The sequence below is a fragment of the Syngnathoides biaculeatus genome, chromosome 3, assembly GCF_019802595.1.
Source record: "Syngnathoides biaculeatus isolate LvHL_M chromosome 3, ASM1980259v1, whole genome shotgun sequence".
Taxonomy (NCBI): Eukaryota; Metazoa; Chordata; class Actinopteri; order Syngnathiformes; family Syngnathidae; genus Syngnathoides; species Syngnathoides biaculeatus.
This window is the reverse complement of record NC_084642.1, coordinates 14,907,728-15,114,909: the sequence shown is the minus strand read 5'-3', so window position 1 is coordinate 15,114,909 and position 207,182 is coordinate 14,907,728. Positions and strand designations below refer to the sequence as shown.

General features: G+C 42.6%; 5 protein-coding genes and 2 long non-coding RNA genes across 15 annotated transcripts; 4 read left to right on the top strand and 3 right to left on the bottom strand.

Moving 5' to 3' along the window:
* Window positions 1-3,419: 3,419 nt before the first annotated feature.
* On the bottom strand, window positions 3,420-30,287 carry LOC133498088 (uncharacterized). The gene is made up of 6 exons (XR_009794184.1): window positions 29,175-30,287; window positions 7,148-7,185; window positions 5,126-5,268; window positions 4,705-4,786; window positions 4,257-4,372; window positions 3,420-4,122 (listed from the first exon to the last, which is right to left on the bottom strand). It is a non-coding gene; the product is annotated as an uncharacterized LOC133498088 (long non-coding RNA).
* Window positions 28,990-31,924, top strand: serf2b (small EDRK-rich factor 2b). Its single transcript, XM_061814512.1, has 3 exons — window positions 28,990-29,148; window positions 31,347-31,455; window positions 31,536-31,924. Exons 1-3 carry the CDS (start codon window positions 29,142-29,144, stop codon window positions 31,606-31,608), a joined length of 189 nt encoding a protein of 62 aa, XP_061670496.1. The 5' UTR covers window positions 28,990-29,141; the 3' UTR covers window positions 31,609-31,924.
* Window positions 31,925-39,836: 7,912 nt separating this feature from the next.
* On the bottom strand, window positions 39,837-103,316 carry LOC133498086 (semaphorin-4B-like). Its single transcript, XM_061814510.1, has 15 exons — window positions 103,108-103,316; window positions 86,025-86,423; window positions 65,706-65,866; window positions 64,389-64,451; window positions 62,694-62,792; window positions 59,032-59,143; window positions 56,965-57,081; window positions 55,155-55,312; window positions 49,442-49,623; window positions 47,832-47,982; window positions 47,528-47,738; window positions 45,812-45,927; window positions 44,285-44,442; window positions 43,259-43,350; window positions 39,837-42,844 (listed from the first exon to the last, which is right to left on the bottom strand). Exons 2-15 carry the CDS (start codon window positions 86,134-86,136, stop codon window positions 42,072-42,074), a joined length of 2,505 nt encoding a protein of 834 aa, XP_061670494.1. The 5' UTR covers window positions 86,137-86,423; window positions 103,108-103,316; the 3' UTR covers window positions 39,837-42,071.
* A 14-nt stretch (window positions 103,317-103,330) lies between these two features.
* Window positions 103,331-105,051, top strand: LOC133498089 (uncharacterized). Its single transcript, XR_009794185.1, has 3 exons — window positions 103,331-103,466; window positions 104,380-104,505; window positions 104,889-105,051. It is a non-coding gene; the product is annotated as an uncharacterized LOC133498089 (long non-coding RNA).
* A 48,218-nt stretch (window positions 105,052-153,269) lies between these two features.
* Window positions 153,270-185,298, top strand: znf710b (zinc finger protein 710b). Of its 6 annotated transcripts, XM_061814497.1 has the most exons (7): window positions 153,277-153,503; window positions 174,346-174,392; window positions 177,769-179,343; window positions 181,622-181,813; window positions 181,899-182,070; window positions 183,411-183,557; window positions 183,929-185,298. In XM_061814497.1, exons 2-7 carry the CDS (start codon window positions 174,348-174,350, stop codon window positions 184,345-184,347), a joined length of 2,550 nt encoding a protein of 849 aa, XP_061670481.1. In that variant the 5' UTR covers window positions 153,277-153,503; window positions 174,346-174,347; the 3' UTR covers window positions 184,348-185,298. The 6 variants fall into 6 exon arrangements, with proteins under 6 accessions (XP_061670479.1, XP_061670485.1, XP_061670484.1 ...); XM_061814495.1 differs by lacking the exon at window positions 174,346-174,392 and having other exon boundaries at window positions 153,270-153,503; XM_061814501.1 differs by lacking the exon at window positions 174,346-174,392 and having other exon boundaries at window positions 153,270-153,503; window positions 183,411-183,601; window positions 183,929-184,043.
* A 2,859-nt stretch (window positions 185,299-188,157) lies between these two features.
* Window positions 188,158-194,396, bottom strand: tmed3 (transmembrane p24 trafficking protein 3). Its single transcript, XM_061814506.1, has 3 exons — window positions 194,030-194,396; window positions 191,171-191,416; window positions 188,158-188,654 (listed from the first exon to the last, which is right to left on the bottom strand). The coding sequence occupies exons 1-3, from the start codon at window positions 194,282-194,284 to the stop codon at window positions 188,421-188,423; spliced, it is 735 nt and encodes a 244-aa protein (XP_061670490.1). The 5' UTR covers window positions 194,285-194,396; the 3' UTR covers window positions 188,158-188,420.
* On the top strand, window positions 193,787-205,853 carry si:ch211-107o10.3 (uncharacterized protein LOC407663 homolog). Of its 4 annotated transcripts, none has more exons than XM_061814505.1 (8): window positions 193,787-193,866; window positions 194,825-194,921; window positions 196,033-196,173; window positions 199,389-199,580; window positions 200,540-200,701; window positions 201,211-201,327; window positions 201,412-201,613; window positions 205,071-205,853. In XM_061814505.1, the coding sequence occupies exons 2-8, from the start codon at window positions 194,846-194,848 to the stop codon at window positions 205,165-205,167; spliced, it is 987 nt and encodes a 328-aa protein (XP_061670489.1). In that variant the 5' UTR covers window positions 193,787-193,866; window positions 194,825-194,845; the 3' UTR covers window positions 205,168-205,853. The 4 variants fall into 4 exon arrangements, with proteins under 4 accessions (XP_061670489.1, XP_061670488.1, XP_061670486.1 ...); XM_061814504.1 differs by lacking the exon at window positions 193,787-193,866 and adding an exon at window positions 194,318-194,452; XM_061814502.1 differs by lacking the exon at window positions 193,787-193,866 and adding an exon at window positions 194,339-194,452 and having other exon boundaries at window positions 194,734-194,921.
* Window positions 205,854-207,182: the final 1,329 nt, after the last annotated feature.

Here is a 207,182-nt window from a genome sequence, read left to right as displayed (position 1 = left end):
CAAGTGTCATCCTTTCCCACAGAAACGTGCACCTCTTGCTCCTGCTCGGGTCATGGGAGAATTTCAAAACAGCAAAGGAGGCCTACTAAAATACTGTATGTGTATTTTTATAGGATCTTTGGGACGGTGTTCACTAAAGGAGCTTGAAAAAGTGTTAAAAACTGTTTGCGCTACCACCACATCTGTACAGGTTGTGGTGAAACTTGCATCTGCTGGTCTTTGAAGGGGTCAAAGAGAAAGAGAAACAGAAACAATCAAAGAGCCAACTCATTTGTGTGTATGTTTTTATGGGACAGTGAGGTCAAGAAAAAAACTGAAACAGTGTGGAGAGTTCTGAATTCTGAACACATTTGCACAGTCATGTCTTTCAAAGTTTATGGGGGAAATCTAAAAATAGTAAAACGGCATTAAAGTGATCATACATACGAAACATAAGGTGCAGAAGTCATACAGAGTGCCTTGACACAGGCGCAACATCTGCTATGCAAAACCAACAGCAAAGTAACAAACAGAAATACACTTTCCACCTTTTTTTTTATAACCTGAAATTCATTCATTAGATATTATTAATGCATTCATTGTTAGCAAAGCTATTAATACATTTCGAAATTATCTGTACTTAATAGTTTGATACAGGCAATAGACAAAATTGGCATAAAACATACAAGAGTATCTATGCATGGAAGATGAACAGTATAATATAAAGGGTTAATATAACTCAAACACGATAACCAGAAAGCTGTATTTTTACAGTTATGGAATGTCAGGGACACGAAGGTCTTATCTGCTGGCTGGCCCAAACAATATCAGAAGCACTTTGTTCCATGTAATTGAGTCTACTGTCTAGACAAGTGGTTTTCAAATGGGGGAGAGGGTCATGACAGTCATTCATACTCACATTAAAATCTAATATCTAATCTCTTTTTTTTAAAATCAAACAAATATGCAACATAGCAAATCCTGAACTTTAATTGGAGTGTTTGTTTCGCTTTTGGGCTTTATAATTGAAATAATATAATAATAATAATTCACACTCACTGGCGTCCTTCACCTGCAACAATAGGGTAACCTTTTCAACGGGCAGATTTACTATAGCTAAGGATGGATGTTCCCTGACAAAAGTAATAAATGTCTGTATCATTCAAACATGATGCTGAGTTTGCTAATAAAAGAGGGGGGGGGGGGGACGGACAAGTATATAGCCTCAAAGAGGCAATGAAACCCAACAATACGACAATGTGGATCAGGGCTGTAAATAATCTGACAGAAAATATAATCCTGACAAGTGAATGGATTTTGTAATTGTTGTTTTGCACAGTTCTTCAAAGTCTCCCCTGCCTTATTGGTCTTGATACAATAATGAGCAAATACGAGCCACTAGAACCTTTTAACTGTCTGCTGAGTCGACGTCTTTTCTGCTAAACTGTCAAAATGTTGTACAGTACATTGAGCTTTACCATAGGGGGGATTTGTTTTGATGGCATTTTTTATGTTTTTCTTTTTTTATATATTATTTGTATACGCAACGTGCCTGCTATGACCGCAAAAGAATTTCCCTTATGAATGTCCATCAATGGGTTGCCCTTGCAAACATGACCGAACCAAATGGCAGCAGATTGTGTGTGTGTGTGTGTGTGTGTGTATGTGTGTGTGTATATATATATATATATATATATATATATATATATATATACTGTATAGCTGAGATAAAGCGCACGAGTGACACCGGAGGGAGCAAAAGCAGGTGAGTCTGACAAGTGTAAGCCTATTTAGCTAAATTGTTAAGCTACCGCTTGAATGAAAGTACGTAACAGGAGGAGCAGGGGGAGGACTAGCGAGAGTGGGGGTTACTGTGGGTCAAAGGAGAGTGATCTGGTGGTAGAAAAACATCAATTCACAGGTTCTGACAGATGTTTGGACACTAAAAAAGAATCCCCCTGTACTGTACCACTTGTCAGTAGCACTGCCTTGCTCATTTTCCACATCCTGTTCTGTCCTCTCTCGTCTTGTTCTCCTGGTTTGTTATAGCCCCCCTCACACACACACGATTTGAACACGATTTGTCGGTTGTGACGTTGCTTGTACTCAAATATCTTGATTGTCTATTTTAACAGTCAATGGTTGTTTTTATGTGCCCCGTGAGTGGCTACTGGCCAGTTCAGGGTGCAGGCCTTCTCTTGCCCAGTCAGTTGGGATAGGCTCCAGCAGGCTCGTGACCCTATTGAGGATAAGCGGTTTGGAAAATGGGTGGATGGTGACCAAAATTGGGGTTCGGTGGCTAACAAGTCAACTTAAAGAAACATGTTTCAGAGTTAGATACATAAATTGTATTGAAATAAAATCAAATTTAAAATTGGATTTATCAAATCAGAAGTTTCTTATTGTGTGATACATTTGTAAATTGTAATCAGATTTGTTTTATTCAATACAATACATGTTCAGCACATTGTTCTATACTACTCCCAAATCCTGTTTGCATGGTAACCTTTTGGCAGAATTTCTACGATGACCATTTGTACCCTGCAACTCCATAGAAATAGCCCCACTTCCTTATCTTCATTTATTTAACTTTCTTTGGAATTCATGCAGTTTTTTTTCCCCCTGATCACATAATTTTTACTTGGTCATCTGTTACGAGGCATAGTTTGAGGGGCACAACCCTTTGGTCGCAAGCACATTCTTTTGGGAAGGAGAGCTTAAAATTCAAAGGAAAAGAGAAGAAACAAATGATGAGGTATTGATTAAAAAAAATGCATACCAATATTTTAGAGTTGCAATAATCACCTTGAACGTCTGCCTGATGGCCTTTCCTTAGCCAATTAAGAGACCCTTTTTGTGCAGAAGTCAGGTTTAACATTTGTCTTCAATTAAATATTACAATATGGGCAAAGCCTCATTAGGAGACACTAAGCATTTCTTTTTCAATTTTAAGCCGGACACAAAACTCAACACCCCAGCCCATATAACTCAAATGCGATTACATATTCCATTACCATAGCAACCTGGGGTAGAGATGTGTGATTGAATAGGGCAAAGCAAGCAGTTTCTTCATGCAGTAACAGAAGCCAGAATATGGACAACTAAGCCAGTGCCCGTGAAGCATTTTCACTCATGAAGGCAGCACTTCTTATGCTCCACTCTGTGTATGTGGCCCATAGACACAACACCAAGTGCAAGTTACACCACCAAGTTGACAAATTCATTAATTGATTAAATTAAATGTGTGCCACTTATCATAGTATAATGCGAATCTTCGCGTCCAACATAAGTCAATACAGCTCTGTATACCTTTTGACTTGAACATGATAGCAAGGGGTATGTCCTGGTATTTGTTTCCTACCTTGTTGAATCCATCCATCCATCCATCCATCCATCCATCCATCCATCCATCCATCCATCCATCCATCCATTTTCTTAGATTTTTATCCTCACAAAGGTCACGGGAGTGCTCGAGGCTATCGCAGCTGTCAACGGGCAGGAGGCACGGTACACCCCAAATCGGTTGCCAGCCAATCGCAGGTCACATAGGGACAAACAGCCGCAATCCAAATCACACCTGGGGGCAATTTGGAGTGTCCAATTAATGTTACATCTTTTTGGGATGTGGGAGGAAACCAGAGTGCCCGGAGGAAACCCACGCAGGTACGGGGAGAACATGCAAACTGCACACATGGGGGGCCGGGATTGAACCCTGGTCCTCAGAAGTGTAAGGCCAATGCTTTCCAGCTGCACCACCGTGCCGCCACCTTGATAAATCATTATCATTTTTGGGAGAATTTATGAACTTGATCAGTGTCTTCACAAACACTACCAGTGAAAATAAAAAAAGAAAAAGGAAATGTATCCAATTCAGCCCTACCCCCACCGCCCTGCCAGTTGGTTTTCAGAGGTGAGAGGGGGAAGGCTAACCTCTCACAGCTCCTCCTCCTCCATCTCTACCTGGCTTGTCTATCTCATCCACTCATTGTCTGCGCTTCACCATCTGTTTCACGGAAAGCACCTAAAGAACATCAACCCCCCACCCCTGGGAGTTAGGTGCCCCACCTGAAGTCATCGAGCTGTAGGACACCTGCAAAAAGCTTGTTTTTTTTCACACTGTAGTCCCTCCCTTTCTGGTGTTGCCTATGTGTACAGAAAAAACGTCTATTAGGCTGCTATAAACGCTTTTCCATAAGATAGACTAGATAAGCATGTGCCGTAGATGTTTTTATTTTTTTTTTTAGGATTACAAACATACTTCAGCTGTTTCAACTCACTCGTCTAGTCAAGGCTCCACCATGCAAAGTGCCGGAATTTCAAGGCTGTTTGTTACTTGGAAGGCATGTTGACAAGAGATTATTCACCGTGAAGCCGGCGTGTCTACCGCAGTGGTCTGTTGTTGTTTTTGGGAAAAACGCATAAGAATAATCTTGTTAGGAAGTTACGTGTTTTGTACGTGGCCATTTTGTGCACGGGCAAGTTGAGCAGTTCCCTGCCAGCAAATGGTGCGGTGGTGAAAAGTATTTACAAACATTCATACAAATACATTCATCCATTCATTCATTTTCCATACCGGTTATTCTTACTAGAGTTGCGGGAATCATGGAGCCTTTTACAGCTAAATTTGAGTGACAAATAGATACAAATGAGTAATATTTATTCATTCATAACCTATATAATTTAAGAAGTTAACAGTGATGTAAGAATTAAAAATAAAATACTCACCCTTTGATGAAGTATGATGGATGAGTGCCTTTGATGATATATGATGGATGAGTGGATATCAGGAGGTTCAGCTGCAGGTTGGCTAAAGTAAAAGTCACCATTTTACAAACCACTTAGTTTATAACATTTTAAACAGACAAAATGTGTAAAAATATGTTCTTTGCTATATACAGTGCTGTGAAAATTATTTGCACCCTTATCAAATTCTCATTTAATTGCATATGTCACCCCACATTAATGTTTAAGATCAAAGCAAATGTAAATCAGACAAAAATAAGCATTCTACACAAAAACATCTGAATGATGTCCAAGACCTTTACGAGGATATTCTATGGACTGAAGAGACAAAAAGTGTCTCTTTATATCTGGAGTAAATTTAACACAAGGTTTCAGAAAAAGACTATCACAGCAACAGTCATACATGGTGGTGGTGCTCTGGGGCTGCTTAACCACTTCAGGACCTGGATGACTTGCTGGGATTGGTGGAACCATGACTCCTGCGCTTAAGTAGAAAATGCTAAAGGACAATCTTCAGTCATATATTCCTTGCACCACACTTGGGTTCTGCAGCAGGACAATAATCCAAAACATACCGACCAGTCAACATCTGAATGTCTTGATAAACATAAATAAATAAATCAGTAAATAAATAAATAAAAGCTGGGATAGGCTCCAACACTCCTACGACCCTTGTGAGGATAAGCATCTCAGAAAATGGATGGATGGATGGATAAATAAGTAAATACTGGTTTTGGAGTGGCCTAATCAAAGTCTGGACACTATAATGTGTCATAACTTTAAAACGGCTGTGTGCTTGAAAAACCTACGGTCAATGTTACTGAACTAAAAAAAAAAATCTGTAAAGAAGAGTTGGCCAAAATACCCACATACTCGTTGCCATAAAAATAGAAAATTCTTGATTTAAGTTGCTGCTGCTAAGGGTGGGCCAGACCCAAGCAGCCTTTATTTTCTTGATAAATAAAATCAGAATTCTAAAATGGCCTGATGTTTACCTGTGTTATCTTTGCTGTATATACTGTGTTTGGATGATGATCTCAAACATTAAGTAGGGAAACTGTGCAAAAAAACCCCCAAAAAAGACTGATAAAAAGATTTGAATTCAGAAGCATGACATGTTAATCACTCTCCACATTGCTGCCAAGTCTAAGGCCACATTAAACCAACCAAGCAATAAATAAACAAACAAACAAACAAACAAAAGAAATGTAAAATGGTAATATTCCAGCACTACAACTGCAGAAAAGCCAGCATATTCAGCAAAAATGAAAGGAAAACACCCTTGAAAGGAAAAAAAGTTGCAACAAACTTTTACTCTTTCTGACTGGTTCCCACACACACAAATGCGTGTGTAAACATCTGTCCATCCATCCATTTTCTTAGCCGCTTATCCTCACAAGAGTGGCGGGGAGTGCTGGAGTCTATCCCAAGTGGGAGGTGGGGTACACCCTGAACTGGTTGCCAGCTGATCACAGGGTACATGGAGACAAACAGCCGTACTCACAATCATACCTAAGGGCAATTTAGAGTGTCCAATTAATGTTGCATGTTTTGGGATGTAGGAGGAAACCGGAGTGCCCGGAGAAAACCCACGCAGGCACGGGGAGATCATGCAAACTCTACACAGGCGGGTCCGAGATTGAACCCGGGACCTCAGAACTGTGAGGCTAACGCTTTCCAGCTGTGTGTAAACAGCGCTGTCTAAACAGGTTTGATTGAGATGACTTTACCGCCGCCACTTTGACACCGACTGCAGGTGTGATGCATCCTTCCACCCATCGGCATATATGAAGGGCCCAAAAAAGACAGCTATAGGAAAAACATCAGATTCCTTTCGCTTGTTTTCTAAAATAATCGTTACAAACTAATTTCATTCTGCTTGCAGAACCTTCTGGCTGGGAACATTACGCAGTAGACAACAATGAACGGTGTGTCCTGCCGAGAAAGAATCTGGTAATTGGGAGCAGGAGTGTGTATCCTTTTGAAACCACAGGGGCACCGTGTGACAGAGTGAGGCAATAAAAGTCAGACAGCCGACTACTGGAGCATTTACTGTACACCGAGGGACCAAGAACTGCTTGTGTCATTGAGCGCATGTTTAGACTGCCTTCTCCTCAATAAATACACTCAAGGTTTCAAATAAAATAAATCCAAGATGGTACTTTCGAACTGTGTGTTGAAACTGACATCACATTTGAGTTTTATTGTTTCCAGTAACAACAGGAAAATTGCCCTCTTACATGTTCTATTCATTTTCATCCATCCATTTTCTGTACTGCTTATCCTCACTAGGGTCATGGGCGTGAGGCGGTGTACACCTGCATTGATTACCAAACAATAGCAGACACATACAAACTAACAATAATTCATACGCATATTAGGGCACTAATTAGCCTAAGGGCAATTTGGTCTTCAATCAACCTACCTTGCATGTTTTCGGGATGTGGGAGGAAACCGCAGTACCTGAAGAAAACCCACACAGGTTCAGGGAGAACATGTAAACTCCACATAGGTGTCACGAGCACGGGACATGGGGTAGGAACCAAATGCAGGACTCCGAGGCAGTGACATGGTTTTTGATGGTTTTGAATACCAGGCGGAGGTCGTACACAGGTTCACATTCCAACAAGGGCAAAGGCACAAAAGCACGTGGCAGGAGGCAAGGTCCAAAAATGTGAAAATGACGTCGGATAACTACAAGGCAAAAACATGGAAAAAAACAAGACTTGAAAATATTTGGCTATGGTGGCACAGTAACACTGCGGTGTGGCAACGAGGCAAATCACTCACTTGAAGCTCGTAAATTCACGCAAAACCCACACAATGAACTGTCCGCAAGTGACACCACACACGAGGCTTAAATACACGGCACACGGCAGTGCCATGACAACGCCTCAGACAATAGGCAGGGCCGGGATTAGAACCCGGGTCTTCAGAACTCTGAGGCAAGTGTGCTTAGCAGTCCTCCACTGTGCTGCCTTCATTTTCATTTTCATGTATTTATAAGCCGCACTAACACAGTAATGTGAACGAAGTTTTTGCCCGGGGATTAATTTCGGGACAATTCCATACCTCCAACTTTATTGGAATAGTTTTGGTGTGCAAGAACCGATATTGAACTACACGTATGTACAAAATAAATAAAGAAATAAATGGCTGTAGAAAGCCAAGCAAGATGTATAGCAGCTACAAACCCCATATTCCCCCCGACTTCCTGTAAGTGCTTTGGCCAGGTGTACCAGAACCTCCAAGTAGAATCAATTCCCGTGCTCAATGTGGGCAAAGTGAAAACCCAACAGGAAAATAATGTTGCTCACAGATCACGATATTGTCACAATAGATCAGTGCTGAGGTCGCACTGCTTCAGCAAAGACGCCCCATGATCCGCTTTCTTTTGAAGCCTGATTAGTTTTGTCTCTCTCGTCCAGGTAATCACATGTGAAAGCCACACAGAGGAAGAAAGGAACCTCACAAAAGAGCTACACTTCTTCCCATCTCCGAATTTATTACCGCTCACTAGATGCCTATTCTTCGGGCAGATGACTGCAGCTGTCACATCCACAACTTGAGGGGGCTTCCAGCGGCTACGATGACTCATTAGGCCCACAGACGTCATCCTATTCAAGGCAGGTGACTTTGGAGTCGTCATCATGGTGCCACTATTCGGTGCGTTGAAATACAATCAGTGGCCACAATATTAGGTACGCGATCCAATGAGCTCCAAGAGATGTATCAAAAATTCTGCTGAGGTTTGATCTGCACAGGCAAGGATTGAACATGTTTCTTATTGTGGAGATGTTTCCAATACTTTAGTTACCTTGTTTAACTCCTAGAACAATCACATAAATATGGTCATACATGGATCTATAGTCTTGTTATATTCTGAGTAAGTTTTACGTCGTGTAGTTGCTATTATGGCTTCAAATGATACAACCAAATGTCTGGCGATATTGACAAATACATAAAGTAAATATTTGCGTCTGGCACGGTGGATCAGGTGGAAAGCGTTGGCCTCACAGTTCTGAGGTCTTGGGTTCAATCCCGGACCCACCTGTGTGGAGTTTGCATGTTCTCCGGGCACTGCGATTTCCTCCCACTTTCCAAAAACATGCAACATTAATTGCACACTCTAAATTGCCCCTAGGTGTGATTGTGAATGCGCTTGTTTGTCTCTATGTGCCCTGCGATTGGCTGGCAACCAGTTCAGGGTGTACCTTGCCTCCTGCCTGTTGACAGCTGGGATAGGCTCCACCACTCCCCACGACCCATTGTGAGGATAAGCGGCAAATGAAAATGGATGGATGGATGGATGAATATTTACCTAATAGTTTCAGTTTTTGTCCCCCACAGTGAACAGAAGATCTGAGAGAGCTGGAGCGTACGGCAATCTGAGGGAGGTCAGCAAGGAGGTCAACGGGGTGAGGTTATGAAAGGCCTTGGAGTACAGATCAGTATTTTAAATTCGAAGTGGTACTGGACAAGGAGCCACTGAAGTAGTTACAGGGCTGGAGGGATACGATGACTGAGGAGCGTCTTTGTGAAAGTACCAGCAGCAGAGTTCTAGAGAAGCTGAAGTTTTTTTTAGTGACTTGTAGGGGAGACCAGACAGGAGAGAATTGCAATAATCCATGCGGGAAGCGAAGAGGCTGTGAACAAGGATGGCAACAGTGCGTGTGTGTGTGTTGGTGGTTCGACGGAGGAAATTGATGTTTTGGAAATAAAAGTATGTAAACCATGATGTTGATGTGTGCTTTTAAGGTGAGTATCCTGTTGGGGAGTAACAAATAAAAATATACTGTACTTTGTATGTAAAATATGTATATGGACGGTCAAACATGGTCATGTCAAACAAAGCTTAATCTAGATCCGATCTGGAATGTGCGCTTGCAGCAACACAAAACGTGAAAAATCCATCCAGACTGCTTTGGTTTTGGTTTGTTTGCCAAGTGAAGCCCATCCCAGCTGACTCTGAATGGAAGTCGGGGTGCACCTTGGACTGGTCGCCAGCCAATCGCAGGGCACAAATGTCAAACAAACCTTCACTTTCACATTCAAACCTACAGACAATTTTGACCATTTGAATTCATTCATTCTAACTTTATAGGTATGTTTTAGGTATATGGGAATAATCCAAAGTACCCAGAAAAATCCACACAAACATGACCAGAACATGACTTTTGAGTTTGAGATAGATGTGCAAAACACTATCTCATGATCTCCATTTACTGTACATCCTATTCAATATGCGCAGATGACAATCAGTTTTTGTCTGTTTGTTTTGGTCATATTATACATATTTGTTAGATCAAATAATCTTTGTGAAGGCAATTTTTTTTTAAATATTACTAACCATTAACCACGTATATCCTCACCTCACTGGCTTAAGACGTAAGCTTAAGAGCCAAGGGAGCTACAAGTAGACTAGATGCTTGTAATTTCATCCTTCATAATATTTGTCTCGACTCCGTCTTCTCTGGGAAAAAAAAAAAAGTCACTGTGGAGTGGGAATTGAATGTGCCAGTCCGCTGAGCTTATCCTCATCATCTCCAGATGGGTGAGGCCCTCCCTTATGTCCTCCCCCACTCTGCACTGAGACCAGTTGCCATGGAGGAGGCTCCCATGTCTGGGATGCTACTTATAGTGTCGCTCTGTTGAGGGTCCCTTGCTACGCCCAGGGCTACCACAAGCTTAAAAAGTCTTGTGGAGGTCTACTTGTTGGACTTAAACCACATCTGGGTCATTAGTAAATATTAATGGATTTTCTCTCCCCATGAAAAGACTTTTTATGTTTTACCTAAAGGGAATAAAATGCATCCTCCATTTTATCACAGATTGTGTGTAATCATGTGTAAACAATGTACAGTGTGTATTCGAATTGAGTCATCTCAAAGGACTTCCATTTTAACTTGGTGGAAATTCTATTACAGAATGTACATTTTACTATTCATCCACCCATGCATTTTCTTTGCCGCTTATCTTCACGAGGGTCCTGGGGAGTGCTGGCGCCTATCCCACCTGTCAACATGCAGGAGGCGGGGTACACCCTGAACTGGTTGCCAGCCAATCGCAGTCGCATTCCCAATCACACCTAGGGGCAATTTAGAGTGTCCAATTAATGTTGCATGTTTTTGGGAAAAAAAAAACACGCAGACACGGGGAGAACATGCAAATTCCACACAGGTAGGCCCGGGATTGAACCCGGGTCCTCAGAACTGTGAGGCCACTGCTTTACCAGCTGTGCCGCCACCGTCCCACCACATTTTACTCCAAAATTATTATTTTTTTTGGTGGTGCTTGATGTATACCAATACAAGTTCCTCAAGATGAAACTTGGCATCTATCTTATCTGTAAAAAAAAAAAATCCTGAGGATTACCACACTAAAAAGTCACCAATAGGCAAGATTGACCCATGTAACATTAACACCACATATACAAATTTTTCGATAATTCATCGTAAGACATAATGTTCCATCCATCCATGCATCCATCTATCCATCCATCCATTTCTACCGCTTCTCCAGGTCGGGTCGTGGGGGAAGTAGCTTCAGCAGGGATACTCAAACTTCCCTTTCCCCAGCTACTTCTTCCAGCTCTTCCGAAGGGATCCCTAGGCGTTCCCAAGTGAGCTGAGAGACATAGTCTCTGCAGCGTGTCCTCGGGGTCTCTTTCCGGTGGGACATACCCGGAACACCTCACCAGGGAGGTGTCCGGGAGGCATCCGGATCAGATGCCCCAGCCACCTCATCTGGCTCCTCTCAATGCGGAGGAGTAGCAGCTCGACACTGAGGGCCTCCCAGATGACCCAACTTTTCACCCTATCTCAAAGGGAGAGCCCAGACACCCTGCGGAGGAAACTTATTTCGGCCGCTTGTATCCGGGATCTTGTTCTTTCGGTCACGACCCACAGCTGGTGTCCATAGATGAGGGTAGGAACGTAGATCGACTGGTAAATTGAGAGCTTCGCCTTTTGACTTAGCTCGTTCTTTACCACAACGGACTGATACAAAATCTGCATCACTGCAGATGCTGCACCGATCAGTCTGTTGATCTCTCGTTCCATTCCTTCCCCCACTCGTGAACAAGATACTTGAACTCCTCTACTTGGGGCAGGATCCCATCCTCGACCCAGAGAGGGCACACCAGCCTTTTCCGACTCATAATGTTCTAGTTAATGAATATTTAAAACAGTTCCCAGGTATCTTCCATGACACGCTTTCTTCAAAATACCCCGAGGTCGAGGATTACAGTCACTTTCCACTGTTAATTGTTTTGCCAAAGTTAGCCTGTTTTGAGTGGAAGGGGGCTGTCTCATGCAAGCGGACCTTATGCTGCTGAGTCGGATTTCATCAGCAAGCAACTGTGAAATGTGAAGAACACGTAAGGACAGCATGGATTGTATTTTCATTCATGCAGGCAGCCCTTCATCACCGAGGCGTTTAATTGCATTTGTCGTTTGTGTGCAGAACTGTGATGTGACGCATTAGGAGGATACGCTGTGAAACCCAAATACCCCTCAGCCCCACCACCTTGACAATTTCACTGAGCTAGAAAGTATGCGCTCGTTATCAGAAGCTAATGTTGTTGCCTAATGCTAATCTGTGCAGCCAACAAAATTCCATGGCATCTCTTTGACTGCGCATGATCCATTTTATGTTTCATTATCCAGCCATCCATTTTCTTCTCTGGTGATCCTCATGAGGATCGCGGGGAGTGCTGGAGCCTTTCCCAGCTGTCAACGGGCAGGAGGCGAGGTACAACCTGAACTGGTAGCCAGCCAATTGCAGGGCAGATTGAGACAAACAGACGCACTCACAATCACACCTAGGGGCAATTTAGAGTGTCCAATTAATGTTGCATGTTTTTGGAATGTGGGAGGAAACTGGAGTGCCCGGAAGAAACCCACGCAAGCACGGGGAGAACACGCAAACTCCACACAGGCGGGTCAGGGATTGAACACTGGACCTCAGAACTGTGAGGTCAACACTTTTACCAGCTGATCCACTGTTCCACCTGTTTCATTATTTTAAATACCCATCCATTTCGCAAGATCTCAGTTGAGCAGAAATCACTTCAGGCCTTGCTGTATGGAGATTTCATGTTTTCGCCGTGTTGTGGGTTTTCTCTCACTTCCTCACAGTTTTCCAAAGCATGCATGTTAGGTTCGATGAAGACTTTTAATCGTTCATAGGTGTGAACGTGAGAGCAAATGCTTGTTTGTTTTTGCCCGTTGGAGTCATTTGGGATAGCTCACTTGCAAACCTAATGAAAGAAAAATCCTATAGAAAATGGAAGGATGTAAAATATGGCTTTTTGTAGATTGAGGTCACCCCCCTGGCCTGTCAAATATCGCAAATCCCGACAGCAGGCGACATCTTAACGACAGATATTCTATCCTCCCAGTGACAAACCCGTAAATCGTTACAAACTATCATTCAGATGTCAAGTTAAGGTGGAATTCGAACAGTCTCTCGTGTGACTTTTAAGTGTCCAGTTGGATGCAGTAGACAGTATGAGCTAACAAGGCCAAAAACATTTACACAGTGAACCTCTGCTGCGGTAGAGTGTAGCAGACACGATGAATCAGCCTGGAGACAGTGAGTTCATTCACACAGGCAGCCTCGAGACACGCAGATAGAAAGAGAGAGAGAATGAGAGAGAGAGAGAGAGAGAGAAGAGAGAGAGAGAGAGAGAGAGAGAGAGAGAGAGAGAGAGAGAGAGAGAGAGAGAGATTTGAAAAAGAAACCCAAGACTTCTATTTTCTTTTCTTCAATCTATTTCATGCTGCGCCAGTTATGACCCAGAAATCACCCCCTTTCTTATGCTCTGGACACTGTACATTAAATAAAGACTAGAAATGGTTGCTACCGTGACAGCCATTTGAACACACAGCATCTGGACAATGTCAAGATTTAATTTTACTCTCATAATAACTTCTCATCTGGTCCACGGTTTCAACGGCGGGCGTTGTTTGCATGTCACAACGTGGTACGCACATCCAGGACTTTTTAACAAGAGCCTGTTGCATTTCGAGAAGATGTGATACACGCCTTCATTTCAGTCTTGTCAGAAAGCAGAGGCGGACGACGTTGTCTGGTGTAATTTTAGCACAAAATGAAAAGAAAAAAAAAACAGCCATCATTTTCTCCTTGGATGACCGCTCGCCTCGAAAAGAACATTCAATTAGAGCCTGGAATGTTTTACAGTGTGCAAGAAGTGTTAAAAGATACGAAGTCATACGTCGATAGTATGTTCATGCTCAGATAATATGTTAAAAATATTTTCTACACTATGAAAACTTAACAGTTGAGTACCTTTGTACAATTTCTAAATATCTAATGTTTGCCAAACTATGCGACCGTAAAGTTAAAACGTGCGATGCAAGTTCAAGTTGTTTTTGCACTCGTATGTCACTTCCAACAGTAGTGCTTTAAAAATATTGTTTCATCAAAGAGGGGGGTCTGTAACATGTATTGTGATTAATTACAAATAAATTGATTAGGAAAAAAATATGCATTTTCTGTTCCAAACAACACGGAACTTTTGTCAGGGCACAATTTCCTGGTACTCTGGTTCCATTGATACATGTGTCTTAGCTTGGCTACTTTATTGGAGGAATTCGATGAAACAGCATTGTTAGGAGTGATGGGAAATTGAAAAGTACAGAGAAGGTCAGAAGGAGCTACATTGTGTTTTTGTGGATCTAGAGAAAGCCTTTGACAGAGTACCACGAGAGGAACTGTGGTACTGCATGCGGCAGTCCGGTGTGGCAGAGAAATATGTTAGAATAGCACAGGACATGTATAAGGGCAGCAGAAGAGCGGTGAAATGTTCTGCAGGTGTGTCTGAAAAATTTAAGGTGGAGGTGGGACTGCACCAGGGATCAGTTCTGAGGCCCTTCCTGTTTGCTGTGGTAATGGATAGGCTGACAGATGAGGTTAGACTGGAATCCCCTTGGACCATGATGTTCGCAGAGGATATTGTGATATGCAGTAAAAGCAGGGAGCAGTCAGAGGAACAATTAGAAAGATGGAGGCACACACTGGAAAGGAGAGGAATCAAAATTAGCCGAAGTAAAACAGAATATATGTGCGTGAATGAGAGGGGCAGTGGGGGAAGAGGGAAGCTCCAGGGAGAAGAGATAGCGAGGGTGGACGACTTCAAATACTTCGTATCAACAATACAGAGTAATGGAGAGTGTGCTAAGGAAGTGAAGAAACGGATCCAAGCGGGGTGGAACAGTTGGCGGAAGGTGTCTGGTGTTCTATGTAACAGAAGAGTCTCCGCGAGGATGAAGGGCAAAGTTTATAAAACATTGATGAGGCTGGCCATGATGTACGGATTAGAGACGGTGGCACTTAAGAGACAACAGGAAGCAGAACTGGAGGTAGCAGAAATGAAGATGCTGAGGTTCTCGCTTGGAGTGAACAGGTTGGATAGGATTAGAAATGATCTCATTCGAGGGACAACCAAAGGCTGGATGTTTTGGAGAGAAGGTTCAAGACAGCAGACTTCGATGGTTTGGACGTGTTCAGAGGTGAGAGAGTGACTATATTGGTAGATAGGTGCTGAGGATGGAGCTGCCAGGCAAAAGAGCGAGAGGAAGACCAAAGAAAAGGTTGATGGATGTTGTGAGGGAAGACATCAGGACAGCGGGTGTTAGAGAGGAAGATGCACGAGATATAGTAGGCTTAGATGGAAAATGATGACACACTGTGGCGACCCCTATCGGGACAAGCCGAAAGGTAAAGAAGAAGTAGTTAGGAGTGATGGAAAGTAAATTCTTTTTTTTTTTTAAGTGGGGAAAAAAGAACCCACTCAGCAGTGTTGATGAGCGTGATTTTGTCAAAACTGTGCAAAAAAGTATTTTCATACCACTGAAGAACTTCTACCCAATGACGTAATCCTACTTTTCAACTACCACACAGAAATCATATCAAGATAATGTAGTTATTAAAATGGCACTTTAACTTGAGATTTGTTTAATTTTGGCCAGGGATATTTTGCTGCTGTTCGTTAGCAGTCGGCTCCTTGTCAAACGTTTTCACTCATTAGCAACTTGAAAATATAACGGAATCTCCTGCATTTTCCATGCTTTAATACAGCTTTCTTAAAATCATTTATGCTATGCAGAGGGTAATTTTTTAAGGATATTTAAGAATGTTACAAACTTTATTCAGAACCAGCTGTTAAGTTTTAAATGCTTTTATGAAGACCTTTTTTTTGTTGTTTTTGTTTCCATAATGACAAAAATGGTTTCTAGATCCATCATGAAATGGATTATATTCCACCATAGTTTCCACTGTTTTGTGTATTTTTCACGTGGCTCTTATCTGACTCATTTTTTCATTGCTCGGCGCGTATGAGATTAAAGCCAGCCTCCTGCTGGATGGGCCTTTTGCTTCCAAGACATGAGGTCAGCCGGTGCAACATCTGCACAGCAGGAGAAATGACGCTCTTGTCTTCTTTTGTCCCAAAATAACTTTAATCAAGGGGGACGTGTGCCCTCAGCAGTTAGATCGCAGCTTAAAAAAAAAAAAAAGTCAAAGAATATTCCTATGATTTGGGCTCGGGTCATTTTTGTCTGAATCGATTATCTCCTCACTCTTCTTCCAAGCATAACATTCATGGTTTTAATCCAATAACACGACCCGAGTTACGCCCATCGACGGGGGAAGAAATGATTCTTAGATGTTCATGGGAAAGTAGAACAGAGGGTCACGTTATTTGCTGTGTTGACTCGGGCGCAGAAAAATCTCAGAATGCGACCTATTTCCTGTTAACACATTAGCCTACTTTTATTGCTCTTTTACACAATGACGACGACGTTAGGGATATGTTGTTCCTTAGTGATGAGAACAAAGGCCTGGGATGTGAAACACTGGGTTGGCATAATACAAAATACAGACAACATGCCAAGCCCTCAGCAGTGGACGGAGAAAAAAAACTCAGATGAAGTGGAAGAAAGACAAATTTTAAAAAAAGTGTTGATTTTTGATTTTTTTTCCCGTCACAATTTTAATCTTTTCCCAGGTGTCCATGTCCATATAATAAGCTATCAAGGATGAAAACAGATTTTAAAATAGGCTTTCCAAACCTTTATTGCGCTCAGGCATGTTTTATTTTACACCAGGAAAAAATGTGGGCAGCCTGGTGTAGCAGCTGGAAAGCATTGGACTCACAGTTCTGGGTTCAATCCCGGGCCTCCCTGTGTGGAGTTTGCATGTTCTCCATGTGCCTGTGTGGGTTTTCTCCAGGCACACCGGTTTCCTCCCACATCCCCAAAACATGAAATATTAATTAGACACTCTAAATTGCCCCTAGGTGTGATTGTGAGTGTGACTGTTGTCTGTCTCCATGTGCCCTGTGATTGGCTGGCAACCATTTCAGTGTGTACCCCGCCTCCTGCCTGATGAAAACTGGGATTGGCCCAAGCACTCCCGCGACCCTTGTGAGGATAAGCGGCTAAGAAAATGCATGGCTGGGTAGAAAAAAATGTCATGGCACACCGCCAAACAAAAATGTCAAAAATTAAGAGAAAGAAAAATTGCATGTTTTTTTCAGGCTTTTAACATTGGATCGTCAAAGGGACTATGCTATTTTTGACATTTTAGATCAGTTAGAGGGCCTGTTGATGGACCAAAAACATGTCTTGTAAATGTGACACACCATAGAAAAGAACGTTAACAAGTCTGCCAAAGTTCAATGAATACAAAAACTGCCAAGTATACAGTATGAACTCAAGGTACAAAGATGTGAAGAAATAACAGTATTAGGCATCAGGCGCTGTGGGGGTGTCAGCAAAAACACATCCCAGCTGTCAGTCAAATGCATGGCTTCCCTCCCAGCTTGCTCGGAGTGAAGCATACGCACAAGCTGCAGAGAGACGCGGTGTGGTGGCCATACAGCCTCTGAGCCCCAGCACATCTACCAGTCCCTGCGTCAGGAGCTCAAGGACAGTTTTCCCCTCTTCTGGCCCCCGCTGAAATTGAGTGGGTCAATGGAGGAAATGTGGTCGCCCATGACGCACTCTGAAGCACAACTCACCGGTCACCCTGAATGATTTTTTTCCCCTCCTCCTCCAAACACTCTGAGGTTGAAGGTTCACAAACCAGCTGAACCGCAGCCGCGTTGGTGGCTCCTATCTATTCGCGCTGGTGGGCAGACTCGGGATGGTAGACGAGTCAGGTACATGGGAGTGCAGCACATGGCAGAGACACCATCCCAAATAACTCAAAACACATTAGACCTTAGGGAAGGTTGTAGGCATAGCTCGATGACTGACTGCACGCTGTAATAATAGAAATGGGCCAAGTAAGTGGCAATTGTGGCCAACAGCCACTCCAGATGTCTTCAAAACGCTGGATAATAGGAACGTAATCAGTGGTGTCAAAGAAGCATAATAAGTGACACATTTAGACTCTGTTTAGATCTTTGCATGTTGAGTAAGTTAAGACGTGGATGTCAGTGGAAGTTGCAAGATGTCTAAACTGCATGTAGACTCACACTTTCTACCTCGCCCACAGAGATTGTTGTCATTTGCTGCCAAACCCGAGTGAGTTTTGAAAGAAATAATTCTACCCCCTCCCACTTCCAGAAAAGATGAATCCCATTCCCTCTCAATCACAAACCTGAACTTTAAAGATTCCACCTTCCACACTCCTCCCACTATTTATTCAAAAGTCAGTACTCCTGTTTTTCTTCAGTATAAAACAGTGTATGGGTCACACCTAGTTTTCCTTAGTCACTAAGTACATTAAATGACTGGAATGACCATGAAACAAAGCAAAACTTTATTGACATTTGAACATGGACGCTGTGGACAACTGTAACATTTAAGTGCGATAGAACGAGTTCAGGAAGCCGAAATGTTGCTACGCCACAACAACAACTTATGGGATGTGACATTATCTCAAAAGCTGCCTTTAAAATGTCTGACTTTGAAGACACTCACAAAACAAGCCTCTCAATCATTCTGGAATTTAGCAAATAAAAATGATTTTGGTCATCCTAATTGGCCAAATATAATTTTTTTGTGTATGTGATTTCATGTCAAACAGAAAAAAAAATACAGCCTGAACAAAATTAACCAAATAGGGACTTTACTCGCAACAACTGTTGTTGACTGGCGGAAGCCCCTCTTGAACCCAAAAGAGTGACACCATTCACAGTTTGGAGCGTGTTTCTAACTTGGAAGACATCCATCCATCCATTTTCTTAGCCGCTTATCCTCACAAGTGCTGGAGCCTATCCCAGCTGTCAATGAGCAGGAGGCAGGGTACACCCTGAACTGGTTGCCAGCCAATCGCAGGGCACATGGAGAGAAAAAGCCACACTCACAATCACACCTCAGGGCAATCTAGTGTATCTAATGTCTAAATAATGTTGCATGTTTTTGGGATGTGGGAGGAAATCGGAATGCCTGCAGAAAACTCATGCAGGCACGGGGAGAACATGCCAACTCCACACAGGGAGGTCCGGGATTGAACCCGTCTCAGTCCTCAGAACTGTGAGGCTAACGCTTTACCAGCTTAACCAACGTGCTGCACTTGGAAGATAAATAGTTGCCAAAAAACAAAGCTAATGCTGTCCTATTTAGCCTGTTGCATGAACTATGAAGGCTGTTCCGATGAGAGACGAAACATATTCTACAACCACAACAATAATTTCATAATCATTATCAATTTATTTATTTGATAATCAGTATCTGTGTCACGGCTGGCAACCAGTTCAGGGTGTACCCCGCCTCCTGCCTGTTGACAGCTGGGATAGGCTTCAGCACTCCCCGCGAGCCCTGTGAGAATAAGCGGCAAAGAAAATGTATGGATGGATGGATAATAATCAATATTAAACCGTGGAAAGGCAGGTGTTCATTTATTTTCAAGCACTAAAGGAATCTTGGTCAACAAGGGGCGAGTGCAATGCTCAACGGTGAAGTGGCAGAGATTGATTAGCAATTACAATCTGGAGGAGGAGAGTCACTAATGGTACAGCGGTACACACTCCTGCCTTTGGTGCAGGCACCATGAGATCGATTCCCACTCAGTGATGGTGTCGGTATCTGCCTCGCGACTGACTGGCGATCAGTTCAGTGTGTAGTCTGCCTTTTGCCCGAAGCTAGCTGGGATAGGCTCCAACTTTCCCGCAACCACTGTGAGGATAAGCGGCTTGGATAATGACATGACAATCTGGAGTCAATGTTGTCAAAATGACCAGGTGACACTTATTGTATTCGGAGTACAAGGTAGTCTGGTTGATGCAAAACAGGCCAAGGTCACGAGCAGCCGTCAAGGAGCAAAATTAGTCGGAGGCAGACATCCTGCGTCGCCAAGCGCCTAATAAGTTGGACCACAGTGTTTGGCACACTTCACTACGTGCCGCTAACTTTGTTCATGCTCCAGCACGCAAACAGCAACCCGTTTCAATGTTTAATTAACAAGAACACGCTGGACCTGTGGTGGACTTTCCCCTCTCGTGACAGTCAACTTTGCTAAAATTACACGCAAACTGCAGTTTAAATGTTTTCAAAGGGTTTATTTGAGGTTATATGAGAATTTCAGTTCTGGGCAGCTGCAAGTACGCTGTTGGACAATGTTTCCCTACCTTTACTGAGCCAAAGCACCCATTTCACGTTAGAAAAAAAAAAAAGTCACTTCACACCAACCAAACAAAATTGTCACAAAAAGTATGACGACTGAAAAAATGATGATCTCCTCTCAGTTTCCTCACAAGTTGACTTACTGTGAAATCTGTGCCTCTTTTATTGAACACAAAGCTGTTATACTGGCAAAAAACGAATATATGAATGGCACCAGGTGGATACACGTTTTATTGTACCTTCTGCCATCTAACTTTTCCGCCTTTCACGATACGTCACTGGCAGAGATAGAAGAGTAATTAATGTGTAAGTAAAATTCTTTCGGCTTAGGAGTTGCCACAGCGTGACATCTCAGATGAACGCTCATATTTGTTTGGCACAGTTTTTATGCCGGATGCCCTTCGTGATGCAACCCCTCTTGGGGAGTAGAGGCCCTTGCGAGTCACAAACTCACGACCCCTGGTTTACCAAACTAATGCTCGAACTACTGAGCTACGGGGGACTCCAAGTGTAATTAATGTGTTATTAATGAAAAAAAAATTATGGAAAAATAAAACTAAAAGCAAAGCTAAAATTGGATAATTTCCGGGGGCACCATGTTTTGGAATCACGGGTTGAGAAAACATGGACAAAGCCTGTCTGTGATGATATTTTGGGTGGTGTTTTTTGTGATGCCGCCACATAAGGGTATCACAAATATCCTCTGGTTGGTTGAAGTTGAGGGGGAGTACGCCATTGACTGGTTAGAATCAGGATCATCCTTAATGACCGAATATGTCACGAACCTCCAGTGCGGGGGCAGAGGCATAATGCTTAATGTGGTTTATACTGGAAACTGGGTCATACACGGTGTAGCAGTCCAGCAAGGCAGAGCCACAGAAACGCTAGGCTAGTCGGGACCCAAAACACATTCAGCAAGGTCTGACGACTATGTGGCAAACTAACACACTCAACAGGACGGGACCGAACAAAAGGGCACAGAATCGCTGTGACTAGGGTTACTCTAAATTACGCGTAGAACCAGAGAGTCCCACAGGCAGTGAATGCAACTCATTAACACAAAGCAACGAACTGGCAAATACCAGTGACAAAAACTCCAACTTAAATGCCTGTCTAATTACAGTCCCAATCTGAAACATCTGTGACTGGTGACAGGTGTCACCGCCCAGAGCAGTGGCCAAGCCTTGCTCATGACAAAATATACCGAAACACACAATGAATTTGTCTCTGGTAGTTGGAGCCACTTTAGTATGATACCAAACAACCACTAGTCTTCAACAGAATACACATTTATGACATAAAAAAAAGACAAGTGCGGGAGAGTCAGCAATAAGTCAGCAATGAAAGCGTGCCAGCAATGTGGTAATGCTGACACAACGACAACTGTGCAAATAATTCAGTCACCAAAGCAATTAGGAATTTAATGTGACTATAGCAGTGTGATAATTGTGAGTTAATGACAAGCGTGTAAATGGTGCGGAGTTCTCAACCACCACAGTGGTCAGCATTAATCAAAAACAGTTTTGCAAATACAATCGAGTGATGAAGCCACAGCTAGTGCAGTAATAAAGTAATACTGGGCCAACAGAAACGTGGAAAAAAAAAAACTGGCAGCACTTGGCAACGTGTATTGGAATTGTAAGACAATCATTCCAGAAGTTAGCGGGAAGAAGCGCCAGCCAACTGCAGGGAACAATAAAGAAAAACCACATATGGACTGGTGAGAGGACTGATTCTCAAACTAGGGTCTCCAGACACCTGGGGTCTGTGAGGCGCTCCCTCTGAGCTGCTTTTACCTTCCCAAAATGCAAATCCTCACCCCTACTATCCTCTAATCTTGCAACCAGGGGGCGGCTTTGCTCATTTCTGAGATCGTAACACACCCATTGAGGGTGAAATTATATATCCAACGATGATCTAAGGCTAGCGACGAGCTAACGCTAGCGAGGCCTACTTTTGACAACAAGGAGGAAGACTACAACAAGGACCGTGAGGACTTAGAGGACGCTGGACAAGTGGACACAACCCTCAACTTTAACTTTCTTCACACCTGTGTGAAACACTGCAGGGACATTGTGATTTGAATCTCTTTTATCGCTCTTTTTCTTCTATCTTCACATGTTTGGACCCTTACTTTAATTTAGCCTAGGTTGTATGTGAATTGTATACCTTGTGTGTTGACTTGTGTATTTGATTGTCTTTATTTGACCATCTGCAGCCCTATGGAGGGCACAAACCAGTGCAAACTGTAGACCGGTCCCAAGCCTGGATAAATGCAGAGGGTTGTGTCAGGAAGGGCATCCGGCGTAAAACTGTGCCAAACACATGAGTGTTCACCAATTTGCAGATGATATTGTGATGTGCAGTGAAAGCGGGGAGCAGGTGGAGGAGCAATTAGAACGATGGAGCCATGCACTGGAAAGGAGAGGAATGAAGATTAGCCGAAGTAAAACAGAATACATGTGCGTGAATGAGAAAAGTAGAGGGGGAAGAGTGAGGCTACAGGGAGAAGAGATAGCGAGGGTGGACGACTTCAAATACTTGGGGTCAACGAGCCAGAGCAATGGTGAGGTAAGGAACTGAAGAAACAGGTCCAAGCAGGTTGGAACAGTTGGCGGAAGGTGTCTGGTGTTCTATGTGACAGAAGAGTACCCGCCAGGATGAAGGGCAAAGTTTATAAAACAGTGGTGAGCCCGGCCATGATGTACGGATTAGAGACGGTGGCGCCGGAGAGACAACAGGAGGTAGCAGAACTTAGGGACAGCGAAAGTTGGATGTTTTGGAGACTAGATTCGAGAGAGAGATGTGAGGGAAGACATGAGGGCAGTTGGGGTTAGAGAGGAAGATGCACGAGATATGCTGAGATGGAAAAAGATGACATGCTGTGGCAACCCCTAACAGGGTAGAGTTGTGTGTGTGGTGTAATTGCAAGGGGTCTGTGGAAAATAAAATTTCTTTTGAAAAGATACTCTAACATTTATAGAGCAAGGATTATTTTCCTCAAACATAACTAAAAAATTATAGAGGGCAACTATTGCGGCACCAATTCTTTATTAATTATTCTTCTTTAATTATGAGCCCTGAGGCGTTTCAGTCGGCATACACGGTTTGTTTCTCAATCATGCTCTTATTGTGACACATCTGCAGGAAAGTGATGCTGGAAAAGACATTGACTCGCAAGGTTCAGAGATCAATAATTTACTGGGGATCCGGGCCCAAGCTGAAAGGAAAAAAGTTCCTCAAACTCACCTGTTGTTCAACGTTGACTTACATATAATTAATAATTATGCTGTAAGTCACCACATTGCTGATTCTCCGATTTATTTGAAATGAAATAGATTTTTTTTTTTTGGGTTATCCATGCCATTAATGTATTTGAAGATATACGCTCTTTTACGAGCTAATTTTACAACGGAATTTGCATTGTGTTGTCAAAGGATTCCCCCTGCTGGTCAAATACCGTCAACGGCTTTACTCCTGAGTAAATATAGCCAAGTAATGTAAATTCCTGAACAAGTTTAACTATGTGAGGAGGCGTTTGAGGGACTCAAGGGTGCTCTCCTTGACTGTGTGGTACTGGCACACCCAGATTTTGAGATACCCTGCATACAGGCTTGAATTTTTGCCTTTGAAATGGGCAGTTTGCGATAAATTCACAGTTCTGACTTGACAATAATCCCTTCACATACATCCTATTGTTTCAGCCATATTCCGAGCTGCCGGAACAGGTCTGCGATGGATTACGGGGTTCAGGACGCTTTCCGTTTGACCTACCTGCCCCAGTCATTGGACGGCCGACCTGTCACAGATGCTGTTGAAAGTTTTTTGACGCACGGCGACGTCTTGTCCCTCCTGTCAGAGGCCAAAGTGCTAAGACGTCAGCTAAGAAGGAATGGAATGAAGTCTTCTGCGTGCATGGCTTTCATCAACGTATATACTCAGACCACGGAGCGAGTTGACTGCAAAGCTCCTGGATGTCACCCTAACATCCTATGGGGAACCGGTCAACAGAGAGATTTAACAGTAGCCTTGGCAATATGTTGAGATCCTTTCCCCCAAGGGCGAAGCATAACGAGCCGCAGATGATCCATTCCATTACTTTTGCATATGCAACCACAGGGTTTGCGCCTTTCGATCTGATGTCCAGCTAGGTTCCCAGACTACATGTTGACCTCATGTTCCGACCTTATGTATGATGCCTATGTGAAGACTCTTGTGGACGATCTGCGCAGTGGAGCAAAAACATCAGTCTGACCAGTACAACAAAAGGACAAAAGTAGTGCCTCTTATGCTTGGGGACCAGGTGCTGGTGGGAAACAAGGGAATCCGTGGCAAACGGAAATTTTCTGACAAATGGGAACTTATCATCTATACAGTTGTGGACTCTAAGCCTGCTCTTCATGTGTACAGGATCAGGAATTGGGATGGCCATGAGCGTGTGGTGCACCGCAACTTGCTCCTTCAGGTGAAGTTTCTACCTTTGGATGTGTGTTTGGATGACAACGCGACCCACCATACCGTTAGCATAAACGACGACTCCTCGAATTCTTCTGTTCATGAGCCTCAAGCGTCAACCTTGGACACTGGAGCTGCAACAGTTGTGACTTCCCTTGCTGAACCCCTGACCTGTTTGAGTGACGTGACCACCAGTCACATGAGGACTTGATTAAAACGGGAATAAAATCTTTAGTTAGTTCTACGTGGATAGGAGGCAAAAGCGTTACAGATAGGATTTAATTCATTCTGTTTTTCATGTCAAAAAGTTCAATTTACTTAAGTTGAAAAGTTGTGGCAGTAAAATAAAAATAGTATTACATAAAGGTAACAAATTATCTTTACGTGACAGTTTCATTTATATTTATTTCACTTTTTTCTTTTATTATGTACTATAATAAATGTGGTCTGATGGCAAACATTTGTCATTTGATTTTCCTAAAAGTGTAATAATATTTTGACAGAAAAAAAAGGCCTACAAGAAATGTTTAACATCTTCTTCTTCTTTTCCTTTCGGCTTGTCCCGTTAGGGGTCGCCACAGCGTGTCATCTTTTGCCATCTTAGCCTATCTCCTGCATCTTCCTCTCTAACCCCAACTGCCCTCATGTCTTCCCTCACCACATCCATAAACCTTCTCTTTGGTCTTCCTCTCGCTCTTTTGCCTGGGAGCTCCATCCTTCCATCCAGCATCCTTCTACCAATATACTCACTGTCTCGCCTCTGAACATGTCCAAACCATCGAAGTCTGCTCTCTCGAATCTTGTCTCCAAAACATCCAGCTTTGGCTGTCCCTCGAATGAGCTCATTTCTAATCCTATCCAACCTGGTCACTCCGAGCGAGAACCTCAACATCTTCATTTCTGCCACCTCCAGTTCAGCTTCCTGTTGTTTCTTCAGTGCCACTGTCTCTAATCCGTACATCATGGCCGGCCTCACCACTGTTTTGTAAACTTTGCCCTTCATCCTAGCAGAGACTCTTCTGTCACATAACACACCAGACACCTTTCGCCAGCTGTTCCAACCTGCTTGGACCCGTTTCTTCACTTCCTGACCACACTCTCCATTGCTCTGTATTGTTGACCCCAAGTATTTGAAGTCATCCACCCTCGCTATCTCTTCTCCCTGTAGCCTCACTCTTCCCCCTCTACTTTTCTCATTCACGCACATATATTCTGTTTTACTTCGGCTAATCTTCATTCCTCTCCTTTCCAGTGCATGTCTCCATCTTTCCAATTGTTCCTCTGCATGCTCCCTGCTTTCACTGCATATCACAATATCATCTGCGAACATCATGGTCCAAGGGGATTCCAGTCTAACCTCATCTGTCAGCCTATCCATTACCACTGCAAACAGGAAGGGGCTCAGAGCTGATCCCTGATGCAGTCCCACCTCCACCTTAAATTCCTCTGTCACACCTAAGGCACACCTCACCATTGTTCTGCTGCCATCATACATGTCCTGTACTATTTTAACATACTTCTCTGCCACACCAGACTTACGCATGCAGTACCACAGTTCCTCTCTTGGTACTCTGTCATAGGCTTTCTCTAGATCCACAAAGACACAATGTAGCTCCTTCTGACCTTCTCTGTACTTTTCCACGAGCATCCTCAAGGCAAATAATGCATCTGTGGTACTCTTTCTAGGCATGAAACCATACTGTTGCTCGCAGATACTTACTTCTGTCCTGAGTCTAGCCTCCACTACTCTTTCCCATAACTTCATTGTGTGGCTCATCAACTTTATTCCTCTATAGTTCCCACAGCTCTGAACATCCCCTTTGTTCTTAAAAATGGGAACTAGAACACTTTTCCTCCATTCTTCAGGCATCTTTTCGCCCGCTAGTATTCTGTTGAATAAGTTGGTCAAAAACTCCACAGCCATCTCTCCAAATTGCTTCCATACCTCTACCGGTATGTCATCAGGACCAACTGCCTTTCCATTTTTCATCCTTTGTAGTGCCTTTCTGACTTCCCCCTTTAACATCTGCACGGATAAAAATGGAAGAAAAAGTATTGGGATCGTATCGGCTACAAAAAGTGCATCGTGCATAAGTGCATAAGCGTGTATTAAGGTGAATAAAAATGCAAGTATATACATGCGGTTTCACAGGTGATTACGTGTAATTTAAACAATGAATAAAATAATCACACAGTGTTTAGAGTAGGATTATAAACAATGACGTAGATAAAAACTAGACTGCGCACTCTGCATCCGACGTTGGTTCTGCCATGGTTTAACAGACTCTGACTTCCGGTCAGGGCAAAAAGCATGGTAAACAATACACACATTCTTATGGAAAACGGTACAATAAATCTATATACAGTACTTGGGATGTTTTGGATCCCTAGAGACATGAATATAATCTAAACATTTGCAGCATGCCCAGGAAGGTTTAAAAGATATATTGACCTTCATAATATTGTAATGGTATATTTTCCACATTCATAATTATAATAATTAATAAAGAAAGTTAAACTGAAATACATGGGTGAAAAAGTCACTTCTTTGCGACTGTCTGCACGGTTTTGACAGCCAACAGCGCAACAAGAATGACCCATATTGACACCAAAAAAGCTAAATCTAACACATTCCAATCATATGTTTCACAATGTACAATTGTAAGGATAGCAAAGGATGTCAACGTTCATGTGAAATACTACACAATGTTTGCCCTGACCAGAAGTTGAAGCCGAATCACCACGTGAAAGGGTCTGTGCACCGTTTTTAAAAATATTGGAGAGAGGGCTGTGGAGTTTTTGACCAACTTATTCAACAGAAAACTAGCAAGCGAAAAGATGCCTGAAGAATGGAGGAAAAGTGTTCTAGTTCCCATTTTTAAGAACAAAGGCGATGTTCAGAGCTGTGGGAATTATAGAGGAATAAAGTTGATGAGCAACACAATGAAGTATTGGGAAAGAGTAGAGGAGGCTAGACTCAGGACAGAAGAAAGTATCTGCGAGCAACAGTATGGTTTCATGCCGAGAAAGAGTACCACAGATGGATTATTTGCCGTGAGGATAGTAGTGGGAAAGTACAGAGAAGGTCAGAAGGAGCTACATTGTGTCTTTGTGGATCTAGAAAAAGCCTTTGACAGAGTACCACAGGAGGAACTGTGGTACTGCATGCGTAGGTCTGGTGTGGCAGAGAAGTATGTTAAAATAGTACAGGACATGTATGATGGCAGCAGAACAATGGTGAGGTGTGCCTTAGGTGTGACAGAGGAATTTAAGGTGGAGGTGGGACTGCATCAGGGATCAGCTCTGAGCCCCTTCCTGTTTGCAGTGGTAATGGATAGGGTGACAGATGAGGTTAGACTGGACCATGATGTTCGCAGATGATATTGTGATATGCAGTGAAAGCAGGGAGCATGCAGAGGAACAATTAGAAAGATGGAGACATGCACTGGAAAGGAGAGGAATGAAGATTATCCGAAGTAAAACGGAATATATGTGCATGAATGAGAGGGGCGGAGGGGGAAGAGTGAATCTCCAGGGAGAAGAGATAGCGAGGGTGGAGGACTTCAAATATTTAGGGTCAACAATCAGAGCAATGGTGAATGTGGTAAGGAAGTGAATAAACGGGTCCAAGCAGGTTGGAACAGCTGGCGGAAGGTGTCTGGTGTGTTATGTGACAGAAGAGTCTCTGCTTGGATGAAGGGCAAAGTTTACAAAACAGTGGTGAGGCCGGCCATGATGTACGGATTAGAGACGGTGGCACTGAAGAAACAACAGGAAGCAGAACTGGAGGTAGCAGAAATGAAGATGTTGAGGTTCTTGCTCGGAGTGAGGAGGTTGGATAGGATTAGAAATGAGCTCATTAGAGGGACAGCCAAAGTTGAATGTTTTGGAGACAAGGTTAGAGAGAGCAGACTTCGATGGTTTGGACATGTTCAGAGGCGAGACAGTGAGTATATTGGTGGTAGGGTGCTGAGGATGGAGCTGCCAGGCAAAAGGGCGAGAGGAAGACCAAAGAGAAGGTTTATGGATGTGGGGAGGGAAGACATGAGGGCAGTTGAGGTTAGAGAGGAAGATGCAGGAGATAGGCTAAGATGGAAAAAGATGACACGTTGTGGCGACTCCTAACGGAACAAGTCGAAAGGAAAAGAAGAAGATCGATTATAAATAAGAGACATCCTACTTGGATGCGCATGCGCTAAGCAATCCCCGAATGTTCTGGCGTTCCAGTGTTTTGCGCACGCGCAGTTAACGCTCAGCACAGGCCAGCAACACAGAGAGGAGAACGACTGGTGCAACGCAGAGGGACGCTTTGGCCCTTAAGGCTGAGGTTTTTGTGGATTTGGGTCAACGGAGGTGTCGCTTACTAAAATGACCAGTGGGTATCGACATATATAAACTTACCGTAAGGCATTATATACTTCACCTGCGACTGCATGCGGTGTGTGTTCGTTGTTTCCGTCGCACGCGTAGCTGTGTCTGGGCGCCGTCTATTTGCTGGACAAGACGTCACGTCCTTTCGCGGGGCATTGACGTTTTCAAATCTGCCCCTAACAAGCGTTCACGTGTTTCTTAAAGACACTTAACACGATTAACAAAGGCGTTTAGAGTCGTAGTATTCGTTCATGTGCCTTAACAATCGTGTCCTGTAGTTAATCGACCGAACTCGACCGATACATTCCACAGCCATTCCATATTATCTGGTGTCACAATAATTATTTTAAAATGACTCCCAAAGTCATCGGCAAATAAAGTACTCAAGCTAGGTATTAGGCTCTTCCGTGATGAGCTGTTTCTGTGTTGTTGTGGTTTAAGCTGTAAAGCTGCTCCACAGCACCTCCCTGCCACGTCGTCTGCATGAAAAATCTGCGCCACTCAATTCCTCCGTTTTACGACAGACTGACGGGATTATGAACGGCGGGCGCCCCAATGAGGAACTCTGTAATTGCCCCTTACTTTCTTTTTTGCCCCTATTTGCTTCGTGTTCATAGCTTAGAAATGTTTTTCCAACAAATAAATAGTCTAAATTGTGACATTAGTCTCAGTGTTACTGAAGGTTAATGAAAGACTATGGCGTGCAGACAGGGATTTGTAAACATCTGAACTGGGTTTTGATACATAAAACAAGGAAGAATTCAACAAGTGTGAGCTTTCAAAGTGTCTGTGGTGTACACTAAATAAACAACACAGGACACTGCGTATGACCAAACGTGTTGTACAAGAATGTTCCACAGAGCATTCCGACTCAAGAAAAACAAGAAGCCAGGCTTACTGTTAGCTCATTTGTGAACCGCATTATGGCTTCAAACTTTTCAGAAAAACAGTAGTACCTCTACTTACAAAATTCATTCATTCCGGAAGTCGTTTTGTAATGTGAATTTTTCGCAAGTAGAAACACATTTTACATGTAAATAGCCTAATCTGTTCCGAGTCCCCACTGTTTTCCCTGACAAAAAAAAAACATTCAAAGTACATTATGTAAAGAATAATTTTAAAAAATGAAAAGTTTGTTTTCAAAACGAGACATAGGCATTTTTTTCAGATTTACGAAACTCGCGCCAAAATTATCCAGCTCCGAATGGATAATTTTGGCGCGAGTTTCGTAAATCTGAAAAAAATGCCTATGTCTCGTTTTGAAAACAAACTCTTCAAATGTTAATTTAATTTTGGCATTGGGCAATTATGCGAAGAGAAGGGTGAGTGACAAGCAAAAGGTATTGCGGGGGACAGAAGAGGAGGAAAACGTTTGAGAGCTGAGAGAAAATATATGTACAAATGTACTCATGCACACTATTTCCACTAGTTTCTTTGGGCCCTTAGTGAAGAAAGATGAATAAACGCAAAAAAGTTGAACTTTTCCAATGTGCGCTAACGTGGGACAGTCGAGTGTCCAAGGGAAACGAAAAGCATCATGGGTAAAGATTGACGTCCCTCCTAGCCAATGGAATGCCAGGAAGATGCTACAGTGATAGCCAATGTGACAGCTGCTCTATTACGCCACACAAACCAAGATACAGGATGTTTACGTTTGGTTGAATTTGGGGGCTGCGAATGCAGCTGGTATTTTTTTTTTCATTTTGTTTCTTGAATTTTCCTTCATAACTAGAGACAATATTTTTCCCAAGAAGTGTTTCGTAACCTGGAATTTTTGTTTACTAGGGATATTTGTAAGTAGAGGTACCACTGTGGCCACAATGAACTTCCTCCTCGGTTTCCGCAGCCTATCCTTTTGAGCTAGAGTGAGAAGCCTGGTCTTTCGGGTCGGGCTCAGAGTTGATTCACTGCTCCTCTGCATCAAGAGGACCCAGATGAGGTGGTTCAGGCATCTAGTTATGATTCCCCCTGGATGCCTCCCTGGTGAGGTGTTCCATGCATGTTCTGGCGGGATGTGGCTCCGGGGGTAACCCAGGAAAGGCAATGTTGGTGGGACTCTGTGTCCCGACTAGCCTGGGACCACGGCCTTTGCTCACTTGTGTATTGCAAGGGAGAGACAATAAAATAAGATCACTTTGAAATAAAGCAAAAAACTACACACGGGAGAGGTTCACTCTAACATTTCCAACGTGTTTTCTTCAGGGGGAAATCAGCGTGAGCTGGCACGCCAGAAGGCTGCCAAGAAGGCAAGCGAGAGCGGCAAAGGGAAGCGAAGTGAGGACGGACTCTCGGCTGCCGCTCGTAAGCAGAGGTACGAGAGGGTTTCCCCGAGAAACAACTATTTTGTCATTGTTTAGACAGTTTTGTCCTAACCACACCTCTTGTTTTAAGGGATGCTGTAATCATGCAGCAAAAGCAAAAAAAGGCGGACGGCGGAGAGAAAGACAATCCAAAGTCCAAGTGAGATGACTTCATCCCATATTCGACATCCTTCCTGATTCAAAATAAAAGCCCTCTTTTTTTTGTTGTTTTTCTTGAAATCTGACACTCAACATTGAATTGAGCCTACTTTCTCTCCTTATGGCTATGGGAATATTTTTTTCTGGGGTGACGTTGTTGACTATCCCACGCTGACGCCACGTGCATGCAGAGGAGCGTCGGTACTTTTAGTAACAGGAGAACGATGAACAATTGTCCACGCAAAGCGTCATTGTAGCTGTGCTTTTTCTTGTACAAAAAGTCTCCTGATGGTTACAAATAAAGAGTATCTTTGTAGTTCACGCTCGCGTGATTCGTCATTGATGCCATTAGAAGTGGATTAATCGCAGTGTTGGGGAAAATATACTTTCCCATTAGTGAGGGTAATGCCTGGCCTGAAATGCCTCCATCCTTCAGGACTGTAATATGGTAAAATGTCACCAGGTGGCAGCAAAGAACAGTAAGAAAGTGATGGCAGAGAGGAGGTTTGTGTTTTGCTTTTTGTGTAGGCTGTACCCACTGATCTTAAAAAAAAAAAAAGACTGGATGGCTCATTGGCCACCAAAACAGATGTCGCCACCAGCCATCCGCCATCTTGATACTCCCAAAACAACCATGCCGACCTGTGTAGCTTCAGTGATTAACTTTAATTGCCAGTTTTGTGGCCTTGAGAAAACACTCCACAGGTAAGTTAGAAAGATTTACTTTGACATTGTTAAAGTTCGTTTGTAAAGGTTTTTTTTTTAATTTTCCGATGAGCTTAATTCACTTGAACGATGTATTGTTTACGATTATTGTTCGCTGTTCACTCTCTGCGTCACCTTTACAGGCCGACAGTTTTTCGCGAAAAAGCCATGTACATATTTTCCCAATCTTCATCAGTGGATAAGCAAGAAAACATTTAATGTGACATTTTTGATGAATTTCACAATATAGAACTCGGCAAGTTGAATTTGATTTTCAAATGCTAGGAAACAAGTTTAAATTTTCTGTCTGAAATAGGATGTCGCAGAGACAACAAATGAACAATGCGTTTAGGTTGTATTTTCCCAGTGCAAGTCCTTATTTCTAAAAATATATCTAACTGATTGACTTCAAATGTAATGTATATGACAAAAATTGCTTAGTTTTTTGCAATGTTATGATGGTTGTGCTTCACACCTTATTTTGGGAAAAGTTAACGTCACGGAAATCTTCTTGGTAGTCACGGTTTTATATGCCTTTGCTTTGCACTTAGCCTTTTTTGGCTTACCAAGTCGAATTAAATATCCTCCATGTTACCATGTCAAGCTCACACGACCAGTTTTAATTTTACATGCCAAACGTTTGAGAAAAAAACCCCGTCATAATCCAACCTGTAAACAATGTCGTCCTCACGTTTTGGGAGTACCAAGATGGCGGCCATTCGCCATCGCTCGATGTGTATGCGCTAGCCAGTCTTTTTTTTCTTTTTATAGATCAGTGGCTGTACCACATGATTAAAATGATTGTACTGAAAGTGGTTTGTATTTACCTATAAATGCCACAAGGTGACAGTCAAGGACTACCCATCCATCATCTGAGCCGCCTATGCTCATCAGGTTTGTGGGAGTGTTGGAGCCTATCCCAGATATCTTGGTGCAGGAGGCGGGCTACGCGCTGAACTGGGGGCCTGCCAATCGCAGGAAGCATAGAAACAAATAAGCATTGTTTACAGTCGTCAATTGATGGATGTTTTTGGGATGTGGGAGGAAACCGGAGTGCCCGGAGAAAACCCACGCAGCCACGGGGAGAACATGCAAACTCCACACGGGGAAAGCCGGGATTTGAGCCCCGGTCCTCAGAGGGAGACGATTTGACCAGTTGCTCACCGCGCTGGCAAACCACTACTTGTGTCTAAATGAAGCAATTGTATCCTTCAGACCTCTCTTACATAAAGCCTCTCAATTCACTCAAAATGGTTTCCTTGGGATCAGGATTCCACCAGATAACACAAAAGCAATAATTACTTGTCGTGTTACTGGCAAAAACAACGACAACAACAACCTTTTTGCTAATGAGACCTATTGATTAATGCAAAGACCTATCAGTTTGATAAGGACTGCTGAAATTATAATAATAAAAAAAAACCTCAAATCATTTGGAGGTAAATTTCATTGACCTTGGACCCGCTAGCTTATCTGCCCAAAACAATATGGGTTCATTAGATGCTATGATACTGACCTTTGAATTATAGTATTTCTAAATTAACACCAGTGCAAGGTTAATTATAAGAAGAAAAACATAGAGAGAGAGAGAGAGAGAGAGAGAGGAAAGTCTGGACGTCTCTGATAAAGATGCTGCTTATCCCAATCGACCTCGGGTAAGTCGATGAAAATAGATGGATGGATGAAAAATGGGCATTCAAATACTAAGAGAAAATAGAGAAAGTACTCAAGGGGGAAAAACCGACTCAAGTAACGAGTAATGTGAGTCATCTTAGATTTTTTTTTTGACAGCATGAACCACAAATCAAATAAAAAATAATAAATGGGAGTCATTTCAGTTTTACTTGCCCAAAAATTGGCAACGCATGTATTGGGCCTTATAGAAACATTATTTGGTTTATTTAGTTAAAAACTGAAGAATTTGTTTGCCAACCAGGCTTTGTGATAATGCGTGCACGTGCAACACCATATGATAGGGTTAATGTTGCCATTACGAAACAACAGTAGAAGCATCTTCAATTTACTGTCAAGAGTTTTCCCAAGTTAGAAGTGGGCTTAAATATCAAGGTTTTGACAGTCACTGTTGAAAAGCTACATTATAAAGCTGTTTTTTGGAGTCTGTAAAATAAACTGGTTTGCGATTAGCAAAAGCTACGTGTATGGTCATGTGACTGCCTTGTGTCAACTGATTGGTGAATTGGAGTCAAATGACAGTGAATAGCGGAGGGGGGCGCCCAATGTGGAAGTCGAAGGACGGAGTGTAAAAATAGACGGGCACACGGGTAAATAAAAGTAGCGAAAATCATTTTGTTCATTGTATCAGAGTAACTGTATTCATCAGTAAAAGTAGTCTGACAAGTACCTTTCATCGAACACGTTACTTGAGTAAAATGTAATAGAATAAATGTAGTGCGTTACTAACCATCTCTGCTAAGTAGAATGTTTTCGACTGACGCCACACATCTTCCGGTTTAGAACGCGATCGCCATTTTGGTGGGGTGAATTCGAGTAAACAAATCGTAACCAAGCAAGGATAATTTCAGAAAGGAGTCTGAATGTGGGCGCACTGCGATGTTATCGGTTGCTCAAACGAAAGTGGGCATTGTAAAGTGTCTTTCTTTCGACTGCCAACTGTGATCAAGAACCGGTGCAAGAAAAATGAGCAATTATCAACCAAACGGGGACAACTGTGGCTGTCTTGTATGAGCAGAGCCGATCTAGCAGCCAAGTCATTCCCCTATGTCCGAGTTTGGTTGGAGCATTTTGTTCTTGCTAAGTATTGGATACCTTTAAGAATTTCACACCCACTTAGCAAAAAGTAAGTTCTGTGAAGGAGAAGTATTCTTTCGTGCCAAAGGCCTATGTAATACTCGTGTGTGTGTGTGTGTGTGTGAATGAAATGCATGTCTAGAAAATCTGTATTTTCTGTTTTATTCTAATAAGTTTGTAAAAACAAGTTACCGCACCACTAGCTGTTTCATGAGTTGAGTTAAAAATGTAGCCATGGAAGTGGAGAAAGATGTGCGGGCTCCACTTGGGACTCATCCCGGTCGAGCCTCTCTCCCTCCCTCTCAGTAACAAAAATGAAACTAATAATCTACAGCTCTTTCATTGGTATAATCAACATAATTTAACACAATGCTGATTGTAATCACGCGGTACATATTGAAATTGCATTGTGGTGTACACTAACCTTAGCAGTGTGGAGACACAGGATGCTTCCAATGGATGCCGCCGCATAACGAACCCAGCCATTGATGAATTGGTTGTAGGCTTCCAGAACTTTGTAATTCTTTAGTTGGTCCACGGCATAAGCGCTTGTCGAGAAGAGGAGATAGTTGACGATGTCTGCATAGGTTACCGACGGCCACATTTGTGTGCTCCATTTGTGTTTCTCCAAGGCATATGGGTCGATATTGTCGATCAAAGCACACTTCCTGTCGTAACGGTTTCTTGAAACAACATTTAATGAGCCCCGATAACTTTTCAAAGTCTTTTTAGCTATCGTGCGTCACTTTTAACACCCGTACGAACAGTTGTGCAACTCTGGTTTGCATGCAAAAGCCATAGCGTGAACGGCGCGTCAGTAGAGTGAACCCATTCAACATGGCCACGTGCCCCGGATGGCGTCACTTGGTCGAAAAATGTCTATAATTATAACTCGTATTTTATACTGCACTTTGCAAGGACACACACACACACACACACATTGCTTGCAGTCATTATTCACATTCTCAAATAATTAGCAGTGCATATTATGCTGATAGGCTGCAATGTCCACCGTTCACAGATAATAAACCACATTTCAACTCACTTCAGTCGGGATGCTCGGATGACGTCCATTCAGTTTGCCGTTTTGGTGCCTTTTTCAACGTGAAGCAGGTGAAGCGCTGACGAGGGCCAAATGCTTGAGCAATATTTTCTTTTGAAGCCTGACACACTACAAGCCGCTCTTCTTCAGGCTTACTACAAGTCCTCTCCAAAGCTCGGCTCTATCGACTGGATTTCCTCGAATTTTTTTTCTTAAATGCAACGTAAGACATTCAGCTTCCGACTAGATAACGAAAGAATGTACCGTATAGAGCGCAAAGCTCTGCCGAAATCCGTCCTTCTGCCCCTTTAAGGTCAGTTTAGCTGGGGCCCATCCCAGCTGACTTTGAGCGAGAGATGAGGGACACCCTGTGTGACTTCCTGAATTTAGGATCAAAAGGATTTGTAAATCATTATTGTTTTTACTCACATTTTACACCCCAACTTCATTGGAATGGGGAGTGGGGGGTTCCTTCTTAATTAGTACATGTACATTGACGGCATGTGGCTAAAATGAATTCTAGCTACACATTTGATTATTTTCAAAAGGAAGATATTACATTAGTGTACCGCATTTCAATCACTCATGTCCAACTGAAAATGTACTTTTTTTTCAGCGCACCCGCAGAAAACCAATACAGTAAAAGCACATAGAGGAAGATGGGAACATTTTAAGGAAGCGAAATTGTTTATCAAGATAGACAAATGAATTCCATTCATCCGTTTTCTGAGCCGCTTATCCTCACAAGGGTCATAGGAGTGGTGGAGCTAATCCCAACTGCCATTAGGCAGGAGGTGGGCTACACCCTCAACTGGTTGCCAGTCAATCGCAGGGCACTCGGAGACAAGTGTTTTCTATACCTGGCAACTAGTCTCTCACATCTATGTAGACACACGCACAAGCATGAGTATGTTAAAAACATTGATTTTATTCATCTTAAAAACTTTAAAATAAAGTGCTTTTTATGTACATTTTAACAAAAACAACAGTCACAATTATTCTCCATAATACAAAAAACAAAAAAACAATACAGTTCACAAGTATTTACACGACAAATAATTATAATAACAGTAATAAAAAAAAGAGAAGGGAATCATGCAGGCAAGACCACATTTGTCTACTTTGTTTTTCAGTCAGCTAAGTGGGTAGCATTTAGTTTGAAGAGGTTGATAAATATTGAATGCTAGTTGTACCTCTATTGTGCTGGTATTTGACATGGGACTGTTTGAGGCGGGGGGGAAAAAAATGACAAAAAAAAAAAATCAAACCAAAAAAAAAATCAATGAGGTGGCCATTCAAAGGAAAATGCCTTAAAACATCTGGCTACATTCATATCCAGTTGAATATGTTGCATCACCACTCAAAATGAAGCATGCTTAATTGGGTTGGAACAAAAAAAAAAACGTCATCATTAATAAATATGCACGTTGACAATTAAGGCCAAATGGTAACTACTGTATACTGCACACAGAGTTTGAGAAAGGCATGTGTGTGCAAAATAAGAAAGCATTCTCAGCAGTGTCCATTTTTGTGGTTAGCGGCTAATGAAACCATGACACGTGAATCGAAAATGTTACGTTAGGCGGTACGACATGGCACACGTCGGAAAAAAATGGCAGAACGTCAAAGGCGTTTTGTACGTTTATGAAGTTATCAAGCATATAAAAGCAGCATATATTCTTCTTTTGATCAAGCTGTCAAGGTTAGGGTTAGTCTAACAAAGCACAGTTCATGGATTTTTGGGATTGCTAGTTAGTTTGCAGGCAAGACACGCTCCTTCTGCAATATTATTGGCTCTAAGACGAGCACCCCTGCACTATGATTGGATGCAGTATCTCGGTAGAACACGCGCCACTGCTTCCAGAAAGTATGATGGCATTAATCTGGTTCCCACTAACCTGAACTCACCCTAATTCTAACAATCCGTCTTAAACCATCTTTATCCCCTAATCCTTGCTGTAAATTTAACCATAACAATCTTTGTTTTCATTTCGCACAAATGTGATCCATGTCTAGGATGGTCAACTCGTTACTGTGCATTTTACGCACGCAGCAGCCAATAATGTTGCAGTGGGGCGTGTCCTGCCTAGAAACTATGCGGGAATCCTAATAATCCACAATTCACGCATACTGTCGGCCACTTGACTTTATTACATACATTTTAAATTTATGCTTGGCCCAATTTCAAGCATTGCTAACTGCCAAAGTCCCCTGGGATGGACTCCATGTCGCTAAACATCATCAACCCCCCCCCGATAAATAATTTTGGAAGGAGGCCCTCCGTAGAGATACTGTATGTGGGCCTAGAATCTGGTGCTATGCCCCTGATTGGGATTGTATACTTTTTAAAATTCTGATTTAAACATGGAAAATGTTAGCAGTGAGCACAAACACAGGTAGTTTGGATCGCTCTTGAAGTAATTCTAAACTACCAGCATGTTAATGACCCGATTCACCCAATTTTGGCACGTTTTAAACTAAAGCGTCACCTTTTTAAGTTATAAAAGCGCAATTTTCAGAATTGCTAAGCTAACAAGTGGCTAGTATCGGCGTATCGCTAATTGACATTGCTGCAGTCCTCTTTTACTGAAAGTACATTAGAACTAGATACTACTTTGACATGCTTGATGGACAAACACAAGCGGGCTTATTAGAAGTATTATGAATGAACATTAGTGGCAAAAAGTTCACTTCTATACAACACATCTTACACAAGGTCCCTTAAAAACTCACACACACACAATATTAAGCACAGATGTCAATATAATGCAAAAAAATAAATAGACCACTTTTCGCGCTCTACGCTATGCAATTATGCCGTAAACTGGATTCGTTGGAACGGAACCAGTTGTCAGTCACTTTGTATTTGAAAGGTTTTATGCTGAAATATATAAAGTTCAGTATGGAGGTGCTGTATACATTATGTGGCCTATTGTACATTGTTAGTAATATTGTTCTGCATGAGCGCCTAACATCTTTGGGAAAAGTCTGCTTATTAAGTCTCAAGAGTGTACATAGAATGGTCACAATGGTCCCAACGTCATTTCTTTCTATTTTCTCAGTACAGTAATTGCATTTTATGAGGAAATTGACAAGCTGTGCAAACACCCTGATTTTTTTTTTTGTTGTTGTTGTGCTTTCACTGGACTTAAGTGACGATGGATGCATGCATGGAATGAAAAATTTTTTTGGGGGGGTGTTTTTTTTTTTTTTTTTTTTTTTTTTTAGTACACCTGAGTACTAAGTCCAACTTTAAAAAATATCCAATACATAGTTGTGCATAAATTGTGAATAAATAAACAAATATCCTTGGCTTCCATCTGACCGGCTTCCTTATTTTCTGCCTTTACCTCCCTTTCCTTACTTGGATGGCCGCTGCACCAAGTTGCTAGTTAGCGTTTGTACAATCAGTGTCCGATAAACAGCATCTTAAAAAAAATAAATAAAAATTATGATATCCATGCTTGGTAGGCCGGTCACACTTAATTAATGCAGAGACCTCCCACAGAAAAACATCTGAGAAAGGTCAGGGAGAGGCGACAGAAACTGTGAATCGGGATTTTTTTTCATTGGGCTTGTTGTACCCAACAACTCCTGCCAAGCAACAAGTGACCACAGCAATGTGATGTGACCCGGAAAAGACAATTCTGTTGTTTTACATTGCTGAGGCAGCTTGCTAATATTCTCTTTTAGGTTTGAGATTTTTTTTTTTACATCTTTGTAGTAAAAGAAGCAGACAGTAAGAGAAAGTAGTTATCCGTGTATATACTGTATCTATTCAAGAGGTCTGAGACCCACCGTTTTCTTTTATTCATATAAAAACACCACTGAACACTGGATGATGTTTTAGTGCCTTTAGCAAAACCGTCTGTTTGCTCCTTGCAATGTTGAGTCAAATGATGTGGAATTAGTCATCACGATACAATGATACTATTGCATTTTGATAAGTTAATTGTTGCTTGTTTTTTGGATTTTTTTAAATTTTTTTGGCACAGAGCACATGATGATTCGGTGCAACCCTGAATTTTTTTTTTCAACTCCTTGGCTTTCTGTTAAGTCAAGTGGGGTACACGCATACCAATTTTTAGTGTTTAGAGTTTTCAGGTCAAGATGAGCAACAACTGCACACATCACCATGTTTGTCGTAGTGTCAAAACTGCAACAGAGCGTCCACAAAGCCCAAAAATACGAAGAAAAATTGAAGCAGATATTTGTTTGGAATCAGATGGGCATTTTCCAGTGCTGTTGGAATGTATGATGAGTACATATTATCTTCTATATAGTGTCCTCAATGTATCCCACAATGCTTATTGATAAGTAATGTGCAACTGATGGTCACTAGAAAGGCAATATATCTGTACAATTATAGCACTGATACAGTAATACTAAATGCAAAAAAATACAACGGATAGAAATAGTGCTTTGTTTGCATTCATTTGGTAAAATATACAGAGCTCAAAATAAAATACTTTTCGCAGTTTATTTGTTTCATATTTCTTACTGGAGGCACTGACCTAGGCATATCATCTGTATTGTTATTATTAGCGTGCCCGAATAATATTCGAAAACTATTTTTGGCCTCTGGCCTTCCTGTGTTGAGTTGCAGGTTCTCCCCGTGCTTGGATGGGTTTTATGCGGGTACAGTGTTCCACTCCTATTCACGGGATATTGGGACCAAGATCTGATGCCAATATTGAAAATCTGTGAGTAATTGACACCTGCTGTAAAAAAAAGTTTATTTTACCTTCAGATGACAAGTTGCTTGCAAAGCTTAACTTTTGCGTAAATGAAACTCCTCCACTCATTCCAACATAGTTCCTTATCACCAAAATACCACCAGATGGCAACAAAGCAACATTGTTAGTTTTTCATCAAAGAGCAGAGGATAAGTTCCAAAACAAATGAGCAAATAGGGAAATTGGCAAATGCTCAACTGCAAATATGCGAGGGTTCACTGTTGTCCACTACATAAAAAAATGTGGAAGTGGGGAATGAGTCTGAACACAGCCCATGTGTTAGTTAATCTAGTGAAAACTGATCTTGTCATTTATATTATGGTGAATGATTTGTGAGACACGTTCTATAAACAAGTAACAAAACCAGTTTTTCCTTTTTGTGTTGAGCAACAGCGCCACCTTCAGCGAGCTTTCTGATTGGCTAAAATTCCGTTCCATGTCACACAGAGTGTCCGTGGATCTTGGTGTTGAACACACAATGGACAATTGTGTAAAATCGTAAATATTGAATGGGTTAAACATTACTATTATTTTTTTCCAACCAGATTTGGCATGGAAAAAATCATTCTCAACACCTCACATTAGTGTATAAATTGATCAGGATAATATGTGAGACATCCGACAATTAGGCCTTTGCCGACTTTGATCAAAAGTGAAAAAATACTCGAATTCAGCCTGATTATAGGTATGCGTGTACCCCACTTAATGCTCCCATATTTCATAATCATCGTAGTACCTGCACAATTCAGCCTTGACGCGTTGCCGTCCGACGGTCCGTGGTGCGTTTACTGGTCTTTTTTTTCTTTTCCGGACATACATTCAGGACGTGAGAGTCAACGCGTTGCGTGGCCTTTTTTTTGTTGCCTCTTTCATCTGTTAAGATGTCACACAGTCTGATCGTCCCTTTTCTGTTCATCATCGTCCACACAGACCGTAAGAACGCATCAGTTTTTTGTCCTCCTTGAACCTGAACTTGGTGGCAGTAGACGTCTAAGAACAACTGACTTGAAGACACAAATACTGAAAAGAGCGTCTTCTTTCTTGCATAGCCACACTCGGCACGCATTTTGTATGCAATTAGTGGCCATGAGGAAATTGACTAAAACTATCGGACAGCAGCTGCCAAGTCCTCGCGCCCGCTGGAGCTGCTTTTCCCGTCCCACGCAGCTCGAAAGAAAAAAAAAACAGCAAAATAAAAAGACGTCGGGGTCTCGTCTCACACGATGGAGTCTTTAATTTCCGAGCCTAACCGCACTCTGGGCCGGGGGAGAGTGGGCGAGTACTCCACGTGGCTTTCTTTGACGTTGAGCGGCCGCCCGTCGGACGCGTCGGAGAAGCTCTTGCTCTCGGGCGATGACTCCCTAGTCGGCGTGCTGCAGATGTAGTTGTCGTTGAGCGTCTGGTAGCCCTTGTGGTCCGACGTGGACACGGGAATGGTGTTGCCGTTGAGCGGCAGGCTCTCTGTGGGCTTGCTGGCCATCCTGGGCTTCTTCTGCTGCATGCTGGCGCACTCGCCCTGCTTTAGCATGGACTTCATGTGGTCGCGGTTGCGGTAGATGACGAACAAGGAGAAGACAACGAGGGAGAAGGCGAGCAGGGCGCACACCACGATGAGCTCGTTCCAGTAGGTCTTGGTGTGGATCTGCTGCGAGCGAGACTCGCCCGGCAGGATCATGACCTCCTCACGCTTCACGTGCGGCGTGCGCGAGTGGCTCAGCGCGACCGTGGTGCTCTCGACATGAGGTTCTGCTCTCACGCAGTAGTTGGCCAGCAGCTGGCGGAAACTCTCCTCCTCCGACCAGCACTCGTAGGTCTCAGTCTTGTCAACGTGCGCCACCACCACCAGGCTGCCCTCGGGCGTGGTGTACAGGAACTGGCTGGCGCTGGCGCTGTAGCGCCACTTCCTCTGGGCCAGGTTGGAGCGCAGTTTGCAGGGCAAGAGCCGTAACGTGTTGGTAGGAATTGTGATTAGACGGCAACGTGATCCACCTTTCCAAAGAATGAACAAGAGACAAATGTGTCATACAGTAAATTAAAAACAACAAAAAAAAAGCTTTTTAAAACATGGGTGGGGAACTCAGCAATTTTGCGATCTTGAGCGGATTTAGTCCAGCCTACCATGCAATTCAAAAGATACATTTTATAACATAGAGTGTGTGACATGGGCAAAAATTTTTTGTTTGAAAATTTTGTGCATCATTCTTAACAGACGTTAATGAATATCTGCTCATGAGAATTGCTTGACCATTTGTGTTCAAATATAATTTGCTTAAAGGGTTTAAAATAGCATATTGAGGTTTTGTAAAATGCTGAAAAAGTCAACTTGTTTGCTTTATTGTCCAAGCCACAGGATCCGCATCTATTTTGCTTTGAAAAATGTCACTCTTTAAAAATCACACTCACGGGCAGCTGCTGGTCGGACAGATCTCGGGCCGGAGAGCGTCTTGTTACAAATTGCCGAGGTGTCAGCCTCCTCCACATCTTGCTGCCAGTGGCTGAGACAGAACAGGACAAACGAAAGCACCCGCAGCTCCAGTTAAGTGACATGTTGTGTGCACATGCCCATCCATCTACAGTCTTTCATTAAAGGCATGATCACACTGCCAGTGCAGCATGACAAAGGGGAACAATCTTCATTTTAACAGCATCTTGTGCTCGCTCACAACATGACAGTTGACCTGTTTTTCCATTTGTTTTGGTACACAGCGTGAAAGAGTGGAAACACTTAAGTTGTGCATGACACCAGCGGGTCTCCAAATTTTTGGGGCCCCGGATCCCCAGTAAATTATTGATCCCTGAACCTTGCAAGTCATTGTGTTTCCCAGCATCACTTTCGTGCAGATATGTCACAATAAAAGCATGATTAAGAAACGAACGGTGTATACCGACTGAAACGCCACAGGGCTCATAATTAGAAAATAATGCAGTAGTTCCGCAATAGTTACCCGCTATAATTTTGGTAAATAAATATCTTCGTCATTTATTTAGGAAAATAATCCTCTCTCTATAAATGTTAGAGTATATTTTCAAAAGAAATTTTATTTTCCACGGACCACTTGGAATGACACCACATACACCACTCAATGCCCGCAACCCTCTGGTTGAGAAACACTGTATTAAAGTATGTAATTCAAACCTGAGAGAAATGTGCCTTTTGAAACCTCAGAAGTCACATCCCATCTTGTAGACGTCAGGTCGACAGCCAACCAACATTAACAAATGCTTTGTTATGGCCACTGTTTGAATTTCCCTTATTTTCTATGGGAAACATCTGAAAATCTGAACAAATTCTTGGTCGAACAGTATCTTGGAACATATTGCGTCCGACCCATGTGGCGCCACTGTATTATGGTGCTGTATTTTAGCTAAAGTTTCACACTAAACTAAACTAAACTAAACTATTTCGCAGTTCCGATCTTGCCACCGTACCTGTCGGGCGGGGCCATTCTGACGTCCCGACACAGCCGTCCGGTCCAGGCGCAGTAAGGGTCTCGAGAGAGGACACACTCTCCACAGCTTAGGTAGTTGGAACAGTTCGCCACGGGGACCTCCACCAGGCCCGAGTAGGATGACACAAACAGCAGGCCCTGTAAATGGGAAGGACAAAACATTTTCATCAGAACAATGCTGCCTCTTATATTTTTACGCAAAACTACACATACAATAAAACCATCTATAGTCCTCATTAGGGTCACGGCTAAAATGGAGCCGATCGCAGCTGACTTTGGGGGAGACGCGGGGTACACCCTGGACTGGCTGCCAGCCAATCAGGGCACATAAAGACAAAGCAAGCATTCATTGGGGACGATTTAGAGCAGAGGTGTCAAACTCATTTTTGTCATGGGCCACATCGTTTCCATGCATATTATTACATGTACACAACAAATTGATTTATAATCACTTTTAAAATCAGGAAGAAAAAAACGTTTTAAAGGATAGATTGGCAGAAAAAAGTGTTTAGCAATTTTAGCATTTCAGCAAGAAATGTGAAGTCGATGCACGTGGTTTTGTGTTCGCAGCCCACATAAAATGATGTGACAGGACAGAGCTGGCCCCCGGGCCTGGAGTTCAACTTGGGATTCAGACCCTTCAATGCAGGCATGAGCAAAAATGGCATAACCAGTGTATTTTTTTAAAATAAAATCTTATTTCTGTTAGCATCAATTGATATGAGAGTTTTCATGTGCATGTATTTTTTAAAATCTGTTTAGTCAATCTCATGAACTGAACTAATACTTTAAAATTTTTCACTTTATTGATTTTATCATTTTTTAGAAAACCCACACAAAAATGGCCAGAACATGCAAACTCCATGCAGGATGGTCCAAACGGAGATTCAAATCCAGAACCTCAGTACCGCAAGGCAGCTGTGCTAAATCCCATCATCAGTGCTGCCTCGTGTTGAAGCGATTACATAATTAAAAGCAATTTAAGTAAATAGAGCACAAAATCTGTCCAGACGGTACCTAGCTTGGCGTCGGTGGGGTTGTTAAATTGGGGGTGACCACGCATACCCGCAATATTGTCCTCAACTCATTTTTATCACCTTTGACACGCGCTGAGTCTATATTTAGGCTGCCTTTCCCAGTAGTATATTAAACATCACTGAATCATCTTGTTTGTCTTTCATCGGCCGGAATACATGGGAAAGTAGCTCGGACTTTATTAGAATGACATGATCTTTCGATAAGAGTCCATTCGGGCCCCTGGGAGAGGCCATTATGTCATAAAGAAAGGAAGGTAATGAAATTGAGCTGCAGCTAAAACACCAGCGAGGATCATAAACCCTGCTCCAGATGGCCAAATAACTCTTAAGAAAATGCGGCAAGATGGCGCCAGAGGGGAGGGATGTCTTCAGACAGCTCACACAATTTAGCTCTTGTGCCGTTTTTTTTTTCCCCATTTCTCACAATTGAATGAATTCTAATCAAAAAAGCTCTGTAAATATGTATTTACCCTCTGAGGGTCCAGTTCGATGTGCTGCACGGGCTGCGGGTCGGGAAACAGAACCATCTCCTCGATGATGTGCATCTTGTCGTTGGCGTTGATGGCCTTGTGCAGCTTTCCGTCATCTGGGCACAACGGCAAAAAAGCTAAAATGGGTTGCACGTTTGAGACCCGTCCCATGTTAGCCCGGGCACTGTAGGTCCGCTTAACATTACGGAAACAAACATTTGGGTCTTTGGAATATTTGCCCAGCCTTCAAGTGAAGAGTAAAATACCAAGTAAATCTTTTACCAACCAGTTTGTGGAAAAATATATCCGTCAACAAGCACTTTTGTGCCGCTGTTATGTAATCGTAGGGCTAATAGTGTATACCGTGCATCCATCCATCATTTTTCTATACCTCTTATCCTCACTAGGGTTGTGGGTGTGCATGAGAAGATCCTAGCTGACTCTGGGCAAGTGGTGGGGTACACCCTGTACATAGTACAATGGCCCCCACCACAATGCATTTCCACCTGTTTCACGATTAATTAAACTGCGTGAAGTGCAAGAAGCTCGTTCAAGTGACAGCCAGACTACAAGGTCTGAAACAGGAATAGGCAGAAACCCCCACACGTGACATCGCTCCTATCAGCAAAACCAAAAGGTAAGCAGATCTGTATTGAGATTTGTTGGACGCACAGATTAGCATTAGCTCACAGAGTTAGCAACTGATAAGCGGCACATGCTTGATGAAGTTTTTGATATGGTGGCGTTGTATTTGTGCTTGCTGATGTGGCCATGTGCCACATACAGGCTTGGAACATCCATCCATCCATCCATCCATTGTCCTCGCCGCTTTTCCTCACGAGGAACACGGGGACTGCTGGAGCCTATCCCAGCTGTCAATGGGCAGGAGGCGGGGTACACCCTGAACTGGTTGCCAGCTATCGCAGGGCACATGAAGACAGACAACAGCCGCACTCACGATCACACCTAGGGGCAATTTAGAGTGTCAAAATAATGTTGCATGTTTTTGGGATGTGGGAGGAAACCGGAGTGCCTGGAGGAAACCCACGCAGGAATGGGGAGAACATGCAAACTCCACACAGGCGGGTCCGGGATTGAACCCGGGACCTTAGAACTGTGAGGCCAACGCTTTACCAGCTGATCCACTGTTATTATTATTATTATTATGTTACATAATTAGTCCTGTTGTCAATTTGAGCACTCGGCCGCTTTCAAGCTTGGGAGCTGAGCAATCTTGTTCACAGTTAGCAGCACAAGTGGGTAAATTGTCACAACAGAGCACAAAAGGATATCTCGAGTCCACTTACAGTCTTTGTTGTGATATGATAAATGAATAAAGTTATTATTGTCCTTCGCGTTAAAATTATGTTGACGAGATAAGACCAACACGCTAAAGTTGGCAGAGTTGTCTTATTTTTGTAGTTCTTTTTAGCAAAAACTTTTGATTTGATTGCTAAAGAGTGCTATAATTGATTCTTGATTCTTGGAGGTATTTTGACAAAACCATTTCAGAGAAATGCTTTTAAGACACTGGAAAATAGTTATGAATTATGTTAAAGGAAAAAAAAGCACGATACGTCTCCTTAAGGCAACTCAAAAGTCTCTCTGAAATTGCCCCCAGGTGGTAGAATTCAGTTCAACACTGCAAGACACGCTTTGGACAAACATTGATCTGGCTTGTGTTTGTTTGTTTTTTTTTTTTTTTTTTTGTTCTACCTGTTCCAATAAAGAGCACATCGTAGGCCCTTTCCATGCCCTGGATCTTGTGCACGGCAATCTGCGTATAGCGCACGCTGCGTTTCAGCAACAAAGGCGCGCTGCGGATGACGCTGTCCATCAGGAAATGGTCCTTGACGAAGTTGAGCACCTTGTCTGGCATGTGCAAGGATGACTGGATTCCCATTTGCCTGGCGTGGTTGGTCACACACTGTGCGGGTGCCAAATAAGAGGTGAATAATTACGTATACGGCACGCTCATCCAAACACAGAGCACACACTGTGCTTTTGTAATGCAACTCACCGCTCCAGGTCGTGGTTCTGGTGCAGGGTGATTGTACGTGTACCACTGCTGGGTCTCCCTGTTGACCTGCCTGTAGCGGCCATTGAAGGCCCGTTCCACCTGTGCCATGGTGAAGGCACACACTGCAGAGCTCCCCGACGCTCCTTTGTACCTGTCAAAGAATTTACTAATTTACGCGGTTTTGTGAATCAATGTCATTGAATCCTGTCACTGTATATGACATGATACAATCCCAGCAGTCAGTTGGTAGTGCCTCTGTATTATGGTAGAGACCATGCTAGAGTTTGTCCTGCCGTTCAGCAACCTGGTACTTCCTAATGATAAAGAAACTAAACCTGCGTAGTTATGTACAGTGTAATATTTCATATTTTTTAACCAAATTCACAATATTAAATATATATATATATAAATTTTTTTTTAGGTAGGCGGCACGGTGGATCAGCTGGTAAAGCGTTGGCCTCACAGTCCCGCCCCACCTGTGTGGAGTTTGCATGTTCTCCCTGTGTGGGTTTCCTCTGGACACTCTGGTTTCCTCCCGCTCCCTAAAAACATGCAACATTAATTGGACACTCTAAATTGCCCCTTGGTGTGATTGTAATTGCGACTGTTTGTCTCTATGTGGCTTGCGATTGGCTGGCAATCAGTTCAAGGTGTACCCCGCCTCTTGCCCATTGACAGCTGGGATAGGCTCCAGCGCTCCCCCCGACCCTCGTGAGGATAAGCAGCAAAGAAAATGGATGGATGGATTTTTTTAGGTATGACTTTTCCATCCATCCATTTTTCGTACCACTTATCCTCACAAGGGCGCTCTTTTCAGGTAACTCTGGGTGCGAGGCAGGGCACATATAAACAAGTATTCGCACTCAGATTCACAACTGTAGGCAAATCAGTTTTTAATTAACGTACCCCGCACATCTTTGGGATGTGGGAGGAAACCGGAGTACCCGGAGAAAACCCACACAGATATGGGGAGAACATGCAAGCTCCACGCAGGTGGAGCCAGGATTTGAACCCTGGTCCTCAGAACGCTTAAGCAGATGTGCTAATCAGTTGTCCGCCATGCCACCATTCTGCTTGGTTATTATTTTTGATTTATCCATTATTATTATTTGTTAATTCTATATTGTCAATTTTTCAAGTTATTGAGAAAAAACATACCATTAAAGCAGATTGATAACTGCTAACAATTAATTTGGTGTAGCAAAGAATAAATTTTAGCTCTAAATATGTTGCAACAAAGAGGATTTTTTTTTTTTACTAAAAAACAAAATGATTAATAAAGGCTAATTTACTTTACTAATTTAATACTACTTTATCATTTTTAAACAAAACTAATCAAGACGTTTGCTTTGTCTCTTGGCTGTTATTGGTGTCCAAACTGTAAAGATGAATTTTTTTTGCCATCTTAGCAAAATATAAATCCCGATTAAAAGTTACGTGGCATCGATCCACTTCCTGTTCTTGTACAACAGACTGTACAAGAAATGTGCATAAGAATATACTGTATATTTACATTTTGTACATACTATATACTGTTCTGTATTTTATTTTTTTGTCCCAAACCAGCCCACCGGAGGATACCCTCTTCACCACGCCTGTGGGCCACTTACCACTGCGACGTGAAGACGCCATAGAAGACTGTGCTCTCCCAGCTGTCCCCCATGGGTTTCAGGACAAACATGTCCTGGATGATGTTGAAAGGGAAGCCATCATCTGGCAGGGAACACAGGAGCTGGGCCTTCAGGAAGGTGGTCCACTTCTTCTGCAGGACACGCTCGCCACCTCTATCGCCCTGGGAACATACATCGGAAAAAATGGTCAAAATTGAAGAACATTGTGGAAAATGTGAACCGTCCACGGAAACAGTTTGGGGAATGCCTTTTCCTGTCCATGGGGGGCAGGGGGGTGGGGGGTGCTTTCAAGCTGGAACATGAATGTGGTCTATCACAGATGCATTTCTTTGTGCTTTAAAGGCCACGGCTGGTTCTACTCAAAGTTGCACAGACAGATGACACTAGTCACAGAAGATCCAAATAAAATCCTTTGGTCACAAAAATCTGCACGATAAACTGAGCTGAGAGTCCTCGAAAGGCAGTAGAAGTAACGAGCGACATATACGCAAATAGCAGTACTCCAAACTTCATTTCATCTGAGGCCACATGGTAGTTATGGTTGCCCTCAGGGGGGCCAGTTACGAGAACGAAACTACATGAATGCCATTTAAATTTTATCATAAACAGCTGGCATATTTTCTTTATATGCAAGTGTGACTAACAGTTTGAGGAGTCCCAGGTTATTAGGCTGTAACTATATTCATAATTTCAATTTGCATTGCTTTGGATCCACTTGAAGAGCTCAGAAGCTGTTTAAAACTGTGTTTATGTCCTTAAAAAGCAGGCATGCAGTCTAAATAAGTCTCCTTTAAATGAATTAAGTGACAAACATGGCTTGCAGTTGCCTCCAGACGAAGAGGACGTAGCACAAGTTTAAACAAAGCTGGGAAAATTAATTACAGCTTTTGGGTTCACGCCTCACACCTTCCTCTGAGATTTCACAGAGACGGGAAGAATCCTCACATAAACACCGGCACCCTGGTAATTATCGGAGAGCCTGTAAACACACACCGAAGCGAACTAACAGCCAGGTGGCTCGTGTGCAGGAGGAAAAAACAAAAAACACCCAAATCTGAAGACGAGTTGTAGCAGCGTCAGGGCCTCCAAAATACTGAACTCCCTTTTGAGAGCGGGGGGGTGTCATGTCAGAAGTGGAACACTCCCTCCCACTGTGAGCTCTTAAAACATGAAAAATCATCTGGCTGCGTGCTGAGGTGAACCCTGCTGGGACTGCCGCAGGCCTGGGAGCCAATTAGGCTGCACGACAGTAGCCGGTGCACGTCCGATAACGAGGAGTGTGCATTCCTGTTCTCTCGGCTGTCCACTGCTCTTATTGAGAATAACCGTGGTGTACTTTTGCACGAGGGCGACTCCCCCCAGATAACTGCCGGACAGTGACAATAATAGTCAAAAAAGAAAAATCTGCTGCATCAATATTTCACATTATTGACCAACATCTTTAAGTAGAATACGGAACAGATCAATGGAAAAGCTACACTGGCCGCAAGAAATAGAGATATTGGTGTTTTGGGTGAATATTCACGATGAACCGCCAGTTTACCTTGGGGCCGCTGGAGGCAGCCTCAGTGCACATGCCAGCCACTTAAATTAGAAATATATATAAAAAAAATCCAATCTTCACAAATGTCCTTTTTTGCCCCAACACTAAATAAGATAAACAAGGATGCTCCTGTAAACATGTTGTGAGCAAAACTACTAATAAAATTCTCCCAGGCCATGCTGTAACCTTGCCTCTGAAAAATGTTTCTTTCCGTGCATAAAGCCCAGACGATGTTGTACCCCCAAGAGCCATGTACCCCACCATGATTGGTAGGTTCGTCAGCCAGGCACACAACACTGTAAAAGTTCCATTCATATAACTCGAGGGCCACACTAAAATTAAACTTTCATATTAAGGTGGGGGGCACAAAATACCATTTTACGGACCACAAAGGGCCCGCAGGCTGCCTGTTTGAGACCCTACCCTACAGTATAACATTTACACGAGAATTTAAATTGACCAAGCAAGAGAGCATTGTCAGTATGTATTGTATGATGTAAAGATAGACTGCACATTAACCAAAGATACTGTCATTGAATTATGGGAATAAAGAAATTATTTTCTCCGCTCGAATGAAAAGTAGATTTGTCAAATCAATGAAAAAAAAACTATTAACTGCAGAATCCGTCCATCCATTTTCTTTGCCGCTTATCCTCACAAGGGTCACGGGGAGTGCTGGAGCCTACCCCAGCTGTCAATGGGCAGAAGGCGGGGTACACCCTGAACTGGTTGCCAGCCAATTGCATGGCAGATAGAGACAAACAGTCGCACTCACAATCACACCTAGGGGCAATTTAGAGTGTCCAATTAATGTTGCATGTTTTTGGGACGTGGGAGGAAACTGGAGTGCCCGGAGAAAACCCACGCAGGCACGGGGAGAACATGCAAACTCCACACAGGAGGGGCCGGTGTGATGGTCTGAGCGCTCATCCATGCTGAAAAGTCTCCTTGTGATGAATGCGAATGCGTTACTAACAGGGGAACTCTGGGTACGTAACAGACGCTTCTTGGGAAATCCCCCAGTCTCATAGTTCCCCTCTTCTACATAGAGGTGGCTATCATACATTATATCCTAACCCTCACCTAACATTAAAATAAAAGTTGATAAAAAGACATACACATATATGTACGTTCGCTGTGTTGGTCTTTCTGAGACGTCCATAGCGAACACGAACACTCGGCAACAAGTTATCGAATGGCACATGTTCAAGCATGGGTGGGGATTTTTCAGTATTAAGCTGCAAGTTTGTGGGTTTTTTTCCCCTCAGCTATTAACAACAGATTACGAAAAAAACCCAACTCATTTTCACAAATCTCCTCAAAGCATTAACGTCAGTGCTTAAATTGACATTTGCACAAACGTGTTTAGCCAGCCGCATAACAATGTCCATTATCCTTATCCTCCAGCAAGTGATTAAAAAAAATGTCTTGACTCATTGTCAAAACAACAACAACAAAAAAAAGGTAGGTCACAAGTTAACATTTTTTAAACCATCTTTGTCATGTTTGATTGATAGTATTGACAGTAATGATAATTTACATTAAAAGCCTGCACGGTGAAGAAGTGGTTTGCACTTGTGCTTTACAGTTAAGAGCGCAGGTTCCACGTTCACTCTGGACTTGTGTGCGTTTTCTCCAGGTGCTGACAACTTCTCAAGCCCACATTCCAAAAAACAAGCACGATAGATGACTCAGAATTAAATCGGTACAGGTGTTAGTGTGAATGGTTATTTATCAACGTGTCCCTTGGAATTGGCTTGCGACCAGTCCAGGGCGTTGATATCGGATCCTGATGAGATGCGCTACATTGCCATCTTCTCCCACTTCTGGAAAAGAATAACAGTTCCTCGGTTTCACGAGTAACTCACCACCTTTTCCACGTCAACCCATCCAGTGCGCGCACCTGAATAAACACAGGAAAGACTGAGTGGGAGAAAGGGGAGAGGAAACTTTGCAAAAGAAAAACAACAACTCTCGAGCAGAATGACTTGGAGAGGCAGAGCAAAACAGTAGTAGGAACGAGGCGGGAAACCATCAAAGATGTGCAAAGATGGTTCGCTTTATCTGACAACACACACACTGAGCTGGAGGGGAGCCGGCCAAGATTAAATAAACGCTACCCTGATCCATAACATGGAAAAGGGAAGGCATGCATCCATTAAAGTATATCGTTGTTGTCGGGGGGGGTCGCCACACATCTCGCACAGTACTACTTTTCAGGAACTTAAAAAAAAAAATGAAAGCCACCTTGCTAAAGTTACCAAACGTCGCATCATTAAAGTTGGTATACCCCTCAATCTTTCTAACTGTTCCTCCACCTGCTCCCTGCTTTCACCACAGATCAGGTCATCTGCAAAAATGATTGGGGATTCCAATCTAACCTCATCTGTCAGCCTAACCATCACCACTGCAAACAGGAGGGGGCTCAAGGCTGATCCCTGATGCAGTCCCATCTCCATCTTAAACTCCTTTGTCACACTTCTCCACTGTTCTACTACTCTTGTACATCTCCTGCATTATTCTAACATACAGTACTTATTGTATCTGCCACTTCCGACTTCCACATGCAGTAGTCGTCTTTGTTCTTAAAAACGGGCACCAGCACAATTTCCCTCCATTTCTCAGGCCTCTTCTCACCCGCTGTTGAACAAAGGGAAACCTATTCTTCATTGTTGAAGGAAAAACATGCCAGTTTGTCATGTTCTGGAACATTGTTTCCTCCCACGTCCCCAAAGCATGCGTAGTAGGTTGAATGAAGACTCTCAATTGCCCAAAGGTGTGAATATGAGTGTGAATGGTTAATTATTTGTATGTGCCCTGCGATTGGCTGGCAACCAGTTCAGGGTTTACCCCGCCTGTCACCCAAAGATAGCTGGGATTGGCTCTAGCATGGCCACAGACCTCGTGAGGATAAGCGGTACAGAAAAAAGGATGGATGTTTAAAAAAAAACAAAAAAAAACTTTTATTCATCTGGAAAAATACTGTTTACAGTATGTATTTATTGTTTTGTAGCCTCTCTTTAAATGAAACAAGGAACAGTTACTGTCAACCGGCCCATAAAGCTTAATAAAGTTAGGATGCTAAAAAAACAGCAACACATGCATGAAATACTAAAACACGATTACTATGCAGTGCATTGATGTATTGAAGCGTTCATCTGGAGTAGAAAGGCAAGCACCTGCATGGAAGAGCGAGTCAATATGCCGCCTCCGGTGCAATAAAAATCCATTAGAGAGAAACCTATACAGTTTGGGGCTCCCTTCACAGAGTCATGTTCATATATAGAACCCAAAAGAGATCGGCAAGGCGCACCTCGAAAAGGAGCCAGCGTAGCGCCAAAGCCTTGCGGGAGTAAGTCATTAAGCTGTCGCTTAAGATTAAACGCTGTCCCCCCGACCAATGTGGACATTAGCAGCACCGGTGAACAACAGTGGGAGGCGACAGCCTCGCAGCGAGAACACCGTGCACACAAGAAGCCAGGCAACCGCTTCATTGATCACAGAGAGGTTCAATGATGATCGAGTTTGGATTGCGGCCAAACCCTTATCAATACTAACCAGAATTTAACCTTTATTGAGACAAGCACAAAAGTTACATCACAAAAATGTCACAAAAAAGGGGGAGACATTGTAAGCATGTCAATTGTGCTAAGTTGGGAGGAAAAAAATTGTACTCAAGTACAAGTAGTAATAGACTGAAGAAAAAAAGCAGTCTTCCAAATAACTACCCGAGTAAGAGAAACCACTTGAAAAATAAATACTCAAGTATTGAGTAACTGAGTGTCTGCAGGTCAAAGAGTCAAACATAAAACAGGAGAAAAATCACGGCGTATAGGCCGGAAATTACGGGAATAATTTTCTCAACACTGGTGTGAAATTGGTTAAAAACACTGGAGAGGGGAAAAAAAAGAAGGTGTGGATGAATCCCCTACAGGGAAACGAAATGAGTGATAAACAGGTTTCTAAAGTCTGACAAAAAAAGCTCGTGATGCACTATTTCCATGACGCGTCAAGTGTGTTCTAACATGAGACCATCCCGCCTCACCCTGAGTGGCAATTGTACCTACATGAAAGGCAAAGGCATCTGTAGTCCTGGCGTCTGTTTGTGTGTGTTTGTGTGCGCAGCGGACCAGGTGTCTGCCCGCTTACCTTGCACACGCGAGCGATCCTCGACACAATGGTGTTGTCGAAGAAGTCAAATTCCTTCCCCGCCTCGCTGAAGAAGAAGTAAATTTTGTCGTCGTCACCCACGGGGTTCCCTATCGGCTGACTCTCCTCGATGTAAGCCGAGCCCACAAAGACGGGATCTGTGGAAAAAAAAAAATAGAGCAAAAACTGGTTTATTGTGTTTGGACTTGTTGCACAAGGACTACTGTAGCCTTTACATCGCCTTTGTTGTCAAATACATGAGAAGTCAGACCTTGGAGAGTAGATGAAGCCTTAACCCTGGCTGTAATTGTACTCAGATGTCTCATCAGCATGAATTACGTACTGATCCAAATAGAACACAGGCCTTAATTGTGCACAGTGCGTCGCATCCTTTGGCAGAGTGCTTACGAAGAGCTTGTGTACTGACTGATAGAAGTCAGCCATCTAAAGAGTCCTCTCTGCATGCATTAACATGCGGGACCTGCTAATGAGAGCTACTTTTGGAACCTTACATAGTCAGACAGATACATAAGGGATAATACAAGTCTTGTTTCATCCAAGCTTTCATTTAATAATTTGCACTGAATCAAAAGTCTGCTAGGTCCTCAAGTCTGCATGGGAGTTCACCAAACCAGTCTAAATGTGTGTAGACCATGTCCCTTGGGGAGTCCTGCAGGGGGTCCTTTAGGAGTATGGGGTACCAAAACCCCTGATACAGGTTGTTTGGTCCTTGTACGACCGGTGTCAGAGTTCGGCCTGGCAGGAGTCAGTCAGTCTCGTTTCCGTGAGGGTTGGACTCCGCCAAAACTGCACTTTGTCACCGATTCTGTTCATAACATTTATGGAAAGAATTTCTAGGCACAGCCGCGGTGTAGAGGGTGTCAGTCTTGGTCGCCTCAGTATTGCAGCTCTGCTTTTTGCAGATGTGCTTCTGTTGATTTCATCAAGCTGTGATCTCCAACTCTCACTCGTGTGGTTAGCAGCCAAGCATGAAGGGGCAGGGATGAAAATCAGCGTCTCCAAATCTGAGACCGTGTTTCTCAGTCAGAAAAGGGTGGAGGGCGCTCTCCAGGTCAGGGATGAGACCCATCCCCAAGTGGGAGAGTTCAAGTATCTTGGGGTCTTGTTCACAAGTGAGGGAAGAATGGAACGGGAGGACAAGCGGCGCAGTGCACTATCTGGAGTGATGCAGATTTTGTATCGATCCACTGTGGTAAAGAGGCAGCTGAGCCAAAAGGCGAAGCTCTCAATTTACCGGTCGATCAACATTCCTACTCTCAGCTATGGTCATGAGGTGAGGGTCATGACCGAAAGAACAAGATCTCAGAAACAAGAGGAGATCCTGTGGGGGAAAGTCATTTCAATGAGTTTCCCCCACAGGATCTCCAGGCTCTTCCTTAGAAATAGGGTGAGAAGCTCGGCCATCTGGGATGGGCTATGTGTCGAGCCGCTGCTCCTGCGCATTGAGGGGAGCCAGATGAGGTGGCTGGGACATCTAATTCAGATACCTCCCGGACGCCTCCCTGGTGAGGTGTTCCGGGCACGTCCCAGCAGAAAGAGACCCCGGGGACGACCCAGGACACGCTGAAGAGACAATGTCTCTCGGCTGGCTTGGGAACGCCTCGGGATCCCTCCGGAAGAGCTGGAAGAAGTGGCTGGGGAAAGTGAAGTCTGGGTATCCTTGCTGAGGCTACTTCCCCCGTGAACCGACCCAAAAAAGCGGTGGATAATGGATGGATGATTATATATATTATATACTGTAGGAAAAAAAATGTATATGGTGTAATGCGAAGGTTCATCGAGTTTTTACCTTGCAGCCATTTTAAAGAGTTTTCCGTCTTTAGTGCTGTTCCTTGACCCAAACTTTTATAAATGACAGGCTCGTTCCCTTGGAAGTTGCTGACTGTGCCCGTATACAACTCACCATCTGAAAAAGGAAGGACAATTGTTTAAAATGGGTTAGCTAGCTAATATTCCATCATAATACACTAGAAAGAAATGATATGCTTGTGTGAAGAGTGAAGAGATAGTTTGGACAACGGATTAGCCACCATGTACTAAAAACCAGCTCATTATTTACTGATACTGCAACACAAACAAAAGACTCATGTTAGCATGATGATCCATTTGCAATGGCGATCAGTCAGGGTCAGCAAGGCTTTCTAAGCCGGTCTATCCACTACCAGAAGCATTGACTGACATTTACAAGCGAAATTCTACTGCTTCCAGTGCATGTGGATGATAGATATGCATGACCAATCAGATTTCAGGCTCTCTGTTGCAATGTCTATCCATTCCCTAAAGGGCTTTCAGAATCGGTAGCGCTGCATGACGTAACTTAGACGATACAAGCAATAGGAATGGTTTTTTCTTTTTTTTTTTTTTTTTTTTACCCAAATGGATTTCAAATTCCCTTTGATGACGATGGGATTTTTCCTTTCCTCTAATTGATGTATCATGATCTACACACATGAATATATTTAACAATCAACATCTCTGTTGAGTACCGTATGATGTATTTAAAGCCCAAGTGTCATCCCTATAAACATTCTAAAATAGATATTGAAATGAAAAATACATATAACATTATTCACTTCAATGTCTACACGAAAAAATAAATATGAGCGGAGAGCGGGTCATCCATGTGCAAAGTTGCGGAAGTGTCATTCGACATCCATGTGGTCGCCATATTGGCCGCAGCTCCTGTTTGTGACGACAACCCGGACATTCGCCATTGAAAACACGCTCTGGCCCCTACTATGGGACACGCCCCTTCGGACACGGAAGCTCTTTTCAAAGAAGAGAAAATCTCACAATCGAGTGAGGTGTATGGGGCAATATTATCCCATTGTTTCGAGCCATATTTAGATGATATGTGGATCACTTCTACCTAACAACAGACTCCCAGACAGTATGAATTTGTAATCCTTTCAGAACGTAACAAAAGATCCGCGTCCATAAGTCAGAGGTGCTAAATGTGTCGATGTGCCCGTCGCCTCCGTGTCCGCAGATCACGGCTCTGGCGGAGGTTCGTCTGCCCACCTAGTATGGGACACGGAAGCTCGAGGGAAGCCGTGATCGGTGGACACGACGCCAACAGGTACATCAAAACATTTAGCACCTCTGATTTATGGACGCGGATCTTTTGTTACATTCTGAAAGGGTTACGTCCTCACCCCAAATATTGTTTTTTTTAGTAGCTCTACACACACCTACCTGTCATTTGAAACCCACAAAGCTCTCATCCTTTGGACTCGTGTAATCCATTTTTCATGATGAACTGGGTCTTTTGGAAAAGTATGAAGAGTGAATCCATCCTCCCGAGTGTTCGACCAATATCCAGCAATGCAGCGAGCCGGCAGTTTGGCTAACACGAAGAAACAACAAGCTACTTTCCCGCAGGTAAAACTAATATAAACAAACGAGTCCGCTTGAGCGCGCTAATGCCTCCAACATCACTTCCTGCTTCTTTTCGAAAACAAATCCCTCGAGAGGATTTTCATGGCGGGAGTTACAAAAAGCCATACATGTCAAAAATCATGTTTTGTGCTGAAAAAAAACGGTTGGGTTCATACCGGATGCCATTTTTTTTCATTAATAACATACTAAAAATCCTCCATTTCGTGACAGGGGCCCTGTAATTAACTAAATGTTTTATGTTTTTATCATGCCAACAGATCAACATTTATTCTGGACTGCATAGAGCATTGTTTGTACCGTATTGATGTTTTCTAAAATTGTGATGCGATATTGTTGATACTAAAAGGTGGATGAAGTCAATTTAGGCCCAGGTACCAAATTCACAGTCCGCCACAGCTCATGAGTTAATCAAAGTTGAAATAGCCTTTGTGTTGTGTGTAGTTTTAGCTGTACGCACCAACAATGATGGCGGTGGATTTGTACTCGGGATTAAAAGGGCAGCGGCTGCGTCCGTCCTCCATCGCCACCTCGCCGGCGTCGTCCCTTGCCAGCGTGAACGTGGACGTGTTCTGCAGACAGACAGGCAGAGTGATGATATCATCCTAATGACCTCAGCAGCCTCGAGCGCTAGAATACACAAGAGAGCGCCGACTTACTGGCAGCGTGGACGGTGAGTAAACGGGTTGTCATTTACCACACATATGGCTTGAATTGTGAGCAAAGTGGTCTTCAGTCTGGCACGAGCCTTAATATTCTGCTTTCATAAGCAAGCGGGGATTTAACTGCTTTTTTTTAATTTCAATAAAACACAAAGGCATTAATCACTATCTGAACAAGAATGACTAAAAAGGGAGTAACACTGCAGGTTTCCATCAAGGCAAAACTATCTTGTAAGCAAATACTCCTAAAGGTGTTGGAGTCTAAAGGAGCCTAGTGGTTAGCACATCCGCACCATAGCTGAGAGGTCCTGGGACGAATCCCGTTCAGGTCCTGTATGGCTTTTCAGCAAGTCCTCTGCCATCCTCCCTATTTATCTATCTATCCATTCATTCATTTCCTTGGCCGTGGGAGGTGGTGGAGTCTATCCCAGCTGTCAACAGGCAGGAGGCCGGGTACACCCTGAACTGGTTGCCAGCCAATTGCAGAGCACATCGAGACAAACAACCGCACTCACAATCACACCTAGGGGCAATTTAGAGTGTCCAATTAATGTTGGATGTTTTTGGGATGTGGGAGGAAACCAGAGTGCCCGGAGGAAACCCACGCAAGGCACGGGGAGAACATGCAAACTCCACACAGGCGGTGCCGGGATCGAACCCGGGTCCTCAGAACTGTGAGGCCAACGCTTTACCAGCTGCGCCTCCCTATCAAAATTAAAGTAAAAATAAATAGCTTGAATACAGGTTTGCACCAAAATGTAAATGTCCAACTTTCTCCAACTTAAATTTGATCTGTTTTTTTTCCCCATCATGCACATTCAAAATGATATACGTATATCCCACAATTATGTTTACGTTGATGAAACACATCTAACAACCTGAATAGAAAGCTGCCCAATTTGCACATGCATACATACATACAATAATTTAGATTTAGCGAGCTGTGAGCTGAACATTACACCACTGATTGAAATAAACTTCATTACTTTGAACCTCTGCATATTCGGAGTTCAGCATTCGCAAATGCCCATATTCACAGATGATATTTTTCAGAAACCTAACCTCCATTAATTGCTCTTTTTGTTCTCAAAACAAAGGAATAGAATTATTACTTTGGCACAGCCTTGTGAAACATTGGTAGTGTTGTTAGGTTTAATTCATCCCTCCTGCCATGACCTGAGCCGCTTATCCTCACAAGGGTCAGGGGAGTGCCGGATCTTATTCCAGCTATCTTCGGGGAGGAGGCGGGGCTACACCTTGAACTGGTTGCCAGACAATCGCATGGCACACATAAACAACCATTCGCATTCAAAATCCCACCTACGGGCAATTTAGAGTCCCCAATTAACAGGTTTTTGGGATGTGGATGGGTGCTTTATCACCACAATTAAAAAAAAACACCTTTCACAGGGGCATTTGTTATTTTCTAATTTCACGGCAGGGGTTGACTGTATTCCATCGGCCGTCATCAAAAGTGACTTTTGCTTATTTATTGATGTTCACACTTCTAATGTAGCATATTGACGTCATATTTAATGATCTGGGTGTTTTTAAATGCGTTTGTGTTGTTTGGGCACACAGTACATGAGTGTACACATCTCACAGGTACTCGGATTTCGTTTGCCTCAAGCTTTGGCGAATGGCGTATATCTCATTTTTTGCAAGATAACCAATATGTATCAGCTTTATATCCATATTTAGAAAAGGGCTGATTCCGATCTAAAGATCTCCGAATTCACCCATTATTTCCCCCTCTTTCCGCTGCCATGACGCCAATACCAATTATGCTAAGTGAGAGCACAAGATAAAATTGATTAGCCTAAATCAAGCTGCCGCATTTCAACATCCCGTCTTTGCAGAGGACGTCTGTTTAAAGAAGAGCTCTCAAAATAGACGTAAAATGTTATGCATGTGACAGACCGTCCTGCGCTGTGTCAACATAAAAGGCATTCACCCCGTCCTCAGTTCGAGACATCCTGTGTTATGGTTTCACTTTTTGACGTCCAAAGCGGGCAAAGTTTACAGAGCTGACGCTAATGTCACCCCGCTGTTAGGCTACCATCTACTCCCGACGTGCTCCTCTGCTAGATAAACATGTCTGCCGCTTGAAACCACACACTCACAGACACATACACACATGCACCACTCTGTTGATTTGTCTGGATAAATTTCTCAGCAGGGTCCTGTCACACTCGGATGGCAACGGAGGGTGGGGGTGGGTGGTGGCCGGGGGCTTCAAATACCAAAACAGATAATACTGCAGAGTGTAACTTCTCAGGAAAATCGGCCTCAAAAGGCAAAGTCAACGTCATCACACAAAATCAACTTGGATTTGAGAAGGGTTTTTGTTGTTTTGTGTTTGATGTTACCACAGTATTGTACCGATGATTGGGGGGGGGGACGATAACCAAAGAACAGGAAATGGAACTCATTGCATCATTGGAAAGGCTCTTGCCCAGGAGCAGGTAAACTTTTATACTCAAAGGTCATGTTCGATTTTTAAAAGGGATAGATGTGGATAAAAAAAAAAAAAGTAAAATGTGTATTTAAAATTGTTCACTTTGATTTTTCAACTTGAGTATTATATTGGATTTATTATGACTAATTAACCAATTAATCACCAAAATGTTAAACTCATGTTGACATACTTTTTTTTTTAAATAAAATACCTATTAATGCAAAAAATACTGGTATTAAAAGACTCTTGGTAAAGTATTTGCCGCTTATCCTCATAAGGCTTGCAGGGAGTGTTGGAGCCTATCCCAGCTGTTAACGGGCATGAGGCGGGGTACACCCTGAACTGGTCGCCAGCCAATCGCAGGGCACATCGAGACAAACAGCTGCACTCACAATCACACCTGGGGGCAATTTAGATTGTCCAATTAATGTTGGATGTTTTTGGGATGTGGGAGGAAACCGGAATGCCTGGAGGAAACCCACGCAGGCACGGGGAGAACATGCAAACTCTACATAGCTGGGTCCAGGATTGAACCCGGGACCTCAGAAGTGTGACGCCAACGCTCTACCACCGTGCCGCCCTGCTTCAGTACAATATGAACAAAAATAAATAAATACTGTCAGACTCTCTAATCCATTTTTACTGTGGCGAAATTAAAATAAATAGCTACCATTAAAAAACATTTGTATTGTGTGGAACTTACTGTACCTGGCAGGTGTCTTCAAAGGGTGAGTAGTTTGAATTTATTTTACTTTTATTGAGTTTTTATCGTGCGGTGATTAACATATTAAACAAATGTATTGTTATAATGTTATGCTAAACATCGCCTTATACAGTTTGTACGGTTTTATGTCAACCATTGGTTTCACTTTGCAACCAATTAATTCACTTTAAATGATTTATGATGTGAAACGCTGCTTTGGATAGAGAACAACATGGAAGTGAGCCGACGGTAACGGATCGTGTACCAATTTGGAGTTTGGCGTTTGGAAACAGACTTACGATGTAGCTGCAGATGGGGCTGAAGGCGTAGGTGCCGCACACGTACAGGTGAGTACTGTTGAGACGCAGCAGAATCTTGATATAATTGAAGCAATCCGTCTAGTTGAGAGGGGGTGAAAAGAAGAAAAAAAGAATATGAAAGGTGCTATTTTTCTCCTCCCAAAACTCACTCCTAGTACCACAAAATGAAAAAAAAAACTGAAACGATCAAATAAAACTCAGAAGACAATGTACCAAGTAGGGATAAAAACTAAAGCGTTCTACAGGGGGGAGGGAAACTGTTGCCTGCTGAATGGAGTCGGGACTACGCAGTCGACGCGTGCAGTGCGGCTCGCAGATTAGCGGGACTTGTCGCCGGAGGATAGTAGAACAGCTGATCGTGACAACAAGGGAGCACGCACGCGGGGAAAAAGAACCTGATGAATGTGGAAGTGTCAAAACGGGATCGTTGACGGTGACACCAAAAAAGATGTGCACAAAGTATTGAATGTAAGCCTGCGGCAAACGTGCTCGAAATTGTTGCAATGCGTTAAGGGGCAATCCCGGGATATCCCGTTTGACTCAAAGTGAATGGTCCTATGTGAAACATGATGTCTACACACTGGACTGATTGCCAGTCTGCACAGCATTCAGCTATGTGAACCACTACATTACCTGTTATTCATTCTCTGCAGTGCTTCACCCATTCAGGGTTATTACAGCTAACCCTAACGTGAAAAGTAACGTAATTTCCGGGCTATAAACCGCAACTTTTTTCACGCTCTTTCAATCCTGTGGCTTATGCGGTGATGCAGCTAATTTGTGCATTTTGTCTAACGGCCGCAAGGGGGGCACTTGAGCGGAGAACGTAAGAGTGAGACCGCTGGAATATATGTGCCGAGGAAGTGACTTTTACCGGTATGTTTTTTTTTCCCCACCGGCCCTGTTGGCGCTGCGCATGCGTTAGCGCCGCGCTAGTGTGTTGCTGCCGCGTCTCATGTTTTTTTTGTTTTTTTTAACTGGCCCTCTTCGTGCTGTGCTACCGTGTTGCTACCGCGGCTGTTTTTTTTTTTTTTTTTTTTAAACCAGCCCTGTTCGTGCTCCCGTGTTGTTGCTAAGTTGAGCTAAGCTAAGGTATTAAAACTCTGAAAACTCTCTGTGTACCGTCTTTCTATGTAAATATCTAGTGTTTCAATGTGGGTTCCAATGTGGGCACTTGCGGCTTTTACACACCTGCGGCGTACGTATGTACCAAATGGTATTTCCTTTACAAATGTATTGTCTGTGGCTTATAACCAGGTGTGCTCTGTAGGCCGGAAATTACGGTAGTCTAATTCCCGGCCTAATTTTTAATCTGTACACCACTCAACTACGCTATGTGAACCACTGCACTACCTATGATCTAATTCTTGAGCATCCATTTTAGCTATTGCTTGCTTACTTTGTTCACGTTTACAACAGCTTGTTTGGGCAAAGTGGTCGACACCCTGTACCGTTTGCTAATTCCCGTGGCAGTCAGCGATGTGTGGCCCAAATTCCGGAACAATCCCACCTATTGCTCAAGTGGTACAGCTCAATCTGGCATGCATCAATTCAATTTACATTCATGTCTTAATTTATGAAAGTGACACCACACAGTATATAAGAAAATAAAATAATGCTGTGGAAATTTTTGTGTTTTTAACACTTTCTCTTCCGAGTAGCGCTGGATCTCACCTCGAGGTTCTTCCCTTTGAAGCTGCACTCTTCTCTCTTTCCAAGCGGTGTAGCCCAAGTTAGCTAAAGGCCAAAAAAAGGCAGAATAAATCATCACTAAAACAGGGACATCCGATTTAAGAATGGACACAGTGTACCTTTGTACGTTGCCGTCCAAAAGAATAACATCTCAATTCAAATGCAACACTCATATTATGTTGAGAAATCTGCTAAAATTAATAGAAAAAATTATGTACATGAATAAGAGTGTAGAAGTATATGAAAAAAATATATAGATACAGTTAAGCCTTGGCTTTCGAACGTCCCCGCTTTCGAACAAATCGTATTTCGAATGAAAATTTCGCGATTTTTTTTTGCTTCTGTCGCTTTCCCCAACAAAACCCGTACATAACATTACGTCTGGCGAGAGCAGCTAACCCACGACACGCTTTGTTGTGAATTCCCATGACGTCGAAAAAACCCAGAAATAACAATGTGTGTGGTGCCACCCACAACAACTTTATTGTCTTTTCGAACACCCCCCCAAAAAACCCGGAAATAACATCGCGTACGGCGCAAGCAGTTGACTATTATTATTACTATTATACTACCGCGACCCGTTTTATTCTCTATTCGAAAGCCTCCCGAAAAAAAACCTGGAAATGACATAACGCGCGCGGCGCAATCAGCGCACTTTTGTTATGACTGTTGCTTTTCTTCTCATCTCATTATCTCGTATTAACCTCCAATCACGGCTCCAAAGAAATGCCCCCCCCCCCCCCATTATTGTTTGTTTAAAGTTATTCTGCACTTTTGGTAATAAAAAAAAGTGGGGGCCAAGTCGCTACAGATACGCAATGCACTCCCAGCCTAGCGTATTTTCTATTACTAAAGCATAAATTTTAGGCAAAAAATAAATATAGTTCTGAAATTATTTTACTATATAAAGTATTTAAACTATAAATGTATTTCTTCTATGCAGTTTATTATCAGGAAAAGCAAAAAAAAAAAAAAGCTTCAAAAAGCCAAATTTTTTAGGTTTGGAACGCATTATTTCTTTTTCCACTTCATTGTAATGGGAAACATTGATTCGGTTTTCGAACAATTCACTTTTCGAACCGTTTTCTGGAATGGATTGTGGTAGAGAACCGAGGCATCACTGTATATTAAATTGTAATATCTATAGAATATAGATTGATGCAACACTGGGTGCTCATGATAATAAGAACAGAATGATATTACGGTGACAGTTTGTTGAGTTTAGTTCTATTTTCATGATTTACTTTGAGGCCCCCCCCCAAAAAAAATGCTAAATGTGACTTCCAGAACAATACTCACATTCTTCTGCAACTTGGTCCTGCTGATGTCGGAGAGGCTGAGGGCAAACAGCGCCTCCCGGGCCCCCACGTACAGCATGTCGTCCTCCTGGCTGAGCAGCAGCGACGTGTAATTGAAGACGCCCTCGGCAGAGAACCTCTTAGCCGATCTCTCCTTCGCATCTGCGAGGCACACGTACGAACCGCTTTGTTATTACGAAAACGCTGACGCACAGTCTGCTAGTGTGAAAAGTACACAGCTGGCCACTTCAAGCGGGGACTTGAAAGGTGGAAATTTTTTACTTTTTAAACGGGTTGTTTACAAACGTTTGGTCCTCTCGACTGGCTGTCTGACCATCAAGTGTAAAATTAAACAATGTAAACTCGAAATGATAGATTATGAAACTCTCTGTGAGTAAAATGTATTGAACTTCCATAATTGACATAATAACTGCTTCACACACAGTTTCTTTGCCCTTGGTATGATCAGCTCAGCTGGGTGAAGATCCAGATCCCTGCTATCATATCAAATATGGAAGTAATTAAGTGCCACCAGAATTTAAATTTGAAATGCCACAGAAAACAGGATATGAATTTGAAATGTAAAGTGATCACATTTTCAATAGTTGCTACAATTCGCTGTCTGAAATAAACCGTCTGTGCCACTTGAGGTCAGAACTGAACACCCAGCCAATCGCAGTTACCCTTTCTTAGTCACGTGACGTCACATACTAAAGTGTTACTGGATTGGCTGGCTGTTTGGTTCTGACCTGAAGTAACCCTGCCTGGTGGCACAGGCGGTGAACTTTAGACAGCGAATTGTAGCCAGTTGAATTGTTAACACTGAAAATTTCAAATTCAAATCCTGGTGGCATTTATTTACAGTGTAGAAAATAAATATTTGAACACCCTGCTATATTGCAAGTTCTCCCACTTAAAAATCAAGGAGGGGTCGGAAATTTTCATCGTAGGTGCATGTCCACTGTGAGAGAGATAATCCAAAAAGAAAAATACAGAAATTACAATGTATGATTTTTTCAATGATTTATTTGTGTGACACAGTTTAAATTAAGTATTTGAACACCTATCTATCAGCAAGAATTCTGACCCTCAAAGACCTGTTAGTCCGCCTTTAAAAGTCCACCTCCGCTCCTTGTATTATCCTGAATCAGATGCACCTTGTGTGAGGTCGTTAGGTGCATAAAGACACCTGTCCACCCCGTACAATCAGTAAGACTCAAACTTGTAACATGGCCAAGACCAAAGAGCTGTCCAAAGACACCAGAGACAAAAAAACAAAGGAGTGGCTCCGTAAGAAGCATATCAAGGTTCTGGCATGGCCTAGCCAGTCTCCAGACCTAAACCCAATTGAAAATCTTTGGAGGGAGCTGAAACTCCATGTTTCTCAGCGACAGCCCAGAAACCTGTCTAATATCGAGAGTCTGTGTAAAGGAGTTTGCCAAAATCCCTCCTGCAGTGTGTGCAAACCTGGTGAACAACTACAGGAAACGTTTTACCTACTGTACCAAATAACATCAGGTGTTCAAATATTTATTTGCAGATGCACCACACAAATAAATCGTTAAAAAAAAAATCATACATTGTGATTTCTGGATTTTTCTTTTTAGATTATATCTCTCACAGCGCACATGCACGTAGAATGAAGATTTCAGACCACTCCATGATTTCAAAGCGGGAGAACTTTCAATATAGCAGGGTGTTCAAATACTTATTTTCTTCACTGTACTTCCATAGTCAAAAAAATGAAGTTTAGCAGAGCTGCTTTGATTTATGTCGGATACGCAGGTTAGCGTTAGCGTCTGATACACGGCGCTAGCTTAATTACTCAGCGAAGTTGCCAATGTTGGTGGGTATTTGTGTTTGGTGACGTTGACATGTGACACACACACACACACACACACACACACACACACACACACACACACCACACACACACACACCACACACACACACACACACACACACACACACACACACACACACACACACACAGCATAGTGGAAGATGCGCTACCTCCCACTGTTATTGTCCTTATAAATGCTCACAATTTTCCCCTCTTGGTTCTGGTTCTTCATGAAAAGATGAAAGCAATACAAAAAAGGACGAACAAATCGATTCCAGCGTCAGGTACGCATGAGATACAGGCGGCTGTTATGCATACACTTGACGGCAAGATAAGCGGCAGCCAGCGAAGCCGCTGCCATCTCAAAGCTCTGCCCATGGTTGTCATGGTAACAAATGATGGACTTGCCATTGGCCTAGTAGTATGTGGGGCTAAAAACAGGACCATTCAGCAAGATGAGAAATACAGCGCTTTCATAAATATTTCTCTGTGGTATTTTGACAAAAGCACGTCAGACATGATATTAACACCTTGGAACAGTTTTAAGAATATCTCTTCTTTGAAGGTTATGATCCTGACAAGTTGCAACAAAGCCTTTTTGGGGGGCGCGTCGCTATGTTTGTGCCCGTATTTGCTTTGCAACAAGTTTGGCTGCACTGCACAGTCAGATGGCCCGATGTAGCTCACGCTCAAAAATTCCGTTGGCAGGAAGACGTTTGCCAAAAAGTGCTTCGAACCACTTGACAAAAACTGATGGCAGCTAATGCAGAATTGATCAGCCGGCAAAGTGGAATCCAGATTGGAGCGGTGTAATAATATGCATGATGTGTAGCACGGTACTTGATACACTACTTGGCTGGGAAGAAAGAAAGTTTTACGTACTATTGATGCCAGTTACCATCCGCGTTTTCGATGGGTTACCATGCATGTTTTTCCATTGGGTTCCTTCATTTGGCAAAGAAAAACATGTCTGGGAATATATATATATATATATATATATATATATATATATATATATATATATATATATATATATAAAATGGAAAGTAAATTATAAAACAATTGTCAGAGGTTAAAAGGTGAAAATGAACATGTAGCATCTTGGATGAGATGCCATCCAAAGTCAGTGGGGTTCCTACGGCAACAAAGACAAAACCTGACGGTTTGAATACGAAATTTGTGAGTGGTATGGTGGCAAGAAGCAACGTGTCGACTGCCTCGTTGACATGTTGACATGTACTCTGACATCTATGGCAAAGACCTTAAAATACCTGAAAATCCAAAGGATTTACTGTACACTTTGGCAGTGACAGAATTCCTCAAAGTTTAAATATTCTAAAAATAGTCAGTGAGTGAGGAGTAGCATGTAGCAAGCCTAAAAAGCTTAAAAAGTACAAAAAAAATGTATATGTCTTGGGAATTTGAGATTTAAGATCTACTTGTGTTCTTCCACTGAAAGGAAAATACGGTACTTGAAAAAATGATCATAACATTAGATATATAGATCCTACAGAAAGCACCAGGTTATAAGCCTCAGCCAGTACATCTGTAAAGGAAATACCATTTTGTACATACATACGCCGCAGCTGTGTAAAAGCCGCAAGTGCCCACATTGAAACGGGAGATATTTACAAAGAAAGACGGTACAGAGTGCGCTAACAGGGCCGGACTGGTAAAAGTCACTTCCTTGGCACATATATTCCACCATGTTTACAAAGGCGGTACACAGAGAGTTTAACGCTAGTGTCGCCACGCTAATGCCAACGCCACGATGCTAACGCTACCGCTAACTGGGCCGGTTTAAAAAAAAAAAAACATACCAGTAAAAATCATGGCAGTAACACGCTAACAGGACTGGACAGGTAAAAGTCACTTCCTCAGCACATATATTCCACCGGTCTCACTCTTACCTTATCCGCTCGAGTGCCCCCTTGTGGCCGTTAGAAAAAATGTGCAAATTAGCCGCATCACCGCATAAGCCGCAGGGTTGAAAGCGTGTGAAAAAATCCGCGGTTTATAGGCCAGAAACTACGGTATATCAAATCAGCAGTGCTAGTTTGTCCAGACCAAGTACAAGTATAAGTACAACAGTATATTGGGTCAAGCTTTGTTCAAAAACACAAACTCATCTTGAAGAAGGTTGCTACGAGTCTCATTCAAATTAAACTTTTTGTACAGTACAAATGGTCCATTCATGCTTCACTTTCAACATCAAACTGGACGTTTTTCTCACCACCAACATTTGACTTCAATGCAGCCTTTAACAGTGAATTTCAAATATGTGGCGTCTCGGTCAAAAAGACAAGGGGCACAGTGAAAGGAGGACACACTACGAGATAAGAGATGAAGAAGACGTAAGAGGGGAGGAAAAACATTGGGAGTATTTGGAACTTCTAAGAACCTCGCTCCTCTCTTTACATGCTAGCCTAATCTGAAGGTCTGCTCTGTTCACCATCCAGCTGGTGCACGGCCATTTTCAAACGTCACCACGGAGGGGCTACGGGACTTCCGTGGAGGAAACAAACGGCCCTCCATTTGAGCCAGCCGCCCCATGGAGGCTCCTTGATGCTGAATCCTCGCTCCTCCGTGCGAGTATAAGACACTTGACATGCTCTCTATTACGTGACAACAAGTTTCGGGTCCTGTTCAAAGTTTTGAGGAGTGAGGAGGTAGGAATGTTGCCTTTAAGGGACTACAGCTTGCGGCTGTAATTTTGACAAATAATAACACAAATGCTGCGTCATTACAGTGTAATCATGCTAAAATCAGTGGCACGGTGGATCAGCTGGTAAAGCTTTGGCCTCACAGTTCTGAGGTCCCAGGTTCAATCACGGACCCGCCTGTGTGGAGTTTGCATGTTCTCCCCGTGCCTGTGTGGGTTTCCTCCGGGCACTCTGGTTTCCTCCCACACCCCAAAAACATGCAACATTAATTGGACACTCTAAATTGCCCGTAGGTGTGATTGTTTGTCTCTATGTGCCCTGCGATTGGCTGGCAACCAGTTCACGGTGTACCCCGCCTCCTGCCCGTTGACAGCTGGGATAGGCTCCAGCACTCCCCACAACCCTCGTGAGGATAAGCAGCAAAAGAAAATGGATGGATGGATAATGCCAAAATCAACTTGAAAAAAAAGTATATATATATATATATATATATATATATATATGTTATTAGGTTTTTATTGTTTTGATTAATGTTATGGATTATGTAATAATTATTGTTACTGTAACCTAACAATAATGTTTAGGATTTTATTTGATTAGATATTTATTTTATTTATTATTATTTTATTCATAAATATTTTATTTGATGAGAAAACAAGTTATAAAACTATCTCAGCATCTTTATTCAATATTCCGATATGTACATCCCAGCTCAAATGATTTGAGAGAGATTTGTCATTGCAGCTTAAACAACACTTGAGAATCAGACTAACCCAAAAAATATAAATAAATAAATAAAGATGGATATTGTTTACATAATTTAAAAAGCTTTTTCCTGGGTAAATGTTTACTTATTGCTTCTCATTGTAAACATTGTAACTGAACATGGCTCCGAAGATAAAACGCTGCTGCCTTTGCCCTCATAAGATTAACGGCTTGTAAACATGAATATTTGCTGCAGTTCAACACACGCTGAAAGTACTTTGGCAAAAAAATCGGGTCTTCTTACATGGAAGAGAAAGCCAGCTGCACAAGGCTCATCTTGTCCAAAGCATGACATTTAAAAGGACTTTTTCGAACCAAAAGCTCTCAATTTGTTGAAAATCCTGCAACATGTGGAATTAGTGGAGAGAAAGCCTGTTGTTAAAGTCATAGGCGGGGACGCAATCCGTATTAACAAAAGAAATCCCCCCAAAAAAATAAAAACACTTCCCGTTTTCTTCATCTGACCTTTTCAAGAACTCTAGTACAATGAAGTAAAAAGCACCCGCACATTTTATGAAAACTTAATCAGTTGAGAACTTTGAGATATTGGGGCTGACCATAATACATAATGGATAAGAAAAAAATCACTTTAAAACAACAATGCCAAGTTTCCTTCAGTTTAAGACCTGTCGAATAAAAAGAAATAAAATATAAAAATAAAAAATGAATACAAATTGACAAAAAAACCCCACCACAATAACATTAAATATTCAAATTTAAAACTTAAAAACAAATAATCACACTCACAATTTAGAGTGTCCAATTAATGGGATGGGAATTTTGGGATGTGGGAAGGAACTGGAGTACCCAGAGAAAACCCACACAGGCACAGGGAAAACATGCAAACTCCACACAGGTAGGGCCGGGATACGATCCCTGGACCTCAGAACTGTGAGCCAGACACCTTAACCAGTCACTCACCATGCCGCCATGTAATAGCAAACATAAAAATAATGAATGATTGAGAAAAATATATAGGGGAAATATATATATATTAAATCTTTCTTCTGATAGAAATGTAGTATAAACCTTTACTAGCCTCTAGATTCTGGCCATCCATCAAAAAAAAGAAAGAAATAAAACAGCTTCCCTGTGGCACATTAACACCTGACGTCGATCACTCAGAGAGAGCATAAAAAGCAGAGGAGGCCAAACTCGTAAAAGCAGCGGCACTGAGAAATGGACATCGTTTAAGGCGGTGGTCGTCCCGGTAACATTGAGCGGTCCTTTCTAATAATAAATAAGTAGCATAAATAAATTGTTGCGTGGCATTTCCTGTCTTGTGGTTGACCAGCGCAATGATTGAGAGAGAGAGAGAGAGAGAGAGAAGAGAGAGAGAGAGAGAGAGAGAAAGAGAGACGCCACATTCATCCATCAGCCTCTTGTTTCATCAGCTGCCTGCCAGCATCAGCTCTTCACCTTTGCTCCATGCCGCACTTATCATCAATACCGCCAGCTGTAATGCGTTCAATTAGCCGCAGGTTGCCAAGGGACGCTTTCTCCACGCGGCCTCAGCCATTACGGCTCCTCAAAAGCGGGAACGGCAAAACATGCGTGGGCCGTTCCTTTCATCTCCCGCAAAGGCTTTCGGCAAGATTTTGGAGTCCGTCTTTGGGAATTTTGGTTCATTTAACCAGAACATGACTTGTGAAATTAAACAAGAAGCTTCTATTAAGCAATTAAATATAATATATATGAAAAAAAAATCATATGACATTGATGCCAATAAAGTTTGGATAAACTCAAATATGATGAAAACAAAATAGAATAAAATAGAACCTTCTAGCATGCAACTATTGTTAGCTATGAAAATATAAAACAAACTCTTTAAAATAAGTTAAATCAAATTGATTCCTACAATCTAATAAATAAAACAAAATAAAATTAGGGCGACTATGTTAAACTTTTCTGTTTAAATCAGTTTAAAACTTCTCAAATGACACTGATGTCCACCAATACATTTTTTAAAGCTTATACTGAACATGGTAACAAATATTATAACAGGGCAAATTCTCAAATTAAAGACAATACAATAATATTAAAGGGTCACCTCAAAATAATAAAATAAAATTGAAAAGTTATTAAAATTGAAATGATTAGATGCTTCTATTAAGGACTTGACAATATGCAGAATATAAAATTTGATTCAAACTTTCCAAAAGAGATCAAAGACATTATGGATGACCCATCCATCCATTCATCATACCGCTTATCCTCACGAGGGTCGTGGTTGAGCTGGGGCCTCTCCCATCTAACTTGAGTGAGAGGTGTGGTACACCCTAAACTGGCCAATCGCAGGCCAAATAGAGACAAACAACTTATTTGCACACACAATCACACCTACGGGCAATTCACAGTCTTGAATTAACGTACCAGGCATGTTTTTGGAATATGGGACGAAACCGGAGTGCCCGGATAAAAACCCACGAAGCCACTAGGAGAACATGCAAAGTCCACACAGGTGGGGTTGAGATTTGAACCCTGGTCCTCAGAACTATGAAGCAGATGTGCTAACCATTTGCTCTCCTTTTCCACCAAGATGACCATTGATGAATAAAATACATAAACACACATTCTACACTTCGCTACATCACGAGACTTTTGGACATATCGTAGGCGTTGACAGTAAATCAGGTGAAATTCAATTCCGGCAGTCTATTCGTTTAGGTGGAAAGGGGAAAAAAAACATAGAACACATGAATAAAGGATGGCAGTAGCAAGTCATCGATCTCAGCATGTGAGCCAGCAAGCGTGCGCAGACGAGCTGCACGACACCCGCATACAGTTGCATTGCAACTCAAGTAATAGAATGTCATCCCTTCCACCAAGACTGTAGTAAATACAGCAATAGTACAAGTATATCGGCGTGACTATCGATATTCGTGCATCTGCATCCGTAATCGCATGTCTGATAGCGCTCAATTTTGATCTGGACACCTTGGGGGAAAAATCCCTCATAGGCCATCGACTTTGCACGCATTACCATAAAAAAAATGCATTTTAATGCAAGCAATAATGATGAAGTCATCTGAAAAAGGAAAAAAAAAACACAACACGCCAACCCATAAAGTGAACCAGATGTTGAGATCTTTGCATGGCACAAAACAACATCTGTACGAGTGCCACATATTTTGCTGGAATTAAATACATTATTGCATATGTCCGGGCGTCTTGGTTTGCATCGGGGCTAAACTGCGGCTAACTGAAATCATCCGCCGCTGCCACTTTGCATTCAAAAGAAAAAGGAGTACATGCACGCACACGCAGCTGCAAATGAAATTCCAGATGTTTTGTATCGTCGAGTAGTACCGAGGGCGGGCGGGGCCGCCGCTAATCGCTCCAACGGGGCCTGACATTGTAAACATGGCTTGCAAGGGCTGAAGCGGTACAAAGAGGCAACGTGCATCTTTGAGCCCTTCATTAGGTCCAAACACTTTGCTCTCACAAAGATTAACACAGAACAACATATCAGTTATGAAATAAATTGTTGGGCAAAGAAAGGACAACTTATCTATCCGAATTTTTATCATGTGGTCATTCAATCAAGAGCTGACTGATTTTCACCTCCGGAAGGGGCGCCAAAGGTCAAAATGAATTTGAAACAAACATCAACTCATACCTCATTTCCAGAATTATTTGGTCAATACAATAAAATACATTATATATTGACAACATTACAAAAAAACCACCGCAATAATAATAAATGATTTATTAGTTGAAAATCTCCCAAATGATTTCAGTTTACAACAAACAACAACAACAACGCATATCTCCTAAAAAAGCAATTGATGAGGGTGTTACTCTCCAATCTGATATTAAAATTGTCATTAAACCCTAATAAAATCACCCCAAAATGTTTCAGGATTAGAAAAAGTAAGTAACAAGGTCATAATTATAAATCTGCAAGCCTTTATAAAAAAGTCCTCCGTGAGCAGCTTTCAAAAGATGCTAATTACAGTCACTGTGATTTGACAGGCGCGTACGTACTCGCGCGCCATCACACTCGCAAATCTGCACAGTCGAGCACGAAAAATCACGCGTATAAAATTGATGAGTAGAAATACATAGATATTGAAAGGCATCGCTCATTTTGTGTAGTCTTGACCAATGTTCCCTCTAGGCTGCGCCACTGCACAATTGCGCACTTGTCGCACACTCAGCGTACGTGAAAACCGATCCGGCGCAGCGAACCCCAGCCTGACGTCTTTTTTTTTTTCTTTTTTTTTTAAACACGGAAGCACTCTGTCTAACAACGAGCTGCTGCTCAGCCTATTCTACTTCCGAGTTTACCTGACACCTCCCCCCTCCGCTCTTAAAGTGGTACACGCATAATTACAAACAGAACACACTCCCACAACTTTATATTTGCGGGCATGACTGGAGGACCACACTCGTAACTTTATATCTGCGGGCGTGACTGACCACACCCATACATTTTTCAAATGTGAGTAACTGACAACGAAATATATCGATCGTCAATATCATCTTAATTTTTCCCGTGTGTAAAATGAGATACACTGAAAAGCCAAAGAAAAAAACAAAAACAAACAAAAAAAAACAAAACAGAGCACCACATTTTTTAACAACTACAAATTAATTAATTTATTAATTTTTTTTACAATTTTACAATTTAAATACAAAGAACTTGTACTTCCTAGTTTACCTCACACCGCCCCCCTCCACTCATTATTACAAACAGCACACCCGCAACTTTATATCTGCGGGCATGACTGGTGGACCACACCCGTAACTTTATATCTGCGGGCATAACTGACCACACCCGTACATTTTTCAAATGTGACTCACTGTAATTAACATTATCAATAAAACCTAACAAGGTGATAGAATGACCAAAAAGCATATTTTAGAACTTGTAAAAGGTCTCCATGAAGGTAACAATAAACAAAAAGAAAAAATCAATTTGCAATACACTCCATTAAGTCGTACTACATATTAAAGGACTTGTTGGTGATTTTCCAGATATATTATTACACGTCAATAAACATAAGGTAATAAGGTGCCAAAACTACCATAATTCGCGGCCTACAGAGAGCACCTGGTTATAAGCCTCAGCCAGTACATCTGTAAAGGAAATACCATTTGGTACATACATACACTGCAGCTATGTAAAAGCCGCAAGTGCCCACATTGAAACACGAGATATTTACGGAGACAGTACAGAAAGAGTTTAACAGGGCCGGACTGGTAAAAGTCACTTCCTCGGCACATATATTCCACTGGTCTAACTCTCATCTTATCCGCTCAAGTGCCCCCTTGCGGCCGTTAGAAAAATGCCCAAATTAACCGCATCACCGCATAAGCTGCAGCGTTGAAAGCGTGTGAAAAAAGTCGTAGCTCATAGGCCGTAAATTACGGTACCTTAAAAACACATTTCATTACTCGAAAAGGTAACCTTGAAGGTAAAAAAAACAAAATCTATGTGCAACAAACGACATCAATTTGAGTATCATATTCCTGAGATTTATGCACACAAGTCGTTTTGAAGGCTTTTGCAGAATCGTGTACATCACATCGAGTCGTGTGTGTGTGTGTGTGTGTGTGCACATCACAGGGAGAGACAGCTGCACCTCATAGATAGCAAGCACAGGCCGGCAGTGCTTTATGCTCAGCGCATGTTAATTAAGCAACACGGACGCTGTTGCATTGTGACAAATAAGTGGAAGCCAGGCACTTGATGAAGCTTAAACGGAGCAATTTAACCCGGTGCAGGGACAACACATGCAAGGATGACTGCAATGACTGCATCGCTCTCAAAGACGACTAATGTGACAATCAGCTCTGTCATTAATGTCTCTCAGGTGTCAGTCGAACAGCATTCGGTGGTACTGGTCTACCGGCGCTGGAAGCTTTGCACGAGTCTGACGCCTTCGTGGTATGCAAGCGTCTTTTTCCGCCACGCAGCGTGTAATTCCCTCCGCCGCAACACAAACAGACGAGACGTGCCCACGCACGCCCGACGACAGGACGTCAGAGGTGAAGCCCGAAAACTCGTGTGCACACACGGGAAGCCGCCGGATGCCGCGTTGTGTGAAAGAATGCCAAAGAAAACGGGGTGCTGATTGGTGCTGAGGACACCGTTGACGGACGGAAAAGAAATATGAGGCATATGTGAGGGGTTGTCACGGCAACCGGAGCCCAGCAACTCAATGAGGTGATGATTGAGTTTTAACCCATTCGTGGGCAGCGTCCCATTTTTGGGACATCATGATTTTCACGCATTATATCCTTCAGTATATCAAAATAGTTAAGTGTTTTAATCTGAAGCCATAATTTGGTATCAGGAGAGGATAACTCATCGTAAGCAGTTAGATTTGTAGATTATAAATTACTCAAGTTATCATGTAACTTAACCATAAACGAAAAAGAACTGTTATTTCTTTGATTGTGACCTGGGTTAAAGTTACAGTAGTTTAAAAAAAAAGGAAAAAAAAAAGCTAATGTAGGTACAGGGAGTCCTCGGAATAAGACTGTCTCAACCTAAGACGATTCGACATTTTGTCTGGCTAATGATTATCCGTGTTTGTGCGCCGCATTTCTCTGCCTCCTTTTTAGACATTATCGCCCCAAAGAAGAAAGCTGTGTCTTTTAGCAAAGGGTTAACCCTTTTGTATTAGGGTTAACCCTAACCCTAACCCAAAAGAAAATCCATGACCATGGAAACGAAGCTCAAGATCATAAAAAGATTGGAGAAAGGAGAGACACCAACACCACCGAGGGTTCAGTCGGTCGACCGTGGTGACAATTATTAAAGACAAAGCCTGCGTTTTAGCGCATGTGATGAAAGGTTCCATTCCTTTGTCGCATACAATGATCACAAAACAAGGGTCTTTGGTACTTTTCGAGATGGAGAGGATTGAGGACGGGGCTCTTTCACAATAGCTAAGCACAGCCTCCCCTTCTTCTTCTCCATCCACCTCTCAGCAGTCGTGCTAAGTACATCATCTTATTTCAATGTATTTGTATTTTAATGTAAATTCTGACTTTAAGTCGCAATTCGAGTTAAGTCACCACTGTAGGAATGGATCTCAGTCGGAGACCGAGGACTCCCTGTATGTGCTAACTCAATTAGTTTGTGGTGTTACACAAATGTCACAATACCAAGATTCTGACTTTAAAACGATACGTTTACAAAGCTGCAATTGGGTAGCAACCAGTTCAGGGTGTACCCCGCCTCCTGCCCGTTGATAGCTGGGATAGGCTGTGGCACTTCCGCGACCCTTGTGAGGATAAGCAGCTCGGAAAATGAGGACATATGCTTAGTATACTTAGGCTAGTATAGTGTAATATATGTATTACATGTGAGTGACGTCAGGAGCTTGCGTCCCAGTGCGTTGGCTGTGGCTTTTCTTGCTCACTTGCGAGGGCATTAGAGTAATTTATTTGCTCAATTTACTTAATTCAAGCAGTGGTACCACTGTATATTTTATTTCTATTTTATTTTTTTCTAACTGCAATAGAGATTTTGAACAGACAAGCAACGCAATCTTGTTGAACGCACCCCCTGAAAAGTGACATTGCCACAGCGGTGAAGAGCTCTCTCTCCCCTCGTCACTTTGCGGACTTGCGACCGCACATCCGCGGTCGCGAATATATTTGAACATTCACAATCCAAGCGGCTTGCACATTCCTGCAGACGGTTTGTGCTGCTTGCTAAGTGCACTCCCCGGAAGCTGCTGTGTGATTTAAGGCCTAAGTGCTAACGCAGCACACAGACCCACTATTGGGCATGCATGCGTGTGTGTGTGTGTGTGTGTGTGTGTGTGTGTGTGTGTGTGGTGACGAGTTGTGTAGTCGTGCCCTTCTGGTTGCAGACACACTGCAGAGAAAGCTGAGCGAGCAAGCGGGCGGTCGGGGGCCTTCTGAACAATGCACGCTGACGGGTTTTCTGCACACGCTCCTCAAACAGCTGGAAGCTTTTACCACCGCACCGCCGCCACCGCTCACTTCCTGTGTCGTTGTACTCAACGCGCACAGCTTTGGTGATAGGTTGTATTATAGCGGCCGGAGGGGGCAGGGTGGGGGGGTCTAAGTTCTGATAACGACCAGGCTTTCTCCTTCAGAACGCGGAATTTCACTCGATTAAGACAAACAAAAAACCCAACCTTCATTTTATTGTGTTAGTCTTTTGGATAGAATTATAAAAATAGCATTTTAGTGTATTGTAATCATCATTAAGCCATTAATTCACCATCATCAACAAAAATCATTTTATGGTTCATGAACTAGTACAGTATTTTCTTTGTCCTCACTAGTAGAATGATGAGGACAAATTATTAGAGCAACTGCATTTTACTAATAATGTTTTTTTTCCCCCATATTGCCGTCCATTACTCTTTTACAGTTCTAAACCGGCTGAGTAAGTGAGTGTGGTAAAGAAGTGAAGAAATGTGTCTAAGCAGGTTGGAACAGCTAGCGGAAGGTGTCTGGTGTTCTATGCGGCAGAAGAGTCTCCGCGAGGATGAAGGGCAAAGTCTATAAAACAGTGGTGAGGCCGGCAATGATGTACAGATTAGAATAGGTGGCGGTGAAGAAACAACAGGAAGCAGAACTGGAGGTGGCAGAAATGAAGATGCTGAGGTTCTCGTTTGGAGTGAGCAGGTTGGACAGGATTAGAAATGAGCTCATTAGAGGGACAGCCAAAGTTGGATGTTTTGGAGATAAGGTTAGAGAGAGCAGACTTTCTTTGGTTTGGACATGTCCAGAGTTAAGAGAGTGAGTATATTGGTAGAAGGGTGCTGAGGATGGAGCTGCCAGCCAAAAGAGCGAGGGAGACCAAAGAAAAGGTGGATGGATGTTGTGAGGGAAGACATGAACAAATAATGAACTCACACCTCAAAAGACAGGGTGTTAGAGAGGAAGATGCATGAAATAGGTTTAGATGGAAAAAGATGACACGCTGCGGCGACCCATAACGGGACAAGTCGAAAGGAAAAGAAGAAGAAGACCAGCTGAGTAGGACATACAGTATTACTACTGAGGCAAAACTACAAGTAGGCATTTTGATGCTACTAGTAGAGTCCGAGATGCTACAAGTGCATGACAGATGCTAATTTAGTTCGGCCTAATAGTGTTCATAGAGCTGCACTGTAGTTTAAGGTTTAAGTTGTGCAAGGTTCAATTACATAGTAGTACGCAAAAATAGGGGGGGCGGGACGATTACTAATAACAGAGTGTATCATTCTCATAGTGCTCTCATAGTCTTAGATGAAGAACACACGGGGTCAGGTACCTTTAAATGGATAGCAAGGATACGCAATAAATACTCCAACAGGTTCAAGTGTTCCGGGATGGGTCCAAACATGGCCACGACCCTAGTGAGGATAAATGGTACAGAAAATGGATGGATGGATGGAAGTTCAAGTGGAAGAAGAGATTGTACAAAGATGTGTCAAAAACAAGATCTACTGAACCTTAAATTCAATTACGGTTTTTGTTACAGAGTTCAATTCATTATCGTTTACCACTTTGGCTTGTGAATACGTATCTGGTACACCCCCCCCCAAAAAAAAAAAAAGGAAAAATGAGTGACGCCTATAACTTATAATTTTAGTCTTGCTTGCATTGATGCACACAAAAGAAAAACATAGAAAAACCAAATGCATTTTTAAATCAACAACAATGATTGGTTTAGAAATACAACAACAGTCACTGTGATCGAATGCCGCATACGTGCCAGCGCACCATCGCAGTCGCAAATCTGCACAGTCGAGCACGAAAAATCACGTGTGTGAAATTTGTTACGCGGAGAAATAGATATTGAAAGTGGTCGCTTATTTTGTCTCGTCTTGACCAGTGTTCCCTCGAAGCTGCGCAATTGCGCACTTGTCACACACACTCTCAGCGCACATGAAAACCGATCCAGCGCAGTGAACCACAGCCTAACGTCTTTTTTTTTTTTTTTTAAATCACGGAAGCACACAGTCTCTGCTCCAACATTCCCCGCGACCCTCGTGAGGATGAGCATAGAAGAAAATGGATGGATGGATGGATGGATGTAACCATTACACACTTGGTACAACAAGCCCCCCCCCCAAAAAAAAATCTCACATCACAAACAATTTACCTTCTTCATTTTTACCTACATGAAGTTAAAAGTCTTGCGAATGGCTTGCCAGAAGATCAACACACTCCCTATGCGTCCAATCCGATCGCTTCGTTGTCTTGCCCCCGACTGCTCTCAGTAAGCAAGGCGCCCATTTGCATGCTCTCTGGTCTCTTGCTATGATTGGCAACGTTTACAGTCCTTAAATCAATTTGAGTGGAAATCCATGGGAACAATTAGTTGGATGGCAAAAACGAATCGACCCGAATGTGGCGTCTTCTACCGTCCAAACGTTCATGTTAACAGAATGTGAGGCTGTGTAATCTACTTTGGACGCAGCAAATTCAAAGGGAAGTTGTCACTTTTGATTCTTGCTAATGTGTTCATTCTTGACAAAAAGTGAACATGGACACTGAACGCTAATAGCGCTCCAAGTGCAAAATCTCCATGGAAAAAAATAAAATAAATAAACAGTGTCTCAATCGCGCAGTCATAAAACAAAATTACTGACTGCGAGATGCTGCCCAGACTTAATGAATCACACATTTTCATCAGGGCTGTCACAAAATCTATGCAAAAAAAAAAAAAGAAAAAATGTAACGCAGCCATCCCTAAAAATGTGTCATTAACCTTGCATTCCTCTCTGTCCACCTTAATTAAGCGCTACAAGGTCATTCCATTCTGCGCCAATCAAGCTGTTGAAATGTGTCAGGACAGAAGCTTTCTCCACATGCTCTGGAGCATGAAAAACCGGGGGGGGGGGGGGAAGAAACCGGCCCATTAAAACCATGCTGCAATTAGGTCCCTGTTGCGGAGCATTGTTGTCGTCAGATGAGAGCGTTTGTGAGCATCACCTGTGCTAGCGGGCAGCTTTTCTTTCGCATCAGCGGGCATGGCCTCGAGAGCTTTTCAAAAGAGACTATTTTACAAATATCATAGATTTTATTCTGTATATATCGGACCACATGCATACTGCGATACACGTATACCTAGTCACCCCCCCCATTCAAATAAAGATAGGGAAGTTTATTCGTGATCTATCCAGATCAATTCAACAATTTTTGAGTTTAAAAAAAAAAAAAAAAATTTTTTTTTTTTTCCCCAATGCACAGTATGGTTGGGTCCATACCCCCCCATGAATAGCGCTGGTCCACTGTACAATGTTCCCTCACATATTAATGAATCACTCCTTCCTCAGTCACCTTTTTGCGGATTATTTTGGGATGTTATTCTTGATTATTTTCTGAAAAACACATTGATGTGCTGTAATTGGGCTCAGGAGAAGGCCTTGTCTCATTTAAAAGTAGTGCTTTGGCACCATGTTGTAATGTTAAAGTGAGAGGAGGAGTCAAAGCTCAGTTTGATATTAAAGTGGTGATTTTGCTGCCATTTTGTAGGAATTATAAGATCTTTTTTTTGTGGCAGCGCTTGGAACACAGTCACGGGGATGACTATTTGCAAAAAAAAAAAAAAAGTAATCAAAAAAGCAAAAATAAAGTACAATATTTGGCAATATGGCCATCTTTATGATTTTTATTCTTAGGAAATGTTAGATGGATCGAGAAAGCCTAAAAGAAAACTAGAAAAAGCACACACTTTCATGCTTGTGAAATTCTATACTTATTCAAAAAGCAAAAGAAAAAGTGTGGGGGGGGGGGGAGAGTATGCTATTCAGCCATAACTTAGTTTTACTTATTTTTGTTGAAGAAAGGTTGCCACCATTGTCATTTTCAAAATGGTGTCTGCTAAAGGAAGGAAGGAAGAAAAAGGATTTGCAAAGAAACACTGGTACCATCGTTTTGTAAATTTTGCCATCATTCTTATTTTCACTCTTGTCAAATACTCTTTGTATCCATCCATCCATTTTCTTAGCTGCTTATCCTTACAAGGATCACGGTGAGTGCTGGAGCCTATCTCAGCTGTCACCGGGCAGGAGGCGGGGTCACACCTAGGGGCAATTTAGAGTGTCCAATTAATGTCGCATGTTTTTGGGATGTGGTAGGAAACTGGAGTGTCCGGAGAAAACCTACGCAGGCACAGGGAGAACAAGCAAAGGCGGGTCCAGGATTGAGCCAGAGATGTCAGAACAGTGAGGCCAACGCTTTCCAGCTGACCAACCGTGCTGCCTACTCTGTGTACTCCCAAGAAAAAAAAATTAAATCAAGAAGAAGTGAGGGAAAAAAGTCCAGGATTTGTGAGGAGCACACCGTGGTTGAAGAGAAGCCCGACGAGGTCATTTCTCCCCGTTCACCGTTCTGCGCTAATCAAGCTGTTGAAATGTGTCAGGACGCAACTTTTCTCCGCATTCCTTGAAGCGTGCAAAAAGGAGTCAACCAAGCCAGTAAAACGGCTCGACCTGACATGCCGCAATTACTTCTCTATTGTCGCGGGCCATTGTTGACGTCGGACGCGAGCATTTGCGGGTGTCACCTCTAATAGCAGCGGGCTCACAGTCTTGATTTCTTTCAGGATGAATGGGCGTGTCCTCGTAGGGTGTTGGGGGGGCGGGGGGGCACCAGAGCGTGAAAAGCACACTATTATTTGGCCCGGACCCCTGAAAACACGGGCGGCCTGCCTCCGCCGCTGTCCGCACACTGCCAAGGTCGCCGGATCAGCGTGCATGAGAGCCGGCCCACAAAATACGTGACATCGTGTGCACTGAGTTCAGATGCTTAAAAGGGGTAAAATAGTATTTGTGGTCCCGTGGGACAGCCACAGCAAATACGCGTAAATAAAGCATTTCAAACCGTGTCGACATGTTTGCCTCTGTAGGAAAAAAAGATAGTATACAGTGATCAAAAGTCGACACACCCCTAGTTTTTCCAACCAAGACTTTCTTTTGCTGATGTGGTTGCACAAGTGTGTGTGCACATCTCTTATGGTATATGGGAAGTGGCTGCGTTCACAATGAACTAATCACTTCAAAAAATGTTAAATGAGAGTTGGTACTCCCACAGCACAATTTTGATGACACGCAAGTAATTTCTGATGTCCTCGTAGGCTTTTCCTGACATGTTTTTTTGCTTCCTAGCAGAAGTCTGAACGTTTTGTGCAAGCACTAACAGCAATTTCAAACTGTTCCTAATTTACTCAAACTTTTGGGGGAGGAGCCAGAACGAAAGTAGCAGCTACTCAGTGTCGCCAAGTTTTCCAAGTATTTAGTGACTTTTATGACCCAAACCGCTACATTAAGATTTGATTGCATTTTGCAAATACCTCCCAAGACCACACGAAAATTCCAGTTTGTGCTGTTTACCAGAGGCTAACGCCAGCAACATTGTTATATCCCATAGTATTAATCTGTGTTGACACTGCAGGTCTCTTTGGATTCTCGTTTTTCCTCACAGGAACTTTCCTTTCCGAACCTATTGGAGAGAGCTGATCCGGATGGTGTGTCAATGCACCCTTTAACCCAACTTTTCCATAAATTACTTCAGACCAAACTTTACAACGATATGGAAACCATATTTCTTTACAGCAGTGATATTTTAAGCAACAGGCCACCAACAAAGTTTAACAACACATCAAGACTAGACCAAAAGAAAACCGTTGTCCTACATAAACAATAAACAATAAATAATCATAATATAAGACAACATAGTAATAGTTATTTTAATAGCTTCTTAATCACATTTTGAGAAAGACTATTAAAGGGAGTGAATTTACACAATGTAAGTTCAGCCCCTGAAGAGATTCTAAACGTTTGTGACAACCTGACTGAAATAAATGCAACATGCACGCGGAGGTGAAAGTGTGTTTTTTTGTACTCCATCTTCGGGATATAGTAGTTCAGGTTGTACCGTGCCTCCTCCCCGTTGAGAGCTGGGATGGGCTCCAGCACTCCTGCGACCCTCGTGAGGATGAGCGGCTAAGTAAATGGATGGATGGATAGACATAAAAGATTTACCCAGTCGTCTGATTTCACACTTGATGAGTGGGCAGAAGCTTCAGAGACCCAATTTTTTATATACAAGCAATTTTAAAGTCCATTTTCCATAATCTGTTCCATTTAAAGTTAAAAAACCCAACAAATGAAATGGACTTCGTTCCACAGGCCAGTAATGTTAGCATATTTGTTATCTATGAAAACAAATGGACGTTAAACTTTTGCTTTTTGGGTGTGCGTAATCTGACAGTTTGTGAAGCAACAGGGAACAAGATAATGTGAAAATTCCACATGCAATAGTATCCGGCGAAAAAATATGTAAACAAAAGGATGGTTTTTAACTTCATGGTGGTGAAAAATCAAAAGGGTCAACTCTTCTCAGGTTCAAAACTTGAACGACTCCTGGTCGACGCAAGCAAAGAAATAAATAAACGTCTCCTGCCTTGAGAGACTCTTGCGATAGCGAGAACCACGCCGCATGCCCGACTTTATTCCCATGATCCTTTGTGCGGCTGTAACGAATAACAGACGGGCTCTCCCGCCGCAGCCCCCGCACAAAAACCCTCCACTCGGCGGACATGAGAGATTAACCCGCTCATTAGGAGAGACGCATGGTGAATGGTAGCGAATGGAGGAAGGACAAAAAAAAAAAAAAGACCTCTTTCCCTGAAAAAGACCACTTAAGGGAGGGAAATGTCTCCCCCTCCCCTCCCCTCCGCTTTTCCTTGAATACAATTAGGACCATACCAAAGGTTTTACGGGGGTGACGTGTTTTACACGGTGTGGGACAGGCTACTTATTCACAATTTCAAGTGTTTTTTCAAAGCGACTGAACAAAATCCATTGAGAACCGAAATGAGATAGATTCTAACAGATTCTACGCTGACCAGCAATACGGCAGCACTCCTCCCCACGGCTAAAGACAACACTGGCTTGGAAACAGGAGTTCAGAACATTCAACGACCGAGTCTCCCATTCTGAAGACTCCATCGTGAATCGGCTCCATTGGGGAAAACAACATCCATAAATGGAATGAGATGGAGAAAGCGTCACAACTTCATTAAAATTGAAACAATGATGTGATTTAATATCCTACTTACTGCACGGAAAAGTGATGCGCGGCCACACGTCGTCGTCCACGGTTGTCGCCGATTGGACGCACAGGGCCAATAGGAGGGCGGCGCCGGCCGGGAGGCAGCGGGCGCCCCACATGGTTAACACGAAAGATGAGTCCTTGTTTTAAGATTCCTCGGATTTCATGAAGCTCCACCGAACTCCCGCACTCAGCTTTCTATCCTTGCTGTCATCTTTGGAAGGGAGGTGGGGGGGAGGCGGCGAGCTAGTGAAGTGCCCTTGAATCGATCCTTGTATTCCCAGAGGTCCTCCTCCACACGGCAAGCAGACTCTTCGCACAAAAACGAGGAATCCTTCCCGGATTAAAGGCCTGCTTGTTTTTTGCCGGCGTAAGTGATCCGTGCTAAGCTCCGAGCTGCGGTCATCTGCGGAGAGAACAGAAGGAAACGCTTTTTTTAAGTCGAATCCAAGAACAGGGCAAATTAAAACTCAGCTAGAACAACATATTCGGTTTGTGACAACAAAAAGAAAAATTTGGCCCAAGATTTGACTGCAAAGCTGAGATTTAAAGAGATTCACAGTCTTTGGCCACTAGGTCTTGATAGAAAAACGTTTTTGTTACCGTTATGCCAAAAACAAAAGGGAGGCCAGTCTTTCAACAATGGCATCAAAATGCAAGCAGCTGGCACTTGATGCACAAATATCATGCGGTAGCGTCACAAACTTTTTTTTTTTTAATCCCCCTGTATCAAATTACGCCTTCATTAACAATCAAAGATGAGGATGAGGAAGCTTGGCTCAACATTTGTGGCTTTGATGAGGATTCATGAAAGAAAACTGTATTTGTATGGAAAGGCACAATGAAACCACCTGCTCGGTGACTTTTATGCGCGTCCACATTCCCTTTGCCCATTTCAATGTATTGATAAGGCCTTAAAAAATACAAATAAAATATAAAACATTCAGGAAACATCAGACAGAAGGGATTTAAATTCAACCTTTCATTTAAAAATGAAGTTTGGCCAAGTGGTGTTCAAGTACAACTTCCACTAATACAGCAACAACTACAATCCCATGATAGACATGCTTCAAAATCAGTAAGATTATTGGGTTGGCGTACAGCCCAAATCGCCTAAAATTTGAAGACAATCTCTCAGAACTAATGGGAGACTTTTTATAGTGAATGCATGCACGCACATATAGTCGCAGATTGAAGTCAAAACCTTTGTAGTTCTTTTACAAGGTAAACATTAATGCGTACAAACTCAAAACTAAAATTTAAATCACAGTAATAAATGTGTCAAAACACGGCAAAAATCAGCATTTTGTGTCACGTCCCAGATCTTGCTTCAAGCATTTTTCTCTTAAAAATCTTCACAAGGTAATATGACTTATCGAAACTGTAATACCGTATTTTTCGGAATACAAGTCGCAACACCCATAAAATCCATAAAAACGAAGAAAAAAAAACATATCCAAGTCGCGCTGGAGTATGTCTGGGGGAAATTTATTTGATAAAATCCAACACCAAGAACAGACATGGCATTTAAAATTTAAATGATGAACAATTTAAAATAAAAATAGAAGGGATGCAACAACAGGCTTAACATTATGCTTACGTTAGATGACAACTGGGAACGTGCCTGATATGTTGACATAACATAAGAGTTATTCCCATAACTATAGCATAAATAACATACTAAGAAGTTTACCAAAACCATCCGTGTCAGTCCAAATGTGCTGTAACTAAAATCCAAGTCCGCCAACTCTTCTACGTCGCTTACGTCAGACTCATCGTCAGTGGCAGTTACAACTAGCCTATTCCAGCATTTCCGAATCCTGATGGAATGGTTTTGGTGTCACAGATGCCAATATTTTGTCAAGCCAATGACTTCCCGGAAAGTTGCATGGCGGATTGACCCGGAAGCTGTGCTCTCCATCCCTTATCAGATACGCGGGCTTAGAGCGCCCTATTATGGTTGTCAGTGTGAAAATAGCAGTTAAGCGACGCGAAAAAAGGATGGACAGATGTAATAATGTGTTAATAATTTCACAAACAAGTCGCTCTGGAGAATAATTGGCACCCCCGGCCAAACTATTACTACCTTAAAATAAGAAATGCCATAATTCTAGGGGCTGTAGGTCAGGTAGTAATTAATACACCTGTTTTAAGAAGTTCAATTGCCATGGTGACGCATTCTACTACAACGTACAACCGTGACAAAATGCAGATGACATATGTTGCAGTGATGCTGTGCTGATGTTCCCCCCATGTAGGTGCTGACATTTAGTGATTAAACAGCAAAGAGTACATAACGACTCTGGACGAGGGTTTTTTTATGAATACAAAAACTCCCTCCGGAGCTCATGCAAAGGTTTTTAGAGCATGTATATAAATCCATTGGCAGGGCAGGACGGCCGGAGAGGGGCTAGGAGGGGCTGGCAACTGGGGTGGTCCGAGAGTGGCCCCCGGTTGTCTGGCGACCGCTGATGGCAGACTTTGTGGTGATCACTGGCAGGCACCAAGCAGAATTAGCAGATTGCTGAATGGCTGACTGGTTTCAGACCAGATAACTCTTCAGTCTTCAGTCTTGTGTGAAGAATATTTGGCATTTACATTGTCAAAGTAGAAAAGGGTACCAATTTTTGTGGTACTAGTCAAAGTGGTATGGTACCTAAAGGGGCTAGTGAACCTACAAAGTAAAATGCGCTATAGCCTTTCCAGGTGAAGGTAATTTGACCCTAAAGTTTTGAATGCACATCCATCTGTCCACTGTTAAATGTTTTTTGCACAAGAAGCTGAATGGCAAAATTCCCACCAGATGCTTCATCTATGAATCGACCAATACATTTCCAAAGAGGTCCACCTTCAATGCCTTTCTGTGACTCTTCCAATTTTTCTGGATCTATGCTGATAACGCTGTAACACTCTTACATCAGTCGGAACTTCTCTCTGATATCATAATATTCTGGACTGCTCACCAGCCAATTGCATACTTATTTGGTCACAATGGACCCAAGTGAAGCAGTCATTCACCAGCTCAAGCAGATTACTGTCACCCACAGGAATGGAAGGGAACGTTAGAGCACCGCACTCTATTACCGCGGTGACTGTGTTGTGTATATTGTTGGGTTACATAGTTAGGGTGTCGTGCTAGTCACATTTGTATTCGCCATTCAAAGTCTAACTGGCAACTCCAGTATGCTCCCTGACTGGAGAGCCCCATGTTCCACAAGCATATCATTACTCAACATAAGAGGTCTTTCAATATTTAATGAAAAGCAAAGTCTTTAAGGGAGGATTCCTGGCACTTGGTGATTTTTATTTTTTTATTTTTTTATAGTGCTTAACCCAGACAGAAAATGTGTCAAAGCATTTCTCCTGACTTTTTGTTCCCCTGGCCAAGCAAGTAGCTTACTGTAAGCTCAACAACAATGATTTCATCTGGCATTAACATACTGTTGGTGGCCTGAGACAGCTTTGCTGCACAAAGCATCCATGCCGGCTTGCTCTGAAAGCAAAAATCAAATGCCGTTAGAGGATTGAAAAATTTAAACTGTGAGGATTTGGGAAATCTAGTTAACTCACTGGCACGTGAATACTCGAATAATGTGGACGCAGCTGACAGCAAACACATAAAAGACGTTAAAAATTATAATTACCTCCCGCATCCCAAAAACATGTGTTAATTCGAGACTCTAAATTGCTCGTAGGTGTGATTGGGATATCAAATGGTTGTTTGTTTCTATGTGCCCTGCGTTTGGGTGGCAACCAGTTCAGGGTGTACCCCACCTCCTGCCCGATGAGTAAGTAGAGGTACCACTGTAATTGTGTTGTGGAAAACCAAGCTTTGCACTTAAAAAAAAAAAAAAAAAAAAAAAAAAAAAAAGACTATGTAATGTACAGGATATTGGAATATGGTCCAGCGCTAACATACAGGAATGGGCTACGCTAACATTAGCATGTGTATTTATTGTTATTCGTAGCTGTGTAGCCAGGTTAACCAGATACTAAATAAAAATCGCCAGCAATGTCTCCATTGTGCTGCAGTGGTTTCCTTTCTTGCCGCTGATTGTCACCTCTCAAATAAGTAAATATGATACTTGAGATACTGAGTAAAAATACTTGCTTTTGTTAATTGAATGTGGCATCTGCAGTGGGAAATGTTCAGATATCTTCTTTCGAATGGAAATGACTACAGTATGGCAAGTGCCATGGAGCCCGTCTGGTTCACCGAGGAGAGGTTCTGGTGCACCGTGCGGCATGTACTGTATGCGTGAAGGGGGGAATCTGGTGCCATATTGCTCGCGGTTACAGATTCATTAACCTTGAGAAGGCTCTCCAGTGGCTTCATATTAACCCCTACATCTGTTGAGACGAAGAAAAGAATCTGACAGCCTCATTGGTTGACTGAATGGACCGGGTCATGACAAGTTCACCGTGTCACAAGTAACTCATCCATCCAATCATTTTCTATAGTCTTTGTCCTCGTTACGGTCGTGAGAATTAGAATCATCTTTATATGTCAAGTATGTGAAAAATACACTAGGAATTTGTCTCCGGTAGTTAGAGCTGCTCTTGTCCTACAACAGACAACCATTTGACAGAAAATACTTTTGAGACATAAAAACATTAAAACACAGTACAGAGTCACAGAGCAATGAAAGGTTATAAGTAATGTGATACATATTTTGGGGGGACAATTGTGCAAATGATGCAGTGTCCTCTGGCAATTTAGAGCTGTTTGAAATGACTAATTCTTGGGTTACAATCACGTGATAATTGCCGCCATTTCTACAGACAAGCTAAGTGTTGCGAGGTCCACAGACCCATGTGTAAGTGGCGAGCGGCGGATGTTTTCTGCCTACTTCAATTCACTCGATGATGTCGCCAAAGCTAGATATGTACAGAAGATCAAACTCTGTGAAGATATCGATCCGTATACTCTCCACAACGACGTACTTTCAAAGGATTTGAAAGACTTCCCTGAAGTAGAATATCCAAACACGAGAAATACACATGCTTACCGTATACAAAATGATCAGAACAGACTTTCGAATAACAATTTGCCTTGTGTACTCAAGCTTCGTTCAGATCTGCACGTCGTATATTTGCAAGCCACTTTTGTTGCCGTTTTTTCGATAACTCCATTGTACCTTCTCCTTCATGCAATCTGATCTTTGGAACACGGAAAAATCGCTTCCCAATGTCGCAGTTTCCGCCATTTCCACATCCATAGACGCAAGAAAAATGTGGCATGATGACGATGGACAGCTGACTGCTTGTCTGCAACAATGGCGGTCAAGTACCCGGATGAACAAGCGTGACGTCCCGTGCAACCCAGCCGTAGAGCGACCGATACCTGGCACGGTGACCATTGTGGGGCAAGAGCCAGGGTACTTCACTTGTCGCTAGTCAATTGCAGAGCGCATATTATCAAACAACCATCCAAACTGATGGATAACTTAGTCTTCAATTAACCTGACATGCATTTTTAAAGAATAAGGGAAGAAACAGGAGTATCTCGAGAAAACCATCACAAGCAAGGGAAGAACATGCAAATGGCCATGAGCCAAAATTTGGACCAGATCTAACTCAATAATGCAATAAAATCATCTTGTTTCTTATTTGGTCTTTGATCAAGGGGCTCAAAGTGAGCTTTGACTGGCCATCTGCACACAAAACAATACAAAAGACATTCTCATAAGGTCGCATGAATTTAAAATGTCTTGCAGGCGTGTTCTTCTTAATACTTCTGAGGTTTATCACTGTTTTTCCCAAGGACGAGCCTAAAACCACACTGGTCGGGGTTTGGGATTCCAGCAACGATCCAGCAGGGTTACTGGAGCTATTGTGTTGGGAACAGAAAGCGCTCAGCGGGTGACTGACAAGACAGAAGCGTCATGCTGGGCTCTTCTTCATAACTCACACTTAGCACAACCTGCTAAGATGCGGCAGCAGAAAAAAAACACATTTAAAAAGTATAGCGGTATAGCATATACATGTGCTTACTATTCCAAGTTATGACCCTAAAATGATTTTAAGGCAAAAACTCACGCGTTATTTACTTATTAGCTTCTTCTAAACATGACAAAATGATTGATAAAATGCAAATTAGCAAAGGAACGAACTCCTCACAGCATGAACTCCATTGACTTGCACTATTAGGGAAAGCGATGAGTCAACAAGAGGCAGCGACGTCAATTGTTCATTTTGCATAACAAATGGCTCGTCTCCGTCACCTCGGAAGCGAAAAGGTATCACAACGCTGCCAGGGTGACAATTCAGCTAAATTGAAGGTCTATAGATTGGCCTCGCACTTCTGTGCTAAACTGAGTTAACATGGACATGTAACGCTTCAAAAAAGTTAAAAAAAAAAAAAATCTCCAAAGGAAAACATTAAAATAGAATGAATGTGTCTGAAGTCACATTTTAAAATGCTGTCACACAACTGTAAAAATAACTTAACCACTGTTTATATTATGAGGTGGAGGATATAAAACCACATGCATGTTTTTGGAATCTGGGAGGAAGCCGGAGTGCCAGGAAAAAAAAACAAAAAACCACGACAGCTGAGATTCGAACCCAGAACTTCACAAGCGCACTTCATAGCACATGTGTTATCCACTAGGGAGTGAGACAGGTGGGAGCGAAAGAGTCAGACTCCTTGCAGACGTCTCCTAGCCTCCTAAATAAATCACTACGGTTAAAAATAAAACTGCAACCCCTCCTTGTCGCAGTCGGGCTGGCTGGCAATTGACTGCGACTAAATGCATTAACGGTGGCGACTTTGCGCGTCAAAGCATGACTCAGCGTGTCTGGCAAAAAAAAAAAATGAGGTCGGACGGGAAAAAATAAAAGCTGACAGGGCAGGGGAGCGCAATGACATTATTGGGAACAAAACATCTGACGCACCTTTTATGCGAGTTGACACATGACATCAGAAGGTAGATCTACTCAATTTCCATCATGAGGATCTTAAATAGCTACGACCAATTACCTTCGTCATCCTCACCAGCATCATCACAGCCTAGGGGAGAACATGCAAACTCCACACAGGCGGCGGGTCCGGGATTGAACCCGGGACCTCAAAACTGTGAGTTTACCAACTGAGCCACCGTACGGCCAAAAGAAGACTACATAACCAATAACATACAATCACAATCCTACATAATCAATGGGAGGTTTTCCCACTTCCGAAATGTTGTCTGTGTCTGTCCGTGACCATGATATAGGCGCTCAACCCAAGAGAAACTCCATATGGTATCAGCTCAGCAAGCTTGCAGCGGTGGTACTGACAGTGCTTATAGGCCCACTGGTGAGATGCATCGCCGTGCAAATTGAAACTAAAAGCTTGTTGCGTGAAACATCCCAAAGGGGGCTTCGCTTACGTATCATTAATTATTCACTGTATCATCTTTCCATTGATTTGCAGCTGCCTAGCATTACGCTACGCTGCCGTTCGTATGCGTATTGTGACGCTTAAAGGTAAGACTCGAGGCAAGTCGCAATTAATATGAGTCACACAGGAGATAATCGGCACAAAATTACTCATAATATGTGGTGACCATTCAGTTGGCTCCGGAACAGCCGATATTTACAGCGACGTCAAGCAAAACAAAGATGCATAAACAAAGGCCATATAAGTGCACATATATGCATAGACATATCACTTTAAGTACACAGTGCACCACAACATAACATTACAAATGACCACATGCATATTCGTTGCAGCAATATGTGGTAAAACGCAATATAACAATAACACGAGAGGACTTATAATTAAAACGAGTATTTTTTTTTCAATGTGTTCCAACTTGTGAAAATAACCACAAATTTGCATTTCTTAGTGAGTGTTTGAAGACAGCATTAGATAGCGGTTTTTTTTTATAGTGCTTATCCTCATTCAGGTTGCAGGTGTGCCGGAGGGTGTGCCGGGTGACTTTAGGCAGGAAGTGGGACACAACCAACACAAAAAAAAAGAAGAAACATTCAAACCTGTAGTATTTAGGGCTACAGCTTTTGAACGTGTCTAGAATTAAATTATCCCATCCATTCATTGAGCAATTGGATAAAAACGATCTTGCGTTATTAAACACAATAAAGTGGCTATGAGTTAATATTTTTGCCACTTTTAAAAACCCAAGACCAAGTCCGAAACCTTGGTGTTCTGATTGATTGTGACCTGACTTTCAACAATCCTATCAAATCAATCAGAAAAACTGCCTTTTACCATCTAGAATGTAAGCTTGTATGTGTCAAGCAGATCAGGAAAAGTTTATCCATGCTTTTATCCCAAGTAGACTTGACTACTGGAATGGTCTTCTGACTGGGCTCCCCAAAAAGACCATTAAACGGCTGCAGCTCATTCAGAATCCTGCAGCTCGCGTTCTGACCAAAACAAAGTGGTCAGAGCATACAACGCCAATCCTAAAGTCCTTGCACTGGGTTCCGGCAAGCTTTAGAATAGATTTTAAAGTTCTGCTACTGGTCTATAAATCACTGAATGATTTAGGTCCTGAAAACATGAAAGAAATGCTTACGGAATACAAATCCAGTAGAGCTCTGAGGTCGACTGACTCAGGTCAAATAGTGGAGTGCGGACTCCAAAGCAAACATGGTGAAGCAGCATTTAGCTATTATGCTGCACACAAATGGAACAAGTTTCCAACAGAGGTGAGGTCAGCCCCAAGTGTGAACATTTTTAAATCCAGGTTGAAAACGTCATGCTTTTTAGAGTATATCCACTTTTTAAATCATAATACTTGCACTGTACGCGGTTTTGTCTTTTTCTCTTTTTTTAACATTTATTTTGTCTGTCAATTTTATTGTTTTTATCCCATTTTAAATGTTTTATGTCTTTGTTTTCAAATGCTTTTGATCATGTAAACCACATTGAGTTACCTCGTGTGTGAAATGCGCTATACAAATACATTTGTTTTGCTTTGCTCGGGGTCGTCATCCTCACGTTCTACTGTAGTATCGCCACCTTGTAGTGTGTACAGCTTTAAAAGGAGGGGCCTGGCCTAGTGAGTGTCGTGGACGCGAGCAAAAGATTATCGAGTTGGCGAACTGTTCGGCGTGTAGACATCCTGGATTGGTTGCCAACAAATGTTTGACGAAATCATTTTCTAAAAAATATAAAAAATGAAAAATAGAGAACTTTGCCAAATCACATAAAAGAAACAGTTCAATGAGTGACTAAAGGTACGTGAGCTTTTTTTGTTGTTGAAAAAGCGAGAGACTGATTTGATCCATAATCCATTTCCTGTTCTATGTTAAGAATACACTTTCCCTCTGCTCTCCCTCTGTGGTGGTGGAACAATTTGCTGCGTTCAGAAGTTGTGGTTAGTCTTGTGAAGACTCACCTCCTACACACACAAAAATTTGCCACCATATGCAAACTTCTTTTTTTTTTTACATTTCAAGGATTACTTTTATGATTATGGATTGGAATTGGGGGCGGCACGGTGGTCAAGCTGGTAAAGTGTTGGCCTCACAGTTGAGGTCCCGGGTTCAATCCTGGACCCTCGTGTGTGGTGTTTGTATGTTCTCTAAGTGCCTCAGTGGGTTTTCTCCGGGCATTCCAGTTCCCCCCCCCACATTCCAAAAACATGCAACATTAATTGGACACTCTAAATTGCCCCTAAGTGTGATTGTGAGTACAGCTGCTTGTCTCTATGTGCCCCGCGATTGGCTGGCAACCAGCTCAGGGTGTACCCCGCCTCCTGCCCATTTAAAGCTGGGATAGGCTCCAGCCCTCCCGAGACCCTCGTGAGGATAAGCGGCGAAGAAAATGGATGGATGGACTGGAATTGGTTAATCCTATTTACACAGTAGTTTATATCCAAAGGGAAAACGGATTCTAATTCCAGTCAACTGGCATCTTGGAACGTATTCCGTTCGTGCACAGGAAGTGTCATATCCCCAACTCGCAAATAGGCCACATTTGATGTGAATACTGTGATTTGCAGAAATACGCCTCATGATTGCTAAGCAGTCAAGGTTCATCTTCAATGAGCGTCAGAGGAGATAAATTTGGGGGTCAAATGTTCCCACTGATACGCAATTGACTCACCATAAGAAGATCATTTTCAGTAGAAGTGCAGAGGATAATTAATGGGCTGCGTTTAATAATTTCCCACAGTTGCCACTTGACCACGGCATCATCTCCTCCACAAACGGCTGCACACTTGCCAGCAAATCCGTTTATGGCATTTAAAAATGGCCGCTATTAAGTCTCCGAACTGAGAGGAAAGTAGATTAAACTAATCTCCTTTGTTTAGTTGGCTGGAAAAGCTCTCTGTGCGTTTAACGTGCTGACCCGTTTGAAGTGGCGTGACATGACGGAAAGTGTTTGGAGAAGGCCAAGCGCACGCTTCGCTTTCACGAGAGGACTTCGGTATTCCTGGAGGCGTGTGGTCCAACTCATCTCTAATCCAAGTTCATCTCTTCGGGGAGCATCATTTCAACTCAATTGCATTGTAGTTTCCTCATTGTAGTCAATTTACATATACCGGTAATTCAACCCATCCCAAAAGCATGCAACATTAATTGGACACTCTAAATTGCCCCAGTTGTGATTGTGAGTGCAGCTGTTTGTCCCTATGTGCCCTGCGATTGGCTGGCAACCAATTCAGGGTGTACCCCACCTCCTCCCCGTTGACAGCTGGGATTTACTCCAGCACTCCCGCGACGCTTCTGAGGATAAGTGGCTAGAAAATGTATGGAAGGATACTATGTTGCCCATGTACATGTCTCACGTTTGTTTCTTAAAGGGTAACAACACCACTACATGAATACTAATTGTTAGCCCATGTGTCGGTTGAGGTTTCCATTTTATGTTTGCATTGACATAGCGGAGGTTACGTAATTGCTTTTGATAAACAAAAAGTACTTCTTTTTTTTTTTTTTAGTTTGACGGCAACCTTCATCTACGAGTGGCAATAAACAGCTTGAAGGCTCTGTTTTGAAGCCCATGTGAAGTGATTCAGTTCACCTGCCACTATGCTGTGCTCGTATTTCAAGTTTGCGCTTGAAAGTCAAGGCAAAAATCGGAACTTCCAAGTGGGGTGACTTATGTCTTAAGACACTATTGTACCATAATTTCCGGCCGACAAGCTACGACTTTTTTTACACTCTTTCAACTCTGCGGTTTATGGGGCAATGCAGCTAATTTGTGCATTTTATCTAACCGCACCAAGAAGGGCACTCGAGCGGTAAAGGTAAGAGTGAGACTGGTGGAACATATGTGCTGAGGAAGTGACTTTTACCGGTCTGGCCCGGTTAGCGCTGCGCTAGCATGTCACTGCCGTGTCTTAGTGATTTTTACCGGTATGTTTTTTTTTTTAACCTTCCCTGTTAGCACGGCGGTGCTAGCATTAAACTCTCTGTGTGCAGTCTTTCTTTGTAAATATCTCGTGTTTTAATGTGGGTTTCAATGTGGGCACTTGCGGCTTTTACACAGCTGCGGCGTATTTATGTACCAAATGGTATTTCCTTTACAAAGGTACTGGGTGAGGCTTATAACCAGTTGCGCTCTGTAGGCCGGGAATTACGGTATTCGTATTTTGCTTGTTGCTTTCGACAAACTTTTATTCTAATTTAGCCTATTCTCTTTCACACAACGTTGGCATGATTGCGGACGCCAAAGACTTTTTCATTGCACTTGGGAAATGTTGCCCGAGTGTTCTTATGACACTTTGCATCTTGTCGTTTACAAGCTTGTGAATGCGTGACGATGCAAGTCAAGCATCTGACTAAAGTAACACTCATGCAATTACACAACAAGGTGAGGTCACTGTCCTGATTAGCCCACATGCGATCCACAGTAAATACATAGCTAATCTGACTTGAAGCTCGTGGCTGGGGGGTGGGGGGGGGGGCATTAAATCCCAGCAGTTTCTTCTATAGGAAGACTTGTTTTGTTACCAGTTCTAATAAACTGGACAAAAGGTTTTAAAAGGCCATCATGCACACATCGATATAGTTGTGTATATCTGCAAAATCTACTGGGGGCCAGTACAACAACTTTACATAGACATTAATGATTAGTGTAGTGCAGGGGTCACCAACGCGGTGCCCATGGGCGAATGGTAGCCCGCGAGGACCATTTAAGGCGCCCGTGAGGTATGTTCTAAAAATACCATATTCCACAAATTGTTACTATTATTTGTGCTTTAAATTCTGAATCTGACTTGCTTACGAGAATTAAAATTTCAAAACACCTGTAATGTTATTTACTACAATAAATTAAAACAAAAATATTTTATGTACGTGTAATAAACTGAGTCTGAAAATTGCCGCAAACAGGTCATGTAGCCCTTCATACGCTCGGTGCTCACGAAGTCGCCCTCAGACTCAAAAAGGTTGCTGAGCCCTGGTGTAGCGCATACCTCTCATTTTTGGAGTTTACGGGTTCAAACCGTGGTCCAGGTACTTCCCGTGTGCAGTCTGCATGCCCTCCCCACACTCATGTGGGTGTTTTTCGGGTACTCTGCTTTCCTCTCACGTTCTCAAAACATGCATGTACTGTTTATTGAAGAATCTGAATTGTTCATAGTTGTGAGTGCATGAATGTGTCCTACAAACGGCTCGCCACTAGTCCAGGTTGGACCCTGCCTCTCGGCCAAGGTCAGTCAGGGTCATCATCAAATTCATTGACAACTATTTTGACAATCGATCATGTTACATCATATTGGCAGCAAAACAGTGCACTCCCTCTGCTTCGAGAGCCCTTACTAAGGTTTGGTGCTATTCCGTCCACCTGCTGGCGAGTTACACACAGACCAGCTGAGGCTCCTTTGCTTTGTTTGCTATCAGGTAGCGGTCCTGGGTTTATGTTTGGTGCCAATAAAGGAAGTCATAAGTCAATACAAGGAGGTCCCTCCCGGCAACAGTGCCCGATGGAGGCCACAGATAATAACCAGGAACAATGAAGCCGGCTGACTTAAACTGTGAAATTGAGAATAATAAGCTTTTTTTTTTTTCCCGTTTATGTTGTCATGTCTAATGATTGCCCAGCATCTGCTCCTCTGTATTGTTGTGAATGACAGCTGCTGCAGCACAATACCGTGGCTACGTTTGTAATCGAAAACATCGTAAATCAGCAACTTTTGGAGAGAAAATGAGCAGAGTTTCATCGAGGCACATTCCGGCCCAGCTGTTTTTCATCGCAAAGTGAGAGTTTTATCTTTTTCCTGCACCGCTTTCAAAACAGAAAAGCAAAAAAGAAGAAAAAAAAGAGAAGGAGACAGGAATGTTTCTCTGGAGAGAGAGGAGCTTGTTGCATAATACGGAGATTTCAATCTCGGCCCCGTTCAAATTGATACCGGCACTTCTAACAAACTTACGCTTCACTTAAACACCGGCGCCATTGTATACTTTGTATACAGTATGTATTGTTTGTATTCTATATACACACACACGAGTAACTTTCTAACCAGACTCAATGCTTCATTTTCCTAGCAACACTTCAAAAAGAACCTTTCAAGTCAAAAACACGGTGCTGAATGTGTGAGGCTCACAGAAGTACGACAAATTCAAAGTCACTGACTAATGCTGAGCACACTCAGTGAAGACAAGGAAACAAGTGAGTCAAGGTAGACAGATGAGCATTTAAAATAACTGCAAGCGTCTCCTGAGCTGCAGGTGGTCCTGAATATGAACAGCAGCACACAAAACTTGACTCTGAAGATACACACATACGGGGTGAAGTCAATGTAAATCGGAACCGTTAGACCCTAAAAGTTCTTGTGGGAAGTGTGACTCTTCACATTTTGAAGCTGCTTAAAGTGACATCAGGATCTAGCCTCGGCACAAGAGCAGTGCAGCCCAGACCTCCGCCAAGGCTCAACAGCTGTATCCCAAAGGCGGCGGTAATGATATATCATCTTTTGTGAATTGCAGGATGAAAAACGATCAATCCAAAATTTCTGGGTCCGAGCTGATTGACAGTTTACACTACACATTAAATAAAAGCACATTTAAAAGCTTTTACATGTGTGGAAGTGAATAAGTGCCACCAGCATTTGAATTTGAAATGTAAAGCGATCACATTTTCAATAGTTGCGACAATTCACTGTTTAAAGTTCACCGTCTGTGCCATCAGGCAGGGTTACTTCAGGTCAGAACCAAACAGCCAGCCAATCCAGTTACGCTTTCTTAGTATGTGTTGTCACGTGACTACGAAAGCATAACTGCAATTTCATTCCCGGTGCCGCCTGTGTGGAGTTTGCATGTACTCCCTGTGACTGTGTGGGTTTTGTCCGGGCACTCCAGTTTTCTCCCACATCCCAAAATTATGCAATATTAATTGGAAACTCTAAATTGCCCCTAGGTGTGATTGTGAGTGCGACTGTCTGTCTCTATGTGCCCTGCGATTGGCTGGCAACCAGTTCAGGGTGTAACCCCACCTCCTGCCTGATGACAGCACCCTCGTGAGGATAAGCGGCTCAGAAAATGGATGGATGGGTTAAGTTTAAAAATTTAAGCTTAGTTTAAAAGTTTAAAACATAGAGGAGGGGTAAAACTGTAAAAATAAGCTTTTTATGGTCTCTATTGGAAAATTTCACCAATAGCAGATGGGTCTCGAAGATGGTGAAGCTTTTGGGAATTGGGGGAGTGGGGGGGGGGGGGGAGTAGCAACTCCCCACGCTGGTCTCCACATGCTGACCATTCCTCTGAGCTGTGGGTGGAGCCAGCATGTTTGTTTTGAGTGTTTGAATGTGTGTGATGGTGCGTGTGGGTCGGGATCCACATGTGCATTTGTGTGCGTGTCTTTTTGCAAAAAGGAGGAGGAGGCAGTTTAAGTGTTTCAAGGAACAGTTCTTCCTGCAGTTTTTGGGTTTACAGTAAAACGAGGGAGGACAAGTGTTGTGCAGTGTCACTGATAGGCCATCTCAAAGCACAAGAGGTCGTCGCAAGGTCTGATTCCATCATCCTCCTCCTCCGTGTAATGACACAATCGGCAACTCATCAACTTGATTAACCCTCCAAAGTTGTTTCCTGTTTCCTCACAGGGGAAGAAAAAGTCAAGTTTGTGATGAAATATTTTTATATGAGAAGGGCTGAAAGGCACATCCCAAACATTTGGGGAAATTTTCGGTGGGTGTTTGCTCTTTAATCTCCATTCAAACATCCTTGTAGTTATGAACTAAAATATCCATCCAATTATTTTCCCTCGCGCTTGTCTTCAAGTGGGTCGCGAGTGAGCTGGAGCCAGTCGATCCCAGCTCACTTTGGGCTCGAGTCAAGGGACATAGTGGCAGGGTGCAGCATTTGCATGGGTGTCCAACTCCTTTTTGTCACGGGCCACATTTTCATTAGAGGACAGCCTTAACGCCAAAAAGCACGTAAAATGTATTTTCACCTCGTGAGCATGGAAACTTCATTCAGGCACACGTGAGCTGGGATTTGAACTCTGAAACTCAGATCTGTGATGTGCTAACCACGATGCGACCGTGCTGCCTCAATTTTAACACAAGGATGAATTACACAAGGATGAAGGGGGTATTGTTCGGTTTAAAAAAAAACACAAGAAAGAACCTCAACATCTTCATTTCTGCTACTTCCAGTTCTGCTTCCTGTTGTTTCTTCAGTGCCACCATCTCTAATCCGTACATCATGGCCGGCCTCGCCGCTGTTTTATAAACTTTGCTCTTCAATTTTCATATCATTGCAAAGTCGTCACCCACTTTCATAGAAGTTGAGAACAATAAAGAATATTTTGGTTTTAAAATATCCTCGAAAAAAAGCACAGTATACTGTAATATTTTTAGTGCAGTTTGCCAAATGCATACAGCTTGCTGTGATATCCACCAACCAAAGGCTGAACTACAGAGTATTTCACTAGAAAACAAGGAAATAACATTTCTTTTCACTTTCTTACTGTTTTCCATATGGGAACTTCGCACGCCTCTGTAATATACCCCCCCAAAAATCAGAATAGGAATAAATCTCATCTATATTTTTTACTAGCAGTCCTCAACCCACCAGTTAAAAATCTGTGGTGCAAACGCTACTTTATTTCATTTATTAATTTATTTATTTCACTGTACTATACTTGTGAGCGCAAGGTTTCAGACAGGAACAGTTATTGATAGTTATTGTTTACAAAAAAAAAATCAATTTTACTCTCCAAAGCAGCGTTGTTGAGTACAGATACAAAAATGTTGCCCCCCCCCAAAAAAAAAAACATGTATATTTGCACCAGCCCAGCAATAGTAATCTGGATTTGATCCAGATCTTGATGTGAACCCATATTAAAAATATTAAGACAATTAAAAATGTTTTAAAAAGTGTTCTTAAACCATAGAAGCAATTTTATTTTATCAATTTACTGTGTATGCTGTGTCAGGTACTGTTAGTATCAAACCGAGTTCAAGAGGGATTTGACACAGATTTTGATGTGAACCCACAAGTTGATGACAGCATGAAACTGAAGACTAAGACGAAATAAATTATTTTTTTAAAAAAATCTATTTAAGTGGTTCAAATTCAGACCCACACATTGATGATGACGATTAAAAAAAAAATACTAGGCTTTTCAACCTTGCAAAAATAAAAGACTATTGGTCCAGAATTTAATTTGTGTAAGGTCAAATGGTGCACGTATCAAACCAAGTTTAAACTGTATCTGATCATGATTTGGTGCACATTTATGATGTCACTAAAATGACCAAAATTGTCTTTTACACGGTGCACAAGAAATTACAGTGAAATTCGATCTCGTTTGAACCCAACAAACTACCTCCAAGCAGGGTCAGATCCCGCATTATCAAACGGAGTCTAATTTGGATCTGAGCCCGATTTTGGTGTGCACACGTTCGTGGTCGTGTCATGACGTTTTGATATAAAACGTAAATTAACGTAAAAGCCTTGAAGGTGCTTTTTTTTCTCAGTTATTTTTTTCCCCCAACTGCGTCTGTTAAATATTGATTTATGCAAAACCAACAATGTTTGCACTTCTGTCAGCCTGAAGTTAAGTAGCACGAAAATGCTCGAATTGCTTCATTTAAAAGAAGAAAAGAAACCCCCAGAAAGAAATCTCGGCACGCTTTAAAACAGCTTCGTCCATGCAAAGTAAAAAAAAAAAAAATGTTACTCACCATTCCTGGCTGGAAAATGTAGCACCAAAAAAAAGAAAGAAAACATCCATACAAAAGATCCGATGTCGCTCGAAATGGGAGAAAAAGAAGTTAAAAAAAAGAAAGAGAGGTAAGGTTTAAATCCTCCAAACGCCACCGCTCGCACTGACGTGTCGCTCAAATGCAGTCCACCGAGATTGTGTGTGCGTGAGTGGAAGTGGAGCGGAGTGGAGTGGAGTGCAGTGGAGTGTTTCCACAGAGGCTGCAAAAAGTTCAAGCTCCGCCCACAACCCACGCTTGCCTTGTGAGCCTGCCCGCAGTGACGTCACTCACCTCAAGGGAGTCCTCCAACTATCAATAGACCCAAGACAAATAACCAAGTAACTGTTATTTCCTGTGGAATTCTCATAATTTGCTTTTAAAAGATCAATTCGGATCAGATCCGGATTATAAACCTGGTTAGAAAGTATTTCTGACGTGATACAAATATCACAGATTTAACACCGCTTTTGAAATACTGTACAACAGAGTGCATGTCAAGCGTCCAAGCCGCTTATCCTCACAAGGGTCGCAGCCGAGAGCCGGCGGCTATCCCGGCTAACATTGGGGGAAAGGCGGACTACGCCCTGGACTGGTCGCCAGTCAGTCGCCCGGCACACGTTGCCACCATCACAGAGCGGGATTTGCTGCCCGCGTCAATGTCAGGCGTGCGTACCACGACATCATCAGTCACCTCAGTATAACTGAGTATGAAATGGATTTTGAGAGAAATGTCATTGCTCTGTTTTTGTTTTGCAGAGTATTTTCATTTTTCTTAATTTCCATGATGTCATGATGTGTGGCGGCACGGTGGCGCAGCTGTAAAATGTTGGCCTCATAGTTTTGAGGACCCAGGTTTAATTCTGGCCCCGCCCGTGTGGATTTTGCATGTTTTCTCCGGGCATTCTGGTTTCCTCCCACATCCCAAAAACATGCAACATTAATTGGACACTCTAAATTGCTCCGAGGTGTGATTGTGTGTGCGACAGTTGTCTGTCTCTATGTGCCCTGTGATTTGCTGGCAACCAGTTCAGGGTGTACCCCGCCTGCCGACAGGTGGGATCGGCTCCAGCACTCCCGCGACCCTTGTGAGGATAAGCAGCTAAGAAAATGGATGGCTGGATGGATATACCAATATTATTAATGTCTTTATTTTTTCCAGATAAGAAATGATCAAATGACCAAAATCATTTCATTTATAATATTTATTATATTATATTTTTTGCATTTGCCATATGTTTATTATTTCACCAGGTCAAGTGTGTCTATTTACCGTACACCAAAGAGCGCACATCTCACACCAAATGTGGATCTGATCCAGTTTAACACCACAACTCCGGCCCATTTATACTCTACTGCTTATCCTCACTCAGTTGGCAGGTGAGCTGGAACCTATCTCCACTGACTCTGCCAATTACTCATGTTGACGGGTGACAATTAAATTTAAATTGTATTAGATTTGACAGATATCGCTTGAAATGTTCACATAGTGAGTGGAATTACACTGATGCCCGCACCTAACCCTTTCGGCTTTATTTTACGGATTTAACGAACTTCTAAAACAAGGATTTCTTATGTTAACATGCTAAATTTTCAAGATGGCAACATCCGGAGATTGATTAAACTCGGCTTGATATTCCCGATTCTACCTCTTTCCGTAAGGCAAAGTTGTCTTAATGGTCTGCATGTTTTGCGTATGAATAAGTCACAGCTTTTTTTTCTTCTTCTTCTTCTTGTTCTTCTACTTTTGTTGTGCTTTGCAGCCGAGTAGAACAATAAAGGAGAGCGTCCAGGACAAAGAGCATTACAGGAGATTACGGGGAAAGGCAAAAGAATTCGACACAGGAGGACGCAGCCATTCATGTAATCTCCTTTCACAGCTCGAAAAAAAAAGACTAAAACATCACGTTGCGCTTGTCACTCTGCAGTCTCCAGCATGCTTCAACACCAGTAAAGCCCCCACCCCACCCTTCCCTGCTTAAAACAACAAAATGTGTTTCCTTGCTTTGTTTGAAAATGCGATGACAATCATTACCTAAAAGTGAAATTAAAAAAAAAGTATGTTCTATGATTAAAAAAAAAAAATATATATATATATATATATATATATATATATATATTATATATATATATATATATATATATATATATATATAGCGTATATAAAACCCACCATGCCTGCGTGGGTTTTCTCACCCCGGTTTCCTACCACATCCCAAAAACATGCAACATTAATTGGATACTCTAAATTGCCCCAAGGTGTGATTGTGAGTGTGGCTATTTGTCTCAATGTACCCTGCTATTGCCTGGCAACCAGTTCAGGGTGTACCCTGCCTCCTGTCAGTTGACAGCTGGGATAGGCTCCAGCACTCCCCATGATCCTCATGAGGATAAGCAGCAAAGAAAATGGATGGATGGACTGTACTGTAATGTACTAATGTGTCATACATACTACACAATAATGCATGTGCTGGTTCAAGCAACAATACAGGTGGGTGGAATTTAGTCCTACAAAATTCAGAATGCAAAGTTACGGTAATTTATAAGAATAAATATAATATATATAAATATTATAAATAAATAACTCCAGATCAGCTACTTTGTCAAGGTCAATAAAACTTGTGGACCAGCCAGGAAACCTCCAATCACGTTAGTACTAGCATCAGTGCTAACAGTCATTTATTGGCGTGTCTTCGAGTAACTCAATAATCCATCCATCCGTTTTCGGAGCCGCTTATCCTCACAAAGGTCGCTGGAGTGCTGGAGCCTACCCTCGCTGCCTTATGGAAGGAGGCAGGGTACACCCTGAACTGGTTGCCAGCCAATCACAGGGCACATAGTAACAAACAGCCAATAGCACTCTCACTTACACCTAAGGGTGTCGCAAGCCATCGATGCGGGGATAGACCCAAATGCAGGACTCCGAGGCAAAGGCGTAATGTCCAGTGGCTTTTATTTCGGAAGCAGTGTCCGCGCCCGTGACGAAAACCCCAACATAAATACACGGCCAATTAACGTGCCGAATGCGCAACAGTTGTGACAAGTGCCAGAGGTGGCACCGCCCAGAGCAGTGACCAGGCCACGGCCCTCCTGGCAGTGCTCCAGCCCCGCTCATGACAACGGGCAATTTCGAGTCATTAGTCATATTATTATTGTGATTATTTTTTTCTTTCTACTTTATTTTCAAAGTACTCCCGCGACCCTTGTGAGAATAATCAACTCTGATAAAGGATGGATGGATATTTTTTATGATCTTTGCCTTGTTGAATTTGCCCACAAGTGAAAATCATGAAGTAAATCATAATTCAAAAGAAAGTGAAAGTTGTCACATATTACAATGATGACAGGTTGAGCTTCACAATCACAATTCCTGCATTTAAAAAAAAAAAAAAATCAAAGGACTCCATTTTGGCAAATGCTCCGTTTGACAGGGGCGCCATTGTTGGAGACATCACTCCAAATGTGCCGCCGTGCTCAAATCACGTCCCCCATTGTCGAGACACACGAACGCGCTGCGGACTACACTGCAGCCATTCATAGCCAGGTCAGACTTGATTGAGGTTAAGTACACGACAATCTCTACTTGCCAAACTAGATTTGGCGATGCGTCGCCCGTCAATGTCACCGTTGAGGCTTTCGGAGGGGATCGAAAATGCTGACATGACAACATCACACGACTCAACTTGATAACCTTTAACCTGATTTGAGCCAGGAAATAGACAATAAATAAAGAGAAATTAAGAATATTTTTCTCAGGATACTCTTGCTTTCTCCTACATTTCAAGGACATTTATGTTTGGCTCACGGAAGACTGTAAATTGTCCAGAGGTACATCTTTCTATGTGCCCTGTGATTTCTCATGGTGACCTGTTTCATTGGCAAAATGTTATGTCCAGTAACGCGCAGGCAAACTCTGAGATAACGAGAACCTTAATTTGACGTTCAGTGACACAATATAGTAGACAAATGTTGTAGTTGTTTAAACCCAATTATGTGTTATGGAAAATGAATGGTTGGATTGAAAGGCCATAAAAAGTGCAGCTCAAACACCAGCTTTACAGATGCCACTCCAGTATTATTGCGCAATCTACTATTTTTTTTCCAGAGCTTAGAAATATGTTATTCACAGAGTCACTAATGATGTAGTGGTACACACACCTGCCTTTGGTGCAGGCAGCGTGGGATCAACTCCCGCTCAGAGATGGTGTCGATATCTGCCCTGCGACTGGCTGGCGACCAGTTCAGGGTGTGGTCTGTCTTTCGCCTGAAGTTAGCTGGGATAGGCTCCAGCTCTCCCCCCGGATGAATGCAGAGGGGTTGTGTCAGGAAGGGCAAGAAATATGAGCGTTCATAAGAGATGAAAAGCTGTGGTGAACCCTAACGGGACAACCAGAAAGAAATAGATATATATACTCCTACTCGATAGCAACCGTGATATACTGTATGTTGGGATCAATCATGGTAAAACATAATTACAAGCACCGAGTGGCACAATTCCCATTACCTCATTAGGGTCACTAGTAACCTGAATGAAGCGTAATCCAACTGTGTGAAAAACGGGGTTCACCATCCACACTTGAACCCAGAACCACCCAACTGTGAACCGTACTTGCCAACCACTAGCTCGTGGCGCTGGCCTTCGTTTCTCGACATTCATAAACACTCATTTTTGTTTGTGCCAAGAGGCTGACACTTAAATGAGGTTTATTGCCGTGCAGATGTCGTGCGGTCGGCGAACAAAGCGAGTGAAAAAAAACACACCAAAGTGGAGCGATGACCAAGAGCCATCTGGCAGCGGCTCGTGTGCTGATGCCAAACTAGCAGCCCTTCCTCTCTTCATCTTCCTCTCCCATCAGCAATAAAAGACAATCTCTGCCCCAGTGGGACATGTGGCATTAATATGAATTATCGCCATCTTAATATGCTTTTGCCCTGGAGACTGGAAGGTCGTGACGTCAGCCATATGCGGGCCCTAATGAGACCGTGACGAATACATTACGTTTATTTAGACTTATATTCCCACTTTCTTTGTTACTTTGCAGCCTGCGTAAAAGGGCAGAGGTCAAGGTCCCGCACAGCTGCCGACAAACGCTATTGTGAGGCTTGGTTATGATGGGATGAGGGGTTGGCGTGGGGGAAAGAAAGCCTGCAGCCATTGATGATGATTTCATGAATTTTAGCATTATTATTGCTTTATTTTCTCATCAGTTATTTTATTTTTTTATTTCATCCATTCATTTAAAAAAAAAATGTCTTTCTGGACCAAGCTTCTCAATCGTTAGGCTGGATGGAACACTCTACGATTGATGATTATAGGGGGCAGGGGGGTTGAGGGAGGAGAACTACTTGAGTAAGAATCCTGTTGATTTAAGACAAAGACTTAAATATTTTTGTACTGTATAAGTAATTGTAAGGTAAACTGTAGGTTGGACACGCCCCTTCAGACACGGAAGCTCTTTTAGAAGAAGAGAACATCTCACAATCGAGTGAAGTGTCCCGGGCAAGATTACTATTTAGATGATATGCGGATCACTTCTAACTAACAACAGACTCCCCGACAGTATGACAGCATGTAGCGTACTCAACCACAAGCGATCACAATGCCGCGGCCCTGGTGGCACCAAGGTGGCTCATCGCGGCGCCGAGCCGGGGCGCTTTACGGCATTGTCGTCGCACGCGGCTGAGTGCGCCATTGCCGGCAGCGTTGTTCATAGCCACCGCCGTTCGCGAGCCCGACGCGGGAGCCTTCGTTGGCGAGCCGATGCAGCAGCCCTCCGACGTGGGCATTGACACATTTAGCACCCCTGTCATACGTACGTGGATTTTTTGTTACGTTATGAGAGATGGATTACGTGGTCCGCCCCAAACTATTATTTTTTATTTAGTAGCTGTATACACACCTACCTGTCATTTGGGACCCACGAAGCTCTCATCCTTTGCGCCTGTGCAATCCATTTTTCAGATTGAATCGGGTCTCTTGGAAACTTATGAAGGGTAAATCCATCCTCCCGAGTGTTCGACCAATATCCAGCAATGCAAGAAGCCGGCATTTTGGCTAACACGAAGGAACAACGAGCTACCTTCCCGCAGGTAAAACTAACAGAAACAAATGAGTCCGCTGAAGGGCGCTCCTGCCCTGTACGTCACTTCCTGCTTCTTCCCAAAAACAAATCCCTTGGGAGGATTTTCATGGCGGGAGTTACAAAAAGCCATATATGTCAAAATTATGTTTTGTGGTGAAAAAAACGGATGGGTCCACACCGGCTGCCATTTTTTCATTAATAACATACTAAAAATCATCCATTTCACGACACTTCAGCTTTAAGGAATAGCTGTCCCAAGACGATTTTGCATTTCTCCAACGCAAGCAAGCTGAGGAAATTGAGGTCGTCCATTTCTCCGCTCATGGAACAGATATTCCAGGATGGACTTTTCCGTAAGCTTTTTCCAGAAGTGGGCCTCACATTGTCACGCGTCGAGCGTACTGTAGTCGTGGCATCTGTGCTCAGAGCCAAAAAGCCATCAGATAAGATAAAAGCCTCGTTTAAAAATCCTGCGGAGGCATGTACAGGCGAGCTGAGACTCTCACAGAGTTAATACAGTTTAGCAGCCTGAATGCCTGATCAAGGTGATTGGAACTTCTCTAGTCGAGATACAAAACTGGTTCAACAGCTGCTTGGCCGGTTATCCACCAGGGAGCTCGAACAGTCATATTTTCCATACTTGAAGGCTGCTCAAGCTACACGCTGAGCTCGTAATTATTATGTCTGCCTCACAGTTCTGAGACCTCAGGTTCGAATCGCAACTCCAGCTTTCCAGTGTGAAGTTTCAGGTTTTTTTTCCTCTCACATTTCAAAAACATACAGGAAAAGTGTAAATTGTTTATAAGTGTGAATGGAGTTTCAGTGCTTGTTTTTCAGTGTGCCCTGTAATTGGCTGGCGACCAGTCCAAGGTGTAAACCACATCTTTGCCAAAGTCATTTGGAATATGCCCAAGTTCACTCACGACATTAATAAGAAAATGTAAGTGGATAAATGGGGGAGAGGAGGGGAGCCAGCAAAGTACAGCAGCAACATCAAGTGTTGGTTCTACTTTTAAAAGGTCACCATGGAGACAGCGTGTCTCCTACGGACTGTAACTGGTCTCAAAGCGGTCAGAAATCAATGAAGCGTCTCAGGGAGAGCACACGTTAACCTTCCGAGGAGCCGAAAGCCCCCATTTCCTGCTGCTTTATTAGGTTGTAGTTGTACCCTAATCTCTGTACAACAGCGGCCTCCAACAACTAAGATGAGGCTCGTGGGCCAATTGGTACCGGGCTGCACAGACAGACTGAAGGCAGAATACTTTAATGATCATTAAAGTTTGAAAGGAGTTTTATCTTGAATAAGCAAGTGCATCTACTTGTGCCTCTGACATTGGTTATGAAAGTAAAAATGTAAGTATACAAGCTAGAAAAAAGACTTAAAAAAACAAACATCTTTGGAGAGCTTTTTAAGATAGGGCTAAAAACCTAATCGTCACATTATAAACTAGATGGATTTTTTGCTTGGTCTCGTGAACCAAAATTTGAGATCATGTACGAGCAAGCTTGAGGTACACCGTGGTTCAATTGACACGAACAAACTATTTGTTTGCAGTTGTAGCTGCAGTTCACTTCTCTACGATCAGAGCCCACAGAGTTGAATTGAGTGACCTGGTGGCATTTGCAGCAGTGGTAGTGCTAGCACTTCAGCGTGAGTACTTGAGCCAGAGAGCTTGCAGTATTGAATGAGCCAAGTCATGTGCTGTGATGTGCTGCGAGGGTCCGCCGGGAGTTTTGGTTGTTTTGTGTCAATCCAATCTGGATTGTTTTTGCTGGAGTTGTGCTGGTAAATTGGAGCGTTAGCAGCTAGGCACGACCAGCTGAGGCGAAAGCAATGATTCTGTAAAAAATGTAAAGAAGTCAGCCCAAGAACTCTCGACTGATGTAGAATGCTTTCCATGTCGTCAACTGGAAACTGCATTACAGTGGAAAGAAACCATCGAATTACCAGGCGTACTGGAAGATGTTAGGTTATTGTGACTTTCGGGATCTTCCAATGTACTGTAATTGAAATAAACTAATTTTGTTATATTCTCTTTTATCTATCCATCTATTGTGTTAGCCGCTTATCCTCACGAGGGTCGCGGGGAGTGCTGGAGCCTATCCCAGCTGTTAACGGGCAGGAGGCGGGGTACAACCTGAACTGGTAGCCAGCCAATTGCAGGGCAGATTGAGACAAACAGACGCACTCACAATCACACCGAGGGGTAATTCAGAGTGTCGAATTCATGTTGCATGTTTTTGGGATGTGGGAGGAAACCGGAGTGCCTGGAGAAAACCCACGCAGCCACGGGGAGAACATGCAAACTCCACACAGGTGGGCCGGGATTTGACCTGGGACCTCAGAACTGTGAGGCCAACGCTTTCCAGCTGATCCACCATGCTGCCTATTCTCTTATATATATATATATATATATATATATATATATATATATATATATATATATTTATTTATTTTACCCTAAAATGGGACCAGCTTGTCAGAGAGTAATAAGTGAAGGGCTCCCAGTAATCCACATCCACCCACATCCACTACTACAACAACTGAACTAAATCCAGCATAATGTTGAACATTATTTTTAATATAATACTTTGCTTTTGTTTTCGTGCTAGTCCGTCAAAATGTTGGTTTACGGGAAATATGGACTGCGGTGCAGAAAATGTTGTCAGCCACTGCCACATAAGACTGTTTGTCCCCTGCAGGATGCACCGTTTTGCATGCTAATCCATTCATCCATCCATTATCTGAGCCGCTTATCCACACAAGGGTCACGGGAGTGCTGGAGCCTAGTCGCATACTAATCAGTGATCAATAACCTTTGTGACATCCAAAAATGAAATGCTTCAATATGTTTTGCATTTTTATGTGATGATGATGATGACGATGATAATGACGATGATGATGATGATGGTTGCAATCACTGGCAATAATGAGCAAGTTGAAAGGCGCAGCGAAGCTAATTTGTTTGCTGGTTAATTGAAGAGCTGTGTGCTGATTATCCAGCGTGGAGAATAGAGCGTTGGTGCGGTTCCAGATGGATTAAACTTCCCTACAGATTGATTTGATAGCTCTTTGAAATGATGGATCCTCTCACTGGGGAAAATCAAAGACAGCCACGTGAAGTGGCGGGATCTTAAAAGCTCCACGTTATGGGAAAGCATGGCTTTTTCACGGCTTGGGTACGAATAGTTGGGTCTCTATATTTCTGAAAATGTATCTGCAAGTCATTAACTCTCTGCAAAAACGTTTTTCATTTCCAACATGAATAAATACATTGTAATAAAAAAAAATATATAACACACTTATTTTAGAAAGTTACCCATTACATTTAAAGGATTTTTAGATGATTTGATATTTAAAAAAAAAGGCACCTAAAGCACATGTCAGTCACCAAAGAACATCTCAATTACCACTTTTCTATTAGCCAGAGCTCTCGGGGCACAAACATATGTTGATAGCTGTGAATACAGACGCAGGAGGCTTGATCTAGATTGTCTGAAACACTCTCATGCAGAAACATCCAGATCCCCCCCTGCTAGTTTGTCAAGGGCAAAAGGTAAGCACAGCTGCATCGAGTTTTCCTGGAATCGGGAATTTGCCACCATCATTAAAAAGCCTTTTATAGTCTTCATGGGCGGGGCTGTCACCTTTCCCACTCAGGGCTCAATTATAGATAACTGCAGTCAGGGCTCTGCCCCAAGTTGTCATGGTGATGAAAGCCGAACTCGCCATTGCCACGGCAGTGGAGTGTACAGTCGCTCACTTAAATGAGACAGGTCTTGAAAGCGGACTCATTTCGGAAAACAAAAAAAATAAAAAATAAAACAAATAGATCTTTACAAAAGCATGTCATCTATTTTATTGTGAAACTTTGGAATTCAAAATTAAATTGTAAAATAAAACAGTGTGTTTCCTGCCTTACGTGTCAGTCAAACAGTACGCAAGTTTGACTTTGAAGTAGCAGCTTCAGAATGAATTTGAGGGTACAATAGTCAGTCAGACGGATAGCTGCGTCTCTGTCGTTTCCATGGCAACTATTAACCTTATTGTTGTGGTCTCTAACATTAGCAGACCAGGCAAAAAGAAATCGTAATAATATTAGCATTACTGTTAGGAGTTTAGCAGAGCTTTTAAAGTTGAATACAAGTCCCCCCGGATGGCTACTGAAAAGTATCCTCATAACAAATAATGAAACGAGAATTAATTTCTTACGGGGTCAAACTTTCAGAACCTATTTATATTTGACTGGGTTTTTGGATACTGAGAACCTGCAAAATGCGGGAATATTTTTTTTCATCAGACATCAAAAATGTCATAGATTCATGGCAGCTCAGGGGTTCAGCTGTGAAACGTTGGCCTCACAGTTCTGAGGACCAGGGTTCAATCCTGGCCCCACATGTGTGGAGTTTGCATGTTCTCCCCATGCCTGCGTTGGTTTTCTCCAGGCACTCCGGTTTCCTCTCACATCCCAAAAATATGCATTATTTGGACACTCTAAATTGTCCTTAGCTCTGATTTTCTGTCTCCAGATTTCCCGTGACCCTTGTGAGGATAAGCGGCTCGGAAAATGGATGAATAGATGAAATTCAAAGACTAACGTCATGGTAAAAATCACACCCACACAGGCGGGGCCGGGATTTGAACCCCTGTCCTCAGAACTGTGAGGCCAACGGTCAATCCAAGTGCTCCACCTTGCTGCCCATGATGAAATATTTAATGAAATAAATTTAAACATGAAAATATACAGAAGACGGCATGGTGGTTCAACTGGAAAGCATTGGCATCACAGTTCTGAGGTCCCGGGTTCGATCCCGGCCAAGTCTGTGGAGTTTGCATGTTCTCCCCGTGCCTGCATGGGTTTCCTCCGGGCACACTGGTTTCCTCTCACATCCCCAAAACATGCAACATTAATTGGACACTCTAAATTGCCCATAGGTGTGATTGTGAGTGCGGCTGTTTGTCTCCATGTGCCCTGCGATTGGCTGGCGACCAGTTCAGGGTGTACCCCGCCCCCTGCCCGTTGACAGCTGGGATAGGCGCCAGCACTCTCCGCCACCGTTGTGAGGATAAGCGGCTAAGAAAATGGATGGATGAATATATACACAACAAGAAATGAGACAAATGAATCAAACAAATCAAAATAAAACTCATTTTTCCATTTTAGGATTAAAAGTGTGAGTTTAAAACGTACATTTACACTTTGGGGTTTCAAAAGCTGAAGACACGATCAAATGAATGAAAAAATAAAGTCAAACTAATTCTGCTCTTGTGGGATTCAAAGGTTGAGGTCACGATAAAACAACTCATTTTCGCTTTTCAAATCCCGCTGAGCCTACCAGTGAATGAGCTCCGTGGACTTCGGGGACAAGGAGGAGCAAAGCGTATATCGCACCCACGAATACACACACGCGCGCGCGCACTCTCCACATAATGACAGTGTCAGAGCTTTATTTGTAGCCAATGCATCTTCATTGTGCAGCTGGTCAGGAGTCCCAGCCAACTACATCACCTGACTCCTCAGCAGGAACTTAACGCAGCCTCGCCATCAGCAGCCTCAGCGTGCGTTATCTCCCGACAAGGTGACCGACATACCTCCCAGATTGCAGCCTTGAGCGCACGCCAGCTTTTAAAGAGGACTTTAACACGCGCACGCACGAGCCAACGAGCTCGATGATCCCACTTAAGTCCACTTCATTAACCATCTCTGAATGACAAAGTAACAGCTTCCTTTTGTCTCGGTGCGAGCCACGCCACCCGCTGTCATGTATCATAAAAAGGATGGAACTCACCGTGCGGGCGACGGCAGCCAGGTGGAGTGAGTGGAGGCTGCAGTGGCGACGGAATCCCACCCCCCCTCCCTGTCTCCCTCCTCCTCCTCCTCTTACCGGTGTGTAAAGTGAGTGCATGTGTGTGTGCTGATCCAGCAGATGCAGACTGGAGTCACCAATAGAAAGCGGCGAAAGGGAAGGAGAGGGTGTGAGAGACGGCAGAGGAGGGGTCTGGTAGCATTACATCATGGGCGAGGGGAACGCTTGTGTTCTGCAGGGGGGGGGGGTGCGGGGGTGCGCGCGTATGTGTGTGTGTCCTTGTATATTTTCTGCAGGATGATTAAACATGGTCATGATGCACCTGCACAGAGCTGTGATTAACAACCATTCAGGCAATAAATAAGATGAGCTTTCATCACGCAATAGAGGCTGAAAGTGAATAGCAGATGGACATGGGCGAAAACGCCCTTTTTCAAGCCCCTAATGGCTCTCTTGTCAGCATGAACAAGCTCTGATGGACGCCTTGGGAGGGGGAAAAAAAAAAGCGCTGCTGACATTTCAGATGCTAAAAAAGCATCATGCAGGAGCAGAGAGCCATCACCTGTTAGCGAAGCCTAAGAAGGGAACGCGGAGGGGAGAGATTTTTCGCGGCGAGAGGAAGGGTGTCAGGAGTCCAACAATGACAGGTCAGGGTCATCCCAGAGCCTCGGCTACGGCTGTGCCCGTTTGACACGAGAATGAGACGGCAGCCGCGCAGGAAACATACTGACAAGCAAGTCTTTCTCTCGCGGTTAAATGTTAGATAGCGACTACGTGCCTCACATGAAGGTTGGGTTGGAGAAGGGAGGCACAGAAAGTTCGGAGACAGCCTGGCTTTAGTTTGGAGGAGTCTACAATCCATCCATGAATCCTTTTTCCATACAGCTTATCCTGGTCAGGGTCACGGGGAGCAGAAGTCAATCCCAGGTGATTTTGAGAGAGCGGCCTGAAAACCCCGGATTGGTCGCCAGTCAATCACAGCACAGCACATAGATACAGATAACCAATCACAGTCACATTTACAGCATCACTGAGTGGAAACAGGACCCAAGCGGCCTGCACTAAAGTTAGAGAAGTATGTCACAACACCTTATGTAACTCTCCACGGAACCTAAATCCTAATTGTACAATTTCAAAGTATGATGCTTGGCGGTTTGTCATACAAAAGCATCCAGCCATCCATTTTCTATAGGATCACCAGGTCATTTGGGTCACCGGGAGAAGGATCCAGTCTATGCTGATTTGGAGTGAAAGCTTGTTTACACCCTGGACTGGACTGGAGATCTTTGGTTGGAGAGATGTCAGGACATTGTAATATGCAGACCACGGATGATGCCTCAAAGCTACTCCTGTGTTTAGAGAGGGCTTCTTTCACAGCTCATTCTTGTTAGGCAGAGTACACCCTTTATTGGTCGCCCTCTAATCACAAATATAGGACCTATATAGACAAACAGTCACAATTCTAAACAATTAAAAGGATTCAGGATTCAAACCCAGAACCTCTCAAGTGTGAGGCAGTCGCGCTAACCACAAGTCTAATATGCTGGCTTTTAGGTTCAGTAGTATCCATCCATCCATCCATCCATCCATTTTCTTTGCTGCTTATCCTCACGAGGGTCGTGGGGAGTGCTGGAACCTATCCCAGCTGTCAATGGGCAGGAGGCGGGGTACACCCTGAACTGGTTGCCAGACAATCGCAGGGCACAAAGAGACAAATAGCTGCACTGACAATCACACCTAGGGGCAATTTAGAGTGTCCAATTAATGTTGCATATTTTTGGGATGTGGGAGGAAACCAAAGTGCCCGAAGGAAACTCATGGAGGCACGGGGAGAACATGCAAACTCCACACAGGCAGGGCCGGGATCGAACCTGGGTCCTCAGAACTGTGAGGCCAATGCTTTACCAGTTTAACCACCGTTCCGCCGTTCAGTAGTAACATTTTATTAATTTTTCTCCATGACATTTCTTTTGTTGTGATGTTTCACAACATCGTTAAGAAAGTAGAATGCTGTTGCTTTTGTTTTGATTAACCAATATGATTGCATAATAAACATAATCATTGAAGCTTCAGGTACTAATAAAAGGTTTGCGTTCTAGGCCCAAATATCAACACTGATGATACAAGTGTGTTCATTAGCAGTGTGTTTTAAAACAAATCCCTCACAGAACGTGTAGGAAAAGGGATATTATTCTGTTCAAAGAAACTTTACAAATTCATAATTAAGAATGCCAGAACACCATCTCCACAGTTTATGAATATTTTATAATGGCGGGTGGGAATTACTTTACTTTGATGAGCGCCACCATGAGGCGGTGTGAATCATTGATCCTTGGAGAAATCAAATGTGGAAAAGCGGAACTGGCAGTATCCTAATTTGGATATTCGTCTCGCATCCATCACACCATGATGCATTGCTATATTGATATTTTGCCCCACCTCCACTTCCCGTTTCATACTGAAAAGTTGTTATTCAAAATGAGCCTTCAAATCATATAAATTATGCTCAGAGAACTTCAATACCCGTTATTTTCATAACAGTATAAATGAGTGACTTTTAAAAACTCCATCTTTTTGACCAACGAACTTATTTTTAAGTGGAAGAAAAATGGTGGATTGGGTTAAACAATGTCTGCCTCTCATCTTGCATGAGAAGTGCTGACTCGGCAAGCGCCATCCATCACGAGTGGGGTGTCAAAAACAAAGTGCGCTTGTATTGGTTTTAATTTCAGCAAGAAAAATATCGGGTTGAAAATCGTGCAATAAATATTGATCGTTCTGGGAAAAGCATGTCGCACATGTTTGTAAGCAACCTCGTTTCAAATCGCGCCCGCATCGGTTATGCTCCATGTTCTTCACTTCCTGTGTGTGTTCGATTGCTCGCAGACATTTTTGGGCCTAAACAAATTGAATGTGTAATGGGCGCCTGTGTTAATGGATGTGAATAATTTAGGCTGGTCCATTGACAGGTGCCTATTTATTATGATGTCGACAGACGCTGCAGGAAATCGGCACACGCTGCATCAGCGCACGGTGAGCATCCTGTTATCGTTTGAGAAAACACGTTTACGCATATACGCATAGTGCATGTTCCAAACACTTAAGTCAAAATATAAACAACACGGTGTCACTGTTTATCTTCCCGATTCCAGTGATGCCGGGGCAAAACAAAACAAAGCCTTGTTGGGAACCCTCGGCTTGTAAAGCTAACAGGGATTTCTGGGTAATTAGCGGCCATGACGGAAGAAGGACGTCGAAATGCATTTGTCACTCGTGCTTTTGGAACATTTTAAGGGAGACATTTCCAAGAATGTTGTGCCTTTTCTTGGCCGATCGCTGCATCCGGCAGCCAGGAAGATGAGATAATGTGTGTGTGTGTGTTTTCTCCAAGGCATTGATGCAAGTGCAACCAAATGTAGACAGAGAACATCTGGACACAAATGACTAGCGAGGCCACTCAGTCAACCCACAAGAAGCAAAGGAGCTAAGTGAACTTTGTAGACAAAGAGTAGACAACTAGACCTCGTCCAAAATGAAATTGTTCAGAAAAAACTGTCTCGTCATATTTGTGCTTGCCTGACCGCAACATGATAAGCAGATCTTTCTCCAATCAGCAGGATGTGCCGTGACAAGGACTGTCATTCAAAAACAACGGAAGTTAATATCAACAACAAGCCCAGCTGGCTGGCGTGCATGTACGGACCAAACTCAAGGGCTAGGGGCCACATCTGAAAATATTCCCCCCCCCCCCTCCCCATATCATTTTTTGTGGCTCATAAAACCAAATTATACTTCTATGATTCTTGCTCCAATCTGCACCAAAATTTAAAATGGTCATATTTGTTACATAGCAACAGTCCAATACAGCATTGCAAGCATTTTTCTGACTAGATCCTTTTCACAGTAACTTCAACAATATTTAAACTATTATCCTTGATGTCAAATTTCAAAACTAGTCATCCGTCAACTTGTTATGTATATATAACACTGTGATGAGGCGATTAAATAGTATTCATGGTCTCACGGTCATAACGTCCTGTAACCACAAAGTGGCCTACGCAAAAATGAGTTTGACACGCCTGTCATAAATCATGATGTGTTGTTGGCACAGAGGATGATGTCAACTTTTAATGGTGAGCCAAGGGGGGCATGCACAGCTGCATTATGATTCAACCTCGCTCAAGAGCAATACAGTATGGAAAGGATGGCTTAAAATGAAAGACAGGGAGGGGCAGGGGGGAGACTTCGGGTTTGTGGAGAATCATGTAAGAGAAGATACTCTCCGCATTATTATTTAGATTCGCGACCACATATAATCAAATGTTGCTTGGGAAATGGGCCACCCCAAAAAGGACGTTGGCATAATTGTAGTCAACTAACGACAACGCCAACTGACCATTTCTTGCCATGATCCACTTCAGTTGCGTCGCTCGGTGTGCTAACTACTTAAAACGATAAAGACATATTAGAAGGAAATGCAGGATGTACCCAGAGATTTCAATTAAAAAGAAGAGAGAGAAAAAGCTGGAGAAAAGCAGACCAATCACGGGTCCTACACATTAAGGGTCCAGTAAAAATAGCATAACAAAAAAATCCATCCATCCATCCATCCATTTTCTTTGCCGCTTATCCTCACGAGGGTCACAGCCAATCGCAGGGCACATTGAGACAAACAGCCGCACTCACAATCACACCTAGAGTATCCAATTAATGTTGCATGCGTTTTGGAATGTGCCCAGAGGAAACCCACGCAGGCACGGGGAGAACTCCACACAGGCGGGGCCGGGATTGAACCCAGGACCTCAGAACTGTGGGGCCAACGCTTTACCAGCAGATCCACCGTGCTGCCCTAACAAAAATATTTCAGTAAAAAATAAAAGAAACAAATAATTCAGCATGGCAAAATTATAAGATTAATCTCAATTAGAAATGAAAACCAATACATTTTGATTTTACCTTTCATGTCAAAGAAAGTTAAATAATAAAGTATCAAGAGTGGGGATGAATCAATCTTAACATTCAAAGTAGAGCGTAACAGTCTCAATCTAAATTGAAATGAGATTTTTTTTCCTCCCCAATCTTGTGAATAATTTCACACAATTTCAAGTGTAACCACATTCAATACGCTGCAGACAAAAGAAATGACCCACCCACATTTTACCGGATAGCATAAAATATACTGTGACTGCCCGCTAGCTCTGTTCCTTCACATTGCGCCCTTCGATTTGAGACTGCGCCTAAGCAGCGCTATTTATAGCCCAATTCAATTTGTTTTAGAAATGTATTTATCTCTTTCTCCTTGAAAAGGGAGTGTCTTCTTGCAGAAAGGTGTCCCGTGGCGTCGCCACTCTTCCCTGTCAGCTCTTTCACCACCACCACCATGCCTACGCTGTACCCTGTTGCCTAGGCAACCTTAAGGCCACCCTCTAAACCCCCACCTCTCTCTCACTGGGGACACAACGATGACTTGTGTGCTCACCTCTGCGCAGCTGTGTGGACTTTTCATAGAAAAGGTGCAGATGCTCATCTTTTCCTATGCACGCCTCCAGTGAGACACTCCCACGGCCGTGAGTTTTCAAATAGGAATCAAAAGTTCCGTGGGAAGTACATTTCTTTATCATGACATGTGGAAAACAAATGCAAAAAAAAGGCAAAAGAAGAGGAATGTTCGAAATTGCTGAGTATAGTTCTTTCTAGACCAAGGAACTACAATTGGTGACTTAAACTTGAGCCAAGATGGATGCCTCACTACATAACAGGAGAATCATGTGACTTCTCTCAGCTAATCAACAAAGATCATGACAGGGATGACCATACAAATGTGGTGGTGGTGGTGGTGGGGGATGGGCATTTATTTGTACAACGATAATTGTCCATCCATCCATTTTATTTGCTGCTTATCCTCACGAGGGTCGGGGGGAGCGCTGGAGGCTATCCCAGCTGTCAATGGGCAGGAGGCAAGGTACACCCTGAACTGTTTGCCAGCCAATCGCAGGGCGCATTGAGACAAACAGCCACACTCACAATCACACCTATTGGCAATTTAGAGTCTCTCTAATTAACACATGTTTTTGGGATGTGGGAGGAAACCAGAGTGCCCGGAGAAAACCCACGCAGGCACGGGGAGAGCACGCAAACTCCACACAGGGAGGGCTGGGATTGAACCCGGGTCCTGACAACTGTGAGGCCAAGGCTTTCTAGCTGCTTCACTGGACGCCCTGATAATTGTCCAATAACACTAAATAACATTTCCAGTGCATTAAAACGTAAAGTGAAAGTTGGTTTGAAAAACAAAATAAAAAGCATTAATGCAGAGAAACAGGAATTAAAAAAATGTCGTTGTACGCAGCACTGTGGAGAGATTACGTCTTCATCTAAGAAATGGTTGCGTGCTTCTGCTTTGGTGAGGAACAGAGTTCAAATGTGAATTTAGGAACGTGAACTTGAAAGAATTTGACTCGATCAATGCTGAAATAATCCACATTGAATGAAAAAACTTACGATTTGTTCATTGATTGTACAGAATCGCAGGAGTTGTTGTTGAAGATGGCTGGCTGCACGTATGATGACGTGTCCGCGGTAATGCTTCTAATATGGATATTCATAATTGCTTGTCGGCCTCCAGTTAATCAAAGCTAATTCTCGTTTATGGGTAGTGACACGTTTTTTTGGATTGAGTTTGATGTTCAAAGAAGTCGTTCATCCAGGCAATTTTTGTATGTACACAAACAAACAGAACATTTTCCCAGACTTCTTTGATCAATGAGACCCTTTGGCAACCAATCACTGGGCACATATAGACAAACTAATAGCTACACTCACATTCACACCAAGGGAGAATTTTATTTTGGGAATGTAGAAGCAACATTGGGAAGAACATGCAAACTCCACACATGAAGATAAGATTCAAATTTAGGTCCTAACTAGGATGCTCTAGTCCAGTGCGCTACCAACAAGAAAATTATTTACAAAAAAAATCCAAATTTTCATCAGAGTGACTTGTGTAGGACAGAAAGTCCATCTTTCCACATGTAGCAAATGACGCTCTGGGAAATGTCTGCACAGCATTTGTATTTGCTGAAATCTATGCAAAGGGATTTTCCATTTTTAGGTGAGCCCACTAAAATCTGATGTAAATGACAAGTAAACCCACTCAGGATCAAGACTTCGGGAATCAAACTCAAACAGATGTGAACATTCCTTGGGCAGGCAGCTGGATGGAGCGACTTACTCACATCGGTCCCAGCAGACTGAAGTTAATGCACAGATCACGGTGTTAATTGTCAAACTTCCCATGGTCATTTTGGGAATATAGCTGAACTTTGTACGCAGCCAAATGAAGTTAACTGTGGACTGACTCCATTTTATATACTGCTCACAACTGTGGCATTCATTTTGCACTTAATTCTTCGTTATTAAATATGGTCAAAGTAAATAATGATGGGTGGGCCTTGGGGAAATTTCCCAGCTGGATCAGATGTTCTGTGTGATTTACATTATTATGTTACCATGTTAAGTGTTGTGTTAAGGTTTTCATTCATTTATGTGGTGTTATAAAATTAACCATAATGAAAATAATCCAGGAGTCTATTAAGGCATTATTTAAAATGTATTTATACAGTGTGTGGATAAACACACGCTACAAACCAGAAAAAGCATGAGTCCACCACGCCTTTCTGTAGTGTGGGTTGCCAGACCAACAGGGACTCTTTAATGGGTCTGAGGGGTTGACCACTGCTTTTATTCTCTATCCGTTCCTTCATTTTCTATAGCGCACGTCCTCATTATTTTCGCAGGTGAACTCGAGCCGAGGATGGAGCTGCCAAGGAAGAAAGCGAAGCAAAAGAGATGGTCGACTAACGTAGTGAGGGAAGACATGAGGGCAGTTGTGATTCGAGAGGCAGATGCAGGAGATAGCCTTACATGGAAAAGGATGACCCGCTGTGTGCGCTAGTTCTGATTCTTTCACAAGTAGTCATTTCCATCTTAAAAGGGAAATCCACTGGTTTGCATTAGCAATGTAATCAATAGGTCATGTAATATGTACTCTGTTTTGACAATGTGATGTTAAATCCTCTCTCATTTAATAGTGTTTTGAGAAGATTTTTATCGACAATTACCAATTTTCAGGGGCGCTGCCATTTTCCCGAGTGACATGACCTACGTGTGAGGATGTGAGGTGTTGCGTGCCGCAACAAAGGCTCGATTACATGGGACACCATTTATGGCCAGCACCGATTTCTCAGATTTATCCTCATCTGATGAAGAAATAGCAGTATTGGTTGTGTATTGAAGTTTCCTCCATCTTCCCGATCAACCGAGCGGCCGAGCTGTGAGCTGGCTCCTTGAGCCATGGAGCTTGCTTGCTGGGAAGCGAGCTCATAACTCCCCTGAGCCCCGGAGCTGTGCCACTCATGGCTGTGTATAGAAGTATTCCTCCGTCTTCCCGATCAACCGATACTGCTATTTCTTAAATAAATGGTACGCACGTAGGTCATGTGACTCGCGAAAATGGCAACGCCCCTGAAAATTCGTAATTGTCGATAAAAATCTTCTCCAAACACTATTAAATGAGAGGATTTAACATCACATTGTCAAAATAGAGTACATATTACATGACCTATTGGATACATTGTTAATGCAAACTAGTGGATTTCCCCTTTAAGCAATATTTGTAAAAAACAGTGCACCGAACCTTTTAAGAGTCAGATCTCGTAAGAACTGCTTCCAAAGTACATTGTCCTTGGCGAGCGGAAGTGTAATTTATCAAGGTCTTAGTGCACCTTTAAACACAAAAAGCAAATTTTGAGCTGATAACGGGAGAGCAGAGAGCACTTACTCGACAATGTGCACGGCAAATGGTAATTTCCTACATGGTCTGTAATAGTGACTTCAATGAAGCTGCTGTCTTTGTTTGGTTCCATGCTTACCTTTGTTCTTATTTTGTTAAGGCAAAGAAACAAATCAAGGATTCAGCCTCCATTATTTGCCTTTTCCAGATTATCAGACTAGTTAAGAGACAGACAGACTCGAAGTTGTCAGTGTGTGTGTGTGTATGTTAAGAGAAATTGAAACAGGGACAAATAAGGACTTGTCTCACACAGATCCTTGACTGCGACCGGGGTCACGTGCAGAACATTTTGTTTTGTTGACGTTGGCCTTGACTGACAAATCACTAGCGTAACCTAAGGAGATATAATGCTGAAGACAAAACTACAACTGCAATATAATCATCTTTATTATGCTAACCCCTTTAACGGACTCCCATCAACTTTGAAAACGAGATTGACTGAATGGTCCGCCTGTCCAAAGATGTGACCAATACCATATAAGGGATTGTGGCTTACACAACCAACACTGATCTGACCTCCATATTGAACTCAAGTGTGGATTTTAATTATTGAAAACATACTGGTGAGTGTTCAATTTTAGAGACTGTTAACTGAATTTTTTTTTAGCACCGTGCTGCAGCATTAATCTATCCACAGAAAAAGACAACCTGCAAATCACAAATATTAATCCCTATTTCATTTGTTCTCTTTAGGATCACGACCTGACTTTATGTATGAGGTGGGGTACACCCTGGTGCCCCCACTCCCCAGTCGCTAGCTAATCGCAGATCACGTAAAGACAAATAACCCTTCACACTCACATAATTAGACTTTAGCCAAGTCTTGCATGAACCTAGCATTCATGTTTTTGGAATATGAGAGGAAACATGAATACCTGTAGAAAATCCACACAAGCAAGGGGAGAACATGTAAACTGCAGGGAGTGTTGCAAAGACATAAGTGATTCAAACCCAGAACCTCAGAACTGTCAGTTGCTAACAACAACGCCAACGTGCTGCCTCGCACTAAATTCTCCAAGTCCAATAACACTGCAGAAACTCAACAATCATTCCAGTCTTCTTCGTTGGGTGACAGCAAACGGATGAGCGTGTAAACCAGCCAGCGCGGGCGACAGTCGGCCACCTGGATCAGTCAGGAGCTTCCGCAAATCCGCCGGCCTGTCACACAATCGCTCCGCTGTTCCCAGGCTGAAAAGTGTGACCAGCCAGCCGATTAATCACCTCTGCGGTCAGTCATCCACAGGAGCGATTATATGCTGGGCACGTGAGGGAAATGAAGAAAAAAGCTGATGGAAGGAAAAAATATTCTCACAGATGTGAAAAAAAAATAAAAAAACGGACGAAAGTAGACCAACGTTACAGCTGGAACCTCCAAAATCCATTTGGAGATCCGGAATCATGATGCAGAGAATGAGAGAATTTTGACAAAATTAGTCAACTTCAGATGTGTTTCAAACAAATGTTCATTGCAGGCCATATTATAGTTTTTAAGTAGGTTATCCTCAATGGGCAGTTGTGATTGTAAATCATACAAATGAATAATCACAATTATTTGAGGATATAAGAATTATGTTATGAAGGGATTTGTTGTTATAAATGCTTGTAATATATGTGAACAGGGAAGGGGAAAATGATCAATTTCATGCCAAAATGAAAAGAACAAATCCATTTAGCAAGAAACAAAGGCACACTATTAGCTTTAGTGTGTTACATAAATTAATATGGAAAGCTGCATGTGGACTTGAGTTTGACACAAGTGATCTCAATGATTATGTCCACATCCCATTCCCCTTTAGCTTTTGTGTGATTCCACCACCGAAGATATCAGCTAGTGCTGTAGAAAAATATGACTCACGTAAGTTAAAGTAAAAAGTAGTTGTGCAAATATTTCCTTGAGTAAGAGTGAGAAAGCACTGTCAAAACCCTACTCAAGAAAGGAGAAACTCTTGCGTAACTTCTGATTTAAAACAAAATCCATCCTTCTTCTTAGCCACTCATCCTCACAAGGATCACGGGGTGTGCTGGAGTCTATCCCAGCTGTCAATGGGCAGGAGGCAGGGTACACCCTGAACTGATTGCCAGCCAATTGCAGGGCACATGGATACAAACAGCTGCACTCTCAATCACACTTATAGGCAATTTAGATTATTCAATTAATGTTGCATGTTTTTGAGATGTGGGAGGACATGGGAGTGCCCGGAGAAAAACCCACACAGGGGCGGGGGAGAACATGATAACTCCACACATGTGGGTCCGGGATTGAACCCAGAACTGTGAGGCCAACGCTTTCCAGCTGCTCCACTGTGCCGCCAGAAACAAAATCACAGGCTACATATAGACAACTACTCATATACATATTCATACCAATGCATATTTTTGATGCTTGAATAAAATCAACATGCATTTTTTTTTTATGTAGGAGGAAAAACATGCAAGCAACATCCAAACTACACGCGGCAATGCCTGATGCCAAGATTCAACCCCCAAACTGCAGAACTGCAAGGTAGATGTGCTAACCACTTGTTTGACTTTATTTTACTTCTATCTTCTGAAGGTTAACTTCTGTTTACACTTGTATGACAACTTGAGACTACTAAAATGTTCATTGAATACTGTAGTTAATAAAGGTTTTATGATGGCGACAGCACGTTTTAATGCAAAATATAAAGCAGCTTTAGCCGACTTCCAGTCTTTCCAATGAAATGCATGAGGAAAGAAAACAGTTCCCCCTGTGGATTTGCTGAGATTTAATATGTGCGGGTCAAGTGCAAATGTCAGTCAGGCCACGTTGAGCCTAGTTAAATGTTAAAGGTATTAAACTCCAGAGGAGCAATCAGACCCGCCAAGCACTGGCAGACATCCACTGACGCCATTGCAACAGGGAAGGTCCGGATGCTATTTCCTTTATTGTAAGTGTGACGTCAAGGGGAAGCAGTGGCCTCACAATTGGTCCCATGGGGAAGAAGGGAAATTCAATTAATTTACTCTTGCGATCATAAAACCTTTATTAACTGTATGTGACAATTTTTTTGTCATATAAATAGAGGTTCAATTACAGTCATGCTGAAAAACGTTGACACTCCTGGGGTGCCAATGATCTTCGCAATGCCCGTTTTAAAAGAATTGCTTTTCTTTCCCTGACTGTCTGACACAAGGATTATCAACATTATTACTTATTTGTTAAATGCCAGAACAATAAAAATGTCTATGCAGTAAGGGCTAAAAACAATGGCAACCCTGGGGCGATTGCATGATGTACAGTATAATCCATCTCGTTATCTGTTTTCTATACTGCTTATCTTGTTCAGGGTCTGGACACCCCCCCAGGCTATCCCAGTGGATTTCAGGTGCAAGACTGACAACACCATGCGCTGTTCGCCATCCAGTCGCAGGGCCCAGGCTCAACATTTGAAGATGCCTGACAAAAAAAAAGAGGTGTTTGCACAGTAACACTGTAACCTGGTCATGTTTTATAGTTATGGCTCCAATTAGATTATGTAGCGTATCGCAGGTGTTGTTACATTAGCATCTGCTTCTTAATTGTGTAGCCTGTGAAATTTGATTCCCTCAGATTAATAGATTTTAAGAGGATGCAGCAACAGACCATTCAACCCCAGGATGCCCCGAACCCACGGCTGAGGTGTCTTTGAGCAAGACAACGCTACCCTGCACTGCTCCCTGGTTGCTTAAGTAGCCCGCTTCTCTGTGTGCCAAAGTGTGTTTGTTTGTTGTCTCCATGTCCGTGAAGGGTTAAATGCAGAGGAAAAGATTATTCTTCTTTCTTGATACTCAATCAAATGGATTGATCATGTTGTAGCGTGTGCCCTGATCCATATCCATGTTACAGCAACTTCAATTTCTACTTCTCTGCTAATCATCATTATCATCCCATCGGTACTCCTGTTCTGTGGTGGTGGTGTCACAACAGCAACGACAAAAACAAAAAAAACATCTCACGCAATTGACACAAACAATGGTGGATTGAGCTCGATATTGTACTTGACGTTTGGGCGGTTCCTCTTTGGAGGGCCACTGAATTGAATTATGTGTCCCGCCAAACAGCAGGGATTAGAGGATTGAAAGTTATGTTGAAAAGTGGAATATTATTAATGCAGTGGATCGATTGTTCATGATGTCAGCCTTCTTTAGGAGCCTCGTGTTGATGAGGTCAACATGCTGAAACCTAAACGGGGAGTAGATTCTGGCTCATGGCTGCATGCTGTGTGCATAATCGTTTGACTTTATACCAAGAGGGTGGGGAAATATTTCCCCTAAATTACTGCCCACAACATTAAGCAGAACTGCAGTGATCCAATATAAGAAATGAAGTGAAATTTTTTTTATCTCACAACCATAGATTGCAATAAATTGAAAGTGATCAAACTTTTTAAATGGGAAAAATTCCAGGCTTGTGTCAGCTTCCAAAAGTCTGGAATAATGAAAATGGACAGCGACTCTGTGTTAATTATTAAATCAACACCTCTCTGATGTCATCACTCAAAAGTGAGCTTTATTATCTCTGTAAAGGCAGATATTTTTGATAGAGCTCTTGTCTTGGATCAACAGGATCGGCCTTACTGGGATGCACAAAGGAGCACAGGGCATCATTAGCGGCACTTTACATTCAGGCCACGCACCGCTCGTCCTCCCTTCAGGGGGATGCAGGCTGCATCTAAAGAGGAGGAGCAGGGAAGACTTGGGGGTCATATCTTTACCCAGCTGCTCATCAGACCATTACAGCGCATTATTTTCTACATTTCTTCATTTACAATAAAAGCCCCACAGGTATGGCGATGCTATCCTTTATCTGGAGAAACAACGGTATGGATAAATGTATCAATTTCATCTCATAATGTCCACTGTCTTCAATTTATAACAAACAGTGATGTTCTTTTAAGTTTCTCTCAGTTGCTTTGGCTCAATGTTTGAAACTCTGATTCAGTTGATTTTTATCATCACATTCAGAGAAGATCAGAAGTTTCTCCTCCCAGAATTTTTTTCTCCGGGCACTCTGGTTACCCCCCCCCCCACCCCCCACATCCCAAAAATATGCATTAATTGGTGACTCTAAATTGCCCTAGCGCGTGATTGCGATTCCGAATGGTTGTTTGTTTCTATGTGCCCTGCGATTGGCTGCCAACCAGTTCAGGATGTACCCCGCCTCCTGGCTGTAGATAGTTGGGATAGACTGCAACACTCCTGCGACCCTTGTGAGGATAAGCAGCTCAAATAATGCATGGGTGGAAGGTCTAAGAGAAATGCTATTTCAGGTATGTTGTACGTATGTCAGGTGAGATAACAAAACTGACAATAAAGTTACCTGAACTTAAAGACTGTTAAAACACCCGTCGTACAAAAATGCATTTTTCAAAGTAATTAACACGCGTGATCATTAAAAACTGCAACTGGGTTGGATTCACATTGGTAAAAAAAAAAAAAAAAAAAAACATTCCGTCACAGGCAATCGGTTTCTATTATACATATTATATACAGTATATCCGATATCCGATATACTCCGACTGATTGATTCCCTCAGCAATCATTCCTTGTCCGGCTATGAAAGATGCCCACCTCTGGATTATTTGTATCTGCACTCATGAAAAAATGATCCGAGAGAACGTTTGAGAAGTGTGAGAATGTGTGGTGGAACAAGAGACATAGAAAGATATCACCTGACCTAACCAAAATTTTTGATCATGTCATGAACGGGGGGGGGCATTAGGAGATGCTGCCAATGTCGTCATATTTGCCATCTCCGACGATGCCGTCCTCTGCCACATCCCTACAATTGCTCTCTTGGTGACTTGGGTGCGGGCAGCGTGGTTCACTTGCCACTCAGTGACGGTGTGAATGTGAGATTGAATGGTCATCTGTGTCTTTATGTGCCCTGTGACTGACTGGCAACCACTTTAGGGTGTAATCCGCCTTTCGCCCGAAGTCAGCTGGGATAGGCTCCAGCGCCCCGTGACCCTGAACGGGATAAGCAGCATTGGACGCTGAGACATACCATCCATCCATCCATTATCCAAGCCTCATATCCTCACAAGGGTTATGGGAGAGCTGGACGGACTAGCCCCTGAACTGGTCGCCAGTCAGTTGCAGGGATAATGTGGCGCCTAAAAAATTTCTTTTCTGAAGTCAATTGAAGGATGATTAGGTTTCTTTCAAAAGTTTAAATGTAATTTTTATTTGGCTTATTGTGGGGTAAATATAAACTACAATAGTAGCTGTAGAATACATTGTAGAATGTATCATTAATTTCCTGTGGTGACTAGTTTACTATTTGAATCATGTTTCTAATGAGCATTTTTTTCTTTGTTACATTGAAGGTGTTTTGCGAGATGTTTTCCTGTGTTTACTGTGCTCAAAATTTGGGTATCTTTGCTGTTGTAGTTGGAACTTTGCTCTTTTTGATAATATGCAATCGGGTTATAGAATTGGTTCCTAATTTGGGCTGTCAGATTTATTGCATTTTCTTCTCTAAATTGATTTTGATCTCAAGTTCACATTCTAATTTTTGTTTGTTTTTCTTCATGTACAAAAAGAATGAAATGACTTTGCTTCTAATTAAAACTGGTATCATTTATAGCTGAAAATATTTACCTTCCTTACGAATATATTGAACTATGTCTCTGTCAGTAGAGAAGTACTAAACTGTCTCTTTGTGAACGAACAGTTTGCGCATTGCAGCCGAGCTGAACATGTCCGACAATCCGCTCCCTGTCTGCAGGACAGATGTTTTTAAAATGGCTTATAATAATATTGAATAGATAAAACCACCGTCTTGTTTATGATGAACATAGGCCTACTACTATTTGATTCTTGGAGAGCGAAATGTTTTTTTTAGGTTGGTACTTGGCCTAAAAGGCTTGGGAACCAGTCTAGAATAATATATACTATTCCCTGGAGGAATGGCAAACTGCCTGGCGCTCGGGCCCTAAATTTTACAAATAATTATATTGGCATATAATGTGCCATATTAGCATTGGTCATACATTTCATTCAAGCATGTGAAGTACAAACTCAGACACAAACCACAACGAAGAGAATAGCTATTACCAACAAAAATATTTTTGATTCCAGATTGCTCGTGTTATTTGCATGACACTCACGGTGATGCTCTGAACATATCTCATTTGAGATCAAAGCATTATAATATTAATTGGGAATGTTTTTTTTTTGTAGCATTCTTTCATTTAGGAGACAAAAATGTGCCTGTGAGGAAATGTATTCTGGCTAGTTCAGAACCAACATAATAGAGCGTTTAGAGGCGTCCTTGCATTAACACACGACACGAGAATAGAATAGAATAGACGAGGTCTCGGCCACATCACAATAGGCTGTGACAACATGGAATTACAGTCCCCGCATTAGCCTTTTTATTTCCCCGCTGCTTGGAATGGGGTTGAAACATGGGCGGTGCTATACGCTTGGATGATTATAGGAGGACGCCATAGCAACTTGTGGACAAACATGTCCTGCTATAAAGAAGAAAAACGAGAACCCTCAGTGGGGCGCAGACTCCCGTCAAGCCCATTAAAAAGAAAAAAAAATCTACAGGACAAAAATCCCCCCCTTGCTAGTTTATGCCTCTACACCCTGGGCTGGTCGCCAATCAACAGGGAACCAGGTTGCCCCCAAAAATCACACAAGTAACGCTGTTCTAAAAATACCTCACCAGTGATGGGACATTGAAATTTTCAAGGAACATTGTAGAAATTATCATTTGAAAATGTCGACTAAGTGTCGCATATTTATGTTTCATACCTTGTTAAATCCATCCATCCATTTTCTTAGCCGCTTATCCTCACATGGGTTGCGGGGAGTGCTGGAGCCTATCCCAGCTGTCAACGGGCAGGAGACGGCGTACACCCTGAACTGGTTGCCAGCCAATTGCAGGCCACATAGAGACAAACAGTAGCACTCACAATCACACCTAGGGGCAATTTAGAGTGTCCAATTAATGTTGCATGTGTCTGGGATGTGGGAGGAAACCGGAGTGCCCAGAGAAAACCCACGCAGGCACGGGGAGAAGATGCAAACTCCACACAGTCGGGTCCGGGATTGAACCCGGGACCTCAGAACTTGTGAGGCCAATGCTATACCAGCTGATCCACTGTGACGCCCTTGTTAAATCACTGTTAATAATTGAAATTGTTAACATGTTATCGTCACATACTGTAGATTGATGTCATGAGCTAGCACGCTCGTAACCCCAGTGACAATCAGTGGTTTGGAAAAATATTTAATGAATGAACAATACATTTTAGAAATAAAAAACCAAATAAGATTAACAATAATAATTTTGAAAAATAATCTAAAAAAAATCACTATAAATAAATGATTGAACATTCAAATATTCGCCCCAAAAAAAACATCATTACTGTTTTTTTTTTTTTATGACTTTCCTTTTTGGATCTAGCTTAGTTTTCTTTCTTTTGCTTAAAAATGAGTTGACAATGCAGAATGCCGGCTAAGTCATATATTTATGAACTAGTGACAAAAACCCGAGGCTGACTGAGCCTCTGGGAGGTGAGCTGCAGGTGAAAGATGAGCCCACTTGAAAGAAGGTGAGGGCCATCAATCATTTATAGGCTGACACATGTGAAGAGGCAAACATTCCTCTCTCAAGAAGAGGAGCTGTCACAGTGGTCCAACCATCCCATTCACTTGAATAAATAGTCAGAATACATGATGCATGCATATGACATCGTGTCTCACGAATGAGTAGTCATTTAGCACTGGTACCTCACATCCTGTCCTATGATGTCATCCTTCACCTCCTGATGTGTCACCATCAGCATGGCCAACTATGATTGGACTTTTTAAATGCCAGTAAGGAGGGTGATGTGGAATATTGTGTGCCGTTTCTTCCAGGGAACCAGCTGGGAACGGTTTGTAGCTGCAAATATTGTATGTTATATTGATGAGCACATGAGCGAGAACATGATGTGTTGGGGGTGGGGGGTTCCATGTTCATAATTCAAGAAGAGGTACTGTACATGCATGCACTGCACCTAAAAGATGCTAGCAGAGTGAAAAATGTGTACATGATGAAAATGTGAATTGACACGCTGCCAGCCACCAACTTTCAGCGTTTTCCATTGACTGTTGGTGACTAAATGCTGATGCTAACATAAACGGTTTAGTAGGGCTTTGCACGAAGCTAATTAAATTTATTTTTTATATTATCAATTTTACTTTTACTGTATATTAGGAAAAACATATTTTTTTCTGTTGTTTTCCCCCCTCTCAATCCTTTTTGTTTTGCAGTATTTTTACATTATGTTTATTTGTGAAAATAGTTGTGAAACAATTGTGTAGAACTTTGTTAAATGTGTAAAGAAATGTAATTGTAATTCTAAAACGTCTGTTTTAACTGAAAATAAACGAATTAAATGAATGAAATTGAAATGAAATTCCTTTTGGTTTTGGGCTGTTGTGCTTATCATTGCAGTTGTTTACACAGTAGTCATTTGACTATGATAAATATACAATTTGAAATTCCATGGCGTACATACAATAAGTGTGTTATGTGGAATGGTGGGTCAGCTGGAAAGCATTGACCTCACAGTTCTGAGGTCCCGGGTTTACTCCCAGACCCGGATGAATTTGCATGTTCTCCCCATGCCTGCGTGGGTTTCTTCCGGGCACTTCGGTTTCCACCCACATCCCAAAAACGTGCAACATTAATTGGACACTAAAATGCCCCTAGGTGTGATTGCAAGTGTGGCTGTTTGCCTCAATGTGCCCTGCGATTGGCTGGCAACCAGTTCAGGGTGTACCCCGCATCCTGCCTGTTTACAGCTGGGATAGGCTCCAGCACTCCCCGCGACCCTTGTGAGGATAAGTAGCAAAGAAAATGAATGGATGGAAGATTGTGTTGTATAGCTAAGAATTTCATTAAAAAAAAAAAAAAATTAACATTCCCGAGTTTGCGTCACAGATATAAATTCCGCATTCAAATTCACCCAAAAGCGGGAACAGCTATTAATATTATGTTAGTTATAACCTAAAATTGTTGTTCCGCATTCATCCAGATGCATTGTCTAAGGACGATGGAAACACATTATGTAAAAACTGCCATTTGCTACAATTCTGTCAGGAGTAGATTTCTCACATAACCTGTGTAGAAAGCACACAATGATAATGGCAAAATTGTGAAAGCGGGGATATTTAAATGTTCTGTTAGAGATGCCCAATATGACACGTAATGTGCTCGTAATGATAGTTTCCGAGCACTTGTTCTGATGTACTACGAAACATTGCACTTTCTGCATGGGTACAATATGCAAATGACCCGAATAAATGACTCAACATGAATATTTCCCTGAAATTTAACAGAGAAATGTATAATTACTCATTTTCTTCAGGGTACCTAGGTGTTACATCAGCTACCAAAAAGTTGAAAAACAACACAATGGAATAAGCCATTACAAAAAGGTCCACTGACTGACAAGTGACTCACAAGCTTGCTGACTTCACGCCATATTTGTCATTAAAAATCAACTCCAAAAAGCTTTTGTGACCACACAAATCTGACATCAAACAGCAAAAAAAAAGGCTTTGAACGTGGAGCACATGAGTTACAACCCCACTGACAATTAAGTCTCATTAGAGTACGTGTCGGGATATCCGGTTTCTCCAATGAACACAACTCTTTGTTTGGGTGCGATGACAAGATGTGCTGACTGAGTGAACATCAGTCCTCATCTTCTCACTCGGCAGAGATGAAGATAACCTTTGACTGTAAGATTTAACGAACACTTTAGAGCGTGTATCACTGACACATACATCAAACGCCAGTGGCACACTTCAGTGACCTGCACTTTGCTGATGTAGGCATCCAGACATATCTGTGCGAAGTGTTCATTATAGGTGCACTGAGTAACTTTCCCTTGAAACTCACATTCATTAAATAAAATACCATTTTCTTGTCTTTTCGGCTTGTCCTGTTAAGGGCCACCACAGTGTGTCATCTTTTTCCATCTAAGCCTACTGCATCTCGTGCATCTTCCTCTCTAACACCCACTACCCTCATGTCCTCCCTCACAACATCCATCCACCTCTTTGGTCTTCCTCTCACTCTTTTGCCTGGCAGCTCCATCCTCAGCACCCTTCTGCCAATATATTCACTCTCTCACCTCTGAACATGTCCAAACCGTCTACTCTCTCTCACCTTGTCTCCAAAACATCCAACTTTGGCTGTCCCTCTAATGAGCTAATTTCTAATCCTATCCAACCTGCTCACTTCGAGCGAGAACCTCAACATCTTCATTTCTGCCACCTCCGGTTCTGCTTCCTTTTGTCACTTCAGTGCCACCGTCTCTAATTCGTACATCATTCGTACATTCATCATCACCACTGTTTTAAAAACTTTCCCCTTCATCCGAGCACAGACTCTTCTCTCACATAGCACACCAGACACCTTCCACCAGCTGTTCCAACCTGCTTGGGCCTGTTTCTTCACTTCCTTTCCACAATCACCGGCTCTCTGGATTGTTGACCCCAAGTATTTGAAGTCGTCCACCCTCGCTATCTCTTCTCCCTGGAGCTTCACTCTTCCCCCTCCACCCCTCTCGTTCACGCACATATATTCTGTTTTGCTTCGGCTAATCTTCATTCCTCTCCTTTCCAGTGTGGGCCTCCATCTTTCTAATGGTTCCTCCACCTGCTGACTGCTTTCATTGCATATCACAATACCATTTGCGAACATCATGGTCTAAGAGGATTTCAGTCTAACCTCATCTGTCAGCCTATCCATGACCACAGTGAACAGGAAGGGGCTCAGAGCTGATCCCTGATGCAATCCCACCTTCACCTTAAATTCTTCTGTTACGCCTACGGCACATCTAACCACTGTTCTGCTGCCCTTGTCCTGTACTATTCTAACATTAAAAAAAAAAAAAAAAAACAACTGAATACCAGTCAGCATGGTGGCTCGGCTTGTAAAAGCGTTGCCTCACAGTTCTGAGGACCCAGGTTCGATCCCAGCCCTGCCTGTGTGGAGTTTGCATGTTCTCCCCATGCCTGCGTGGGTTTCCTCCGGGCACTCTGGTTTCCTCCCACATCCCTAAAACACGCAACATTAATTGGACACTCTAAATTGCCCCAAGATGTGTTTGTGAGTGTGGCTGTTTTTCTCTATGTGCCCTGCGATTGGCTGGCAACCAGTTCAGAATGTACCCCGCCTACTGCCCATTGACGGCTGGGAGGCTCCAGCACTCCCCGTCACCCTCGTGAGGATAAGTGGCGAAGAAAATGGATGGATGGATGATAAAAGTAAAAGTAAGTGCATGAAATGGAAATTGAATGACTATCTCACTGTGAATTTATTATTTATTCTATTATTGCCATTTGAGTATGGGCTGAGAGCACCCAAACATGCTTAGATATCTGACATCAAAGTACCGGAAAGTACTGTCCAGAATTCGCTTTTAATCCATGCAGTGGAAAAGGGGGCATTGTTCACGTAAAACACATTTGTTTATGCCTGAAGTTGAGCAAATCTCTCAGGATGTTTAGTATATGTGGTGACTACATAGGTGGGCGTGCTTCCCCTTGTCAGTTTGTACCTTGCACAACATAGAGCAGCTGTTCTTTGCAATAAAATACTCGGTGTAGAGAGGACAATGCATATACATACACCCACGCAACCACCCCCACCATCAATCATATTAATTACGCAGTCAATACAGCTACATTTATACACATTATTCAGTCCTTGCATAGAAGTATATAATTCAGGAAAAATATTCTCTTAACCACCAATGACCTCCAATGAGTTCGTATGGGTTGCATTTTATTATTTAAGATTTCAGAACAGCACTGAGGAAACTGTCACTCTGAAAGAGGAAAAAAATAAAACAGCAGCGAAACAACCAAGTGTTGCCAAGGAGACGAGACTGGTCAATACCATTTCCATTTTCCACCTCTACAGGCATTCATGCATTTGCAAAAGGAAAGAAAGGAGACACTATCTAGGATGCAGGTGTTCAACAGCTGCCTGCTAAATCCACTTTTAAAACCTTTTTAAAACATATTTTGTTACCCTGAAAAGTACTTGTGTAGATAAATGTTTTATACTGTATGGCACTGGCCATTCAAAATAAGCAATCATAACTGCAGGCGGAAAAAGACCACCATGACGGCCCATCATGAAGACATCTTCCTCCTGGACGTTTATCACCGCAAACCCCTGATTAGACCAAACCTGAGCCTTGTGGCCTGAAATAGTCTCATCGCTTTGGGAAGCGGGATCGAGTAGAAAAGGGATGCGCCTGGTTCTAAGTGGCAAAGAGGTCAGAATCACGTTCACATATCTCTGCTTAAATTCTGGAACCGAATGTATTAACATCGAGTGTGCTTTCTGCGATCTCTTCGGATTTTGTTGTGTGGCTACGTTCTACACATAATTGAAAATGGGACTACAATGGCATACAATGAAGCCATTAAAACCATCAGTCAAGGTCAAACAATCTTAATTCAAGGCAGTTGCAATTATTACACCTATGTTTTCTGTCTTCTACATATGTATGCATTTTGCCATTAATATTTACGTAGAATAAGGTGTGGTTCAACAAGGATGACGTACAGTTTTGATTTATAAGCATAATGATTCCATTGTGGTTCAAATGACAATAAGAAAACCTCCAACAAAGGGAAACATTGTTGACTTTTAGTCTTTATTAACAGTTTTTTCCATTCATGGGGACTGATGTAAGACTTTAGGATTAATCACTCAAAGCTCTTGTTTCACTACGTACATTTTTATCCAAATGTAAGGTTTTGTGGAATGAATTACCTACCAAACTAACCAACCACTCCACTTACGACCCATCTTACTACCCAACCAACCAAATCACCAACCAGTTCACTTCTAACCGACAGACCTATCAATCAACCAACTGACTGAACCCACCAAAAAATATTCACATGTTCGAGTGTAACTAACAAACAGTCTGACAAACCCACTATCTACATACCAACCAACTCTCTGGCAGTTTCACCAACCAATAAGCAGATTTGAAAAAAAAATGACAAAGAAAGGGAGAGGGGCGGAGGAGGAAGAGTGAAGCTGAAGGGAGAAAAGATAGCGAGGGTGGGTGACTTCAAATACTTGGGGTCAACAATACAGAGCAATGGAGAGTGTGGTAAGGAAGTGAAGAAACGAGCCCAAGCGGGATGGAACAGTTGGAGGAAGGTGTCTGGTTTCTATGTGACAGAAGAGTCTCTGCTAGGATGAAGGGCAAAGTTTATAAAACAGTGTTGAGGCCGGGCATGATGTACAGATTAGAGATGGTGGCTCTGAAGAGACAACAGAAAGCAGAACTGGAGGTAGCAGAAATGAAGATGCTGAGGTTCTCGCTTGGAGTGAACAGGTTGGATAGGAATAGAAATGAGCTCATTAGAGGGACAGCCAAAGTTGGATGTTTTGGAGAGGAGGTTCAAGACAGCAGACTTCGATGGTTTGGACGTGTTCAGAGGCAAGAGAATGAGTATATTGGGAGAAGGCTGCTGAGGATGGAGCTGCCAGGCAAAAGAACGTGAGGAAGACCAAAGAAAAGGTTGATGGATGTTGTGAGGGAGGACATGAGGACAGTGCGTGTTAGAGAGGAGGATGCACCAGATAGGCTTAGATGGAAAAAGATGACACACAGTGGCAACCCATAACGGGACAAGTGAAAGAAAAAGAAGACAAAGAAAGCTGACTGACCAAATGTTTTGGTCCATCATACCATGTGGAAAACTGAGGAGAAGTCCGAAAACGTGCCAGCAAAGTGGAAGAGGACTGAACGATGGCATGTCTAGTCCATTAGTGGCAAGTCAGAACAACTAATCAAAAAGCAAACTAATAATCATCACTCTTAAAAAGTCCCCAATACTTTTCTCTTGATAAAGACATGTTATGGTGCTTTGACAAAAGTCCTGCTATGTAAACAGTGCGAACTGCCATTGTTTTTAGGTGAGTACTTATGCTATGTGCCATTCAAACCATACCATCTTTTAAACATTACATGTGCAACTAGCTTTGGTCACGTGTACTGTCAAGTCACATGTACGACTTTTCTATTCGATGGTTGGCTCCAATTTTACGAAGCATATTCATCAGACTGTATTAGCTATGATTTTGTAATGATGTAAGCAGACAGAACCAATTTTAACTTGTGAAACTGAATTTCCACCCTCACGTAAGCTAGCACGCACAGCTGGACAGAAACGGGTGCATGCACATACACGCATACACACACACACACGCAAAATGTCTTTTTTTTTCTTGGAAGGAGGGTTTTATGCAGTTTCTTGCTGCATACTCTGGGGATGTGTTTTGAATTTGAACATGAACTTGATCTGCCCCAACACGCCCTGCATCTACTGCTCTGCAAAGCACTCCAAGCTGTCAAGAACACCATGAGCTCATGCTGTTACGCCCAACCAAGACACACTGTGGAGCCACTGGGAAAAACAGTACTACAGAGAAACGACATTTAAGCCTCCGCTGCACGTTCCTCCTATTACGTGTTATTGCTCATTGAGAATTAAGAGAAAAACATAAAGTATTTGGTCATCAGATTGAAGTGCACTGTCAAATTGACAAATGATAAACAAGAGCATTAGGAGAACGTCAGCTTTGACAAAACACATCATAATCTATCTGCCTAGCTAGCTAACTAGCTAGATACGGTCACTTTTATAGCACTAAGGAAAAAAAACAACATCTTTTTTATTATTATATGTTGACAGAAAGCTAGAGCTAACTATAATTAGCTAAATATTTTGCTATATGGAATAATTCATAAAAGGCAGAACCATCAGGATTTTTCGATTGTTAGTCACTTTTTCATTTCTTTGTTGGGTCTCCTAGTTACCTCTTGCTAGCTTGACTTGCTATTTAAAATTGGTTGGGTAGGTTAACCAAACGGGTCCAAATCCTCATCATAAAATGAGGGAAATGTTAAAACTGTATAAGATAAAGAAATGTCGATGGAAATGCTACAATCATATGCAAGAAGCAGTTTTTTAATTCTTTGTAGCCTCCTGTCTCATAGCTAACTTTAAGATTTGCTAAAATGTATTCAAAAAAGCAATATTATGACCATGTCAATCACCTCTGTATAGATTTGTTGAGCAGCATTCACTTTTTAATTTGTAAAAATCCCTCAGCTAGCTGTATTTGGAATTAGATGGACATGACATGCTTATTAGGAGAGATCATCAAAAAATCTGTGAAAATCTAGTGAAATAGCAATAAAAATTGCTCGGGGTGGAATATTAATTGTATGGATTCTTCTCGCAGGATTTTTTAACCCCCATTTGCGCATAACTACTGACAGCAAATCTAACCAGGAACTGTTAAAATGTTGAAAAATAGGAATATGGCAGCAGAAAAAAAGCATTCGCTTTTTGTATGTTTATAGCATCCCCTGGCTAGCTATTATGGCTAACTGTACGTGTATTTTTGAATGAGAGAAAAACATCATGCAACGTATTGTAAAAATGTAGTGAAATAGCAGTTAAACACCTGAAAACAATCACATTATAACTATTTTTATTATTTTATTTTTGTATGGGTCTTCAAGATAGCTAAACTTGTTAGCTATAGATGCTATTTGAAATTATATAGATTAGATGTTTATCCCTTAAGTAACAAATTAAAATACAAATGCAGTAAAAACAATGACTGAAGCTAAAATCCCAAAGATGTCGAGATGCTTCAAAAAGCATTTGCTTATTCATTTTTTGTAACAGAGCCATGTGACGTAGGAGAATTACTTGTAGAATGGTAAAATAAAAATAATAGTCACCTCTCCAAGCTATGGTTACTAGCTGCACTTGCTATTTGGAATTAGATACCAAATACGGTAGATAGCAAATCTTCATCACATTGTACAAAGAATCTTTATTATTAGAAGTATTGTAGGCACGCATGTGCTCATACATCTGGTATGTGTTGATATTTTAAAAAGAAAAGTCCACTTGATGAGACAACAGCGAGCCAAGAAGCCCGCTGCTAATTCTTCCCTCTTCCTCCTCTCACACAATGTCTGTTTCTCATTGACTGTTACGCAACACGCTTCCCATCCTCACAACCAAATGTCGACTGTCAAGTGGCCACGCTCATCTTGGTTGGATGGACAACCCAATACATACTGCCTGGTAGATCGTCTCTGAAGTGGAGTATAGATTTTCAGATTTTTAACATCTTAAACTATTTTTAAAACATGCACGCTACTCTTAATCTTGGTTTACTCAAGATGACTAGCACAGCCCTGCTAACTCTCATACATACACACAAAAAGCCACTAAAACTATTGTAGTAAATCCTTTTAAAGGCTCCATCACATCATGACATTCTGGTCAATGTCCTCTGAACATTTCAATCGTTCTATTTTTCAGTGTTATCAAACGCGGATGACACATCTAGCGTGTGATTAACGTGTGTCTAACGCATGACTTAACGTGTGTCTAAGGCACGAAAAGCGTGTAACAGCGACCAAATAAGATACCCCTAAAAACCATTAGCGTGTGCAAACGCGTTATTGGGGCGCGATGAGCGATTTGTCAACGTAAGACAAGCGTGTTGAGCGTGTGACCAATGGGTGAATAACGACAGAAAAGCGATTTGCTGGCGTGCAATTTTTACAGTGGAACCGGCACTAAAACGTTGGAAAGTTCATAATCACTTCAGTTGTTGTCGTGAGTTAGAACAGTGAGCATCATGCCGCCGAGAAGAAAAAAAGTTAGGGTGCGGACTTCAGCAACTAGCGCTACTAGTAAGAAAGCTAAGCCTCTTTCATCACGAGCAATGTGTTTGCAGGAAAAACAACAGCAGAAGGAAGAGCACGTCCGCGAAGTCACGCACCATGTAACACCCCCTGGGGACCCTAAACACCTTGCAAACCCCAGTGAGGACGGTCCGACAAAGAGACAAAAGAAGCAGAGAATGGATTGCAGGATCCTGGACCGGGCTGTTGAGGATAGTCTGGTGGAGATTTTCCGCGAAAACGAACTGCTGCTTTCTGGATCTTCCATAGTAGGTGCTCTCTACTGTAGCTTAATATTAAATGGACCTTGCTTACAAAGCATCGGTTTATATACCCATATGCATGGACGTTCGGGAAACGCACGAATGACGCTCAATGAATTCCAAACGACGTTTGTTTGACTTTAGTTACACGCTGTGTGCGCTACGGGATTGTTCAGTGGTCGTTGACAGGTCCCCAGTGAGTCGTTCACTGCAAAGCAAACGATTAAGTAACAACCAAGCTAGAGTTACGACTGACTAACGATAGCCAAACGCGTGCAACGCTCTGCGAACCTTAGTAAAACGTTCCACGAACGTTTTGAACGTTCTGCAGCGCTTAAAATTAAACGTTGATGAACGCTGGTCTCGGTGAGAACTTTTGTGCGTGTTCAAAACTTTTTTTCCAGACCGCCATTCTCCGCCGATTCCCAGCGATCATTGACCTTCACTAGCTTTCAAACAACGCTCTTCTGGAGCTATCCCGGCGACCATGGGCGACTACCAACGTTTCCTCAAACGCTATAGAACGCTGAACAGAACGTCATGGTGTGACGGGGCCATAACATGCTATGGCACAGATTTCCGAGTTGTGCATTCATGCACCACGTGACATGGCTCACACGTGGACAATCTGAACGATCAAATGTTGGGCGAGCAAGCCAGGTAAATTGAGTTACATTGTTACATTCCAATGTAGATAATACACGACAAATCAATAGGTCATTTTAATGTTAGGAGGGATAATATGGACTGAGTCGATGATTGTGAAAAGTCAACCGACAAGGAGATTTCTCTCGACTCCGGTCCAGACCTTTCACATCTAAGTCAGCATTTTGAAACACAGTGGTTATGTTAAAACTGCAAAGTAGAAGGCTAATTCGAATTTGTGTTGTTGTTGCTATATTTGATCTTTTAATGTAGTTGTTCACATTCCTAAAATAAATACAACTTCTACTCTGGATGCAACAAGCGCACAATGAAGTTATGGGAAAGAGGTTAGTGGATGCTAGACTCAGGACAGAAGTATCTGCGAGCAACAGTATGGTTTCATGCCTAGAGGAGGAAGAGTGAAGCTCCAGTTAGAAGAGATAGTGAGGGTGGACGACTTTAAATACTTGGGGTAAACAATACAGAGCAATGGAGAGAGTGGTAAGGAAGTGAAGAAACGGGTCCTAGCGCGGTGGAACAGTTGACAGAAGGTGTCTGGTGTTCTATGTGACAGAAGAGTCTCTTCTCGGGTGAAAGACAAAGTTTATAAAACAGTGGTGAGGAAGGCCATGATGTACGGATTAGAGATGGTGGCACTGAAAAATAACAGGAAGCAGAACTAGAGATGGCAGAAATGAAGATGTTGAGATTCTCGCTCGGTGTGAACAGGTTGGATAGGATTAGAAATGAGAAGGACAGCCAAAGTTGGATGTTTTGGAGACAAGGTTAGAGAGAGCAGACTTAGGTGGTTTGGACATGTCCAGAGGTGAGAGAGTGAGTATATTGGTAGAAGGGTGCTGAGGATGGAGCTGTATGGCAAAGAAGCGAGAGGAAGACCAAAGAGAAGGTTGATGGATGTTGTGAGGGAAGACATCAGGACAGCGGGTGTTAGAGAGGAAAATGCACGACATAGGCTTAGATGGAAAAAGATGACATGCTGTAGCAACCCCTAACGGGACAAGCCGAAAGAAAAGGAAGACTACTCTGGATGGAACAAGACTGCGATGTCGAACACATGCACACAAAACAGGAAGTCACGTTGCACATGCACATGAGCATGAAGTATTGAGTTTTCAAAAGCATCTATCCATTTCTTCATTTTCTAGAGTGCTTATCGTCATTAGTGGACCCTATCCCAGCGGACTTTTGGAAGGCATATATAGACAATCAATCAATCATTCACACAGAAGGGGGATTGAGTTTTTACTTAATTTAATATTTCTGTTTTTGGAAGGCGGGAGGAAGCCGAAAATACCTCGAGAAAACCCACACCAGCATGGGGAAAACATGCAGACTCCAAAAGACCAGAGCTCAAATTTGAACCCAAAACCTCAGAGCTGTGTGGTGGATATGCTGACCACTTTTTCACCGCGCACCTCTTTCAAGACAATTACTTAGTATAATATTTTACTGACATCAAACTTTTGTGCCTTTGCTTACTTTAATTGGATCCAAAGGAAAATGATTAAATTGGTTCCAATTATCGATTGGTATGTGTATACAGCCTTTAAGCTGTCAAAGGAGACAAAACAGAATCTGTTTATTTGTCTATTTGCAGTTATTTGTGCATAAGAGGCATGAGGAGGTGGGCAAGCATTAGCAGGGTCTTGCCACCCACAAGGAGAAAATTATTCATAGCCGTAGATGCGGTACACTCATCATCATTGCTATGCAGGCCCAGAGTAGACTAGAATGTATTATCATAGAAACTGCATGTAGAATCGCTAACCACACACACACACACACACAAAATAATTCCTAAATATATTATGCTGGTTAGTAGTATGACGTTCTGTCATGGCATTCATGGATAGCGTGCAAATATGCTCCTGATCGCTGTAAGCGACTTTACAACAACAACAAAAACAGCAGCGCAATGTGATTGGTCCTTCAGTGAGTGCATTAATATTCTGTTGAGTAATATTGATCCAATTAAATGAGATGAAATACATCAATTTTCTTAACCGCTTATCCTTACAAGGGTCCCAGCTGTCGACGGGGTGGAGGCGGGGAACACCCTGATCTGGTTGCCAGCCAACCGCAGAGCACAGAGACAAAACAACCGCACTCACAATCACACGTAGGGGCAATTTAGAGTGTCCAATTAATGTTGCATGTTTTTGGGATGTGGGAGGAAACCAGAGTGCCCGGAGAAAACCCACCCAGGGACAGGGACAACATGCAAACTCCACACAGGGAGGGCTGGGTTTGAAGCCTGGCCCTCAGAACTGAGAGGCCAACGCTAAACAGATGCGTGATTGTGCCGCCTGATCATGATTTTATTTTCAAAAATCAAAATTTCAAATCCGGGATGCACGGATGACTAGTGTTTAGCACATTGGCCTCACAGTGTTAAGGTTCAGGGTTCAAAATTTGCCTGCGACCATTCTATGTTCTCCCTGTACTTGCGTTGGTTTTCTCTGGGTACACTGACTTCCTCCCCCATTCCCAAAACACAAATTAAGTTCACTGAAGTCTCAACTGTGAATGTGAGTATGGATGGTTCTTTGTCTGCCGGGTGATTGATTGGGAACCACTACAGGGTGTACCCGCCTTCTGTGCAAAGCCGGCTAGGATGAGTACCCTATTTAGGCCGTATGTTATAGAAAACGGATGGATGGATGGATGGATGAATTTCAGACTTGCACCCATCCTCTTGACAGCTTTGGCAGTTTTGCTCCCCGCTTCCCTCCCCATTTAAGAGTTGCTGTCCATCATGGTCAAAGACAGCTGGAAGGTTTCCAAGGTCCAAACTGGGCTTCTGTGTACCGTAATTTCCGGCCTATAAAGCCGTGACTTTTTTCACACGCTTTCATGCTTTGATGTGGCTAATCTGTGCATTTTTTTCTCACAGCCGCAAGGGGGCACTCGAGCGGAAAAGTTAAGAATGAGATCGGTGTAATATATGTGCCAAGCAAGTGACTTTTACTGGCCCTGTTAGCACTGCGCTGTGCTAGCGTGTTGCTGCTGTGTTACTGGCTTGTCTCAGTGATATTTACCGGTAAGTTTTATTTTAACCGGCCCTTTTAGCATTAGCGCTAGCGTTAGCACTACTGTAGCGCCGGAGAAAAGGAGTCGGAGGCGGAGTGTCAGACACAGAAACAGAACTTGCTTTATTGTTCGACATCACCAAACTACTCGCATAACGGCGGGAACTCTGTTAACCTTTGCTCCGGAAGCGCAACAACAAAAACAGTCCGTGCGGAACCCCGCACCCCAACTCGAGGTCCCGCGGGTGAATTATGTAAACACCACACAAGCCCCCCCAGAATTCACCCATAGTCAAAATCCTTGTGCCGTGGAGGGATGATGACCCGACCCCGGCGAGTGTGCACTGTAGGGGCCGATGGGGGCGGGGCCGCACTGTCCATTGAGTCACGGGACAAGGGCTCAGGCGGGGTCAAGGGTACCCCGGCGGGCGCAGGGGCACAGGGCAAAGGGGGACGATCCCGGCGCGGGGGGAGGGCCAACCCCAAAGGCTGGGCAATGTCCAGGTGCGCGGGTTTGACCCTGTCCACGGAAACAGTCTCGGGTCTGCCGCCAATGTCCACGAGCAGGCTCTTATCCCCGTGCTCCAGGACCCTGAACGGCCCGTCGTATGGGGGGCGGAGAGGTCCACGGTGGGCGTCATGACGAACAAACACAAAATCCGCAGAGCGCAGGTGACGGGGCAGCCGGGCAGCTGGGGTGCCATGTTGCGACGTGGGAACCGGCGCAAACCCTTTTGCGGCCTCCAGCAGGGAGGACCGTTGCCTGGCTGCGGACCAGGGCGCTGTGGCGTCCGGGATGAATTCGCCGGGGACCCGCAGTGGCTGGCCGTAGACGAGTTTGGCGGATGAGGACAACAGGTCCTCCTTGGGGGCGCACCTGAGGCCGAGCATGACCCACGGGAGCTTATCCAACCAGTTGCCGTCCGTCAAGCCGGCACGCAGGGCTGCTTTCATGGAGCGGTGGAACCGCTCGCAAAAACCGTTCGCCTGGGGGTGATAGGCGGTAGTGCGGTGCAGCTTGACCCCCAAACTCTCAGTGACTGCGTTCCAGAGTTCAGAGGTAAACTGAGGGCCACGATCTGAAGAAAGGTCGCACTGTGTCCCGAAGCGTGCAACCCACGTGCCGATGAACGCCCGGGCCACGTCTGACGACGTTGTCGAGGAGAGGGGAACGGCTTCGGGCCAGCGGGTCGTCCTGTCCACCATGGTGAGCAAGTAAGTGAATCCGTGCGAGGGAGGAAGTGGACCTACCAAGTCAACGTTGACGTGGTCAAACCTCCTCTCGGGGACAGCAAAGGGCTCCAAGGGGGCTTTTGTGTGGCGATGCACCTTAGCCCGCTGACAGGCCACGCACGAGTCGACCCAGGCCTGCACATCTTTCTTGAGACCGCGCCACACGAACTTCTGGGCCACCAGCCTCACGGACGGTTTCCTTCCGGGGTGGGAGAGGTTGTGGACCGCCTCGAAAACAGCTCTTCGCCAGTTTGCAGGGACCAGCGGCCGAGGCTGGTCAGCCGAGAGGTCGCACAGCAACCTGACGCTCGAGTCACCAACCGCGACTTCCTCCAGGCGCAAACCCGTGTCAGAAGTCTTGAGGGCCTGCACCCCGTGGTCCGAGGCCTGGTCTGCGCTCATGCGGGAGTAGTCGAGACCCAGATGCACAGTGCCGACGATCGCCCTGGAGAGGCAGTCCGCGACCACATTGGATTTGCCGGCGATGTGTTGGATGTCCGTAATGTACTCAGAGATGAACGACAGTTGGCGTTGCTGGCGGGTGGACCACGGCTCGGCCACCTTGGACATGGCGAAAGTGAGGGGTTTATGGTCCACATATGCCGTGAACTCACGGCCTTCCAATAGGGAGCGGAAGTGGCGGATCGCCAGCCAGAGGCCGAGGAGCTCTCTATCGAACGTGCTGTATTTGCGCTCCTTGGGGACCAGCTGACGGCTGAAAAAGGCAAGCGGTTGCCAGGCGCCGCCGACCCACTGTTCGAATACGGCTCCAACAGCGTAGTCCGATGCATCGGTAGTGAGAGCGACAGGGGCCCCGTGGGTCGGGTGAGCCAGCATAGCGGCACGACTCAGTGCGGCCTTCGTAGCCTCGAAGACTTCCATCCTCTCGGCCGTCCATTCAACGTCCCGGTTGGGGGCCTTGTCTTTAAGAGCCTCATAGAGCGGGCGCATGATGTGGGCCGCCCGGCGGATGAACCGGTGGTAGAAAGTCACCATCCCCAGGAACTCCCGGAGGCCCCGAGCCGAGCGAGGTCGGGGAAAAGCGGAGACGGCCTCCACCTTTGCCGGAAGGGGGGGCGGCGCCGTTCTTGTCTATGAGGTGCCCGAGGAACTGGATAGAGGGCACCCCGAAAACACACTTTGCCGGGTTAATGATCAGGCCATGCTGCTCAAGTCTTGCGAAGAGGTCGCGGAGGTGCATCAGATGTTCATCCTCCGAGGAGCTGGCGACGAGGATGTCATCCAAATAGATGAACACAAATGGCAAGTCCCTGAGCACAGAATCCATTAAACGCTGGAAAGATTGTGCCGCGTTTTTAAGACCAAACGGCATCCTCAGAAACTCGAACAGTCCAAACGGAGTGATTACAGCTGTCTTGGGAACGTCTGAGGGGTGTACGGGAACCTGGTGATACCCGCGCACCAGGTCGACCTTGGAGAACAAGATTTTGCCTGCCAGGTGGGCTGAGAAGTCCTGAATGTGTGGAACAGGGTAGCGGTCGGGCGTAGTGGCGTCGTTAAGGCGGCGGTAGTCACCACACGGTCGCCACCCACCACTCGGTTTAGGGACGATGTGTAGTGGCGAGGCCCACGGGCTATCCGAGCGGCGGACGATGCCCAGACGCTCCATGTTGGCAAACTCGGACTTAGCGACTGCTAGCTTCTCGGGATCAAGCCGTCGGGCCCTCGCGTGGATCGGGGGGCCCTTGGTCTCAATGTGGTGCTCGACCCCATGTTTAGTCGTGGCAGAGGAGAAAGTGGGCCGTGTCAAGGCAGGGAACTCACCAAGGAGGAGTTGGTACTTGGTGCCGTCCGATAGCGAACTGGAGAGACCACCATAAGTCGCCTCATTGCGGACGCAGGCGACCGTGGAAAAAGTCAGTGCATCCACCAGACGGCCCCTCTTAACATCCAATAGCAGCCCGTGGGCACAAAAAAAATCAGCGCCGAGGAGAGGGAATGAGACATCCGCAGTGACAAAGTCCCATGTGAAGCGCTGACTCCCGAAACACAAGTCCACAGTCCTCATGCCATAAGAGCGGATAGGGGAGCCATTAGCGGACAGTAGGGGTGGCCCATGAGTCCCGCCAGCGGCGTCCTCCGCAGTGGCCGTCAGGACGCTCCTCTGGGCGCCGGTGTCACAAAGGAATTTGCGCCCGGAAAGGTTGTCCTTGACGAACAGCAGCCGGCTCTTCGCGCCCACGCTCACGGCCGCTGCGAAGCGTGGGCTTTGGCGTTTCCCGACGCGTCGTAGTTGCAAGGGGCGCGGCACCTCTTCGCTTTCGCACCGAAACGGGCATGGAAGTAGCACAAGCCTGTGCCAGCACGGCCGTCGGTGCCGAAGGGGCCCCTGCTGGATGCCACCCCCGCGCCCGAAGGTGAGTAACTGCGCGTCGCGGCCAGCGTCTCAGGGGAGAAGCGCTGGGTTGCCAGGAAGAAACGGTCGGCCTCCTCGGCCAGGGCCCGGGGCTCAGTGATAGTACTGTTCGCGAGCGCCGTCTGAACATGCGGTGGCATTTGCCTGAGAAACAGTTGCATGAAAATGAAATTGGGCTCTTCCGTGCCCAGCAGGTTTAGCATCATTTCCATGAGTTCGGAAGATTTGCTGTCCCCCAGTCCATTAATAGCCAACAGACGTCGGGCACGTTCCGGCCGTGAAAGTTCAAAAACCTTGAGAAGGTGAGCCTTGATCCCAGCATACTTATCTCGGGCCGGGGGAGAGGTGATGAAGTTCACTGCTCTGGCCGCCGTTGAGCTCCCGAGTGCTGAGACAACGTGGTAGTAACGCGTGGAATCATCTGAGATCCCGCGGAGGGCGAACTGAGCCTCAGTCTGTGCGAACCACGCTGCCGCGGACGTCTCCCAAAACTCCGGCAATTTGAGGATGGCGGTTGCCATGTTCGTTTCAGTCTCGAAAACGCCGGGACTGACGTCGGGGTCACCAGTGTAGCGCCGGAGAAAAGGAGTCGGAGGCGGAGTGTCGGACACAGAAACAGAACTTGCTTTATTGTTCGACATCACCAAACTACTCGCATAACGGCGGGAACTCTCTTAACCTTTGCTCCGGAAGCGCAACAACAAAAACAGTCCGTGCGGAACCCCGCACCCCAACTCGAGGTCCCGCGGGTGAATTATGTAAACACCACACTACCATTAGCGCCATGCTAGCGTTAAACTCTTTCTGTGGACCGTCTTTAATTGTAAATATCTCGTTTCAATGTGGCCACTTGCGGCTTTTACACAGCTGCGGTGTATGTATGTACCAAATGGTAATTCCTTTACAAATGTACTCGTTGAGGCTAGTAACCAGGTGCGCTCTGTAAACCGGGAATTACGCTAACTTTTATACCTAAAGACTGATGCACAATTGCACAAACAAATTTTTGCTCACTTCTGTTGAACTCAAGCAAACACTACGGTGGCCCGAATTGGTTCTAAACACTCATTGTTGGTCTAATGAAAGCGCTCTAGGCGATTGACTTCAAATCTGGTTACAACGCAGGATAATAAATAAGCCTTATTTTGACATACAATAGCAGTTTCTGTTAGTGTAAATGGCTTTACGTATGAGAATCCAAAAAGCTGTGCCTTATTTAGCCCATTTCGGACTATCCTCTCAGGCCTTTCTTTCTCTCACTTTGCGCGCATTGTTCTTCTTTACTCTCCTATTCAACAATCCAAAATACACATGCTGATGGCCATCTTGCCTGACATTTAACCCAGTGACGACAAAAATGCTTGATTGCGTTTTGAGATTCTGGACATTGATTGGCCCCAAAATATTACAGGAATTCTGTCCTTCTTCAACAACACAAGGGATGTTGATCATATTGGGGCCTATAGTAGCTTAGACATACTCTCGGCATTTTTGGTTCGAGTTAATCACATGGGGTGTTAGTGCCCCCTAGTGTCAAATTCTGTCTTATGGCAGCACATTTTCACTGATCAGAATAAAGTACTGTGGTGGTGGTGTAATTGAAATAAAAACTACGCAATGTGTGTATTTTAATCTTGGCTGCGGCATTTCCGGTGTGGAGTTTACACGTTCTGCCAATACTTGCATGTCTTTAGCTTCCGCCCACATTCCCAAAACATGCACGTAAGGTTTATGGAAGATTCGAAATTGAATAGGTGTGTCATTGTTTGTTTTTATATAAATAGTGGGAACAATAGTTATTTTACGCATACATGAATAGTTTGGAATTTTATAAAACAATTAACAGTCTATAATTTTATGGTGAATGAGAAATGGAATTATATATAAAAAAAAAAAAGATACAGTATAAAGGTTGAAACGTGTTTTGTTTTTTCTATTTTCCCGCAAAGGCTGCAGGCCGCCTTGACCGCATTGAGGGGTCAGTGAAAGGAACCGTGTACTGTACTGCCTTGCATGAAAACCTCCTTTCCCCAGCAAGAACACTGAAGATGGGTCGTGGGGGAAAAAAAATGAAAACTTGAACTTCCAGCGTGACAGTAATCCAAAACATATTTCCAGGAGTACCAGGGCAACAAAAGAAGTGGTTGAAGCATATTCAGGTCATGGAGTGCCCTCGCCAGTCTCTCGACCTCAACCCAATAGAAAAACCCTGGAGGGAGCTGAACCTCTGAGTTTTCGCACCACAGCCATGAGACTCAAATTTCTGTAAAAGAGGAGTGAGCCAAAGTCTCTGAACTGTGTGCAAACCTGATAAATAACTACAAGAACGGTGTCGCCTCATTACTGTGCTTTCCAATAAGGATTCCGCCACCAAGTATGGATTCATGTTTTGCTTGAGAACCAAACACTTATTTTACTCAATAAAATGCACATTTATAAATTTTATGTTGGATTATTTTATGATTTATTGACAGATATTCTATTAATACAATCAATAAATCCATCCATCCACTTCCGTTTGTCGCATATCCTCACAATGGGTCGTGGGGAGTGGTGGAGCCTATCCTAGCTGTCAACGGGCAGGAGGCGGTGTACACCCTGAACTGGTCGCCAGCCAGTCGCAGGGCATATAGAGACAAACAGTTGCATTCACAATCGCACCTAGGGGCAATTTAGAGTGTCCAATTAATGTTGCATGTTTTTGAGATGCAGGAGTAAACCGGAGTGTCCGGAGAAAACCTGATCTAGAAAAGATTTGCATGGAGGAGTGGGCCAAAATTCCTCCTGTCGCGAGTGCAAACCGGGTGAATGACTACAGGAAACGTTTGACGTATGTAATTGCAAACAAAGGCTACTATACAAAATATTAACATTGGTTTTCTCAGGTGTTCAAATACTTATTTGCAGGTGTATCACACAAATAGTTTAAAAAAAAAACATTTTGATTTCTGGATTTTTCTTTTTAGACTCTCTCTCTCACAGTGGATCTGCACCTACTGCACGATGAAAATTTCAGACCCCTCCATGATTTCCAAGTGAGAGAATTTGCAATACAGCAGGGTGTTCAAATACTTATTTTCTTCACTGATTACTAGTTGGAGAAAGTGCAAGAACACAAACTCCTATTCTGAGTTTTTTTTTACACAAAGCGCATTTTGAGTCACCTCCGCCCTCCCCCAAAGGAATTCAAACACGTTTGTTTTGTACAAGTTGATTTCTGATTTTTTTCCCCCTAGTTTATACAACGGTCTGCCAGGGATAAATTGTTGCCTTCAGACCGTTCAATACTGGTATGGATTGGGCATTGGGGTTGGGGTATAAGGTGTACAATTAAATTGACGGCACCTACCTTTACCGATGTATACTAACCTCGATTTTCCAGATTATGCCGTGACATTCGCAGTCAACGGATATTCTTTTTGTCGGAACAGAGATTCGGGAGGCAGACTGCCCTTTTTAAAGGTCTGCTCTTGTTTTATGGCTGTGAGAACTGGACATTGACCAGTGACCCACAGCATAAAACACATATCGGTGTCTTTGGTACTAAACCTTGACGAAAATCTGCACCAACAGGACAACGTTGCTTCAAACAGTCGGCATCTGGTGACTCCTTGCGAAGAGTCACCCAAAGGGTGCTCAACGAAGGCCACAGATGGATGGATGGATGGATGGATAGATAGATAGATAGATAGATAGATAGATAGATAGATAGATAGATATAGATAGATAGATAGATAGATAGATAGATAGATAGATAATGGTTGGGAAAAAGATGGCGTGAGCTTTTTGACTCCTCTGTATCCGGACTCCATACTGGGCTAGAGAGAATGACGTCTGATGCAAAATCTACGTAAAAGTAGACACTGGGCGCAACAAGCCAACTCCACGAGGTAAAATGACGCCATCTTGTGGAACGTCGGCGAACGACAAGTGACGTCAAGAATGCAACATTGGCGTCCGTTTAACATTAGAATAAGGCGATCATTAAATTGTCTAATTTAAATCCCCTTCTTTACTCAAAATTTAATATTGTGTTATATTACTGATTGTGTGAGAGGCGATTAAAAAAAACAGTTTCATGGCTGGGATTTTAGTAGGGATGATAAAGGAGGAAGAGCTCTGTTGTTTATTCATTCACGTCGTCTCTTTTCCCCTCCTTCCCTCGCTTTCCTCCCCTCCTCTCCTCTCCCACCCTCCTGCCTTTCACACAACGGCCGCCGTCCGTCGTTCCAATCGCTTCTTCCTCCTTCCGCTCCAAACATCCACCAGTCTCGTCGCCACCATAAACCCGTTTTGGAACCAGGTGAGCAGCCACGTTGACCCGTTGTGTGCCGCCCGGACGTAGAACAGTGAGGTGCTTGCTTTGAAAAGTCTTTTGCTCGGGCTGCTTCAAGCGTAACTTGGTTCGATTCCCCCCTGACCACCACATCTCCTCCGCAGTCGCTGCTTTAATGCTACTGACGAGCGGCGTAGCTAAACCGCCGTTTCCAAAATGTCGTCTCGATTGCATTTGTTGTACTTGTAAACGTCGCACCGTGGCAAAAAAACAGACTGCGACGAGTGAGAGTTGGGCTGGCCGAGTAGCATGCTGGAACGGGAGCCAGGGCTACCAGGCCACACTAGCACGACTGTGCCCATCATTACCCCTCAACACCGGGATACCTCGCACATAGGCCCCGTCTTAGACTAACTTTATGCTGTTCTCTTTTCGCTTGTGTCGGCAGGGTATCATACAAGCTGGTCTTACTTCATACTTTCGTTTAAAAGTGCACTATCGTGCTATTCGTGGCACGGCGGCATGACATGAGCTGGTACCAGTCCCCAATTTATTTCTTTTATTTAAAATTCACTTGACATTGGACTTCACAGCTTTGTACCTGATAAAGGCACAGTTACGTTGTAGTCCCATTATTTTGCATGAAAAACATATATAGTTGAATCTCCACTAAAGATGTCATAGTTAACTAATTAATCGTAAAATTAATCAACTATTTTGATAGCTGGTAAATCGTTAAGAGCATTTGTTAACTTAAAATTGTCCAAATTCGGTGATTTGAGCCCTTCAAAATTAAATATCTGATTTCTCTAGTCCTTCTTAAAAGGAGACTTATATTTTGTGTCTAATCAAAATGAAAACATTTGCTATGTATTACATTTACTTTGGAAAAAGCAGGATCATTTTCCAAACCAATAACTGAATCAATCAATCAATCAATGGATGGGTTTCCAATTACGCCATCTTGTGTGTCATAGAGGTCAGAGAACACAGGTGATAGGTGAAACGTGATGTTTTATTTATTGTTAATTTATCCAATTGCTCTAAGGGTGGTGGTGACATCATTGTAAACCTGTCCATTAATGGGGAAAAAATATATTAATAGGAATAGCCTGTTATTAGCAATTAATTGAATGTGAAGCAGCCTCACAAGTGTTTTCCAAAGTAGTATATTGATACATATATCAGTAGCCAAGAAGTAGCTTTCAGTTTCAAAAATGGTTGGTGAGAACATCACTCTTGCTTGTGTGATATTGCTTAATTTATGTTTGGGTTTTGTCCATCAAATAACAGTAATCAGAAAAAATAAATTAGCAGTAAACTTTAACATAAAATAATTAGGTGTGAAAGATTGTTTTTCTTTGCATGTTTGTCACACGTTTCCCTTCATCAAACACAAAGCTTGTGAACATAAAATACAGTTTTGAAATGCAGGTTTTTAAAATTCTCACCTGCATGACCCTGTGTGTAAAAAGTGATTTCCCCCCTTCACCTAATAACTTGTTGGGCCTACCCTCAGTAGCAACAACGGCAATCAAGCGTGTGTGATATCTTGCAATGAGTCTCTCATGGCGCTGCGGAGGAATTTTGGCCCACTCATCTTTGCATAGTTGTTGTAATTAGGCCACATTGGAACGTTTTCGAGCATGAACTGCCTGTTTAAGGTCATGCCACAGTATCTCAATACGATTCAGGTCAAGAATTTGACTGGGTTCCAAAGTCTTCATTTCATTTCAGCCATTCAGTGGTGGACTTGCTAGTGTGTTTTGGATCATTGTCCTGCTGCAGAACCCAAGTTCGTTTAAGCTTGGGGTCACAAACGGATGGCAGGGCATTCTCCTTCACCATTTTTTTTTTTTTTTTCATGAAAAGCAGAATTGGTGGTTTAATTTATCACAGCAAGTCTTCTGGGTCCTGAATTAGGAAAACAGCCAAAGACGATCACATTACCGCCATTACCATATTTATTTATTTATTTTGTTTGTATTTTTCATTTTTACACCAGATGTAATGGGATATATCTTTCAAAAAGTTCAACTTTTGTGTTTATTTCCCCCAAAATCTTGTGGGTCATTTAGATGTCATATGGCAAATTTCAAACGAGCCGTAATGTTCATTTTTCTCAGCAGTGGTTCTCGCTTTGGAACTCTGGCATGCAGGCAATTTTTTTTTTTTTTTACTCAGTCCCTTTCTCATGGTGGTTTCATGAACACTAACCTTAACTGAGGGATGCGAGGGCTGCAGTTTTTAAGATGCTGTTGTGGGGTCTTTTGTGCTTTCTTGGTGAGTTGTTACTGCACTCTTAGGGTAATTTTGGTCAGCCGGCCACATCTGGAAGGTTCACCACTAGTCTTATGTTTTTGCCTTTTTTGGCTAATTGCTCTCACGGTGGTTCACTGGAGTCCCAATGTTTTAGAAAAGGCTTTATAACCTGTTCCACTCTGGCAGCTCTCAATTATTATTTTTTTATTCCTCATTTGTTCCAGAATTTCTTTAGATCTCGTCATGATGTCAAGGTTTTGAGAATATTTTGTTCTAATTCACTTCGTCATAATGCTCAGTCTAAGTTATTTCTTGATTGAGGTGTGGCAGTATCAGGCCTGGTCATGGTAAGAGAAAAACTCTGGTATGATAAACCAGTTATGGGGCCATGACATTTTCACACAAGACCATGTAGGTTTGGAATTATTTTCTTCTGTCAAACATTCACAGAACTTTAAATGTTTATCCAATTAATTGATTCTGTGGAATAATCGATTTTGAATTTATTCGATAGTGATAACCCCACTTTGTACTGTAGAGTACAGGAGGTCCACTGTTCTTGGTGCCGACATAACTGGTCTCGAGGTTCCGAACTAGTTTGCACAATAGTTGGAATCCGTTCGCATAGAACACACGGAGGCATGCTAGGTTTTCTGTGGTTGGTTCATAGCCTAGGTGTGTTTTTCACACTGCAAGTACCACTTAACTGTTACGCTAGCGTTGGTTTAAAACTACAGTCTTTTCTTGCATACGCATTTGTTGCAAGAACAACGCTGTATGAAAAGTAGTCAGTTGTAAACAAAAATCTACTCTAACAGCCTTCAAACTAGTATCACTGGGAAACACCCCACCCCCTCAACCCCCCCAAAAGAGCTATGAATACATGACTTGGAACGAGGCATGTTAACAACCAACCTAAATTCTTCTTTATTCTTGCTTAGGAGAAATTTGATCTGACAGGAGATGAGCATGGAAAGGAAAGGCCACTGCAGTAAAGATGACACTGTGGAGTATAATAACGCAGCGTCCAGAATGAATGCACAGGAATGGTTTATGCTAACTTGAGAATTTATTTCAATTTCTTGTCGTGTGTCATGGTCTAGGGTACGTACGATGACCATGTTATGGCTTTGAGAAATGTTAGCGTTTTGGTCAGTAGTAGTTTCAAGTTGTATCTGCTGCTTCAGTTTTCATGGATTTGGGTGAATTTACCAACCAACCTGTTATGTAAAACGACTACTATGCATTCTGAACTGTGCATTCATCCACTTGTGTATTGTAAGGCATGAAAAAAGCCTGAAGATCAGTAGTTTCTATGACTGAGTTTGTTTCTTGTTCCTTTCTTAAGCAAAAAACAAACAAAAAAAAAAACCTTTAGTAGTATAATTTTATTTCCATTGTTTTGATACTTAATTGACTAGTTTGATTAATTGATCATTTGTTTCGGCTTTCAATTTTTGGCCCGGGGTTCCTCATTTTTTGGTTTCTGGTTTAGTTAATTTTTGTTTTGGTGCATTACAAATCATCAGAATGTTAGCGGGGAAAAAATGTAGTGTTTGGTATACTTAAAATGACTCAAAAAAAAAAACCCTCTTAAAACCACATACCACAGGGGATGGGGACTTAGCTGACTTTTAACAGAAAACAGGATTAGGTCTGATTATTGGTCTCTCTCTACCCTACTTAATTTGGTAATGGTTTAGCGGGTGTTGTGCCTGGGGGGGAAAAAAAAAAAAAAAAAAATTAGCTGCTGCTAAACAAAAGTACACTTGTTTCTTCTTCCTGTCTGTCAATGAGTCATGGATGGTGATATCAAAATTTCATTCCGGTATCAGTACAGTGCAGACGTTTCTTCTTGCTGAACATTTTGTACTGGTTGCCAAAGTGACCCATTTTGGATGCCACTTTGACTTTCATCCTCTATCTCAATGCCCATAGGGGTGGGGGGGCGGGGTAGTGTTAGCCACAGTTACTGCAACCAATGGTCAGGAAGCACTTGTTTTACTGGCCCCAACAAGCGGTTCTATAGTTGCCAAGCAGCCGGATGCTTTTCTTTAAAAAAACAAAAATGCTCCTTCCAACTCATTTAAGTGGCTGCTGCTCTGATTTTGAGTGTGCTTAATATCGCACTTCAGAGTTCCAAATTATTACACACTATTTTTCTTGACTTTACCATGCAGTTGATACAAATGATGACAATTTAAGTCAGCAAATGTCAGAATATGCTTTCTTTTAGAACAAACTAGGGCTATTACTGTTGAATCTTTTAAAATTATCCTATAGCGAGTCCCAGACACACACACACACACTTTTTTTTTTTCACCCAAATGTGTGCGAACACACTAAGTACAAAACTTTTGATACGCTCTTAAATGTTGCACTCCTTGTGCCACAGCCATTTGTTAAAATCATTTACTTTTCCCCTCAATGTACAGACGGAAAAAATTTAGTTGAAATTTTTTAGATTAAGAATAGAAAAAACAATAACTGATCCAATCCCAAGAGGTACCACGGTGTTGATTTTAAATGACATGTTCATTTAACGTATGTAGTTGTGTACTTAATTGTTCAAAAATATATATTTACAATAAATACTGTATCTTTGTTCATCTATTTATGCCAGTGAGGCATTTTGACAGACATAACAAATCACTGGTCTTTTATTAGATGGCAGATGGCAAGTATATAGAGCAATTAATGAATCTTGCTTTTGTGACATTTTTGGTGGCGTGCCGTGAGATTTTACAACTGTCAAGTAGGTGGCTTGGCTCCAAAGAGTTTGGAATAAACTGCTCTGGTCAATATCATGTGTTCAACAGACCGGCAACATGTTTACAAACAACCACGAGTGGTAGCACTTGCGTGCTAGGCTACATAACGTTTTGTTGATGGCTTTGCCAGCTGTATCATGTTAAAAGTACGTGAACATACCTTAAGCTAGCCTTGCATGAAGTACTTTCCTGTCCTGAGCACCGTTGTGTGCTTCTGGTCATTGTCTTGTTGGAAGGTGAACGTTCCACCCAGTCTGAGATCCTGAGCACTCTGGAGAAGGTTTTCATTCAGAATGTTCCTGTACTTGGTCGCGTTCATCTTTCCTACGATTGGAATCTATCAGTCTCTCGGTTGCCACCATCATGCTTCACTGTCGGGACTGTGTTGGACAGGTGTTAATGTTCTATCTTGGTCCCATCAGACCAGAAAATCTCATTTCTCCACATCTTTGAGTCCATCAGGTGTTTCTTTGCAAACTCCATGTGGGCTTTCATATGTCTTCCATTGAGGAGAGTCTTTTGTCAGGGCACTCTGGCTTAATGCCCCGACTGGCAGAGGGCTGCAGTGATGGTTGACGTTCTAGAACTTTCTCTCATCTCCTGACTGCATCTCAAGACACTGTGATCTTTGGGTTCTTTGCATCTTTCACTTAGGCTCTTCTACCCCAATTTTCTCAGTTTGGTCGAACAGCCAGTTTTGGGAAGAGTTTTGATCCTCCCAAACGTCTTCCATTTAAGGATTATCGAGAACACTGGTCTCTTAAGAACTTTATGTACAGCAGAGATGTTTTTGTAACCTCAGCCAGATGTGAGCCTTGCCATAATTTTGTCTCTTTGCTCTTCATGCAGTTCCTTTGACCTCATGATTCTTATTTGCGCTGAAATGCACTGTGACTGGTAAGGTCTTATATAGACAGGTGTGTGCCTTTCCTAATCAAATCCAATCAGTACAATTGAACAGAGCTGAACTCCAGTGAAAGTGTAGGACCGTCTCAAGGATGCACAGAAGAAATGGCCAACACGATATATATATATATATATATATCACAGCAAAACGTCTGAATACTTATGGCAGTGTGATATTTCATTTTTATTTTTTAACAAAGCTGCAAAAATGTCAACTTCTGTCAATATGGGAGTGCTGTGTGTAAATTGAGCGAAAAATGAATTTAAATTTTACTAGATGTCTGAATACTTTCCATACCCACTGTGCGTGTTTTTACTACTAAAGTATTTTATTCTCATTTAATAAGGACCAGACTTCTATCTTTAAACTGCATATATTGGTACTCAGTGTTCGTCTTCGTTTCTTAAATGGTCGGATTCTCAGTTAGCGATTACCATTTTAGGTTAAAAAAAACACTTTCATTCAGCTCATTCATACTTCATGTTATTTTAACACTACACATCAAATAGTCTTAATCACTTACCGATGCTCCTCTATTGTTTTTGGCAATGCTTTTCCACTGGTCCACAGTGCGTCTGTCTACAACAAATGTCTGTGCGGTAAACGTGGACGGTGGCCTAATGGTTCAGGGAGGCGCAAATATGCTTTTATTAATACTTTTTATTGCCTCGATGCTGAAATTTTTGTCAACGAATTTTTGTGGTCGACTTGGCCGAGGCAGCTGAATCTTTTTCTTTTTTTTTTTTTTTCTTTTCCCCTCTTTTTGTCCACAGGCCTAAAACCTCAATGCCAGATTCAGTAAACTAATGCTGGGGAGTGAGCTTGTCAGCTCTTTCAGGGTCCCTGAAGGTGTGAAAACAACCTTTTGAAAGTTTCTGGAGTTTCTCACTGATCACTTTCTTCCATGGTATTAAATTAGGATCCATGCTTTCATTAGCATCTTCACTGATGATTTCAATTCACCTTCTCAAAGAAATTCAGAAACCCTCCCAAATTATATTTGTGAAGCTGCTATCAAATAAGAGGTCTTATGTTAAAATGTAATTTGACTGTTTTTAAAAATATTTTTTGATTTCATTATGACCTCCAAATGATAAATGACTATTTTCAGTTCTTTAAAACCTGTCAAGTGTTTTGAAATTATTGAACATTATAATTTGGAGCATTTTAAGTTTTTTTTTATGCCCCCCCATACCGTTATCATTTTTTTTTAAAGCATTTGAATTGATAGTTATTCTATAATTAATATAAATTAATAAAAAACCAGGAAAATAAGAAATATAATTTGCATAATTTGGAACACAATGTTCAGTCAAGACTGATAACAACATTAAGCCTTTGATGGCTGCCAGCTAAATGTTAATTAACTGACTTCTATATTAAAAGTGATGCACAGCCTTGTCATATTGAGTACTTAAACCTCTTTCCCACAAAGTGCACACTTCTATATCAGTGCCATTTGAGTAAATTTCCTTTGCTGATTATTATTATTATTATTATTTTTTTTTTTAATTAAATTGGAAAATGTCTTATTAATGTTCTGAACTCCTGCCGCTATGTAGTCTAGTATTGAGTCAAATAATCCACCCATATAGTAGAGTTGTGCCATAGCGTGGATGTAGCTGAAACTGTTGTCATGCTTTCAAAATTAAAATGACAATTTTACTCATTGCTATTCAATTAGGTATACATTTTATCTGAATTTACTTTGTAAAGGGTTCCAAAAAATATGTTGAAGAGGTTGCGCCCCATAATGCTGCCAGCTGATTGGTTGTGAGAGAATAATCAGCCCTTTTTTAGGTTATAATGGGAAGAACATAGCGCGTGTACAAAACTGTGTATAATGTTATTTTTATAACCCTCAGTTCAATTGGAGTACTGGTTGTTTCGGTGGTATGCTAAGAGCTAATGCACACTACAGCAGAAATGATGTGTACCGTAGCTGAAAAGTACCAGAGAGAATTGAACAGTTTTGTGGAAATATGGTTCTTGTTTATTGACAGATTACCAGATTTAGTTTGTAGCATTAGTAAAATAACCAAGAAGGCTCCAGTGTTTGATCACAACAGTGATTGGATCAACAATGTTTCATAGTTTTTCAATATTGTTTTGTTGCATTTTCATTAAGCATCAGATTAATTAAGAAAACCTTAAAAATTAATAAGCATATTAAGGGGTAGGGGTATTTAAAACTGTTTCAGCGCAAAGTCATTCAGAGCCACCATTCTGGAAGGTCATGCAGCTGAACAGAACAGTTAAAAAAAAAAAAAAAACATTTTATAGTTAAGTCTCAATCAGTCTTTGAGGTTGCAACATGTTACAATGATGGCATGATGCTGGAGGTCTGGTAGTGATAAACAGTAGAAACATGAAGACGTTATTTTAATATTGGCATCACACAGAAATGGACTTTGCCAATATATCTATCCACATGAATAAAAATCACTTGCAAACAAGTTTGGTGGAAGAATGAATGAATGAAATGTTTTTGTATATTTAACCAACCCGTTCTTTGTCAGTATGTGAGAATGTAGCCCTGCCAAGAGGGTTAGATTGGCTAATGATGGTGTCAGCACATTGCAGTGCTCGGCTCCGCTGCAGGGAGGGTTAGAAAAAAAAAAAAAAGAAGGAAGAGAGGCTGATGAATCTGGAGGCACAGAGGCCTAATGTTTTGAGCCCATGCATTCCAGCTTCTTTTTAATGAGTGCGAGGGAAGCTCTGAAAGTGGAATAAGGCTACGACATGTATATAATTGCCTCTTTATTGAAATTAAAAAAATGAATGAAAATCCAAGTCGCTCACATGACTTTCATGGTTTGTATAAGTTGTCAGACATATATTGATATGATAAGTTAAAAACTAACAAGTAGGATTTTGGGGCCGATCAGCGAGTTTAAAAAAAAAAAAAAACAACCCAATAATTAATTACTGATCCGATCACAAGATGAAGCAATGGGCATTTAAATGTCCTATACATTTAAGTATATCCCTGTGTACTTAAATGTCCAAAAAGTACACATTTACTATAAATAATGTCTCTTTGTTCATCTATGTATGTCAGTGACAGAACAAATGAATGGTCTTCTACTAGATGGCAGTAAGTGCATACAGCAATTAATGTATCTTGTTTTTGTGAACATTTTTGTTTGTTGGAGTGGCATGAGGTTTTTCACTTGTAAAGCTTTGGCTCCAGAAATTTTGGAATTCGCTGCTCTGGTAAAATATTCTGTTCAACAGAACAGCAGCATGTTTGCACACAAATGCGAGCGCTAGCACTAGCTTGCTAGTCTACGTAAGGATTTGTTGCCTGCTTGCGAGCCATATCGTGTTAAAAGTACGTGAACATACCTCAAGCAAGCCTTACACAAACGTCCTTCCCTGTCCTGAGTACCGGTGACCACCGACACAGATCACCCCCCCCCCCTTTTTTTTTTCTCTCTTATATTACAGTCAGCGCATTCCACTCGTGTTGTCATCCCAAAGGTATTGATAGTATCTGGTAGCATTGGAGTTGACCAGATAAAAGCCCACTAATCGTTGGGGAAAAAAAAAAAAAAAAAAAACGGGATGCTGTGGTATCGAAATTCAAGATTTTATTGCTTTAGTCTGACATAATGCAATTGTGAGAGCAAATTTGTCTTGTCGTCTGATCCACGCAGTACATGTCATCTTGTCTCTGTCCCGATGATTTTTTTTATTTATTTATTTTTTTTGTAAATTACTTGGGCCGTCAGATATTTACAGTTCTATGACAAGAATACTCTAGAAAAACAAACTGGAAGGCTAACAGAACAAAACATTACGGGGGTTGAACCTCCTACTGTTTACTTGGGTACAATTTTAATGTTAAGGCCAAGTACTTGTTTACTCCTGTTGTTATGTCGCATGCAGTATCTTGATTAGAATGTTTCATGGCAAAACCATGTTTCTTACCACTGTTAACCCTGCTGACATGGCCCACTTAGTGCCCTCTTCAATGTAATTTTAGATTTTGCGTGCGTGTGTGTGTGAAGATTGTGTCTAATGGTTAGTCGCCCTCCCTCCATCTGCTTTTTCTGTCCATATTTTTTTGTTGCTCGTCAAGGCATCGATGGTAGCACTGGCTTGAGTAGTAGCCATTTTCATTGTTTTGTCTGACACTCTCTCGGTGTTAGTGAAATGTGCTTCAAGCCAAAGTTCCAAATTGAGCTAGATAGAAACATAAGCTACTGTAATTGGTGGCTAAATGTTGTGTGTTTTGTTTTCATGAAAAAGCAATGCACTTTGTTTACCTCTGCCACGATTTTTGGCTGTGTGGTTGAGAAGATGGCATACAAAATATTTTTTTTTTCTAGAATTCTGTATACAGGTCAAGGTGAAAATCATTTTTGATCAATTACTGGTGGGACAATGAGCATGGTCTTATTCTCCTTTTGTGTGTTTGGCAGCTGGAAACTTTTTTCACGAGCATTCCTGCCACTTCCAGGACTGGAATAATAGTCAGTTAATTTTGGTTCACACAGTCGGTTTTTTTTTTTTTTTTTTTTTTTTTTCCTTCCCCCCTCCCCAATTGATAAAGTTGTAAGATTTGAGTATGGCAAAACATTTTTGTGGCAATATGTTGCATTTTCAGCATAACATCACTGTTAATGTTTTGTTGCTGTGGGTTTGCAGTCAGGAAATGCAATTTTTTTCTAGGGGAGACTGGGCAGATGGTAAATGGGAGTGCTGCAGAGAGGTGCATAATACTTCTGTGTGCAGAGAAACAGGATAAAGAAATGCTAGGAAACTTCTAAACTGATGAATGGCCGGTAGTACTTCACCCATATGTTATTGAGTCGCTGCACTTTCATTTACTAGTTGACCTGGAAGTACCTGGCACTACCTGTGTTTACCCAAGATCGTAATATGCAGCCCACAATGAAGGAAAATGCAGAACCAAGGACGCAGTGTGGATATAGTGATGACGAGTTTTATATTATTCTTTTGGAACACCGTAATTGAAAAGCTGTATCCAAATTCTGCCTTCACATAGATAATGTCCAGTTTTGTTTGACTGAGATTCTCCCTGCGCATTTAAAATAAAATGGAAAAAAACATCAAATACCTTTTTTTTTTTTAAAAAAAAAAAAAAAATATATATATATATATATATATATTTATATATGCGCATTATGTCATTTCATTACCATGAAGGCTTATTTCTTTGCACATTTTATGCCCTCTTGGGACGGACACTAATAAGCATCCATATTTTAGTCAGGAGCGAATGTTTATACTGAACTAAAAGATTTATTTTTATCCCCTTTGAAGTAGGCCTGTGCAGCGCTATCAAATGTTACTGATGATCCTTATTTTGTTACAGAAATATCTATAGTTCAGTTTATACTTTCATGGTCAACAACGGCCGCATTGTATCACATGACCTACGCATTGCTCCGCGCAGCACCTCTTCGTAGGTGGGCGTTGCTTGCCGCGAACACGTCAAAAAAAAAAAAAAAGCTGCGCGCAGAAAGCCGCGAAGCTCATCTCTCGTGATTGGCCCTTTTTAGTCACATGCCGTGATGACTTACTCATCGTTCCTCCCGGCTCCACATACCAACTACACTGCTGCCTTCTTAATTGACCCCTCCGTGGATATTGTGCAATCCGCGTCACTGACCAATCAGAGGCCAGAGATCTGCATAGACCAAAGCCCGTTTTTGCTCCCGCCATTTTCTCTGACAACATTGAATGGTCCAGTATAGGTTTAGTTAGCGTTTTATCGCGTATTTGGGTTATTTAACAAAAAATATGGTTAAGAGGTGTAGTCACGGACTTTGTAATAGTGACGACAGGTATCCTGAAAGGCTAGTTGGTGGAGTTCGATTCGTACCCTTTCCAAAACCGAAGACCCAGTACGAAAAATGCCTTCGATGGATCAAACTTTGTGGAAGACCGCATCATCAACTAAATCCATCTAATATCAACCGGAACACATATCTTTGCACGAAGGTATGCCCTATATTTGATTTTTAATACACGTCTCGTATAAATAGGGTTAGGAATGAGACGTTCTCCGCTATCATAAAACTGCTACGTGTGAACGATTGACACACCTATTCTTTGTTGAGCGATATTTAGCGATGATCGGACAGCACAAACGTATTGATTTCTTGCTGGCTCGCGGCCGAAGCTTAACCAGACTGTGTTTGCACGTAGATATGCCCTAAATTTGATTTTTAATCCACGTCTCGTATAAATGAATGAGACGTTCATCGCTAGCATAACACTGCTCCGTGTGAACGATTGACACACTTATTCTTTGTTGAGCGATATTTAGCGATGATCGGACTGCACAAACATGTTGATTTCTTGCTGGCTCGCGGCCAGAAGCTTAACCAGACTGTTTGCACGAAGATATGCCCTAAATTTGATTTTTAATCCACGTCTCGTATAAATGAATGAGACGTTCTCCGCTCGCATAACATTGCTACGTGTGAATGATTGAATGAAATCAGAAGCATGGCGTCTCTCTCAGTTAAGAATGTATTGTATTTAGAATCTATAATATTTTGTTGATTTGTATGATATCAAAAGCATGTAGTCTGTCTCAGTTCAGAATGTATTGTATTTGCCATTTTTACTGTTTGTCTTACGTCAGCGCACGTGGCGTGACGTCACTTCAGGGGGCGTGGTTAAGTGCCCTGTACGGAGGGGTCAATTGATTTTGCAGCATAATTAAACGTATCATCTGTCCATTTGTTCAAGCAGACACGCATTCGTGGTCGGCGTTTTTGCTTTGTTCCTTGTTCTGGAAAGAATGTAAAAATGGAGACCGGAAATGACCAAAATGTGCTGAGGAAACGCCACGCTGTTTCGTTCTAGCCATTAACAGCTGCAGTTACACCTCTGACTTTGAGAGGTTCTGGAGCACTTTTTCAAAACTGCATGCGGGAGTTGCACTATAAAGGCAAATTACGTGCGGGAGAGACGCAGCGATGTCAGCGCAGTCGCCGCACGTCCGAAGATAAAGAGGCCCTTGGCCACACTTCTGACAAGTATCGTTATCACAAAGGGAGAAGCAGAAGTAATTAACAAGAGAGACCGTTAAGCCATGCTAATTCCTAAGATACGTTGTCAACATACACCAAAATAATTGCTGTGCTCTGGTCACATAGTCAAGAAATCAACCTTGAACAGCAAATACCAGGCAAATTAATAAATATCAAGAGAGAAAATACAAGCCCCGATTCCAACGAAGTTGGGACATTGTATAAAATTAAACTAAAAAAATGAATATAATTCAAATCCTTTTCAACCTTTATTCAATTAACCATACTACTTTGTGGTGTAAAATCCAAATTAAACATTGTGTTGCTTTAAATATAGGTTGAAAGGAATTTGCAAATCTTAGCATTCTGTCAACACTAGTCTGCCTCACAGTTCTGAGGATCCGGGTTTAAATCCGACCTCGCCTTTGTGAAGTTTGCATTTTTGCCTCATGTCTGGGTGGATTTTCTGATGGTACTCCAGTTTCCTCCCACATCCCCGAAACATGCATTGTAGTTTAATTGAAGACTCTAAACTAATTGCCTTTAGGTGTGAGTGTGAATAAGATGTCTATGTGCCCAGTTCAAAGTGAATCCTGCATCTTGCACAGAGTCAGCTGACCTTGACTCTAGTGAGCAAATCCAGTGCAAAAAATGGATGGATGGACAACATCTCAATTCCATTGGAATTTGCGTTTGTAATCCACAGCCTGTCAGCCACACATAATTGCATTTGTCACCTGAGAACTGAGGCATGTAAGGTTAAAAGCTCATTATTATTAATGAATATAATATACGTACAACAGTTAACAATTAATTGATAAATTAATCAATGAATATTTTGATAATGATTTAGAGACCAATTATCCAAATTCTTGTAATTTCCGCCTCCCAACAGTAATTATTTTCAAATTTCTGTAGTTGCCAATAAAAGCAGACTAATCTGTCTAATCAAAATAACACAATTGCAAGCCTCTACTTTTACTTTGGAAAATAATTATCAATATTTTTGCCCATTTTCTTTCATGTTGTGGACCAAACTGAATCACAATGTGTGCATTTTCTGAAATGTTAGTTTGAACGAATGTCTTGTTTTTGAATAGGAATGGAAATGTTTTAAATTTTATCAGATTCATTCATCAATACAGAAAAATAGAATATATTAAAAGAAAAAGTAATCAATGGATTAATTCTTAAAATAATTTTACGTTGCAAATTGCATGCAGCACAGTTGTGGATGAAGTACACTGCACAAAATAGAAATCTAAACTATTGATCATGCATAAACTAGCCACTCGTATTGTTTAATATTATTAATCTGTTTGCAAAATAGTGCTGATTTAATTTTTTAGTTTTAACATTTTATTAAATCTGATTTAATTCTTGCTTTTTTTAATTACCCTTGAAAAATATCTAATTTAAAAGCTTATAAAATCCATACAGATATTTTTGACAATGGCACGTCATATACTTTGATCCAGGCTACGATTATGCGATGACAACCATAGGTTAATTATGTTGTGCACTCAAACAAACACAGAATTCTTTTCATCTATTGCATAATGTACTGCAGTAACTGTCCTGCAGTAATGTTTTTGACAAAAGGTGTAAATAGTGACAAATTTTTACCACTTGTACTGAAGATGGATGGATGGATGAATGGATGGGTGGATGTGGAAGAAAATTTCTACAAATTGGCAGCTCTGTCTGTTGCTTTTAATTTGTGGTTGGAGTTATTTTGTACCGAAAGGAGTTTGTTCATTTATTTATTTTTAATGTAATTAGTGCGGCTTTATATGGTATTAGGCGTTATTTTTATCTTTGTTGCAGCTCGTTCAATTGTGCACATGTAGCTTATGTTGTGTCCAGTAAAGGTCTTTGAACGCATCACAATGACTCGCACTCCAGCCTGGTGGTGACAGGTGATAAGTGGTTAATTGTGATTTGTGTAGAAGAAAAAATAGAGCAACCGAAGCAACAATCCCCCCCCCCTCCTTCCTTTCACTGCAGCCATGTTTTTGTGAGGCTCTGCTTTGTGCTGTCTCTCCCCCCCCCTCATGCTCTCTCACCCTCCCTTGCTCAGTTTTTTTCATTCTTTCTTTTTTCTCTCCCCTCCCCCTCTTTTCAGCACCCCTCTCTCATTCGTTTCTCCCCTACACTCGCTCCATTTCCATCATGTCACCCTCCTCTCCCACACTGCACTCCTTCCAGAATCTCTCTCCCTCTTTCTTTTTTTGGGTTCGTTTTTCTCCTTCCTCTCCATCCTCCCTTCCCCCACTGCTGCCTCTCTTCCTCCACCCTCCCACCCCTGTTCTCTTTATCTCCTCCCCCTTCAAAATCCCTCTTTCATTCCATGCAATCATCTGTTCCCTCCCTCTCTTCCCCTTCTTCCTCTATTGTGCCCCCATTTTGTCCTCTGCAGCTTTCCTTGTTCTCTCTTTCCTCCATGTTCTCTCCTGTTGTTGATTCCACCTTCATCACTACAGTGTGTGACAATTAAAATACAAACTTTGAAAATTGTAGACTCAAGCACAGTGTGTTGGTTTGGTTTGTGCATATTTGTCTCCTTATTTAACCCTCCAGTCACCTGCTCTATGATCAGATCCGCCATGCACTCAACAAGTGGCTAAAGCACACCCCAATTAAATGTACAGTATGAAAATCAGACTTTATCCAGTGTTTTAAAAGTGCTTTGAATCCATAATTGGGTACATTTGCCAAAAGATATTGTGATATGTTTCGTGCAAAGAAAAATTCCGAGTTGACAAATCTCGGTGCATTTTGCTCATTTGATTTTTTTCAAAAAGTAATATAAGAATACAAGTAGAATAGGAGCTATTTCTGCTCTTTAAATGCAATTTTATTCGTTGACCTCACAGTTCTAAGGTCCCGGGTGCGATCCCGGTCCCACCTCTGTGTAGTTTGCATGTTCTCCCCGTGCCTGCGTGAGTTTTCTCCGGGCACTCCGGTTTCCTCCCACATCCCAAAAACATGTAACATTAATTGGACACTCTAAATTGCCCCTAGGTATGATTGTGTTGTTTTTTTTGTTTTTGTTTTGTTTTTTTAATCTCAATGTGCCCTCCGATTGGCTGGCAACCAGTTCAGGATGTACGCCGCATGCTGCCCATTGACAGCACTCCTCGCGAGCCTTGTGAGGATAAGTGGGTAAGAAAATGGATGGATTCTGATCTTGATTTGTATTGTCTTATGTGTACATAATTTTGTGATCACGTTCTCACAAGAATGTGGCGCACATGCACTCAAATATAAGCACGATAATGTTATTCCCACTTGGCTATTTTTAATCCACATCACTTCACAAGCGTCACTTCACAAGCTGCTTGTATGTGTAAAAACCCTGTGGCAACACACTCTCCAAAAATGACAATTAATGCCACATCACACTCATGTTAGATTTTTTGCAAAAAACACGACTTATAATTTTCATACTGTATCTCTGACACTGCCTAATTTAATTGTCAGGCACATTTTCTACTTGATAAAACCATATATATTAAAACGCATGACCTCAAATAGACGTCCTTTATTTGCCGCCTCACTGGCCATTTTTCAAAGAAGTACAGCAGTTTAGGTTATAGCATAGTACCAGCGTCATAGTTTATTTACTGTCGGTAATTGTTTTGGTGCTATTTATGTGGTGTACATTAAAATGTGCTTCACAATTTCTTAACAACACTTCATATCTCAAAGTGTAAAAATGGGAGGATTCCTGGTGGGTGGGAAATATTCTTCAATTCAAGGTTACTGAATTGAAGTGTATGAATTGTGCAACATAAATAAATTTGCTTTGCTTTGCTTCCAAAAGTTATTGTCCAAAAATGCTGGTAAGAAAAGAGTTAGTTTGAGGTGTTCAGTTGAAGGGATTGGCGAGCCATCGGTTGTGTAAACGTTGTGGCTTTCTTTCTATGAGCGGAATCAGGAATGTGACATGAACATGGCCCGCCAGCAAGGACATAGTGTGGTCATAATGTCTGCTGTACAGAGAGATGTTCAAATCACATCGCAAACCTCAGAATCAGTTCTGGGAGACCTGATTTTAAATTTCATTACAAAGTGAGTCAGTTCCAGGCTCAATTATTAACTGCACTGGCTATGTTTCAAGGAATATTTTAAAGGAGACATATTTACTGTATTTTCCGCACTATAAGGCGCACCTAAAAGCCTTTAATTGTCTCAAAAGCCGACAGTGTGCTTTATAATCCGGTGCGCCTTAGATATGAATCGATATTGAGGCTTTAGCTGAGCTCCATCTAATGGATGCATAACATAACACCAGCCTCCACTGTATTGTCTATTCTATGCGCCTTATAATGCGGCGCGCTTTATATAAAAAAAAAGTTTTAAAATCGGCTATTCATTGAAGGTACGCCTTATACAGTGCGGCTTATAGTGTGGAAAATGCGGTATTTTTTATCCATGTTAGTAACTTTATAGAGGTCTAACTAGTCAAATGCAGGACCATTACCATGCTCACACAATTGATAAGTGGGATTAACTATTGTACAATAATACTACGGAACTTGTCGTGTGATGAATGTAGTTTGTAGGGACGTTGAGCAGGGAGGCTCAATGAAGGCAGTTGACATTGTGAAGTATGCTTATCATTACTGAATTTCAAATTGGGTTAACTGATGTTAAAAGTGAAAGATAAAAACAATGTGGGTGTTCACCCTGAACTCATTTGAGAGATTTATGCATGTGCCTCGGCGAGGAGTCTCTTCACATCAAACCCTCGAGTTGATCTAACTCTTGAGCCAAAATTTACTCCGTGGCTCTGCCTTTCACACATCGTACACTAAAAGAGGACTTTGTAGCAACTTTTTGCCCTTTCCCTTGGTATTCGGCAATCAAATAAATTGATGACGCCAGTGTCTGGTGTGATGCACAAAGTACTTTCCGTTTCAATTACTTTGAACATAACAGTATAGGAGAAGTCAGTATCAGGTGTTAAACTTCACAATAGGTTCCTGGCTTTCTGTTGTCATCCTATCTCTTTTGCACCTTTCGAAACTGGGAAGTTTGTGGGTTAAGCGTTCCCCACAGAACAATAATCTATTCACGGTGGCGGGTACCCCCCGCCCCTCAAAAGAAAGAAAAGTTAAAATTTGGCTTTTTAAGGATTACGTCTCTTTTAATGGATGCTAATAATAAAATACATTTCTATGTGCCCTGCGATTGGCTGGCAACCAGTTCAGGGTGTATCCTGCCTCCTGCCTCATGATAGTGGAATAGGCTCCAGCACTGCCGCGACTCTTGTGAGGATAGGTGGCTCAGAAAATAGATGGATGAATAAAAACGAATTATTGAGCTCAAACACCAAATGGCATAAAAAAAAATTCAATAAAAAATAAGTAAATTTGGTAGCTTGTATTACTACCCATAAGTTAATGCAAACTAATATAAAACTCCAAATAAAGGAAACTTCAATGGAAATAAAATGGCTTTCTTAGAGTAAATAAGAACTAAGTTTTGTAACAAATCACAAGACCTCATGTTACATTTTCTTACATAGTTTGCACTCTCCACTAGAACACTGAGTTTTACATGGCTTCCTGGAAAGATTTTGCAAAGCTTTTTCAAAATTGATGTCCACTGGATTGTGTCCATTGACATATTTTGAAGCAGGAGGCCAGGTATTCTCCTTGTCAGCGATTTTTTTGGAAGCTAGTTTTCGCCGAAGGATTAATTGAAAAGATAACTGTTAAAACTGCACCCATAAATGCAAGTTTGAAAGATTGTTGTAAACATTAAAGTGATTATGAGGATTATTAAAATGTTGTTACCCTGATCATTATGCTTTTTACTTGTGGTGATACGCTGCCCGTTCTAAGTTGTTCTGTAAACCTGTGCTCAACACAACAAAGCCCCCCTTCCTGGTCCATTCTGAGCTGTAGGCTTCTCACAGATTCTCACACAACATCCCTAAAATATAGCAACAATAAAATTACAAAATGACCAAAAAAATTATTAACAACTGAAGATATACAGTAATGCAGCGAAAAAAATTTACTGAGCTGTGTCACAGACAGCCATAACTTAAACTGAGGCATTTTTTTGGCCGTTCTGGGTTAAATAGTGTATTTGTATGTTTGTTTGAAAATAAAAATAAAATAAATTGGGGCCAGCATTGTGTTAAATTGTAAGGCTCACCTGTTTCTGAAGTAGCAGACTCTGCAGCAGGTTAGTGTGTGTCCTCAGAATGATTTGTTTGAAATAATTTTCAATATTCACCCGTGTGAATGAGGTGTCATTCCCGTCAACTAACGAGCGGAACCATTCCGTGCAATATGACCATAACGAGAGTTACTGTCTATTCCCAAATTTAACGTCCAGCTATTGTCAACAGAGAGACAGAGTCATATACCAAATTTGACTTTCTGGATCTGTTTGATGACATTTATACTGAGTTATTGTGTCATAGTATGACTTGTTTACCTTATTGTTCTTTCTTTAGTCGGTTTGTGCCCCTCGCTAATTGCGCTGGAAGCCCGCTTCGTCTTGAGCCTCTTCTTCTCTGGCAGACCAAGCTGCACGTCTTGGCTGACGCGAGGCATACCACCACCACCTTGCATTACATACTTCTGAAGAATGTCTGCTAGAAGAGGCAATATTTTCATTCAGATTTGTGAGAACACCACCGAGAATTCTTTAAAAAATTCAAGGTAACATTAAATATTACCATAAAACTGAAACTAACTTGAGACTTAGCGCATCTAAATTGATGAAATAAATACTGTAGCCTCTCGACTGAGGTGGACGACTAGCTAACTGGTATGGTTAGCATGGTCATTTATTTTTCCCTGTTCTGTTGTTACTTTACAAAGTTGAGAAGAGCAGAGAAGTAGGTACTCATTTACTGGAAAAAAAAAAAAGTGATTTTACTGTTGCCCTACATTTGTATTTTATGTTAGTCTATTATTATTACTAATCTACCCACCAGAGCACACTTAATGGAAAAGTTATTTCCACAAACATTTAGAAAATAATACCTTTTAGAGTTGTAATTTCAATATTATGACACTGCGATTACTTTTGCTCCTCTTTATCATAAACTCAGAATCTGATCATGGCGTTTGCCTTTTAGCCATCGTTGTTGCTCTTGTAATGTCACATTAGTCACATTGTCCTGAGCAGACAGGATTGAGAGGCACTTTGCACAATACGATTGCTACATTATGTAATTTGTTTCGGTGGTTGTCATCACACTATTCTACACAACTGCAAATTACATCTATAATAATAATAATAATAACAGCAATTATACGTATACCTAGTGTGTTTTTCCCTGTGAGATTAACAGTTTATCTGAAATGTTTTGCCGTGGTCTAGCTTTCTTTCTTCACTAGGAAGATAAACATGACCTGCTTGGCCTACAGTTGTCACAAATTAGCTGTTTTGACACCTTTTTCTCCCATCTCTGCCTTATTTGGCTGATGATTGACGATCAGAAATTAGGTGTAATGCCAGGAAGCTCCCCTTTCTTATTTTTTTCTCTTTTGCTTCTACCACATCCTCCTCCCCTCCTCCCATCTCTTCCTCTCCCCTCCCTCTCTTTCCTCTCCTTCATCCTTCATTTGCTCCTACACGTCAGTCACCTGACACCATCTTTCGTTCTCCCGTTTGTCTGCGTCCTCCCAACACATTTCTAGACTGATACATGATGGATACTTGCAATGCAGTGAATGCACTCTAGCAAGTATCTGTGAGGCATCAATGGTGCATCTCTCTCTTTTTTTTTTCTCTCCTTTTTGTTTGGTTGGTTGGTTTTTAAACACGGCTGGTTCGTATGTTTGGCCGGGATGGAGGGAGGTAGGTCGATACAGGTCCCGCCTCCCTTCCGTCGTGCCGTATAAATAGCAAGTGAGCCTCATCTCACTCAGCACTCTCGCTCTCAGGGATGAGGTCCTTAAAGCACCTGAAGCCTCACAGCAGGAGGAGTGTGGTGAGTTAATGCTGACTTCATTAATGGCTGCTGTTCTTTACTGAGGTACTTTCAAAGTTCATTCCAGTTGGTCCTCAAGGACGGCTTTCATGCACTATGCTTGTTGTCTTTGTCATTCTTCCTCTTCTCTTGTCTCTGTACATATCTTTCTTCCTCCTGTAGCATGGCACTCATCTTCCTCTTCTCTCTATTTCTCTCTCTCTCTGCCCTTCCCCCTTCTCCTTATCTCTCTTCCTCTACTCTTTTTCTCTCCGCTTCCTTCTTTCTTCAATGCTGTTTTGGTTATGTTTTTTCATTGTTTTTATCTTAATCTCCCTTCCTGCCCTCGTGTGCCGTGTTTGTTGATTAGTTTAGCTCAGTGGGTTATCTAATCCCCCTCAACATACATACATAGTACCAATGGTGAACATGCTGGATCAGAGATGGTTTCTCAGTTGGAAGCCTGTTTGAGGACTAGACAGTGTCTATAGATGAGAATGTCTTGGCATGTTTTGCTGCAATGAGAAATATCTACTGTATCCATCTCTTCTATCATTTACTTGAATGAGTCCTTCATTATTGTCACCTCTACCAAGTACAACACCTCCGATAGGATTACAACAAGAGCAAGCATTCTTCGTGTTTACATTCTTGCAACCAATAAGAGAAGAGCAAAATGTCCTATAGCAGTGAACTTTTGGAAAGAAGTGGGGTACACCCTGTGCTGTCAGTTGTCACCAGTCGGTATGACAGATAACCATTCAGAGTCACATTCACTCCTTTGAGGAATAATTTAGTCTTTGATAAATCTAGCCTTTTTAAAAAAGGGTACTGGAGTGCGTGTTCTAACTACAGGGTGATCACACTCCTCAGCCTCCCTGGTAAGGTCTGTTCATGGGTGCTGGACAGGAGGGTCTGTTGGGAAGTTGAATCTCAGATTCAGAAGGAGCAGTGTGCTTTTCATCCTTGTTTGGAACAGTGGAACACGTCTTCACCCTCAGGAGGGTCTTCAAGGTTGCATGTGTTTTGTCTACTTGGAGAAAGTGTTCGACCGTGTCCTTCTGGGAGTTCTGTGGGCGGTGCTTCGGGAGTATGCGGTACCAAACACATCGATCCGAGCGGTTCAATCTATATTACCAGGAGTAAATCAGACTCATTTCTGGTGAGGGTTGGACTCTACCAAAGACTCTTTGACCCTTTGTCAAAAATTATGTTAAAAACTTTTACGGATCAAATGTCTTTGCGCAGCTGAGATGTAGAGGGGGTCTGGTTTGGTGGCCTCAGTGTTGCATCTCTGCTTTTTGGAGATGATGTGGTTCTGAGGGCTTTATCAGGTTGTGATCTCAGACTCTCACTAGAATGGTTCCCAGGCGAGTGTGAAGCAGCTGGGCTGAGATTCAGCACCTCCAAATCTGAGACCATGGTCCTAAGTCGGAAATGGGTGGCATACCTTCCTCCCCCAGTGGAGGATTTCATGAATCTTGGTCTTGTTCACAAGTAAGAACAATGGAAGAGGAGATTGACTGGTGCATTGGTGCAACGCCTGCAGCAATGTGAACTTTGTATCGTCCATTGTGGTAAAGAAGGAGCTAAGACAAAGCTCTCTATTTAACGGGTTGATCTACGTTCCTACCCTCACCTATGGTCTCGAGCTGTGGGTCGTGACCGAAAGAACAAGATCCCGGATACAAGCGGCCAAAATTAGTTTTCTCTGCAGAGTGTCCAGGCTCTCAGGTCATCCGGGAGGATCTCAGAGTAAATGCTCCCCCTCTACATTGATAGGGGACAGATGAGGTGGATGAAGCATCTATTCGGATGCCTCTTGGACGTCTCCCTGGTGAGCTACTCCGGGGTTGTCTCACTGGGAGGAGATCCCGGAGATGTCCCTGGACACGGTGGATAGACTACATCTCTCTGCTTGCCCAGGAACAACTCAGGATCCCCTTGGAAGAGCTGGAAGAAATGGTTGTGGAGAGGCAAGTCTGGGTTTCCATGCTAAACGTACTGTTCAAGTAACTGTCAGATGTTACACATATGTGACATACAACATACTTGGAACGGCATTCCTTTCAGACCTGTGGTGCAATGATAGACTATATTGTTGAGAACGAAAGTTTCTTTCAGCTTGTCCCTTTCAGGGTCGCCACAGCATGTCGTCTCAGATGAAACGCACATATATGTTTGGCACAATTTTTACGCCGGATGCCCTTCCTGACGCAACCCTTCTCGGGGAGTGAAAGCCCCAGTGGGATACGAACCCACAACCCCTGGTTTACCAAACCAGTGCTCTAACCACTGAGCTACGAGGCCTGAGAACAAATGAATAAAATACAAATAAACTGGTCTAAAATATGGACAATGTGCCTTATATTTCCCGTGACCCCGATCTTGGGGAGAACATGCAAACTCCACACAGGAAGGCTAAGATTCAAACCTGAAACCTCAGAACTGTGAGGCAGATGTGCTAACCACTTGTTCGGCAAACAAAACTCAATTTTGTGTAGAACTCTAAACACATGCAGATGGCGCAGGTTTCATTCTTTCTCTGTGCCCCAAAACCCAGGCACTGGTGGCTCCGAGCCTGGTTAATCTTTATCGATGGTAATGCAACAGTAATAATATAATTACTATAAATATTTGTATTTCTAAGACACGAGTATAAAATAATCAAATGAAAAACAGCAACACAAAAAATGTCACTGGTGTAGTGGGACCCTTGCCCAACTTCAGTGAAATCAGCATAAGTTCAATTAGAGGTTGTTCCAGACTTGACTACTCCACAATTGTTTAGCGCGTGACTTTGACAAGCCGCTAACCACAGTGTTTGCTCTGGCTCCTCCAGCAACAGATGTGCGCTGAAATTAGTCAATCACATCCCAATTCATTTAAATTGTCTTTTTCAGAATGTGCAGCTTTAGTAGGTGGGGGAAAAAATCCCAGCTCAAACAGGATTTTGAACTATTTTTGTGGGTGAAACTGGAAAGAAAATTATTCCATCGCACACGAAGAGGTCCCTGATTATTTGCAAACACTGCAAATTCCCACCATGCGGGGGGTGCTGTTATGGTGGACCCAGAACCAGGACAAGTTGACTCTTACGGCCGTAACACCAATTGTTTCGTATACTGGGCGAGAAAAAATTCTGTGTCCGACATTACTCACCACTACGGCACGTTGTCTAGCCACTGTCAAAAAGAGAGGAAAAAGAAGTTGCTTGGGGTGTGCTATTTTGACAAATTCTAGAAATTAATTTCTATAGATTAGCAGCTCTACACCAGCTCCCCGCGACACTGAACAGGTTACACATCATAGACTGTGGATTGATGGGCGCTTTTAGGCAAAAAATATAAGCACAAAAATTGTCATGACTGAGTATTTGTGTCTACTTTGTCTCTAGGAGGAGGCGAGCCGGCGCCTGGGTAGATGTGAGCCCAAGGTAATGGCCAGGCTGGTGGACACAGGCACACAAACAGATCCAGTGGTTGTGCTGTCCTTGGCCCAGGCCGCCGTGCTAGGTCTCATCTCGCAGAATGAAGTCTTTGGCGCAACCATCGCACCCAACGGCTTCTACACCGGTGAGCCCAAAGAGTCACCCGCGCAACCAGTAGACGGAGTGGACTACGAGTACGCAGACCAACTTATCGGCGCAAACGGAGATTACCTTGGGGATAATTTAGCGGAGGACGGACAGATGCAACCGAGCTGCAGTCAGAGAAGGTGGCAGCAGGGGCCACCTCAACACCCTGATGTTAAAATGGTGGTACCCGATCGCCATCCCCTCCAAGGCGGTGACGGGACAGTGTCCCACATCAAAGGGGAAGTGGTGAACTCTGTCATGACCTCATGTGTTCACATGCTAAACAATATGGCTCCCAGGGGTGGGTTGGTTCAAGTGGACCCGGCCACCCTGAGAGGAACCAACAAGAACTGTTCGGAGTGTGAGCGGGAGACCTCCAACCAGCAGCAACCCAGCGCCCACGTCCACCCTCCTCCTCCCACCCAGGTGGCACACCGAGGTGTGGAGCACAGAGGTCTGCAAGGTCAGCGTCCCATGGGGGGCCACAGTCGAGCCGTTAGCGAGGCTGATGAGGAGGTAGATCACCAGGGCAACAACGTTATGAAGTCCAACCAGCAAGATGAAGCCATCAGCAGCTACTTCCAGACCAGCGAAGTCGGGAGCTACGACTCGGGGGAAATGTCCATGGGGGGCGAGTACGAAGAAGGCAGCCAGAACATGATGTGGACGGACGGTAACGGCAGCGGAGGTGGGCAACACCAGCAGCCTCAGCCTCCGCAACCCCCCCGGCGACACGGCGGACGCAGGGTGGACCGCCTGGACATCAACATCCAGATCGACGAGTCATACTGCGTTGACGTGGGCGACGGTTTGAAGCGCTGGAAGTGCCGCATGTGCGACAAGTCGTACACGTCTAAATACAATCTGGTCACGCACATCCTGGGCCACAATGGCATCAAGCCTCATGCCTGCCCCCACTGCGGCAAGCTCTTCAAGCAGCCCAGCCACCTCCAGACCCACTTGCTGACCCACCAGGGCACACGGCCGCACAAGTGCACCGTTTGCAAGAAGGGCTTCACGCAGACCAGCCACCTGAAGCGCCACATGCTGCAGCACACCGACGTCAAGCCGTACAGCTGCCGCTTTTGCCGCCGCGGTTTTGCCTACCCCAGTGAGCTGCGAGCGCACGAGGTCAAGCACGAGCGCGGCCGCTGCCACGTGTGCTCGCAGTGCGGCCTGGAGTTCCCCACTTACGCCCACCTCAAGCGCCACCAGACTAGCCACCAGGGGCCCCACACCTTCCAGTGCACCGAGTGCAACAAGTCTTTTGCCTACCGCAGTCAGCTCCAGAACCACCTGCTGAAGCACCAGAGTCCCAGACCTTACACCTGCTCCCAATGCGGCTTGGAGTTTGTGCAGCTGCACCACCTTCGTCAGCACTCGCTAACACATAAGGTACCCTCATTTGTGTCTGTGTGTGTCAGTCCTTTGTATACCTGCCTCTAAAAAGCAGCAAAGTGCTGTTTGAATCTGCTATCTGTACGTGATATGGACACAGCCCTGATGCACAGAGTCTGTGACGCATCTTAATTTTTAGTTTTCACATTGTGGGTTTACGGAGGTATTTTCCACCCAGCCTTCACATTGAACTGAAAAGCTCGAGATCATGTTCGTTGATAATACTTTCATTCACAGTGAAAGATAATTAAAAATAGAGAAGGGGAATAACCACACATAAGATTAACAAATTATCAACTATTTCTGCTTTTAGCGGACAAACTGACTTAAATCAGCATTTTGCATCTATGCAATGGCGATCGGGGGCGGCACGGTGGATCAACTGGTAAAGCGTCGGCCTCACAGTTCTGAGGACCCGTGTTCAATCCCGGCCCTGCCTGTGTGGAGTTTGCATGTTCTCCCCGTGCCTGCGTGGGTTTTCTCCGGGCACTCTGGTTTCCTCCCACATCCCAAAAACATGCAACGTTAATTGGACACTCTAAATTGCCCCAACGTGTGATTGTGAGTGCGACTCTTTGTCTCTATGTGCCCTGCGATTGGCTGGCAACCAGTTCAGGGTGTACCCCGCCTCCTGCCCATTGACAGCTGGGATAGGCTCTTTTAATCAACTTTTGTTTTAAGATTAGGGTTAGGTTATAACGTATGTTAGCTCCCTCTATGTAGAAAAAGGGGGACTATGAGAGCAAGGGATTTCCCAGTAAGCGTCTACTGCATACCCAGATTCCCCTGTTAGTAATTTATGCACATTCATCACAAGGAGACTTTTCAGCACGGGGGAGCGCTCAGACCGTCACACCGGGGCTGCACCCATGAGGCTCAGCCGGGTACAGCCCGAAAGGGTAACATGGGTCCCCCTTCCCATGGTATCACCACCTGTGAGAGGGGCCATAGGGGTCGGGTGCGATGGGAGCTGGGCGGTAGCCAATGGTGCTAGATTCATTGAAGCCTATAAATTTGCCTATAGGTGGGAATGTGACTGCGGCTGGTTGGTTATATATGCCCTCCGATAGGCGGACCACCAGTTCAGGGTGTACCCTACCTCTCACCCACAGTTAGCTGGGCTAGGCTGCAGCACACCTGCAACCGTAGGCTGCTCCGTACCAGGATATGCGATAGGGAAAATGGATGGATGGAAGTTTAAGCTTGGTTTCATTAGACCATAACACATTTCCTAAAATGCATGGCAGACATTTCAGATTTTCTTTGTAAGTGCAGACCTCTGTCTTGCCACTGTTCCCTGTAGCTCAGACATGGAAACCTGCCAGAAATGCCTGCAGCTCCCTCAATGATGCTGATGGCCTCTTCGAAGCTTCCCAGACCACTTTTCTTATTGTCTTTTCACGTGTGCTCCCTCTGGTGGGCAAAGTTGGCAACATCCCACTATCGGTTTAGGATTAACTCTGGAGCCATTGGCAGGTTTATGTTTTTGTAAAACTAACAGACCCCATTTTTGTGTAATTTGGCTAAAGTTTTATTAATAAAAAATACTTGAAAATTACAATTAGGCTCGTATTATAATATAACATAATATATAACTAATAGCTATCCAGAGCATTGCACCATTCAACACCACAGAAAAAGTAAAATATTACAGAATAATTTTCAATTCGTTAATATACTAAAAAAATGCAATTGTTTTGATAGATAAATACATATAAAATCTAAAATCACTCTACATTAATTTTCTCCATTTATGGCACTGACAAACAAAAAGATCACTGTGTGACGCAACCCCATTATACGCCAGCTGGAGCCACGTCACTAGTTGTAGCGAAGTATCGATATTTTGTCTGAAATGTTGATGCCGCTGATACCAGAAGATCGATTCTCAAAATTAAACATTGATCCTTCAGTCATTTGAGGGACTGTATTTTCAGTATCACATCAGAATTGAGATCGATGGTCTGGATCATTAGCTGACACACGCAAGGAGCACATAGCAGCAAAATTTCTGTGCAGTAAAAGGCTAAATCTATTTGCAGCATCCAGAATGTAATTGTGGTAACCCATCATGAATAAATGTGTTAATCATCACATGTTATATTAAAATAGTCACAAAGCTAGTTGTGAGGATCAACCACCATTTGACTTTTTGTCTTTGTCAGAGCATGTTTATCTCGCATTTGTTTATACTTGTAGTTATTAGCTCATTATTTAAACCGTGCATGTTACATCTCACATGCGATATTTTTTTGGTGGGGGGGGGTCTTTGCAGGGCATGAAAGGGCACAAGTGTGAGGTGTGCTCCCGCGAGTTCACACTGTCTGCCAATCTCAAGCGACACATGCTTATCCACAACAGCGTGCGGCCCTTCCAGTGTCACGTGTGCTTCAAGAGCTTCATCCAGAAGCAGACGCTCAAAACGCACATGATCGTACACCTGCCCGTCAAGCCCTTTAAATGCAAGGTCGGGGAATCGGCCCAGCACAGTGACACACAAACACAGTATTTCAGAAAAACACATGGTATCAGTTTTTTTGTTTCGTTTTCAGGTGTGTGGCAAGTCATTCAACAGAATGTACAACCTGCTGGGCCACATGCATCTGCACGCTGGCAGTAAACCCTTCAAGTGTCCCTACTGCACCAGCAAGTTCAATCTGAAGGGCAACCTAAGTAGGCACATGAAGGTCAAGCATGGCATGGATGTGTCACCTGAAGGACAAGGTGAGTGACGCTTTGCCTGATTTAATAACTTCAACTAGTCAACGTCCGATGATGATCATAGCTTGAAGTTGACCAATAGTTAATCGTGGTTTGGTCTTAAAAACACAGACTCCTCACACAAGTCAACTGTTGGTCAATTGGCGCATCAAACTAGGAGCGATCCCTTAAAGCATTTGAAAATATTTATTAAAAAATGAAACCGGTAGCACAGTCACTTCTAAAATATGCAAGTCTCTCCTCAAATATAACAAAGGTACAAGTGCTATGAACACCCATCTGAAAGTTACACGCTAATGCTAGTTCTCACGTGGCAGCACGGTGGATCAGCTGGTAAAGCGTTTGCCTCACATTTCTGAGGTCCCGGGTTCAATCCCGGCCCCGCCTGTGTGGAGTTTGCATGTTCTCCCCCACGCCTGCGTGGGTTTTCTCCGGGCACTCCGGTTTCCTCCCACATCCCAAAAACATGTAACATCAATTGGACACTCTAAATTGCCCCTCGGTGTGATTGTGAGTGTGGCTGTCCGTCTCGATGTGCCCTGCGATTGGCTGGCAACCAGTTCTGGTTGTATCCTGCCTCCTACCCAGCTGGGATAGGCTCCATCATTTCTCGCGACCCCTGTGAGGATAAGCAGCTACGAAAATGGATGGATAGTTCTCACGTCAACCCTTTAACAAACCGCCTGCCGTAACAAACTATTGTAACGTCAACTAAAATGACAAAACAAAGACTAGCAATGGTTGATCAAAAACTTATTTTTTTGTAGAAATAAACAATTAATGATTCCGAGAACTCGTTTTACTCAAGCTTTCTTCCTGTCCCATTCTCCAATTTGCCAAGTCACATTCAGACAACTTCACCTTACACACATTCATCTCTCAAAACTCTTGCAACAACCCACATAACACAAATCCATTACTGTAGAGCATTCCTTCCCCCTGTAATTTTTAAAATTATGTAGCCTATAAAAAAAAAGGGGTCTCAGAAGCAACAGTTTTTTTTTCCTCCCATTGAAAATGTGTGGCGCATTATGAAGCGTAAAATACGCCGGAGACCCCGGACGTTTGAACAGCTAAATGTGTACACCAAGCAAAAATGGGGAATGGATTTCACCTACAAAGCTTCAACAATTAGAACATGTTTTGCGAATCTTTGTTTTCTGTTTTTGTGTAACACATTGTCCCAACTTCATTGGAATTTGGATTTTTAAAAGCATAAAACTAGAACTACTATTCAACGATTGCCCAAAACAGCATGTAGAAAAAATGCTACTGACATCACAATAAGTATTTTCCTATATTGTATAATTGAAATGTGTTTGTTCTCCTCTCTTATACATCAGTGCTTCCTGAAATGGAGAGCCAGGCAGAATACGAAGGCCAGAACTTCAACTTCACGTCGGCGGACAACATGGACAATAGCGGTTCGCAGAACCTCACCAAGCTGACCACAGCCAACATGGACGACATGGAGGAGTACTACAACTTTGGCAAGGACACCAACACCTACACCACACCCTGAGTGGACACAAGGGTGTGTGTGTGGGGGGGGGAGGGGGAGACCAACCCGGCTTTGACTTTGAACTCCTCATTTTTGGGATGCCACTGACTTAAGCCTTGTATGTTGTGTTTGGATTTAAAAAAAAAAAAAAAAAAAAGGGGGGGGGGGAGTTCCACATCCATCAGTAACATTTGATGTGAAAACTTGTTTGGACCGAAACGGCTATGTACTCACTCTATATAGTGTATATATAAATACCGTGTTTAATACATAGTCACCGCGTATTCTGAGGTTTGAACACACTTAACATGAGAGCTGTTATGTGCACTTCCCTCAATGCATTTCCACCTCGACTTCCAGGAAGTATTTCTTGGCACTTGGAACTGAAAGGACCCAATTGGATATATTCGCCGTGCTCCGAAGGTTCCTCGACCTCATCTTCTTCTGCCAGGCCCAGGTACCAAAATAAAAGCCGCAGTGGTCTTCCCTATTTAATTAGTCCCTGCAGTCAAAATCTGGAAACGGGGCTCTTTTTTCTTGAAAGCACTTACCCACCCACCCCTGCTTTTTTTTTTTTTTTTTTTTTTTTTTTTTTTTTTTTTGGGGGGGGGGGGGGTGTTCACCTGTTACATCTACCCCTCTTAGATCCCCCCACCCCCCAACTCTTACTTTTGAGTGGTCCGGGAATCTTTGTGGTGTATCTTTCAGCACCCCTCACCTTTCTCCACCACTCAGATTTTCACCCCCAAAATGTTTCTATGCGGCTTGGATTAACATGAATAATTACTTTTTTTTTTTTCTTTTTTTTTTTTAAATGCGCAAACATGATGCGAAGACCTTGTTGAAAGTTTTATTTTATTCTATTTTTTCCTGTTTGAACAAGGGTGCGATTCAGTGGGCTTGTGAAAAGGAGATTGTAAAAAGCCCCGGAAATATGATTTATTTTACTGTAAATTTTGCTCAACTGCCGTTTGGAGCCATTCTGGGGGGGGGGGGGGTTCAGATACCTGTTTTTACTTTACTTTCTGTTCAATTCAAGAAGACACATTTGATTGAAAAACTCCTAAAGTGTAGATTGTGTACATGTTTGGGGAAAAAAAAATGTTACAAGTGGACTGAGGAAGGTCCTGCTTATATTGCAAATTCTGTCGTGGGGAGGTGGGCTCCCCCTGTCCTGCCATGCAGGACAGTCAGTCTTGATATGCGTACTCAACCACGGCAACGGTCGACTAGTTCAGTGATTCCCAACCTTTACTGAGCCATGACACCCATTTTATGTGAGGAAAATATGACGATCTTGTCTCAGTTTACTTATGTACTTTGTGAAATCTGGGCCTGTTCGGGTAGGGGGGGGAAAGCTGATGGTGTTAAATCGCAGGAAGTTGTGACTTATCCTGTTGTACAATATGGTCAAAATATTTTGCCTAAAAATTCTGCACACAGTGCAGGTGTGCCTTTTGCCATCTAATGGAAGAGCTTTGAATTTTGAAATTTTCCGCCTGATATTTATGTTAGCCGCATAGAAAAATGAACAAAGATCTATTTGTAAATTGCAATCATTTTCAGACACTTAAAGTGAACTTAAATTTCTTCAAAACTTCTGATCGGTCATGACACACGAAGGTGCCACGCCACTGCGGTTGGGACTCACTGGATTAGTTGAGGAACTAATATGTCATGGAAAGTGACCATGGATTATTTAATAATAATAAAAAAATCTCTAGTTTAAATGACCTGCATGTCATTTATTTGGAATCTTTCTTTTGAAAGACAGAGCCTGAAAATAAAATCAATGCATTTTTTTAAAAAATGAGATGAAAGTTGTAATTTTACAAGTGGTCATATGAAAGTGAAAATCAAACCACTCTACATTAATTTTCGGACTAATTTTATGGTAATTTTACAGAAATTAAATTACAGTATTACAATGACGGTGTCTTTTTACAGGACATAAAAAGTTGTAATTTTAAGATAGTGTAACTAGAAATGCAGTTAACTAATTCAGGGGAAAAAATAAAACTAAAATTTTACAACAAATGACAAAACAGGTAAACCTGCCATTATTTTCTGAGACGTCATTGCGATAAAGAATTGTAGCAGTTATGAGATATCAAAATTGAAAAAAACGTGCAATGAGAAAATGATTTTTATGAAAAAGGTCAATCATATATCATAGCAACCTTATAAGTCACATTTTTACAAGTTCTAGAAACAATATAATAGGAAATTGTCACATCAGTATAAACACTTGAATGTGACTGAAATCATCTCTTGTTGGCTTTGTTCAACCAGTGATAAATTATTAAGGTATTTACAGATATGAGATGATTAATCCTACATAGCAAATCTATCGAGACTGAAGCCGCTTGTCGCTAACTTCGGTCAATGCGGGAATGGACCTTTCCAACCTGTCAATCACTCGTACAATAATAGCCAATCAGATAGATGCGTTGTCTTAACCCCAGGCCTGACACGCCCTTGTCGCCATGTTGTCTCACAAGCAATGCTGGTTGTCAGTAGCGTGCGCTTGGAAAAGTTAAATGTTAAGAAGAAATTGGTCCTCTGAGGTGCTTGGGGAACGTGCAATTCTGATGAAAGATATCCTGCTAGATTACAAGGGGGCCGCTTGATTCATTTTTCAAGGCCTAAAACACAGTTGACGAAGTGTCTACGATGGATTAAGGCTCGCGGAAGAGCGCACGTACAACTAAATGTGGACAATATCAACAAACACATGGCTGTATGTTCGAAGGTAAGTGAGGTAGAAGGAGCTTCTCTGAGTTTGATTGAATTATTATCATTTCTTTATACATTGCAGGAGAACAACCTTCACTTTGTTAGTGTATCACTGACCTGCTGAATGAAGTGTGTCATGTTTTATGCCGAAGAGTCGGGTTAGTGATATGTAAATGCGCCACGTCATGCAAGAGAAATGTCTATTTGCCTATTTGTATCACATCAGACTTTTAAGACAGAGCACTGGGTTTCCATTTCGAGCAAAGTCAAATTAATACATCCACTCACTTATAAAGACTAAAATGATATTACTCGTGATCGTTCCACATAAAAAATACTCAGCCTGCTATCCATGTGCAGTACGATTCCACTTTTTTATGCTGTTGGGTTTCAATATGAAGTTTGCGAGGCGTCAAAACTTTTTTGCATCGATCGGCAACGTTTCGCTGTAACTCTTGACATTGCGTCCTGCTCCATCCAAAATCTTAATTCCATGTACATATCCTTGTGTGAAATAGTTGAGACCTCTGACGCATTTGGCAAAAAACATGCCGCAATATTATCTGGAATACATGTTAGAGAATCGACTTCGAACCTGTTCTGTTCACTCGCCATTTTGGAAGCTTGCGAGGATGTTGCTAAGGGGGGTGAAGCTAAAGATCCCCAGTCAGAAAGGTCCATTTTCACAAACACTTAAAAAATAAATAAAATGCTGAGTTTTTACTCCTGAAATGTGACTATGGATTTTCAGTGTTGCTAGCTTCAATAGTTGTTTATAAATTATTATTCTTACTCCTTAGAGACTACTTTACTAATTAGTAGTTTATAATGCAGACTTCACCTCTCAGGCCCCGCCACCGTACGACAGAAAATGTCTATTAATGCACGCTTGGGCGAGTTTTTAACAAAAGTGAATTCCCTCTGAAGCGTAAATTGAAGTTAATTTTATTTTGAAATTATTCAACCTATTTCCGCGCTGTGTCGCAGTTTCGAACTCGTACCGCTGGCAGCTAGATCCATTCCACACCTCCACACAGATGAAATTGTGAATATTAGTCCGCGGCGGATTAATATGTGGCCCAGGTTCCGCCCGCGCACTCGAAGTCACACAAGTTGACGAGAAACTGTGGCTGCTTCTGCTATTAATAAATCATCACGTTACTTTTAGTCCGTTGCAATAATCTAAATGTCGCTCGCTACATTATTTCATGCGCGATACTACGACTTCCGGATCGGGCGCTCTTTGGTTCATCAAGTTGAAGCCCTAGTGACATTTAAGTTTAGTCCACCAATCAAACGACACAAAGTCACGTGACCACATAACTTCTTCCATTGGGCTTCCCGGACAGTTGCGGCCGTGTGAAAAAGGCAAAATACCATCGTGATTGATTTCATTCTTTAATTTCTGGAGGGATGAGTTGAGTTTCCTCCAGAGGGCTATCCAGGCTTTCTCCTTCAAAGCTGGACAGTGGCTGGTATTAAAGAGAGGAGAATTTGGGCTTTTCTGATTAAGATCCTGGTCCCAATGCTATGAAAGGGAATAAGTTAAATGTTTTAATGTTTACGTTTGTCGATTCCATTGCATAAAGAGAGTCACAGAAATCCGAATGTATCTAATCACATTTATTAATTATAAGCCTTTTAGCCATTAAATTTACTCAAAATAATAATTGTATTTAACAAATGTTTATTTTCTTCATTCTGCCTTCTGTAACATTGTTTAGGAGAATTGTTTTAGAGGGTGGGCAGAAACGCATGAAAAATTATTTGTAATCCCCAAATGCAAGGCAAAAAAACGCCCCCCGAAGCATTAACATACAGTACAAAGAAAACATTCACGCCTCTCAGCAATGGAAAAAGCAAAGTAGAAATGTGTGGTTTTAATCTTGGAACAACTTTCCCCGCATAAATTAGGACAAACAATGACTACTGAAAGGAATAGCTTCAACTTGGGTATCATTTTACAGTCACAATGACAATACTATTGAGACGACCAGGTTAGTTCAAAATTCTAGGAAAATAAATTCTCTGTAGCTATCAAGTTTCAAACACTAATCTGAGTGGTATCTCTTTCCAGCAAAAAACAATGGCGCAGGGGGGGGGGGGGGGTTACATTTTAAGTCATTGCCGCCACGGAGCCTTTCTTGTCGTTGAAAAAGCTCTTGAGCAACATGACTTGACCCACGCCGATGACAAACAGCAGGACCGTTTCGCCGACGGACCACAGGGTGACGCGCTCGTGGAGGTGATCCGCTCTGTTGCGGTCGTGCGCTTCCCTTAGCCGGTACCATATCTGCGACTCCGTAACCACTTTCAGGATCTCGTGGATGGACACGCAGGTCGATTCCAGCTGTGAAGGAAAGCGCATTTCAACTGGTAAAACGTGATGACAATTCATTCTTCCTTCTTATCTCTTTCAAACAGGAATACTCAAATTGCTTTATCAGAAGACTTTTTTTTTTTGTATACAGTAACCATAGAACCCTGCAAAGCAGGATGTTGCCTTAACTTTTTCACACCACGACACGCCAGGTGGAGTAAATGCCAAATACGCTGCCAATACTGCATTTGTGCAGTACTCATACTCTTTAAAAAAAAAAAAAAAAGCACCAATACTACACACACAGACCATTTCATTAGCCTGATGTACAGCTTTCATGTCGGAGCCATAGCGGATGTGTGCGATGCTTTTAAAATCCTAAAGGGCTGCAAAGACATTTTTTAATGAGCCAAAGGTCCGTTTATTAAGGTCACATGCAAGAATACTGTACTATTCAAAATAAAGTGGTCTTCTTATCCATAACACTAGCTGAAATAACATGTAATTTGTTTTGACACAAATGAAAACAAATACCGTAAATCCCAGCCTAGAGTGCACCTTTGTAAAGGAAATACCATTTGGTACATACATAGGCCCCCATTGAAACGAGATGTTTACAAAGAAAGACGATACACAAAGTTTAACGCTAGCACCGTGCTAACGCTAGCATCGCACTAACGGGGCCGGTAAAAAAAAAAAACAAAACAAAAAAACACGGCAGTAACATGCTAGCGTAACGCTAACAGGGTGGACCAGTATGTCAGTTCCTCGGCACATATATTCCACCAGTCTCACTCTTACCTTTTCCGCTCGAGTGCCCCCTTGTGGTAGTTAGAAAAAAAAAAAAGCAAAAATTAGCCGCATCACGCATAAATCACAGCATAAAAAGCATGTGGAAAAAAGTCACAGCTTAAGGGCCGGAAATTATGGTAGTAAAATAAACACGACCCCTGTCACAAATCTAAAACCACAATCCCGCAGGGCAGTCTCGCTAGCAACGAGTTCCTAGCAGTCTGTGGCGTGCCACAATCAAGTGAAGAGAAGTACCGGTAAGCGATGAAGCATTTACACACTTTATTTTGTAGTAAGCTCAAAAGGAATAATATCCACCAGGCTGTACATTCTTTATTTTTTTATTTGTTGTGTGGCTCTTTTAGGAACATCTAAATTAAAAACTCTAGTTAGGTAGTTCAATTCGAAAAGTGCAATATCTCGAGATTGTGTTAATATACATGAATTTTGATGATTCTAGCTTACTGCAAACAAAAACCAAAAATTCATCTCTGGTAGCGAGCATAATACTGAAAAAAAAAAATCAAGGAACACTGAAAACGATTTTTTTTCGTGTAGAAATTAGGCAGGAAACTGTTCCCCTGACAAGTATTTTCCATTGTTTTTAATTAACCTATATCATGTACGAGTACTCCATTACATTTTCTACCATCATTATTGAGACGTACCTGTACTCCTTTTAAATAGTGCCCCCGAGTGTTCAGACTGAGACATCGCATGACTTAAATTTCCATCGAATGTTACAATGTCAGCCAGGACAGGTTTTTCTTAAGTCTTCCAGTGTAAAAATGTACACCCTGTTCAATAAAGCATTTATCACAATTGCATGATGTAACGGCATTATCAAATAAAAATCCTCAGTATCAGGAGTATCCAAATATAAGTACTTGTCGTAGGTCTATGGAAGTAGATTTGTGCCACCAGGATTTGAATTTTGAAATGTAATGTAATGACATTTTCAGTAGTTTCCACAATTCGCTGTCAAAAATTCACCGTCTGTGCCACCAGGCAGGTTTACTTCAGGTCAGAACCGAAAACCCAGCCGATCGCAGTTACGCTTTTAGTATGTGACGGCACGTGATTAGGAAAGCGTAACTGCGATTGGCTGGGTATTTGGTTCTGACCTGAAGTAACCCTGCCCTGTGGCACGGACAGTGAATTTTAGACAGTGAATTGTAGCCTGTTATATATGTGATCACTTTACATTTCAAATCCTAGTGTCACTACTCTACTTCCACATAGGTCTGTCCCACCAAAAAATTAGTTAAAAAAAAAAAAAGTATTGAGGCATTCGTAATGGCAGCCATTAAACTTGGTACCTCTATCCCGCCTTTCCCAGACGTGCCACGGTTCTGGCTCTTTACCTCGGAAGGCAGAATTTTCATGTTGGAACGATACCCAAAGTGTGCTTTTTACAGAATAAAACTGCTTTAACTGGCTTTGTAAAAGTGGCCAGCGTTTCTCACATTCCCACCGTCTGTCTATAAAGAGCTCATCCTCCCATATCGTTGTTTGTATAAACAACACTGACAAAAGGGATCATGCCGGGGGTGAAGCTGTTAATTTTTCTACTTTGATGATGTACCAGAACCAGATAAAAGTCTGCGCTGTGTTCTATATACAAAACCAAAGCGTCTTCTTCTGCGACTGCGATACGGCAATCTGTGTGAAAGTGGCTGGCGAAGACGCGCGAAAAGGGATTCAATGATAATTCAACATCTCGATGTCCGTGATGTTCACGAACACCGTTGTACCTGCGTCAGCGCCGTGGCTCTGGTCATCCCGGGCAGGAGCGAATCCTCGTCGCCGTGTCGGAAATCCAGATAGATGGATTTGTGCGAAAAGGTGGAGAATTCGTTACTGAAGCAGACCCTGTAGGTCCCCCTCATGGCGGTGGTGTGAGAGAAACTGTCGTACTGCTTCTTGTTCTCGTTGTACAACATGTTATCCAGGGGGTCTGTCACAAAACAGTCCACGTCGTAGTTTCCTCCCGAAATCACCTTTTCAAAAGGGGGCAAAAAAAAAGGAAGCCATTTTCAATGCATGCCAGCATGGTGTACAAGGGCTTCAGTCTTTAGTTGTGTTTTTATATTTATATCGTTATATTTCATTGGTGTAGGTCAGTGGCGCCGCAGCCAAAGAGTGCGCTGCGTCATCAAGTGGCAAAAGAAGGTACACAGTGACTGCCAAATGTACTACTTTTAATTTGTTTATTTTACTGTAATTGTAACGGTGGAATGGTGGTTCAGCTGGTAAAGCATTAGCCTCACAGTTCTGAGGTTCCGGGTTCAATCCCGGACCCGCCTGTGTGGAGTTCCATGTTCTCCCACACAGGTTTCCTCCCACATCCCAAAAAGGACATTCATTGGACACTCTAAAATTGCCCCCTAGGTGTGATTGTGAGTGGGGCTGTTTGTCTCCATGTGCCCTGCGATTGGCTGGCAACAAGTTCAGGGTGTACCCCGCCTCCTGCCCGTTGACAGCTGGGATGGGCTCAAGCACTCCCCGTGACCCTCGTGAGGATAACCGGCAAGGAAAATGGATGGCTGGGTGTAATTGTAACAGTGTATCGGTTTGTCATAGACTATAACACAGTGGAAAATAAAAGTTTACCACACGATAAGGTAAACCCAGTTATTGCCTTACTTATGCTTTCTTATATTTGAACTGATATGATATGATATATATATGATGGAAAATGTCAGTGGAATGAGACAGATAACACTTAACGCCTGGAACAGACTACCGTAATGCCCGGCCTTCAGAGCGCACCTGGTTATAAGCCTCACCGACTACATTTGGAAAGGAAATACCATTTGGTACACACACACGCCGCAGGTGTGTAAAAGTCACAAGTGCCCAGATTGAAACACAAGATATTTACAAAGAAAGATAGTACACAGAAAGTGCTAATGCTAGCCCTAACGCTAACAGGGCCAGTTAAAATAAAACTTACCGGTAAATATCACTGAGACACTCTAGTAACAAAGCAGCAACATGCTAACCCCAGCGCAGCGCTAACAGGGCCGGTAAAAGTCGCTTCCTCGGCACATATGGTCTCATTCTTACCTTTTCCGCTCAAGTGGTCCCTTGTGGCCATTAGAAAAAAAAAATGCACAAATTAGCCACATCCCTGCATAAACTGCAGGGTTGAAAGCGTGTGGGGGGAAAAAAAGTCGCGGCTTGTAGACCGGACATTACGTTATAAGAAATTTTCCATTTCATGATTGCACTATGTCAGACTACTGCAATAAAATCCTTTCTTCTGAAACCACCGCACCGTCCTTTACGACCAGCTTATCAAATGAGACAGGATACACTTGTTACAACGGCGACAACAATGGATCGCGCAGTCTGTTAGAACAAAATGGGGAAGGGGGCGACCCTTGTGTGCATAAGCGGTGTGGAAAATGGATGGATGGAGAAAAATGTGGTGTGGCGGTCACCAGTGCTCAGGAGGCTAAGGCTAACTTGGTGTGTTCATGTAATTTTAATACAACACGGCTCGCAAGTAGGTGATAAAATATATCACCTCACGGTTGTACGTAAACACGCCGATGTTCTGTCAAATCATGCTGTGAAGGTTTGGTGTGTGTAATTTGATTACAATAAAGTTATTTAATAACGCTAACTTAGCATTCATTATTTCTGTCATGTGGTAATGTTGGTTTGACCTAACGGATTATAATATATGACCTGACTAGAGAACAGTTTTGAAGATAATATACATTACACAAGTACATACATTTAATGAAGAAATCATTTAAACACACATTGCTCCATCTTGTGATCAGTTATCGTTTTTTGAAAACTCATTGATTGATGATCAGACCCAAAACTTGTGATTGTGAAAAGCCTAATCCATCTAGTATGTATAAAAGAACACTGTTCATCTCTAGAAATCATTTTAAATTTACATTCATCTTGAAAGGTAGGCAACCTCATCCGACTCATCAAATAATTTAAACTTATGGAGGAGCTTTTCAAAAATTGCTTGCAATTATCCCACTATTTGTCTATAAAAATATACACAAGTTGTGGCAGTGCCTGGAAAAAAAAGGCTCCACCAGACCAACCTATTCTCGCCTGAAGCTGTTGGCTGACATTTTGTAATATTCAGCATCTTAAAATGTTTCTACAGGTGAACTGTAATAAAGGTGTCATAGCATTTAATTCGTTTTACTCCTGAAACCTAGCATCTTTTTACTACAAGTGGCTCTATCAGATGTCAATCATCATTATCAACCAATTTTAGAAATGTTATCATCGATGACAGACTGCAGTGGACGCAATTACTTATACTTAAGAAGAAAAAAAAGAATGTGTTCTATTTTTACGGACCGGACATGACTCGCTGACAGGCCGGTTCTGGACGGCGGGCCGTACTTTTGACATCCTGGCTAAGTCTTAACAAGCTCGACAGCTGTCAAGATAACAACCCCTCCACGAAGTAAGTTAGAGTAGTCAAGCTTTAAAAAAAAAAAAAAAAAGTCAACGTGTGACCGACTTCCAGGCAATTATATGTGATAACCCCACACGAAACAAACAAACGAAAAAAAGTGCAACTAAGACGTGACTTGCAGCTGCTGTACGCGACATTTCGACAGACTTACTTGGTAATCTATGTCGAACTTGACATCCTTCTCCAGCTCTTCGTAGAAACAAAGCTTGTCGTTATCGGGGAGCTCAAACGTGAATTCGGTGGCGAAGACCACAAAGAGGTGGAGCAGCAAACATCCCAGCGACAACGACGGCAACATGTTGTCGACGGTACGAGTTTGCGGCGTGTCAACGCAACCGGCAAAGCGGTTAACAGTGACGTGGCACGGCGACTCCTCTCTTCCGGGTTGTACGAGGTTTTTTTTCATGATAAATTAGCATGTTTTTCGACAGCTGTCTTTGCGAAATAGCGTATGAAAACAAAATGAATGTATTAAAAATAATTTGTAAAAATGAACTCCAAACTACATTTCCGGAAGTACTCGTCTAGGAAATGAAGAAATGAATGAAATAAAAGTGCTCCAAAGCGCCGCATGGTACATTTTTCGAAATCCTCTCATTTCCATCTCAGCTCTACTAGACTGCTCTTAAAATGTAGAAATATAACTAAAAAGACCGCTACATTAAAAGTATGACAGATAAATGATTTGGACGAAACCAATCGTGTTCCGCTTGCATAAACGAAAGTTGGGGGTTTGTGTGTGTATGTAGGGGGGTCGGAAGACGGCACTCCAACACGTCATTTCTGTTTCGTAACGATGTTTATAAAAGTGTCATTTCAAACGTCTTGCTCCTAACATCACGTTTGTTGTCCCAGGTGGTGAGTTGTTGGGTGTATGTCGACCAGGGCGCATCTCTGCAGCCTTCATTTTTGACACTCCCCTTTGAATTGTTTCTTTACCTGTTAGTTTCAAAACAAATAACTCGAAATGGAACACTACGTCAAGATAGCGAGAGAGTTACTCAAGAAGCACGCCGTTGGTATCACCGTTGCACTTGCTGCAGGTAAAAACCATTCTTGTCAACTATTCTTCTGCATTATACGTTTCCATGGTGACCACCAACGCGAGAATCAGAATTACATTAATGTAACGCTCTCGTTTGGAAGCCAGCAGACGCAACAGGAAGACCCAAAACATACCATTTGAAAACAATAAAATATGCTTTGCGTTTCCTTTTGAAAAGCCCCCCTGCACATTGAGAGCCCAAACTGTTACACATCACAGCTCATCACAGCAATCCCCCGCATGCCAAGAAGAGCGGCACCACAAGGCATCCAAAGGTGTTGGAAGCTGCTGTGTTTGTGATCTTTTGAAGAAAATTGTGTTTCACTATCACAGTGACAACACTGCCTGCTGGGTTTCGGCCATTCCTGTTAACATAGAAGTAGACAGAGCAGACTGTTGGAGGTCTTTTTCAAGGGGGTGACATCAGAATTGTCATTGAACTGATCTTCCCTCTGTGCCTTGACATCATGTCTACATCATTGCTTTATTTTTCTTCGACAAATCACCTTTGATTGTCCTACATTGAATATTTTGGGGAAAAGACCATGTACCTTGCTGTCGTGCGGGATAAGGACTGAGCATTACAGTGAATAATGAATTTCTGAGAATGATTCCCGCTAATGACAAGGTGAAGCTTTGTGAGGCATCGTAATACTTAAGTCATCTGTTCGAGCGACCATTCGCTTCATGTGCACACAGGGGGCACATTTTGTTTGCAAGAGTTTTCATGTTCTTGCCGTGCCTGTGTGGGTTTTCTCCGGGCACTCCGGTTTCCTCCCACATCTCAAAAACCTGCAACATTAATTGGACACTCGAAATTGCCCCTCGGTGTGATTGTGCGTGCAACTGTTTGTCTCCATGTGCCCTGCAATTGCCTGGCAACCAGTTCAGGGTGTACCCCGCCTCCTGGCCGTTGACAGCTGGGATAGGCTCGAGCCCTCCCGTGACCATCCTGAGGATAAGCGGCTAAGAAAATGGATGAATGGATGGATACACTACATACATACACATTGTAACTGCACGTTAATGAGTTTTAAAAGTAAATGTGGGCCTTGAGCACAAGCGTCCCCATGCCCATGTTATATAACTACGTGTTTTCTGCCTTCCAGGGGCAACCCTGCTGGCCTTGCGCAGGTGGCTGGCGGCGGGAGTGTGTCGGAGCAAGGCCAGGCTGGATGGAAAAACAGTGCTGATCACTGGCGCCAACACCGGCATTGGGAAGGAGACAGCCCTGAATCTGGCGCAACGAGGTGAGTTTTACATATGTCTATGTCTTCTTCTTCTTTTCCTTTCGGCTTGTCCCGTTAGGGGTCGCCACAGCGTGTCATCTTTTGCCATCTTAGCCTATCTCCTGCATCTTCCTCTCGAACCCCAACTGCCCTCATGTCTTCCCTCACCACATCCATAAACCTTCTCTTTGGTCTTCCTCTCGCCCTTTTGCCTGGGAGCTCCATCCTCAGCATCCTTCTACCAATATACTCACTCTCTCGCCTCTGAACATGTCCAAACCATCGAAGTCTGCTCTCTCGAATCTTGTCTCCAAAACATCCAGCTTTGGCTGTCCCTCTAATTAGCTCATTTCTAATCCTATCCAACCTGGTCACTCCGAGCGAGAACCTCAACATCTTCATTTCTGCCACCTCCAGTTCAGCTTCCTGTTGTTTCTTCAGTGCCACCGTCTCTAATCCGTACATCATGGCCGGCCTCACCACTGTTTTGTAAACTTTGCCCTTCATCCTAGCAGACACTCTTCTGTCACATAACACACCAGACACCTTTCGCCAGCTGTTCCAACCTGCTTGGACCCGTTTCTTCACTTCCTGACCACACTCTCCATTGCTCTGTATTGTTGACCCCAAGTATTTGAAGTCGTCCACCCTCGCTATCTCTTCTCCCTGTAGCCTCACTCTTCCCCCTCTACTTTTCTCATTCACGCACATATATTCTGTTTTACTTCGGCTAATCTTCATTCCTCTCCTTTCCAGTGCATGTCTCCATCTTTCCAATTGTTCCTCTGCGTGCTCCCTGCTTTCACTGCATATGACAATATCATCTGCGAACATCATGGTCCAAGGGGATTCCAGTCTAACCTCATCTGTCAGCCTATCCATTACCACTGCAAACAGGAAGGGGCTCAGAGCTGATCCCTGATGCAGTCCCACCTCCACCTTAAATTCCTCTGTCACACCTAAGGCACACCTCACCATTGTTCTGCTGCCATCATACATGTCCTGTACTATTTTAACATACTTCTCTGCCACACCAGACTTACGCATGCAGTACCACAGTTCCTCTCTTGGTACTCTGTCATAGGCTTTCTCTAGATCCACAAAGACACAATGTAGCTCCTTCTGACCTTCTCTGTACTTTTCCACGAGCATCCTCAAGGCAAATAATGCATCTGTGGTACTCTTTCTAGGCATGAAACCATACTGTTGCTCGCAGATACCTACTTCTGTCCTGAGTCTAGCCTCCACTACTCTTTCCCATAACTTCATTGTGTGGCTCATCAACTTTATTCCTCTATAGTTCCCACAGCTCTGAACATCCCCTTTGTTCTTAAAAATGGGAACTAGAACACTTTTCCTCCATTCTTCAGGCATCTTTTCGCCCGCTAGTATTCTGTTGAATAAGTTGGTCAAAAACTCCACAGCCATCTCTCCAAATTGCTTCCATACCTCTACCGGTATGTCATCAGGACCAACTGCCTTCCCATTTTTCATCCTTTGTAGTGCCTTTCTGACTTCCCCCTTAGTAATCATTTCCACTTCCTGGTCCTTCACTCTTGCCTCTTCAACTCTTCCTTCTCTCTCATTTTCTTCATTCATCAACTTCTCAAAGTATTCTTTCCATCTATTTAGTACACTACCGGCACCAGTCAACACATTTCCATCTCTATCCTTAATCACCCTTACCTGCTGCACATCCTTCCCATCTCTATCCCTCTGTCTGGCCAATCTGGTGTACATGTCTTCATATGCCTCTTGTTTAGCCTTTGCCACCTCTACCTTTGCCCTACGTCGCATCTCGATGTACTCCTTTCGCCTCTCCTCAGTCCTCTCAGTATCCCACTTCTTCTTCGCTAATCTCTTTCCTTGTATGACTCCCTGTATTTTGGGGTTCCACCACCAAGTCTCCTTCTCCCCTTTCCTACCAGATGACACACCAAGTACTCTCCTGCCTGTCTCTCTGATCACCTTGGCTGTCGTCGTCCAGTCTTCCGGGAGCTTCGGTTGTCCATCGAGAGCCTGTCTCACCTCTTTCCGGAAGGCCGCACGACATTCTTCCTTTCTCAGCTTCCACCACATGGTTCTCTGCTCTACCTTTGTCTTCTTAATCTTCCTACCCACCACCAGAATCATCCTACATACTACCATCCTATGCTGTCGAGCTACACTCTCCCCTACCACTACTTTACAGTCAGTAACCTCCTTCAGATTACATCGTCTGCACAAAATATAATCTACCTGCGTGGTTCTACCTCCGCTCTTGTAGGTCACTATATGTTCCTCCCTCTTCTGGAAATAAGTGTTCACTACAGCCATCTCCATCCTTTTTGCAAAGTCCACCACCATCTGCCCTTCAAAGTTCCTTTCCTGGATGCCGTACTTACCCATCACTTCTTCATCGCCCCTGTTCCCTTTACCAATATGTCCATTACAATCTGCACCAATCACAACTCTCTCGCTGTCTGGGATGCTCAGAACTACTTCATCTAGTTCCTTCCAGAATTTCTCCTTCAAGTCCAGGTCACATCCTACCTGTGGTGCATAGCCGCTAACCACATTATACATAACACCCTCAATTTCAAATTTTAGTCTCATCACTCGATCTGATACTCTTTTTACCTCCAAGACATTCTTAGCCAGCTCTTCCTTTAAAATAACCCCTACTCCATTTCTCTTCCCATCTACTCCGTGGTAGAATAATTTAAACCCTGCTCCCAAACTTCTAGCCTTACTACCTTTCCACCTGCTCTCTTGGATGCACAGAATATCAACCTTTCTCCTAATCATCATGTCAACCAACTCCTGTGCTTTTCCTGTCATAGTCCCAACATTCAAAGTCCCTACACTCAGTTGTAGGCTCTGTGCATTCCTCTTTTTCTTCTGACGCTGGATCCGGTTTCCTCCTCTTCTTTGTCTTCGACCCACAGTAGCTGAATTTCCACCGACGCCCTGTAGGTTAGCAGTGCCGGGGGCGGGCGTTGTTAACCCGGGCCACGACCGATCCGGTATGGGATTCTTTAGATGAACGCTCATATTTGTTTGGCACAGTTTTTACGCCGGATGCCCTTCCTGACGCAACCCTCTGCATTTATCCGGGCTTGGGACCGGCCTACAGATTGCACTGGTTTGTGCCCCCATAGGGCTGCATTTTACATATGTCTATGTACAAACTACATATATTGATTTTTATATTGAATTTCAATATATAAAGACTTCATTCCTCTTTTTGTCTTCAGGGGCAAGAGTGATCCTCGCCTGCAGGGACCTGACCAAGGCCAGCGTGGCCGCCGACTACATCCGCCGGAAGAGCGGCAACAGCAACGTGGTGGTGATGAAGCTGGACCTGGCCTCACTGGAGTCGGTCCGAGAATTGGCCAACAAAGTTAGGATTGGCGAGGAACGTTTGAACATCCTGATTAACAATGCGGGTATATCTCGTGATTTTTCTACTTGTAGGGAAATTTTTTAGACGAGCTTGTTGGTCTGGTCCACGATTGATTTCAGTTTCTCACACGGCCTCTTGAAAAATTAATTGCACCCCAACTTGCACCAGGAACTAATTTGGTCTTTTTTGCACCGCGGACTGGTTTGACCCACAGCAAGTACACAAAAAAAACCCCACAAATATTTATGTCGATATGGGGTAAAACGCAACTGAGCAATGTATTTTTGAAAGGTGCAAAGACAAAAGTGTAGTGACGCTTAAATCTGTGTTGTGAGGATAAGCGGCTTAGAAAATGGATAGATGGATGACAAAGTGAGAGCCTTTTGGATGATGCAAGGCAAGATGACTGACATTTGAGGGAAAATGCAATGGGTTACTTTTTAGTGGTTATTGCTGGAACCCAAACCTGGAGGAAGTAGCTGAGATCAAATTTGTATGCTTTTTTTAGTCTTCAGACTCTTGACATGGTGGATCAGCTGGAATGCGTTGGCCTCACAGTTCTGAGGTCCCGGGTTAAATCCCGGACCCGCCTGCGTGGGTTTTCTCCGAGCACTCCGGTTTCCTCCCACATCCCAAAACATGCAACATTAATTGAACACTCTAAATTGCCCCTAGTTGTGATTGTGAGTGCGGCTGTTTGTCTCGATGTGCCCTGCGATTGGCTGGCAACCAATTCAGAGTGTACCTTATAAGCCTCTTGCCAGTTGACAGCTGTGATAGGCTCCAGCACTCCCCGCAAGCTTTGTCGGGATAAGCGGCTAAGATAATGGATGGATGGTTGGTTGGTTGGACTCTTGACATTAGGTTGAAGTTGGACAGTAATGTATCAGATCAAGCAAATTGATTTATGGTTAAAAAGAAAAAGGTGTATGTTACACACACTACACTTGCGCAGTCCTGTTTCCTACATGTTCAACACTACACGCATTTCCCATTTGTCAGGTATCATGATGTGCCCCAAGTGGAAGACGGACGACGACTTTGAGATGCAGTTCGGCGTGAATCACCTGGGACACTTCCTGCTCACCAACCTTCTCCTTGACCTGCTGAAAAAGTCTGCACCAAGTCGAATTGTCATTGTCTCCAGTGTGGCGCATGAAAAGGGTAATGTTTTGGGGTTTTTTTCAATCTCAAAATTAAGTTTTATCTACTTTAAACTCTTTAAAATTCATATATTCAAACACTTTTGCTCAGCTATGGTTGTGGTGTTTGTTCCATATAACGCCGTATTTTGTAAGTTGTGTAGCATATCCATCTGTAAATGCTTGGGGAAAAAAGCTGGAATGCTGTTCTTTTCTCATGTTTTTATTTTGTCAAACCCAAATAGTAAGTTTGCAGAAAAACATTTAAGGAATTGGGCTTACTGTTCAAAGAGCACTGCAAAGTATACTGGACTCCTCAAAAGTCCTACCACCCCTTGCAGTCTTTGTTTCCCCTTATGAATCGAAGTTCAATTTGAGTCCAAAAGTTGCACAATAGTGCTGACGACCCTCCAAGCATAGTAACTAGAAATATAACTATAACTATATATATATATATATATATATATACTATACTATAGAAACTTCATAGTTTCTTTTTAGAAAATGCACTATAACAGGGATTTCTTTTAGGCTGCATCAACTTCAATGACATCCACTTCAATGATAACTACAAACCTGACGTGAGCTACTGCCAAAGCAAGTTGGCCAATGTGCTTTTCTGCAGGGAACTAGCGGTCAGGTTAAAAGGTAGAAAAGCAAACATCCCCTTGGGACAATTTCTCCTGTGGCATTTTATTTTGCTCCAACAAAGATGGTTTCCCATCCCATCAGGCACCGGAGTGAACACGTACTGCGTCCACCCGGGCGTCGTGCGAACCGAGCTGGGGCGCCACCTGTTGCCGACGTCCCTGTGGAAGAATCTGCTCCTGATGCCTTTTCTGATGATGCTGAAAAGTCCACAGGAAGGAGCGCAGACTTCCATCTTCTGTGCCGTGGACGAGAGTCTGGCCAAATCCAGCGGCCTCTACTACAGGCAAGTGATAACTGGCCGTGGTCCGACTTCAAGCCTTTTAGGGTGGCCCCCATGAATTAATTTGTTGTGGCCTTGTCAAAACCTGTACTGGTATCGTACATTCACGATATAATGCGATACGTTTTAGTGATTATTTCATATTTCCCATCTTTACAGTGTATTATTTGAGTCCATTTAAGGAATTAATGACGTGATGATTGCATTCATGACGATGACTCTTTACTAACCTCCCAAAAATCAAGACAGTCAAATTTCGCAAATTAATTATAATGCTTGAAAGAATTAATCATTTACAAAATTATTGAAATATTTGCTTTGCACTAGCAATGATTTATCATGTGTCTTGATGGTGTGGCCACTATATATTGTATGTTAAAATATGTTCCTGTATATTTTAAAATATTGTCTTGTTGGTGGGAGGCAAAGCTTAGGAGACCATCGTCTGTGTGTTTTGATTTTGATGTACTTTTAATGATTTTATACCTTCAATTATTTTGCATATCAATGATTATCTGTATGCAGTGAAAGGACCTTCTTGAAAATAAGAGGATGAATTCCAAGAGGCTATTCTTGAAACAAATAAGTACTGGTTCATAAACTAATAAAATACATAGGTTTCCAATTACCGGTAGTGAAACACAAGATGGTGGACAAGGGAGTCACGGGACTGTGGTGACATCATCACAAATCTATGTATTAAAGTAAAGAAAGTATTAACGTGGCAGCCAGCTGACTTCATACAAGCGTCATCACTTTAGAGTGCCTTGTTGTTGGTTGTAAGCGCACACATCAACCAGAGAATGGCAGAAGAGTAAGGAAGGTGGGAAAGAATTTAAAAAAAAAAAAAGTCCAACTTGACACCCATATTAAAGTATGATCACCTTTTACCATTTACACACAAAAAAAATTAACGGATAATGAGTTTTGAAATAGGAAGCCAGTAAAAAAAAAGGTTTTGCTGAACTATTACTCAATTCTTTTCAAACGGGGCATTGATAACAAAAAAGGCTTACAAAATCTCACGAGTGAAGATAATTTGCAGTTTGGTTGTTTCAGCAAAAAACATGAAGTCGACACATATGATTTACATTTGCAGGACACAAAATGATATGGCGGTTAGATCTGGCCCTTGGGCCTTGACTTTCATTTGAGAGCTCAGAGAATGGTCTGATTTTTCACAATTTTGAAGATTCTGTACTGTTATTTTAAGTCTGTTAACGTAATCTTTAAGATGTTAACATTTGTTGTGGTGACATTTATGTTCACATTGTAGTAACTTTAATGGTAAGTCAATAGCCCTGATAAATATACTTGATATTCAAAATGAAATACAGGTCACAAGGGCATTCAGTCCATATTTAACACATTGAAGAAGTCTACTGTGGGAGGAAAAGTATGTGAAACGCTTTGGAATGTCTTACATTTCGGCATACATTGGCCATAAAATCTATAAACAGTCATCATAAACCAATACCACACAAAAAATGTTTTCATATTTTAATTGAAAATAACGTCAACATTGACAAGGTCAGGGTTGCTTTGGATCCTCCATTTCACAACTGGAGTAAAACTGTGAGTCAACCTGGATTCCAGTCAATGAGGAAAGATTGGAGGGCTACCTTAGAGGCTTCTTTTTACTCGCTATCATTGCGATTATCCCTCGCGCAATTTGCCTTTATACTCGAGGGCAACCCACATGTGCAGTTTTTTAAAAATGTCCTGCATTTCGCTTCCAAGTCGGGGGTGTTGCTACAGCTGGAATTGGCAAGGACTCCACACGGAGTTTACGCTGCACCTTTTGGCCATTTTCAGTAACCTTTTTTTTTTAAACTTTCCTTTCCGTAACAAGGAACAAAGCAACAGCAATAGCGACACCGGAACAGTGTCTGCTAGAACAAATGGACCGAGATGAGGATACATTCAATTAAGCAGCAAAATCGATCAAGAAGGTGGCAGGGTAGATGGTATGTAGGAACCAAGGGCAACACGGAGTACGTCATCACAGCATGTGACTGAAACAGACCAATCACGAGAGACGATCTCTGCTGCATTCTCCGCACAGCAACAATTTAAGCCGTGTGTGTGTCAAATGACGCAGAGGGCCCACATCAGGGCTGCGTGGGCCAATTTATTGGTCCCGTGACCCTGTTGTCAGCCCCATGAGGTCGGAGCATAAAGCGGCCTTTAAAACTGCTTTGGCCACTAGAAAGCTCACACCAAGTTAAAATTTCTTCCCGTCAAGAACCATTGCCCGATGTGTAGCTTACCTACCTCAAAAGACCTCTCGCAAGACCTATGAAGAATAATCTTTCTTCTTTCCTGTATTGCATGCGTTTCATCTCCTCTGTGCTCATTCAATCAATTGTGTCCACCTTTGTCTCTCGTTGTCTCATCAATCTGTTCATATTTAGTTGTCTGGTTTCTTTCACTTCTTCTCAGTTCATTGTCCCTGAGTTTGTCATGTCTGTTACATCACTAGTCATGTCTTGTTTTCAGTTTTCCGTGTTGCCTACGGTTTCTTTCTTACTTTGCATTTACATTTTGGACTTGATCATTTTTCATCCATCCATTTTCTCAGCCGCTTATCCTCACGAGGGTGGCGGGAGTGCTGGAGCCTATCCCAGCTGTGAACAGGCAAGAGGCAGGGTACACCCTGAACCGGTTGCGGCCGATCGCAGGGCACATCGAGACAAACAGCCGCCCTCACACTTCGGGGCAGTTTACAGTGTCCAATTAGTGTTACATATTTTTGGGATGTGGGAGGAAACCGGAGTGCCCGGAGAAAACCCACGCAGGCACAAGGAGAATATGCAAACTCCGCACACAAAGGGCTGGGATTGAACCCAAGTCCTCAGAACTGCAGCTTTGCCACTGTGCCACATGTTTTGGACATTAAATATCTTTTTTTTTTTTTTTTTTTTGGACTTCTCAAGTCATGTCTTGTCTCCCGGCTTACCTGCACTTTGGTCCTCTGTGTTTTTGCTCTGCTTCTTGCCTTCCCATTTGATTTGTATACATTGGAAAAGGTGACAAAAATATCTCTAAATGTGTTGATGTTCATGTGAATGCAAAAAATTCCATTGGGTTTACATACATTTTCATCACAATTTATATTTTTCAAGCAACCGGAATATTTGGGGACTAGCGTTTAACGCCCAAGCAAGGGTAGCATTGATTTACGTTAATATCCAACAAAAGATATAAATATTCAGTGACAATATTCAACCAATCTAATCCTCATCTTTCGAGAGTTATGTTCCAAAGATTCCAAAAGAGCTATGTATCAATGATATGGTATCTGAGGTCCACGTCAATATGTGTTGTAATATAACATCTCTCATTTTAAATAGGAGGTTCCCTAACCGGGAAGTGCACACAATTGTGCAGTAATGATCGTGTAGTAACCAAATTAGATGATTTGCATAAGTCAGACGTCCTCCCCTTGTTTTCATAACAGTGACTGCGCTGTCAAGTCGCCAGCCCCGGCAGCCATGGATGACGGTGTAGCCAAGCGACTGTGGACCCTCAGCGCCAATTTGGTCAAGCTGGAATGAAGCCGGCGTCCATTCAGGCCGCTCAGCCCAATGCACACTTGCCGCAGTGATTATCATCTACTGCCTTGTTTTTTTTTTTGTTTTTTTTTTTACATTTTAATGAGATCCATTAACTTTGCACAACAGACGCTCTGATTCTGATCTCGGAAAAAAAAATGGGGCCACACTGAAAAGAAAAGTACTAGAAAATAAACTTGTAGAATGATGAGAGAAGATTTATATTAAGAGGAAAAAAATACATTTGGAAGGACACATTTGGATTATTACTCCAAAAATATTTCATGACAAAAAGCCAATGTTTGCATGACTGTACATGGAAAAAAATACGCACTAGAGTCTGGATATTAAGAGATTTTATACATTGAAAAATTATGCACTAAAGTGAGTATTAAGAGATTTTATACATTTAATGCAAATACAGTTGTAATCGTACAATGTATTAAACAATCGTGACTGTAATATTAGCTACATGTTGAGTTTTAATTTACACTCCCAGAATGAATTAATACATAAATGACAGAAAAATTTTTGAAATTATTTTTCTTCATCTCATTTTCTTTCTATCCCAAAACGTGCGCTGCTGCGTGTAGACCTTTTACTGTATATCCCGTCTTATGTAATGTTTATCTTATTTAATGCTGTGTGGTGTACTACTGCTATTAAAGATTGTTTTTCTTTCTTCGTGTCACTCAACTCTTCTTGATGAAATTTCTGTTTCTTAATGTTCTCATGTCATCTTTTTGCAGACCTACAGTTTCTGTGTACGCTGCCCTGAGAATACACAAATTCAGCACAACGTACATACTGAGCTCACTCGGGAGAGGAGAAAAATGTGATTGTACAGGTGACATTAATGAGGCTCTTATTAAAATACATCTGTCAGAATAAATGTAATGAAAGTTACTGTATAAAACAATTATATTGATACAATGGACACAACTATATTATATACCCTTATTTAAAATACAGCTTCATAACAATTGGACCGTTTTTCTCCACGAAGTCAACATGCGTGTAAGCATCATTACAGACTGTTTTGAAAACAGATCAATGTGCCTCAGTTTTATTTTTTTTAATGTAGATTTTTTTTTTTTTAATTCTACAAATACAAACTTTAATTTCTACCCTGATTTTGTCATATTTGCACCATACAATGACAATGGCGGCCATTTTTGTACACCGGTGAGCCTCGCTAAGGTCACGGGTGTGTTGCAGCGTATCCCAGCTAACTTTGGGCGAGAGGTGCGGTACACCCTAGACTGGTCGCGAGCCAATCACAGGCGACAGAATAGGCAACCAACCAGTCTCACATTCACACCAAGGATAATTTGGAGTCTTTAGTAAGCCTGACATGCATGTTTTTGGAATGTGGGAGGACTAGTGGGCTAGCAAGAGGTTATTAGTATAGTACGTTAGTGTGCTCTTGTAGTAACATTCAAAACGTATTTTAAGTTTTAATTTTGTACAAAAAACGCACCGTTTCTTTAGGATTAAACTTTTAGGAAGTGATTCGAATGGTAATCTGATATAGTTATTTCTGTTCCCTTTTTAAATAAAATCAAGCAAGTTATTGATTTTGATTCAACCTTTTTTTGTAATACTTCAAAATATCAAACGAAATCTCCTGTAAACTTAAAAAAAAAACCGTTTTAACTAAAAAAATACATGGGATGTGGCCATGTTTTTTTTTTTTAATCATATCATTTGGACCCATAAAAAAAAAAAAAAAAAAGTCCCCGGGCTAGACTAACCGACAAACCTGATATCAACAGAATCGTATCCACCTTATTGGAAAATCTTCCAATGTGGAAAAAAAAGCTAATAAAATATTAATTGAAGCTCACGTCAGTTATTTCGCCCGGTGTAAATATGCATATTTTTAACATGCTCGCTCTTGCAAGCCGAGCAAAGTATGAGGCGCACGCTCGTTAAAAAAAGCCCAGCTATGCAAAGAGCGAGCATTTGGCTGTGAAAAAGAAAGCTCAACACGCAAACAGGCGTTTTGCAGCTTACAT

What these genes read in the sequence shown, in the direction of transcription:
- serf2b (XM_061814512.1), top strand. An exon ending in GCTGCCGCTCGTAAGCAGAG is followed by an intron (nt 31,456 to 31,535) that starts GTACGAGAGGGT and finishes TCTTGTTTTAAG; the next exon opens with GGATGCTGTAATCATGCAGC.
- LOC133498086 (XM_061814510.1), bottom strand. Translation starts at nt 86,136, where the DNA reads ATGTGGGGCGCCCGCTGCCTCCCGGCCGGCGCCGCCCTCCTATTGGCC. An exon ending in AGAATGGCCCCGCCCGACAG is followed by an intron (nt 43,351 to 44,284) that starts GTACGGTGGCAA and finishes GTTCTGTCTCAG; the next exon opens with CCACTGGCAGCAAGATGTGG. An exon ending in TGTCCGACCAGCAGCTGCCC is followed by an intron (nt 42,845 to 43,258) that starts GTGAGTGTGATT and finishes TTCTTTGGAAAG; the next exon opens with GTGGATCACGTTGCCGTCTA.
- znf710b (XM_061814495.1), top strand. Translation starts at nt 153,279, where the DNA reads ATGGCTGGGATTTTAGTAGGGATGATAAAGGAGGAAGAGCTCTGTTGT. An exon ending in TAAACCCGTTTTGGAACCAG is followed by an intron (nt 153,504 to 177,768) that starts GTGAGCAGCCAC and finishes CTTTGTCTCTAG; the next exon opens with GAGGAGGCGAGCCGGCGCCT. An exon ending in TCAAGCCCTTTAAATGCAAG is followed by an intron (nt 181,814 to 181,898) that starts GTCGGGGAATCG and finishes TTTCGTTTTCAG; the next exon opens with GTGTGTGGCAAGTCATTCAA.
- tmed3 (XM_061814506.1), bottom strand. Translation starts at nt 194,284, where the DNA reads ATGAAAAAAAACCTCGTACAACCCGGAAGAGAGGAGTCGCCGTGCCAC. An exon ending in AGTTCGACATAGATTACCAA is followed by an intron (nt 191,417 to 194,029) that starts GTAAGTCTGTCG and finishes CCTTTTGAAAAG; the next exon opens with GTGATTTCGGGAGGAAACTA. An exon ending in GAGCCACGGCGCTGACGCAG is followed by an intron (nt 188,655 to 191,170) that starts GTACAACGGTGT and finishes TTTCCTTCACAG; the next exon opens with CTGGAATCGACCTGCGTGTC.
- si:ch211-107o10.3 (XM_061814505.1), top strand. Translation starts at nt 194,846, where the DNA reads ATGGAACACTACGTCAAGATAGCGAGAGAGTTACTCAAGAAGCACGCC. An exon ending in CCTGAATCTGGCGCAACGAG is followed by an intron (nt 196,174 to 199,388) that starts GTGAGTTTTACA and finishes TTTTGTCTTCAG; the next exon opens with GGGCAAGAGTGATCCTCGCC. An exon ending in TCCAGCGGCCTCTACTACAG is followed by an intron (nt 201,614 to 205,070) that starts GCAAGTGATAAC and finishes TTTTCATAACAG; the next exon opens with TGACTGCGCTGTCAAGTCGC.